A 288,358-nucleotide genomic window follows, 5' to 3' on the forward strand; every position below is an offset into this window, starting at 1 on the left:
ATAATATATGTTTTAATATGCGAGAACCTATAATTTATATGGCCTCCCATAACTGGCACCCCGTTGTCTGGAAGAGAAACTGCGTTCGCAACGTAAGCTGCGAGATTCCCACCACCCGTTTCTAGGGCCTTTGCCGCCCGAGATATCAACATAACTCTGCATTTATCTCTAACGTTAGTGAGACCTAAACTACCTCACGTTTCAGTTGGAGTCATAGTTTGATAATCTACCCTAAGGATTCTCTGTCTCATATGAACCACGCTAGAGCAGATTCAATTCATTTCCCTATCGCTGTAGGCAAAGGGAATATACTTGCAAGGAGGTACACCTTAAGAAGTATAGTGAGGTTCATCGCCGGCCACGGTGGCCGTGCGGTTCTAGGCGCTACAGTCCGGAACCGCGGGACTGCTACGGTCGCAGGTTAAAATCCTGCCTCGGGCATGGATGTGTATGGTGTCCTTAGGTTAGTTAGGTTTAAGTAGTTCCAAGGGACTGATGACCTAAGATGTTAAGTCCCATAGTGCTCAGAGCCATTTGAAACATTTTTGAGGTTCATCACTGTAATTCTTTATATCATATCTAGAGAACGGCGGGGAATTCTCTCGTAATACCGCTAGGAGACTGTTGAGCTTTATTTTTCAATTCCAGGCCGCTGTCTTGACAGGACATTTGATAAACCATATCCCCAGTAGTTTGATGGTATCTGCTTGTTCAACTGGCCTTGTTTCAACGAATCCTGTTCCTCTGCCTAACTGTAAAATGCTAGATTTATTTATATTAATTTTAGCTCCAGAACAAGAACTATATGTCTAAATCATATCCTGTATGTTCATAACATCGGATGGAATCAGTCGCGTACAAGGCCAGTAACATCCGCAGAAAAAATTCTTGCCTCTAATTTCAGTTCCAGGGAGCTTGATAAGTGCTGGTCGTGGAAGAGGCTCGATTGATAATGAGAAGAGCAGTATCGAGATATCTTCTCGTATCGACGCAGAGAATTCTTGCTGTGTATTGTCAACTGACGAGAATTCTTGACGTTGCGTGAATGTATAACCTCCCGAGGATATTGACAAAAGATGGTTTACTTCCCATTTTCAACATGACACGTAGCAGGTAACTGTGACTGACCCTGTCAAATGCTTTGTCCCAGTCTAATGACGTGATGGCCACTCTGCAGTTGGACGCCGAGGTGACAGCCGTTACATCCCGGTACTCTTATAGCGCTTGCTGTGTTGTCGTCCTTGAAATGCCACACGACTGACATTGAACGATGAGGCGACCAGCAGTGGTGTTCAATCGACGAAGCAGTACTCTAGCAACTATCTTGTAGTCAACATTTAGGAGTGATATAGGTCACATGGTTTTCAAATAATTAGTAAATCAACTTTTAGGAACCAACACTATGTTGTTGTTGTTGTCTTCAGTCCTGAGACTGGTTTGATGCAGCTGCCCATGCTACTCTATCCTGTGCAAGCTTCTTCATCTCCCAGTACGTACTGCAGCCTACATCCTTCTGAATCTGCTTAGTGTATTCATCTCTTGGTCTCCCTCTACGATTTTTGCCCCCCACGCTGCCCTCCAATACTAAATTGGTGATCCCTTGATGCCTTAGAACGTGTCCTACCAACCGATCCCTTCTAGTCAAGTTATGCCACAAACTCCTCTTCTCCCCAATCCTATTAAATACCTCCTCATTATGTATGTGATCTACCCATCTAATCTTCAGCATTATTCTGTTGCACCACATTTCGAAAGCTTCTATTCTCTTCTTGTCCAAATTATTTATCGTCCATGTTTCACTCCCATACATGGCTACACTCCATACAAATACTTTCAGAAACAACTTCCTGACTCTTAAATCTATACTCTATATTAACAAATTTATCTTCTTCAGAAACGCTTTCCTTGCCATTGCCAGTCAACATTTTATATTCTCTCTACTTCGACCATCATCAGTTATTTTGCTCCCCAAATAGCAAAACTCCTTTCCTACTTTAAGTCTCTCATTTCCTAATCTAATTCCCTCAGCATCACCCGACTTATTTCGACTACATTCCATTATCCTCGTTTTGCTTTTGTTTATCTTCATCTTATATACTCCCTTCAAGACACTTTCCATTCCGTTCAATTGCTCTTCCAAGTTCTTTGCTGTCTCTGACAGAATTACAATGTCATCGGAAAACCTCAAAGTTTTTATTTCTTCTCCATGGATCTTAATACCTACTCCGAATTTTTCTTTTGTTTCCTTTATGGCTTGCTCAATATACAGATATAATAACATCGGCGAGACACTACAACCCTGCCTCACTCCCTTCCCAACCACTGCTTCCCTTTCATACCCCTCGACTCCTACAACTGCCATCTGGTTTCTGTACAAATTGTAAATAGCCATTCGCTCTCTGTATTTTACCCCTGCCACCTTCAGAATGTGGGAGAGTATTCCAGTCAACATTGTCAAAAGCTTTCTCCAAGTCTACAAATGTTAGAAACGTAGGTTTGCCTTTTCTTAGTCTAGCTTCTAAGTTAAGTCGTAGGGTCAGTATTGCCTCACGTGTTCTCATATTTCTACGGAATCCAAACTGATCTTCCCCGAGGTCAGCTTCTACCAGTTTTTCCATTTGTCTGTAAAGAATTCGCGTTACAATTTTGCACCCGTGACTTATTAAACTGATAGTTCGGTAATTTTCGCATCTGTCAACGCCTGCTTTCTTTGGAATTATTATATTCTTCTAGAAGTCTGGGGGTATTTCTCCTGTCTCATACATTTTGCTCACCAGATGGTAGCGTTTTGTCTGGACTGGCTCTCCCAAGGCCGTCAGTAGTTCTAATGGAATGTTGTCTACTCCTGGGGGCCTTGTTTCGACTCAGGTCCTTCAGTGCTCCCGCAATATCGTATCTCCCATTTCATCTTCATCTACCTCCTCTTCCATTTCCATAACATCGTTTTCAAGAACATCGCCCCTGTATAGACCCTCTATATACTCCTTCCACCGTTCTGCTTTCCCTTCTTTGCTTAGAACTGGGTTTCCATCTGAGCTCCTGATATTCATACAAGGGGTTCTCTTTCCTCCAAAGGTCTCTTTAATTTTCCTGTAGGCATTACCTATCTTACCCCTACTGAGATAAGCCTCTACATCCTTACATTTGTCCTCTAGCCATGCCTGCTTAGCCAGTTTGCACTTCCTGTCGATCTCATTTCTGGGACGTTTGTATTCCTTTTGCCTGCTTCATTGACTGCATTTTTGTATTTTCTCCTTTCATCAATTAAATTCAATATTTCTTCTGTTACCCAAGGGTTTCTACTAGCCCTCGTCTTTTTACCTATTTGTTCCTCTGCTGCCTTCACTATTTCATATCTCAAAGCTACCCATTCTTCTTCTACTGTATTTCTTTCCCCCATTCCTGTCATTTGTTCCCTTATGCTCTCCCTGAAACCCTGTACAACCTTTGGTTTAGTCAGTTTATCCAGGACCCATCTCCTTAAATTCCCACCTTTTTGCAGTTTCTTCAGTTTTAATCTACAGTTCATAACCAATAGATTGTGGTCAGAGTCCACATCTGCCCCTGGAAATGTCCTACTATTTCAAACCTGGTTCCTAAATCTGTCTTACCATTACATAATCTATCTGGTTTTGAACGGCCAGTGTCGGTTTGTCACAGCCAGTGTGCTCCCTGCCGCCGTTGAATAAACAGCTGCAGCAGCAAGTCGTATAGCCCTAGCTTACTTATTTGTTACATAGTTTAATTCTTAATTCTTAATTTGTTTGCGTGTTTTGGGGTACTTGCATTCTTTAATTAAAAAATTTCGGGCGTATTATAGCATTTGAGAGTTGTAGCATCGCGCTTTAGTGTTTACTTCGTAGATTCTTACTTAAATTGCGTGTGAGTTTCGTATAGGAGGTGTAATTTCGAGTTTTAGTTACTGTAATCGTAAATTCAGTCAGATTGTAGCGCAGTCGTTAGGCATTTGTACAGGTTAGTTAATACATTCTTTGCTTGTTTCCCTTGCTTTATCAAGGCACGGACTCTTGTTTCAGTAACTGTTGTTCAACATCGATTAGAATGGACAGGGACTGTGATTGCTGTGTTCGGATGAGGGCTGAGTTGGCATCCCTTCGCTCACAGCTGCAAGCGGCACTGACTTCGGTTGCGCAGCTTGTGGTTGTTGCCAATGGGCACCACTGTGGTGAGCCGGACTTGGGTATCACGGGGATGTTAGTCTTGTCCCGTCTGTCCCCAGATCGGTCTGCCTCTGTGGTTGCCCCGGTTGCTGCACGCAGTGGGACTGAGCCCTCACCTGTGGTTGATTGGGAGGTCGTACCAAGGCGTGGCAGGCAGCGAGAGACGTCCCCGGAGGCTGATCAGAAAGCCTCCCCGGTGCGTCTGACAAACAGGTTTCAGGCACTGGCTCTGGCTCAGCCAGATGCAGCTGCCTGCCCTGCTAGGCGCGCAGTCCGGAACCGTGCGACTGCTACGGTCGCAGGTTCGAATCCTGCCTCGGGCATGGATGTTTGTGATGTCCTTAGGTTAGTTAGGTTTAAGTAGTTCTAAGTTCTAGGGGACTAATGACCACAGCAGTTGAGTCCCATAGTGCTCAGAGCCATTTGAACCATTTTTTGCCTGCCCTGTTTCAGAGGATGATTCTCAGCATTCAAGGTCCGGGCAATCACAGAGGGTGGGCTTATTGGAGATTGGGAGCTCCAGTGTTAGGCGCGTAATGGGGCCCCTTAGGGATATGGCGGCTAAGGTGGGAAGAAATCCAGTGTGCACTCCGTGGGCATTCCGGGTGGAGTCATTCCTGATGTGGAAAGGGTCCTTTCGGATGCCATGAAGAGCACAGGGTGCAGCCAGCTGCAGGTGGTGTCACATGTCGGCACTAATGACGTGTGTCACTTCGGATCTGAGGAAATTCTCTCTGGATTCCAACGGCTATCTGATTTGGTGAAGGCTGCCGGTTTTGCTTACGAGATGAAGGCAGACCTCACCATCTGCAGCATCGTTGACAGAACCGACTGCGGACCTTTGGTGCAGAGCCGGGTGGAGGGTCTGAATCAGAGGCTCAGACGGTTTTGCGATCGTGTTGGCAGCAGATTCCTTGATTTGCGCTATAGGGTGGTGGGATTTCAGGTTCCGCTGAATAGGTCAGGAGTTCACTACACTCAGCTGGCGGCTACACGGGTAGCCGTAGGCTGTGTGGCGTGGACTGGGCGGTTTTTTAGGTTAGAAGGCCTCGGGAAAGTACGGGGTGGGCTGCAATTTCAAAGAGTGAGTGGCAAATACAGGACGTCCTTGGATCAAGGAACAGTCGGAATTGTAGTTGTAAATTGTTGTAGTTGTGCTGCGAAAGTCAAATAAAAATGGTTCAAATGGCTCTGAGCTCTATGGGACTTAACATCTTTGGTCATCAGTCCCCTAGAACTTAGAACTAGTTAAACCTAACCAACCTAAGGACATAACACACATCCATGCCCGAGGCAGGATTCGAACCTGCGACCGTAGCAGTCGCTCGGTTCCGGACTGCGCGCCTAGAACCGCGAGACCACCGCGGCCGGCTGCTGCGAAAGTCCCTGAGCTTCAAGCGCTAATAGAAAGCACAGAAGCTGAAATCGTTATAGGTACAGAAAGCTGGCTAAAGCCTGAAATAAGTTCTGCAGAAATATTTACGAAGTCTCAGACGGTGTTCAGGAAAGACAGATTAGGCAGGTGGTGGAGTGTTTGTGACTGTCAGTAGTGGTTTATCTTGTAGTGAAGTCGAAGTAGATACTCCTTGCGAATTGGTGTGGGTGGAGGTTATACTTAACAGCCGAACTAAGTTAATAATTGGCTCCTTCTACAGACCCCCAGACTCCGATGATATAGTTGCAGAACAGTTCAAAGAAAATTTGAGTCTCGTTACAAATAAATACCCCACTTATACAGTTATAGTTGGTGGGGACTTCAACCTTCCCTCGATATGTGGGCCAAATTACTTGTTCAAAACCGGTGGTAGGCAGAAAACATCTTCCGAGATTGTCCTAAATGCTTTCTTCGAAAATTATTTCGAGCAGTTAGTCCACGAACCCACGCGAATTGTAAATGGTTGCGAAAACACACTTGACCTCTTAGCCACAAACAATCCAGAGCTGATAGAGAGCATCATGACTGATACAGGGATTAGTGATCACAAGGTCGTTGTAGCTAGGCTCAATACCGTTCCTCTCTCATTTCTTCCCCCCAATCCATATTCACCTACTACGTTTCCTTCTCTCCCTTTTCCTACTATCGAATTCCAGTCACCCATGACTATTAAATTTTCGTCTCGCTTCACCACCTGAATAATTTCAATTATCTCATGATACATTTCTTCAATTTCTTGTCTTCTGCAGAGCTAGTCGGCATATAGACTTGTACTACGCCGGCCGCTTGTGGCCGAGTGGTTCTGGCGCTACAGTCTGGAACCGCGCGACCGCTACGGTCGCAGGTTCGAATCCTGCCTCGGGCATGGATGTGTGTGTTGTCCGTAGGTTAGTTAGGTTTAAGTAGTTCTAAGTTCTAGGGGACTTATGACCTCAGCAGTTGAGTCCCATAGTGCTCAGAGCCATTTGACCATTTGAACTTGTACTACTGTGGTAGGTGTGGGCTTCGTGTCTATCTTGGCCACAATAATGCGTTCACTATGTTGTTTGTAGTAGCTTACCCGAACTCCTATTTTTTTATTCATTATGAAATCTACTCCTGCATTACCCCTATTTGATTTTGTATTTACAACCCGGTATTCACCTGACCAAAAGTCTTGTTCCTCCTGCCACCGAAGTTCGCTAATTCCCACTATATCTAACTTTAACCTATCCATTTCCCTTTTAAAATTTTCTAATCTACCTGCCCGATCCGTAGAACGCCAGTTATCTTTCTCCTGATAACGACATCCTCTTGAGTAGTCTCCGCCCGGAGATCCGAATGGGGGACTATTTTACCTCCGGAATATTTTACCCAAGAGGACGCCATCATCATTTAACCATACAGTAAAGCTGCATGCCCTCCTGAAAAATTACTGCCGTAGTTTCCCCTTGCTTTCAGCCGTTCGCGTTTTGGTTAGTGTTACAAGGCCAAATCAGTCAATCATCCAGACTGTTGACCCTTCAACTACTGAAAAGGCTGCTGCCCCTCTTCAGGAACCACACGTTTGCCTGGCCTCTCAACAGATACCCCTCCGTTGTGGTTACACCTACGGTACGGCTATCTGTATCGCTGAGGCACGCAAGCCTCCCTACCAACGGCAAGGTCTATAGTTCATGGGGTGGACCAAAAGCCCTTCTAAAAACTCACAGGCAATAGTATCAGACGTACGAGTTTCGTCGATCACTGCTGTCAACTTAGTACCGATTAAATTCCAGTACCTTAGGTAAAACTCTACTGGAAACCCATCGGGTACAGGGAAATTATTCCTCAGGCTTCCTTTCAATGCTTCGTAAAGGTCTTCTGTAGTGCTAAGAGCTTCCAGTTCTGCGTTTTCTGCATCCGTCACAGTCGGGTCAACGCAGCTTAAAAAGGCCCCACAATTGTCGTTGTCATCAGAGTCCCCTTCAGCATACAGTCTCGTGAAATCTTTTGATGTTGCGTTGGCGGATAAATTGGCTTCTATCATCATTTCGAATAGAACTTATGTGCAGTCGGCGTTCTCTTTTGAATTCGGCCAGAAGGTTAAAATGCACAATCTTTTCATTCTTAATGCCGCTGTTCTCTCTCGTTGTTTTAACTTCTTCTATTTGCTGGCGTTTCAGATCGGTTATTTTGGTCTTGATCCGTTTTATTATCGTGACGTGGTACATTGGCGGTATCTGCGTATAATTCCCTTAGATGCTTGAAGTAGGATTCCACTTTGTGTCTTTCCCACTGTTTCTTTTCAAAAGCGTATTTTGTGTTTAGCATGTGTTACCCACCATTCTATTTTAGTTCTGTAGCGCCGTGTATTCCTTAAGCACATTTTCCAACGTCGCTTTAACTCGAGCTCAAGCCCAGTGTGCATCAGGTGTGATATATTGAATTTCCACACACCTCTACCCCTGAATGTCCTTTGCCTGGACGTGTTACTCTTAGCCAAAACTGCTAATTGACCAGACAAATTGACTTCGTAAGTTTCGACGCTGAGAACACTATTTTGTACGCGCAAGGGTCGTAATTCGGTCCATCCTGCTCATTACATGGCTAATAATATAAGTGAACCTCCTCTTGGCTGTCTGTGTCAAGTGTCGAGGAGGTGCAATCCTTTCAGTAAGTCTCCCAATTCCAGGCATTTATTAGTATCGGGCGTTTGGTCGGCGGCGGAAAGAACACAGTTGCAATAACGTGGAAAGATGGTATTCTCGTTCACGGGATTGATTAACACAACTGTAGTTTCCTGAAAGAAGGTAGATCTATCCAGTCTGGCTAGAGAAGCGGACGGAGCGTAAATATTAATAAGATGAGCTGTGTCTGTTTCGACAGAAATTTCTGTTTTACTTGCTAGCTTTTTAATACCTCTACGTATAATCCCGCCCCTGAACAACATGGCCATTCCACTTTCAGGTCCTCCATTGGGGATAGCAGTGTATCCTGCGATATGTTCCACTCTGTGCACACTTCTTGCAACATAACTATGTCTGTACCGAAAGTATATATAAAATCATGTAACCATTCAATTTTAGTCAAACTTGTGATTCTGTTTATGTCAACTACAGCTATACTGTACGTCTGCAAATCAATTCTACTACACATTTCTCTCAGGCTTCGATTCATAGCCGTGTGTCAATTGAAGTTGTCTTCCACGGCGGCATCGATTCAACCGAGCTTCACTCTATCGCATCCGCCACTGTGAGTTGCCGGCGGATTACACTCCTCCACGTCTGCATGCCAAGGTGAATTGCCGTCTAGTGTTGCAGACACGTCTGTACTGTATGGGGCGATGTTGTCAGTACCACTATCACTGTCATCTGCGCCAAAAGTTGCGGATTCGTGGCTTTGCGGTTTGTTACGAATCGTTTCTCCAGAGACGATACATTCAGCGTCTGCAGCTTGCGATGAGGGGACTGGTGTTGGATGAAGTCCCTCTCCTCCGAGTCTTCGTGCCTTGTCTTCAGCTGTTGCTGCCATTGCTTTGTTTTGAATACCGGTTTCCTTAGCCACCTCTCATGCCGCTTGATGGTTGGCTTTCCGTGGTTCTTTTTTCCCCTTCGGTTAGCTGTTCGTGTTTGCTGAACCTTTCTGAATTATTATGGTGTTTGTGAATTCCTCGAATTTTCCTGTTCCTCGATCTGACAGTGCTGGTGTCCGTGATTTCTTCTATATTTGTTGATGTTCTTCCTGGATGTCCGATGTCAAGTCACGCAGTTTCTGTCGTACCTGCGCAATTTTTTCAACTCCATGGTGGACAATCCCGCGTTTTTTGTTTTGTATTTTTTTTTTTTTTTTTTTCGTCGGTGGAGCTTGCTGTTGTTGTCGTTTGTCGCCTGTGCTTCAATCTCATGAGCAAACTGCTTCTCGGTGTTCCGAGCTACGATCGTGCCTCGCTGCCTCGTTCAGTGTCACAAGGATGAGCTGTAAATATAACTTCTAGAGTTTCTCCTGCATTGGTCGTTCCCATTCGTGCGTCCTCTTCGACGTGGCCCGTAGTGTTATCAATAACTGCCTGTGACGTCGTAGCTGGGGTTCCACGAGCTGTGACATGGTGGGTGGGACAGCTGCCTCCCCGTCGGTAATTGTCACTCGGCGCTGCAGACCATGAGTGCGTACATGTCCTGTGGAACCACATCCAGAGCACGTTCGTGGCTGCGCCTCATAAGTAACATTAGCCGTGTATCCACAGACGTTAATATCGGAGGGAACATACTTTATCATCTCAATTTTAACCTGCAGCACACCATTTAGGACTGTGAATTTATGTGCTCGGGACCACTTCTCAACAATGTTGCTTCGAATGGTGCCATAAGGCTTCAACACTGCATTAATCTGCACTGAGGTTATTTCAAACAGTAGTTCGAAAATTCTGATACTTCTGATTCCAAGTCCTGCGTGAGTAACTTCATTACCGCCATAGCCGTCAGAATGTTTTAACTTTAAGTCGTTACCATACAATTCTACAATTTGGTCACTTTTTCAGGATTCTATAACTTAAGGTAGACGGCACTACTACTGATCGACAGATGAATTCTAATTGCCTGTATATCCTCAGCTGCTAACTTAGACTACTTCTTCCGGAAACTTCTCTACTTCAGACGATTTTGGTAGTACATAGTTACTGTCGAATATAAACTTAAAAGTGTATTTCCTTACAGGTTCTGCCATTAGAACTACAATCCAGTTTGTGCTATGAAGTTACGCTCTACGGCGTTACACTCACCGACAACAGTAGCGGACTGCGCTAGCAGCGGAGACGTAAACACTTCTCAGTTTCTCACAAGACGGCCGCCAAGGGCCGACTCAAAGATTGAGCTACCCAAGCAAGACTCATGACTCACGCTCACAGTTTCAGTTCTGCCAGTACCTCGTCTCCTACCTTCCAAACTTCACAGAAGCTCTTCTGCGAAACTTGCACCACTAACACAACTGGAATAAAGGATATGGCGGATACTCGGCTCAGCCACAGCCTGACGGTTGTTTCCAGAATGTGATTTTCACTCTGCAGCGGAGTGTGCGCTAATATCGAAACATCCTCCAAGCTTTGGCTAAGCCATGTCTCCGCAATATGCTTTCTTCCAGGAGTGATTGTTGTACAAGTTTTTCAGAAGAGTTTCTGTGAAGTTTGGAAAGTAGGTTACGAGGTACTGGTAGATCTGATGCTGTGAGGACGGGTCGTAAGTCGTGCTTGGGTAGCTCAGTCGGTAGAGCACTTGCCCAAGAAAGGCAAAGGTCCCGAATTCGAGTCTCGGTCCGCCACACAACTTTAATCTCTTAAGACGTTTCAGAGATTACTTCGTATTTATGTAAGTTGCGACTTTTGCTCTGATTACAAGCGTTCAGGTACGACAATGCAGTCACATTGTGGAGTAAGGAAATAGGACGGCTGGTGGCTGACCGGCGTAGTACACCCGTGGAAGCCACGATTCGTTCGCCACCTACTGCATCTTCGTAAGCAGGGCGCTGGCTGAGCGACCACAAAGATGGTAGTTTGACATAGCCTTGTTCACCCCGTGCTTGAATACTACTGATCAGTCTGGGATCCGTATCAGATAGGACTGATAGAAGATTACTAGGAAATATCCAAAGAAGCGTGGCGAGTTTTATTAAAGCTTCATAGAGTAAGCGACAACCCGTCTTGGAGGAGCCCAGCCAAGTCCAGCGGCAGATGTTGTAAGAAAGGGGCTCCACATTATGCTGTGGTTTACTTCTGAAGTTCTGATAACATCTGTTCCTAGAAGAGTCAACCATTGTATCGCTTCCTCATCCGTATTTCTCGCGAAAAGACCATGGAGGTGAAATTGGAAAGATTCGAGCTCACGCATGGGACGTACCAGCCATCGTTCTTCCCTCGAACCATTCCCGACTGAAACACGAAATGAGGGTAGCAACAGCGATACACGAAGTATCCTCTGCCACGCACCGTAAGGTGGCTACAATAAAGTAGGTATAAAGGTAGATGTTGAAACAAGAGGCATCTCCCTGATCTGCTCTGATGGCGGCGTGGGTGTGGCAGCCTATCATCGCACCAAACCTCTGTAGTGAATTCCCCAAACGTCCTGGTTATCTGTCAATCAGAAAAGCAGTCCTGAATTACGATCGATTGTGCACTGGCAATGAAAAATTTCCACTTGCGTCCCACCTGCATATTTTGGGTTTATTGCCTTACAGATTCCGTTAAAAGCTTTTCTCAGCGCTCTTGTCAACTCTCGGTATGAAGTTACTCTGATATTGGACAGATGGGGAGTTGTTTAACTGGGGTGACTTCTTACAATGTATATTTCGGGGGTACCACTCTGTGCATCATGGTAAGGAGATGTGGACTACGGAGTGGTGCAGCGGCTGTCGTCCTAGGGAGGATGACAGGAGCAGACATGATTAGTGAATACACAAATACAGTGAATAGAAGGTTTACATAACTTACAGCTTTCTCCAAGCCAAACTATTACAAGAAGCAAACTAGAAGAATAGTGCAGTGTGAGGCTCCCGCTGGTAACGCACGAGCGAACTGTCGACAGATGCCAATACTGGTCGAAGGCTGCCTAAAACCGTAGACTGTCGAAGACTGCGACTGCGACTGAGACTGGGGCCTGTAGCTGCCGTCGGCCATCCTACATCGCTGCAGCCGAGGGCGCTCGTAGTCAGAGAAGCTGTAGGCGTGGCTCAATAGGCACGCATCATACGATCTACTCAGTCCCCGCATGACCACTATCAGCGTCTGTCAGAAACGCACGTTTACGTTGCCAATTGTGAGTCACGGCTGGAGCTGGTATCGATCTATTCTGTAACATATTTTACAAAATTCACCACGGATAACATGCACCGATGGGGGCACTAAAACTTCATGATCACGTCGTTGATAGCGTGTTGGTCCACCTTTGGAACGCAATGCGCAACACAAGTCGTTGCTAGGTTTCCAGTGGTGGCACCAGATGTGTATGCACATGTCACGCAATCCCCGTAAACTACGGGCCTGTGGTTTGAGGGGAGGCAGAACTGGCACTTGATAGCGTCACAGATGGTCCCATCGCTTTCATACCAGGCAAATGAGGCGGCGAAGATCTCAATGACACTCCGCTATCATGCTCCTTAAACCACTGTGGCACGATCCTCGCCTTTTGACACTGACGGATGTTCTGCTGAAAGGTATCATCGGCGTCGGGGAAGACATGAAGCATAAATGAAATAGGTGGTCCACAGCTGTCATAGTACTTTCGTTTGCTACCACAGATGACACGGTACAATAGGTGAATGTCTCCCAAAATATATTATCGCCCCCAGCGGCCTGGGTCAATGACGCAATGCATGTTTTGACCACCCATTTGGGTGGATAACGGCATACTCGGTTACGAGCATCGACCTGGTGTAACAAGAAACGTAACTCACTCGACCACGCGACTCGTCTCACTGATGCCTAGTTTTATGTCGGCTATCCTCTGCCCACAGGATGGTGTGTCTGCGTCATAATACGAACACATAGGGCGTGTCTGGCGTAGGAACCTACGCTATGAAATATGCGCTGAACTACACTCCTGGAAATTGAAATAAGAACACCGTGAATTCATTGTCCCAGGAAGGGGAAACTTTATTGACACATTCCTGGGGTCAGATACATCACATGATCACACTGACAGAACCACAGGCACATAGACACAGGCAACAGAGCATGCACAATGTCGGCACTAGTACAGTGTATATCCACCTTTCGCAGCAATGCACGCTGCTATTCTCCCATGGAGACGATCGTAGAGATGCTGGATGTAGTCCTGTGGAACGGCTTGCCATGCCATTTCCACCTGGCGCCTCAGTTGGACCAGCGTTCGTGCTGGACGTGCAGACCGCGTGAGACGACGCTTCATCCAGTCCCAAACATGCTCAATGGGGGACAGATCCGGAGATCTTGCTGGCCAGGGTAGTTGACTTACACCTTCTAGAGCACGTTGGGTGGCACGGGATACATGCGGACGTGCATTGTCCTGTTGGAACAGCAAGTTCCCTTGCCGGTCTAGGAATGGTAGAACGATGGGTTCGATGACGGTTTGGATGTACCGTGCACTATTCAGTGTCCCCTCGACGATCACCAGTGGTGTACGGCCAGTGTAGGAGATCGCTCCCCACACCATGATGCCGGGTGTTGGCCCTGTGTGCCTCGGTCGTATGCAGTCCTGATTGTGGCGCTCACCTGCACGGCGCCAAACACGCATACGACCATCATTGGCACCAAGGCAGAAGCGACTCTCATCGCTGAAGACGACACGTCTCCATTCGTCCCTCCATTCACGCCTGTCGCGACACCACTGGAGGCGGGCTGCACGATGTTGGGGCGTGAGCGGAAGACGGCCTAACGGTGTGCGGGACCGTAGCCCAGCTTCATGGAGACGGTTGCGAATGGTCCTCGCCGATACCCCAGGAGCAACAGTGTCCCTAATTTGCTGGGAAGTGGCGGTGCGGTCCCCTACGGCACTGCGTAGGATCCTACGGTCTTGGCGTGCATCCGTGCGTCGCTGCGGTCCGGTCCCAGGTCGACGGGCACGTGCACCTTCCGCCGACCACTGGCGACAACATCGATGTACTGTGGAGACCTCACGCCCCACGTGTTGAGCAATTCGGCGGTACGTCCACCAGGCCTCCCGCATGCCCACTATACGCTCTCGCCCAAAGTCCGTCAACTGCACATACGGTTCACGTCCACGCTGTCGCGGCATGCTACCAGTGTTAAAGACTGCGATGGAGCTCCGTATGCCACGGCAAACTGGCTGACACTGACGGCGGCGGTGCACAAATGCTGCGCAGCTAGCGCCATTCGACGGCCAGCACCGCGGTTCCTGGTGTGTCCGCTGTGCCGTGCGTGTGATCATTGCTTGTACAGCCCTCTCGCAGTGTCCGGAGCAAGTATGGTGGGTCTGACACACCGGTGTCAATGTGTTCTTTTTTCCATTTCCAGAAGTGTATATGCTCACAAACACTCTTACCTGCACCAGTATTGCACTCTGTCTTCTCATGTGGATGAGATTGCAGCGTACCCAGCTTTACAGAGCGGCTAATCTCCGATCTCCACGCTGTGTGATGATGCGTGGTTGTCCAACATATTGTCACTTACTCGTGTTGTCACCGTTTTTCATCCAATTTCACGACGGTGGCATGCGACCAGAAGATCATCTTAGACGTTTCCGAGATGCGCTTTCTAAGCCATAAGAATAATACTTGGTCAGACGAGCCTATGTCGGTATATTTCCCCACTTCAGACCTCAAATCGCCACTAGAATGATTTTCTATTCGTTGTTACCGAGTGAAGTGCCCGCGACTTCATCAAGTAGCAGTCAATATTGCAATTTGCCTGAACGGTGTAAAAAATAATAATTTTGTAGGGAGCACATCGTGCTCATGTGGGAGCGCTCTAGATGCTTGTAAAACAATAAACTGGTAGCCAAGATCGCAGGAATTCTTTTTATTGCATGATTACCGGTTTCGGCGAAACTAAAACCGCCATCATTAGATCTAGGGAGGACAGAAAACACTATAAAAGTGGGCTCGTATTCCACTTATATAACATGTATACCGATAAATTTAGCTACATACCTTAGGACACATACAGGTTACAACATCAAAGCAAGCAATGGTGATATTAATAGTTGCCTATAACACGCAGGCCTTACAGAATTGTCGTAAGTAGCACATAGGCGTCCAAGAGAGATGACATTATAAATGTTAAGTGTCTCCGTCACATACAGCCCAAGCTAGGTACTACCGCAACTCCGGCTCTGTCTTACACTACAGGCCGCTTCGCGAGATGGCGCTAGTAGAAGAGGCGCCAATGAACGTCACAGCTCGAGTCATAACAGGCTCTCCGTGTGTGGTAACACTACGTCATTATGGCTTGTACATAATTCTGTCTGCCTGGTCACATATACGACATATCGAAAAGCAAATGCAAATTTCATGAGAACTGCGGGATTACAAAAATGTACATCTGTCTGGCCCTGTAAGTAACAAGATACGAACATACACAGATATTTTATGGGATCTGCAGTGTTATGCACAGCACATCAGACCATATGCGGGCGTCTAAGCATAAAGTGTTAGATATAGCTACGCCGAGAAATTGACAATTTCAATTTTGCTATAAATACTATTCGTTTTTAAGTAACAGGGAGGAGACATCTACACAGAACATTCATATTCCGTAGGTTACGTAGCTTTTTGTATATCCTCACTCAGTTTCTAGACTGTCCACCGCTTCCAGTTTCTAAGGGGATCTAGTAAGACACCGATGGCATACGGAATCAAAGGGATAGAAATGAGGTAACGCCCAACTGATATACAACACACCTAATATAGAGGTAATGCGTTTACGATCTTAACCGATCAAAAATACTAGGAAAACTACCGTAGCCTACACTTACATATGATAGCTTATTTTACAAAGCTGCCACCTGGAAATAAGAGCGGAGCAGACCAGATTCCTCCGTGAGGTGACGCTCAGGCCAACAAGATCACAGAAAATCAACCACAAGTCGGAGCACGGTATCTTGCCGGGTGGCCTGCAGTACGCATCACCATAAGTCTACTCACAAGTGAGCATCGAACTGGAAACAGAGAACTTCTGCTTTGTCGAAGGCTGGGCCAGGACCCATGGGCAGGGTAGACAGTTAGGTCACATTAGCATGCTGTAACTAACGTCTGTAGTGAGCCTCATACTAATACACATTCGAAAAAGTCACACCGTCGCCAAGGGGGAAGAAAGAGAGCCACAAGTGGCTTATGATGTGATGAAATGGGACTTGTTGCCATAGAAGAAAACGTGAAGTTCCGCACTGCGTACTTGATGGAAAAAGTTTCTTTTCCTCGCTGATAGTAATTATGTTGAGCAGCTGTCAAACTCTTAAAGGTGTACGTGAGAGACTGTCCACAACTTCAAATGGTTCAAATGGCTCTGAGCACTATGGGACTCAACATCTGTGGTCATCAGTCCCCTAGAGCTTAGAACTACTTAAACCTAACTAACCTAAGGGCATCACACACATCCATGCCCGAGGCAGGATTCGAACCTACGACCGTAGCAGTCCCGCGGTTCCGGACTGAGCGCCTAGAACCGCTAGACCACCGCGGCCGGCACTGTCCAGAACTGTCAACATTTCTGTCAGCCAATGCCACCACAACTCCGTACCTGGAGGAACTGTATACCCCGTATAAAGGTACAAATGCACAGGGACGGCTTTAGTAGGAATTTCATATGGGTGCAGTCCAAATGAAAGGAACACTCATTTTACGAAACTGGTTCAACTGATGAATGATATCCGCCGTATTGGGGAGAAATTTCGAATAACAGCTCACTTTCCCCAGAAACGGTTGGCGTTCCTCCATGTTCCGCAGGTTAGGTGTGTTGGCAATGGCCGCCACATGGTGTGTTATAGGTCTGACGACGCATTTCGAAAGGACATGACCCAAATATCCGTCTGAAATAAACTTTCATTTGTGCAGATTGCTCCTAAGGCCTGCCTTTTGCAGTTTACTGAGAAAGATCTGAACGATAGACAAATGTTCCCGCGATGAGGAATCAGTGACGGTAATGTAATCAAGATAGTTCGCACAACAAGGAGCACCTTGCGTTAACTTTTCTAATCTCTGGAAAATGGCCAAATGTCAGTTGCGTATAATAGTACAACGCAAAGGGAGTGTTGATTACCGTAACCTGCTGAGAGGTGAAATCCAGCTGAATCTGCAGATATGTCTCTGGCAAATCAGTTTCTGAGAAAAACTCTCCGGTTGGCAGCCTCGCGAGTATTTCCTGAGGGCCGGGACTAAGGTAGTAGACCACAACTCCTCACCACTACTCCTCACACAAACGGAGCGCACCTGTTGGTTATGGAGAACCACTAGAGCTGTAGTCGACTGGCTGCAGGGAAAGAGTTCGATTATCCCCAAGTAGTACCACCTGTCCAGTTATTCCTTGACGCTCGCCAGAAGAAATCGTGTCCACTTCTTGTGAAAAAAAAAAGCACAGATCACACCTGTCTACAAGAAATGTGGTAGAAATGATAAGATATATTGAACAGAATGACCTCTCCAAACCCAAACACCATCGATTCCGAATACATTTCTAGCACTCGTAGAGTGCGCGGGATTAGCCGAGCGGTCTCAGGCGCTGCAGTCATGGACTATGCGGCTGATCCCTGTGGAGGTTCGAGTCCTCCCTCGGGCATGGGTGTGTGTGTTTGTCCTTAGAATAATTTAGGTTTAGTAGTGTGTAAGCTTAGGGACTGATAACCTTAGCAGTTAAGTCCCACAAGATTTCACACATATCTGAACATTTTAGAGGGGAGTGAGTACATAACAGCAGCCCATGTCCGAACGACGGTATCAGATAAGGTGCTTAGCTCATCAACTTCTGTTTGAGGAATTGATTAGGCGTGACGCAATACAACTATTAGGTAACAGATCGAAAGGAAACATAACGAAATATTCATTTATCACTTAAGCCCATTTCCTTGTATTAACACTTACATATTATCTGTTTTCATTATTCCATAACAAAAAAAAATCCAGCGTACTGTACGTACAGAACATAGCGATGCATTACAATAGCGGTTCAGTATGGCGACCACCAGGACGTTGTATCTACGTAGCACATTCTATCCATCCCACATGGTGTCTCTTCAGTTTCCAGAACTCGTGTCAACAGATCCTCCTCTGTCTCTGCAGGAGTCTCGTTAGTCAAACTTCGCATACGAACTTACAAGAAGTAGTTCACATGAGTGGTTGGACCACCTAAGCCTGCCTATCTTTCACCACACGGTCCGTTGAGATGCGTGTGAACCGCAAGTGAGAAATGTAGTACACCATCATGCTGAAACCACACTTCCTTAGGACCTTCAGTTGCACAGCTTCCAAGAACGGGTCCAATACGTATTGTAGGAAGGCCAGGACCGCAGGACTAGTCACTTTGAGTGGATGCAGATGGGGACGTGTTCAATACCTGAACTAAAATTGTCGGAGAACGGAGACGGTACGTTCCCAAGATGGATTCTTATTCAAAATACTCACTGCCCTCTGCAAGTCCTACAAGTTTGTAACGGAAATTTCCGGACATCCTGTATACTCAGATCCAAAGATATCGCAACACCAAGAACGAAAGTGGATGAGTATTCAAATTTCGTGCTAGTCGCGTATGGATGGCGCTAGTATCACCACTATCAAGATGCAAATCAGGTTTGGTTTAAATACATGCTGTAACGTTTGTAAGCGTTAGTCGCGTTGGAGACTGGAGGTGTTGAGTTGTTGATAGTGAAGAAAGCCTTTAAGGCGAAAAGACGCCATTATCAACACCTCACTGAGTTTGAACCAGGTCCTGTAATAGGGTTGCAAGAAGCTGGATCCTCCTCCTGCGATACTGCAGAAAAACTTGGCAGGAATGTAACCACTACACATGATTCCTGCGGCCGGTGGTTACGAGAAGGTATGTTCACAAGTAAACTGGGCTCCGGGAGGGCAAGTGCTACTACCGAGAAGAAAGACAATCGTATTCGACGCAAAGTTCTGGCGCATAGCACTGCATCTGCAGCAGTAATTTGAGCAGCAGTCGGGACCAGTGTCACAAAGAAATGTTCCAAATCGCTTACTTCAAGGACATACCGGAGACCGAAGCCCTATAGAGTGCATTCCACTCAACCCAAACCACATCCAATAGTGACTTCAGGGGTGTCAAGTGAAAGCTCATTGGCACGGTGGAGGTTTGTTATGTTTTCTGGTGAAAGCTGCTTTTGCCTCGGTGCCATTAATAGCCATGTGTTCGTTTGAAACGGACCAGTTGAGCGCCCGCAAACAACATGTCTGAGGATCTATACCTGGAGCCGTGGTCTGAGGTGCGATTTCGTATGACAGCAGGAGCACGCCCTTTGCTATCCCACGCACCTTAACTGCAAATTTTTACGTCAATCTGGTGAACAGACCTGTAGTGCCGCCATTCATGAACAGCACTCCAGGGAGTGCTTTCCAACAGGATAGCGCTCGTTCACATACCCCTATTGTAACCCAACACTACAGAGTGTCGACATGTTGCCTTGGCCTGATCGATCACCATAACTTCCTCCATTATAGCGCATATGGTACATCATCTGACGATAACTGCAGCATCATCCAGAAACACCATTAACCGTCCTAGAATTGACTGACCAGGTGCAAATGGGATGTAACTCCATGCCACAAACTGACAAGCGGAACATGTACAACTTGTTTGTATGCTTGCATTCAATATGTTGGGGGTTACACCCGTTGTTAATGTCCGAGGATTTCACATTTACAAAGCCTTACCTCACGCTTACATTAATCAGTGATCTTGCAATATTAATCAGTTAAATGTGTTGCCTAGAGAAATTTATTTCCAAAGTGTCATTACTCTGCATTAATTACTTTTTAGTATTGCGGAATTTTTCGTCAGTGTAGTTAACACTGGTGACCCTGAGCTCCTGGCTGTGTACTGCTCTCTTGGAACGCCATGTCCACGCCCTAGGACTGCTCGGTCAGGCGGCCACGTGGCACAGCCCCACATGGCTAACATTACGAACGCAGTGCTCGGTGCCCACAGGTGTGGCCAGTGAACACCGGCGTGTGTTCAGAAACAATCAGGACCCAAGGGAAGCCTGCATCGGAGAGAGCCATGGTGAACAGTGCGAACTTGATCGAAGGGGCGAGAGCGTCGATAAACGACGCCTTTGCTGTAAAACTGAAGGCACGCCGTTGTGTGTCCATTACGTCCTCAAACTGTTTAGCCGCAGCCTGTGGCACTCCGAACGCCTTAGCAATAAACAAGACCTCTTAGACTGTGGGATCTTCTAAATTCAATGCTTCCCGGTCCACATCATGTATCTGAGACTCGTCATACGAGCAGAGATGAATGTATACGTCTGACTTAAGCCCCGCAGGTCGGTTACCCACACTTGATAGGACAGGCCCGACTTCCTTTGTTGCTGGTGAAATTCCAGACAAGGCGCTACAATGTGGGTTTGGGTACGATAATAAGCACTCACGTGTTTGAGGAAACGACAACGCCAATGGGTACGAAGCATATGAAACGTTTTGGGCTCGATCCAAACAAACAAAAACTACGTTTGCAACCTCTAGGCCACTATCGGAAACTCCTCACAATGCTGCTGAAATCGCAGGACAGCAGGACATACCATTATTTCTTCACCTCTAGGAATATTGTACTAGTTGCGTGTGCAGGTGGGTGTGTCGAGGGCGGTTGCAGGAGTATCATGGCTGTAGCCAACTGATGAAGCCACTGTGACTGCTGTCGTTGTTGCTCACACTGGTGGTGGTGGTGGTGGTGGTGGTGGTGTTGTAGCAAGTGAACGATCATGGATCCATTATGTCTGTCGAACATTTTGATACCAAAGAAACTATTCGCCAAAAAATGTTGTATTTATAATTTTATTATGACAACTAAATATAGAAGAAGTACTACAGCAACGACACCGCACGAAACTTATACATGCCCTCAACACTGACGAGGGAAAAGAACAGACAAGGACACCAATCATCAATCAGACGGTAGTATTTTTCATATTTACAGTATGCCATGTTCGGAACTGAAGTATCAGTTTGCCAAAGCACTCAGTAAAACTGACAATTGTTCTGTGTGGCTCTGTGCTAAAATGCTTGCGTGCCACAAATGCAGTCTCAGATCGAACCATGACTGTAGTAAACTTTTAAACAAAGGAGCATCTTCTCTCAATTTTCCCCGAAGTGTAAGAAACATAGACATGAAAACAATTTATTTGCAAAGTTCTGCTATTAATTTAAACAATCATTATTAACAATCATTTATAGAAAAAATATCGATAATTAAGAAATTATATTTCCAATGAAACAGGATTTTTGTGTGTGATAGATAATTAAAATGAGAATGAGAGAGGATGTATCACTCTGTCACTATTCTCCATGTGCAAGAGTACAATTTAATGCTGAATTTTCACCCAAAAAGTGTTTGTGAGACGACAGGAAGTTATCAGCATGAGCAGGCACTCATGGAATAGTGAACAGTCGTGCTCAAAACTATCCGAACTACCTGAATTGCATTTCGCCTGATTCGCATGCAACCCGCATAACGCAGATGTCTAGCAGGTCCTCTAACAGCTCCTTGGTACAGTCGTTTGACTAATGAAAATGGTTACAACAAGTCACCACTAGAAAACTCTGCGCTTCATCGCAAGAACTAAAGATGTAAAGTAATACCACGGAACTACAAATATCAGGGAACACCTTATCACAGATAAAACTGTCCATAAGGCTCTTAAGCTCACATTTATTGCAATAAATCCCATACCTGAAATGTTACCACTCTCATTATTACGACATACAGGTAATGCACGTAGTAAGTTCATCGTATTCATGATTTCCTCTCCAAAGTAACATACCGTAATTGTTATTTAACACAATATGACGTTAAAAATTTAAGTTATTCACGAGCAGCTAGTTGAGAATATGTATGAACTTGAAATGTCACGACGAACCGTCTCGTTCTGCATATGGATTCAAACCCAGGTCATGCAGACTAAGATTTCGTGACTGACGGAAACTAACAGTCATGACTGACTAGGTATACAGAGAGTGATATACCTCGATTTTAGACAGTATCGGTTAGCGAATATCAACTTTAAATTACATAACGTAAACATTTTTAACGGACGCGAATTCCAGCCAGCAACTATTGTCCCTGAACTACGAGAGATGTTAAGTATTGCTTCTTCACAAGTAACTTACTTGAAATGCCGTGAGGTAAAGCTTTGTGTTGGACAGGGATTCGAACCCAGAACCTAATCGGATTGTTATCGAAGCACAATCAACTGTGACATATCGGAATTTCTCGGCAGTAGCTAAATGTTTTAACTGAAATGACGAGACGAAACATTAATCTTTTCCTTCTCAGGACTCCAACCCGGCATCTATCGCTGTTATATTCTAGAGAAAACGAACGTTAAATATGGGTTTGTTACACCAGTAGCGACATGTGAGGATGTGTGAACTGGAAATAATATGACGAAGAGTTCAGTGCTGACTGGGAATCGAACCCCACAAATATCGTTGTTGACTGCACACAAAGAGACATCAGCAGCTCGGAATATCATCCTTGAACTTACAGTGATCTCTCAAATAGTTCTGTGCCTCACAGAGTCAAAAACGTCAGATATCGTTAGTGTTGACAACGAATGAAAAAACATTAAAGACCAAAATTATTATCCACAAGCAGATAGGTGCTCTCATGCTATAGCCTGATAATACAAAATGAAAACTTTTGTGTCGGGCCAGCATTCGAACCCATTCACGCGCAATATGTGGACATGTTGAGGAATCTGCAGTTTTGAACAAACAACAAATTGTAGTCGAGCTGTATTGTCGCGAAGGCATCAAATTCCGCGTTAAGGGTGGTCTGAGTTGCATTCCAAGCTCAGAACCAATTTTATCGACATACAGAAGCTCAAAAAAAAGAAAGATGGAATAAGTGTCCTGTGACCCTACATAGCGTTTGTTTCGTCACTAGAAATAAATAACTAGTATAAGAAAAGTTACTGGTGATTGAGTTCCCACATTTCGCCACTCCGGCCTTTATTGTGGTTCAGCGTAACGTCTACTTGGTAGAGAAGGAATATCATGTTTAATGTGAATTTCAGATCACAATGCCATTATACTTTCTTCACTTGGCGTAGCCCTAAGAGAATAGAATCTGTCTTTCCGTATTAAAAATCATCCGCAGAAGCTGGAATCGAACCCATCATACCAACCTATCATCAATCGAACAGACCACCAAATGCTCTTCTCTGAGACTCCTTTTTCTATCATAACACCGTTGCGGCACACTAGATGAGAATTCTGACACACAGGCTTCCTGTGGTGGGTTTGCAGCATGTTCAGTACATTCACATACTTGGTTGACCGAATCGCCATGAACTAGCTGCCTCGGCGAACCAGTGCATACATTCGACTCTATTTTGTAATCACCGAAAAAAAATCACGTAAATGCCACCTACACAGAACTGCCAACAGTTGTAACGTCTAGTAAGAAACAAAAACAACATATTATGTAGTAATTAGAAAATTAGATGTATCATATTGTGTCATTGTGTAAAATTATGTATTTTTTTTATTATTTATTTTTGAGAACGTCTGCGTCGGCGAGTAATAAAACCGCCACAGAAGATAAATGTTGAACAAAGATTACAAAAGGAACTAGTATATAATGCGTGATGTAAATTAAATTCTTTGTCTTCTTAATCTGGAAGTTGTGAGAGTAAGATCTCCTGTTGTTGTCGTGGAGAACGCGAATGTAGCATTCTTTTGTCGAGACTGGGAAATGTACGCCATTACGTGTGAATTCACACAGGTCTGTAATCAATGAGATATTTAAATGTTTTAATAGAGTTGTTTAAATGAAAACTTGTATTATTAATTGTTAAAGCTTGCTTGCCTATTATCCCATCCTGTTGAGACATTTTTCAGTTATATAAATATTATCTGTGGTGCTGAGCTGCGTGGAGAACGAAGAGCCGCTGCCGCGGCGTATTTAAACGACTTACAATATAGTCGAGCATACCGCAAGGAAGCGGTAAAATAATAGTAAAATAATATTATTTCTTTTAGCTCCCAGGCTGGCAGTGAAGATCAGCAGATTTTATGATGTGTTGCAGGTTGACGCGGGCTGCTGATAGGATATAATTTACAGTGCAAATAATTTAATGTACCTTCAAAATCTGATAGTAATCTTGCTGTGCTCCGTTCTGATCTGGCAAATTTTATAGTGATAACGTAATTTTTTTATGAGAGTCTCATGTTCTTGGGCTAGTCGTGGTATGAAATAGTATTTCACCAAGAAATAAAATCCACTGCGAACTTGTGTTTTTGAACGATCATACGAACTGTAACATCAGTGTTCATTAAAAGTAATTTCAACTTTTAATAACTATGAAGTAGGAAAGTTATATTGATCCTTAGCATGAGTTGCAGTTAAAAAAAAATCGTTCTTTAAATTGTAGGCCAGATACAGAACAATAAGACTTCCATAGATACATTTTATTTTGCAAAAAGGTAACGATGATAAAGAAATTCAAAGCACAGCATTGTTAAAAGTATTTCACGTAACTCTTTCCATATATGCGTTGTTACGCCAATAATCAAAAAATAAATAAATAAACCAAAGAGCAACAATTTAAAACAATTCGAGAGAGTAGTGACGTGAAACTGTCGCCCAAAAACGCGGGGCCCGAATTTGCAGTGGCCACAATTATAAAATTTTATGTATTTTTCTTTCAGGGTTGATTGTTATGTATATATATATATATATATATATATATATATATATATATATATATATATATATATATATATGTATTTAGTGATAAATGTATGTATGTATATCATGATCAATGCTCTGCATTAATGAATGTGCAAACACTCTTTCATGACAAAACGTACTACTGCAAGCGAGTCTGAGAAGACGATCCTGATAGTATTGAGAAGCTCTAACGACTACGTAATCCGGGGGCAGCCGAACCCCGAGATAAGATAAACTAAAGGTAAGACTACAGTGTAGTTGTCCTGTTTGTAGAAGTTGAGCTCCAGTGAAGTGATCTCATATCGCTGGTGGTGTGCATATTGTGCGTAGTTTGATGTTAGTGTTTGGGACCGGACAAAGTTGATGGTAGATAGTAATTTTTAGTGTGCAGTGTAGTGTAGATAAATTAACGTATTTTGTGTGCAAGTGACAAAACTGTCAGGTTTGTGTTTTAGTAAGCAATTTAGGAATATGGTTAAGTTGCGTAGTCAACGTCCGAGCAATATGGATACTGAGGAACAGCAATTAGGTAGCGTAGGAAATGTGGAACCGGGTACCTCAAGTAGTACTAGTACTCTCTTTGAGGATATAACATGCGAAAATGTGGGGGCAGGGGCACAGGAAGTGGTGCCACCGCCCACTAGTGATCAAGGAGATGTAGATAAAGAAGTTGTACCACCACTAGGAAAGCAGGAACCAGAGAGTGGTAATCTGCCTGGTGGGTATTCGCTTCAGGCTATCTTAGAGCGTGTGTTAGATTACCAGGAAAAATTTGCGCACCAGCAAGCCGAGCGAGATCGCCAGCAAGCTGAGCGAGATCGCCAATTAACAGAAAATTTACTTGCCCAGCAAGCTGAGCGAGATCGCCAGCAAGCTGAGCGTGACCAGCAACTTGTGCAGTCGTTAGAAAATATGAAAAAAGAGATTGCAGATATGAAACAGAATTATGAATCGATACCTAAGGCCGTGCAGGAGCTGACTGAACAGGTCAACAACCTGCAAGTAGCAAACACTAACAGGGTAGACGAAATAGGTGTATTAGCCAACCGGGTAGAAAAGCTAGAAATAGATTCCACACAGCTTGTAGAGCAGAAGTGGAACGAACAAGCAACTAAAATTGAAACAGAATTCAACTCATGGCTAGAAGTGAAGGAGAGTGAGATTGACAAAAATATTAATTCTAAAGTACATGCAGCCATAGCAAATAGAGATTCCGAATCGTTCAGTACCGCAGTAAATAGTCAGGTACAGAACGACGTGCAAACCATCAAACAAATACTCAGTGAGGATATTCCGCAGTGGCAAGTGAATATGAACAAACGGATATCCGACCTGGAGAAGGGTTTAGCACAAAGCAGAAAACATCTGGAACAGGAACCTATGTCGCCAACAGCCCATGGTTTTGGCAACGCACAAACTTATACGCGATACAACAATGGGGAATCTGTAGTCGATAATGCGAAGAGCTGTAGCTCCGGTTCGGAGCACACAGCATATGTCCCAGGAGCAAACCCATGTAGTTCAAAAATATTAGTTGAAGAAAGTTTAATCAAAAATAGGCAATTTCAAACGTTTACTACTGAACGGAAATCAGTACACCCAGTAGTATTCATAAAAAGCTTTAAAAATATCTTGCCCAGTGTATGGAACGAAACACAGAAAATTCAATACGTAATGTCGTACATTCAAGGTGACGCAGCGTTGTGGGCTACAGAAGTAGCAGACAGCTGCAGGACATACGAACAGTTCGAAAGGGCATTTCTGTCGAAGTATTGGTCGCCTTGTATACAAGAGCGGCTAAGAAAAGAAGTATATAATCCCGAACCGTACTCACCCCGTCTTGGGAATTTGAGGCGGTATTTTGAAAAATATATAAACAAAACGCGCTACTGGGACGAGCCTATATCACCAAGAGACATAATAAGACTGCTAAAATCACATTTACCCATTCATAACAAAGAGAAATTAATACACGTACCAGAAAGCGACATGGAAAACTTCCTGTCTGTTCTAGATTCAATAGACTTGATACAGGAAGACGCAAAATCAGCGTGCGATCACTCGCGGAATAATGGGTCAGGATGTAAACATGACAGAAATAGTAGTGCACAAAACCACAACCATGGAAATGGTGGGGGTGGTAACAAGCGACAAGAACATTCGCAAAATGGTAGTAATGGTAGAAGCCAGAACGGGTATGGACAACCAACTTATAACAAAAAGCGTCGATTTGACGACCGGTACGAATCCGGAATGTCAGGGACCAACCGCTGGAAAAATGCGCGAGGTCAGTGGCAGAGCAATTATCGTGATAGTAATCGAAATTGGCAACAGAATCAGCGAAGAAGCCCAGAGCGACAGGGTAATGACCGGTATGACAACAATAGACCACCACCGCAAAACGCGCCTATTGCGCAGCCGTGGCGGCCTACAAATCAGAATGTACGTATAGTGGAGGTCGCGGACAATAGCCGTCCAAGTACCTCACAAGTAAGCAATCCAACAAACTAGAATCGGCCTCGATATGCTCTCCATCGATGGCCGAGGGATGGAGTGAGAGCAACACGAGTGATAATAATATACCTGGGATACGTATGCTGCGATACAACGACGGTGTCAATATGGATAAAGATCTGCTGAACGAACCGCACGAATGTAAGAACGATAATAACGAAAATGTGCAAGCTATTATCGAAGCGAAAATCAATGATGTTGCAGTGAATATAATCATCGACACAGGTGCCTCAGTAAGTGTAATGAGTATGGAGTTATTTAAAGCACTGGGAAAAGGACATAGCATTCCGACTTTCCCGGTTAATAATTGTAAGGTGTCTGGAGCCATTAGTGCACAGAGCCAGTTAGTTAAGTACCAGGTGCAGGTGGAGATTTGTAAGGAGGGCGAAGCCATAGTGAGCTCGTTCCTCGTTGTTAAAGGATTAAAGGTGGCCTGCATTCTGGGAGTAGATTTTCTCCGTGAGAGGGACGCATTGATCGACCTCTCCTTGGGGAAATTAAGCATAATTAATAGGGGTAGGAGGATTGAGTTATCTATGATGAAATCGAAGGAGGTACTTGTGCCGTGTTGTAATCGAATCAATATCAAAGGTAGGAACCCTTGGGTACTACACCTCGATGATTTTTCACATGCAGCAGACCTCTATTACCCGAATTTAGAGGAGCGAAATTTTGAAACAAATGTTGAGGCATTTCAAACCAAAGTGAACGAATCTGAAGGTTTAAGTGATACACAAAAGCAACAGTTGACGCAGCTGCTATCGGAATATACTATGGTATTTACCGACCGACCAGGAATAGTCAAAGGGTACCACTATCACATAGAGGTGATGCCCCATAAAACATACTGTCGCGCAACTTACTCCATCCCTTGGTCGAGGAGAGAAGTAGTGGCCAAAGAAAAAAAGAGGTACGATCGAGGTGTAACTAACGAACAGAAATATAATGTAGGAGACCTAGTACTTATTCGTAACCACCCTAAATCTTCAGCCACCTTAAAACAAAATAGTAAGTGGCAATTGCTATATTCAGGGCCCTTTGAAGTAATAAGCGTGCCACACGAATGTAGCTATTTGTTAGCACATCCCCATACGGGGAAGATCAAAGGATTATATCCACGTAAAGATGTGAAGTTATTTATTCAGTGACATATCACATATAAAGAGTAATAGTTGTAAGAAGATTTTAATTGTGTTTTAGAATATATGTATGTTAGTATTAAGAAAGAAATTTGTGTGTAATTAAACTTGGAGGAAGTGGAATCAGAAAGTGAGCAATAGCTTACACAGGAAAGATTTTGTTTACAGACAATTAGTCATTAAAATATTATATGCTCATTAAGCAACGAACAATCTTCTTGTTGATAAAGTGAGGATTAATTTCTTGAATCATTTTATAAAGGATTAATTTCTTGAACCATTTTCTATGTGTAGTGTGTAAGTGCAATTAATGATGCAATCTTATATAGTAAGGTAATTGCTGTAATTGTATTAGAATAAGGAACCCTGAGAGAGAGAGTCTTTACTAGCCAAACATTGACTTTGTAATATGCAACAATTGTGTGATGTGATGTTTGCTGCCAGTAGTGATTTGAGAACGACACTGGAGCAGAAGCTAATTAAAAACAAGCCCGTTCCGTGGAAACTCCGCTCTGTATGTAGCAATGCTTCAATTGAAGCCTGTGTACTTGGTACACGCCCTTGAATATTCATTACGCGATACGCGAATTAAGTCAACCAATGCGGAACCTACACTGTAGTCATATAGGAAAATTCATTAAAAATAATGCTAGTGCTAAATGAAGTATTTATTGAGCAATATGCCCAAGTCAAGCTGTCATGCACATGGTAAAATCTGTTTGCTAGATGGGTGATAACCAGGCAAGCTACACTGAAAGGAGGAAAGGAAAACTATGTACAAAAAAAAAAAAAAAAAAAAATCACACACCTTTAAAAAATTAACAAAAGGGCTATATACGCCTAGTAACAATATGAAAACTGTGTTGTGATAAGGTAAAAACAAATAGACGCCATGTAGATGAGAGTAATTATGCGAAGAACAGTTAAAAGGTATTAAAAATAAACTGTGTGCATAAACAATTAAGGAAAGGACGGAATATTGTGTGTAGTAGGGACAGAAAATGACTGTTGTATCTGCACCAATATATACGTCGATAAGTCTAGTGTTGAGTGATAGACTGTCCTAGTGCAGTGCTCAACGAACAATAGACAGTGTATAAAAACAGTAGTTATTGATCCGTTCGAAGTCGATTCAAACAAACATCGCTCGACGGAGACAATTAGTATGTGTGTAACGAAACATTTTCGCGTGTTGAAAGACGCTCTGGCAGTGTATCAACCGTGGGAGTGAGTGAAAATGTGTAGTACAATGTGCGTGTGACGAACCCTGAATACCAGTGTCACAATGCCACAAGAAACCTGTTATCACGCCAAAACATACCAGTGCATACCAGTGAAGCGACGGCTACTGAACAATAAACGCTTTTAACAAGTTGCATCTTCTTCCACAGCTAGTAATCTGTGTCCTTAAAGACAGTACACCGTTGTGGAATGTTTGTTTCATGCGCTACGACGGGGAGCCACGCGGAGAAGCAGAGACGAGTGCCGTGCCGCCAGCCAGCCGGTCGCGGTAAACCACTGCCACTCGCCGACATCGGCGAATGGTTCGCCGCGGTTCGCGACTGCTTGGGCGCCACGTCAGCACGACGTCGCTGTTACTGAGAGCCGGTCGTCGAACCCAGCGGCCGTCGGTACGCGGCGTTCCAGACGACGCTACTCAACAATTGCTTCGCGCCGCCAGCTCCGTACAACATTGTTGTCATTCAAATGAACTATCAACTATGTATCTAATGCACTAACATGAATAGGGTTTAGTGGACACGAAATGATGTGACAAACATTTTTTTTTTTTGAGTTATCCAACACAAATTCAAAGTATTCATGGGTTTAGTGATGTATCGATCTAATATGTTTTCGTCATGTTAATGAAGGATACTCGCACGAATGCTAGACATTTTAAACCAACTGTCGCGAGTAAATGCAAGGACGATTCATTATACTATTGTAAAAATGTGTAATAAGTGACTTTCATTACAATCCAGAACACAAATATTATATTGATAACAAAGAGACTAAAAGTTTAACATACTATCACAAATAGCCTTTGTTATATGTGAACATTGAATAGAGTCTGAACTTTTTGTGAGATGACCATGGCTCCGGCGCAGTTTTCCCAGGTTTTCTGATCGCACGTAGCCCGAATGGGGGAGCCAAATAAATGTAATGACCCTGGGACTAGGTTGACGGTCACCTCGCAAAGTGTAAGAACAGTATAAAAAGTGTAATTAAACCTACAGTGTGAAAGAACTAAGAAGTGTAAAGTGAATGTTCCAACCAAGGTAACAGACAATAACCAAACAGACGTTAGTGGCAGCATATTGCCGAACATTTTCAACGTTAGTCAATTGCTGCCAGGGGGCATTGTAACGTCTAGTAAGAAACAAAAACAACATATTATGTAGTAATTAGAAAATTAGATGTATCATATTGTGTCATTGTGTAAAATTATGTATTTTTTTTATTATTTATTTTTGAGAACGTCTGCGTCGGCGAGTAATAAAACCGCCACAGAAGATAAATGTTGAACAGAGATTACAAAAGGAACTAGTATATAATGCGTGATGTAAATTAAATTCTTTGTCTTCTTAATCTGGAAGTTGTGAGAGTAAGATCTCCTGTTGTTGTCGTGGAGAACGCGAATGTAGCATTCTTTTGTCGAGACTGGGAAATGTACGCCATTACGTGTGAATTCACACAGGTCTGTAATCAATGAGATATTTAAATGTTTTAATAGAGTTGTTTAAATGAAAACTTGTATTATTAATTGTTAAAGCTTGCTTGCCTATTATCCCATCCTGTTGAGACATTTTTCAGTTATATAAATATTATCTGTGGTGCTGAGCTGCGTGGAGAACGAAGAGCCGCTGCCGCGGCGTATTTAAACGACTTACAATATAGTCGAGCATACCGCAAGGAAGCGGTAAAATAATAGTAAAATAATATTATTTCTTTTAGCTCCCAGGCTGGCAGTGAAGATCAGCAGATTTTATGATGTGTTGCAGGTTGACGCGGGCTGCTGATAGGATATAATTTACAGTGCAAATAATTTAATGTACCTTCAAAATCTGATAGTAATCTTGCTGTGCTCCGTTCTGATCTGGCAAATTTTATAGTGATAACGTAATTTTTTTTATGAGAGTCTCATGTTCTTGGGCTAGTCGTGGTATGAAATAGTATTTCACCAAGAAATAAAATCCACTGCGAACTTGTGTTTTTGAACGATCATACGAACTGTAACATCAGTGTTCATTAAAAGTAATTTCAACTTTTAATAACTATGAAGTAGGAAAGTTATATTGATCCTTAGCATGAGTTGCAGTTAAAAAAAAATCGTTCTTTAAATTGTAGGCCAGATACAGAACAATAAGACTTCCATAGATACATTTTATTTTGCAAAAAGGTAACGATGATAAAGAAATTCAAAGCACAGCATTGTTAAAAGCATTTCACGTAACTCTTTCCATATATGCGTTGTTACGCCAATAATCAAAATATAAATAAATAAACCAAAGAGCAACAATTTAAAACAATTCGAGAGAGTAGTGACGTGAAACAGTGTAGGATGCAGAAATTTAAGTAGGAAGTGTTCCTTTCCATTTGAGCTACCCTATTGCGTTATCTGTTTGTTGAAAACGTCGTGCAGTGCAAAGGTAAAGCTGTAACTGTCTGTCTCTCAGAAGTCTAGATCCGGCCATATGCATTATCTCACAGCACTGTGGAAGGCACAAGTTCTGGAGGAACTGTTCTTGACTTCTGGGCAGGGTGTTCCTACATGACAGCGACTAGCGTAATGGTAAGCGTCGCGCGCTGTAGATAAGACGTCGCGAGTTCTATAACATTCGCTGCTATATTTTTAAAACGCAATTCTGCTGTCTTCTGAAGTTATCAATTTAATGGAACTTTGAACATAATTCCATTCACTTCTCAACCCAAAAAGCTGCATGTGGAAGAAGGGCTAACTTCTGAAACATTTTGTTCTTTTCAGGTTTAATAGATGGCCAGGCAGCAGATGCATCTCGAAGCATTTGTATTATGTATGGGGCGAGCGCATAGTGCCAAAATAGTCAGAAAAGTATTTTCTACATTAGCTGTCGTCTGGTAGTGGCATTTTATTCTTCTTCAAACCTTGTTTGACTGCTTTAACCCAGAACAAGTTTTCTACATGCATGTAATCAAGAAACTGCATGTGCATTGTCAGACTGTTATAGATAATATGAGAGAATTCGCATATATCGTTGATAATTTATTTCTCTCTCATGTTTAGTATTGTTTTAACAACACTAAAAGAAGCCTTACTAAAATTGTGCACTTTATTATAAGAAATTAAATAAAACTCCCCCCCCGATAACCTTACGACGAAAGTCTTTTTTAACAAAACTGAGTATCTGTACACAAGCGTGCTTCTAGCGGCACGAATTAGTAAAATACTACTCACTTATATTTCGATTGGGTCTGTGTTTAATTGGTATGCTGTGTCATACTCAACAGGTATGCAAATTTGGCGAGATAAAGTTATGTATTCCTAGAAATCCAAAATTTGCTTCTCAGCAGCGGAAAGAAGCGTTACCTGTTGTGCAGCGTTGTAAGTTTTTCACCATTGCACTATGAGCTGAAAGTATTTTCTTGCGATTTCCTTATTGATGTTTGATCTGACTTCATATAGCTCTTTCACAGAAGGGATAAAAAAATCCGAAGCAGCGAGACTGGAACCGAAAACCATAACAGACGCTGTTTCACAGGTCAGCACGTCCCCACAGACCTAGTGAAGAGGTACGTGTTCTGCCTTCCTCTCACAAATTCGAGAGTGACTAAAACTCGTAAACCGCTATTTAAAGGACGATATTAGTTGCGATTTCCACGTGCAATGGCTTTCCTCGGCAGAAAACCGTAAATTTACAATCTTTTGTTACACCCCAAGCGATAATAACTCAGATGATTCAATCGAAATGACAGGGAAAATCAAGTGAACTCTGAGGCTTAATTCCGTGCACAGCAGGAAGTAATTCGTCGATCACAGGGTTGCCAAACATACCTTGCCTTGTTGCCAAATCTCAGTTACAGTACCAGTAGGAAGAAGACGAACTGATGTGATCCTACAGCAGGCTGGGAAGTGACCACAGCTGGTATCTCCAAGTCGCGGCTGCTACGGCCTGGAATACTTAATGCGTCTGATTCGCATTTCTGTATCTAGGTTTAGGGACTGGAGCGTAGTTACTAATAATACTCAGAACTGACTGCAAACTAAGCATCATAAATCAGTAACTCTCATAGTTGTTCTTATACTTCTTTCGTAACTGTACTCAAAACTAAGAAACTCATTCACGGACATCTTCGTGCCTCGCTGATATTCGAGCACACGAAACAAATAAAAATTAAAAAAGAATGTGTGTGTGTGTGTGTGTGTCTGCGAGAGAGAGAGATAGAGAGAGACAGAGAGAGAAGAGAGAGAGAGAAAAAGAGAGAGGAGAGAGAGATAGACAGAGACAGAGACAGAGAGAGAGACAGAGAGAGATAAAAGTAAAAAAGAGTAAGAGAGAGAGTAAAAATTGTAAAGAAATAGATTACTGGTATGTTAGGAAATCTTTCATTAAAATTACATATTCCACACCATTACAAAATGTCGTATTCATGATCTATGTAACATGTATTAATCTAATCCAATCTAATATAATCTAATCATATTGCTGACTAGCTGTGAAGAGTCATGAATTACCGAAATTTTCGAAAATATCAGCTACCAAATATAAACTTGAAAATAAAAGACGACGGTTTTTGTAATAAACCAGGACTCCTATCAAGACCCTTCCATCACTGTTAACTAACCACGAAAGATGTCTGATGTATCTCCATTCAGCAGTAACAAAGTGTGTATGCATTTAAAGATGAAGTGCATGATATGAAGTTCTGTGACAGAGATACGAACCCAACACGTAATTGGATTGTTAACGAAGTAAAATCAAATGTTACGTATCGGTTTTTCTTACCTGCTGCTAAGTGTTTGAATCTAAAATGAGGATACAAATTTTTGTCCCTGAGCGACAGTCGAACAGAACTCCTAGCGTTCTTCTTTATCGTCCACATATATAGCTTAAGTATCTGTTGCTTACTCATCAACAGTAAGATGTAAGAGTGTTTGAGCAGAAATTGTTGGCAACACATGAACATACGTTAAAAATGCTCGTTATTTTGCACTAGCAGGCCATAGTGCACGTGATAGGGCTTGAAATGAAGTTATGAATATTTTTTAACTGGAAGGGGAATCGGATCCATATACTTACCCTTGGAGGAGGCCTAGAGAAGGTTGCAGTCTCGGAGAAAGGAATGAAATGATCGAACTATACTCTTCCGAGAGATTCAGATCCTCTAAAGAGGAGATACGAATTCGTATCACAGTCTAGCACCAAATTTTACAACGTCTCTAGTTCAAATGGTTCAAATGGCTCTGAGCACTATGGGACATAACTTCTGAGGTCATCAGTCCCCTAGAACTTAGAACTACTTATAACCTAACTAACCTAAAGACATCACACACATCCATGCCCGAGGCAGGACTCGAACCTGCGACCGTAGCAGTCGCGCGGGTCCGGACTGAAGCGCCTAGAACCGCTCGGCCACCACGGCCGGCTGCCTCTAGTTCAATCAAGTACAAGTAAAATAAGAGCCCTGTTCCTTTAAATGGCTATCGGTTCATCAAATAAAATAAAATTTTCTAATGTAAGTAAGTTTACTGGCGACAGTATTTCTGTTTACCATGACCTCCATCTATGTCATTTCGCAATGTAAACCGGCTCTGCCCAGTTGGGAATGAAGGGACGTAATGTTTAATGCGGATTCTGGATCATAACATCTTTCTCTTGAGGTTATGAGAGGTAAAGTAAATCTGTTTGTGCCTCTTAAAAGTAAATGTCTGAATCCACGCATTGCACTTGTAGACAGTTCGTTCCACCAGACCACTGTGGCTGCATTTCCCGGCCCCAGGAGTGTGCTATAACAGATGATGTGCTTAGCTTACAAAATTAGTAATGGCGGAAAAAATGCGAGTCGCTTAATTAGTTACGAAGAAGCTAGCGTCTGAAGCGGAGATTATGCTATTCTCATGTCAGCAGGATGTAAAGTCTCTTCTAGGCAACATAGCCTCGATGTGAAGCCGTTTTGAAATTTTCATTAGTTCACGAAATTTCTTAGTTCGAGAAAATCCACTGTGAAGTGTGAAGTTACCGGATAATTCGATTATTACCGTTTTTACCGCTGCTGGAACACATGTGCTTGAAGATCATTTAAGGCCTCTTGGTCATTATAGAAGTTTCCTAGATGCATGTAATCAATAAACTGCATGTGCATTGTCAGACTGTTATAAATAACATCGGACAATTCACATATATCGTTGATAATTAATTTCTATCTCATGTTTAATATTGTTTGCATAAGACTGCTTAGGAAGGAACTTAATTCCTTCAGCTACGCCAATGTTTAAAGAAATCGTCTTAACGGCACTAAATCGTGGTTTGTGAATCGTTTACCGGCCATACACTGCCGCATTTCGCTGGCTGGATGGCAATAAGCTTACTGACAAATTTCACAGAAGGAAAAGGGGAACGAATCGTCTCCCACTGGAAGGTCCAGTTATTTTATTTAAATGATTACAAAATCACGTAAAACGAACAGTGAGGTTGTTAGTATAAGCACATTACTGTTTTCTGTATCACGTTGCACTGCCCAGGGCCTGTAATGATAATGGGCCCGTTTATGTCAGGCATATTGTATACAGAAATGGAAGAGAGAGCACCACTAAATTCTACAATTCGTATGCATTGCATACACACAGAAATTACTGTTCCAGTGTACTTATGGAGCCCAATGAGTGAATTTCATATTTTCCGGTGAGAAAGAGCACTGGCTAACGGTCTTCGCTACATTAGGTTACTTAAACTGATATCACTCTGAGCTAGAATTTATGATCAGCGACTAAGTGTAAGGATAATGAGTCGGATGCGGGTTTTGAAACTGTGCAATACTTTCCTACATTATAGAAGCGAAGAGGGGCAACAGCCTTTTCAGTAGTTCCAGGGGCAACAGTCTGGATGATTGACTCATCTGGCCTTGTAACATTAACCAAAACGGCCTTGCTGTGCTGGTACTGCGAACGGCTGAAAGCAAGGGGAAACTACAGCCGTAATTTTTCCCGAGGAAATGCAGCTTTACTGTATGATTAAATGATGATGGCGTCCTCTTGGGTAAAATATCCCGGAGGTAAAATAGTCCCCCATTCGGATCTCCGAGCGGGGACTACTCAAGAGGACGTCGTTATCGGGAGAAAGAAAACTGGCGTCCTACGGATCGCAGCCTGGAATGTCATATCCCTTAATCGGGCAGGTAGGTTAGAAAATTTAAAAAGGGAAATGGATAGGTTAAAGTTAGATATAGTGGGAATTAGTGAAGTTCGGTCGCAGGAGGAACAAGGCTTTTGGTCAGGTGACTACAGGGTTATAAACACAAAATCAAATAGGGGTAATGCAGGAGTAGGTTTAATAATGAATAAACAAAATAGGAGTGCGAGTTAGCTACTACAAACAGCATAGTGAACGCATTATTGTGGCCGAGATAGACACGAAGCCCACGTCTACCACAGTAGTGCAAGTATATATGCCAACTTGCTCTGCAGATGACGAAGAAATTGAAGAAATGTATGACGAGATAAAAAAAATTATTCGGGTAGTGAAGGCAGACGAAAATTTAATAGTCATGGGTGACTGGAATTCGTCAGTAGGAAAAGGGAGAGAACGAAACATAGTAGGTGAATATGGATTGGGGGGAAGAAATGAAAGAGGAAGCCGCCTGGTAGAATTCTGCACAGAGCATGACTTAATCATAGCTATCACTTGGTTCAAGAATCATAAAAGAAGGTTGTATATCTGGAAGAATCTTGGAGATACTAAAAGGTATCAGACAGATTATATAATGGTAAGACAGAGATTTAGGAACCAGGTTTTAAATTGTAAGACATTTCCAGGGGCAGATGCGGATTCTGACCACAATCTATTGGTTATGAACTGCAGATTTGCAGATTGAAACTGAAGAAAAGGCAAAAAGATGGGAATTTAATGGGATGGGACCTGGATAAACTGAAAGAGCCAGAGGTTGTAGAGAGTTTCAGGGAGAGCATAAGGGAACAATTGACAGGAATGGGGGAATGAAATACAGTAGAAGAAGAATGGGTAGCTCTGAGGGATGAAGTAGTGAAGGCAGCAGTCTATCAAGTAGGTAAAAAGACGAGGGCTAATAGAAATCCTTGGGTAACAGAAGAAATATTGAATTTAACTGATGAAAGGAGAAAATATAAAAATGCAGTAAATGAAGCAGGCAAAAAGGAATACAAACGTCTCAAAAATGAGATCGACAGAAAGTGCTAAATGGTTAAGCAGGGATGGCTAGAGGACAAATGTAAGGATGTAAAGGCTTGTCTCACTAGGGGTAAGATAGATACTGCCTACAGGAAAATTAAAGAGACCTTTGGAGAGAAGAGATCCACTTGTATGAATATCAAGAGCTCAGTTGGCAACCCAGTTCTAAGCAAAGAAGGGGAAGCAGAAAGGAGGAAGGAGTATGTAGAGGGTTTATACAAGGGCGATGTGCTTGAGGACAATATTATGGAAATGGAAGAGGATGTATATGAAGAAGAAATGGGAGATAAGATACTGCGTGAAGAGTTTGAAAGAGCACTGAAACACCTGAGTCGAAACAAGGCCCCGGGAGTAGACAACATTCCATTAGAACTACTGATGGCCTTGGGAGAGCCAGTCATGACAAAACTCTACCATCTGGTGATCAAGATGTATGAGACTGGCGAAATACCCTCAGACTTCAAGAAGAATATAATAATTCAAATCCCAAAGAAAGCAGGTTTTGACAGATGTGAAAATTACCGAACAATCAGTTTAATAAGTCACAGCTGCAAAATACTAACGCGAATTCTTTACAGACGAATGGAAAAACTGGTAGAAGCGGACCTCGGGGAAGATCAGTTTAGATTCCGTAGAAATGTTGGAACACGTGAGGCAATACTAACCTTACGACTTATCTTAGAAGAAAAAATAAGAAAAGGCAAACCTACGTTTCTAGCATTTGTAGACTTAGAGAAAGCTTTTGACAATGTTAACTGGAATACTCTCTTTCAAATTCTGAAGGTGGCAGGGGTAAAATACAGGGAGCGAAAGGCTATTTACAATTTGTACAGAAACCAGACTGCAGTTATAAGAGTAGAGGGGCATGAAAGGGAAGCAGTGGTTGGGAAAGGAGACAGGGTTGTAGCCTCTCCCCGATGTTATTCAATCTGTATATTGAACAAGCATTAAAGAAAACAAAAGAAAAATTCGGAGTAGGTATTAAAATTCATGGAGAACAAGTAAAAACTTTGAGGTTCGCCGATGACATTGTAATTCTGTCAGAGACAGCAAAGGACTTGGAAGAGCAGTTGAACGGAATGCACTGTGTCTTGAAAGAAGGATATAAGATGAACATGAACAAAAGCAAAACGAAGATAATGGAATGTAGTCAATTTAAATCGGGTGATGCTGTGGGAATTAGATTAGGAAATGAGACACTTAAAGTAGTAAAGGAGTTTTGCTATTTAGGGAGTAAAATAACTGATGATGGTCGAAGTAGAGAGGATATAAAATGTAGACTGGCAATGGCAAGGAAATCGTTTCTGAAGGAGAGAAATTTGTTAACGCCGAGTATTGATTTAAGTGTCACTAAGTCGTTTCTGAAAGTATTTGTATGGAGTGTAGCAATTTATGGAAGTGAAACATGGACGATAACTAGTTTGGACAAGAAGAGAATAGAAGCTTTCGAAATGTGGTGTTACAGAAGATAAGGTGGGTAGATCACGTAACTAATGAGGAGGTGTTGAATAGGTTTGGGGAGAAGAGAAGTTTGTGGCACAACTTGACTAGAAGAAGGGATTGGTTGGTAGGACATGTTTTGAGGCATCAAGGGATCAAAAATTTAGCACTGGAGGGCAGCGTGGAGGGTAAAAATCGTAGAGGGAGACCAAGATATGAATACTCTAGGCAGATTCAGAAGGATGTAGGTTGCAGTAGGTACTGGGAGATGAAGAAGCTTGTACAGGATAGAGTAGCATGGAGAGCTGCTTCAAACCAGTCTCAGGACTGAATACCAGAACAACAACAACATATTAAATATGAACTAATATTGCGAAAATTTTGAACTTTGGTAGCTTAGAATGAAAGTCTTTCTGTCCATTGCAAACGAAAACAAATAGATTTTCTAAAACATTCTCTGTCATACACACCTTGAAACAGGACACGTCGACCAATTCAAATGGAAGAATTGACAGCAACGTATATCGGGAGGCAGTAAGATCCCTTGGCTTTTGGTTTGGCTGTATTCGACAGCCATTTCTAAGCGCAAGTAAATGAAGAAAGGCAGCGCGTTTTTGTTATCAAGTAACGTCTTCATCAATTAGTTTCATTTTATTGCAATCTACGAGTAATTGCTGATGTTTGATATTAACATGAAAAGGATTCCGTAGACAGGGAAGGAACCTCTTCTTAGGCAACTACATCTATAATGACCAAAAGACCTTAAATGATCTTCAAGCACATGTGTTCCAGCAGCGGTAAAGCCGGTAATAATCGAATTATCCGGTAACTTCACACTTCACAGTGGTTTTTCTCGAACTAAGAAATTTCGTGAACTAATGAAAATTTCAAAGTGACTTCACATAGAGGCTATGTTGCCTAGAAGAGTCTTTACATCCTGCTGACATGAGAATAGCATAATCTCCGCTTCAGACGCTTGCTTCTTCGTAACCATTTAATAGACTTGCATTTTTTCCACCGCGACTAATTTTGTAAGCTAAGCACATCATCCGTTACAGCACACTCCTTGGGCTGGGAAATGTAGCCACAATGGCCTGGTGGAACGAACTGTCACACATGCAATGCGTGGATTCAGACATTTGCTTTTAAGAGGCACAAACAGATTTACTTTACCTCTCATAACCCCAAGAGAAAGATGTTATAATCCAGAATCCGCATTTAAAATTACGTCCCTTCATTCCAAACTGGGGCAGAGCCGGTTTACATTGCGAAATGACATAGATGGAGCTCATGGTAAGCAGAAATACTGTCGCCAGTAAACTTACTTACATTAGGAAATTTTATTTTATTTGATGAACCGATAGCCATTTAAAGGAACAGGGCTCTTAGTTAATTGTACTTGATTGAACTAGAGACGATGAAAAATTTGGTGCTGGACTGTTATTCGAATTCGTATCTCCTCTTTCGAGGATTTGAATCTCTCGGAAGAGTACAGTTCGATCATTTCGTTCCTTTCTCCGAGACTGCAACCTTCTCTAGGCCTCCTCCAAGGGTACGTATAAGCATCCGATTCCCCTTCCAGTTAAAAAATATTCATAACTTCATTTCAAGCCCTATCACGTACCCTATGGCCTGCTAGTGCAAATTAACGAGCATTTTTAACGTATGTTCATATGTTGCCCAAAATTTCTGCTCAAACACTCTTACATCTTACTGTTGATGAGTAAGCAACTGATACTTAAGCTATATTAGTAGACGATAAAGAAGAACGATAGGAGTGCCGTTCGAATGTCGATCAGGGACAAAAATTTGTATCCTCATTTTAGATTCAAACACCTAGCAGCAGGTAAGAAAAACCGATACGTAACATTTGATTTTACTTCGTTAACAATCCAATTACGTGTTGGGTTCGTATCTCTGTCACAGAACTTCACATCATGCACTTCATCTTTAAATGCATACACACTTTGTTACTGCTGAATGGAGATACATCAGACATCTTTCGTGGTTAGTTAACAGTGATGGAAGGGTCTTGATAGGAGTCTTAGTTTATTACAAAAACTGTCGCCTTTTATTTTCAAGTTTAGATTTGGTTACTGATATTTTCGAAAATTTCGGTAATTCATGACTCTTCACAGCTAGTCAGCAATATGATTAGATTATATTAGATTGGATTAGATTAATACTTGTTACATAGATCATGAATACGACATTTTGTAATGATGTGGAATATGTAATTTTAATGAAAGATTTCCTAACATACCAGTAATCAATTTCTTTACAATTTTTACTCTCTCTCTTACTCTTTTTTACTTTTATCTCTCTCTGTCTCTCTCTCTGTCTCTGTCTCTGTCTATCTCTCTCTCCTCTCTCTTTTTCTCTCTCTCTCTTCTCTCTCTGTCTCTCTCTATCTCTCTCTCTCGCAGACACACACACACACACACACATTCTTTTTTAATTTTTATTTGTTTCGTGTGCTCGAATATCAGCGAGGCACGAAGATGTCCGTGAATGAGTTTCTTAGTTTTGAGTACAGTTACGAAAGAAGTATAAGAACAACTATGAGAGTTACTGATTTATGATGCTTAGTTTGCAGTCAGTTCTGAGTATTATTAGTAACTACGCTCCAGTCCCTAAACCTAGATACAGAAATGCGAATCAGACGCATTAAGTATTCCAGGCCGTAGCAGCCGCGACTTGGAGATACCAGCTATGGTCACTTCCCAGCCTGCTGTAGGATCACATCAGTTCGTCTTCTTCCTACTGGTACTGTAACTGAGATTTGGCAACAAGGCAAGGTATGTTTGGCAACCCTGTGATCGACGAATTACTTCCTGCTGTGCACGGAATTAAGCCTCAGAGTTCACTTGATTTTCCCTGTCATTTCGATTGAATCATCTGAGTTATTATCGCTTGGGGTGTAACAAAAGATTGTAAATTTACGGTTTTCTGCCGAGGAAAGCCATTGCACGTGGAAATCGCAACTAATATCGTCCTTTAAATAGCGGTTTACGAGTTTTAGTCACTCTCGAATTTGTGAGAGGAAGGCAGAACACGTACCTCTTCACTAGGTCTGTGGGGACGTGCTGACCTGTGAAACAGCGTCTGTTATGGTTTTCGGTTCCAGTCTCGCTGCTTCGGATTTTTTTATCCCTTCTGTGAAAGAGCTATATGAAGTCAGATCAAACATCAATAAGGAAATCGCAAGAAAATACTTTCAGCTCATAGTGCAATGGTGAAAAACTTACAACGCTGCACAACAGGTAACGCTTCTTTCCGCTGCTGAGAAGCAAATTTTGGATTTCTAGGAATACATAACTTTATCTCGCCAAATTTGCATACCTGTTGAGTATGACACAGCATACCAATTAAACACAGACCCAATCGAAATATAAGTGAGTAGTATTTTACTAATTCGTGCCGCTAGAAGCACGCTTGTGTACAGATACTCAGTTTTGTTAAAAAAGACTTTCGTCGTAAGGTTATCGGGGGGGGGGAGTTTTATTTAATTTCTTATAATAAAGTGCACAATTTTAGTAAGGCTTCTTTTAGTGTTGTTAAAACAATACTAAACATGAGAGAGAAATAAATTATCAACGATATATGCGAATTCTCTCATATTATCTATAACAGTCTGACAATGCACATGCAGTTTCTTGATTACATGCATGTAGAAAACTTGTTCTGAGTTAAAGCAGTCAAACAAGGTTTGAAGAAGAATAAAATGCCACTACCAGACGACAGCTAATGTAGAAAATACTTTTCTGACTATTTTGGCACTATGCGCTCGCCCCATACATAATACAAATGCTTCGAGATGCATCTGCTGCCTGGCCATCTATTAAACCTGAAAAGAACAAAATGTTTCAGAAGTTAGCCCTTCTTCCACATGCAGCTTTTTGGGTTGAGAAGTGAATGGAATTATGTTCAAAGTTCCATTAAATTGATAACTTCAGAAGACAGCAGAATTGCGTTTTAAAAATATAGCAGCGAATGTTATAGAACTCGCGACGTCTTATCTACAGTGCGCGACGCTTACCATTACGCTAGTCGCTGTCATGTAGGAACACCCTGCCCAGAAGTCAAGAACAGTTCCTCCAGAACTTGTGCCTTCCACAGTGCTGTGAGATAATGCATATGGCCGGATCTAGACTTCTGAGAGACAGACAGTTACAGCTTTACCTTTGCACTGCACGACGTTTTCAACAAACAGATAACGCAATAGGGTAGCTCAAATGGAAAGGAACACTTCCTACTTAAATTTCTGCATCCTACACTGTTGGCAGTTCTGTGTAGGTGGCATTTACGTGATTTTTTTTCGGTGATTACAAAATAGAGTCGAATGTATGCACTGGGTCGCCGAGGCAGCTAGTTCATGGCGATTCGGTCAACCAAGTATGTGAATGTACTGAACATGCTGCAAACCCACCACAGGAAGCCTGTGTGTCAGAATTCTCATCTAGTGTGCCGCAACGGTGTTATGATAGAAAAAGGAGTCTCAGAGAAGAGCATTTGGTGGTCTGTTCGATTGATGATAGGTTGGTATGATGGGTTCGATTCCAGCTTCTGCGGATGATTTTTAATACGGAAAGACAGATTCTATTCTCTTAGGGCTACGCCAAGTGAAGAAAGTATAATGGCATTGTGATCTGAAATTCACATTAAACATGATATTCCTTCTCTACCAAGTAGACGTTACGCTGAACCACAATAAAGGCCGGAGTGGCGAAATGTGGGAACTCAATCACCAGTAACCTTTCTTATACTAGTTATTTATTTCTAGTGATGAAACAAACGCTATGTAGGGTCACAGGACACTTATTCCATCTTTCTTTTTTTTGAGCTTCTGTATGTCGATAAAATTGGTTCTGAGCTTGGAATGCAACTCAGACCACCCTTAACGCGGAATTTGATGCCTTCGCGACAATACAGCTCGACTACAATTTGTTGTTTGTTCAAAACTGCAGATTCCTCAACATGTCCACATATTGCGCGTGAATGGGTTCGAATGCTGGCCCGACACAAAAGTTTTCATTTTGTATTATCAGGCTATAGCATGAGAGCACCTATCTGCTTGTGGATAATAATTTTGGTCTTTAATGTTTTTTCATTCGTTGTCAACACTAACGATATCTGACGTTTTTGACTCTGTGAGGCACAGAACTATTTGAGAGATCACTGTAAGTTCAAGGATGTTATTCCGAGCTGCTGGTGGAGAAAAATTCGGTAGCTGATGTCTCTTTGTGTGCAGTCAACAACGATATTTGTGGGGTTCGATTCCCAGTCAGCACTGAACTCTTCGTCATATTATTTCCAGTTCACACATCCTCACATGTCGCTACTGGTGTAACAAACCCATATTTAACGTTCGTTTTCTCTAGAATATAACAGCGATAGGTGCCGGGTTGGAGTCCTGAGAAGGAAAAGATTAATGTTTCGTCTCGTCATTTCAGTTAAAACATCTAGCTACTGCCGAGAAATTCCGATATGTCACAGTTGATTGTGCTTCGATAACAATCCGATTAGGTTCTGGGTTCGAATCCCTGTCCAACACAAAGCTTTACCTCACGGCATTTCAAGTAAGTTACTTGTGAAGAAGCAATACTTAACATCTCTCGTAGTTCAGGGACAATAGTTGCTGGCTGGAATTCGCGTCCGTTAAAAATGTTTACGTTATGTAATTTAAAGTTGATATTCGCTAACCGATACTGTCTAAAATCGAGGTATATCACTCTCTGTATGCCTAGTCAGGAATGACTGTTAGTTTCCGTCAGTTGGCCGGCCGCGGTGGTCATGCGGTTCTAGGCGCTGCAGTCCGGAACCGCGGGACTGCTACGGTCGCAGGTTCGAATCCTGCCTCGGGCATGGATGTGTGTGCTGTCCTTAGGTTAGTTAGGTTTAAGTAGTTCTAAGTTCTAGGGGACTGATGACCTGAGATGTTAAGTCCCATAGTGCTCAGAGCCATTTGAACCATTTTTTTTCCGTCAGTCACGAAATCTTAGTCTGCATGTCCTGGGTTTGAATCCATATGCAGAACGAGACGGTTCGTCGTGACATTTCAAGTTCATACATATTCTCAACTAGCTGCTCGTGAATAACTTAAATTTTTAACGTCATATTGTGTTAAATAACAATAACGGTATGTTACTTTGAAGAGGAAATCAAGAATACGATGAACTTACTACGTACATTAACTATATGTCGTAATAATGAGAGTGGTAATATTTCAGGTATGGAATTTATTGCAGTAAATGTGAGCTTAAGAGCCTTAAGGACAGTCTTATCTGTAATAAGGTGTTCCCTGATATTTGCAGTATCGTGGTATCACTTTACATCTTTACTTCTTGCGATACAGAGCAGAGTTTTCAAGCGGTGACTTGTTGTAACCATTTTCGAGAGTCAAACGACTGTACCAAGGAGCCATTAGAGGACCTGCTAGACAGCTGCGTTATGTGGGTAGCATGCGTATCAGGCGGAATGCAATTCAGGTCGGTCGGATACTTTTGGGCATGACTGTACATTGTTAAAGCCTGTGGGGCCTTTATGGTAGCATTTCTCTGGACCTGCAGACAAGCTGGCAGTTTGAACTGTTAATCTTGCAGTGGACTTGAAAGCCATGTGCAGCTATTAAGGAAAGAAACATCGCGAAGCACTTAATAGGGACAGAATGCTGGACCTAAGAATTTCTCCCACAGCATACAGACAATGCGTTCGGTCGACCAGGTGGAGAAACAGCCTACATGGACCTACTTGTCAGGCACCTCTTGCTATCTCAGAGGCCAGGGGTGTGAGAGAAATCCTGGTCTCCCAGACAACACATTACAACAGCGTCGTGAATGCCCTTTGTGATCAGGGATAGCAGCTAAAGAATCTGCGAGTTCCGATGCTCACCATCGACAGGATGACTAAAGTGGCCGTGGATAAAAACAAGTCAAGCGCATAGTGTCTCCTCCTCTCTGTGTAGGAATTTGGCCGGGTCTCCTGAGAAGGAAATTGTGTTGTTAACTTTGATTAGGATTGAGCACATGGATTAGATGGGAGAGATGGAGCTTGTGGAGTCGTGTGATTGGCACAAAAGTCTTGTGGGGGTGGTTACAGGATTGATTTTGGAGAATTTACAGAGGTTTGAAGGAAAGTGAAGAGAGAGGACACTTTGTCATCTGATTCATACTTCTGTCTGGAATGGGAATTCAGGATTTCGTCTGGAGAGGGTAGTGGTCTCGAATGTTTTATGAGTAGGGAGTACTTAGGGCACTTGTCCTGAACGTGACTCTACACTAGTACTCATCATATAATTCGCAATTGCGAATAAGGACCATCAACAGCTGTAGAATGGAATGACGACAATGAAAATTTGTGTCATACTGTGACTCGAATCTGGATTTCCTGCTTATAGCGAGCGGCCCCCATACTATTTGACTATGTGTGCACAGCTCACAGCCACCTCCTAACCTCCATGTCACCAACCATGCGTCTACGACCTGTACTTGACATTCACTATGTACACACATCCAAAAAAGTTTTGCATCTCCCCGGGTCCCAGAACCCCAGAAGATAGACGTTGCCTGTGGGTATTGTATCACAGGCAGTCCCTTTGACTTTTCAGGGATGTCACTAAACGCGCACAAAGATGTAACAACCATGCATGAGCACCGCCTATTAGACAGAGAGGGGTCCGACATTCGATCAGTTCCAGTTATTCCACCAGGAAAGAGGTACACGGCTCCTGTTGACTGTAATTCAACCACGCCTAGACGGTCAATACCGCGGTTCGATCATGTCCGCATTCTTAACTTGTGCCAGGAAGGGCTCTAAACAAGTGACCAGGTGTCTCAGAGTGAACCATAGTGACGTTGTTCGGACATGGAGGGGATACAGAGCGACAGGAACTGTCCATGACATGCCTCGCTGAGGCCGGCCAGGGGCTACTACTGCAGTGGATGATCGCTACCTACGGATTATGGCTCGGTGGAACACTGACAGCAACGACAACATGTTGAGTAATGTTATTCTTGCAGCCACAGGACGTCTTGTTACGACTCAAACTGAGCGCAATAGGCTGCATGATGCGCAACTTCACTCCTGACGTCCATGACGAGGTCCTTCTTCGCAACCACGACACCATGCAGCGCGGTACAAATGGGCCCAACAACAAGCCGAATAGACCGCTCAGGATTGGCACCACGTTCTCTTCATCGATGAGTGTCATAAGTGTCTTCAACTAGGCAAGCGTCGGAGACCTTGATGAACGCCTTAGACACACTGTCCAGCGAGTGCACCAAGCTGGAGGCTCCCTGCTGTTATGGGGTGGCATTATGTGGGGCCGACTTACGCCGCTAGTGGTCATGGAAGGCGCCATAACGGCTGCACGATGCGTGAATGCCATCCTCCGAACGATAGTGCAACCATACAGGCAGCATGTTGTCGAGGCATTCGTCTTCATGGATGACAATTCGAGCACCCATCGTGCACATCTAGTGAATGAATTCCTTCAGGATAACGACATTGCTCGACTAGAGCGGCCAGAATGTTCTCAGGAAACATAACTCTGTCGGACACGCCTGGGATAGATTGAAAAGGACTGTTTATGGACGTGACGCACCAACCACTAAAGGATCTACGCCGAACCGCCGTTGAGTCGGACAATCTGGACAGTATCCAACGGCGAATATAGGCATGCATTAATGCAAGAGGACGTTCTAGTCGGTATTAGAGGTGTACAGTAATCTGGACCGCCACTTCTGAAGGTCACGCTCTGTATGGAAGTAAAACATGACAAGTAAGGTTTTCATGAGCAATATAAAGGGCGGAAATGCTTGTGTTGATATCCGGTTTTTCTATACAGTTTCCGGAACTCTCGGAACCGAGGTGATGCAAAGCTTTTTTTTGATGTGTGTATATTCCCATACATGTCAATAACTGTACTTGAAAGTCGCCTGCTTGTTGTCTGCAGATAAATACGATATTGCAGTGCCCGTGTTATTGTGAAAGTTGGGTTTGAAAGTTCCTTTGTCATGTCCAAAGGAATTTTGCATATTAATTAGAATAATAGAGGCACTGCAATATCGTATATACTACAGTAGTACTGGTTTTGACTGGGGGCGTCTGTGATGAAGCGTTAGCTGTGCCGACAGTTTAGTCCTCATTCATCTCGGGCAATTCACTGTGCCTGGGTCAGTCTTACTCGTGACAGGTCTGCTGTTCTGATGTTTGATCTCCTTGTACGCACTACGGTATAATTGATTCAAATTGGTCCAGCTTATGACAGCCAAAATCAATTTATCATGCGCATGTGGCAAGTAATCATGTAAAAGGCTTTTTAGTAAATGTGATTCCTGCCAGGGCAGTGACTCAGAGTTGCCTGACACCTTCCAAAACGTACCCCAAGTCTTTCAAGGAGAAACGTATTTTTTATAAAAATAACAATCGCATATGTGTTAATAAGCGTATATTTTCTTAATGTTGCGTTTACACAATCTAGGTATTCACAGTGAAGGGAAAAACCCGAAGAAATGTTCAAACGAGAATCGAATAAATGAGACAGTGATTACCAGTCTCTAGAGCTACCAATTTTTTCACCTTTATGTGTTTTACACTTCACAGATAAGCTCGTACTGCATCCGCTTTTGTTGAAGAAGCAGCATTGGTGGAGAATCAAAACCACAAGGCAAGCAAGCATTACACGACAAAACCAAGACGCTTGTCCAAAAACATTCCCTACGTCAGGGTATTGAAGACGCCTGGAAAATTTCGATGTCGAATTTCTCGAGAATTTCTCAGAGTTGCATCTAATTGGTTTCGGCAGATTGGCATTTGAGTTCTGAACTTCACGTACCACATATAAAAGCATTGACCTTTAAAACAAGTCATAGGAAATTTTTATTTTCATATTTTCCATTAAACTAATAAACAAGCATGGCACAAATGCAAATGTCACATTATTTTGATCATTCAGTAAGGCATAAATGGAGGTCCACATATGTGGACATCAAGTATCACTTACTGCGAAGATGTACTAGTGTTTGCTTTGTATTGCCTATCCTCTTACTTCAAAAAGTTAGTTTTGCTATATATATATATATATATATATATATATATATATATATATATATATATATATATATATATATATATAATTTGAATAAGTAAACTGTCAAGTAATAATTGGCTACTGCTAGTACATAAGTCTTTACGTTTTATGATAAGTTTCGAAACAATTATTTTTTACAATACATAGATGCATTCCACATTTGACGCACATGTGTCTTACCTTGGAATTTCAGCCAGGTTTCCTGGAGTTTGAGGCATTCCTTACCTCAACAGATTCTGGCAGTTCACCAGCATTGTCTGACTTAGCTTCTAAATCTGGTTTCAGCACATCTCAGCTTGGCTTCGTATTCACTTTTTAAACATTATCTGCATCCACACTGTCAGAGAAATTAACTGTAAAAGGATTTCCTATTCTCTTAGCTAGAGACACGATATCTCTTCGTTTTTATTATCAGTCAGTTTCAAGCACTCAGCAGGACAATCTTGAGCCTAAGACGTGAATTCATCACCTTCCTAGTTGGATAGTTCCACACTGCAGTCATTAAGAAGAGCTACTAGTTTCTCATCCGTTAATATTTCATGCAGTGCTGTGTAGTGTAGAAATAACGGTAATTTCTGTACTCCATTATCTAAAACCAGACTGAAATTAGTAAATACGCATTATACACGTAGGCAGGACGTTCAGGAAATGGTTCAAATGGATCTGAGCACTATGGGACTTAACTGCTGAGGTTATCAGTCCCCCAGAACTTAGAACTACTTAAACCTGGACATCCATCCACGAGGAAGGATTCGAACCCGCGACCGTAGCGGTCGCGCGGCTCCAGACTGTAGCGTCTAGAACCGCTCGGCCACTACGGCCGGCTCAGGAAATGTGTTACACAGTTATTAACAAAATTTATGCAAATCTGAGCTAATTCTCAACATCTGGCAATGTAGACAAACGTTAGGTGAAAAATACAGCTTCTCAGTCTAGCATTTAGATATAATAATAACTTACATTACTTTTCGAGTCGTAGAAGTAACCTTTTTCTCCGTACGACTATCTGTGAACAAATACACGAATCGTTCCATGCAAGGTGATGTGCACTGATTTTGAAACTGGGAACTAAACGGTCTACAGTCGCGAACCATCTGTCTATAACCAGAAATTGACGGCGTAAAAAAGTTACGCGCAAAGATCAATACGTGTGAACCGAGTGAACGAAGAGATTAAAAAAATCCGATTGCCGTGTGACTAGGGTTGCGAGATGGCCCGGTTTGCTGGGACAGTCTCGGTTTCAGATTAAAGAAATCTGTGTCCCAAAAAAGACTTTAGGGTTGGAATATTTGTCCCGAATCTCGGATTAAAAAAAAAAGGTATTGTCATACTGTCTATTTCTTCTCCGAATTCTTCGGTGGATCTAGATTTCAACTCTATCTCTTCAGCTAAATAATGACAGTATTCACTGTTCAATCAGGCTGAGCCCCTTACGGAGTTCTCAATATTGTCCCTTGCTTCAGTTCCGTTAAGCTTTGCAGCAATGTGGTTCTCTGAGCCGAAACGCGGTTCATTTGTTATTAAAATACACTCCTGGAAATGGAAAAAAGAACATATTGACACCGGTGTGTCAGACCCACCATACTTGCTCCGGACACTGCGAGAGGGCTGTACAAGCAATGATCACACGCACGGCACAGCGGACACACCAGGAACCGCGGTGTTGGCCGTCGAATGGCGCTAGCTGCGCAGCATTTGTGCACCGCCGCCGTCAGTGTCAGCCAGTTTGCCGTGGCATACGGAGCTCCATCCAGTCTTTAACACTGGTAGCATGCCGCGACAGCGTGGACGTGAACCGTATGTGTAGTTGACGGACTTTGAGCGAGGGCGTATAGTGGGCATGAGGGAGGCCGGGTGGACGTACCGCCGAATTGCTCAACACGTGGGGCGTGAGGTCTCCACAGTACATCGATGTTGTCGCCAGTGGTCGGCGGAAGGTGCACGTGCCCGTCGACCTGGGACCGGACCGCAGCGACGCACGGATGCACGCCAAGACCGTAGGATCCTACGCAGTGCCGTAGGGGACCGCACCGCCACTTCCCAGCAAATTAGGGACACTGTTGCTCCTGGGGTATCGGCGAGGACCATTCGCAACCGTCTCCATGAAGCTGGGCTACGGTCCCGCACACCGTTAGGCCGTCTTCCGCTCACGCCCCAACATCGTGCAGCCCGCCTCCAGTGGTGTCGCGACAGGCGTGAATGGAGGGACGAATGGACACGTGTCGTCTTCAGCGATGAGAGTCGCTTCTGCCTTGGTGCCAATGATGATCGTATGCGTGTTTGGCGCCGTGCAGGTGAGCGCCACAATCAGGACTGCATACGACCGAGGCACACAGGGCCAACACCCGGCATCATGGTGTGGGGAGCGATCTCCTACACTGGCCGTACACCACCGGCGATCGTCGAGGGGACACTGAATAGTGCACGGTACATCCAAACCGTCATCGAACCCATCGTTCTACCATTCCTAGACCGGCAAGGGAACTTGCTGTTCCAACAGGACAATGCACGTCCGCATGTATCCCGTGCCACCCAACGTGCTCTAGAAGGTGTAAGTCAACTACCCTGGCCAGCAAGATCTCCGGATCTGTCCCCCATTGAGCATGTTTGGGACTGGATGAAGCGTCGTCTCACGCGGTCTGCACGTCCAGCACGAACGCTGGTCCAACTGAGGCGCCAGGTGGAAATGGCATGGCAAGCCGTTCCACAGGACTACATCCAGCATCTCCACGATCGTCTCCATGGGAGAATAGCAGCCTGCATTGCTGCGAAAGGTGGATATACACTGTACTAGTGCCGACATTGTGCATGCTCTGTTTCCTGTGTCTATGTGCCTGTGGTTCAGTCAGTGTGATCATGTGATGTATCTGACCCCAGGAATGTGTCAATAAAGTTTCCCCTTCCTGGGACAATGAATTCACGGTGTTCTTATTTCAATTTCCAGGAGTGTATTTACTTGTTTCCCGTGAACTCAAAATGCCGAAAGTAAAGGTTCATGCAAAGAAAAATGTTCAGAAGTATGGTTCTTCATAAAACGAGAGAGAAATGAGCATGAAGTGGGATGTGTAATTTGTAATTGATATGTTCCCACTGCACATGGGCGAAGAGCAGATTAATATTAAGCATCATTTAGCTAGAGTAAAGCATAAACCAGGTGTGTACTCTGAAGGTACTTCAAAAGAAATGGACAGTTATTTTGTTTCAAACTCATATTAACAGGGGCAAATTAGTAACAGCAATCGAGTTTAGAATATGTTATCATACCGTTACATATCATATATCTTTGAAGTCAATGGACTGTACTTCTGGGTTAAGCTCCAAACTGTTTGATGATTCCGAAGTGTGACGTTCAGCTGAACAAAATCAGCAGCATTTGTGAAATCGTTGTTAGCGCCCGACAGGGTCAAACAAATATGCGATGATAATTCAAAGGTTCGTCATTTTCGTTTAGCTGCAGACGGTAGTAATCACAAAACCGAGAAAATATTTCCATTAATTACTTAGTATTTTACAGCGAAAAATGGCGATCGAATGAAATAACTTCAATTAACTTCTGCCAAATGAAAATGCCTCCGTAATAAGTCCGTTCCGCGTCACTGCTTTAGAAGAAAAGAAAACTGAAAAAAGTGTATAGCGTTTTGCGGTGACAATGCTATCGCTAAATTTGGAGGGCTATAACTAGCTGTAACAAACAATGCGTTCGCGAAATTGAAATGTGGAGTGACGCTATAAAGACTGAAAGTGACGAGTGTTAGTATGGAAACATTTTTAATTAAACTTTTAAATTACTTCTCCATATGCGCAGTACGAACGCAGCGTCTGAAACAATTTTGTCGCACACTCGAACAAGGTCGTTACGTCTGTTTGTCGCAGAGAATACTGATGCTACATGATGCTCCTAACACATCATCCCTCTCAGAAGAGTCGTGCGTGGCTCGCTGCAGCCGTTTGCAATCTTTCGACTAAGAGATGCAATTTGCTTGCATGTTCCACTTTTGTTGAGCTTAAAAGAGAAGTGTCGCGGTTTGTGCTTCCCAAATTACGTCCATTTTTATTCAGTAAAAGAGAAATGCCTGGGTTTGTTAGACAGAAATTATGGCAGTCCCACGTGTGACACATGTGAGCGTGACCGATGCAAGAGTGAGCGTGCTACGCTGCGCAGTTGAAGCGCGACAGTCGACAGAACCAAGCGTGCGCATTCGTTTCGGTCTGTTCCCTGCAGCGCCGAAGGCCAACTCAGCACCTGTGACGGCACAGTATGAGGGCGCCCTGCCATCGCTGACTCCCCAATTAGCTTATTTAACTCCACAAAGGTATTCTTGCGCACTTTTGTCCCAATCGTGTTACTGAATGACTCATTTGGGCTCTAACAGGGAAAGTCTTTTGGCTCTAACGGGAATACGGAGTTCCAATTCTATTTAGAAGCTTAACGTTCCACTGCTATTAAAATGGTGAAATATTCGATACTCTCAACTTGCACACCATCACACTTTAAGAAGTACACGAGGTTCCCAAAAAAACAGCATGAAACAATACGAAGAACCACAATAGGCACATTTGCCGAAAGCACAAACTGGTAAAACCTCAGAATCGCATTCTTGAGCTGCAAAATCAATAACCACTTGAATCGTATTAATGAATTCAGCAACATATGCTCTAATATTGTACCCTGCTGCTCGCCAGGACTATTGAAGAATAGACCGATTCACTGGAGCAGTCGGATGGTTATGAATAATAGAAAACATTCTGTTTCCTAATTTTGTGTCGAAATAACTTCAGAGAATTCATATAAGGTCTGTTTTCCTGTATATATTTTATACTATCATATATCCCAGGGCCATATGTATTTTGTTGTTCTTGGCAGAATGATTATCATTCAGTATCTTTACTTGTAAATGAATAGATTGCTCTTGTTGTGTCCTTGTGTGCACTCCAAGAATCACAAACTATTATACATTTCTGATTTTTTAACACATTGGCATTACCAACATTTACAAAACAGGATTCTAAATGGTGATTTGATGTATTTTCCAGATGTACTCGCCTCCAAATGTATGTTTGGTGGGAGACTGTCTTCAGTAGCCTTTTTAACGTTCAGAAGAAAGACTTTCCAGAACACAAATATACGGTTTTTTGTTAGGTGCGTGCTCACTGAAAGTCCAGCAACTGTTGTATAACAATGTGTTGTATTGTGTGTAGTCTGGACCAAGGCAACTGTTAATTTTCCCCTTCTTTTATATGGTGTTACACCAGAAGTTAATTCATAATTAAATCCACTTTGATCAGTGTTATATATGCAGCGTCGCCGTAACTCCACTTCTTCCACAAAGCGAGTTCCCGACTGTCTTTCTCTAAATCTTTGCCAGTCATTAATGTCGTGACGTGTCATCGAAACGGCAGTTCATTACGTCTTATTTCCTCCACACAATGAAACACTGCAGTGGTGTTCGACGTGCGTTTTATAGGCGGATGTTTCAATAAATAATTGTAGGTCGCAACTTTAAATGAAGATGTATGATAATCATCATAAATACACTCCTGGAAATGGAAAAAAGAACACATTGACACCGGTGTGTCAGACCCATCATACTTGCTCCGGAAACTGCGAGAGGGCTGTACAAGCAATGATCACGCGCACGGCACAGCGGACACACCAGGAACCGCGGTGTTGGCCGTCGAATGGCGCTAGCTGCGCAGCATTTGTGCACCGCCGCCGTCAGTGTCAGCCAGTTTGCCGTGGCATACGGACCTCCATCCAGTCTTTAACACTGGTAGCATGCCGCGACAGCGTGGACGTGAACCGTATGTGCAGTTGACGGACTTTGAGCGAGGGCGTATAGTGGGCATGCGGGGGGCCGGGTGGACGTACCGCCGATTTGCTCAACACGTGGGACGTGAGGTCTCCACAGTACATCGATGTTGTCGCCAGTGGTCGGCGGAAGGTGCACGTGCCCGTCGACCTGGGACCGGACCGCAGCGACGCACGGATGCACGCCAAGACCGTAGGATCCTACGCAGTGTCGTAGGGGACCGCACCGCCACTTCCCAGCAAATTAGGGACACTGTTGCTCCTGGGGTATCGGCGAGGACCATTCGCAACCGTCTCCATGAAGCTGGGCTACGGTCCCGCACACCGTTAGGCCGTCTTCCGCTCACGCCCCAACATCGTGCAGCCCGCCTCCAGTGGTGTCGCGACAGGCGTGAATGGAGGGACGAATGGAGACGTGTCGTCTTCAGCGATGAGAGTCGCTTCTGCCTTGGTGCCAATGATGATCGTATGCGTGTTTGGCGCCGTGCAGGTGAGCGCCACAATCAGGACTGCATACGACCGAGGCACACAGGGCCAACACCCGGCATCATGGTGTGGGGAGCGATCTCCTACACTGGCCGTACACCACTGGTGATCGTCGAGGGGACACTGAATAGTGCACGGTACATCCAAACCGTCATCGAACCCATCGTTCTACCATTCCTAGACCGGCAAGGGAACTTGCTGTTCCAACAGGACAATGCACGTCCGCATGTATCCCGTGCCACCCAACGTGCTCTAGAAGGTGTAAGTCGACTACCCTGGCCAGCAAGATCTCCGGATCTGTCCCCCCATTGAGCATGTTTGGGACTGGATGAAGCGTCGTCTCACGCGGTCTGCACGTCCAGCACGAACGCTGGTCCAACTGAGGCGCCAGGTGGAAATGGCATGGCAAGCCGTTCAACAGGACTACATCCTGCATCTCTACGATCGTCTCCATGGGAGAATAGCAGCCTGCATTGCTGCGAAAGGTGGATATACACTGTACTAGTGCCGACATTGCGCATGCTCTGTTGCCTGTGTCTATGTTCCTGTGATTCTGTCAGTGTGATCATGTGATGTATCTGACCCCAGGAATGTGTCAATAAAGTTTCCCCTTCCTGGGACAATGAATTCACGGTTTTCTTATTTCAATTTCCAGAAGTGTACATTCAAAACGTTGTTAGAACACTAACGATATTGGATTTCTTATGTGGTGAAGGTTCATAGCCACCACAACTTCTCTTTGAGTACAGATTCCGTTAAAGCTACTAGCCCTGCAACATTAAACACTATTGACAGGTTTATCGTCTACAAAGTCGTATTCTTCATCCATTGTTCTATCCATTGTAACTTCATTTGAGCAGTCAAACGAACATCCACGTTCATAAATAATCAGATCCACCAAAAACATTGCGAAAGGGTCATCATCCCGTCGTGTACCGTCTTCCATTGGATGACACGCTCTCAACGTGGGTGCCATAATATTTAAAACGTTCCAAACATAAATGGTTTCGCTCATTTTTACTGAATATGTGTGACAATACTGACAAACGTATACTAAACATGTCAACCACTTGATGAGGTAACTGATTGACCGAGCGATGTGACGCAGTGGTTAGTACACTGGACTTGCATTCGGGAGGACGAAGGTTCAATCCCGCGTCCGGCCATCCTGATTTAGGTTTTCCGTGATTTACATAAATCGCTCCAGGCAACTGCCGGGATGATTCCTTTGAAAGGGCACGGCCGACTTCCTTCCCCATCCTTCCCTAATCCCATGAGACCAATAACCTCGCTGTCTGGTAGCCTCCCCCAAAAACAGCCAACAGCCAGGTAACTCATTTACTGCCGTGTTAACCCCTCCTCCAAGACTGCGACTGCTGTTGTGCACAGTTCAAGAGCGACACAATCACACTGCATTATGGGCTTGGTTAGACGTGGGTGACGGTTCTGCGAACACATTTTTAAATGCACACATCAAAAAAGTTTCTCATCATCTCGGTTCCGAGTGTTTCGGAACCTGTACAGAAAATTGGAATAGAGATCAACATAAATATCATTTCCGCCATTTTTATTGCTCATAAAAACCACACATTGCTTCCAGAACTAGATTTTCACTCTGCGGTGCAGTGTCCGCTGATATATAAAACTTCCTGGAAGATTAAAACTGTGCGCCGGACCGAGACTCGAATTCGGGAACTTTGCCTTTCGCAGGCAAGTGCTCTACCATCTGAGCTACCCAAGCACGACTCACGCCTCGTCATCGCAGCTTTATTTCTGGAAGTACCTCGTCTCCCACTTTCCAAACTTCACAAAAGCTTACCTGCGCACCAAGCACAACTAGCCCTCCTGGAAGAAAGGATATTGCGCATTTCGAGTCTCGGTTCGCCACAGAGTTTTAATCTGCCAGGAAGTTTCATATAAGCTCACACTCTGCTGCAGAGTGAAAATCTCATTCTGGAAACATCCGCCAGGCTGTGGCTAAGCCACGTGTCCGCAATATCATTTCTTCCAGGAGTGCTAGTTCCGCTTGGTTCGCAGGAGAGCTTCTGTGAAGTCTGGAAAGTAGGAGACGAGGTACTGGCGGAAGTAAAGCTGTGAGGAAGGGGCGTTAGTCGCGCTTGGGTAGCTCAGATGGTAGAGCGCTTGCCCGGGAAAGGCAAATGTCCCGAGTTCGAGTCTCAGTCCAGCACACAGTTTAAATTTGCCAGGAAGTTTCACATATAGCTTATTGTACAACCATACAGCGAGACCTTCAGAGGTGGTGGTCCAGATTGTGTAGTCACCGGTACCTCTAACACCCAGCAGCACGTCATCTTGCATTGATGGATGCTTGTGGCATACTATCCACAAGCTCATCAACGCCTGATGGTCCAGATTGTCCCACTCCTCAATGGAGATTCGGCGTAGATCCCTCAGAGTGGTTGGTTTGTCAAGTCGTCCATAAACAACCATCTTCCATGTATCCTAGGCATATTCGATAGGGTACATGTCTATAGAACATGCTGGCCACTCTAATCAAGCGATGTCGTTATCCCGCAGGAAGTCATTTACAAGATATGCACGATGGTATCGCGAATTGTCGTCCATGGAGACGAATGCCTCGCCAATATGCTGCCGACATCGTTGCACTATCGGTCGGAGGATGGCAATCTCATATCGTACAGCCATTACGATGCCTGCCATGACCACCAGCGGCATACGTCGGCCCCACATAATGCCACCCCAAAACAGCAGGAAATGTCCAACTTGCTGCACCTTCTGGACAGTGTGTCTAAGGTGTTTAGCAAGACCGTGTTGCCTCCAAACACGAGTCCGACGATTGTCTGGTTGAAGGCATAAGCGACACTCATCGGTGAAGAGAACGTGATGCCATACCTGAGCGGTCCATTCGTTATGTTGTTGGGACCATTTGTACCGTGCTGCATTTTGTCGTGGTTGCAAAGATGGAACTCGACATGGACGTCGGGAGTGAAGTTGCGCATCATGCAGCCTTTTGTCTTAATAGGACGTTCTGTGGCTGAACGAAAAGCATTATTCAACATGGTGACGTTGCTGTCAGGGTTCCTCCGACCCATGATCCGTATGTGGCTGTCATTCACTGCCGTAGTAGTCCTTGGGCGGCCTGAGCGAGGCAGTTCCTCTGTATCCCATCCATGTCTTCACTTCCATTGTTGAGAGCCCCTTCATGCACAAAGTAACAATGAGGACGTGATCGAGCTGCGGTATTGACCGTCTGGGCATGGTTGAACTACAGACAACACGAGCTGTCTATCTCTTACCTGGTGGATTGACTGGAACTGATCGGCTGTCGGAGCCCCTCCGTGTAATAGGCGCTGTTCATTCATGGTTGTTTACTTCTTTGGGCAGGTTTAGTGACAACTCTGAACAGTCAAATGGACTCTGTCTGTGATACAATATCCACAGTCAACGTCTATCTTCAGGAGTTCCGGGCACCAGGGTGATGCAAAATCGATTTTGATGTGTGTATAAATTCCTATTCGGGCCGAGAAGCTACCATTGTGAGTGGGTACATGTAGATAATTTTGGAGCAGGTATGTGTGAGGTAGGGGCCTTTAAATTCGCTTGATGGCTTCTATAAGAGCTATAGGAATAGAATTCTTTTTCTTTAAACACGCTCCTGAAAACTTCGGTGCTCCGGAATTTCTACCATGATGCAGGTGCAGGCGGTAAAAGTGAATCAACTGGTTTCCTCTCACTTAAGAGTTCATGAAAACTTGTGGCCCATACTACTTTGTTCATCATTCCACGTTTCTAGAATGTTGGTTACCACTAAGCATACGTTTCTTCAAGAGACTGCCAATACCAGGGACGTTTGGGTTCTGTCAAACTGCACCAGAGGACATACAAAGACACGATTCCATACGAAAGTGCTCTATTTTCAAACGAAACAAACCAAGCTGCAAATATTTTGTAAACAACGAGGTTTCCAATATTGAGTGCTAGTAATAGCGAATACCCTGTTCAAGAATAACAAGAGGAGGAGGTATACTTGGAAAAGGCCGGGAGATACGGGAAGATTTCAATTAGATTACATCATGGTCAGACAGAAATTCCGAAATCAGATACTGGAGTGTAAGGCGTACCCAGGAGCAGATATAGACTCAGATCACAATATACACTCCTGGAAATTGAAATAAGAACACCGTGAATTCATTGTCCCAGGAAGGGGAAACTTTATTGACACATTCCTGGGGTCAGATACATCACATGATCACACTGACAGAACCACAGGCACATAGACACAGGCAACAGAGCATGCACAATGTCGGCACTAGTACAGTGTATATCCACCTTTCGCAGCAATGCAGGCTGCTATTCTCCCATGGAGACGATCGTAGAGATGCTGGATGTAGTCCTGTGGAACGGCTTGCCATGCCATTTCCACCTGGCGCCTCAGTTGGACCAGCGTTCGTGCTGGACGTGCAGACCGCGTGAGACGACGCTTCATCCAGTCCCAAACATGCTCAATGGGGGACAGATCCGGAGATCTTGCTGGCCAGGGTAGTTGACTTACACCTTCTAGAGCACGTTGGGTGGCACGGGATACATGCGGACGTGCATTGTCCTGTTGGAACAGCAAGTTCCCTTGCCGGTCTAGGAATGGTAGAACGATGGGTTCGATGACGGTTTGGATGTACCGTGCACTATTCAGTGTCCCCTCGACGATCACCAGTGGTGTACGGCCAGTGTAGGAGATCGCTCCCCACACCATGATGCCGGGTGTTGGCCCTGTGTGCCTCGGTCGTATGCAGTCCTGATTGTGTCGCTCACCTGCACGGCGCCAAACACGCATACGACCATCATTGGCACCAAGGCAGAAGCGACTCTCATCGCTGAAGACGACACGTCTCCATTCGTCCCTCCATTCACGCCTGTCGCCACACCACTGGAGGCGGGCTGCACGATGTTGGGGCGTGAGCGGAAGACGGCCTAACGGTGTGCGGGACCGTAGCCCAGCTTCATGGAGACGGTTGCGAATGGTCCTCGCCGATACCCCAGGAGCAACAGTGTCCCTAATTTGCTGGGAAGTGGCGGTGCGGTCCCCTACGGCACTGCGTAGGATCCTACGGTCTTGGCGTGCATCCGTGCGTCGCTGCGGTCCGGTCCCAGGTCGACGGGCACGTGCACCTTCCGCCGACCACTGGCGACAACATCGATGTACTGTGGAGACCTCACGCCCCACGTGTTGAGCAATTCGGCGGTACGTCCACCCGGCCTCCCGCATGCCCACTATACGCCCTCGCTCAAAGTCCGTCAACCGCACATACGGTTCACGTCCACACTGTCGCGGCATGCTACCAGTGTTAAAGACTGCGATGGAGCTCCGTATGCCACGGCAAACTGGCTGACACTGACGGCGGCGGTGCACAAATGCTGCGCAGCTAGCGCCATTCGACGGCCAACACCGCGGTTCCTGGTGTGTCCGCTGTGCCGTGCGCGTGATCATTGCTTGTACAGCCCTCTCGCAGTGTCCGGAGCAAGTATGGTGGGTCTGCCACAGCGGTGTCAATGTGTTCTTTTTTCCATTTCCAGGAGTGTATATGCAAGCGTTGTAATAAAAATAAAATACCTACAAGTGTCGAACACAAATAAATGATATACCATTTTACGTAGGAAAATTGAACACAGTAGGATATATTTTCAAAAATATCAAAAGTTTCAGTTTTTTACTTGCAAATTCCGCTTAACATTATTTGTCCCGAAGGTAACTAATTTTTTTGTTCAGTGGACTTACAGTGTTACAGGCCAATAAATTGTCCCTTCCTCGTTACTTGCAGCCTCACAACTATCTGCATATTGGGTAACACAAACAGACTACTCGAGTAGAGTTCTTCCTTGCCGTGTTGCACTGCACTTTGAGGTCATCAGTGTTCTACTGATCAATAAATTTTCGTCAGTTGAACTAAATTTCTTAATACAATTCCTTTGCAGGAGAATTAATCACTTGTCGGTTCCACACCCCAATTACAAGAAATTGTGAAGCATGTCATTTGCTGTCACATTACGTTACAGCTTTATTAGGAATAGGCGACGCACAGATTCACTGTTACTGCAGATAGAAGACCAACATACCACTGGCAACGGTAATTACAGAAGTGTTCTATAGCATTTCATATTACAGATTAAACGATTTTGATATACATCTGCCGGCCGTGGTGGTCTCGCGGTTCTAGGCGCGCAGTCCGGACCCGTGCGACTGCTACGGTCGCGGGTTCGAATCCTGCCTCGGGCATGGATGTGTGTGATGTCCTTAGGTTAGTTAGGTTTAAGTAGGTCTAAGTTCTAGGGGACTTATGACCACAGCAGTTGAGTCCCATAGTGCTCAGAGCCATTAGAACCATTTTGATATACATTTACGTACGTTCTATCAATATGTAATTATTTCATATGAGTATGAGCTTACTGTATGGTGTAGGCTGAAGGCCAATCAATGCAGGTGAAATAGAAAACATATTTAGAATACTGACACAAAATAGGCAGATACTGGGTGTCATTCTGTATGTACATTCCTGTCAATTAAACAGCAGCAACAAGAAGACGCCATGAAAGGAACTTGAAACTGTCATAAAATGTACTACACACTCGAATGTGCAAATGATTAGCATTTTCTTCGATCAGCAAAAAGCAGGTAAGAATTAAGCCATCTAAATTCCGTATTCATGGAAAGATTATGCAGCGTTTTTCTCACTCGAGTGTCGCTTTTGAATGTTGCCTTCTCGTGAGCACATCGTAAGGTGCCTCGTGTATGTGTGTGGAGGAGAAACTCTACCATCAAGTGTCACAGTTCCACTGGTGTCCTAATAGAACAGGAGTTCATCGTTCCAATACATTGCTGCTCGCGTTGGTCTGGAATACACGAGTCTCATCCGGATACAAGGTCGATGGGTTCAGGAGGGCCGCACTCAACGCCATGTAGGAACTCGGCGACCATCTCCACAGAAGACAGACACAATGTTCGGTCGACCGTGCAGGATCGTACTGCCACGCCGCATACCTTGAGTTGTTTGCAGCAAGACAAGTATCTACACGGTCATTCAGGCAGTATCTGGAGCACCACCGATTGTCTCCAAGGTGATCATCTGGTACTTCCTCGTCTTTCCAGACGACATCCGGGTCGGTCGACATCACGATGGACTCATCCGTTTACGGATACTATGAAAGGAATTAGCGCCGGCCGCGGTGGTCTAGCGGTTCTGGCGCTGCAGTCCGGAGCCGCGGGACTGCTACGGTCGCGGGTTCGAATCCCGCCTCGGGCATGGGTGTGTGTGATGTCCTTAGGTTAGTTAGGTTTAGGTAGTTCTAAGTTCTAGGGGACTTATGACCTAAGATGTTGAGTCCCATAGTGCTCAGAGCCATTTGAACCATTTTTGAAAGGAATTAGCATTGCAAGACTGCATACTTCACCGCTGCATGGGCTCTCGATCTGATATGCCATGCCACTGGGTACACAACATGTTCATTTCATGTTCATATAGCCAGTAATTTGGACAGCTGTGTTAAGATCAATTCATGTGTCTTATTTTCGCTTTCGTGACGTTACCTTTCAACGAGATAACACCACACCCTATATCCCCTATATCCCTGATATCCCTAGACACAGAAGGTGATCCAACTTTATTACGGCCGGCACCTTCTCCAAGGCGTCACCCACTGACAACATATGATCATGAACTGACGGGAGGTTGGCACAGAACAAGTCGTCAAGTCACTATAAATGATGAAATCTGCCATAGACTAGAAGCAGCGTGGAATCTCGCCTTTCTCTTCCTTTCATTGTGCCTTTGTTCATATTTGCGCAAAGTCTGCACGATTATGAACGAATTTAGCATGGTTAATTTAAGTGATGGACGGATTCCCTTCCTGCAGCCACATTGTTACTTCTGGGACGCAATGTTGTACCCCAACAGTTTTCGTGTAGTCTTATATGAAAACGTGAGAAAGTTTTCTAAATGTTCGTGAATCGTGTAACTAAGACGTAACTTGGGTACCAACCCGGTATTTACCTAGTCATATGTTGGAAACCTCATAAGAACCATATCCAACCTGGCTGTCACGCCCTTCCCCATCCCACAAGAGGCGCATAACACGCATGGCTCTGCAGGCAGGCTGAAGCAGCATCAGGGCCGACGAAAAATGCGGAACCCGCGACTAGCCTGTGACGTCGCGCTAGTTGCCTTACCAGACATATTCCCGAACCTTCCGCTCCATCCGGGGCTCACAGGAAATCAATATGCCAATGAAGAGGTACCCGTTAAAGATCTTAACTTTGTTACATGTTATGGATAGTTTGTGTGTATTTAACCGCGAAGTAAGAAATTATGAAGTTGTTCTGAAGTGATAACTCACTCTCCATCGTAGATGGTCCCTGGAACTTGTAATATTAGTATCTGTTTCGATAGCTTAAAGAAACTTACATTCGATAATCTAACCATGCAGGTTCATAAAACCCATCTGTGTAAAAATTTCTTAGATCGTCGCTGACCAGCGACCACGTGATATTTCAAGAATACCTTACGCGCCACGGCGCGGAATACGAATGGTTCATAAATTGTATCGATAGATATACTTTATGTTTCTTAGTTTTTGACAGCTGAAGAATTGTAATCCCCTTCTGTTAACACAGTCATGATATTTTTTAAAGACGGCGGACGCCTATATGGCGTGGTCCGCAATCACTAATTAGTTATTATATAATATTACTATTGTGCAGTGCTATGTAAGAATTAATGTGTGCAGCTAAGATGAAATATCGAAAATGTTAAAGGACTTCATTTAAAGAAGCAGCCAGCAAGGTATAAAATTGAAATGTATAGATCCTATTGTTAGAAATACTAAGGTAATTAAATTGGTTATTGTGATCTCAAATGCTGTAGCGCCTACTTATTACTTAAAGTATTCCTATACTATCCATCACCTATTAATGGCAACAGAAATCACGGTGTTTTTATAGTTTTCATACAGCTACAAGGGGCCGACTGCATGTCGGCAAACGTCATAGTTAGGGCAGAAGGCGCATTGCTGTTTACCATGTTTGTGATTTAAATCCAACTTCTTTTAATGTGTGGTGTAGTGTAGCAAAGAAAATTTCCAACTCTGTCTGGTCCCTTAGGTTTCTCTGTTGCTGTGTCTCATATCCGGTCGTGATCGAACATGATCATGACACAAATAAATTAAGTTGCAATGCGAACTCTGTTCTTAATCTTGAGAACGCTACGCCTTCTGCAAACGATTTCAGGTGAAATATAGATCAACTATAACTTCCAGTACTTAAGTTTTCTGAAAAGTCTTTCCTCTTCCCGCCAAGAAGTGGTGCAAAACTCAACAGATTTCTGAATCTTCAAAAGGGAATAATAATTTGATAAATATATATTTTTTATTTAAAAACAACACCACAAACTCGTAAGACCATAGCGCCACGTGTCGTGGCAGGGGGCGTATATCTCGTCGGCTCTGAGTGGCCTGGAATGATGTATGGAATGTTGACAACACCTCCCATTTCTCTAAAAGACAGCCCTAACTCTCAGTTTTGCGCAGGTTACGTTTTGTTAAACTGTTTTGTTAAACAAGATGACCACAGTTATGGTCGAAACCGGTCATCGGAATAAATAACTTGCGATGAAGACTATTTTGGATAGTAAATATTTGACTTTATCGTGCTGAACAAAGCAGATGGTACCATTACTGCTGAGGAACTGTGCAACAGAGAAAGGGAAAACATTACAGCTTGGGCCCAAAACAACAAAATTTATTTTAATGAGCAAAAATTGAAAGTAATACTAATAACAAGAACAAGGCATTAATACAAAGCAACAGTATCGTTCCAAACAATAAAGTTTTCCAACAAGTTCAACGATTAAAGGGGTACTTGGGTATAATTTTTGATTCAAAATTTGTGTCTAATGAACATATACATCACAAAACTGAAACATGCACGAATCGTATTCATTCTTTATCTAAATCAGCAAAGCGTTAATGGGGTGTTGGTTCAGGAGCAATGAAAATAATTTACAAATCCGCAGTACTACCAATATTGGCATAGGCAGCTCCTGTTGGGATTCAGGCCCAAAAAAGGAAATATAACTGTATGAAGATTCGAAGACTCTAGCGCTTTATCAACATGAAGATTGCTAAGGCTTACAGAACGAAATTTACTGAAGCGTTGTGCATTCCAACAGGCCTTACACCAATAATAATTAAACTACAGGCAATAGCTGAAGAACACAAAATATCATAAATTGAGCATGAGCCCCATTCTACAGACACTCCTTTATATTACAAACAGTGGCTCCATCCAGCAAGTACAGTAACTTCAGAAGACAATTACGAGCTCAAGGAATATCTGTAAGTAGGCTGTTTAGGTTTTTTTTTATTGGTAACGCCACCTCTGTATGAAAATCACTGGCTGTGCTGTGTGCAGTCTGTGGCTGCTTTGCATTGTTGTAATACTCGCCATTGTAGTGTTAGGCAGCTGGCTGTGAACAGCGCGTAGCGTTGCGCAGTTGGAGGTGAGCCGCCAGCAGTGGTGGATGTGGGGAGAGAGATGGCGGAGTTTTGAAATTTGTCATGAACTGCTATATTTATATATGATGATATCAAGTTAAATACATTGTTTGTTCTCTATTAATATTTTTCATTTGCTAACTATCCCTATCAGTAGTTAGTGCCTTCCATAGTTTGAATCTTTTATTTAGCTGGCAGTAGTGGCGCTAGCTGTATTGCAGTAGTGGGAGTAACGAAGATTTTTGTGAGGTAAGTGATTTAGTGATTTGTGAAAGGTATAGTTTAATGTTAGTCAGGGCCATTCTTTTGTAGGGAATTCTGAAAGTCAGATTGCGTTGCGCTAACAAAATATTGTGTGTCAGTTTAAGCACAGTTATGTATAATTGTTAAAAAAGGGGACGTTTCATATGGCGACCCTGCCAGGATACCTCACTGGAATCTTCTGAGTTTTTTTCTTGTAGTTTGTGTAATTAGTGTAGTTTTGTTTATTGCCAGCGCGTAATTATAGAGAGAATTTCCATTGTAGTTGTAGTTTTTCATTGTTGTACAGTAAAACAGTTGTGGCATGCATGTAGATTTGCACCAAGTATTTCGCAGCTGCAATTAACTAGATATTATTTTCAGTGTTATGTTAATGTATTCATTTATTTTTGCTCTTCAAAGTGTGTTTTTCGGTGTTGTCGTGTGAAATACTGTGACAATAATGGCGTGTGAAAAACGTAATACTAGGCTCCAAGTTAAACTGCGAAATGACAGTGAAAACGAAAGCAGTGTGTTAGCGCCACCGAGTAATGAATTAACTGATGTTCAAAGTAATAATTTGGTAATTGTGCATAGGGAAATGGAGTGGGCGGCAAACAATGGCGTAGACAGTGAAACAATTAGTGAGCAGGGAAGCATTATCGATCGGTCGGTCGGCAACAGCTCGCCTCAGGAATCCGAAATGATAGGACATAATTTTGCAAATACTGTAGATTCAGGTTTTGCGTCCTCACCGTTTTCTCAAATGAGTCAAGACACATTTTCCGCTTGTCAAAATGTGAATGTTGCCGGTGCAAATTCACTGCCGAAAAGCGTAGAGAAACAGATTCCAGACACTAACACATTATTATTGCAATTAATGCAGCAAATGAAACAAAATCAGAGACAAACACAGCAACAGTTAGACACAATGGAACAACACCAGAGACAAACACAGCAAAAGCTTCGACAGTTAGACACAATGGAACAAAATCTTCAAAAGTTAGACACAGTGGAACAAAATCTTAAAAAGTTAGACACGACGCTTGAACAAACACGTGAAGATTTAACTAGTGAGTTACATAACATCGAATCGAAATGTCAAAAAGTCTGTAATGACGTAAAAACACAAATTTGTGAGCATTTCCAACCTATTTTTTCGCGTCATGAAAATGCACTACAGAATCACGAAGCAGCCATAAAAGAACTGCAAACAACTGTTCATGAAAATCATGAGACCTTGCAAGCTAAATTTGACTCAGTTGCATCTACCGATTCGGTTACGCAACTTGCAAAAACTCAGGAAAACTTAAAGGACACAGTAGATACTCTGAAACTTGGTTCAGAAATACACACACAGGAAATAAGTACACTATCGGATACAGTAGCCAATCTTTCGGATCAGTTCACTAACTTATCTACAAAGGTAGATGAGGATCTGAATGACACAACACCTGTAGCCTTCACTGACACTGAAGAGTATGAAGAAATTAGAAAATTCAAACAAAATCAAAATCAAATTAATACACAGTACAAAAGAGAAATCCGCGAAGTACAAGTTCAGCTGACACAGGTAATACAAGAATTACGTATTTCAGAGGACACTCGCGCCCCAATACAGGAAGAGGGACATAGAAATACGGAACAGCCACAAAAGAATAACACAGCGCATTTCGGAAATTATGAAAGAAATTGGGAAGGTGCACCGAAGTTTGAGATGGAACGGCCGACACGACCTAACAATGACCGATATGCGACTCGCCGACATGATGATATTGACTATAAGCTGTTCATTACTACACGTAAATTCAAAACGGTTAAGAATTCTGGCAGCGACATTCATCCACAAGCGTGGCTCCATCAATTCTCTCATTGTTTTCCTCCCAACTGGTCATTAGAACACAGATTAGAATTTATGTGTGGCTACTTAGAGAATGAACCAGCTGTAAGAATGCAATCGGTCATTCATGATTGCCACAGTGAAGGAGAATTTTACCATGCCTTCCTCTCAGCATATTGGTCTCAAGCCACACAAGACCGAGTAAAACATGGCATCATAATGATGAAACATTTCGAACAATCTGAATTCTCCAGTCTTGTGAAATATTTTGAAGACATGTTGCACAAGAATCAGTATCTTTCAAACCCATACAGCCCCTCAGAACTCATCCGCATTTGCTTACTCAAATTGCCTGAACATTTACGACATATTATTTTAGCAGGACGTTGCAAAGACGACATTGAAGCTTTCCAGGGACTCCTACAAGAATTAGAAATTGACACAGACAGTCGCCAGATGCGAAAACAGGAAAACAAACACTACAGGTCACATACGTCACAATTCCGTGATGACCGAAACAATAACTGGACATGACAAGGCTATTCTTACAACGCAAATCGTGACCAAAACAGACATCACCCGTATGACAACCGTTGGCAGAATAATAGTTACAGAGAAAGATGGCATTTCCGTAGTAATGAATATGACAGAGATAACCACATAAACAGACAATATGGGAACCAAAACAATTATTATTACGAGAGACAGAATAACTTTAGACGCAACAGTTCGGCGCACAGTTACGATTCAGGGAGAAATTCTCCACCACGTGACGGACAAGGAAGAAACTACGGAACCTACCGACATGACGACAGACGATATATTCGTAACGACAGACCTGAATTGCATCAGAACTGGCGGGATTTAAACAGGGCAGGGCCTTCTCGTCAGAGTGAATTTGTAGAAGTTAGGTCTCCTAATCCCAATAACGGCGCGCGCCAACAAAGAGACAGACAATGACTCGCACAGCAGGCAGCCGCGTGCGCCCGCTGGCTCCGAGAAAAATAACATAAGACGCTAGCCTTGAGAAAAATTTTAGCATTCTTTACCGATGTATAAAACATGACAATTGCTTTTCAGTTGAAAGTCGAAGAGTAAAGGTTTACACCACATTTCACATGTAAAACCATTTATTGAGAGATAATCTGCTTTTTAACTTTGTCTTTGCCATATAACTTTTCACTTCACATTTCTAGTATGCTTTGTCCGACTTAAGAAACTGTTAACATGCAACAACGTTTGAAGTTAAATATCCAGTCAAGAACCAAGAGATCTTATTTAAGCAGAAATTACGAATGCATTGTTATAGTGAACAGACGACACAGTGTTATTGTGTGTGTACATTCTTGCTTGTTTGTTGCACGATTACGTAACGACTATAAGGCTCACATACTTAGAACATTTACCAGTACTGCTAATGAGATTTTAATGCAACATTTTGATTTACTTGCAAATACATTATGGATTCAAGGTGCTTTCTGAGAGATACCAGGTGACACAGTGGTTAGTTTATTTGACAGCTACACGACTATATCACGATGCTACTAATGTGTGACACAATTTACCTTGTTGCTTTTGCGGTGTATCTGTTTTATATATGCACAGTTTTTCTGAATTCTTCTGGAAAGTAAAACATGTTTTAGTAGTAACTTTTGTGGTATAGCATCAATGAGACAGCCTTTTTCGTGGCACAACAATACGTTACTGTACAGTACTTTCTTCATCATGCCAATAAGAATAATAACTACGATGCCTATACGCAAAGCATTTCACTTTTGTTTATCATTAGGTAAGTACATTGACTTCTGCAGAACTTAGCTTTCAGAGGACGATAACTACGACACTTCCACAGAGATTATGTTGCGACAAGACGCACACTTTAGGGCTACAGTACACGTATTTTAGTGATTAATCTTATACTTAAAACATTTATTTTTAAAGATTTTTGAATTACTAAGAAAGTTTTCCGTGATACATTTCATTCCATTGCTGTAATTTGTAACACCTGAGGGTATAATTACATTAATCCTCAGGGGGGTACACGCTTACTTTGTGTACCATGTGTGTGGCAACCACAAGGAACCCTAGCTAATATGGTATTTGCTTATACAACTTTACACATTGGTACCATATTTCTCTAACACACAAATTACACAGCTATCTGATCATGTAACTGAGAGATAACTATTTTTTTTACTACATTAGTGACAGATGTTTACGTAATTACACAGTTGAATAACTTCACACGTATGAAATTGCATTTTGTCAGTACTTTGTGAACTGTTCATATTTTTTTGGAACCATTGTGATACTATAGTTTAATGTTAGTCAGGGCCATTCTTTTGTAGGGAATTCTGAAAGTCAGATTGCGTTGCGCTAACAAAATATTGTGTGTCAGTTTAAGCACAGTTATGTATAATTGTTAAAAAAGGGGACGTTTCATATCCTACAGAGGAGTGATGATAATGATTAATGGGATACCTGCTTATAAGTGAAAGGACACACTAAGGAATAGGTGCACCATTAACGAAGCAGAACAGTTATCAATCTTCCATGCCTTAGAGAAAGTAGAGAACTTAAGAGAAAAGAATTTAAAATGGCAGCTGTTACGAACATACAGTACAATTATTCTGGATTCATTAAAAACTTCCAGGAAACATAAATATTCGATGGAAGAGATCAGAAACAGAATTTTGGAATGTGGCTCCGGCAATGTCATATTAGTTTCGAATGGACGAAAGCACATGTAGGAGCCCATCCGGCTAGTATGTGGTCTAACGCGCTGCTCCCCGAGCGGGAAGGCATGCCGGTCCCTGGCACGAATCCGCCCGGCGGATTTGTGTCGAGGTCTGGTGTGCCGTCCGGCCTATGAATGGTTTTTAGGCGGTTTTCCATGTGCGTCGGCGCATGCAGGCTGGTTCCCCTTATACTGCCTCATTTACACTTTGTCGGTGATTGATGCGCAAACACTGTCTACACGTACGCGCACGCCATAATTACTCTACCACGCAAACATTTGGGGTTACACTCGTCTGGTATGAGACGTTCCAGGGGACAGGGTGAGGAGTGAGGGGTGGGGGGGGGGGATCCTCTGTGGGCCGAAGCGCACATAACCCGGGGTTCGATGTGGGGCGGCGGTCGGGTGGGTGGACTGCTGTGGCCTGTTGTGAGGACTACGGCAGGGCGAAGCCACTCTGTCGCTTCTAGGTCTCCGGTTCAGTACGCAATACACAACACACACATGTAGGAATTCCTGGGAACGAATTAGCAGGCAAGCTTGCCAGACAAGAAGGTCGAGAAAACGCAATAGAAAGATACAACAGAATTCCTTCGTCTGTTGTCAGAAGAAAGTTAGGATGCCTTGCGACACAAAAATACGAAAGAGAATTGGTTTAAACTATAAAAGGGGTCATCACAAAAGATTTTTTTTTTCCGAGTGTTCAACATCCTCTTTCCATAAAGTTACTGCAGTCATCTAATCTTACAACAATGTTAACCGGGCGTGGATCATTAATGTCTTCCTATGATCCGTTAAGGCTTGTGGAAAGTGCTGCTTGTACGTGCGGAGAAATTGAACAAATAGTGGATCATCTTCCACAGGTTTTTCGCGACATTAATACAGAGAGAGGTGCCATAAGGCAGAATATTGCAAGAGGCGTCGATAAACCGGTTTTAGTCAAGCTATACATGGACGACCCGCAAATTTTTTTAGTTTGATAATGTTTACCAGAATATGAATATTTATGTTGTTAAAAGTTTTTGAAATTGGTGGCCTGTCTGGAAACCTAATACAGATCATGCAGAAGTTTACTGTTGTCAATATAATTATTAGTATAATTTTATCATGAAACTTCCTGGCAGATTAAAACCGTGTGCCCGACCGAGACTCGAACTCGGGACCTTTGCCTTTCGCGGGCAAGTGCTCTACCAACTGAGCTACCGAACCACGACTCACGCCCGGTCTCACAGCTTTACTTCTGCCAGTATCTCGTCTCCTACCTTCCAAACTTTACAGAAGCTCTCCTGCGAACCTTACAGAACTAGCACTCCTGAAAGAAAGGATATTGCGGAGACATGGCTTAGCCACAGCCTGGGGGATGTTTCCAGAATGAGATTTTCACTCTGCAGCGAAGTGTGCGCTGATATGAAACTTCCTGGCAGATTAAAACCGTGTGCCCGACCGAGACCGGGCGTGAGTCGTGCTTCGGTAGCTCAGTTGGTAGAGCACTTGCCCGCGAAAGGCAAACGTCCCGAGTTCGAGTCTCGGTCGGGCACACGGTTTTAATCTGCCAGGAAGTTTCATATCAGCGCACACTCCGCTGCAGAGTGAAAATCTCATTCTGGATATTTTTATCATGTTCTACCTGGAAATCTGATGTAAGTTTTCTATTGTGAATACTTTTCATCCATACTATTATAACCCGTTATAATTAGACATCTTTTTGTATCTCAGCTTCTTGTATCTTGGTATCTAAACAAGTAATGGTGTTATTGAGCTTGTTGAATAAATGAAATTAATGTCGTTGTTTGTCAAAGTAGCGTGGAGTGACGTACCTGTAGGCCATCCGTTACCCAGGCTCATTTCTACCTGTTCTTGCCCACTTGGGTTGGAGCTACTGCTGCTCCCAAGAGCGAGATCTTTGTGAACTGTCTTGAATCAACTTGATGTGCACAAATCACCTGCAGGCATAGTCATTTATTCTCCTTGATGTACTGCTGACGATCATTTTGTACTGTGTACAATAAGTAGAATTTCGTTACTAACTATCCTTATTCGCTGTTGTTGTTTATTGCATAGTGGTTTAAGTAAGTTTCTTTTCTCAAATTTTTACTCAATGTTTATTAAATACAATAGTAATCCTTTTACAAAACAAAATCGTGCACACCCTAGATTTTTCCAACTCCCAGCAAATTCACAAAACAATTTATTGCCCCCATCCACTCGTTTTTTACTATGCTAAGGGCTGTCGTATTGTTCACGATGAATGTTCCCGACGCAAATTACAATTTTCTCCTATTATCAGCAACAGCGTTCAGCTTTCATATTCGGTAATGTTGGTCATACTGACCGCACTGAATAATGGGCGCCGGCATTTGCTGACGCTCCGCCGACAAATATCGGCTTGCGTTGTAATGCGCCGGCCGTTAAAAGCCGACAAATCAAGCGGGCCCGCTGCCACATTAATTGTTTCCCAGGCTATTAGCAGTGATGGCTTTTCCGAATGCAGCTGCCAGTTAATGTTGCTAATTACTGGTATGCATTTTTCATTGGGTTAATTAAGGGCGCAGCAGTGTATCATGTCTGCCTCGAACGCGGCGCGTGGTGCAGGCGGCAGCGTTCAGCGGCGCCGAGCTTATCGCGGAAGACATTCCGCGAGCGGCCGACTTTTATGGCAGCCCTTACTCAGCAGAGTGGCTCCGCCGAGCGGGTTCGCTTGCTCCGCACTCTGATATTTCGATCGACTCTGGCTGTAAAGAGATACGGCAGTGCACCACGTTCCGTCTCTTTTCTAATAGACCTCTCACTATTCTGTAATGAAATACCAAAACAAACCAAAGGGACAGTACTTGCTCGACCGTAGAATGGGCAGCGGCCGCTACTTGACCATTTTGAGATGTGTGCATGATTTTTAATCGTTGCTGCCTCGGGTTTAATTCCAGTAATGCTCAACCAGTGTGTGGTCGACGAACATGTTCGATGTCTATTTGCAAAGAGAAATTTAAAGCGACACTAGGCAAGTTTTAATCTATGAGGGAGGATCGGAAAATAACGCACAATAATTTTTCCCGTGGTATTGCAGCTGGAATGTTGAAATTTCACGAGCATTAGTTTGAAGTTTGCGCTATGGAGGATACATTGTTTTCATGTGCTGCTCTAGAGAGAGAAGCGTGAACTACGAAAAAGCATGGGGTACATGTTACGTCGTGGACTTATAGAGAGCGGCGAAGTGTAGTGCAATGGTCTATGGGCCAAAGGGCATAAACCGACAGAAATTCACTGGGACAAATGTAGCGTGTATGGGCATGACTGTATGGATGATAGCAATGTCTCCAGGTGATGTGCATTCTTCCAGGAGCCTTGTATTGTATGGAACTGGGGACCTAGAAACGACGGAGAGGCTTCGTCCTCGCCGTAGCCCTCAGTGGTTCACAATAGGCTACAGCAATCCACTCACACCACCGCCGCCCCAAACCGAACCCAGAGCTATTGTGCGGTTCGGATCCATGCTGGGAACGGGCACGACTTTCCTCCAGGAAAGCAGTGCGTTAGAGTGCACGGCTAACCGGGCGGTCTCCAAGAGTCTCAGTGATTCTCCGTGATCCGAGTGGCTGTCAACACATGCATCCCCGCAGAATGTCTAAGCCACTGAGGCAGAAATTTCGAACTACCAGCGTGTGCAACTGCTGATATGATCGCAACAGTTCAACATTTAGTATGATGCAATGCACGGAACTGTTCATTACACTTTGAAATTTCCTATAATTATTGTTCGCTGTTAGAACTTGACAGGCAACCACATGGGCTAGCGGATGATCACTTAACGCGTTACGCCGCTGAATGGCAAGAATTTTCAAAGGAATCGTCAATGGTGTTGAGTCATGGGAGTACCACTATACGCCCGAAACCAAGCAGGCTTCTATGGAGTGGAAACACGTTTGTTCCCCAGTACGAAAAAATAAATAAATAAATAAATAAATAAATATCAGAGTGACCAACGTGCTAGGAAAGTGCTTATGACAGTGTTCTGGGATATGTACGGTGTGTTATTGGTGAACATTGCTGAACTTGGGACCACTGCGAATGTTGCAGCCTACATGAAAACTTCAGTTAAGTTGCAACCTGCCATTCATGGCAAAAACCCCACAACATCAATGCTGAGAGAATCAAACTTCTTCATGACAATGGTCGCCCGTATGTTGCTGTTCGTGTTCGTGAGACAATATTCAAAATTTCTGTGGGAGGTACGCCAGCATCTATCAAACAGTCCGAACTTTAACCAGTATGGTCCCATGAATAAGTTCCTGGCCGTGGAACGTTTTGCGACAGATACTACTTCGTAGATGGATGTACGATAACCAGACAGACTTCTAGGAAAAGGCCATAACGAAACTGGTACCACGATGGGAGAAATGTGTTGATAACGTTGGAGACGGGGTTGGAAATTAGGTAAAAGATGTAAATTCATTTGTGATTGTTTTGTTTGGCTACATATTAAATACTATAGTCATAAAATTATTGTGCATTACTTTCAGATCTTTTCTTGTACAGTGATGCTACGCTAGCCACCTCACGGTAAGTGACAAAGATCGTTTTGAGAAGAACTATAGTTTCCCCTTATCACCGATCCATTAGCAAAAACCGGTTGGGAAGTGCAAGTATCGGTTAGCCTTGGCACCAAAATGGATATGTATCGGTTTTTTGTGGTCAGCAACACACTATACAAAAGTTGAGTTTCTTCCTGTTTTGAGTTATTATCATGGGCATGAGACGAATAGTTGTTTGAGTAGTGTCATCACGGTGCTAGATCGACTGCTCCTATATGGTACTAGGTCGAACAAAGGTTTGTTTTCTGTGGATGCTGTTGACACGTGCGGTTTTACAAGGCATAGTATACATCTCAACAAGAATGACAAGGGGAGACCGACAGAGTCTTTAAGGGAGGGACATGCATTGATGGGCCCTTGTTTGAGGTAAACTCAGATTCCATGTGACCTGTATTAAAGGAAGCAAATGTAACAAAATTTTGTATGTGTAATATGTGAAGATATTATGGAGATCAAAAGTGCATCACAATATTAGGGAGTTAAGAAATAGAGTATATGTATTTGATTACATGACGTTCAGTCTACAAAGCATGCCGATGTAAGATCCGTTTCTGAACCTCATTTGATAACTAAAATAGCAATACTGAGTGTGGAGGGTTACAACTTAACACCTACTTACTATAAGTAAATACCCATATCTTTTGTAATGATCAGCGTTTTGAAGTTTGTGCTTCAAATTTAGATTTTACAGCAAAGTCAAAAATAATGGCCACAATGATGCACAAACCTGTCCAGTAATCTTGAATTATTTATGAAATGATTAAAGTCATTATTAAATTTGCTGAATTCCAAGGAGACTGAGGCAATAACAAGTAGAGATTTTACTTACAATTTCTACACCATATTTATACCCGAGTTATACAATAGTCCATAGCTATTTCATATAAACTAACTAACTTCCTTAAACAACTTGCAACAACAGTTACGTGAACCAGTAACAACGCTATTGACAACACTTTCGTAAACGGATCGAGACTGGAAATTCATAGTGTTAATAGCCTCTCAGACCAGAATCTTCAACAGTTGACGTTCGGTATCAGAGCGCATAACCTAAGTAAAAGTAATTGGGACTATAATGGTGATAAAGAAAAACGAAGTTTTGAAAAATCAAGAAGAGCTTGCGATTTACAGACTGGAAACATATGCACAATGACTTTGGTGTAAATGAATGATATTATGTATTTCACATCATAGTCGTAGAGCAGTTTTTCGTAAGAAAGCGTTTTAAACGCATCTGAGCCCTGGATTAAGAATGAGACAAGAACATCAAGTTTAATTAAATACCAGCCTACTTCGTGTTGGGGACACACATGATACCAAGGTTAAGCCACGTCACAAACTGTGTTGCGAAATTCTGAGTAAAGACATCAGATCACCACAATGTATGTACTTGCAAGGTAAAATAAACTCCTCCAGCAACAAGATAAAAACTGTTCAAAACAAAGTAAAAAATGAGACAGGACAAACAAATGAAGTAATTTACAGACTGTAACATTCTTCTCTCAGTAGGAGTTCTTTTGAACACTTTCTAAGTGCTCAGTGTTATTATACCTCTTAAAGATAAATCTTCAAGTGGCTACGACGAAATCAATAGTAGAACAATGAAATGTTGTACGCTGAACAAAGTAATGTACTGTATCAATTATACAATGAACATTTTCCCTGTGGTATTTTCCTAGAGTGACGTAAATACGCCGTTGTCAAACTGCTTCACTTGAAAGGAGACAAAATGTTAGTAAAGAATTGACAACCCGTTTCATTACTCCCAGTATTTTCAAAATATTTTGAGAATATAATGACTAATTGACGATATAAATACTTAGTACATGAAGACATATTCAGTATTTGGAAAGAGCTTTCAACTGAACAGCTAGTGAAGCATTCGAAAACATCGAACGCCGGCCGAAGTGGCCGAGCGGTTCTAGGTGCTACAGTCTGGAACCGCGTGACCGCTACGGTCGCAGGTTCGAATCCTGCCTCGGGCATGGATGTTTGTGATGTCCTTAGGTTATTTAGGGTTAAGTAGTTCTGAGTTCTAGGGGACTGTTGACCTTAGAAGTTAAGTCCCATAGTGCTCAGAGCCATTTGAAAACGTCGAACGATGATTCAGTGCAAATGGATAACATTTTAACGAGACTCAGAACAGATCTTCTCGCATATTTTCATAAACTATACAAATAAGTATCTCAAACAATAAAGTATAATAAACAAATTTTTTGAGACTACAGATAGATCACAGACGTAATCGGAAAACCCACTAGGTAGAATTAATGAAGTGCCTTGAGTCATTTCTATTTGTAGTATGTTTTATAACTTCCTATTGGAGATTGAAATATAATGAAACTTGCTTATTCTACGTATTTCCACTCACTAATGAGTCACGGAATTATTTTCTGAAGAAATTTAAGCTTCAGAGATATTTTCATAACAAAAAGTGGGTTATAGAGTTATGTCTGCTGTTAAAGCCTGAACATCCTACCGAAGAACTAGTACTGTTGATAAGTATTTCAGAATATATGTATTCATTATTGTCCTTTGTATTGAATTTGACGTAAAATGACAATCTGGAGAGCAATCATATAATGTGCCTAATTTTTACTTAATTCTCTTGATTGCAATATTTTTTGAGCAGAATTACCGGGTTTGGTGCTACAATAGTTACCTTAAGAATCTACAACAGAAGTAAAACGAAAACAAACCTTACTATCTGCTACAGTTACAACTTAATGACAAAGTACTGAAATTATAATACACTCCTGGAAATTGAAATAACAACACCGTGAATTCATTGTCCCAGGAAGGGGAAACTTTATTGACACATTCCTGGGGTCAGATACATCACATGATCACACTGACAGAACCACAGGCACATAGACACAGGCAACAGAGCATGCACAATGTCGGCACTAGTACAGTGTATATCCACCTTTCGCAGCAATGCAGGCTGCTATTCTCCCATGGAGACGATCGTAGAGATGCTGGATGTAGTCCTGTGGAACAGCTTGCCATGCCATTTCCACCTGGCGCCTCAGTTGGACCAGCGTTCGTGCTGGACGTGCAGACCGCGTGAGACGACGCTTCATCCAGTCCCAAACATGCTCAATGGGGGACAGATCCGGAGATCTTGCTGGCCAGGGTAGTTGACTTACACCTTCTAGAGCACGTTGGGTGGCACGGGATACATGCGGACGTGCATTGTCCTGTTGGAACAGCAAGTTCCCTTGCCGGTCTAGGAATGGTAGAACGATGGGTTCGATGACGGTTTGGATGTACCGTGCACTATTCAGTGTCCCCTCGACGATCACCAGTGGTGTACGGCCAGTGTAGGAGATCGCTCCCCACACCATGATGCCGGGTGTTGGCCCTGTGTGCCTCGGTCGTATGCAGTCCTGATAGTGGCGCTCACCTGCACGGCGCCAAACACGCATACGACCATCATTGGCACCAAGGCAGAAGCGACTCTCATCGCTGAAGACGACACGTCTCCATTCGTCCCTCCATTCACGCCTGTCGCGACACCACTAGAGGCGGGCTGCACGATGTTGGGGCGTGAGCGGAAGACGGCCTAACGGTGTGCGGGACCGTAGCCCAGCTTCATGGAGACGGTTGCGAATGGTCCTCGCCGATACCCCAGGAGCAACAGTGTCCCTAATTTGCTGGGAAGTGGCGGTGCGGTCCCCTACGGCACTGCGTAGGATCCTACGGTCTTGGCGTGCATCCGTGCGTCGCTGCGGTCCGGTCCCAGGTCGACGGGCACGTGCACCTTCCGCCGACCACTGGCGACAACATCGATGTACTGTGGAGACCTCACGCCCCACGTGTTGAGCAATTCGGCGGTACGTCCACCCGGCCTCCCGCATGCCCACTATACGCCCTCGCTCAAAGTCCGTCAACTGCACATACGGTTCACGTCCACGCTGTCGCGGCATGCTACCAGTGTTAAAGACTGCGATGGAGGTCCGTATGCCACGGCAAACTGGCTGACACTGACGGTGGCGGTGCACAAATGCTGCGCAGCTAGCGCCATTCGACGGCCAACACCGCGGTTCCTGGTGTGTCCGCTGTGCCGTGCGTGTGATCAATGCTTGTACAGCCCTCTCGCAGTTTCCGGAGCAAGTATGGTGGGTCTGACACACCGGTGTCAATGTGTTCTTTTTTCCATTTCCAGGAGTGTATAAACATGATGTACCTCTCATTTTGTTCCACTGCAACAAATCAGAAACTTACAAAAATTATATGAGTCAAAACTTCCATACATGTTTCAACCGTATGTAACTAAAAGAACTTTATTTTAAAAGTACAAGTCGTTACAGTATTCTCCGTTGAATTTAAATTTTTAAAAAAAATTATGCTCAGACCTCTGGCAAATCTATTTTTTTTTTTTTTAGAATTTATAAGTGCTCAGAATTTAACAAAACGTTCAAAATTAACAGCTTGGTAGAGAAATCGTTCTATGATTGAATATACCGAGACTGCTCTTGAGTTTGTATAACAAATAAAGAAGATGGAATGGACTTTGAGAAGGTGTATTTCGGTCTGTCTCTCATATTCTGATACATATTGTGGTAGAATGGTAAGCAATAAGAATGAAAACGGAAAGGAAGGTAAGATGTAGCAGGAAAGGGGAAGCAAATTACAACGCAAATTCAATAAAATAAGTAAGGGATATCATAATTTGTAGTGGGAAGGTAGTGAAGTGCAGTAGTCATACCTGGATAGCATAGGCGGTTGAAGCATGCATGGCAGGGTTGACTGCTATTAATTTTATTTATTTATGACTTGTAATGAAGCAGAATGAGAGGTATATGATATTCATATTATATTTTGTACCCTTTGTTTTAAATATTTTGCTGTAGTGTAAATAAATGATTTTTCCCCTTACTTCTGTTATAGATTCTGAAAATGGCTATTCTGCTCAAAAACATTAGTTATCAAGGCTGTAAGATAAAACTAACGGGCTTTTTATTGCTAAAATTGGTCTCTTCATGAAAAATATTGAGCAGCACGAATGTAACACTAGGATCAAAAAGAACCTCCTCAAAGGCCTCAGGGCCACATCAGCGCTGAAAGGAGTCAGATGCATGGGTAGACAGGTATTCAGCAATATACCAGAACAATTTAAATATTGAGAATATGGTGTTGTAGAGGGTAACACAGAATTAAATATCTACCTCTGAGGCAACACCTTCCACTCCAGTGAAGAGTTTATTCGCAGAAAATGTTTAATATGATGTTTTAGCTTAATGCATAGTTAGAATTTGCACTATAATGGAATAAATGTCATTGACTGATTTTCTCTTAAACTGAATTTCATTCCATTCCACATCCCAGGAACTATTCTTCGTGGGATTCATAGAATATGATTAATTTAAATGTCATTGAAACATTCGCTTGATATATCGTTTAATGACTTCCATTTGGTCCCTTGTGTCAAGTAAGGACATGAGTTTTCATCACCTTCAGAAGCCACTAATTCTTAAAAAAAAAAAAAAAAATGGTTCTGAGGTGCCAACAACACAACAGAAAAATGTTGCTACGATTCGTACGTGTAAGAGCGTTAAAATTTTAAAGGCGAACAGTTTGATAGCCAGTTAAATGATTTATCTGTATCAAGACCATGTTTATCTTTCGTTGTTTTGTACACATACAAGAGGTGGCCCTCCCAACGCTCAGCCTCCTGTCCATGTGCTGAGAGGCAGCACATGTGAGCACTTGCCCGGAGCCCACACCCTCCCTCAGCGAGAGTATTCCCGCCCATAAATCTCGTGCCACAGAGGAATTTGCAGCCGTAAAGCCGGTTTGCCTTGGAAAATACGCGTGTAGATGTATGTGAACGCACTCCCGCCCACATTCCTCAGATCCCTTTGTTGGCGGAACGACTCAGAAAGTCATCGTTTTCAGGAGTTGCGGAACAATGAATGGCTTTCCTGGCATGCTTTGTATGTCTACCAAAAATTCCGTGTTACACAGCCTGCTGCTTCATCCCCTTTAAAATATTTTACCTGTAGTGGCGGAAAGCACGATAACCGCTTACAGATGTAAGTACAGATGCGTGGGTAAGATCGTATTTTGGACAGTATGCCTGACGTAATACTTGATGTTACCATGTTCATAGCTAATACCTGCTCTGATTCACAATAACGTGACTGCTCTCTAATACGCTGTGCATTACGTAACAGTAATATTCATTAAATGGCTGAACTGGCTGACAAATCAGCTAGTCATTTTAAGTGAATCAGTAAAACTCTGTAAGCCGGACGAAGAAACTCGTTGAAAAAGTCGTCTACGCTGTAGTCGCGTTTATGTGGAGCTGACTACTAGCGTGCAAGTCTACAAGACCTGCCCAGTGCATAGGAATGTGATTCCATGTATATTCTGTTGCTATGTGACATGAATTTCTTCTCGTTGACGTTTCGGGTGGGTCGCAGCTTAGTGCAAACTCTTAACCTAGACACAACCTTGGTTGAATGCGTATCAACGTCAAAGTATACGTCTTCGAGAGTATCGTCATTTGGCAGCGAGAGGTTGAGTGGATGACGTTCCAGGCCTCTAAACCACAGAATATCAGAGGTAGACGCGTAGGACTGAAGTGACAGGAGTCATTGAAGCTGACCTCTAGACCGTAGCAACGGTTTCGTATGTTGGTAGCAGCCTGTTGTAAAGTACTCACTGTGTCGTAGTCAAGTGCTTGTCCTGACAAACAAAAGGAAGTATTACGACGAAGATGATGCTTCTGCTGTATTAAGATTGCATTAACCGGCTTACCTGTTGTGATTTTAACCATCCTAAAAACAAGTGAAGAAATTGCACGTGCTTTTAATTAATTACATATTTGTAGTGGACTGGCTTAATATTACCTTAATGCCCTCAACTGACGCTGGCCATTTAGTCTCCAGGTATTGTGGGATTACACTGAGGTTGTGGAGCCACCACCAGCTTACATAGTGCCTTCTTGACGACTTGGACCCTTGGCTTCGTTAGATTCGAAAAGTAGTGTGTTCTACTACTTAAAGTGTCTTTGACCCTCTCACACGTTTGAGAATCTATTCCATATGCTCGAATCGTTGCTCACAGTCTGCAGTGTGGACTCTTTCGAACTGCTTCCAAAAATCTGGAAAAATGAAGTGTGCCTCTTGCCCTTCACCCATGTTTTGCACGACATCGTGATAAAAGGGCTAGCTGAGTTACAAGCTTTTCTCTCTCAAGAACATCAAGCAACAGTGGTAGAAGAAAATACATTTAACGCAAGCTCACAATCATCTGTTCTTGATATTGTATTTCAAGATTCATTTAGAGGTTTGTGAACAATGGCTAACAACATCAAAGGAGCTCTAGAAATGGAGATAACTCAACATATCATAAGAAGACTGCCACGCCACGACAACAAATATGACTACAGCAAATAGCAAAATTATGAAAAGAAACATTAATACACAGCGTAATTGAATACTGTGTACTCAGCAGAATTACTTCAGTATTTACGTCGTTTGAAGACTAATAATCTTAGCTACTACAAGTCGTGTGATTTATGATTCGTTAGTACCTCCATGTACATGTAGCAAGAGCATGACATCAATGATTATTTTTCTTGAGCAGTAGGTCTAGTGTGGAAGTGTGGAGCGTGGACTTAAAACGGTTAGTCTATACTGATGTCTTAGTCCGTGTAGTGGCGCAGTTAGAATCGTACAAGAACTATCAGGTTATAAAGTTTGTTACGCGTTTGTGGGAAGACTGTTCGACGCAGAAAAAAATCAAGCGACGCACTGAGACCCGTTATACCCTTATAAATGCAAAAGTGATAAACGTAATTTTGCTGCGACTGTAGCCTGATGATGTCTAACCTCGAAACATATTGCTAGCAAAAAAAAAAAAAAAAAAAAAAAAAAAAAAATGTATTTAAAAAATTTTGTGATAGGTAGCGCTATTTTGTAAAACCTTTTCAGCTACACAGTTGTTCAGTGATCATACTGAAACAGACGTAGAAAATGAGAGGAAAGAAACTAAATATTGGATGCAGTCATACAAAATTGTTTCGCTGCAGTAGATCAGGATATGATTCCTTTTCCAACTATCGGATAGATTCTAGAATTACCCATATCGGAGTAAGATAATTTAGAATTTTGTTTTAGAGGTAGAGAGGAATCTATCTGATGTCATCGCCTTGTTACAGCTCCATCATATCCCCCCAAGTACGGCGACTTCAAGAAAACTGTAGAGGAGGTAACATGGTGAAACGTTTTTCGCGGAGTGGTCATAGAAGAAAACAGGTTGGCCGGTTGCAGAGCACAGCCATAAAGCGACCTGCTGGGTGTTGGGTGCAGTGGTGGCCAACAGCTGCAGATGTTACTTTCCATTGCGGCTCGCGTGTTGCTCCCCACAATTCGTGAATTGTACTAATGTTAACTCCACGTTTCTCATGAAAAAGGTACACGTTGCTGAGTGACTGAAATGGCATAAGACATCTGACTTTTATCGCAGCGTATTGTACCAAAATGAGAAAAACTTGAACGCGTTCCGGGTAGGGTACAAACGAAAAGCGATAAGTCGCACGATGTCAGAAACGTAACAAAGAGGAGAATAATGATTGAAGAATTTCTATTGAAACATGAAAACGACAAATATCGACAAAAGTAAGTAAACTGTTTATTACTTCAGAATTAACTATCATAAATGATAATACATTTATCCCACTATGAGAAACGACGGTCAGTGCCTTCTTTGAAAAGTGTTTGCGGTTGCCTATGTAACCGTGATTCCACCCGGAAGTGAGCCACTTGGCAACATGTGGACAGCGATTATACTGCAAAAGAATGATGCCGTCCGTCTTTATTCATTGGCGTTTGGACTTTATGGCGCGCTTCACGTTTCGTGAAGTGTCCACTTACTGCTGTGGATTAACTGTGGCGCCGTGTCCCAGCGACAGCGGGCTCCAGCAGTAAAAAAAAAAAAAAAAAAAAAAAAAAAAAAAAAAAAAAAAAAAAAAAAAAAAAAAAAATTGGGATATCCATAACCACAGTAAGAGATTGTGGCCGCCGATTTTCTTCGAACAAACAGGTTCACGTTTGGGTACAATCGTGGTACCTTAGGGAACCGCAAACATTTTCCATGAAGGCAGTGACTGTCGTTTCTCAAAGTGGGGCAAATGTACTTATATTGACAGTTATGGCGATTACTTCTGGAATAATAGACAGTTCACTCGTATTCTTTCCATCTGTCTCTTTTTCATTAGACTGTTCCTTATATATTGTTCACAAACGATTTCTCTCTCAGATTAATAATTACCGTCGGTGGAGGAGGTAAGGAGCATTTCACAATAAAAATTTAAAAAATAAACGTTGAAAATCATTTTTCACCTTAATTTGTGGCATTAGTTAGTGAAAATGTGTTTTGCGATGTCGCTACCAAAATTTTCAGCCCACTGTGACTCGTAAGCATTGCACACAGTGCTGTTTTCCTGGCTTGGGGAGCGATGCAACGATAAATTAGAGCTGAGTTGCCGATCATCCAAAGTTCTATGACGAAAGCAACATTTCATGTAAAACAGATTCTATAGGACACAGTAGCTGTGGCTTTAACGCATATTGTAACACTGATTCCAAGTATAATAATCCGGAACAGCGCATAAAACATCCGAAAACGAATCGTAGTCACATTTACAATAACCATAGCCGACATCACCGCTAGCCTGTACGTAACAGTAGCATTGATCAAATATTTCTGGAAAGCACAATAATTCGTTGGTACTGGAAGATTTAGTGAGACAGCGCCGACACTGAGTATCTTGTAGGGCAGTAATTATGCGACAGAACGGAGTAGCTATTGGTCACTGCTACAAAATTAACTACTGGCAGTGAAATAAATCCGTAAAGAGCAACCACGGACGTCGACATGGGGGAATCACAGTGAGGAAGAGGGCAATTATTTAGTCGACAACGAAGTTTACAGTTCTGGAGACTATCCCTGATTTGATTACTACAGTGGGAGGACTGCTGGCTGTTAAATTCTGACAGTAGTCTTCTTTGCCTCCGCTGTTATGTGTCCATAGTTGCCAGTCCCACCCCTAATCTCCGATGGACCGACTCTCTCCATTGTCTCTCCTTGCTTCCAGACAAGTTGACGCAGCCTCTCTGCTTTGCTTTTAGAACTCCACCGTCTGACAGTTGCGTGCACACTGCCCATCCCCTGTGGTCTCCACTGTGACGAACAGGTTTCGCTTCCGCGACATCGACGCTCGTGAAACATGCCTTAGTGCACATCTTTCACAGATGACTCGTTTACACCTCTAACACAGGTTTGTTGTGCAACAAATTTGTCGGAAGCTTTTACAGTACAAGTAACTGACCGTTTATGGTTGATGTTCGTGCAGTTACTGAGACAGCTACGTTCAGAAAGCTATTTAATCGAAAGCTAGGTGGCTGCAAGTCTTACTCTTCCCACTGAAAAAAAAATGTTGTGAACTACACGAACATGTACAATACAATGAAAATTTCCGCCAGCAACATAAATGGCTGCTATGTTTCCAGTCCCCAGACAAGAGACACTAAATTGAAACAATATGTTATGATTGAGGATGAGGGCTGTTGATAAATTATCGATATATAAAGAGTGTCTATATGTAAGGCCAATGCTTTTTCCACCGATACATATATTTATCGATATCGAAATGGTTTAATTTATATTATATTTTTTTGCTATTTTTGATAACTATTTGCAATTGTTCGTTTGAAATAGTAGCAGAACATAATTTTACTTTCACAGTGTCAAGGAGTATTGCTAGTTTTTGAGCTTTCAACACATCCAATCTTTCCCTTTGACTGTGTGAAGCAAGTATAGATGGCGCACAGATGAATTTCGATTGCACTGGGCGGTGACGGCGTGAACGAAATAACAAGATGTCACATGTGAAGAAATAGCACACCAGTTGCGTTAAAAAATTATTTAACGCAACCAGTGTGCTATTTCTTCACGTCGTCGTTCTTCAAAAACGGTTGCTGAAATTTATGAACAAAAATCTAAGAGACAAGATTGGTTTTTGCAGTGGGTGGAGGCGTGAGAGGGGAAATGCTGACGTTATCGGCGCTTTGCGCTAACAGCAGAAACTGCCACTTTTAGCTTCACCGCGCAATTTTGACGCTACAACTGCTAGGTTGCTTGCGCTTGCAGAAATGAAAAAACGTGGAAGTCGACATGAAGCGTTCCGGGCAAATCCGATATGTGAGAAAACCTAACGACGGACCCATCGTACTCCTTTGATGGTGCCGCTTACCTGCGGTTGCCACTGGTTATCATCAATAGTGAACGTGCAGCGTTTTCCTTTCGATTCTTGCACGAAGAGAGCATCGGCAGGCAGCTAGCTTGTTGATCTGCAGAATATCTAGTAACAAATTAATATTTGAATATACAGCTCTAGAACTTGCTGTAGATTTACAATTTGCGGCTGACTTCTTTTTTTACTAGTACGTCGATATCATTTCCATCTATATATTGATATATCCACGGTCGTTGCGATGTATCGAAGTCGGTAAATGATTTTTTTAAATATCGATTTATCGGTTTCCCGATGTTTTTGAAAATCACAATAACTCACAACCTGAAAGTTCTCACGTCATAAGAATTATAAGGAGATCAGCTCGCTGCACGACTCGAGGAAGAACAAGTGAACATTGACAGATTTTGCATATAGTACTTCCAAACAATTAAATCCACCCAATAGTATTCTTTCTGACTAAGGTATCGTCCTGTATCCAAACAAACAACAGACACTCGTTAGTTTTTGATGCCTCTGCACGCGACACCCAAGGATTCGTCGTGTCATCGCTCCTTAGTTCCTACACACGTCAGACATCGCTAAATCACCCTCTGCCAGGTACCTATTACATTATGTTCCCGATACCTCCATCATAGCGCTGATGCTACTCGCCAAACGTTCCAACGATCCGTCTAGTCACGTCTCGACAACTTCTGCTCCTAATGTACTACCTCGAAACTCTAAATCGCAAGAAATATAAGGGGCAGTCAAATGGAAACGAGACAGATGGGGAAAAAAGTAAGTCAACTGTTTATTTTTTCAAAAGTAATCGTGTAAGTGTTAATAAATATACGACACTGAGAGCAAGACGGTGGAAAAATGTTTGCGTTTGCCTAAAGAGCAATGGCTGTACTCAGGCGTGCGCCTTTTCGTCCGAAGCAAATCGGCAGATAAGAGTGTCGTTCTTCAGGGCTCTAAAAATATGGAAATCACATGGGAGGAGATCCGGAAAGTGTGGAGGATGTGTAACGACTTCCCAGCGAAACTTATGCAGTGCACTCGAAACAGTATTGACATGGGGGTGTGGGTGGCCGTTATCCTGCAACAGAATGTGCCATTTAAGCTGAGCGAAAAAGTACCCGAGCATTCCATCCCGAACACCTGCAGCATCCAGATCACAACCTGTTCTCGGATGCCCACTGTAGGATCCATCCAAAACAAAGCACGCAGAACAAAACAACTAACCGGCCGAATGTGCTGAGTGAATCCCACAACTATCATCCATACGTACGAAACCCGCACAACCTTCTCTATCTCATTTAGGGGATTCGCTGCATACATGATTTGGACAATTTAATTTTCTTGTAACTGTATTGTCGGATGAATTTCCTGTTTGCACAAGCGTCTGTTGATTAAAATGAGGGAGCTCACGTGCCCTTTCGGTCTGTTAATCGTTCAAGCGTAATTTTCTCTGTTATCATATTTTAGCTGTATGTGTATCGTATTTTATGAGTTAGAGGTGGGCGACAACCCTTCATTTGCCCACAGAAGCGTGGAAAACCGCCTGAAGGCTACTCTGAGCCGACCGATGCACCAGACCAAGCATCGTTAACTCGACGTTCCCCTCCGATCTAGCTCACCTCCGTGTCCCACAAACTAGAGCGCTGCGCTATAGGTAGTACCACAAGGTCCCTCTTCCAACTCATTCTTTGCAATGAAAATCACATCCAATGGTACTCAAACTAATTCATCAGTACCTGCTCAGAACATAATCTCATACCGACAAAGTTCAATTCCTCCTCTACACACAGAAACCTAAACAACATCCACATGTAGCAGATGACCAACCTGTCTCCTAAGTCTGTCTCTCGTTTTTAACACATAGACTGCATACAAGCTACACCATCCACACTGGTATATATAAGAACATGATGGATTTTTAAATCTTGTCATCCAAAAAGAAAGTGAAGCTTTGGTACAATCTCTACTCTTGAAATCCCACTCATCTCATAGACCCTTAACAGTTCAAATACATAACGGTTTAATAAATTTCTACCTAGGAGAATTTTTTATGTTTAAACTGTGTGTGGATAAACATTTCAAGCTTTCTACAGTCCTAATTAATTCCACAGCAAAACGTCTCGTATGGAAAGTAGTCTATTTCATTAAAACCGGGTAATCAAAAAGTCAGTATAAATTTGAAAACTAAATAAATCACGGAATAATATGGATAGAGAGGTCCAATTGACACACATGCTTGGAATGACATGGGGCTTTATTAGAACCAAAAAAATACAAAAGTTCAAAAAATGTCCGACAGATGGCGCTTCATCTGATCAGAATAGCAATAATTAGCGTAACAAAGTAAGACAAAGCAAAGATGATGTTCTTTACAGGAAATGCTCAATCTGTGCACCATCATTTCTCAAAAATAGCTGTAGTCGAGGAATAATGCTGTGAACAGCACTCTAAAGCATGTCCGAAGTTATGGTGAGGCACTGGCGTCGGATGTTGTCTTTCAGCATCCCTAGAGATGTCGGTCGATCACGATACACTTGCGCCTTTAGATAACCCCAAAGACAATAACCGCATGGACTGAGGTCTGCCGGCCGCGGTGGTCACGCGGTTCTAGGCGCGCAGTCCGGAACCGTGCGACTGCTACGGTCGCAGGTTCGAATCCTGCCTCGGGCACGGATGTGTGTGATGTCCTTAGGTTAGTTAGGTTTAAGTAGTTCTAAGTTCTATGGGACTGATGACCACAGCAGTTGAGCCCCATACTGCTCAGAGCCATTTGAACCATGTTGACTGAGGTCTGGGGACCTAGGATGCCAAGCATGACGAAAGTGGTGGCTGATCACACGATCATCACCAAACGACACGGGCAAGAAATCTTTCACGCGTCTAGCAATATGGGGTGGAGCGCCATCCTGCATAAACATCTTACGCTCCGGCAGGTGTTTATCAGCCAGGCTGGGGATGATGCGATTCTGTAACATATCGGAGTACCTCTCACCTGTCACGGTAGCAGTTACAAAACCAAAATCACGCATTTCCTCGAAGAAAAAAGGCCCGATAACGGTAGACGTGGTAAATCCAACCCATATCGTGACTTTCTCGCCGTGTAATGGAGTTTCCGCGACAGTTCTAGGATAATCGGTAGCCCAAATTCTTCAGTTGTGTGCGTTGACAGACCCTTGGAGCGTGAAATGAGCTTCGTCGGTCCATAACACGTTACTCAACCAGTCGTCATCTTCGGCCATCTTTTGAAACGCCCACACCGCAAATGCACTCCGCTTCTCTAAATCGCCAGGTAACAGATCATGATGTCGATTGATTTTGTACGGATAGCATCGGAGGGTACGCCTCAGAGCCATCCAAACAGTAGTGTATGGAATGCCAGTGCGACGTGCGATTGCACGAGCGCTGACTTCTCCGTGCATAGACGAACCCGCTACAGTCTCCATTTCTTCCTCAACTGTCTCAGCAGCTTTACGCCTTGTGCTCGGTCGGCCACTACTGGGTCTATCGTCGAAACAACCCGTGGCTTCGAACTTCGAAATCATTCTCGCCACAGCTGCATTTTCAACGGACCTTTACCCGTTCGAATCCCCTTCCTATGGCGATGGGATCGTAATGCTGAACTAGCACATTCCCCATTCTGATAATACAGCTTCATTAAAAGCGCCTTTTCAGGCAACGTCAACATACTGCGACTGCTCGCGCATCTGATTCTCTCTCTCACTACAGCTCCTTTTATATACGATTGTCATGCGCAGTCACTGACGTTTTGCTGTCCAGCGCCATCTGTCAGACATTTTGTGAACTTTGTTTTTTTCGGTTCTAATAAAACCCCCCGTCATTCCAAGCATGTGTGTCAATTTTTACCTCTCTATCTATATTATTCTGTGGTTTATTAAGTTTTCAGATTTATACTGACTATTTGATCACTTAGTATTTCTTGTTATATATAAGGGGAGATCAAAAATGTTCAGTTCAGAGGCCGTACAGTCCTAATTCGGTATGCTTATCAGGAAAAATCGCCACGAGTTTTGAGGAAATTGTTCTATCGACGCACGTGCCCTGCTGCGTGCCGGTCCGTCATTGTCTGCTGGAACACACGACCCTTCAAGCGAGCTTTTAAGGGACCGAAGTTGTAGTAGTCGCCTGGGGTGTTCCAGCGTCTCTCACTTGAGATGGCGTAATTTCTGCGTTACGACATTTGCGATGTCGGGTAGTGCGTAATCAAGATATCCAGCTCGGAACTTGCCGCATCAAATTACAACGGCGGCATTCGACAGACACTCTGCCCATACACTCTCTTCATTCTCCGATGAATTGTAGAGATAATTGACACTGGGCAGCAGCGCTGAGTGGCCGCGTGGTTTCAGGCGCCATGTCACGGATTGCGAGGCCCCTCCCACCGGAGGTTCGAGTCCTCCCTCGGGCATGGGTGTGTGTGTGTTGTTCTTAGCATAAGTTAGTTTAAGTCTAGGGGCCGATGACCTCAGCAGCTGGCTCCCTTAGTAATTCACACACGTTTGAACATTTGAACACTGGGCACCCAAGAAAAGAATAACAGCACGTTGGTCCTGTTTGGCTGCCTTTGCTAATGATATCGCCGTAATTCACGTTCCCGCATTTACCACGTGCACGTCGGAATGACACGAATGTCACACTGATCCCCTTCCTACATGTCGGTGCTTATATACCCGCTTCGCTAAGTTGTGTGTACTCTGCAACAACACTCTCAAACGGAAATTTCTTGATAACCCCGCGTTTTTTACGACGAACAGCAGTGTGTAACAGTTAGACATGCGTCTATGATGTAATATTACTGATGCTTATTATCATATCTGTAAATATCATTATCTTGATTTTGTATGTTTTCTATTAATGTGTGAAAGTTAACATGAGATTTATATCCTTTTAAACTTTAAATGTGTGGTACAACTGTGCAACTTGGCTGACTCATGCATACGGAAGTCCTTCTATAGCTGGGAGGTAAACGCGACAAAGGAAAGGGAGGAAAGGCACCAACTGGATGCGTTAACACTTTTGCAGCAAGCAATCTGTGGCCACTGATGTGGAAGCAACTGGAGTGTGGAGCCATGCGAAATAATCTCCAGTGTGCAGCAACTGATTCTCGGGCTGAGATGAAATTTGTACACAGCAACATGGCAAATTTTGGCATGCTTTGAATTAATTTCCGCCACCACGAAGGGACAGCTGATTTCTCTATTTTTCAGCTCTTCAGACAGGAAATCACGAAGTGAATTTTTCTGAAACAGAAATTTTATCTACAACGTTAAATTATTACCCACGACTATGTAGGGAAGCCATTGAAATTTATAAGCATCAGGATAATTTTAATAGGAAAGAGGAGGCAATGAAACTTAACATGTGGACAGTAGCTCGGCAGAATCGCTACACAATTTTATCTTTTACAAGACCACAATTGATAGTTAACTTTTATTTTTGACCAGGATTATTAATGCTCATCATGTGTTACTTCGACCACGCCCCCTTTCCTACAGTCTATATGTCGCTCTCGTATTTCCGACGGGTCAGTCGGCAAGACTCAGCGGAGGAGCGCCTCTGACGATGTCAAGCGTAGTCCGTGACGAAACGTCAGGAACAAAAGAGTTTCTTGGACCACGATCTCACATACCGAAAGGTTTATCAGCAACCATTTCATCCCGTAGTGAAAGCCTTCATTCTACACATCACTGACTTGCATCACTTTACCTACGTTAGGCTCCTATCCCTAATTAATTAATGTTTCAGACCGGTCGTAGATATGAATAAATTACATTAACAGATATAAATATGAAATATTCTTAGTGAAATTAGTTTTACAATTCTTCAAGAAGTCTTCAACTGCTCCAGATGCTGGGATAGCAAAATAATGGCATAAAAATTGGGTTATATTCACCTACGTTTGTCTAAAGAAAAAAGAAAATGTGTGTATTTAGTATTATGCAAATCTGCATCTGAAAGGTGTTGCAAAGATTGGCCTCTAGATGATAGCACTTAAGGTCCAACATATCTTGAACGCTGTGTAGACCAGTAGTAATTAGTCAACTTACATTCAAGATATTGCTTCTTAAGGTGGAACTAACTATTGTAATAGTACTGTCGCTGTCGTTGTTGTTGTTGTGATATTCAGTCCGAAGACTGGTTTGATGCAGCTCTCCATGCAATCTCGTGCAAGACTCTTCATCTCTTACAGAGTTAGCATCTCCATACTTCAAACACTGCGTAATTTAAAAATCACTCCAGTTAGATTAAAATATATCTTGCTTACACCTTGTACGTCTTTGTATTGCGAAAATAAATTATTGACCTTCACGCTGAATTATTTCTGCCTAAAGCCCTTCATTTGTTTCTTGTTTGTGTATGATATCGTCACAGCTGCTACGTCACCACGTTGCTTTCAAGTTGCTGATTCTGATCACGGCCAGTAAGTACTGATATCAGAGGTTTCTCACAAAAGACGTTTGCAGATTTTCCTGTCAGTAGAGGCAAAACATTTTCCCCATAGGGCTATATATGATTTAGAAATTTTGAGGACATTCTTATCTGCTCATAAGTTTTTCCTGTAGTCTTCTACATTACACTTGTACTTTTATTAAAACCTGGATAGAATTCTCAGGTTTTAAGTTTTGCCCCTATTTACTTAATTGTCTCTTGTTCTCAAACTTTATTTACTTACTTAATCGTTCTCCTCCCATTAAAAATTTCGAATTTATATCATTTCCCACATTTTGCGCTTTTGAAACACTAGCGCAAGCTAAAATATCGTTCTTCAGTTCGATTTTTGTGGAAAACTACAGCGTGTTCCTAGTCAAGAACAACCTGTAGTGTAATGCATAGTGCAACAGAAAGCTGTACTGTTTCATTCAGAATTTAAATCATATTTGATTCGAAAAAATATGTGTGCGGTTTTTAGGGGCAACCTCACAATGTTGCCTCAGTATTTCCTCACGTGACTGTACTGTAGACTGCAATAAATAATAAAAAAAGAACCTTCGAATTAGTTTTTGATCATGAGGGCAAGTCATGTAACGCACAAAACGATACGCATGAAAGAGCTGATCTCAACTGAGAGCCGTTTGTTTCGAGAGATTCTCACTGACAGCTTCCTATACACTTCTAATTTTGTTTGTCATTACTCATAACGTTAACAAAACTGCCTGACATTTCAACTATGTCTTTATGCCATTCGGAATTCATGTGCTTTTTTGTAGATTCGTGAAACTTTTGCATTTGGTGAAAGGACAGCTGCGCCGTTACGACTGGCATGCGTCATATGTGGCTGGTGAAGAACACAGCATTTGCCGGCCGCTGTGTCCGTGCGGTTCTAGGCGCTTCAGTCCGAATGCGCGTGACTGCTACGGTTGCCGGTTCGAATCCTGCCTTGGGCACGGATGTCTGATGTCTTTAGGTTAGTTAGGTTTATGTAGTTCTAAGTTCCAGGGAACTGATGACCTCAGAAGTAACGTCCCATAGTGCTCAGAGCCATTTGAACCTTTGAACGCACAGCTTAGACTAAACCAACCGTGAATACGACATTTTGTTCAAAGAAATGTTCTCTTTACGCCATCCACCTCATTTTTTTAATTACAATTTTTTTATGTTTCTTCAACAAAATATTATAGTTTACGAAATCGTCGGTATGCTTTTTGTAACGTAATTTCCGACGTAGGAAATACTGACCTGGATACTATTATTCTTTTCATAAAAGATTTGAAGTCAGCAGAGTTGCTGGTTACGTCTGCGTTTTCTCAATGAGTAGAATGACTGGGATTTTTAATAAAGGCCTCTGAGTTTGACTCAACCTCTTCTTGTGTGCAGTATTTACGAAGACTATTCCGAAGGTGAGGTCCGATCGGTCGCCAAATGGAAACCACTGTGACAATCAGAAATGTTTTATTTGCCACAGTTACCTACACCTTCCAGCAGCTTCTCAACACAGTCGTCGCTCCGAGTTACACATTTGTCCTAGCGTTGTATCACCTTTCCAGTGCCCTCGTCATAGAACACAGCCGCTTGTGCTTTGCGCCAATTCTGTACGCATGTCTACAGCTCGTTGACTGAGCCAAATTGTTGTCTTCGAAGGCAGCGGTTCATATGAGCAGAGATGAAACTCAGCGGCATCCAGTTACGGGCTGTATTGTGGGTAATCAAACACTTCCCATCGAAAACGATGCTGGAGCATCTTCATTGCCCCTGCAGAGTGCGGCCGAGAATTGTCATGAAGAAGGACCCGCAAGACGGTTGTGTTATTTGGGCTGCGTGACATCAGGCAAAATCTCTCAATGGGCCCTCATACTTTGCGGAAGACACTGTTTAGCCAGGCATCTTTATGTGCCCACTGTGTGATCAGAACTGAAAAGAGGGACGTGATGCAATCGACGGGCACACTAGAGAGACTACCCACCACATCTGTGCAAAGCTTTATCTGATTTTCACTATAGTTTCCATTTCACACTTGATCGGACCTTACTTTCCGAACAGCCATCGTAATTGCAGGTGAAAGGGTACAGTACCGCCCAACATTGAAAATAGGTACGAAATTCTTGTCAGAACAACACATTTTTTGTGTAAAAGTAACTCAATTTCAATTAATACAGCGAAGCCGGATACCAGTGTGGGAAAGAATGACAATTTATTTATTTAATTGATCACATGTGCACTCCCTCAAAATAAATCCCTACATCCAGTTTGGTGAGATCTGTGAAATGAATAAATGTATGGTCGTCTGCTAACCACAGATAGTGAATCGGAATATATGATCATCTTTGAGTCGATCCTTTGGCTACCTTTGGTGAGATCAAAGAGATGGAAGTTACCAGAGCTTTGGAGCGTCTGAAAGGTGGCTGACCAATAAGGTAGCAAGGTGCTTCTCCCACTTCGACAGAGGTGCGAGAGAACCGGAATACGGCCATGTTTCGGCACTCTGGCGCTGAACCTTCTGCTGTAAAGACCTGTTTTTTGTTGTGCTCCGTAATGAAAGTGTGGAGGCATGGTATGGATGTGGAATATTTAAGAGTAGTTAGAACTAATCATTTCTCTTTCCTAGGAACTTTTGTGGGGAAAATTACAAAGTGAGGCAGGTAATTTTAAGGGGATTGTAGTAAACCAACGGTCACAATGAGACCACGTGTAGTTATAAGTTGAGATACTAGCGTGTGTAAAATAAGCTGAAATATTTAAGAAATAGCGTGTGTATCATAAATTGAAGTATTTAAGAAATATCATTCCGTGTGACGCTAAATTTAAACTCTGAGAGAGAATCAAGGTGAGTCGGCCTTTTTTCCAGCAACGCCACTTGGCTTGCATTGCACAGGAAGACGTGCATTTATCTCCAGTAGGAAAGTAAAATTACAAAGTGGGGCAGTGTCGTGTGAAACTGGGATAGATATTGATTGAAGTGGGAAAGCGGAAAGTGATGAAGTTGTAACCGTTCGTTGTGTAATATTTCATATTGTTGTGTTGTGTATGTCTTGTAATTTGGGTATGTGTGTTTTGGATGGGAGTAGCAAGGTAGTTTCGAAAGATTTGTGGGTTATGCTTGTTCCTTCTGTATCGCTCGATCTGGAGGAAAGTTTCGTGAGGATGAATGTGAGAGGCGAAGTGTGAGGTATAATAAAACATCCACCATCCGATCCAGGGAGTGCACTGTTGCGGTAAATAGATTACGAGACCATAGTATAGAGATTCACTAACGTAAAGCCATGCCCACTGGGCGGAATTTCTCTTGTAATTTTGTTGTGGGTTGTAGAATTTGTGTGTTTAGGAATAAATCAAATACTGAAAAGAAAGAGATTGGTGGCCTTTTTCATTAAATTGTATGTTATCATAATGTCCCAAATTTATATAAAAGCCGTTAAACCAAAGACAAAAAAGTAAGTGTGGTATTGCCAGTGCGTAGTGTGCAGTCAGAGTTCTATAAATCACTGATAGTCAGATGCGTGTTTCCGTTGCGTATTATTCATGTAGGAGGGTAATTTGTAACTAAATAGTAAGATACGAGAATTCATGTTGCTCAATAAATTAAGGAAGAATCCACTCGCTTGGCAAACCACCCATCTTGCAGGCCTGACTGCTTGATGCCACAGTATGAGAAAGGCAAGTGGGTGCCTCTCATAATTTCGACCCTGCCAGGATCATTTGTGTTAGGATATATTTTGTTGTTAGGGTTTGCTGTTAAATTTTTTTTATGGAATGTATTGTGATAGCGCTAAGAAGTAAATTTTTTTTTTGTTTGCAATTTCTTTCTGGATTGGTGAGGATCTTTTATTTTTTTTGATTGCCATATCGTACAAGGCTGGAAGATCGTGGTATAATTTTTTTTGCGTAATGTCTGTAGTAACTAGGTCGCAGTCGAAAAACGTAGCCACAATGGAGAATAGCGATTCTGGCGTGAACGTAGCAGTGCAGCAGGAAGTAGGTGTTGACCGTGAGTTAATGAGAGGGGACGGCAGGCACTCCGAAGAGGCTGTATTGTTCAGTGGACCGCTGCAAGGGGATCCTTTGTGCGGCGGGCTTTGCTCACAACCGGGGGATTTTCCAGACGAAGCGGGCGAGCCGAGACTAGGCCAGGTGTGCGGTGAAAGTGCAGCTACCCTTAGCGAAGCTACGGTTTCTCAGGCGAACGAGGTGAGCGCGTCGACGGTAGCAAATGACGGTGGGCTACTGCAGTTTTTACAGAGGATGGATGAAAGTTTACAAGCGATGAATAGGAAGAGTGAGGAAAGAGATGGAAGAAGAAGAGAAAATGAGAATGATGGGCGGAGAGAGGATAGGCAGTTATTGGGTTCACGACAGCACAATCATTGTCACAATGACGGAGGGACAAGAAGGTGACTACTTGATAGACGGGTTCAAACCAGGACTATTAATGATGTAAATATTAGGTATATCGATTACGGAAAACTAAGGGAGAATCTGTTAGAGGAGGTAGGAGATGTGGGGAGTGAAGTCCACCCAATAATTAGCGTAGAGATAAATAATATAATCGTACCTTGTGTTATCGACACAGGCAGTGTAATGAGTGTATTGAGGGAAGATGTGTTTAAGTGTTGTAGTCTTACAAAACCATGGCCAACGTTGCCACTGCAAAGGACAACAGTGAGAGGGGCAATTACAGGAAAGGGGATTGAGGTGAAGTTACAAGCGCAGGTAGACTTCGTGTGCCAGGCGAAGAGGTTTAGTACAGTGTTCATGATTGTGTCATCTCTAACTGTTGAAGGGATATTAGGCGTTAATTTTTTGAACCAATATAAAGCAGTCGTTAACATGAGAAATGGTTCGATGGAGTTGAAACGAGATTCGGAGGAAATTACATTAAGATTCGACGATTGCTTACATGGTAAAGATAACGCACACTTAGCATTATGTCTGGCGGTAAAGTCCGGTAGACAGGCACAGAATACGGGGTTCAAACAAGAGAAGAAGGAAATTCATAAATGTTTGGAGGAGGAGATCAGGGAGAAAATCTGGCATTTACGAGGGACAACGATCTACGGGGAATTGCAGAAAATTTTATACGAGAATAGAAAGGTATTTAAACATGCTGCGGGTACAATAAGAAATTTTGTGTATAGATTCAAGGTCAAGCCACACAAACAGTTTAGGGCCCAAGTGTACCCGATTCCTGTTGTGTACAAAGAAAGAGTGGAAGCTGAGATCGAAAGCATGCTACAACAAGGGATTATCGAACCAGCATCCAGTCCGTACAACAGTCCTTTAGTTTGTGTTGAAAAAAAGGATGGGTCAATTAGATTAGTGTTGGACGCAAGAAGGATTAATAAGATAATTGAGCCAGAGACAGATCGGCCGCTGACACTTGACGAATTGCTACAAAAGTTCCACGGGATCAGAGTTCTCAGCTCAGTTGATTTGAGAATGAGTTTCTGGCAGGTGGAGTTAGATCGGGGGTGTAGAAAATACACTGCTTTCTTGTGCTACGGGAAATCATATCAATTCCGGAAACTACCATTTGGGTTAAATGTATCATCCGCGGCATTTATCAGAGCGCTAAATACTGTCATTCCTAATGAAATAAAAGATAAGGTAACACAGTACGTGGATGATGTCCTGATAGCCGAAAGAAACTGGGAAGACCACAATAGAACGTTAGGCATATTGCTCGGTGCACTGGAGAGACATGGGGTGACCGTAAATTTGGGAAAGTCAGAATTTGGACGAAAAGAAATCGAGTTTCTAGGTCACATTGTGACACCAGAGGGAATAAGACCAAATCCAGACAAACTCGAAGCAATCAGAGAATTTCCGGTGCCAAGAACAAAACGTCAGCTACGGGGTTATTTAGGATTAATCAATTTTTACAGGAGGTTCATTAAGATTGGGGGAGCAGCGACACCCAGACTATGTCAGCTGACTGGAAAGAAAACGGTATGGAATTGGGACCCTGTCGCGCAGGAAGAGTATGAGGCGTTAAAGAAGGCACTGCTATCGGCACCTCTTCTCGGGCATCCAGACCTAGGGAAAGAGTTTTGTATGGCCACGGACAGTTCCCGTAGTGGACTTGGGGTAACATTGTTCCAAGAGCAAGAGCAAGGAGGAGAAGTAATACAACAACCTATTGCATTTGCGAGCCGAGTGCATAGCAAAGCTGAGAGAAATTACACGGTAACTGAGCTTGAAGCTTTGGCAATAGTATGGGGTTTTAGTAAGTTTAGATACTATTTGTATGGAAGGCATACTAAAATCTATACTGACCACAAGTCACTACAGTTTCTAATGTCGGCCAAACTTAATCATAGGCGACTCGCTAGGTGGGCACTCTATTTACAGGAGTTTCAGTTTTCGGTCACGTATATTCCTGGGCCACAGAATATAGTGGCGGATGCGTTGTCAAGGAACCCAGTAGGTCATGGTCAATGCTTTGATGAGGAGGTAAACGAGAACAGATATGATATATTGTATATGCAGGGCGTGCCGTTCGAGAAATACATAGGGACGGTACTCACAAATATCGCGAAAGAGCAGGATAAAGACGCGTCATGGAGAATGGTGAAGGACAGAGTTAGAGCGAACTTAGACGCCAATATAGCACGTTTTTATACAATTCAGAATGGGGTCCTTTTCTACCGTAGAAATCCAAACACACAAGACTGGGTGTTGTGTATACTAAATGAAATAGTCAACAAGTTGATCTGGTACACGCACCTAAGTTACGGGCATTACGGAGCAAGGAAATGCTGTAAGAAGTTAAGGGAATCAGTTTATTTCATTAGTATGGAGAGGAGGATCAAGAACGTGCTTGGTAGTTGCAAATTGTGCCAGAAGGCAAAATCGTTAACTATCTCATGCAAAGCACCGCTTTTTCCGATAGTGCCAGGTAGATTGAGGGAATTCGGAGCAACAGATTTGTTTGGCCCGCTACCTAGGTCAGTGGCCGGCCGAAGTGGCCGTGCGGTTAAAGGCGCTGCAGTCTGGAACCGCATGACCGCTACGGTCGCAGGTTCGAATCCTGCCTCGGGCATGGATGTTTGTGATGTCCTTAGGTTAGTTAGGTTTAACTAGTTCTAAGTTCTAGGGGACTACTGACCTCAGCAGTTGAGTCCCATAGTGCTCAGAACCATTTGAACCAACCAACCTAGGTCAGTGCAGGGATATAGATATGTTTTAGTAGCAGTGGAATTGGTGTCAAAGTATGTGACTTTTACCGCATTGAAACGTGCGACGGGAAGGACAGTAGCAGCAGCGATCGTTAAAAACTTTTTGCGAGAAGTAGGGTCTGTAGAAAAGTTCATTGCTGACAATGGACCGCAATATAGATCCAGACAATGGCTAACCACACTGAAGAGAAGAAGGATAAAACCGGTGTTCATATCCCGATACCATGCTGCAAGTAACCCCAGTGAAAGAGTGGTAAAAGAACTGGGAAAATTGTGTAAAATCTATTGCCATAGGCAACACAGAAGTTGGAGTATTTTTCTCAAAGATTTTCAGGACATCCTCAATGAGCTACCACATGGAGCAACTGGTTTATCACCAATTACGGTGCTAAAGAATGAACCACCACCAGATCGAGTCAGGGAGCTAGTAGATTTTCCGCGATCAGGAAAGCAGAGGCACAAAGAAATTGTTAAGGTTGCGATAGAGCGAATTAAGAAAGCAGCTAAGGATAGGCAGGAGAAGCAGAAAGGAAAGATCCGTAAGATCGAATTGGCAGTAGGAGACAAGGTTCTAATAAAAACTCATCGATTATCAAAGAAGCACAGATTTCTAACTAGCAAGTTCTTTACTGTGTATAGTGGACCATTCAGAGTGAGGCGGATTGTACATGAAAATGCTGTACTAATTGAGACGATCAAGGGAAAACAAACTCGGGGGCTTCATCACATTTCTAACATCAAATTATGGAAAAGTTAAGGATAGATCTAAGGTAGGCAATTTATGGTAGATAGTCAGTGTATTTAATTGTGGTGTGTAACGTTGTGCAGGGTCAAATCGAACATAAGAATTTTCAGGCGGGATGTCAGGAAGTATGACAGAACAGACTGGTCGAATGAGTCATGAACAGGAGTCGACAGAGTGGTGTATGTACGTATTTTTGTCGTATGAATAAGGATCAAGCAGAAACGACGTGATGATTAATGAGTGAATAAAGATAGTAGATAGGAAGCGACGTGATAAATAGTAGTGGATAAAGGTGGTATATGAGGAGAAGCGACGTGAAGCAAGGGGATTAATAAAGAGAGATTCGACGTGATGAAACAGTGGTAAATAAAGGTGAGTATAATTGAATAATGTGGAGATGTCTTAGATGTATGTTACAGAGAGGCCTGTGTATGCTGCAATAGAGATTGATGCCAATGATGAAGGAAGACCAGGAAATGATGGAGTAATGGACGGACGGAGAGCCGAAATACGAATGAAGAGATGAGGACAACTGCACAATGTGAAAGGACGTAAAGGGAGTATGAGACCCAGATGGTGAACGTTGTGAAATACTGACGTAAGATGTAATATAAGTGCAGATCTAATTCTTACCATAAAATATGCTATTTGGCAAAAATAATATTTTTTGTTGTTGTTGAAGCCTGGTACCAGTATAACTAATCAAAACGGTACCAATAATGTGTACAGTTATTTTGCAAGTTGATTAATTTGTGTATTTTTGTTCTTAGATGAAATGTTGCGATTCTAAGTTGATATTTAGCATAAAGTGAATGCAGAGATAAGCCGATGGAGAGAGGTGCCAGAGTGAAAGGACGAATTCGGAGACAGGAAAGCTATCTCCGAAGCAGCTTCATGTGTTATGTGGTTGAGTATAAGGGAGCAAAGGTATGGTATGTTGTAGTGAGTGTGGTGGTGTTAAGGATAGCTGACTTCTAGACCTATTCTGTTAGTGTATCAATGGATTGAATGAGAGGGAAAATGTGATGTCTGGTGAGTGAGAGTCGTAGAGTAGTGTGATCAATGCACACACTCCTGTAAAGGGGATGCTACCGATCCATAACTAAAACATTATTGTGTTTTATTGTTTGTTGGGATGAACCTCGATGTCAGGTCAGGATCTGTCATACGTGTCCTAGAAACGTTGCTATATATAATGAAATGTAAAATATGTGAAGAGATACTGATTTCAGTCTGTCACAAGCACAAGGGTGCATTATATGTTGTAGATTTAGAGTCACCAGTTCCTAAAATGTTTATTGTGTTAGGATGTTAAAGTAGTTTAATATTTAATAACCTGTGGTAGGTAATTAAGAGTTGTGTAGATTATTTTCTCATTTTTTTGTTAGAACACTTTCAAGGGGTTTCAATTTCAGTCTGTCACAAGCACAAAGGTTCATTGTATATTGTAGCTTGAGAATCAACAGTTTCTAATATTTTCACTGTGATAGGATGTTAGAGTAGTTTACTATTTTGTATTGTAATTATGAGTTGTATAGATTGTTTCTTATTCATTTTGTTCTTTATTTTTTTACACTTTCATGTTTTGTATGAGGGACGACAGGTACAATGAATAGCACGAGTGTGGGCTGTCTATAGAAAAGAGATAAATGTTGATGTTGTATGTGTAGAAAACTAGGGTGTATAATTTTAATGTAAGAATTTCCTTTTGTCGGTAATGTTGCGAGATGCACGGAAGATCTGGCTACTTGGGTGTCGTAACGCCCATACCGCTAACGGGCCGAGCTGACGTCGCCATGGCGACAGGCGACATAGCCGCGGCACTCCCCACTCCACTATCAGACGAGGTACACTCCACGCGCCCGCTACAGCAGGTCAACGGCCTGGGGCGACACGCACGTATCACTGGCCATTCATGAGTTCCGCCACCCTTACGACTGGGGAAGGTATCCCGCGGAGGCAACAGCGGGTGGTTTCTTCTGCTCAACGGCGCGCGCAGCGGCGCTACTGCTGAATGGACGAGGCGCGGCAGAGCCCGGCGAGCATATTTTTTTACCTGCAGCTATTAACTTGTACTGGACTGTGGAGCCGTGAAACAAGGTGACTGCGACTTTCCATAATGTGGAAAGTGAAGGACTGGTGTTTCCACGTTGTGAGTGGTGGAAAAGATTTTGTCTTTAGCAAACAGGACGATCGTTTTGTTTGGTCTTGACCACTTAACGGTGGGATCCATAAACTTTTGGCAGTGACTTGTTAAGTGTGCTTTGTGAATTGCATGTGGGACACTTGGAATACTTAGAGGACAGTTGTCGTATGCTGAACAATTATTATATGAAGGCAAGAAACTAGAGTGGGACATTGACATTTGCGTCTGTAGTAGGAGACATTTCTTGAACTGGCGCGGGAATAAGTGCTGTTTGTTGAAACTTACGACTTTTAATTACACCATGAACTGAAAGGACAGAACCGTGGGTAATAGTAGTTGTAGGGCCATTTTTTTTGGACGAACAGATTCGTGTGGATGGTACTCTGAGAGTGACTATGACATTTGTGTTTAATGAGAGATACAGTTTACTGTTCAGTGCGTGTTCAAAATGCCGAATTGAGTGACTCAAAGACTTTCGTCCGGGTAACCATGGGAGAGCTTTGACACCGAGACAGTGGTTCTAGGAAAACTATCAGCAACTTTTTGACCCCAAGAAAATCACAGAATGAAATGTTTCCGTGTGACTCGCAAGATAGGGAATAATGTATTTGCAATTGTGTAAATGTTTTTTTTTATATGTTTCATTCCTGAAGGGACAGCAAGCGTAATTGTATTTTATTAATATTTGTGTTTAGAATAGTTAGTATTTGTTTTTTGTCTGTTCTGGGTTATCAAGTTCACGTAGCATGTTTATTAGAATATTTGGTACAATGATGCTCTAATTATAAGCCAGTGGCGTAATACTAACGTAGCGGTTCATGTAGCATTGATCAGTAAGATTGTCACAGGGGACAAGAGTTTGCATTGCACAACAAATATCGGAATTAACTGATGTATTTTGATGTCGTGCATAGTAATAATCTTGTTGGTGTTTTGACTGAAGCCACTTATTTTTATTATCACAGTGGTGATATTTCACATTAAAGTGTAACGAAGGCTAGTCGAAATGCAAGTTCTTGTCGTCTATATGTGTGACAACAGAGAAATGAACAGTACAGTAAGATAAGAGAGCTACTGGTGGATTCAAGCACTTATTGCTAAACTATTTACTGCGTGTATTGATCAAAGTTGATGAACTGACTAGCTCAGCAGCAGGTATTTGTACTGATGGACAAAGATAAGGCTAAACTCACTGTCGAGTAGTTGTGGCAATTGCTTAGGTGATGATAGTTAATGAGGTATGACATGATGTCTTAGACGAACTATATTACGTAACCAGTATGTAACTTGTGGTATATTTCATTGTTTTTCTTCTCAGTTTTTATTTCTCTGTAGGTTTGAGGTATATTTTAGAGTAATGGTATGGAGCCTGACATTCTATGTGTAACTAGTGTACGAATTTTTTTTCTTTTGTTGATTTTGTTTTGTATTTAGACTTTGCTGTGTAAGGGTTTTTACAGCGCAATTTATGAATGTCAGATTACTTGCTCTGTGTTTGGACGGTGAGCTGTTTAAAATTTCATGAGTACAATTAGTACTTTTTTTATTTGTTGTAGAATTATTGAAATTTGCATTACTCATAAAAATAACGAAGATCCCAGTAACTAAAGCAAATTTTTATCTCAATATTATTTTTTCATTGCTATGATGTGATGTTTTATTTGTCGTGTGGACTGTTATATATTTGTATGTGTACGTTACTCCGGATTGTGGAGAGTACAATAATGCAACAACTGCCAATAATTTGTTCGTCTATTTGAGGTCACCAGGGGCTAAGGTCTCCTCCTGGTTATTTTGATGAATTGCTACGTTTGTTTTAATACAGTTTTCTTAAAAAAAATGTTCGGAACTACCCTCGCATTGCAAGGATAGTACCGTGCCATTTTTTTCTGCATGGGTAGCCGGTGGTGAAAGGGTACAGTACCGCCCAACATTGAAAATATGTACGAAATTCTTGTCAGAACAACACATTTTTTGTGTAAAAGGAACTCAATTTCAATTAATACAGCGAAGCCGGATACCAGTGTGGGAAAGAATGACAATTTATTTATGTAATTGATCACATGTGCACTCCCTCAAAATAAATCCCTACATCCAGTTTGGTGAGATCTGTGAAATGAATAAATGTATGGTCGTCTGCTAACCACAGATAGTGAATCGGAATATATGATCATCTTTGAGTCGATCCTTTGGCTACCTTTGGTGAGATCAAAGAGATGGAAGTTACCAGAGCGTTGGAGCGTCTGAAAGGTGGCTGACCAATAAGGTAGCAAGGTGCTTCTCCCACTTCGACAGAGGTGCGAGAGAACCGGAATACGGCCATGTTTCGGCACTCTGGCGCTGAACCTTCTGCTGTAAAGACCTGTTTTTTGTTGTGCTCCGTAATGAAAGTGTGGAGGCATGGTATGGATGTGGAATATTTAAGAGTAGTTAGAACTAATCATTTCTCTTTCCTAGGAACTTTTGTGGGGAAAATTACAAAGTGAGGCAGGTAATTTTAAGGGGATTGTAGTAAACCAACGGTCACAATGAGACCACGTGTAGTTATAAGTTGAGATACTAGCGTGTGTAAAATAAGCTGAAATATTTAAGAAATAGCGTGTGTATCATAAATTGAAGTATTTAAGAAATATCATTCCGTGTGACGCTAAATTTAAACTCTGAGAGAGAATCAAGGTGAGTCGGCCGTTTTTCCAGCAACGCCACTTGGCTTGCATTGCACAGGAAGACGTGCGTTTATCTCCAGTAGGAAAGTAAAATTACAAAGTGGGGCAGTGTCGTGTGAAACTGGGATAGATATTGATTGAAGTGGGAAAGCGGAAAGTGATGAAGTTGTAACCGTTCGTTGTGTAATATTTCATATTGTTGTGTTGTGTATGTCTTGTAATTTGGGTATGTGTGTTTTGGATGGGAGTAGCAAGGTAGTTTCGAAAGATTTGTGGGTTATGCTTGTTCCTTCTGTATCGCTCGATCTGGAGGAAAGTTTCGTGAGGATGAATGTGAGAGGCGAAATGTGAGGTATAATAAAACATCCACCATCCGATCCAGGGAGTGCACTGTTGCGGTAAATAGATTACGAGACCATAGTATAGAGATTCACTAACGTAAAGCCATGCCCACTGGGCGGAATTTCTCTTGTAAATTTGTTGTGGGTTGTAGAATTTGTGTGTTTAGGAATAAATCAAATAGTGAAAAGAAAGAGATTGGTGGCCTTTTTCATTAAATTGTATGTTATCATAATGTCCCGAATTTAAATAAAAGCCGTTAAATCAAAGACAAAAAAGTAAGTGTGGTATTGCCAGTGCGTAGTGTGCAGTCAGAGTTCTATAAATCACTGATAGTCAGATGCGTGTTTCCGTTGCGTATTATTCATGTAGGAGGATAATTTGTAACTAAATAGTAAGATACGAGAATTCATGTTGCTCAATAAATTAAGGAAGAATCCACTCGCTTGGCAAACCACCCATCTTGCAGGCCTGACTGCTTGATGCCACAGTATGAGAAAGGCAAGTGGGTGCCTCTCACAGGTACTGAAATGTATTTTTCGATTCCCTCACTTTGATTTTCGGTTTTAATTTGTTTATGAGATACAGAAGACTTACTAATGCAGCCGGCCGGAGTGGCCGAGCGGTTCTACGCGCTACAGTCTGGAACCGCGCGACCGCTACGGTCGCAGGTTCGAATCCTGCCTCGGGCATGGATGTGTGTGATGTCCTTAGGTTAGTTAGGTTTAAGTAGTTCTAAGTTCTAGGGGACTGATGACCACAGAAGTTAAGTCCCATAATGCTCAGAGCCATTTTTGAACTTACTAATGCAAATCATTTTTCCACTCTGTTCACTGTGCTTTGATTATTGACAATGCACAAAATTGTGAGTCACCCAATTACATGCAACCCTGCTCCCCTGCAACTTATTGTTACCCATGAAGAAGCTGATAGAGAAGTTCATTCACGGCCGACAACACTCTCGCGCCGTACTGTCAAGTTTCATGGCAGCGCAGTACACGGACGTTACGACTGAAGACCAGAACAGCGTAAAGGATGTAGAACAATTTCAGTTCTTGTAAAATTAATATTTTCTAAACGCCATGGGGATCGAAACATAAAAATTGTCTAGTTACAGCATTTGCTCAGCCCAATGGAAGACAGCACCAGAATTATTATTAACAAATCAGATTTAGTTATGAGTCACAATACTGATTCGGATGACTTAATACTAATTTACGTAAAATGATTCAGAAACTAATACGTGTAACGGCAGTACTCGATAAGTAATGAACACAGATATCTGTAAATAAATAATTTATCGCATATTTAAATATTGAACTGTGTGTAACGGAAATTTCTACGATTTCAGCACAAAGTTACTCGCACAAATTGCAATGTACGTGCCCCAGCAAAAAATCTCTGGATACCACACAAAAGACTGAAACATCCTCATCCGGATTACAAACATATGGAAGAAATAACCTTGAATATAGTTTCTATTTATTGAATGAATACGCGCGGTGGGCCAGAGATGGTATACAATACTTCGCAAGAATGCAAGAACCCCTGCTCTCCTCGTCCCCCCACCACCACCACCCCTCCCCCAACTTTTACTAAATCCCCAGAAATGTCTCAGATTGTCCGTAGAGGATGGTAAAAGAGGCGTTCAGTATGAGTGGCCATGCTTATACAAAATGAGTTTTGCAGAAATTTAGACGATCCGTCCTTATGCCATCTTAGAGAGTCATCGTGTAGGCTTCTTTCTATTTTGTCTCTGTCGCAGGTTCGAATTCTGCCTCGGGCATAGATGTGTGTGATGCCCTTAGGTTAGTTAGATTTAAGTAGTTCTAAGTTCAATTGTACTCATGACCTCAGCAGTTAAGTCCCATAGTGCTCAGAGCCATTTGAACCAATTGAACCTATTTTGCCGATAAGCTGTCGAAGTTAATGTCCCTCTCAGAAGCAAAATCAGCGTCATCGGGTTGTGTGTAAAGTGCAGTCCTACTTCCTGTGATTGTAATTGATGAGGCTTGAAGCTGTATTATTCAGAATAACGTTCAAAAGGGATTCCATTATAAATAATTTATTTACTGAACACAATCAACTGAGATCATCGACACAATTAATAATTAGTAACTGAAACCTAACAATATACTGAGAGCATGGTGTTACAATAGAACTACATCGAAAGCCATCCTATCAGCGACTTGCGACAATAGCTCGCAGCCTGTACCTTGTTCTTACACACAAGTGAAATTGGATAGCCGTTCGTACATTTTCGTTAGCTTCACAATTATTCATTGATTTGTGAAGGTGATCTATTTCTGAGGTCGTAAGAAAGTGGTTATTACCTGTAGGCCTCTCCTCATATTTATATCAGAAAAAGCTACTTTCATTAGCAAACAATTATTAAGCAAGAATACTTGCCTCGCAACACAATGACGTGCTTTCTCTACGTACTTCGCTGCTGACGTAACAGGTTTCCTCCTGTCTATCGACAGCACCTCAGACAACCGTCCACTGGATATGGTCTACCGGCTCCTTCAGCCAGCGTCGGAACTGAAATTTTACTCCGATCTGTGGGCCTTCTACAGTGCCGCTTTCCTCACTGAATGCTAAACAATATCTGCAGACGCTATACAAAATTTTAAAAGTGAAAAATAATGAAATAATATATGGCTTGAACAGAAGGGGTACCTTACAGCTTCCCAAGTACGGTAAGTGAAACAGGCATACTAAGATACGGCAAAGCAATCAACGCATTGCGAGATATGTGTAATGAATATATCGTGAAGTTTAAAGTTCAGTTAATGGATTTTTGTGGTTTTAACAACGACATATTGATGGCTGTAAGAGCGATGCATGCATCTTGGTGGGAAAAGTCACTTGCCGCCTCAATAAACTCCTGATTTGCGGCCTATCTGTCACTTTTAAAAGTGATCTTATAAACATTTCCACAACAGAGATAGTGAATTTCAAAATTTATTCATGTGTATGTGGACTTAAAAAGTATTTCTTCAAAAGATTTTGCGGCCTCTACGTACCTCTGAACTGAAGATGGTCTCTGAAGACTTGGTACATCCTTGCATGAGGGTGCGCACTTGAAATAAATTTCCGCAATGAGTTTAAAGGACCTGTGGACTATTTCGTGCAACGCCACGAGCGATCAGAAGGAAGCATTACGTTGCAAAGGATCAGAATTACAATAATTCATTGTTAATAAGGCAGTCCTGTCAATCTGTTGTTGCACTCCCAGTTGCTGTAAACTATTTGTTTAGTTTACTGTGAACTCGTATGCCATGTGTCGTTACGTCCACCAACTGTATCCCGGAGACAATTTAATTAATGTTGCTTGAAATGCCAGAGTGGTGAGTGACCTATGCAGCAGGCACATCTGTGCGCGCTAGATCAATGCGAGGCCTACGAACACTGAAAAAGCTAGTCGTCGTTCTGTTTACCTCTCCGCAAATTATACGCTCGCTGTAAGGTAACTGACGTCGTGTCCGACTGGACTGACGCTTGCTCTTGTTACATGCGGCAGTGCTGTCGTGTTTGTGCCTCATGCTTAGCCGACTGGGGGGAAAAAGTGCAGAGCTGCCTTCTCGAAAGACTCCCTATTACGGCATTAGGCGACGAGCTAAGAAAGGCCACTACTTTGAGAAACCATTCTGTTCTCACTTCAAAGTAAATGTGAACCATTTACTCTCTGCAATATGTATGTGTGTGTGTGTGTGTGTTTGTGTGTGTGTAACGTCATTTACTAATATAATAGTTTTCTAAGACCCATGAATTCTCAAGAACACATTTGGTTCAAGAAGTGACGATGAGAAGGGAAGTACTTCAATGCATATACCCTAAGAGAGGTGTTATGCAACGGGTCCCAAAGACTAAAGTGTTTTGTAATTCTGATCTTATCCATAGTTTATACAGTGCTGAGAATTGTCTTAGCATCATGTTTTACTTCTTACTGGGGTAGTGTTGATCAGGAAGTCCCTGATTTTCCTTACCCAATCCCTATTATTTACAATTCCAGAAACGATTATTTCCCCTCTACTAGTAACATTTTCATTTCTTTTACCCATGCAAAGAAAAGCAAAGCTCCGTGTTCTGGCAATACTGGACAAATGGGACTAACTGACCGCCATATCATTCTCTACCCATGATGTCAATGGATGTTGTTTGACCCAGAATGCGACATTCAAATTCATGTCGAACTGACCGTGTAATATAATCGTTCGTCTTTCCGGTTTACAAATCAGTAATCGTGCAACATAGATAAATGAGTTTATTGAAGAGTTCTTTCCACAGTGTGGTCAAAATATCAGGTAATTGGTATTTGAATGACAAGTGATTTCAATAATTTCTTGCTCTGGCCACGTCTATGGCACTATCAACAATATCGCGACAAATGACGCTCCGCTATTAGAGATAAAGAAATACTGGGAACTGTGTCAGAACGACGTAATTCCGCTACAGAACACCCAGGAAGGCTTCATTATACGGAAGCACAGGACTTCTGAAAGCTCGGGTTTAGTCGGAAGGGAAACACAATTAGTAAAACGAACATAATTAATTCTAAGAAAGGGCATTAGCGCTCCTGTAACTTCAAAGGAACGCCCCTTCGTCTTTCTCTCATAAAGTGATACCAGCACAGTTCCAAATAACGGCCTTCATCTCGCCAGCGAACTTCTCATCGTTCGTCCTCCTCCTCGTGGAGCGACTAATTTTTCTCTATAGCTATATGAACGAAAATTTTTCAAAGAGTGTGATTATCAGACTAGCTTGCAACGGACACTTATTAAAACAGCATGTCAAATTTTATAGAATACGCAAAGCTGTTGCACACAGAGAAATTAACGAGGCCGTCAAAGCTTTGTCGTGCTCTTCTTCTTTCTGCAAAACGTGTTGATGGTACTTCCTATCCAGTGGTATTTGCCTTTATGGAATATCAATTTGCGTGTAATGCGTCAGCCTAAATATATGTTTACCATAATATAGATGAGAAATTCTGCTGTTTAAATCACGTACATTATTATTTTGTATGTATATTGTGAACAGGCCACTGTGAAGTCAATGTGTAACATAGGCGCCAGATATTTACATTTCTGTTTAGTGTTGCCAGTATGTGAGACAACTTCATAATGATTATTTGAATGTGAGTACGTGGAGACGCGTGTGATGAAATGATTGTAAAGACAATTTGTAATTAGCAACTGAACTGTTTAATTCACTGTTATACAATGTGTTTAAAAGAGTGTCATTTTAGAAATCTGGTCTCTTCTGAGGAAACAGTGTGTTATAACAGTGGTATTCAGCTAACGACGCTAGGAAGCCATTCGGCCTGTGATGTGCTAAAGCTTTTCTCTTGTTTTTTTCTGACTCGAACGCTTCTCTGAGTGAGAAATGCGCAGATGACGTAGTAGACAGCTTTGGTATAGGGCGAGCTTCGTCGTTTCCATTTCTGGAATGCTTTTCTTTGGAACGAAGAGTACGGCAGACAAACGAAAGGAGGTAAAAAAAAAAAAAAAAAAAAGGAGGTGCCAGGTAGTGTCACGTATTGGCGTCCTCTTCAAGATTTTAACATTTTGTGCTAAAGATTGGTGTAATTTATGGAGAGAGTTGATAATTAAAACCTTTTCAGCAATAAGTTGTCTCATGTGAATTATAGCTACGAATGCAAGATATTTTCAGGCAAAATTATGGTTGTGCTAGAATTGCAAAATATTACTTCAGGAATGGTTCCAAAAGGTTGACCATATTGAACGTATGGTCCATCTAAAGAATACGATACTACACGTTATTGTGGAAAAAATGTGGCAGCACATTCTCAACTACACTGCTTCTTTCTGACAAGGCAAGCTAGTGGCAATTTGTTTTTTAAACCTAGACACGTAATAAGGAAGCCACATGTTTGCTAACAGAACCTGTGTTGATTGTATTTTTCGGGATTAAGACAGTAATAATTAATTCTCAGAAGTGTTACCTTCTTATTTGAGATACTTACGATCACTTTACCTAAATCGTATCTTAAAATATAAATTATTGAGTAAAAAAGATAATGGCAGTAAATGCTATGTCTGTGCGGAGACACGTACTTTTGATGGGGCATATTGTAATAGATTTCAGTAAGAACCTAAATTCATTCTGGAGTGAAAATGTTATTAGAAAAGTTTCATAAATTGGTTATTAAAAAGGAAGTCGTCGAAGATCTTGTGAGTTTCATTCTGACACTAAACGCTAAAATTTACACTGATTCAAAGATCGTTAGCAAAAGAACCGCCTAGATGAACCAAGCGGCTACCAACTGTGTTTCCTGAATGAGAGTTCAGCGAACGGCGGAGCGTACAGACCATCGCAGCAGACACTTGGTTCATGCCCTCGTCATGACTGATTTCCATCGACGATGAAGGCTGGAATGTGGACGACAATTCCGCAGCTGGACGGCCGCTGAATGGCCACAGTTGGCCTTTACTGGTGAATCGCAAGCCGGCCGTTGTGGCCGAGCGGTTCTAGGCGCTACGGTCTGGAACCGCGCGACCGCTACGGTCGCAGGTTTCAATCCTGCCTCTGGCATGGATGTCTCTGATGTCCTTAGGTTAGTTAGGTTTAAGTAGGTCTATGATCTACGGGACTGATGACCTCAGATGTTGAGTCCAATAGTGCTCAGAGCCGTTTTTTAAGGGTGAATCACGTTTTATGTTCCATGGGATATACGGCCGTTGGCGTGTATGTGAAATCTCTGAAAGGGTCCAGGCCGGAGGAGGTTGCGTTTTGGTTCTCATAGGCACAACAGATCAACATAAGTATGCGCCTGTCCTTGGGGACTACGTCCTCCTCTACATGCAGGTTGATTTCCGTCGGCACGATAGCATCTACCAACAGGACAGTGCAAAGTATCACACGGCTCGCAGTGTGCGTGCGTGGTTCGAAGAGCACCACGGTCACTTTAGCATACTACCCTGGCCACCAAACTCCACGGATTTAACGCCAGCCTAGATTCTGTAGGGCCACGTCCATTTCTACCTGGCTGTTCGCGCCAAGGATCTTCAGCCAAGAGACCCAGCGCAGCCAGGTCCCGCACTGGACTCGGCATTGCTCCACATCCATGACGGTACCTTCCAGTACGTCAATTCCTGCACGCCAGCGCATCAAAAGGCGTTCTTCGGGCTTTCAACAGATAGTGAAATGAATGTGACGGGACAGTGTATTTTAAACTGGGTGAATATAAAGCAAAAATAATATCAAGTTTAAAGTCACTGCTACAATAACAGTAAATGCTTCAGACATGAAACTAGCTGGCATTTTTTGAAACTTTCAGAAGTTCAATGGTTTGTTAATCTTTTCTTAAAATTTCGCTGGGCAGCATGAAATGCTAAAAGTACTGTGTCAAAATAGCAGAAATGCCTTCATTATTTCTTCCATTACCGTCACTGGACCTGCACACAGAGACCGCAACATTGTCATCAGCCACGTGCTCGCTGACACTGACGCGGCCGCTAAAATGTCGGGCCTTATCCTTGGCCCGAGTCGTACGAGTTTAAGCTGTGAGAAGCTGTTCCTCCTCTATACCTGGCTGGTTGGATTGTTTTTCCTGTGGTTCTGGTTGGGCCTCTAGGTCCTCTAGAACAAGGAATTAACGGCCAGATGTCTCTGGCGCCTTCTTATTCTTCTTCTTCTCGTTGTTGTTCCCTGGCTGTCCGCACTCTGTTTTGGTCAGACGGGAGTAGTCCACTGGCGGCGAGTTCTGTTTGATGTACAGGACGGCTGGTTCCGTCAGCTACTTCCAGTCGGCGTCGGTGAAGATCGGGTAGCAGTTTATTAGCACCAGATCCGCACGCCGTACGAGTTCCCTCCCTGTGATCTTCTGATATAGGGGTTCACACCCCCACTGGAATGAATAGGGTTTCTGTGGGAGGGGAGGGTTATCGGTTACCGTGAAGGGGTACGGGTTTCCATGGTGGGGACAGATGACTTCGCGTAGGGAGTCTGCAATCTTGGTGAGTACCTCCCTCACACAATCCTTGTTAGGAGGGGCAGGCACTGAAACGGCTCGTCTTCTTCTCCCTCGGTGTCCCTGGGCATCTCTTCCGCCGTCTGCGTATCTGCAGACGCAGAAGGGGCGGCTGTTTCCAAGGGGGCAGTCTTCTTGCTGTCGGCGGGTGTCCCTGACCCCGTGTCCACCTCAATAGCAACCTGCGTTGCCGCATCCGCCAGGGAGACGGTCGTTTGCGTTTCCACATGTATCCCCATACTGGTGGGGATCGCCGCCTCTTCAGGTATCGTGCAAGATGCGAGGTACAGGGCTACCCTTGTAAGCGGGCTGCTTCTGTGTTCACAGCGGTGTGTAGTGCTTTGCATTGGACTTCTGACTGCGCTTTCTTTGTAAGAGACCCTGTGGCTGGTTGGACTCTTTGTTGGAAGTTAAGCGCCATTACTGTTCGGGAGTTGGAAGTTAGTCGCCAGCAGTGATTGAAGTACTGTTGGGCAGTTGGAGGTGAACAGGCAGCAGTGATAAATGTTAAATGTGAGAAGTTAGCATTGATGGACGGTAGAGGTCTGAAGTGTTAGCGAAGGCTGACGATCTGGAAGTATCCCACTTGGAGACTGAAAATTGTTCATGATTATATATCTTTGTAGTCGAAGACGATTTATATTCGTGTTAGAACTGGGTGTCACATTATTAAGCCGGCCGAAGTGGCCGTGCGGTTCTAGTCGCTACAGTCTGGAGCCGAGCGACCGCTACGGCGGTAGGTTCGAATCCTGCCTCGGGAATGGATGTGTGGTGATGTCCTTAGGTTGGTTAGGTTTAAGTGGTTCTAAGTTCTAGGGGACTGATGACCTCAGATATTGAGTGCCATAGTGCTTAGAGCCATTTCTAAAATGAAGTAAACATATACCGCATTGAGACAGTGGCGCGTTTTGATGTTTTAGATGGCATAGAAGATGACAAAATACTATATCTTGACTATGTTAATCGTCGCCGCAACCGTATTTGTGAACATGCAGAAGGCGGAAACCCTTTCGAAGGTTGTCGGGTCAGGAAATTTCCAGAGAGATTTCACCCATGAAAAGACTGAATGAAGTCGTTATTAGCTCAAATCAATGACAGGTTGGAATTTCCTACTTATTGCAATAAACTTGTCTCGCACATGAACAATCATCTAATGACATTAGGGTCATATGTAACTGGTGGGGCCGGCCGTTGTGGCCGAGCGGTTCTAGGCGCTTCAGTCCGGAGCCGCGCTACTGCTCTGGTCGCAGGTTCGAATTCTGCCTCGGGCATGGATGTGTGTGCTGTCCTTAGGTTAATTAGGTTTAAGTAGTTGTCCTCAGATGTTAAGTCACATGTTGCTCAGAGCCATTTGAACCATTTGAACTGGTGGGTTTTGCTCCGGCGTAATGACCAGCGCCGGCACGAAGATCAAGAACGATACTTCAGAGCGGGCTGTGAGACGACGTCAGCCAATAAATAGCACGCGGACTAGGACGTCACCACGACAGGAGCGGCCTCTACACGAAGAGAATAAAGGCGACCCGCCGCCTGGCCTCGGACGCACTAGAAACAAAGCACTGTAAGAGCACTAGAAGAATCGAACTAATAGAGCAACACTAGAAGAGCGGTGACTTGTGATCCATATCAACTACTTGAAAGGACATTGTATGTAGCGAAGGACATTGATTATTTGCATGTCGCCAATTGCTTGCGAACCACCTTCTACATACGCAAGTTAAGTATTGCCACTAGAATGAAATTTTCACTCTACAGTGGAATGTGCGCTGATATGAAACTTCCTGGCAGATTAAAACTGTGTGCCGGACCGACACTCGAACTCGGGAGCTTTGCCTTTCGCGGGCAGTTGCTCTACCAACTGAGCTACCCAAGCACGACTGACGCCCCGTCCTCACAGCTTTACTTCTACCAGTACCTCGTCTCCTACCTTCCAAACTTTACAGAAGCTCTCCTGCGGAGAAAGTTTGGAAGGTAGGAGATAAAGTACTGGCAGAAGTAAGGCTGTGAAGACGGGGCGTCAGTCGTGCTTGGGTAGCTCAGTTGGCAGAGCACTTGCCCGCGAAAGGCAAAGGTCCCGAGTTCGAGTCTCGGTCCGGCACACAGTTTTAATCTGCCAGGAAGTTTAAGTATTGTCAGTTCAGTTACTGTAATAAACCCCATTAATATGATTTACTTCTATGTTGTCTAGCTATCCGAGAAAGCAGCGTTCCTAGGCACGTTATATTAAACGTGTGGGCAGGATCCCACAGGTTTAAAATAGTTATTGGGGGCAGTGCTAATGTGCGTAGAAAAATAGCACATAGTAGAAAAGCGCCAAGAATTATCAGTTAAGTATCGCAGCAGCAATGTCCACAATACATAAAGTTTCCTTCTCGAGCAGAATTACACTCCATGTTGGTTGGTTTCAGCATATTGATAGATTTCGTGGGGTAAGTGGTAAAGTGGACTGTACTCACATAAGGATTCAGTCTTCTAGTCGATAAATGCAGAAAATTTCCGCTACAAAAAATCATGTTTTTCATTTGACTGTTAACCATGAGTGACCGCAAATAAATTAATGAGTCAGTGTTGCTGTATTTGACCATACTTCCCTTTTCTCCCTAACACAGCATCCATCCGTTTTTCCATTCTAAAATTTTTGCATTACAGCCAACTAGCTCTAAAAGGATATCAGTTTCATATTTTGAGAAATTCGGAGTCCTTTCTCCCTCTCCCAATACGCATGTACGATAACAAACTGAAAATCGAGCGTAAATATCTCAGATATTATCGATATCTCACAATGTGTAGCAGGCACTTTCCTTTGTAACAGACAGCGTTAACTACAGTGAAATTCACCGTTACCAGAATACGTTTTGGTATCAGCCGTATAACGTTGGTGCATCGCGTAGACAAGTTAATCGCAATTAAGTTTTAACTGATGTTACGGGAACCTCGCTTTTCTTGCTTTTTAATCGGCATTGGTACACTCGGCCTTCACTATTGGCATGTGAAGAAATATCTTTAAATTGGTGAGCAGTGGCGTACCCGAGTAAGAAGAGAAACTCTCGATAAAGAAATTGAGTTTTCATCCTTTCTTTTTTTTTACGTATCAACGTAACTATTTCACTAGTGAAAGAAGCCCTCGTATTACTCTAGACAATTGATAGAGCCTGAAGGCTGAGTTGCTGTACTGTAAATTTGGCTCCTCCCTTTCCCCCCTCTAACTCAAAGCGGCTGTAAATCCACCCCATTAGAGAAATGAAACTACTCCTGTATCAGTGTAGGCGTCCAGTCCGTTTCGGAGCGCTGCTGACCGAAACGCATCTGTGCTCGGGTGGGCTAAGCCGACGTTCCCAAGACCTTCAGTGACATACATTCTGTTATAGTATCGTTCAACTCGGCTCACATAAGCCATCGTCTGCTGTGCTGAATACATTACACGGTAACGTGTCTGCTGAACAGGCAAAATTTGTGCGGCGCGAGGATGAGAAATTGACGGAAACGTTCTCGTCACGCGACACACACTGACAAGGGGACCGCGCCTACAATTCATCATAGATTTATAGTATATGCAGCTCGTGGCCAGAAATGAAAATGACAGAAGTGGGTGCTCCATATTTCCAGACTTTAAAAAATACCATTTTTAGCACGGGTCGGAAGAGTTATGAGCAATTTATAATGTCGAATGTCCCAGATACTGTTGGTGCAGTGTAAGTAGGCTAAAGTGTAGCGCGAAGGTCGGGGTGGGGGGGGGGGGGAGTTCTTTATTTTCATTTCTACGTTACTCATGTCATAGTTAACGTAGCCCATGTACAGTGTTTTGTCCCTTGCATTTTCCACAACTTCATAGAATTTTTCCTTCAGCAAGCTCGGACTTGAGTAATTGTGATCTCCAGCGTAAATTGGAATGTTTCAAATGGCTCTGAGCACTATGGGACTTAACTTCTGAGGTCATCAATCCCCTAGAACTTAGAACTACTTAAACCTAACTAACCTAAGGACATCACACATCCTTGCCCGAGGCAGGATTCGAACCTGCGACCGTAGCGGTCGCGCGGTTCCAGACTGTAGCGCCTAGAACCGCTCGGCCACTCCGACCAGCCTTAAACTGGACTAGACATTTATTTTGTAACAGGGATGCAGAGTCCTTAGAAGATCATTTGCTTATCTGAAATCACCGTACACAACATTTTATTAGATATCCAACATCATTTGCTAAGTGCAAATACAGCGCTGCCCTGCAAATGGCTGTTGTGTTCTTGTACAATATCGGAACGCTACACTATCGGTTCCCATCGATCTCATACTTGTAGTAAGTGTGTGGTCTCGATACGACGACGGTCGTGTGTGGCCACTGCTGATCACGATCTGCTCAGTTAATATACAGTCACGTCAAAATTTAGCTGAAAGGGAATTATACAAAAGGAACTTGCAAAATAGTTTAAATACTTTATTCAAAGAAGACAATGTCCGTGAAATATGAGGGTTATTCGGAAAGTGAGGACCGATCTGTCAGGAAATGGAAACCACAATGAAAATCCGATGAAGTGTAGCATAGGTGTGCTGAGCAGTGCCTCTAGTATGCCCGGCGATCGCGTTACGTCGTTCTTGTTAGTTCTGAGCACACAGGAAGCACATAAAGATACCTAGAACAATAGTGTCTACCGCCAAGTACGAGGGCCTGGTGAGAAATGTCGCCTGAAGCTATGCAGCCAACGTTACATAACTGTCGAGCGTTTTCTTCAAGTTAATTCTCAGCCGCATTCTGCAGGGGCAATGAAGACGCTCCTGCATCGTTTTCAATTGGAAATGATTGATGACATACAATAAGGCCAGTAATTGTCTCCCTCTGAGTTTCATCTCTGCTCATATGAACCGCTGGCTATGAAGACAACATTCTGGCACAGACAACGAGCTGTCTGCCAGCGTACAGATTTGGCAGAAAGCACTTGCGGTTGCCTCCTATAACTAGGGTATTGGAAAGTTGGTACAACGCTATAGCACTGGTGGCTGCCTTCTATAATGAGGGTACTGGAAAGTTGGTACAACGCTACGACAAACGTCTAAGTCGGATCGGCGACTATGGAGAAATGTAGCTGGAAGTTGTAAATAACTGTTTCAAATAAAACAGTTTTGATTTCACTGTCGTTTCCATTTCGCGACCGATCGTTCCTCACTTTCCGAATAGCTCTCGTAGAACACAGTTATAATTATTCTACATTAGAGCAGTGTCCCTATTTGACAGAGTCTGTAAGGTACGATGCCTGACGAGTAAATTAGGTAAATCTCTCTCTGCGCCGGTATCACATAATTATGGGTCACTATAGGTAGCAGACACAGAGACACACGGAAATTTGGGCCTGTCGGTAAAGTGTACTCGGATAGCCTGTCGATTAAGAGTACCGCACTCGTGAAGTGGGAAATCCGCTTTCGAGTCTCGGGCCGCCACAAACATTCTTTTGTTTCCAGTAAATTATATAGCAGTGGTGGTACCGTATTGACAGTTTGCGAATACATTACATGAGATAATCATTCTGATTCGCTTCAAAGGGACTGAACAGTCACAAAAAGCAGACGACCTGTCACCATTAACTTTTTTGAAAGATATATTCATACATGCGCATCAAACACTGTGTAGAACTATATACAGAGAGCACATTTTTTCCTAATCTCTAGTGGCATTGGACGTAAATAATAATCTAAATTAATACAAAAGACTTAAATGATTATTGTTTCAACAGTTAAATAGCCAGCCGTATGGAAAAAGAAGACTATTTTCTAAGCTTTTCACTATTTAGAAATAAAACAGTCGCAGAAATATGGGCGGGATTTACACAAGAACACTGATTGAAGAATTTTTAAGAACTGTAGAGCCACCTCAGAGATTCAAATTCCTGTAAAGTTGTGGAGTAGGGGATTTATTGTGCTCCTGTATGATGACTTTTCTATACGACCATCATCTCCTTTGTAGCAATGAACTTCTTTGCCACGAGCCAATTTACTCTGTTCTTTGATGAGATCCAAAATGCGGCAGTAGACGACAGAGGTGGATGCCGTGTTTCTGGACTTCCAGAAGACCTTCGATCCAGGTGCGCATCGTCGTCCAATAAACGAAACAAGTGCAGGACCATCAGAACTGATATGCGGGTGGCATCTATGTTACCTACAAAGGAAAACAGGGTATGTCGCTGTTAATGGAAACTTTCTGATTATCAGTGCGTGGTATAATGAATGACTGTTCACCCTCAACGTAAGTAAATAAATTGTAATGAGCGTAAACTGATCAGACTTGCCGGTGTCATTTTACTACGATGTGTGGTATTAGGCACAGCCATCAAATATCTAGAGGTCTTACTCGGGAGAGATGCAGTTGGATTGACCACATAGATTGATATCTGCAGAAAATAGTCTCTAGATTCAGGTCCATTGCAAGAATTCTAAGCAAGCGTAAGTAATGCTCAAAATAGGTCTCTTGAAAAACATGTGTTCTAGAAATGCTTGCATGTTGTTCGGGAGTCTGGGTTCCTTACGGAGTTAGTGGTACAAGACATTGAAAAGATTCGATGGTGCACACAGTTCAGCCACCGTGACCGTGTCGCAATGGGCGACGTGAGAGCGTCATGGAGAGCGTTACTCGTAAGTTTCTGAGAGCATCGTTACACAGTGAATGTAGATACAAGATCCTGGATAAAATAAGAATGTCGCGTAATGATAACGACGCTACAATTAGAGGAATACAGGCTTGTATGGAAGAGTACGTGCTCGTAATCTTTCTTTATACGTACTACCCACGTATGGGATGTGAAGTGGGCCTGGTGGGAGATGGGGAGGGTGGGGAAGGTTAGTGGAAATGACGCTGACACACTGAACACCCTTCGACACCGACGTGTACACGTAGATCTAGAAGCCGAAATGAACTTCAGACTTCTAATTTGACTTTGTGTGTAGGCCCCATATCAAACAGAGAAAACTGGAAGGAAATCAAATTTACTTTTACTTGATACAAGAAGGAAGGGCTGAAGAATATATACCACATTTTCTCATTCGCTGAAATATATGAATACGTTAAACGGATATAGAAAACGGTGAAACTCTGTTCAGATCGCTTCAGAATATTTACACCGCCTATTTTGTCAGATTCCGACGTCGTCCTACAAACGTCAACTGAGAAATGAGCTTCACAAAGATAACTGAAGGAATTTATTCGGTATTGGTAACCCTGACAGAGCAAATTCATTACTAGAAACGTCACACGTAACTCGCATGAAATTCTAAGGAGTGTGATTGAATGTTCTCCTCCTGGCGTGCCTATATCGAAAATGAGGCACTGTTTCTAGTCGATGAAGCTCGCTCCCCCTAGCTCAAATCGGTCCTTTTTCTCCTGCTGTGTCCCTCGAGTCGTTTTCTGCGTCCCTCTCGGAAAAATTGGAATTGCTGTCGATCGACAAGGGCCGCGCCCCCTAGCCTGCAATAATCGTCTTTTGTCCAGCAGTGGAGCGTGAAGTGGCGGCGGCGGATTGGGGGAGGGGGGAGGGAGGGAGGGAGGGGGTGGGGGAGCGTGAGGGAGCTTCATCCAGAGTGGCGTGCTGGACCGTGCAATGCGGGTGGGCCGCGCGTCACATGAGCGACTGCCTCCCCGGGGACCGGGCTGTCCAGACGGGCCACTCGTGGCGCGAGAGCGTCAGCTGCCTGCGTCCAGGGTCCAGAGTGTAAAACCAGCGAGCGGGTCGGCAAATTCAGCACTCAACTGATTGCGCCCGGCGCGGAGTTCTAAATTGCTGAATAGGCTACCGACATTCAGCATGCGCAGAAACGCGGGATAGTGAGTTTGTCTGCTTGCATAGGAAGTTAACCCGTTTCCGCCGAGTTCACTTGGCGTTATGCTTTTGTGCCTTCCTAATCACTGTTTTGTGTTTGGTTTGTTTCCGCGACGCACTGCAAAGGTTGCGTAAGGACTTCATATATTTCCTACGAGTGTGCTCCCACAAGAGAGGTAAAATACTTCACAACAAAAATGAGTTACATCTACAGTATGGAGAATTTACACTGTACATAAAAACGAAAGCAGATATAAAAAATTTTGATGAAAATTCTACAGTGAAAGAGTCGGCTCCTTGAAGGAGAAAAATAGTTTAGTATGTTATTCTGGACTTAAAGAAAAATTGAGAAAAAACAGGGTAAGTAGATGCTCCGTTCAACCTTCTAAAAATAGTTTGCCGTTTCTGTATATACGTGGCTGAAACTGACCCACTTCGTTTGGTCTATTTTCTCATTTGTTTTGCGAGTTACATAAATATGCAATTAATCGTCTCATTTGTATAGCATCTCACTCACTGAAAGTATTGTTAACGCACGGAAGTGCCCAAGCCAATTGTGCGAATGGATTAATTCCTATTGCAAGATATTTTATTCAGGCTGAATAAATGTTCATTGTTCGGCTTTCACGTTCAAAAATATGCAATGAACACACGTTTCTAGTAGGTTTCTGTGCTTTAAACTTCTACGAATCGATTCAAAGTTTGCACGTAGGTAGATGAATGGATAAAGTCTAACCAGATTTTTTTTTAATCCAATAATCTTTATCTGTTGTCGAGATACGATGGTTTACATTCGTGCTAAATGTATCATGTAAAATTCGTTCTTACATTAATTGAACGTGCCTAAACGGTTCAAAGGGAATCAAATAAAAAAAATGCATCCGCAAGATAAAGAAGAAAATTCGAATCCAATAAATAAGAAATGCATCCTTACCATAAAATAGAAAACTCGCTTTCAAAAACCTGGCTTCACTCGGATTTTATATGCACCACTTCCATATTTCAAATGACATGCAAAAAAAAAAAAAAAAAAAAAAAAACGAATGAGTTCAAACTTTGTACTAAGGTAGATAAACGGATAAAGTATATGAAGTTTTTTATCCAAAAATCTTCATCCCTCTTCAATGATGGTTTCAAGTCGAGGTAAATCCAAAATGTAAAAATGATTCTTACGTGAACTGAATGTGTAGAAACGGTTTCAAGTAATTCAAATAAACAGAAAAGGCATTTTACGATTAAATTGAAATATTCAGGGTATATCACATATTAAGCTAATAAGGAAAGATTTCTTTCTTTTGGCCCATAGTTAACATTTAAGCGGTCCAAAGGGAAATGTGGACGAAGGTCACACAGAAAATGTTGCTCTCGCCCGAATGGCCTGGATTCAGACAGGCAACAGGTGTCTGTACCTCGTGTCAAAATGATGCTGCAGGGGATATAGCGGGTGGCGTAGCAGCATTCAGCTACACCGTAACCACGAGTATTCTCTAGGTCGCAGATTACGTAGAGAACAGATAACATTTGTGCTTCCTGACAACTTTCCTGGTGTGTGTTGCTTAATTCAGTTACTTATTATTGTTTTCTTTATTTTTTTCGTAATTCCACGAAGTGGCGCATCAACACTGCTATGCCAGACAAGTCATCTAGCAAGAGATACATTGTGATACCTGTGGTGTCACCGCCAGACACCACACTTGGTAGGTGGTAGCCTTTAAATCGGCCGCGGTCCGTTAGTATACGTCGGACCCGCGTGTCGCCACTGTCAGTGATTGCAGACCAAGCGCCGCCACACGGCAGGTCTAGAGAGACGTCCTAGGACTCGCCCCAGTTGTACAGCAGACTTTGCTAGCGATGATATACTGACAAATACGCTCTCATTTGCCGAGACGATAGTTAGCATAGCCTTCAGCTATGTCATATGCTACGACCTAGCAAGGCGCCATTACCAGTTTATATTGAGATTGTAATTATGTATCATCAAGAGCGATGTTCTCCAATTATGGATTAAAGTTAAGTATTCCAGAAGCTATGTACTATTTTTGGCTACTATAACTCCTTTAACTGTTCCAGACCTCACGCCAGTCTGCGTGAGTTTAAACGCGTGCATTTCGGCCTCCTCTAGCAGCACGGTGTTGGCTCTTCTGCCAACACATCAATACCCGTGAAGCGCCTAGGCTAGTTACATTAAAAAAATTAAGGACTTGGTTACAAGTTAATTTTTGAAGTTGATAAGTGTTTCGGGTTTGCAGCCATCGTCAGGCCTAGAAATTACAACGAATACATTTAAACGCTTAGTTAGTAAATCTTCAACGTCAACCACAAACACTCTATAATAATTATGCATCTATACTGATTTTTGCCAGCATATAAATGTAGATGTTTCGAAACGTTTGGACAACACTTTACCTATACAATCAGTTCACAGTAGTGTGGAAAAGAATCACTCGATTTTTGTTAGTGGACTATGAATTTTTCTTTGATTGTTAATAAACGCTACTATTATTGCTAGTTCCTTAATTGTGCTATTGTGTTAAGGCTTTTTTCAAGAGGGACAATTACACGGGTCTCTGTTTCGGTTGTAGTATTTTAAAATATTTCAGGCGTTTCTATGAAGCGTGCATGTAGTAGCAAGATAACACATTCTCTCCTTTCCGATTGACCCAAAACCTTATTGCTCGTGGCCAACAAAAACTTGGAGCCTGTTTACCGCATTCGACAAATCTTACGTCTATGGGAGTTATGGATCAATAGACAAGGAATTAAAAGAGGAAATGATCATTTGCTACACAGATCGTCCTCCCCAGAAGCATCAGACATTCAAGTACTCAATATATCAGTAAAGTCTTCAGTCATTTAACGCTATATATAAAAGGTCATCCATATATGAAGAACCCAGTAACAAAATTCATCTACACTGTAAATAACATCTCACAGTGTCTACAAGTTTTCATGTTTTTAATGACCTTCGCAACACAGTTCTACTGTCTTATGGACTGCAGGAGGGTTGATCAGGGGTACTCTTGGAATGCCTTTACGGTCCTCAAACAGTCGCACATCACATGGGAGCAAAACCACTTGCTGTCTTAAAGTCCTGATCGAGCAATTTGCTGCGGAAGACATTTTAAACTGAACATAGTTTTGAACCACGTTCTGTCAACAACTTGTCCAGAAGTTCCAAATCTATGTAACTGTGGATTTTAAGTCAGACGTAACAGGCTGGACAGAACAAAATAACATATAGCGTACCGACAAAGTCTGGGTGCATAGTGAATTCTAATATGTATTCTACATTCTATAAATAATAACAAATGAATAAGTAATAATAACAAATTCTAACAATTCTAATAATTTTTTTTTCTTTTCAGATTGAATGACAGCTCTGTCTAAGGAAGAACAAGTGGAGTTGATATTCTTAAGTGGAAGAGAGGGATGGTCTTATCGCAAAATTGCGGAGGAATTTAACCGTCGACACGCTCTTCGTTGACGTATTTGTTTTACTGCCGTCTGTTGGGGGAGGGAGGGAGGGAGGGAGGGGAGGGGGGGAGGGGGCAGGGAATTAATTACAAAGTTTAAAGAAACTGGCGGTGTGTTAGACAAAGCCCGTTCCGAACGACCAAAGACTTCAGACGAAATGAAAGAGGCTATCTTGGCCAAGGTTTATGCTAGCCCATAGAAATTGCTTCATCGGACATCCACGGAGTTGGGTGTTCCAAGGCCAACCATCCACAAAATTCTGTCAGAGAAGAGGTTTCATCCTTACAAGTTACAGAGATTGCATCACTTAAATGAAGATGACCGTCTGGTGCGCATGCCGGTGTGTGGGCGGTTTGCTGATAGATTGGATGAAAATATCAGTTCTACTAAAGACTGTGTGTTGTTCGTGATGAATCTGAATTTTATGTCAATGGTGAAATGAACACACTAAATCTTCCATACTCGTCTCAAAGTAATCCTAACAGGATGGGTCTATTCTAACAGCAGGGCTGCCAAAAAGTGATGGTGTGTTGCGATTTGTGGAAAGGTCACGTGCTACGGCTTTCTTCTTTGATAAACACGTAACGGGTGAGACTTACCTGAACATGCTGAAAGACAAATTGGCGCCTCAAACTAAGCGTCTGGGCGAGGGACTACCAGGCTAGTTTCAGCAGGATGTGGCCCTGCCCATTCTACTGCAGCAATTGACTGACAATTTTCCTCACGGTTCTGGGAGAAAGAATCATGTGGAGCGGTACCCTCCGTCGCCAGACCTTTCTCCCCTTGATTTCTATCTCTAGGGTATGCTGAAAGAGAAAGTTTACTCGATGAAGATAACAAACTTACGAATCCAAACCATCTGACAGAACGCATTACCAGCCAATGTGCTAAAATCGACGGCAATTCAGACCTATTCCATCGAGTTCACCTTAATCTTTCAAAGCGCATAAAATTATCCACTGAAATGCACGGACATAATGCTGAAAGTATTATTTATTAACATTAAAGTGACTACAATATGTTTTATTATTGTTTTATGACTTTTCTTTGTAACCTGACGTTATGGTCACCCAGTGAATGATTACATATGTTACTGTGACGGAAACAAAAGTTAAAAACTACGTGACCAATGTAATATGCCAAAACCAAACATACCAGTAACGTTAAATGATCACACAAATGCTGGTCTCTTTTGAAATAAAAACAAAGACTTTTACTTCTGTTAAGGCCAGTGCTCTAAATAAGTAGCTGGAGGCCAGAATACTTCATTCTGAATAGCATTGCTACTTTGTTTGCGAAAGCTTTTGGTTCAAATGGTTCAAATGGCTCTGAGCACTATGGGACTCAACTGCTGTGGTCATTAGTCCCCTACAACTTAGAACTACTTAAACTTAACTAACCTAAGGACATCACACACATCCATGCCCGAGGCAGGATTCGAACCTGCGACCGTAGCAGTCGCACGGTTCCGGACTGCGCGCCCAGAACCGCGAGACCACCGCGGCCGGCAAAGCTTTTGCTTGGAGCCTGATCGAATATGGGTGTCTGTCTTAAAAGTGCTGTTACTAACAGGGGCTCAAACAACAGAAATTCGTCTGTGTGGACGGAAGCAAACAGGAAAGAAGGAACGAAAGAAGGAAAACCTCTAGTAGGCATCAACATCTCGTTGGCGTCCACATCATAATACACATTGCGCAAGCTTGGACGGGGGAAGCAAAACTGCCATCTCATTTGGAAAGTGATTACCCTGATAGTTTAGTGAAACGCGGAAATCATGAATTCCTATGACTGTACCTTGATTTGAGCCCCTCTCCTCCCAAATGCATGACACGATTTTAAACCAGTGGCTATACTCCTTGGTGTTAGTAAGTGTTGTTCTAATAGAAAACAGGATAAATTCCATAATAGCGCTAAATATACAATTAACGGAGTGCAGAGTAAAGACAAGAGATTCCGTAGAGTGCCAAAAAGACATAGAATAGCTGTACATGCAAGTTACTGAAAATGTAGTTCACGCTTTGTGAAGTGCGTCTGGCATGGAACTACATGGCATTCTTGTACAATGGAAAATGCTGTAACTACCATGCCGTTCCATTCAGGTTGACTGTGTCAGTACCTGAGTTTTCGGGAGAATTAGATTGTGTGTTAGCATCTATGTGGACGAAATTCCTACACGTTATTAAAACTAGGAAGATTATTATAGCCTGATAAATGAAATTTGTGATAAACGAAGGCATGGAAGGATAACTTTAAAATTGGGAAAGTGTAAATTTGGGGTAAATGAATTAGTTTTTGGGACTCTATTTTTCTCAGGAGGACAATGTGCCTGTTACAGACAAACGGAAAGTCAAACTTGCATTTCAGGAACTCAGGAATAGAAGAAAATTGAAACCATTTTTCAGTTTGAGTGGATTTTGCAGTAAAAGTATCAGTGAGAAATGTAAGAATGCTCCTCGTTTATGTAGCACGATGAGAAAGAATACTATATGGAAATATGGTTAGAAACATCAAAGAACTTTTGATACACCGAAACGAGCTTCATGTACGTGTAACTAAGCCTAATTTTGCAATACCGTTTTGCTCATGTTAGGGATCGAGGACTGTGGTTCATTCCTTTCTGATAAATGTAGAAGCAAATACAAGAGTTTGTATTTCCTGGCAGAATATTACTAAAGCATTAGAGGAAACACATTATACCACAAAAAGAACTGCTTCCTATACACATGGCCTTTAGCAAGTTCAAAAACTACATACTGGGACGTTACGTTAAGGAATACCCTTAGCACAAACCATTAGAATGTAAATTATGCCACAACTGGTTGACAAGGTGGACCATGTTCCTTCAATAGTTTGATTTTGAAATGAAATTTTTAGAAAATTCAGAAAAAACTGCATCTGATATAAGTTCACAATCTCAATTGCGATCAGCTGACAGTTTAATAATAACTCAATAAGAAAACTAACGCTAATTTTGGTATATAAAGGAAGTTTAAGATGAAAAGAACTACATAGATATATGGAACGGCATCTGAAGGAAACAAAACTATGGCGGAAATCAGAGTTTGCAGGGTGTATACGCCCAGGGACAACAGAGAAATTCGGGAAAAAAAAAACCGGGAATGTTAACATCCGGAAAAATTCAGTAAAGTTCCGTGCATTTTTTATAATTTCAGAAACTTTTTTGGTTTAGTTTTCGCTTAAATTTACATAACTGTGACTGGTAAGAATTGTTTCTCTAACAAATAATTTTACTTTACCCTGTTATTGCAGAATAATACTGCAGTAATAAAACACAAACGAGGGAATAACACAAAAATAAAACTTTCGTTACGAAGAAAATGCGATATTTCCAACAAAACACAGTTCTCACACATACGTCTGCCAACAGAAAAATGTGTCAAAGGCTTTTGGAGAAAGACCATGCAATACTTCGTAACAACAAACTGCTTTCGATGAGAGTGACATCACAACAGTTTACATATTTAATAGATCGCGGGAAAATATTGCGAATGCTGGTTTGACAAGTGGTATTTTCAAAGCAAAAAAAAAAAAAATCCTTTTACACAAGATGAATTACGTTATGTGTGAAAATGTCCGATAAATTTCTTAAATCACAGAGCGTTTGACTCTCATTTGAATCTTAACACATAGAAGGCCAGCCACTTATGAAAATTTTGGGCGAGGAAATACCAGTCATTTATGCAATTATTTAAAATTTTACTGGCATAATTGTGTTTGTCTTATCTTGAAGGTAGCACACACTAAAAGAGACCAACCTTCAAGGTTAATTTTTCCTATTTATATTTCTTCATTCATAGATTACAAATTATGCATTAAAAGCGAGAGAAAATATAATTATCCTTTAAAAATGTGAAACGGGAGTTCGTGACCAATGTCATGCGTAATTGGTTTTTCTATAGAAAAGTCGAAGTGCTCGATGGAACATGCAATCAGACAGGTAATCCACTAAATATTCGGTAGTAAATTAATAATCGTTTTTCAGAAATATTCAGCTGCTGCAATTATATCCGACAAAAGCGCATCGCAATCTCGATTTCAGTGATTTGGAGGCTACTGTGCTGTATTTTATGGAATTTGTATTTATATTTTCGTAATAGCAAATATGCAGCAAACATGCTGTCACGCGTTGTTTTTGGCTGGGTTTGTTTTCCTAAAGTGCCAGAAATTTTACATTCAAAGGACTGATAAGTTTTCAGCTACAATGGGAAATAAATTCTCACTTTACACGGAAAAAATGTACATACACCCGGGGTTTAGAGTATTTTCACCCGGGGGAAGTTTATTTTTAACAGGGAAATTCGAGAAAAATCTGGACATATTTTTCTTGTTAACATATACACCCTGCTTTGGTAAACTGCTCTTTTCGAAAGAAGTAGTTGAAAAAACTTTATAAATCTTTATAAATCTCACAAAGGTATTTTATTCAAAAAAAGCGCAAGTGGATTCAGACGGTTCCAAGGCAAGTTAACCTGAGCAATGTATAGAAAAACTGATAAGTTACACACATGAAAGATATGATCATTTTCATACACAAAAATGCTTCCAAAAGGTACAGGAAAATGATCTTTTTTATAACATGGCAAAACAGGTAACAAACCAAATTTAAATATGAGGCACAGGTCAGAGACTAAGTGTAAGTAATGAAACATGTCAGGGAGAAATGAAAAATATACCATCAAAGCCGATGGTATTGTTACGATTGATCTCTATGGCCGGCTACCAAGTTCACAAGGTGGACTATGGTGGTGCTGGACTTGCTTTCCAAATTTATAATTTTTATTTTGTCCGTCGCTAGCAATGTCGACAACTTTTTGCACCGCTAGACAATTTTTAGCACAAGAATCACTTGTAACGAGGTCTCTACAAGTTCATTAGCTCTCTCTTTAGCTCCACTATTTAGTTATGAGAGAGACATACGATTTGTCAGTCTGTCTCTTCTCCCAGACTGAATCCTCTGGGTTAAGAGTACCTTGGTACAGCTCGCTCATTGGTTCTACCATAGAACCAAGGAATTCATTGCTGCTGATCTCATGGCGCCTGGTCTGGCCAAGTCACCCCATATTTCTCACAATCAAAAATCAACAAATGCTTTCTACGCTTTAGAGAGTCAGATGCGCCCCACACCAATTGGCACCTACTAGGGTGAGTTCAAATCAGTAATACTGAATGTCCTCTCCCACTGACATGGTGGACCAATCGCCCAGATGTTTTTGGTTCTGTAATGAAATGAACCCAGGGAGTGTCATCGACATATGGAGTTTGCAGTCCCTCAGAAGCTCTGTCAGGGGACTTTCGCCAGGTTAGATAAGTAAACACGGCAAACCTGACTACCAGACAGTAGCACTGCAGTGAGCACACACGGTCTGCATTGGCCTTGTTCACTGTCATACAGCTTTCCCTGTGGCACGCACACTCTGCTTTCGCCGTAGTTTGAGGAAGTTTTACTTTGGTCCAAGACGTTAATCAGCCCTCTGGGCGTCAGTCAAAGTCCAGGTCGACAGCAGAGGAAAGAGCTACTTGAGAAGGATATGCTATATTTGATCCACCCATTCTCAAAAGTTAGTGGCATAACGAATCAATCAATCCGTCATCAATTAATCAGTCCGTCCATCCATCTACTCATCAATCAATCGATCAATCAATCCATCCATCCATTTATCCTTCCACTATCCATCCTCTCGTCCTCCTCCTTCTCCTCTTCCTCCTCCCTGCAGTAGAACCGACACATCAGATAATGAACAGTGTGGTGCAGGCAGAAATGCCTACCAACACTGTAGGTGGGCACAGCCAGCAGAGTGGACGATTTCCCCCAGCCGTTCGCTAACTCGCTCGTGACAACTGGTGCTGGACACTTGGTAGCTTGCATCTCTATCTGGGTGAAACTTTGTAATCAATTCCGTTTCATCGAAACTGTCACTTAGAATTTCCGAGAGTGCTTACAACGCAAAAGTCAATGTTACTCCTTTGCTCTAGCGACGAGTCTCTGTAGGAAGAATGAGTGACTCAACCGTTACTGAATGATTTATTGAAGACTGACTATCTTGAGATGATAAAAGAGAGCGAGGACGAATGAACTTCGATATTAGGTCCTGTAGATGGTGCCGAGGCAACGAAGCAACCACCGAAGATTCTGTCAAAGATACAGGAACTGATTTTATGTTGAAGAGTGTTTTTTTTTTTCTTTAGTACCCACGACGATGGAGCGTTGATGTGATGGAGGAATTTTGTTGTTGTCAGGGAAGCACGGTGTTAAAGTACTGGGGCAAAGTGAGATGCAGAGGATGCAATCTGTCCTAGCGACTTGCGAACAACTTGGTAACCGGGGGAAAATATATTTCGTAGTAATTTTTTTTATTTTCAGAAAAGTTGTACATGCCACTCACTTTACCAGAGCAACATGTAAAAGTGTTCATAAACTGACGGCACCAAGGAAAACCGAATTGGACAGGTGCGATGACTACGGCGATCGATCTAAATGGAGAATCGAACAAAGAAACGTGAAGAACGATGAAGGAGGACCACCAGAGTTTGGTTGAATTTTCTAATTTGACAGACATGTAATTCTCTGGGGTTGTAAGTTCCTTGGGACTGAGCGCAAAGAGAAGGTATCTACGATATAGCCGCAGTACTACATCAGTACTTGTGACGCATTCTGTTGCAGAAGTGACGGCTGGGCGCAGAAATTGTAGATTATATGTAATTTCAAGTAACCATTTGTATATTTATGACTTGTTTTATGTTCAAGAAGGACCAGTACTGAATTTATCAGGCGATCCATCATAGAGCCAGTTTCTTTCAAGTGTCAAGTTTACTTTTTTAATGTACATCATGTGTTATTTCACACTCCTTTCCAGTTGCTTATTGAGCGCTGAACAACGGGGATATACTCTGATTGGGTGTATTTAATCTATGTAAAATCTTTTTCAGAATGCGGAAATCAATGCATAGAATAATTTAACACAGAGATTTTGCAACGGTCTACGCTCTCGCGTACGTTAACTCTTTAAAGCCTGTACTATAGTAAGTTGACGGGCTTCACCTTATAAGAGAGGATTTTAGTAAATATGTTGACCGTGTGTACCTGAATGGAGGCAAAATCAGACTTTCACCCACTCAGTAACAACAATGATACGTCAAGCAAGTATAAACTGTAACTACACGTTAGGACGGGCAAGAAACGTACACAGCAGATGCTACCAATTGTTAATAATACGGTCGCCAGCCTAATTAGGCATTAAGTGAGTTTTTACCTTGTACAAGTGGATGTACGTACAAGCATAACAACACGTAGTAATACTGCATTATATGGTAAATTGTAGAACCAGAAAAATATACTAAACTAATATTTTCCCTTTCTGTACTAATTTGGACAAGCTATAAATACACAACATGACACTATAATGATTACTACACACTGCGTTTTGTCTATTGATCCGACTGAAATCGGGCATAGGTTACCCTAGAAATAGCACTTTTGAAACACACATACAATGTTAGTTTTAATAAGGGTAAAACACAGGTAAATTTAGGTTTTATTTGACTTTGACTTTGCTGGTCAAATCAGTTCAGTACACTTCAGAATTTAAATGAATAGGAAAGAAAAAAAAATGAAGGGGGGACCCTGAAACTGTTATGATTACTGTGTTGAAACTATTAACTATTGGAAACATTAAGCACTGAAGATTTACATAATATGAGTTACTACTCTTTTTGTCTTATTACTTCCTCATTTAACTACCATTATTTTTGTCTCAAATTAATTAAGCTTCATTACTAAACCAATTCCAAAATTATCTTCCAACTTTGTTAGACCTTAGTTCTTTGCTTATATTTTCATTAACAATAAAGCTCCTTAAACATCTTTCTAGCATAGATAGTTCTGTAGGTAATTCTTTTTACCATAAACTTTAAATCTTCATTTCGGGACATTCGGGTTGCACAACATATGGAAAGGAACCTGTCTAGGTTAGTGATAAGGATAATTAATTGCTAGGACAATTCTGGTAAAAGTTAAGTTATTATTGAACAGTCAGGAACAAAATTAACACTGGTCCACACGAATACAATTCTAAAGATTCAACCTGTTCGTGTCGATGCGGCGGTTGGCGGGCAGCGAGATGGCGAGGCGCACAGCACACATACAATCACAGCTATGGCTCTTGCTGTATCGGCACTTTGCTTCTTCTTAGCGTCGCAATCCTTTTCAATTCAGTGCCTATTGGATATAGCCAAGCTGTATAGTCGTCGGAAACGGCACATCCGAGGCTCAAAGAAACCACTTTTTCCAGGATAGCCTTCTTGATCCGGAAAGTGTTTCCCAGACCGTTGCCCAACTCCGACTGACTGCTGAGCCCGTTATGCCGTGCCGCGCCCGTGTGCATTTTCCCGCGCTCGCCTGCCATCCACCTTTTACCGCTCCCCTACAGATAGGGTATTCACCAAAGGTTTTACATTCCACATATCCTAATACATTGCCTACGTATGGACCAGGCGCACAATTACAATTTTTAAACATGTTACCATAGATTCAACCTGAGTTACACTTCAATTCTGGTACAGCAGTGCTTGAAATTTGACATAAATATTAATATTCACCTCGAAAGTTGCTTACATTTTTTTTAACATAATGACACGAAAAGAAAAAGAAATGAAATCAAAACATTGCTTATACTAATTTATCGAAAATCAGAAGAAAAAATTATTATATGTACAGTTGTTGTTGTTACAATTTGTGTATATATATATATGTAATGCAATTTGTAGAGGAGTAGTGTTGTGATTGAGCAACTGACTATTGGTATTTGGAGAGAGATTACAGAATGCGTATTTAGGCTTACGTGTAGAGTGCACAAGTAGGCAGAAAATTTAAATGCTTGATAATGAAGGAACAGGATTGGATCTTCCTAATTTGCTGACACAGTCCCTGATATCTCATATACGACTTATTATTTGACTAGTTCTGTTCCCCGTCGCATCATTAAAATATCGGGAGCTTGGTGGCTGTAAGGCACCGAACTGACTGTGGTTCCTCAGGCTGGAAACAGTCGCTCGTGTGTTCGGTGTTGTGCCATATGGGATGAGGCGCAGCAGGTGACTTAGAAAGTGCCATACTAACGACGGAAACCACTGTAAGGTCGCTCGGCCATTCCACCCACGTAGACTGTGACTCTTAACCACTAATGACCACTTTATGAAGCAGTTATCTTCTGCGGGATAATTTGGATATCTATTTCAACCGACTGTTCCTTACCAGTGCGTTAAATAGGGTTTTTGTGATGGATTTTTCATCGGTTTGATAAAAGTAACACCTACAAATGATTTGGAAAGCAGCTGAGCTGTTTCAGAACAATTGTACTTCACACACAGGACAATATGAGCTCTGTATTCAACGTATGAGCAGAGCTTGACATGTTACCGTATAGTAACATAGAATCGTGACGTACAGAAGCTTAAGGTAGATATTCTCGGTGTAGCGAAGCAGCTTAAAACATATGAGAAAGGCTAGGCTTCTGGTCCAGTTCGTATACCAGTCAGGTTCCTTTCTGAATATGCTGATACAACACTCAACAATCATTATGCAACCGCTCGCTCGTAGAAATATCCGTAAGCAAAGACTCAAAAGTTGCGCAAGTCACACGAATATCCAAGAAAGGAAGTAGGTGTAGTCTACTGAATCATCACTAATGGCGATCTTCAGTAGGATTTACGTACATATACTGCGTTCGTACACTGTGAATCACCGCGAAGAAAAGGAATTATTGGCGAGTAGCTAACGCGTATTCAAAAAATATCGTTCCTCTGAATCACAACTAGCTCTTCGTATTACGCACTAATGAGTACCATCGACAGGTGACGTCAAATTGATTTTCAGCAGGCCTTTTACTCCGTTCCTCAAAGGAGACTTCTAATTAAATTGCGTGCCTATGGAGTATCGTCTCAGTTGTATGTTTGGATTCGTGTTATCCTGTCAGAAAGGTCACAGTTCGTAGTAACCGAAGTAAAGTCATCAAGTGAAACAGGAGTAATATCTAGCGTTCCCCAAGGAAGTGCTATTGTTTTCCTATTGTTCCTCTTCTACATAAACGGTTTAGGGGACAGTCAAGAAGTACTCTTAGATTGTTTGCAGATTATACTGCAATTAATCTTTATGTAAAGCCGTCAGATGTTCAAAACCAATTGCAAAATGATTTAGACAATATATATGTATGTTGCAAAAGTGGCAACTGGCTCCAAATCATGAAGAGTGTGGAGTCATCTACATGAGCACCAAAAATAATCCGCTAAATTTCAGTTACACGAAAATTACCCACATCTAAAGTCTGTAAACTGAACTAAATACTCAGGGATTTAAATTAAGAATATCGTAAATTGGAACGAGGTCGACTAGATAGACTGCTTACACTACGTTTGTCCGCCTTCTTCTGGAGTATTGCAGTGCAGTGTGGGATCAATTTCAGACAGGACTGACGGAGGACATAGTTCAACGAAGCGTAGCTGCCTTTGAATTATCGCGGAATATGGGAGAGAGTGCCACGCATGTGTCAAACGAATTGGGGTGGCAGTCATTAAAACAAAGGCTCTTTCACTTCCGCATGTCCTCCTTATAAAATTCCAATCACCAACTTTCTCCTCAGAGTGTGAAAATATTTTGTTGACGCCCACCTACCTAGAGAGAAATGATCATCATAACAAAACAGAGAAATCAGAACTCGCACGGAAAGACTTAAATGTTCGTTTTCCCCCGCGATATTTGAGAGTGGAGCGGCAGAAAAACAGCCTCAAGATGGTTGGATGAACCCCCTGCCAGACACTAAACTGTGAATTACAGGGTACTCAAGTAGATGTAAATGTACGGGGTGTTATCGTTCATATTCGACAGTGAACAATAATTGTCAACAATGTCGCCAACCAGCAGTCAGATTCAATGGTCGAGCACTGATCCTGTTCTATGTACGACAGCACACCTCCAGGACAAGAAAATTCGTCATTACACTACCGTCTCGTCATTAAAGTCGAGTGGTTACTTGTCGATATGTTTCACACAGAAATAAAAACAATAAATGTTCTCTCATTTTGCCAGCCTTGGTAGCTCATTCGTCAGAACGTCTACCTACCATTAAAAGACAGTGGTTCAGATCTCGGTACTGGCAGGAACTCTCCTTGTTGCAGGGCTGGAGTGGGATGTTCTGACCCGCGTGGTGGCAGCTCAGGAGTTACTTCAAGGAAAAGGTGGCTATAAGGTCCGGGAGAAGACAAAGGCTGGGGGAGCAGGATGTTGACCCTATAGCCTTCCATACAGAATCCTCATGTCGCCATATGGAAGAGAACGAAACGGCTGCCCATCATCAATGATCACCCATCGTGGTCACAGCGCGGAGCCGTTTAGTTATCTCACGTTGACTGCGACTGTGTCCATGGTGGCATATAGCAGAAAACATACACATCATCTCATGTTAATTTCTCACTGTCTATTATTTTCATTTGTGAAATAGATGAGTAACCGACGTCGCACCGCAATGTATTTAATCCTTTAAACTATTAGTCCATCTGCCACTTTCCTCTCTTTCTGTCAGTCTTCTCCTCCCCATCTCTCCGTTTATTTCCTCCTGTCTGTGCCCATCATCCCCTCTCCCTCCCTCTGTCCATTTCTTATTATCTCTTTCTCTGCCCATCTTCTCCTTTCCCCCTCTATCTCCACCATCGCCTCCCTGTGTCTATATCCTTCTATTCTCTTTTTCTGTCCATCTTCTCATTCCCCCTGTCTGTCCATCTCCTTTTCCCACTTCTCCCTCACCCTCTCTCTTTAATTCTCCTCTTTTTCTTTGTATGTGCCCATCTTCTCCTTTCGTATCTTTGTCTGTCCATATCCTCCTCTCCCTTATATCTCCACATTCTCGCTGCATGAAGTGGCCGCGCGATTTGAGGCGCCATGTCTGGGATTGCGCTGCCCCTCCCGCCGGAGTTTCGAATTCTCTCTCGGGCATGGGTGTGCGTGTTGTTCTTAGCATAAGTTATTTTAAGTAGTGTGTAAGTCTAGGGACCGATGACCTCAGTAGTTTGGTCCCTTAGGAATTCACCCGCATTTGAACATTTTCTCTACATTATCACCCCCACCCCAGTAGGAGACGGCACAGTATTTCTATCCAGGCAGTAATATGTATGCCGTGGTCGGTTACAATCGATCCACAGGTTCAGGAGCAGTTCATTACCCGTGGCTTTGCCCGCATACGCATATGTAGCATTTATTTCTCAAGACCTATTTTGCACACATTTGTAGACAAATTTCACCAGTGTCTCTAGCGAATTGCGCCGTGCTGTTTCGCTTTCATGCAGCTCAGAGCTTAAGACATCATATCTCCTGAACAAGTGTCGTACAATGACACAGTTTTGCAGGTACATTCAGTGACATGAAAATACCGGCTGCAAAATGTGTCATCACACATGTGTGACACTTAGAAAATGTAGCAGACCTACTAAGGGGACTACCTACACTACGCTTGTCAGTCCGCTTTTAGAATACTGCTGCGCGGTGTGGGATCCTTACCAGATACGACTGACGGAGTACATCGAAAAAGTACAAAGAAAGGCAGTACGTTTAGTATTATCGCGAAATATGGAAAAGAGTGTCACAGAAATGACACAGGATTTGGGCTGGAAATCATTAAAAGGAAGGCGTTTTTCGTTGCGACGGAATATTCTCACGAAATTCCAATCACGAACTTTCTCCTCTGAATGCGAAAATTTTTTGTTGACAAGCTACATAGGGAGGAACGGTCACCAAGATAAAATAAGGGAAATCAGAGCTCGTACGGAAAGATATAGGTGTTCACTCTTTCCGCGCGCTTTACGAGATTAGAATAATGAACTGTGAAGGTGGTTCGATGAACCCTATGCCAGGCACTTAAATGTGATTGGCAGAGTATCCATGTAGATGTAGATGTAGATGAATGAAGTTAGTAGCAAAGAAGTAACAAATTAAAACATAATGCCTCATGCGGCACCTTTACTGCATGAAAACCGAAAACGTTGCAAGGGATAAAAAATTTTCTCTCCATATTTTGTCGAGGCTGTCAACGAGCAAACGTTTCGAAATTTTCTGTGAAGTTAGTAGCAAGTCACTAAATGTTCTCATTCTCAAATACTACTCGAATAAAATCTGGGTATTCGTGTGTCGCGAACTGCACTGCTTTCTCGACCCCGATGCCACCCCTTTGATAGATTGGTGGTCCTTACCCCAACAGCGATTCTTTCCAGGCTGTAAATGGTATGTTGCCAAGTTTGGTTGTAATCAATCCAGTGGTTTACTAGCAAATTTGAAACAAAAATACATTTTTATAATTTGCATGTAGCACTTACGTACCGAAAATGAAATTGATCTTTAATATCAGAAAAGCTTCACCTCACGGGGGTCAATACGAGACAGCAAGTGATGTCTGTTATGAGCAGTATTAGATCGTTCTCACCGTGACCATTCTCTTTTAAGTTTCTAGTCCGCCACTTCATATATACTTTAAAGTGACGGCTGGTGGGGAACTGAAAGCCTATACAGCCAGTGCTACGAGTAGCGGTATTTCAGTGTGAAAGCAACCCATTAGGCGAGAGTGCTGCTGTTGCTACTGCTGCTGACTAATAAACTCCCGACTCCGCTCTGATACCACAGCGTGCAGCTTAACACTGCGCCACGGGCTGAAAAGCTTTGCTACGCAGAACCACTATAAAAGCACGCGGAATGCAGTGCTGCCGTCCTATGGTTAATGTAATGGAACACCCCTATTGTGCAGCTACCTGTAACGTTACTGCAGCTACAGCACACAGCTCAATGCTTCAGATGAATGCGACACGATTAACCGGAGCATAGAAAAAGAAAATCAAGTAGATAATAGACTGCACAAAACAACAAAGGGTCGCTTATTCGAAACCCCGTAATTGTCTCCCATTGTGACACAGAAGTTTGAAATTGGGCTCAAAGATGTCTGTAACGCTTCTCTATAACTGCACAAAAGCGTAGGGCCCTGCAACGTCCTCCTCGAGCTCGCCGACAATACAAACAGCAAGGTGTCGGCAAATGTGAAGAAAACGCTAGAGCTCATTAGTTCATGCGAGGTGTAAGGTGGAGGGGAAGGAGTAGAAGAAAAGGTTACAGGAGAATATGGGCTTGGGACAAGGAATGAAAGAGGAGAAAGACTAATTGAGTTCTGTAACAAGTTTCAGCTAGTAATAGCGAATACCCTGTTCAAGAATCACAAGACGAGGAGGTATACTTGGAAAAGGCCGGGAGATACGGGAAAATTTCAATTAGATTACATCATGGTCAGACAGAGATTCCGAAATCAGATACTGGACTGTAAGGCGTACCCAGGAGCAGATACAGTCACAGATCACAATATAGTAGTGATGAAGAATAGGCTGAAGTTCAAGACATTAATCAGGAAGAATCAATACGCAAAGAAGTGAGATACGGAAGTACTAAGGAATGACGAGATACGTTTGAAGTTCTCTAACGCTATAGATACAGCAATAAGGAATAGTGCAGTAGGCAGTACAGTTGAAGAGGAATTGACATCTCTAAAAAGGGCCATCACAGAAGTTGGGAAGGAAAACATAGGTACAAAGAAGGTAGCTGCGAAGAAACCATGGGTAACAGAAGAAATACTTCAGTTGATTGATGAAAGGAGGAAGTACAAACATGTTCCGGGAAAATCAGGAATACAGAAATACAAGTCGCTGAGGAATGAAATAAATACGAAGTGCAGGGAAGTTAAGACGAAATGGCTGCAGGAAGAATGTGAAGACATCGAAAGAGATATGATTGTCGGAAGGACAGACTCAGCATACAGGAAAGTCAAAACAACCTTTGGTGACATTAAAACCAACGGTGGTAACATTAAGAGTGCAACGGGAATTCCACTGTTAAATGCAGAGGAGAGAGCAGATAGGTGGAAAAAATACATTGAAAGCCTCTGTGAGGGTGAAGAAGAAACAGGAGTCGATTTAGAAGAGATGTTGTTGTTGTTGTGGTCTTCAGTCCTGAGACTGGTTTGATGCAGCTCTCCATGCTACTCTATCCTGTGCAAGCTTCTTCATCTCCCAGTACCTACTGCAACCTACATCCTTCTGAATCTGCTTAGTGTATGCATCTCTTGGTCTCCCCCTACGATTTTTACCCTCCACGCTGCCCTCCAATACTAAATTGGTGATCCCTTGATGCCTCAGAACATGTCCTACCAACCGATCCCTTCTTCTGGTCAAGTTGTGCCACAAACTCCTCTTCTCCCCAATCCTATTCAGTACCTCCTCATTAGTTATGTGATCTACCCATCTAATCTTCAGCATTCTTCTGTAGCACCACATTTCGAAAGCTTCTATTCTCTTCTTGTCCAAACTATTTATCGTCCATGTTTCACTTCCATACATGGCTACACTCCATACAAATACTTTCAGAAAAGACTTCCTGACACTTAAATCTATACTCGATGTTAACAAATTTCTCTTCTTCAGAAACGCTTTCCTTGCCATTGCCAGTCTACATTTTATATCCTCTCTACTTCGACCATCATCAGTTATTTTGCTCCCCAAATAGCAAAACTCCTTTACTACTTTAAGTGTCTCATTTCCTAATCTAATACCCTCAACATCACCCGACTTAATTCGACTACATTCCATTATCCTCGTTTTGCTTTTGTTGATGTTCATCTTATATCCTCCCTTCAAGACACCATCCATTCCATTCAACTGCTCTTCCAGGTCCTTTGCTGTCTCTGACAGAATTACAATGTCATCGGCGAACCTCAAAGTTTTTATTTCTTCTCCATGGATTTTTATACCTACTCCGAATTTTTCTTTTGTTTCCTTTACTGCTTGCTCAATATACGGATTGAATAACATCGGGGAGAGGCTACAACCCTGTCTTACTCCCTTCCCAACCACTGCTTCCCTTTCATGTCCCTCGACTCTTATAACTGCCATCTGGTTTCTGTACAAATTGTAAATAGCCTTTCGCTCCCTGTATTTTACCCCTGCCACCTTTAGAATTTGAAAGAGAGTATTCCAGTCAACATTGTCAAAAGCTTTCTCTAAGTCTACAAATGCTAGAAACGTAGGTTTACCTTTCCTTAATCTTTCTTCTAAGATAAGTCGTAAGGTCAGTATTGCCTCACGTGTCCCAGTATTTCTACGGAATCCAAACTGATCTTCCCCGAGGTCGGCTTCTACTAGTTTTTCCATTCGTCTGTAAAGAATTCGTGTTAGTATTTTGCAGCTGTGGCTTATTAAACTGATTGTTCGGTAATTTTCACATCTGTCAACACCTGCTTTCTTTGGGATTGGAATTATTATATTCTTCTTGAAGTCTGAGGGTATTTCGCCTGTTTCATACATCTTGCTCACCAGATGGTAGAGTTTTGTCAGGACTGGCTCTCCCAAGGCCGTCAGTAGTTCCAATGGAATGTTGTCTACTCCGGGGGCCTTGTTTCGACTCAGGTCTTTCAGTGCTCTGTCAAACTCTTCACGCAGTATCGTATCTCCCATTTCATCTTCATCTACATCCTCTTCCATTTCCATAATATTGTCCTCAAGTACATCGCCCTTGTATAGACCCTCTATATACTCCTTCCACCTTTCTGCTTTCCCTTCTTTGCTTAGAACTGGATTTCCATCTGAGCTCTTGATGTTCATACAAGTGGTTCTCTTATCTCCAAAGGTCTCTTTAATTTTCCTGTAGGCAGTATCTATCTTACCCCTAGTAAGATAAGCCTCTACATCCTTACATTTGTCCTCTAGCCATCCCTGCTTAGCCATTTTGCACTTCCTGTCGATCTCATTTTTGAGACGTTTGTATTCCTTTTTGCCTGCTTCATTTACTGCATTTTTATATTTTCTCCTTTCATCAATTAAATTCAATATTTCTTCTGTTACCCAAGGATTTCTACTAGCCCTCGTCTTTTTACCTACTTGATACTCTGCTGCCTTCACTACTTCATCCCTCAAAGCTACCCATTCTTCTTCTACTGTATTTCTTTCCCCCATTCCTGTCAATTGTTCCCTTATGCTCTCCCTGAAACTCTGTACAACCTCTGGTTCTTTCAGTTTATCCAGGTCCCATCTCCTTAAATTCCCACCTTTTTGCAGTTTCTTCAGTTTTAATCTACAGGTCATAACCAATAGATTGTGGTCAGAGTCCACATCTGCCCCTGGAAATGTCTTACAATTTAAAACCTGGTTCCTAAATCTCTGTCTTACCATTATATAATCAATCTGATACCTTTTAGTATCTCCAGGGTTCTTCCATGTATACAACCTTCTATCATGATTCTTAAACCAAGTGTTAGCTATGATTAAATTGTGCTCTGTGCAAAATTCTACCAGGCGGCTTCCTCTTTCATTTCTTAGCCCCAATCCATATTCACCTACTATGTTTCCTTCTCTCCCTTTTCCTACACTGGAATTCCAGTCACCCATAACTATTAAATTTTCATCTCCCTTCACAATCTGAATAATTTCTTTTATTTCATCATACATTTCTTCAATTTCTTCGTCATCTGCAGAGCTAGTTGGCATATAAACTTGTACTACTGTAGTAGGTGTGGGCTTCGTATCTATCTTGGCCACAATAATGCGTTCACTAAGCTGTTTGTAGTAGCTTACCCGCGTTCCTATTTTCCTATTCATTATTAAACCTACTCCTGCATTACCCCTATTTGACTTTGTGTTTATAACCCTGTAGTCACCTGACCAGAAGTCTTGTTCCTCCTGCCACCGAACTTCACTAATTCCCACTATATCTAACTTTAACCTATCCATTTCCCTTTTCAAATTTTCTAACCTACCTGCCCGATTAAGGGACCTGACATTCCACGCTCCGATCCGTAGAACGCCAGTTTTCTTTCTCCTGATAACGACATCCTCTTGAGTAGTCCCCGCCCGGAGATCCGAATGGGGGACTATTTTACCTCCGGAATATTTTACCCAAGAGGACGCCATCATCATTTAATCATACAGTAAAGCTGCATGCCCTCGGGAAAAATTACGGCCGTAGTTTCCCCTTGCTTTCAGCCGTTCGCAGTACCAGCACAGCAAGGCCGTTTTGGTTATTGTTACAAGGCCAGATCAGTCAATCATCCAGACTGTTGCCCTTGCAGCTACTGAAAAGGCTGCTGCCCCTCTTCAGGAACCACACGTTTGTCTGGCCTCTCAACAGATACCCCTCCGTTATGGTTGTACCTACGGTACGGCTATCTGTATCGATGAGGCACGCAAGCCTCCCCACCAACGGCAAGGTCCATGGTTCATGGGGGGAGGTTAGAAGAGATAGGGGATCCAGTACTAGAATCCGAATTTAAAAGAGCTTTGGAGGACTTACGGTCAAATAAGGCAGAAGGGATAGATAACATTCCATCAGAATTTCTAAAATCATTTTGGGGGAAGTGGCAACAAAACGACTATTCACGTTGGTGTGTAGAATATATGAGTCTGGCGACATACCATCTGACTTTCGGAAAAGCATCATCCACAAAATTCCGAAGACGGCAAGAGCTGACAAGTGCGAGAAATATCGCACAATCAGCTTAACAGCCCATGCATCGAAGCTGCTTACAAGAATAATATACAGAAGAATGGAAAAGAAAATTGAGAATGTGCTAGGTGACGATCAGTTTGGCTTTAGGAAAAAAGGGACGAGAGAGGCAATTCTGACGTTACGGCTAGTCATGGAAGCAAGGCTAAAGAAATATCAAGACACTTTCATAGGATTTGTCGACCTGGAAAAAGCGTTCGACAATATAAAATGGTGCAAGCTGTTCGAGATTCTGAAAAAAGTAGGGGTAAGCTATAGGGAGAGACGGGTCATATACAATATGTACAACAACCAAGAGGGATTAATAAGAGTGGACGATCAAGAACGAAGTGCTCGTATTAAGAAGGGTGTAAGACAAGGCTGTAGCCTTTCGCCCCTACTCTTCAATCTGTACATCGAGAAAGCAATGATGGAAATAAAAGAAAGGTTCAGGAGAGGAATTAAAATACAAGGTGAAAGGATATCAATGATACGATTCGCTGATGACATTGCTATCCTGAGTGAAAGTGAAGAAGAATTAAATGATCTGCTGAACGGAATGAACAGTCTAATGAGTACACAGTATGTTTTGAGAGTAAATCGGAGAAAGACGAAGGTAATGAGAAGTAGTAGAAATGAGAACAGCGAGAAACTTAACATCAGGATTGATGGTCACGAAGTCAATGAAGTTAAGGAATTCTGCTACCTAGGCAGTAAAATAACCAATGACGGACGGAGTAAGGAGGACATAAAATGCAGACTCACTATGGCAAAAAAGGCATTTCTGGCCAAGAGAAGTCTACTAATATCAAATACCGGCCTTAATTTGAGGAAGAAATTTCTGAGGATGTACGTCTGGAGTATAGCATTCTATGGTAGTGAAACATGGACTGTGGGAAAACCGGAACAGAAGAGAATCGAAGCATTTGAGATGTGGTGCTATAGACGAATGTTGAAAATTAGGTGGACTGATAAGGTAAGGAATGAGGAGGTTCTATGCAGAATCGGAGAGGAAATGAATATGTGGAAAACACTGATAAGGGACAGGATGATAGGACATCTGCTAAGACATGAGGGAATGACTTCCATGGTACTAGAGGGAGCTGTAGAGGGTAAAAAACTGTAGAGGAAGACAGAGATTGGAATACGTCAAGCAAATAACTGAGGACGTAGGTTGCAAGTGCTACTCTGAGATGAAGAGGTTAGCACAGGAAAGGAATTCGTGGCGGGCCGCATCAAACCAGTCAGTAGACTGATGACAAAAAAAAAAAAAAAGTGGATGAATGACGTCACATTGGCACTAAAATTCGCCACAACTCTGCCTGACGCCACACTGGACGTGTCACGCGATCGGAAGATCGACACACTACCTCCCACCCACATTTCAACCGTCCGTTCGATGTCTTTGCGATGTAGATCAGAACCACGATGCCCAGGGTTGAAATCACACGATTTTCGTTTGGGTGGCCGGAGAAAACGATCCAGACACACCTTAGCTTGGTATCGACACGAAAAGGCCTCATGGCGTGGCATAAAGGGAGTGAATGTCCAAGAAGCTACTCCAGGCGGGTGTAAAATGAATGTGCGCAACGGAAATAAATAAACGTTAAATTGAAGATTCGGCCCTGTCTGACTACCCCCTGAAATATATCTTATTATCGATTAATTCTATAAATGACCATCTAAACATAAATGACTGATAAATGATAAACGTTGTTCCTGCTTATATATTTATTGTAGATTAAAAAAAGGAAAACTTTATATTACAAAGTTTACGTTTCCTACGTAAAATTACTAATCAATTGCCCAACTCTACCCCTTATTATGAGTGCGCGGTCTAATATCAATAACGCGAAATGTCTGATATCATCTACGTACCAGACACTAGAAGATACTACTTTCAAAGATGATCAACGGTGGTGTGGGACCTCAGTGGAAGTAAACTAACGGGATCACAGCTGTTTAGCTTTTATAGCCCAAATAAGCCGAAGCAATTTGCGATATTACAGTATGTACTGCGTCCGGTGCGCCGAAGTGATGGTTCTCGTACTCGTCTGCGACGATGGAGGAACTCCAACCGAAAATAAACTCTTTCAAACACTAGGACGGCAAGTCTCGGCTCCCCATCCTCGTAATTCCGATAACGAATCATATTCCCGAAACCACGGACTATTCTCCCTCTCTACAGATTCTTCCGAACGCCGACCAACCATATTTTGTCGTTCATCACGGAAAGTTTGCGAGTAAAATCCTATACTCGTACAATGGTACGCTTCTGAGTAAAAATCCTTGGAAATAACCCAGCCTACGTGGTTTCCGAGGTGACGCATCCTCGTTCCTCTCAGCTGCGTCCAAGATTTTCGTGGTTTCCGAAGTATAATCCCTCCCGTCCGGCTACAAAACGGCCGGTAGCGACTCTATTGTGCTCTAGCGCTTAAGTGCTACGACGCCCGCCTTGGTATTTCCTATGTTTAAGCAGGACCAACACACCTGTGTGGGCCTTCCACCCATGGCTTCAGTTCCACCAGCAGTTTCATTTCCACTGTCGTTCCAACCTCTACTAGTACGATAATAAATACACTCCGTCACCTTTCATGCATTAAACGTTAACAGTTACTAACAAGATGTACGTGACAATGTCAGTCCCCTTTAAATATTCATATATACGATGTACAACCTATCAAATGACATCTAATTGTGGTTGTAGTTCACCGCAAAGTATGTCGATCAGTGCTTGTAAGGGGCGAAATTATAGCCACCTTACAAATGGAAACGTCCTTTCCATTGAGGTGTTAATTCCCACACGTTTCGCGGGATAAAGGACAGTTTGCAATGCTACGAACAACAAGGCGATGTTCTCGACAACCCATGATACCGATGACACCCCCGGTCGATTCAGCCCTTCTCCAAAGACAAGTGGGCCTGAAATCTCGCTGAACGTCATCGTAACCTTTGGACTGGAGCGCGACAGCAATTTTTGCTCTAGTATACAGAGAGATAACACTGTGGACCGTTCAAAACCATTTTGTGAAATGGGAATGTGATGAAAAGGAGTAAAGCGTGGTCATTCCTTTTCAGCCCCCTCTTTCGCGCCCTGCTTTGCCGTCATCACAGGGATTGCAACATGCATGAGGAACCCTCTAAGATTCCCCCCCCCTCCCCCTCCTCCTTCCGCCATCCATGTTTGGGAACACCCTCGGTGCCACTCACCCACCCTCATGGAGCAGTTTATGTACCGTATGTATTTTGAGAGTTTATAAACTACTGCCTGAAGATGTTTGTTTCGGTTTCTTCGGTAAACAGCTGTTTGATTTATAAGGTGCCGTATCAGCAACACGAGTTGCTGACATTCTGATAGATCGGTCCTCCGCAGTTTGTCGTGGATTGGACGCACTCACGAGAGGCGGTGGTGTGCACTGCCAGCGGCGTTGTCTTACGCTCCACTCGAAGTCATTACAAGCTACCCTTAGTCAGCCTCGCCTGCGAGATAGGAATCCAACATCCTCTTAGCCTGACTCTTTCATTTGTCACGTTGAAGTTGCTATCCTGCTTGTATTTATCGCGTGAAATTACTATTTCACCGAATAGTGAGAGTAGTTGCCATTCGAAAAGCAGGTACTGGTATTAGACTCTTCTGGTTTTCTGGTCCAGGCTCACGTTCCTTTCAGGTTCCTGTTTAGAATATACTGATGCAACAGCTCCACACCTAGCAATCGTGTACACCCGAAGACTGGAAAGTAGCACAGGTCACACCAATATTCAAGAAAGGTAATAGGAGTAATCCACTAAATTACGGGACCATATAATTAACGTCGATACGCAGCACGATTTTGGAACATATAGCGTTCTAACGCCGTGAATTACCTCGATGAGAACGGTCTACTGACGCACAGTCAACATGGATTAGGAAAACATCGTTCCTCTGAAATACAACTAGCTCTTTAAACACAATAAATCTTGAGTGCTATTGATAAGGGTTTTCAAATTGATTCCGTATTTATAGATTTCCAAATAGCTTTTGACACTGTACCACACAAGCGGCTTGTAGTGAAATTGCGTGTTAATGGACTATCGCCTCAGCTATGTGATTGGACTTCCTGTCGGAGAGCTCACAGTTCGTAGTAACTGACGGAAGGTCATCGGGCAAAACATAAGTAGCTTTTGGCGCTCCCCAAGGTTTTGTTATAGGCCCTCTGCTGTTCCTTTCAATATAAACAATTTAGCAGACAAGCTGAGCAGCTGTCTTAGGCTGTCTGCAGATGATGCTATCGATTATTGTATAGTAAAATCATCAGCAGATCAAAACAAATTGCGAAACGGTTTAGAAAACATATCTGTACAGTGCGGAAATTGGAAATTGTCCCGAAATAGCGAAATGTGTGAGGTCATCTACATCAGGGCTAAAAGGAATCAGTTGGGTTGCACTATAAATCAGTTCAATCTAAAGGCCGTAAATTCAACTAAATAGATTGGAATTACAATTACTTAAATTAGAAAAAACTTACAGAAAATGTTGTGAGGAAGGCAAGATAAAAGCTGCGTTTCACTGGCAGGACACTTAGAAAATGTAACGGATCTTCTAAAGAGACAGCCTGCACTACGCTCATCCGTCCTCTTTCGGTGTACTGCTGCACAATGTGGGATCCTTACCAGGTAGGATTAACAAAATACATCGAGAAAGATCAAAGAAGAGCTGCACGTTTTGTATTATCGCGAAATAGGGGAGAGAGTGGCACTAACATGATACAGGATAGAGGTTGGACTTCATTAAAAAAAGACTGTTTTCGTTATGCGAAGTCTTCTGACCATCACCAACTTTATCCTCCGAATGTGAAAACATTTTATTGATGCCTACCTGTATGGTGAGGAATCATCGCCACAATAAAATAACGGAAATCAGAGCTCACTCGGAAAGACATAGGTATTCCTTTTCTCCGCACGCTGTTAGAGATTTTAACAATAGAGAATTATTGTGAAGGTGGTTCGATGAACACTCTGGCTGACACTTAAGTGTGATTTGCAGAGATCCATGTAGATGCAGATGTAGATATACACCGTTCAAGAATCACAAGAGGAGGAGGTATATTTGGAAAAGGCCGGGTGATACGGAAAGGTTCCAGTTAGATTACATCATAGTCAGACAAAGATTTCGTAATCAGATACAGGAATGTAAGGTGTACCCGAGAGCATGTATAGCCTCAGATGATAATGTAGTAATGATGAATAGTCGCCTGAAGTTCAAGAAATTAGTGAAGAAGAATCAACGCGAAAATAAGTGGAATATGAAAGTACTGAGGAATGACGAGATACTCTTGAATTTCCCTAAGGCGAATAGATTCTGCAATAAGGAATTGATGTGTTAGATGACGATCAATTCTGACAATGCGGTTGATAATGGAAGCAGGATCAAAGAAAAATCAAGACACGTTCATAGGATTTGTCGACCCGGAAAACGTATTCGACGGTGTCTTATGGTACAAGGCGTTCGAAAGTCTGAGAAAAATAGGAGTAAGCTACAGGAAGAGACGAGTAATTATACAATATGTACAAGAGCCAAGAGGGAATAATAAGTTTGGATGACCAACAACGAACTGCTCGGATTGAAAAGAGCGTAAGACGGAGGTGTAGTCTTTCCCCCTACTGTTCAGTCTGTACATCAATGAAGGAAATAATAGAGAGATTCAGGAGCGGAATTACATTTCGAGGTGAAAGGATATCAATGACTTGATTCGCTGATGACATTGCTATCCGAGTGAAAGTGAGGAAGAATTACATGATCTGCTGAGTGGAATGAACGGTTGAATGAGTACAGAATGTTGATTGAAAGTAAATCGAGGAAAGACGGAAGTAATGAGAAGAAGTAGAAATGAGAACAACGATAAACTTAACAAGAGTACTAATGGCCACGAAATAAGATGAAGAAATTCTACTACCTAGGTAGCAAAATAACCAGTGACGGATGGAGCAAGGAGGAAATCAAAAGCAGACTAGCCCTGGCAAAAAGGGCATCCGTGACCAAAAGAAGCCTACTAGTATCACACATAGGCCTTCCTTTGAAGAAGAAATGTCTGAGAATGTACGTTCAGAGCACGGCGTTGTTCAAATGGTTCAAATGGCTCTGAGCGCTATGCGACTTAACTTCTGAGGTCATCAGCCGCCTAGAATTTAGAACTAATTAAACGTAACTAACCTAAGGACATCACACACAAACATCCCCGAGGCAGGATTCGAACCTGCGAACGTAGCGGTCGCTCGGTTCCAGACTGTAGCGCCTAGAACCGCACGGCCACTCCGGCCGGCCACGGCATTGTATGACATTGAAATATGAACTGTGGGAAAAGTGGAACAGAAGAAAATGGAATCATTTGAGATGTGGTGCTATAGATTAATGTTGAAAATTAGATGGACTGATAAGGTAAGGAATGAGCAGGTTCTGCGCAAAACCGGAGAGGAAAGGAATATATGGAAAATACTGACAAGGAGAAAGGACACAGACACATCAGGGAATAACTTGCATGGCACTAGAGGAAGCTTCAGAAGGTAAAAACTGTTGTGGCGTAACAAGCTAGTCACGCCACACTGAGGAGGAAGCCGAAAGACACGCGTACACACACGCCGACTGGCGTCAAGTCTGGAACAGGATAAGTTATGACTGCTATAAAGAAAATACGTAGCTCAGGAATATACTTAACTTTTAATGCTTACTTTGGTACATCTCTCTTGACTATACAAATGAGACTCGTAAGATACATGCACTGATACAATTGGCGTCTTGCTAAGTCGTAGCCATTAACTTAGCTGAAGGCTATTCTGTCTCTCGGCAAATGAGAGCAAAGGCTTCGTCAGTATAGTCGCTACCAACGTCGTCGTACAACTGGGGCGAGTTCTCGTACGTCTCTCGAGACCTGCCGTGTGGTGGCGCTCGGTCTGCGATCACACAGTGGCGACACGCGGGTCCGACATGTACTAATGGACCGCGGCCGATTTAAAGCTACCACCTAGCAAGTGTGGTGTCTGGCAGTGACACCACAAAAACAGTAGAGAAAGACGGAGATTGGAATACGTCCAGCAAATAATTGAGGACGAGGTTTGGCCGGCCGAAGTGGCCGCGCGGTTCTGGCGCGCAGTCTGGAACCGCGAGACCGCTACGGTCGCAGGTTCGAATCCTGCCTCGGGCATGGATGTGTGTGATGTCCTTAGGTTAGTTAGGTTTAACTAGTTCTAAGTTCTAGGGGACTAGTGACCTCAGCAGTTGAGTCCCATAGTGCTCAGAGCCATTTTTAGGACGAGGTTTGCAAGTGCTGCTCTGAGACGAAGAGCTTGGCGCATGAGAGGAATTCGAGGCGGGGCGCATCAAACCAATCGGAAGAGTAATGATTAAAAAAAGAAATGTTACAACCAATACGCTCACGAGTACGAGTCCAGGGGAGGCGCTAAGGCTTTCGGATCAGTCGTCCGCTGTCACAGCCAATTAATACCACATTTCGCCGCACTGTCCTGACGGATACCTTCGTCGTACGTCTGGTATTGATTTATGTGATATTTTACGCAGTATTGCTTGCCTGCTAGCACTGACAGCTGTAATCAAATGCCACTTCTCGCGGTGTTTAAGTTAAGGCCGTCGGCTATTGCGTTGTCCGCGGAGAGTTGTAATACCTGAAATTTGGTTTTTTAGGCACACTCTTGAAATTGAGGATCTCAGAGAATGAATTCCCTAACGATTTACGAAATGGAATGTCCCGTGCGTCTAGCGCCTATTACCAATCCGCGTTCAAAGTCTGTTAAATTCCATTGTATGGTCATAATTAAGTCGGAAACCCTTTCACATGCCGGCCTCTGTAGCCGAGCGGTTCTGGGCGCGTCAGTCCGGAACCGCGTGACTGCTACGGTCGCAGGTTCGAATCCTGCCTCGGGCATGGATGTGTGTGATGTCCTTAGGTTTAAGTAGTTCTAAGTTCTAGGGGATTGATGACCTCAGATGTTAAGTCCCATAGTGCTCAGAGCCATTTGAACCATTTGAACCCTTTCACATGAGTCACCTGAGTAGAAATGACAGCTGCGCCAACCCTCTGCCCTTTATACATGGTGCACTCGGAACTATGGCCGCCTGTGCATGTGCATAATGCCATCCCATGACTTTCGCCACGTCAGTGTAGTGTGGAGAGGCGCTAGTGCGTCTGTTTCTCTGATGAGGGACAGGTTGTAGAAGAGTAAATGGGTGATGCCGTGTTTTCACGGTCTGCTGTTATCGTGCAGGGTGAGTCACGAAGTGAGCTAGAGGAGCAGACGCGCCGTACTTCTGCATGTGAAGTATCTGCGCTACCAAGACCTTACTAACGTTTCTGACAAGGCTCTCCGTTTCTACTTAGAGCTCTCCCTGCAGCTTTGCGCCCATAGAAATTGCAGAAACTACTCCGGAGGGTAATGTCATGCATTTAATGAAGTCCGACCCATCCCTCGGAGCTCCCAAAGCTGCCGTCTCGGAAATAAAGCGAAATGAATTTCTCCTGTTGCTCTGTGAACATCGCAGTGAAATCCAATTATGTCGAAACATTTTTAGTTGTTATTTGCCTGCTAGCAAGTACAGAGTGCATTTTTAAAGTAAGAATTGTTTTAAAATAAAATGACGAACGAGTATAATTCCCATTTTTATTGTTCCTTCTTGGTCCTCGTAGATCAGGTGATGCACAAGAAGGGGGCATTTGGTTTTGTTTCAGTTTTTCTCTGTGCCCACCTCGCTTTCACCTTCTCAGAACCCGCACTTTTCCGCTCGTCAAAAAAAGCTGTTCCGCTCTCCTTGAGTTTTTCTGCCAGAGCATCTGACCAACGTGAATTTTCTGCCTAAACGCTTTCCTGTTCGATACATCACGTTGTGTTATTTCTGCTTTTTTCAGATTTTACTTTACTACGCTGACTAATTTTATTGTTCCAATTTTTCCTTTGCTGAGAGTTCCGTCGGTTTCACATCCTGAATACTACGTCTCTTTGGTTCGTATTTTTAGGAAGGGCTACAGAATTTTATCCTGGATTTTTTATACAGGAATACATTTTAGTATACATTTCAGTTTCTTTATTAGCAGTTAGTTCTTCTTCAGTATAATCTAGACCTGAAATTTTAGTGATTCCTTTCCTTTCTTTATTTTTTATTTCTTCAAAGTTTCTGTTTCTGTTTAAAATGAGTGGCTGAACCCCATAATGATACTTCCGTTTGATGAGTCTGTTGTAGTGTTTCAGATTGGAGTATTTTCGGATGCATCTCTTGTTACTCCGATACCTATCTTTCGTAGTACATCAGATGAAATCGCAATTGCGAATAATAACTACCATCAGCTGTAGAATGGAATTACGACAATGAAAATTTGTACGGGACCGGGACTCGAACCCGGATTTTCCAATTATCGTGAGCGGCCGCCTTACCGCTTTTTTTTTTTTTTTTTTTTTTAATCTCATTTTGTTCTCATTCGTTCGTCGTATCTGCTCAGGGCGGACGTCTTAAGACACCCGTTTCGGTTCGTTGTTGATCGGTGAACTCAGTTTTTTTACTGCAGAGGGCAGCTGACCCTCTGACCGTACACGCTGAGCTACCGTGCCGGCATTCCCGTTTGGCTATGCGCGCACGACTCACGGCCAGACCCAAACTGCCATATGTTGTCAACCATATGTCGAGTCCCGGTCTGCCACAAATTTTCATTGCCATTCCATTCTACGGCTGATGGTAGTCATTATTCGCAATTGCGAATTCATCTGATGTGTTTCACAACGACTGTGGCCGCAGTAGTGCATCGTCATCAGAATAATGCATGCACTGCAATTTCACATCTGTTCTAGGTTTCTTTTCTGAATGGTTTCGCATTTCCATGCCAAGCTGTCAGTGCGCGAGGAGGTGGAACAGTGGGAAATGTAAACACGCCTCGTTTAAATGGCAATTCAGTCGCACTGCATACGACTTGGTTTCTCAACAACTTAGATCACGAACAAAACTAGTTTTCAGTGTTGTTTAATTAATTTTTTCCTGCTGAAAACACAGTACAATTTCTATCGGTGCAAACTGTTGGCATATGGACAGACGCAGACAAGTTCACATATATTCGCACTCTAGTTGATACGTAATAATGACTTGTTTGCTTTCATAAGCGATAAAACGGTCTTTCACTTACATTTACTGACCGAAATATTGTAGCACTTCTACAACGTCATTAAGGGGACGTGGAAACTCAACCTAGGGAAAGCAGCGTAGTCGTGGAAAGCTTTAACGTAAAAATGATGTGCTCTAAAACGGGAACTACCTTGCAGACCAGTCATTTATATTTGCACAAGCTCATGGTCGCTTTCAACTTAAACGGCAAACGGTCTCAAAGACATGTCGAAAACAGATATAAGATTTCCAGGGCGGTTAAAATGTTTAGTAATCTATCATTTTAATTCTTTCACTGCCACAATGAATTCTTCAAACCTGTGGTTTTCTTTAGCACCAGCGAGCTTAGGGAACTAGACTGTGTTTATCAGAATGTATTCCTTTTACAACGTGATTTTAGTTTCAACTATCTTCATCAGAAAAATCAGGTGCCAGGTACCAGGCCACACTTTTTTCCAAGCCGTTCATGTCTTAGCGAAGAGGTACAGGATGTAGGATCTTTGTATTAGGGTTTTACAAAGCAGGATCATGTTGTGGCTGTGGGTGGAGCAGGAAACAGTATTGCAAGGGATCAAGGCTACAGTGTTGATTGTGACCTCGCAAAAATAGCATCTGCAACGAACCATACAAATGTTGGCCTGATTCCTGCTTTCATGCAGTATAATCAGCCCCAATTGAATTACTTTGCCAGGAGGGTCAATGTGGAGCAAGGCCAACCGATTCAGGCGGCTGCTTTGTCAGACATGGCTTTGTTTCCTATTAATACTATTGCTGGGTGGGACTTGACAAGGCATGGCCTCCATCTCAATAGAAAAGAGAAAGGTAAATTATCTGGGATGACAGCAAAATCTTTAAGGGGGTGGGGCACTGAAACTCGTGGGAATACCTTTTCTTTAGGCTAAGGTAGTGTCCAATGATTCAATACTGAATGAAAGTAAGCTTAATAGGAAGCTCAGACAGGTACTAGAGATGTTAAAATAAGACAAGGTTCTCATAATAGTACAGTACAAAATAATGTTAATATATCACAAGTTTCTCATAAAAGTGTAGTGAAAAATAGTGTTAGTATATTGCCTCAGATGCAAGAGCATTAAAAACTTAGTAGATGAGTTTCTTGTTTGCTTAGGAGATTTAGAAACTGAAGGTGAAAAAGATGTATTTTGCCTGTCTGAACATAGTATAGTCACAGCTATGGTTAAGGTAAATGCAGGTAGATTCAAGCTTTCGGCACATGTAAGTAGAGACACTATGGAGAGAGGCGGAGTTGCAATGCATGTTAAAATTTATAATAGTATGAAAAATTTAGAAAGAAAAAAATTTGGCATAGGGCAACATATACAAGCACGCGCCTGTGAGCTTAAACTAAATAATGGCACTTTTATAATTGCAGCTGTGTACTTTTGGGAAATTTTCAGCTGTTCCTAACAAACTTGGCTTCCTTGTTATGCTATCACAGAAACGAAAGCAAATTATTGTCTGTGGGAATTTCAACTTAGATTTTTTTTAAAGAGTCTGATATAAAGAATGATCTTGAAGTATTACTTGGTTCGTTCGAGTTGCCACCAGTTAATGATTCTCTTACTTGGGTAGTACAGGAAAAGCAGCACACTGATAAATACCATTTTTATAGACCGAGATAAATTTAAGGGGAGACTGAAGGCAAACGGGGTTAAAAAAAAATCGACTTTTAGATTTTTGCGTATTTGAAACGCCCGCTATTCCCTGCATTAAAAGTTTTTGTTTCATATAAATACGACAGTTTTATAGTGATTTATGATGGTTTTCGTGACGCTCTGTGAGCTCTGGCATTTAAATGCTGCGTCTTCTTTTTCGCACCATGCAGAGATAAAGCACAGGTTTCTTTTATTCCTTGTATGTCATTTCCTGCGTCTATTGTTTTATCATGTGAAGGTTTCATACCCTGCACTTACTGTCGATACTCATTGTTCCGATCGTGTTTGTTATCGTTTTGAAGCGCTATTGCTTGTACTTAGTGTAGTTTGTTGTGAGTGAAGTAAGTGTTGATTTTATTTTCTTTGGTTTCGCATGTTTCCATAAAAATGCCGCGAATAAGCAAATTTTCGCCTAAATTAAAATTCAGAGGTTAGTGCGTCAAAGTAACCAACAATATTAGACGTAAAGATAATCAGAACCTCAAGAAAGAAACTGCAGTGTCTTCAAAGCGTTTCTTTTGCAGTCGGCTTGTGGAGATGAAAACTCGTTTGAAAATATTTTGGTGATCCTTTGTAAGCTCTGTGTTTTCATTTCTAAAAATATTGTGTGCAGAATACGTGATGGTGAAGTGTCCTTTGGAGAGGATCAGTATCCTCGAGAAGATATTGTGTCAAACCTGATGTTGAATTGTACAAAATGTGGTGCAGAAATAGCATCAGAAATAGCAAATAATAACTTGTACGAGAATAACGTAAGGCTACTTTATGGTCTCAGATCTACTGGTAAGGGGTTGAGGCAAGCAAAGTCTTCTGCACATTACTTGTCATTCCAAATCCACATGCAAAATTTATGACTTACAATAAAGTTACTGGAACTGCTGTTACTGAAGTTTTTAACATCTCGATGAAGGAAGTAGACGACGAAGCACTCAAGGAAAGTGATGACAGTGAAAGTGGCGATGCTTGTGCATGTTTTAAAATGTGGAAAAATGGTTACACTTGACTAAATGGTGTCATAACAGCTACATCATTTGATACAGGTAAATGTTTTAGAGATTCTAAGCAAGTACTGCAAAACTTGTGGCAGTGGAGCTGAGAAAGAGGATGGACATAACTGTCCGATGAATTATGCTGGTCGAAGTGGTAGGATGGAATTAGCAGGAGTTCTCAGGATTTTTAATCATTCGGTGGCAAGCAGATGTGTCACATACACATAGTATTCAGGGGATTGTGACAGTAAGGCTTATGACCTGGATATTTGCAGAGTACCCTACAGTCCTGATGTCAAAATTTCTAAATTAGAATGCATTGGGCATATCCAGAAGAGAATGGGGTCCAGGTTAAGAAGATTATTAAAAGAAAAGTAAAAAATAGTACTGGAAGTTGGTAAGCACATAGGTGGTATACGTCGCCTGACAAATGTTGAAATACATTAAAGAATTATTATGCTTGGCCATAAGAAGAAATGTTGGCAATTTGAAACCATGAAAAAATCTGTATGGTATCTCTCTCCATAAGGTTTCCACAAATAAAAAACTTCAGCACTGTCTTTCCCCTAATGATCCTGACACTTGGTGCTAGTAAAGGAGAAGTGCAACATTTGACCACAAACATTCTTTAACTACAACAGTAATGAATGAAATTAAAACCATATTTAGATATCTTTGTACAGATACTTTGTTAAAGAAATGTCTTAATAGGAGCAACGAACTTATAAATTCTGTCATTTGGAGCCACTTACCGATAACTCTATTTGTGCAGTTTCCAACCATAAAATTTGATGTTTATAATTAAGTTAGATGCTTCAGTGACGGAATAACAAGAAAAAAGTGGATACTTTGAAAGTATTGGGAATAAAATCTAATGGAAATATTGCAAATTCAGTGGTGCAAATAGGTGAAGAGAGAATCCACAAAGCAGAAATTTCTGGTTTACAATGCACAAAAGAAGCTTGACAGGTAAGGAGAGGGATCAAAGCAAGAAAAGGAGAAGAGTATGATTCAGATGATGCTAAGTACGGCACAGAAAAATATTTGTGGTAAGTAATTTTCATCAGTAACTATACTAAAATTACAATAGTTTTTTTAAACTGATTTTTCTCAAAACTACATTGTTTGACTTTCAGGTTCCATTATTTCATAAACCAACTCGGTTAGAAATATACATATGGTCAATTTGTATTCAGGATTAGTGTTTACAGGTAAATTGAAAACCACAAAACCAGCATAAACTGTTTTATAATAATTCATGTATTCAAAAAAGTGAAATTTTATTAGTGAAAAAAATTTCTTCAAATTCATAAGAGGTATTTCTTCAAGTTACTTGTAAATGCAGGCAAGTATTTTATATACGTTTAGTAAAAATTTCACTGTTTTGGCATTTAAAGTTCTTTTGAAAAGCATACCTTTCAAAAGGTTAAATATCACTGGCAGAATAGGAATGAAAATTGCCTTCAGTCTCCCTTTAATCAAATAAAAACTTTTCTTGTTGTGAATGATCTTTCTGATCATGATGCACAGCTAGTTACAGTAACTCAAAACAGTTCTCTGGAATAGTTTCTTCAGGTAACAATTTGATAACTGCACACATTAGGGAAAGCTTGCATCATTTAGAGTGGGTTGTATGGGGAAAATAATGGTAATTTAAAATGTAACCTATTTCATAATCCCTTTTGTAGGTACATTTGAAAATAGTTTTCCTAAGAAAACAGTGAAACATAAATGTAAGAAACCGTCTCGAAAGTCATGGCTTACGAAAGCGATAACAATAGCTTTTAAATAGAAAATGGAAATGTGTCCTATAGCTAGGAGGAATAGTGATGCACTAACAGTCAAAAATTATTAAAAATACTTCACTGTATTAAGAAAAGTTACTAAATGGTCTAGAAGTATGTGCAGTATGGGAGACTAGCACCTATGACAGTAAAATTAAAACAATTTGGAACGTTGTTAAAAGGGAAACAGGGCAACTGAATGCCCAAGACGACTGTATTTCTATCAAACTCAATGAAAAGTTCGTTAACAAAAAGTTATAAGTAGAAAATAATTTTAATAATTATTTTTAAGTGTTGTGGAGAAAATAGGATCCAGCTGCTCATTAGAAAATGCAGGGTTGTTCATCGAAGAGGCAATACCTATGCAATTTGATAAAATTTAAATTCAACACACCTGTCTTAGTACAACTAGGAAAATAATGAAAAAAATAAATTCATTCACAAATAAAAGCTCACATGGAAATGATGGCATTTCCAACCAAGTTCTGAAAGATCGTTCCCCATAGAGAAGTAGGATTCTCGTGTACATGTGTAGTAGCTCACTGAAAAAGGTAATATTTCTGGAGGGAGAAAATCTGCTATTTTTAAACCATTGCATGAAAAAGGTGATAGTTCTGATGCTTACAACTATCTCTCAAGCTCACTTCTGACAGCTTTATTCACAAATCCCGAAAGAGTAATGTAGTCAAGGGTAGCTTTACACATTTTTAAAAATGAAGTCAAACAAAACGTCAGTTTGGTTTTTAGAAAGGCTTTTCAACAGAAAACGCTATATGTGTTTTCGATGATCCAATATTAAATGCTCTGAATAACCAAACATCACCCACTGAGAGTTTTTGTGAACGCTTAAAGGCTTTTGACTGTGTGAATCTTAAATTTTTCTAGATAACATTAAGTATTGTGGTATGAACGAGACAGTGAGCAAATGTTTTAATTCATATTTAACTGGAAGAATGGAGATGGTTGAAATTAACAGTTGAGATAGTCCGCAAAAATTGGGTACATATCGAGGATGGTGTTCCATAGGGCTCACTCTTGGGCAGCTTATTGTTCTTAATATACATTAATGACTTGTCACTATGTATTGATGAAGGTGCAAAATTAATTCTTTTTGCTGATGATACAAGTATAGTAATCACACCCAACAAACAAGATTTAGCTGGGGAAATTGTAAATAATGTTTCTCTGAAAAATATTAAGTGGTTCTCTGCAAATGGCCTCGTACTAAATTTTGAGAAATCAGAGTGTATTCAGTTCTGTACAGTAAATGGCGTAACAGCATTAATAAACATAAATTTGGAAAGAAATTTGTGGCTAAGGCAGGCATTCAAAATTTCTGAGTGTGTGCACTGAAGACAAATTTAATTGGAGGAAACACATTGATGATATGCTGAAACATTTAGGTTCAGCTACATATGCTATTACGGTTATTGCAAGTTTTGGTCTCCTTCTACTCCACAGATGAGCTTTTAGATGTGAAGTAAGAATTTAAAAACAAAATTATACCGTGCAAGGAGCGTTTATTTTAAATAGACTTGTTCTACACCATTACAAAATTTCGTATTTATTATCCGTCTAAAAAGCATTAATGTAATGTAAACGATGCTTTTAGCCGACAAAGATGTCATTATCAGTACATCACTGAGTTTGAATGATGTCGTGTAATAGGGCTACGACAATCCAGATGCTCCTTCTGTGATACTGTAGAAAGATCTGGCAGGAATTTAGCCACTGTGGATGACTGCTGAGAGTTGTGAATGCAGAAAGTGCAGTCGCAAGAAGACCAGGCTCCGGACAGCCACGTGGCACTATGAAGAGGGAAGATTGAGTTTGATGTATGGCTCTGGCGCATCGTACTGCACCTGCAGCAGCAATTTGAGCAGCAGTTAGTATCACACTGACAGAATGAACTGTCACAAATCGGTTACTTTAAAGACAGCTCCGAGTCATACGCCCTGTAGCGTTCATTCCACTGATCCCTAACCACCGCTGTTTGCGACCTCGGTGGTGTAAGACGAGAGCTCACTGAAGACCAAGGCGCGGGTCTGTTGTGTTTTCTGAGGAAAGTTGATTCCGCTTCTATGCCAGCGATGGCCGTGTCTTGGTTAGAAGGAGGCCAGTTGAGGGCCTGCAACCAACCTGTCTGGGTGCCTGACACACTGTACCTACACCTGAAGTTTGAGATGCGTTTTGGATTCACTTCAGAAGCACTCTCGTCACTGCAAATATCTACGTCAGTCAGGTGATTCGATCTGTTGTGCTGCTATTCATGAATTTCATTCCAGAGGGTGTTATCCAACAGGATAACGCTCCCCACATACCGCTGTTGTAACCCAAAATGTTCTACAGAATGTCGACCGTTGTCTCGGCCTGCTCGATCACCAGATCTGTCTGTAGTCAGGCACATACGGGAGATTTTCGGCTAACAACTCCAGCGTCATTCACAACCAGCATTAACCATCCCCGTATTGATCGACCAAGTGCAACGGAAATGGAGCTCCACCCCACGAACTAACATCTGGCACCTGCTCAAGACAATGCATGCAAGTCTACATCCCTTCATTTAACTATCTGGAGGCTACACCGGTCATTATTGTACTACCATTTCATATTTGCAATGCCTTACCTCGCGCTTAGCTTCATGTGTGATCTTGCAATATTAATCAGTTAGTCCGCCCCCGGGAGATGAGTGGTCAGCGTGACAGAATGTCAATCCTAAGGGCCTGGGTTCGATTCCCGGCTGTGCTGGAGATATTCACCGCTCAGGGAATGGGTGTTGTGTTGTCCTAATCATCATCATTTCATCCCCATCGACGCGCAAGTGGCGTCAAATCAAAAGACACGCTCCCGGCGAACGGTCTACCCGACGGGTCGCCACTGTCACACTACATTTCATTTCATTAATCAGTTAAATATGTCGCCTAGACAAATATGTTCCCGAAATTTCATTACTCAACAGGAATTATTTTTTGGTGTTGCGTATTTTTTCCGTCAATGTATTTACAGAAACGTAGATCAACAACTGCTAAAAATGGTTTATGGAGTAAAGTTTCTGCAGGGATGACTGAATAACAATGTGGAAGTGTCAGTGCATCTGGCTGATCCCGGGGAGTTGCGTCAGTTTCCGCAGGAATGTCTGGGCGGATGTTTAAGCCGTCCTGCTTCCGTCGCTGCGACTCCCAAGTTCTGAATTCTTCAACAGTCCTCCGCCCTCTGTGGGCCTCAAGCTTAAGGTCTGGGCAGACAGAACGGGGCCTGGCGGATGTCCAGGGCTTTCAGTGACAAGTGACGCCACACAGGGAAACAACGAGCAGTTACCACCAAGTGGCTGATAGCGGTACATGAGGGAAATGAGTTTTCCGATTTTACTTGTTGTAAAAATTGCTGTACGTAAATTATGCAAAGCTACAGAAACTCTTGGAGCTAATATTTCTGTAGAAGTTCTCCTTTACCTTTTAAAATTTAACAACTACTTGTTTCAGATTTTCGTGTCTTTACTATATAACACTTCCCACTCTATTCTGAGGAAACTGTTTAGCAGAAAGAACTGATTTCTTTCGTATATTATTGCTATGCTGGACGAAACAGCACTCGACGACACAGTAGTGGATTCTTAGATTTACTTCTCAAAGAGGCCGAGTTGATGCATGTTCCTGTTGTTGTTGTGGTCTTCGGTCGAATATGGGCAACGGCAAATCCACACGCAAATCAACCAGTGCCGTTTCATTCTGAAACACATTGCAAATCCAGTTAAGCAGCTGCTGATACGCCATTTCGGAAGTGCTAGAATTGTTAGCCGGCATTTCCCTACACCCTAGCCGTCCCGATCACCTGATCTTAATCCATGTGACTTCTGGCTATGAGGCTATCTGAAAGATGTTATGTTCAGTGTGAAAACTTAGCTGCATTGAAGGCACGCACTGCGCAACACATTCTTAACGTGACCCCGGAAACACTTCGATCAGTTGTGGAGCGTGCTATTTCTCGATTTAAACTTGTCGCAGGAAACGGTGGACGGCATATGAACATGCTCTGCGCCAGTCACACGGAAATTAATAATCCGATTTGATTCTGACATCCTTTTTGTACAGGTTTTGGCCTCAGGACAATTAAAAACCGATCTTTCCCATCCGATGTGATGTTACCTTGACGTGGCAGATGGGCTTACGTAGCTAACTGCATCACACATGTACACCTATGCACACTGAGTAGTACAGTTTTTTTAACGTCAGACGTAGAACTTAGGCATTGTTGTATGATTCATTTGTCATTTGTAGTCGACCACTATAAAATTATGATGCTTACAGCGCCATCTATTGCTACATTTTGCAACTCTTTATTTTTCTTCTGCCGTAAGCTTTCACCATCTCCGATGGTATTCCGTTGCAGTTTGACGTCATTCTGACCAGTGGTGTTATCTCTCTTGCGTTTTGAAAGTTTAATTATAATCAGCTTGTAACTAATTTTGTAACAAACCATGACTACACGAATTTCATGTATATTTGTTATTGCCATTGAACAATAACGTATCACTTGATACTTCCCTGTAGAGTTTCGCCTAATACAACTGTCGCACTGCCGGCTCGCTAGACAGACGATGTTGTGGTTGGCGTACATTGCAAAGTGATCGGCACTCGGCTCTGACGTGAGTAAGCGTGGTGTACTGAGATACCGCACAGGCAGAGTTCGCGGCACTTGGTACCAGAAGCTCCGTAGACGGCCGTTCGCAGCAGGAACTTCGCTGCACGCAAACAAATTACGCTGCCCGCGAGAATCACGCCCATTGGAGCTGCAGCGCCGCCAGGAATTGAGACTCCCGCTTAAGTAACCGTCCGCTAGCAGAAGTTGCCAGTATCAAGTTGTAAGTCAGTCCGAGCGTTGCTATGGAAATCCTGCACATCGATCGTCGTGTCTTCAAGTCTTCAAGTCATCGAGTGAGACAGAAACAGTGGGCGGTAGATAGTCAGTGGTTCGTGTTCAGTAGAAACAGAGCTGAGAACGGAATTACCGTGTACGGACACAAAGCGCCTATGTAGCGATGTAACTGACGATTCTGGACAATTCGAGCGAATGGTCTGGTTCCGTCTGGTTCCGTCGAAAATTCACGGGACATAATCGGGATGACAGTTCGTGCACAAAATCCTGCACCGGCAACACCTTCGCATTTACGGACGGCTATGTAGGCAGGATGGCTCACTATTTCTTGAGTGGACTTCCAGCGACTGGCTGAGGCCATACCACGCGAACTCCTGCACTATGCCGGGCAAAATGAGGTCCGACAAGATATTAGGAGGTCACGCATAACTTTCGTCACATCGGTGAAATTTCGATTTTGCTATTAACCTCCACTCACACAGTTCCGTGAGTGTGATAACCAGAGGTGTCGACGCGATTTTGCACAGCACCACATTTGCACCTGATACTGAAAACTGGAAATGTTTTGTTCCCTGCGTGCATCGGTTCCGCATTAGGGCAGTAGAATATCTGCCAAATTTCGCTGCCTTGCGATAACTGTCCGCCGCTCATGGTCTCGCGGTAGCGTTCTCACTTCCCGAGCACGGGATCCCAGGTTAGATTCCCGGCGGGGTCGGGGATTTTACACCTGCCCGAGATGACTGGGTGTTGTTGTGTCGTCTTCATCCTCATTCATCCCAATTACGGTAGGAGGAAGGCAACGGCAAACCATCTCCAGTAGGACCTTGCCTAGTACGGCGGTGCGGGTCTCCAGCATCTTTACCCTACGCTCTGTCAAGGAGCTGTGGGACTGCATTTCGATACCATAACTACGGCCATCACTGGATCTCTGTGAGAACCTCCACTTTTGCTATCGCCAATAGATAGAAAATCAATTGAATGCACTGAAGCTGGCTTCTTAGAGTACAAAAATGCACTTGAAGTGTGAAATTTTGAGACAGCCAAAAAGATCTACATCTACATCTATATCCATACTCCGCAAACCACCTGACGGTGTGTGGCGGAGGGTACACTGAATACCTCTATCGGTTCTCCCTTCTATTCCAGTCTCGTATTGTTCGTGGAAAGAAGGATTGTCTGTATGCTTCTGTGTGAGCTCTAATCTCTCTGATTTTATCCTCATGGTCTCTTCGCGAGATATACGTAGGAGGGAGCAATATACTGCTGGATTCTTCGGTGAAAGTATGTTCTCGAAACTTTATCAAAAGCCCGTACCGAGCTACTGAGCGTCTCTCCTGCAGAGTCTTCCACTGGAGTTTATCTATCATCTCCGTAACGCTTTCGCGATTACTAAATGAACCTGTAACGAAGCGCGCTGCTATCCGTTGGATCTTCTCTATCTCTTCTATCAACCCTATCTCGTACGGATCCCACACCGCTGAGCAGTATTCAAGTAGTGGGCGAACAAACGTACTGTAACCTACTTCCTTTGTTTTTGGATTGCATTTCCTTAGGATTCTTACAATGAATCTCAGTCTGGCATCTGCTTTAACGACGATCAACTTTATATGATCATTCCATTTTAAATCACTCCTAATGCGTACTCCCAGATAATTTATGGAATTAACTGCTTCCAGTTCCTGACCTGCTATTTTGTAGCTAAATGATAAGGGATCTATCTTTCTATGTATTCGCAGCACATTACACTTGTCTACATTGAGATTCAATTGCCATTCCCTGCACCATGCGTCAATTCGCTGCAGATCCTCCTGCATTTCAGTACAATTTTCCATTGTTAAAACCTCTCGATACACCACAGCATCATCTGCAAAAAGCCTCAGTGAACTTCCGAGGTGATCCACAAGGTCATTTATGCATATTGTGAACAGCAACAGTCCCATGATACTCCCCTGTGGCACACCTGAAATCACTCTTACTTCGAAAGACTTCTCTCCATTGAGAATGACATGCTGCGTTCTGTTATCTAGGAACTCTTGAATCCAATCAGACAATTGGTCTGATAGTCCATATGCTGTTACTTTGCTCATTAAACGACTGTGGGTAACTGTATCGAACGCCTTGCGGAAGTGAAGAAACACGGCATCTACCTGTGAACCCGTGTCTATGGCCCTCTGAGTCTCGTGGACGAATAGCGCGAGCTGGGTTTCACACGACCGTCTTTTTCGAAACCCATGCTGATTCCTACAGAGTAGATTTCTAGTCTCCAGGAAAGTTATTGTACTAGAACATAATACGTGTTCCAAAATTCTACAACTGATCGACGTTAGAGATATAGGTCTATAGTTCCGCACATCTGTTCGACGTCCCGTCTTGAAAACGGGGATGACCTCTGCCCTTTTCCAATTCTTTGGAACGCTGCGCTCTTCTAGAGACCTACGGTACACCGCTGCAAGTGTGAAATTCTGAGAGAGGATCCAAGTGTGAAATTCTGAGAGAGGATCCGTTATGTTTTCTTCAGCAGAGGCCTGCCCGAACGGGACGCGGACTGGCGGCGCCGCATGCGATCTCGAGACGCGGCGGCCAGGCCGCGTCGTCGAAATGCGCGTCAGTGCGTCAGTGAGAGAGCGTCCTTGACGCAGTGGTCACCGATCTGCCGGTACCGGTCTCGCGGTAGCTGCCGGCGCAGTTTTCACTGCGCTCTCACACTGACAAGGGGAGGCCGCCAATTGTGAAATTCAGATTCGATTCATACTGCGCATAATAAAAGCTCATGGCCAGAGGTGTAATGTGGCAAAGCACCAAGATGCACTTCTTAGCCGTTGTCGAGAAAATCGACAGTTAAACAAACCGTTGCCGTGAAATACTCTCTACGATCATCAATTTTCAACAGCGTCGTGGCGCAGGGGTACGCGCTCGGGTTCGTAATCCGAAGGTCGCCGGATCGAATCTCGCGCCATGCAGCATTTTTTTTTAGTATTAGTTTATTGTAATATATATATATATATATATATATATATATATATATATATTAATGAATTGCTTATGCATGTTGGTGAAGGCGGATCGCTCTCCAATTGTACCGCCTCCATTTTTCCGTTTGTTTAACAGGGTGTACCCAAGCTCTCACGTCCGCACTGATTTTCGGCGATGTTATAAGTTGCGCTAGGGACCGTATCTACCTTCTTTCGAAGTTAGCAGGCAACTACGCTGTTATGCGGCGGCTCGTTTCGGCCCATTCAACGTCTGTCCTTAAAGTGTAACGAGCGAGTAACGGCGTTTATATTTCATACCTGCCACAGCAAATTTGTGTTCGTGGGGTTTCTATTCTAATTCGAACGTTTGACTTACGCTATACGTATTCGTTTCGGAATATCGTTTCTACGTCTTCCGTTAACTATACGTGGTTAACATTATGAAGACAATTAATAACATTTGTGAAATACAACTTTGTTTGCGGAAAACGTAATGATGTTCGAAGTCGCCAGTTTTTCCACGACAAACGACTTTCAACAACTTATTATATGCATAATTATTGCAACTGATTGCCGGGAATTGCATATATATATATATATATATATATATATATATATATATATATATATATATATGAATTACAAAAAAATACTTAAAAAAAAGTTGCATGGCGCGAGATTCGATCCGGCGACCTTCAGATTACGAACCCGAGCGCTTACCGCTGCGCCACGACACTGTAGGAAATTGATGATCATAGAGAGTATTTCACAGCAACGGTTTATTTTAACTGTCGATTTTCTCGACAACGGCTGAGAAGTGCATCTTGGTGCTTTGCCACATTACACCTCTGGCCATGAGCTTTATTTATGCGCAGTATGAATTGAATCTAAATTTCACAATTGGCGGCCTCCCCTTGTGAGAGCTGCAGGGGACAGAGCTGCCGCGCCGGTGAGCGGGTGGTGCGCAGAGTGGAGATGATGGAAATGCGTAAGTACAACTGCCCGTACGATAGAGACGCTGCAGATTGTAGGAACATTCTGAAGAACTTCCAAGTGTAAAAAGGTTATAGCTTCTAAACTGGTAAATATTCTTCGAAAAATTTTGATTTTCACACATGCAAAATATTACATTAAATGCATTGAAGTACTCTAGAGCATTGAGTACAGGAAATGAACTAACGTATATCACAGTCTAAAGCATCTGGAGTACGTGAGCAACAAAATGGTGAAAAAATAAGGCAACACGAAGAAAATCGAAAAACAGCCTCCTTCATTGAAATCAGTCTTCACGTGAGCAATTTCTGTATCTAGTATAAGTGACAGTTAATTGTCTAGACCCACATGGTATTTTTAATGTTGAAACGTATTATTTTCAAAGTTACTTCTAACATTAACAACCTAAGATGTTATTATATTCTGGTGTTTCATAATACAATGTATACCAATACCTCCGATTTTATGAGAAATATCTTTGGCTTAATCTTGCTATTGCTCCAAAAATTGTTTTTGGTTAACTTTTGCAGTCAGTAAAGAGTTTACTTACGGAATTATGTATGGGTAACACAAAAATAGAGATAAATCCTTGGATATAGTTTCACAGAGGTGTCGCTTGGTTCTCTTCCTTTTAAACGTATTGAGTTATTCAAATGTGATACAGGAGAAGACTACGAAGCTGCCCCTCACTGAAAATGCGACGTACTTTGATGAGCAGTCAGTGCACCACGAGGTACTACAGCGTCTGCCTCTGTGCCAGCGACAGAGTCAGTATGTTAAGAGTTGACGCAAATCAGGTAATTTCCTGTGTAGATGTGCCATGCATTCCAAAATTTTAATGTACACTTACCTTGCTGTTTTGAAAACGATAGAACGTTTTACTATAAGGGAAAATGCGACATTTTTTGCTTTTCTGTTTTGTAATTGCGTAGTTTCGGAACACAACATTCACATTAAAACAAATGTAAAATAAACTGCTTTAGCCTTGACAGCATTCTGACTTTTCTTACTTCACGTTGTTGACAGAGCCGACTGCGGACCTTTGGTGCAGAACCGGTTCAAAAATGGTTCAAAAGGCTCTGAGCACTATGGGACTTAATATCTATGGTCATCAGTCCCCTAGAACTTAGAACTACTTAAACCTAACTAACATAAGGACATCACAAAACACCCAGTCAGCACGAGGCAGAGAAAGTCCCTGACACAGCCGGGAATCGAACCCGGGAACTCTGGCGCAGGAAGTGAGAACGCTACCGCACGACCACGAGATGCGGACTGCAGAGCCGGCTGGAGGGTCTGAATCAGAGGCTCAGACGGTTTTGCGACCGTGTTGGCTGCAGATTCCTTGACTTGCGCCATAGGGTGGTGGGGTTTCGGGTTCCGCTGAATAGGTCAGGAGTTCACTACACACAGCTGGCGGCTACACGGGTAGCGCACGCTGTGTGGCGTGGACTGGACGATTATTTAGGTTAGAAGGCCTCGGGAAAGTACGGGGTGGGCTGCAATCTTAAAGAGTGAGTGGTAAATACAGGACGTGCTTGGATCAAGGAACAGTCGGAATTGTAGTTGTAAATTGTTGTAGTTGTGCTGCGAAAGTCCCTGAGCTTCAAGCGCTAATAGAAAGCACAGAAGCTGAAATCGTTATAGGTACAGAAAGCTGGCTAAAGCCTGAAATAAGTTCTGCAGAAATTTTTACGAAGTCTCAGACGCTGTTCAGGAAAGGTAGATTACGCAGAATTGGTGGTGGAGTGTTTGTGTCTGTCAGTAGTGGTTTACCTTGTAGTGAAGTCGAAGCAGATACTCCGAGCGAATTGGTATGGGTGGACGTTATACTTAACAGCCGAACTAAGGTAATAATTGGCGCCTTCTACAGACCCCCAGACTCCGATTATATAGTTGCTGAACAGTTCAGAGAAAATTTGAGTCTCGTAACAAATAAATACCCCACTCATACGGTTATAGTTGGTGGGGACTTCAACCTTCCCTCGATAGTTGGCAAAAATACTTGTTCAAAACCGGTGGTAGGCGGAAAATATCTTCCAAGATTGTCCTAAATGATTTCTCCGAAAATTATTTCGAGCAGTTAGTCCACGAACCCTCGCGAATTGTAAATGGTTGCGAAAACACACTTGACCTCTTAGCCACAAACAATCCAGAGTTAATAGAGAGCATCATGACTGATACAGGGATTAGTGATCACAAGGTCGTTGTAGCTAGACTGAATACCGTTTCTTCCAAATCCACCAGCAACAAACGCAAAATAATTTTATTTAAAAATCGGAAAAAGTGTCACTAGAAGCCTTCCTAAGAGACAATCTTCATTCCTTCCGAACTGACTATGCAAATATAGACGAGATGTGGCTCAAATTCAAAGATATAGTAGCAACAGCATTTGAGAGATTCATACCTCATAAATTGGTAAGAGATGGAACTGATCCCCCATGGTACACAAAACAGGTCCGAACGCTGTTGCAGAGTCAACGGAAAAAGAATGCGAACTTCAGAAGAACGCGAAATCCCGAAGATTGGCTAAAATTTACAGACGCGCAAAATTTGACACGGACATGAATGCGAGATGCCTTTAATAGGTTCCACAACAAAACATTGTCTCGAAATTTGGTAGAAAATCCGCAGAAATTCTGGTCGTATGTAAAGTACACAAGCGGCAAGACGCAGTCAATACCCTCGCTGCGCAGTGCCAATGGTACTGTTACCGACGACTGTGCCGCTAAAGCGGAGTTATTGAATGCAGTTTTCCGAAATTCCTTCACCAGGGAAGACGACTGGAATATTCCAGAATTTGAAACACGAACAGCTGCTAGCATGAGTTTCTTAGAAGTAGATACCTTAGGGGTTGCGAAGCAACTCAAATCGCTTGATACGGGCAAGTCTTCAGGTCCAGATTATACGAGTATACCGATTAGGTTCCTTTAAGATTACGCTGATACAATAGCTCCCTACTTAGCAATCATATACAACCGCTCGCTCACCGATAGATCTGTACCTACAGATTGGAAAATTGCGCAGGTCGCACCAGTGTTTAAAAAGGGTAGTAGGAGTAATACATCGAACTACAGACCTATATCATTGACGTCAGTTTGCAGTAGGGTTTTGGAGCATATACTGTATTCAAACATTATGAATCACCTCTGAGGGAACGATCTATTGATACGTAATCAGCATGGTTTCAGAAAACATCGTTCTTTATTCGCACGAAGTAATGGCCGCTATCGACAGGGGATCTCAAGTTGATTCCGTATTTCTAGATGTCCGGAAAGCTTTTGACACCGTTACTCACAAGGACTTCTAATCAAGCTGCGGGCCTATGGAGTATCATCTCAGTTGTGCGACTTGATTCGTGATTTCGTGTCAGGAAGGTCGCAGTTCATAGTAATAGACGGCAAATCATCGAGTAAAACTGAAATGAAATCAGGTGTTCCCCAGGGAAGCGTCCTGGGACCTATGCTGTTCCTTATCTATATAAATGACCTGGGTGACAATCTGAGCAGTTCTTCGCAGATGATGCTGTAATTTACCGTCTAGTAAGGTCATCCGAAGACCAGTATCAAATGCAAAGCGATTTACAAAAGATTGCTGTATGGTGTGGCAGATGGCAGTTGACGCTAAATAACGATAAGTATGAGGTGATCCACATGAGTTCCAAAAGGAATCCGTTGGAATTCGATTACTCGATAAATAGTACAATTCTCAAGGCTGTCAATCAACTAAGTACCTGCGTGTTAAAATTACGAACAACTTCAGTTGGAAAGACCACATAGATAATATTGTGGGGAAGGCGAGCCAAAGGTTGCGTTTCATTGGCAGGACACTTATAAGATGCAACAAGTCCACTAAAGAGACAGCTTACACTACACTCGTTCGTCCTCTGTTAGAATATTGCCGCGCGGTGTGGGATCCTTACCAGGTGGGATTGACAGAGGACATTGAAATGCTGCAGAAAAGGGCAGCTCGTTTTGTATTATCACTATTATCACGTAATAGGGGAGAGAGTGTGGCACATATGATACGCGAGTTGGGATGGAAGTCATTAAAGCAAAGGCGTTTTTCGTCGCGGCGAGATCTATTTACGAAATTTCTCTTCCGAATGCGAAAATATTTTGTTGAGCCCAACCTATATAAGTAGGAATGATCATTAAAATAAAATAAGAGTAATCAGAGCTCGAACAGAAAGGTTTAGGTGTTCGTTTTTCCCGCGCGCTGTTCGCGAGTGGAATGGTAGATACTATGATTGTGGTTCGACGAAACCTCTGCCAAGCACTTAAATGTGAATTGCAGAGTAATCAAGTAGATGTAGATGTAGATGTTGTCAATTTTACTCACATGGTAATGAATGCAGATATCCATTACATCTCAATGAAATCTTCTTCGACTAGATCTAGGACATAGTTACAATGGGCAATATTGAACCACAAGAATTCAGAGAACTCTTTCTTCGTTAAACAGGTGACAATGGATAACCGTCATACAGAATGTTTTATCAAACTTTGTCTTAAATATGGGATGTGTTTCAGCTTTTCCATTACGTAACTGGTGCAGAATGTCTTCTTCTTCATTACTTTGTTCCTGCAGAAAGTGCAAGAATACATCGAGATCACCAATTTGAGAAACTTGCATCTACTTGCACGAGCTGCTCACGACTGGGCTGCAGGCAATATTCACGCGGTGCGCCCAGGCAGCGCGCTCGGTGTCTATATGGTCAAATAAAATGTTCCAACTTTTTTATTTTCTCCATACTATTGTAATATATGGCTTTCCTTTCAGTTTTAAAGCAATCTCGAAATTTTAGCTTCATTTAGAAAGCAGAAACGTATTACCTAAAATAAACCTAACACAATGTAGCGAGCCACCAGATTTTTCGGTGCTAATGCCTCAAATTCTGTGCCACAGACTATCTGGAAGTTGAGTATCACAGGCACTCTGACGACATCAGAAGGATAACCACTTCGCTATCAACCTGTGACATGGAACTATAAATGTGCTGTCATCCGAAGAACGAGGTCCCAAAGCAAAGCTGGTACCTCAAGAAGGACACTAAGCATAGTCACTGTTAGATGCAGCGACGAATGACCAAGGTCTGTGTAGACACGCCCTCAAGAGTTCCGTACGCCACGGATTCAGCAGGCTTACTTTTGTGGAGTTGGGACGTCCACTTGGATTAACATTCTCTGCCACTGAAGAAGACTAATAAAGGTGCCCTGGTGGGATGGAGGCGTGGGTTCTAAGGCACCACACACACACACACACACACACACACACACACACACACACACACACAATTAAAGTAACACAGAATAATGAATAGTAAAGTATATTAGTCAACTTGTACAGTTGGTTTAAGCAATTGTAGAATACAGGTTTAACTTATCTGTCGTGCGCTGAGTAGAGTTCCATGAACGCAAACTAAATAATATTCTCTGAACTAAAGTCGGAAGAAAACGAATCATGTGTTTCCATGAACTATTCGAAGAACAGTTCCAAACCATTCGCTCGAATTGTCAGAATGTAATACATACCAGTCACGAACAACTGTGGCCCAGTGACATGGCACGTTGTCATCCATAAAAATTCCACCGTTTTTTGGGAAAATGAAGACCAAGAATGGCTGAAAATGGTCTCCAAGTTGCCGAACATAACCATTTCCAGTCAATGATCGTTTCAGGTGGACCAGAAGGTCCGGTCCAGTCCATTCCATGTAAGCACAGCTCACACCGTTATCGAGCCACCACCAAGATCAACATGTAACGCTCTCTGACAGCACGCATACAAAGCGAAAGTTAAAAGAACATTTCGATGTATAATGCTCACTGTAACAAATGATTTATATGTATTTATGTTAATTGAATTTCAAAAGGACACTCAATTTTATGAGGAAAAAGATAATTATGAATTTTGATGTTATAAATCATTATTCAAAGCGTGTGAAATACTGTGGCGGATGATGTGAAAACAGCAACAGAAGAAACGATATGTAATTAAAAATGACAAATACTGTACAAGAATTAGTTAAAATATAAATAGGCAATATATTGTAATAAAATTGATTGTCTTCTGCACGGACTGAATGGTAGAGGAACCCGTGACGTTGCATTAGGCTCTTTAGTAGTCTTCATGTGTCATAAGTCGATAATCGACGCCATTTGTAGCTGGGATTGCAAAACGTGTGTAAAGATTTTAATTAATTCTGTTAAAATATATTTATATAGTAAAACCTGTTTGACACAATTACTGCAAAGTTCGCACCGGACATTACCCATTTTATTTAAGAAATTTCAGCATGTTGTTGGATATCGCTGGCGGTGCGCAGCTGCGCCGCGAGCGAGCAGTCTGCAGCAGCGCCAGATTTAAATGTATGATAGCAACAACGACCACATCCTACAAAGGGTGAAAGAAAATAATAAAAAAATGGCTCTGAGCACTATGGGACTCAACATCTTAGGTCATAAGTCCCCTAGAACTTAGAACTACTTAAACCTAACTAACCTAAGGACATCACACACACCCATGCCCGAGGCAGGATTCGAACCTGCGACCGTAGCAGTAAAGAAAATAATAAAGTATTTCTTTTCACAGCATTCCAGACGCAGAATAAAAAGAGATAGAAGATTTTATCTTGTGCATTCACAGGTGGATACAAGCTTCAGCTTTTGTAAATTTTCATTCAAAAAAGTGATAAATTCTGAACATGTCGTAAAGTGTATTTAAAAGTGGATAATTTTCATGAGAGCTTAGCAATATAAATAAAAACATTTTTCATATAGTAAAGATAGTCTTATGCTTCAAAGCTAGTCGAGGTATATCCAGTTAAACAAAAATCCACTGCAACATGAAAATGTTTGCTAAGTTCGATGGACAATAATATTTCATTGTTGCACAAACAGCTTTAATACTTGAACAAAAGTAAAACTAGAATCGTTATTTTGGAATATTCAAAGAAATTCATTTTTATTAATATGCAACCGAATATTTCATACGTAAAGTAATAAGCACAGATGAAAAATTTATTGCAACCTTCCATTTCTCATGTCCATCCTTGTATAGGCCAATGTTAAGTCCAATCTTGACGGTTTCCCAATCAAATTAAACGCAAAAGGCAAAGAAGGTTTAAAACCAGACGGTCAACTCCAGAATAATTAAAACAGACAGAATCGCATTAAAAACAATGGTATGTTGACAAATTTGATCCATGGCTTCGTGGGCTCTGCGCCTCACTCTAACCCTCCCATCGGCTCTTACCAGCTGAACTACATCTACATCTACATTATACTCCGCAACCAACCTAATGGTGTGTGGCGGTGGGTACTTTCGGTACCACTATCTGAAATCTCCAACGCTGTTCCTCTCGTGAATAGTGCGTGGGAAGAATGTCGGTAAACCTCTGTGTTGGCTCTAATTTCTCGAATTTTCTCCTCGTGGTCAATACGCGATATGTATGTTGGGAGGAAGTAATATGATGTCTGACTCCTGAAAGGTGATCTCCCGAAATTTCAATAGTAAATCTCTCCGTGATGCACAATATCTCTCTTCTAACGTCTGCCAGTGGAGTTTGTTTACCATCTCCGTAACTTTCTCTCGCCAGCTAAACGAACCCGTGACGAAACGCACCGCTCTTTGTTGGATCTTCTCTATCTCCTCTATCAGTCCTACCTGATAGGGATCCCAGATAGATGAACAATACACAATAAACGGGCGACCAAGAGCCCTATAAGCCATTTATTTCGTGGGCGAGTTACATTTCCTTAAGACTTTTCCAGATGAATCTGAGTCTTGTGTCTGCTTTACCCAGTATCTGAAACTTCCTGGCAGATTAAAACTGTGTGCCCGACGGAGACTCGAACTCGGGACCTTTGCCTTTCGCGGGCAAGCGCTCTACCATCTGAGCTACCGAAGCACGACTCACGCCCGGTCTCACAGCTTCACTTCTGCCAGTATCTCGTCTCCTACCTTCCAAACTTTACAGAAGCTCTCCTGGTTTCGCAGGAGAGCTTCTGTAAAGTTTGGAAGGTAGGAGACGAGATACTGGCAGAAGTGAAGCTGTGAGACCGGGCGTGAGTCGTGCTTCGGTAGCTCAGATGGTAGAGCGCTTGCCCGCGAAAGGCAAAGGTCCCGAGTTCGAGTCTCGGTCGGGCACACAGTTTTAATCTGCCAGGAAGTTTCATATCAGCGCACACTCCGCTGCAGAGTGAAAATCTCATTCTGGAAACATCCCCCAGGCTGTGGCTAAGCCATGTCTCCACAATATCCTTTCTTTCAGGAGTGCTAGTCCTGCAAGGTTTCGCAGGAGAGCTTCTGTAAAGTTTGGAAGGTAGGAGACGAGATACTGGCAGAAGTGAAGCTGTGAGACCGGGCGTGAGTCGTGCTTCGGTAGCTCAGATGGTAGAGCGCTTGCCCGCGAAAGGCAAAGGTCCCGAGTTCGAGTCTCGGTCGGGCACACAGTTTTAATCTGCCAGGAAGTTTCATATCAGCGCACACTCCGCTGCAGAGTGAAAATCTCATTCTGGAAACATCCCCCAGGCTGTGGCTAAGCCATGTCTCCACAATATCCTTTCTTTCAGGAGTGCTAGTCCTGCAAGGTTTCGCAGGAGAGCTTCTGTAAAGTTTGGAAGGTAGGAGACGAGATACTGGCAGAAGTGAAGCTGTGAGACCGGGCGTGAGTCGTGCTTCGGTAGCTCAGATGGTAGAGCGCTTGCCCGCGAAAGGCAAAGGTCCCGAGTTCGAGTCTCGGTCGGGCACACAGTTTTAATCTGCCAGGAAGTTTCATATCAGCGCACACTCCGCTGCAGAGTGAAAATCTCATTCTGGAAACATCCCCCAGGCTGTGGCTAAGCCATGTCTCCACAATATCCTTTCTTTCAGGAGTGCTAGTCCTGCAAGGTTTCGCAGGAGAGCTTCTGTAAAGTTTGGAAGGTAGGAGACGAGATACTGGCAGAAGTGAAGCTGTGAGACCGGGCGTGAGTCGTGCTTCGGTAGCTCAGATGGTAGAGCGCTTGCCCGCGAAAGGCAAAGGTCCCGAGTTCGAGTCTCGGTCGGGCACACAGTTTTAATCTGCCAGGAAGTTTCATATCAGCGCACACTCCGCTGCAGAGTGAAAATCTCATTCTGGAAACATCCCCCAGGCTGTGGCTAGGCCATGTCTCCACAATATCCTTTCTTTCAGGAGTGCTAGTCCTGCAAGGTTTCGCAGGAGAGCTTCTGTAAAGTTTGGAAGGTAGGAGACGAGATACTGGCAGAAGTGAAGCTGTGAGACCGGGCGTGAGTCGTGCTTCGGTAGCTCAGATGGTAGAGCGCTTGCCCGCGAAAGGCAAAGGTCCCGAGTTCGAGTCTCGGTCGGGCACACAGTTTTAATCTGCCAGGAAGTTTCATATCAGCGCACACTCCGCTGCAGAGTGAAAATCTCATTCTTACCCAGTATCTGTTTTATATAGTCATTGCACTTGGTACAAACAACTCCCTCATATGAGAATAGCCTTAAAGAGCAACCGACGCTTTCTACTAGATAATTTATATATATTGTAAACAGCAATGGTCCTATCACACTTCCCTGTGATACTCCTGATATTACCTTTTTCAACTTTCGATTTAGTTCCGTTAAGAGCGACAAGTCTTGAATCCAATCGCAGCTCTGCTCCGATACTTCATAAGCTCGTTTTTTCCACTAATCGGCAATGCGGGACGGTGTTAAAAGCCTTACTGAAATCAAGGATCACGGCATCAGCCTGGACTCCGTTGTCAACTGTTCTGTGGACCTCATGGAGGAACAGAGCGAGATGAGTTTCGCAGGATCTCCGTTTGAGGAATCCATTTTCATTTTTATGGAGGAGCTGTTCATTTTCCATGAAATTCATAATTCTTGAGCACATGTTCCATTATTCTACAACATATTGACGTCAACGATATAGGTCTATAATTGTGTGGATCTGTCTTACGGCCTTTCTTAAAAACTCTTAAGGTTGTTACACAGGTCGGTTTACAACGTCTTACTTTCGAAATCGTTGAACGGTCCTCTCATTGCTCTCCTTACGCTCATTTTCGCTTCGTTCCGCTTTTGTTTGTCAGCTAGGTTTTCTCTTGAATCTGATGTGAAGTGCTCTTTGTCTACGTAGCGTTTTTCTCACACGTCTGTTAAAGCATGGTGGATCTTTCCCATCCCTTCAACTAGGGACTCATCAGGCTAGACCACGGTTTACTAGTAGTCTAGGATCCAACCGATAGGATCACGAGGCCAGGAGAGGCGGTGCAGCAAATGTGGTGCTGTTAGCAAAGGCACTCGCATCGGTAGTCTGTTGCCACGGTCCACCAACGCCACAAAGTCCGCCCCTGGTAGCTGAGTGGTCAGCGAGACAGAATGCCTATCCTAAAGGCCCGGCTTCGATTCCCGGATCAGGGATTCTCAGTTCAGGGACAGGGTGTTGAGTTGTCCTGATCATCGTTATTTCATCCCCATCGACGCGCAAGTCCCCGAAGTGCCGTCGAATCGAAAGATTCGACGAACGGTATAGCCTAATGGAGGCCCTAGTCACACGTCATTTAAATTTTAACTCATATTTCGAGGCACTGTCCTAAAGAATACGGTCGTCGCACGTTCCACAATGATATCTGAGGCTCTGCTAGCACTGATAATTGAATGCAGATGCCGCTGCTCTCGGTCTTTAAGTTAAGGGTGTCGGCCGTCGAGTGATGAGAGGTGAGACGTAATATCTCAAATTTGGTATCCTGGCGCACTCCTGGCACTGTGGATCTCAGAATATATAATTCCCTATCGATTTCCCAAATGGAATGTCCCAAGCGGCTAATTACAACTACCGTTCCGTGTTCAAAGTCTGTTAATTCCTGTATGCATTGTGTATTAAACAGGGGACCTAGAAGCGACGGGGAGGCTTCATCCCGCCTTAGCCGCCAGTGGTTCACAACCCCACAACGGGCCACAGCAATCCACCCACATCACCACCGCCCCAGACCGAACCCACGGTTATTGCGCGGTGCGGCCCCCAGTGGACCCCCGACCCCTGGGAACCTCTAATACCAGGCAAGTGTAATCTGTAATATATGCCTGGCAGAATAATGATGTTGTATGCGAACGTGGAGACAGTGTTTGCGCAGCAATCGCCGAGATAGTGTAACTGAGGCGGAATAAGGGCCAAGCACCGGCACGCCTTCCCGCTCGGAACGCAGCGCGTTAGACCTCGCGGCTAGCCGGGCGGGCTATTAATTCCTGTAGTTCGTCCATAACAACGTCGAAAAACGTTTCACGTGGATCTTGAGTACACATGGCAGCTTCACCAACACACCGCCCTCTTATACCTTGTCTACGCGATATTACCGCCGTATGTGTATGTGCGTATCGCTATCCCAAGAGTTTTTCCACCCCACCGTACTGATGCGTTAATGCGGAACCGATCTCGCTGGAAAAAAATTAGTTCCAATTTTGGCATGCAGGTGCAAATATAGCATTGTGCATTGTTTGTATGGCAGTATGACATCCACGCTGTCATTTTACAAGTCATAATATGAGTGAAAAGTATAGCTATCGGGTATAAAGTGTAACGGTGTTATGTGAACGGCAGGAATTATGCTGTCGCATTAAGAGAGTATCGCCCACTGAAAGGTCTGAGAAGAGCTCCGACGACAAACGATTTAAAGAAGATGACAACGAAATTAGGAAACACGGGTGAGCTTGGTGTGGCTCCTGGCAGAGGAAGGCGTCGTATCCCGTTGGGAGTTATTGACGCCGTTGCTGTTGCTGTGTGCATGCAGCAGATGCATGTGCTATTGCAGTTTCACAAGAGTTGCCCACACCATGCGTAACACTACGGAAAGTTTTGCGTTTGTGTTACACTGATGCCCATGCATGGTCCAAACGGTGCAGCAACTGAAACCTCATGACCTTCATCAATGTTCTGGCATTTCTATTCCGTTTCTGGCTATGATCGAAGTTGATCACATGTAGCCAAGCAATATTCTTCCGAGTGACGAGGTACATTTTACAGTACAAGGTGCAGTGAATACACAGTTCTGGAATTTAGGGTGGTGTTAAACCGCGTATTGTGCACTAGAGCCACTGCACTTGCCGTATGTGACTGTATGGTCTGGATTCACCAGCACCTACATTCTGGGTCCATTCTTTGATGGCAGTAACCGGCCGGAGTGGCCGAGCGGTTCTCGGCGCTACAGTCTGGAACCGCGCGACAGCTACGGTCACAGGCTCGAATCCTGCCTCGGGCATGGATGTGTGTGACGTCCTTATATTAGTTATGTTCAAGTAATTCTAAGTTCTAGGGGACTGATGACCTCAGAAGTTAAGTCCCATGGTGCTCAGAGCCATTTTTTTTTTTTTTACCATGACATCTGCACGTTACCGTGACCTCGTTGTACAGCATGTGATTTCTGCTTTGGAAGTGCGAAACTGTGTGAACATCACAGTTTTCGTGAAAGATGGAGTGACATCTCATGTCGAGCATCAAGTGAAAGATCTTCTTAATGCAACCTTCCACAGAAGTGTTATCTTCAGACGTTTTACTGATGCATGGCTTGCAAGATCACCTGATCTGAACCCATGCGACTTTTGGCTCTGGAAATATCTAGGAAAATGGGCATTTCAGGGACACTTTTAGTCTCTACCTGATCTGATGGCTATTATATAGGAATACACTGCTCAGACTCCACCGGAACTACGTCTTTCCTCACTTGCTGCTCTACTTTAATGACCCACAGTCTGATTGTCTTATCATGGGCTTTTCTTTATTTCTGTAATTTATTTCTAGAGCCTCTTGCCCGCTGCGACAGGCTACGAGGTCCGACTGTGGTCCCTGTATTGTTCACGCCCGCTCCAGCACCCGTCGCACCGTTCCTCGTGCCCGCCACGTGGAAGCGGGCTGTTCTCGCTTTGTTCTTTTTTCAGTGTGCAGCATATCTGTAACTCAAAAATCTAAATACAATGGAAGTGAAAAGTGAAATACAAAAATATTATTTCTTAAAAGGAATTAGAAAGGAAAAGAGTAGAGTGTAGAAGTCCTCGCCACCTGGTTGTGTGGGTATCGGCCAGGGTCTTGGAATACACTTGAAGTCGCTGACCGCCACCCACGATTCACTATCTGTGTCTACATTTCTAATATCTAAGACGATTATATGCATATATACAGATTGGTGCTAGATAATTATTGGTGTAATTGGCATTTTCACCTTTCTTGTGCTATTCTGAACTGAGAGAGTGAGTTGCGTTGCAAGGTGTCACTATGGATTATCGCCGTGAGATGCCTCTAATCCCACCTCGTTATCAGAGTCAGTTCCGATATTCGATACGGTTTCAGCGTCATTGTCGGTGTCGTCGTGACTGGTAGTTTCAGCGCTGAAATCCGTCCCGTGGGCACTCTGCTGTCCTCGTATACCAGCCTGCCTCCTGTACGGTCTGTTGCGAAGGTATCCTGTGTACTTCGACGTTTCGTCGGTCAGTGTGTTTAGATCCGTCCATTGGTCAGGATTACGTAGTATGGCGTGCAGAGTGCTGTGAACATTGCACTGATTTACGTGTAATGTGTGTCTACTGTTTGCACGCTGCTTTCACAAAAAGACTGTGTTTAGGGAAACCGTCTCCCTTGTATGTGCACCTGGTTGTTTTCTTGCAGACTCAGGCGACTCAAGTGCTTGGAATAAGGCCCGTGACCTGAAAGAAAACGCACCATTCCGGGCTGGGGTCGATATGTTAATCTTTCCCTGGAATCAAGGAAGAAATTGTCTACTTGGCGGCCGTTATCACTATTGTCCCACTCACCGTGCCAGGTATCCATTCACTATGCTCTGATTTGGCGTGTTGTTTCATGTGGTATACCAGTGATCTGCCGAACCTGGTCTAGTCTCCCCATCCTAAGCCAGTACAGAGCCGCACGGTATCTAATTGTTCTGTCTGTTGGGAAAACTGACGGAACAACGCATAGTGCATCAACTGACGTGGTGCTGAAGGCCACCGATAGTCGAAGCAAGGCGCTTCTTTGCCCACGGTGTACTGTGGATTTATTGGTAGACAGACTCAGTCTGTGGGCCCGTGCTAGCGGCGAAACACGGTACTGACTCGAAGAGAGCGCAAGATACTTTCGTGTGAGTGACAGTGGTAGTCTATATTAATCCGAGTTTAAGGAGGAGGAGGAGATTAGTGTTTAACGTCCCATCGACGACGAGGTCATTAGAGACGGAGCACAAGCTCAGGTTAGGGAAGGATGGGGAAGGAAATCGGCCGTGCCCTTTCAAAGGAACCATCCCGGCATTTGCCTGAAGTGATATAGGGAAATCACGGAAAACCTAAATCAGGATGGCCGTACGCGGGATTGAACCGTCGTCCTTCTGAATGCGAGTCCAGTGTGCTAACCACTGCGCCACCTCGCTCGGTCCGAGTTTAACCTTGCCAGTTTATGGAGTACCTTTTCTGCGTTGTCTTTTCATATTCTGATGTGTTCGTGAAAATTCAAACGTTCATTAACGTTTACTCCAAGATAGCGAGTTACTAATGATCTTTTGATGTTTGTGTCCTCAATTTTGACCGTTGGGTTGCTGTGCACGATCCCCTTCAGTAATGTGTATGTTGTTTTACTTTCTGCCACCTTGAGTTTGTTGTTCTTGAACCACTGTGTTATTCTTCGCAGTGTTCAATTGGCTGTACTAGCTGGGCACGATTATTTGCTGATATCGCTTAAGTAGGTCGTCAGCTCATTCGAAAACTCCATGTGTCTGAATATGTTCCACGAGTAACTGTAGGAGCAGTTCTATCATTATATCCCACAGGATGTGGCAGCAAATCGATCCCTGTGGGGAGCCTTTAGTAATTCGCTTGATGAATTTCTTGTTTTTCGTGTGTCAAACGACTATTCCATTTCTGTAATGGTCGACAAAAGTAATGTACAAACACTCCGGCACCTGCAGGTATCTTAGCCTCTTGAACAAGGTAGGCCATCATAAGTTGTCGAATGTGCCTCCTATGTCTATCATTAAGGTTAATGAGTATTTGGCAGGCGTATTGTGTAGTACCTGTAGTGGTGTATTGATTGCGTCATCTATTGATTTCCCCCCAATGAATAGCTTATTTATGTGGTGTTAGTTCCTGTAATGTTCTGTGTGCGTGTATTCTTTTGCATTATAGTTTTTCTTGTACTTTAGCTAATGTGTTTATTAGATAGATAGGTCTGCATGACTTTGGGTCGGAGATATCTTTGTCTGGGGCTTTTTTTAATGTCGACCGCCTTAGAGGCTTTCCACACTGCAGGTACGCTGCCCAACCCTAATGCATCGTTTAGTAAGGTCGTAAGATATGGGGTGATCTGCGGTGAAATTTCCTTTACTACCTCTGAGTGGATACCGTCTCGTTCGAGTGCCTTTTTGTTTTTGTAGTTCCGAGATTGCTATCACCAGTTTTTTCTGCACAAAAGAACAGTTCTCGTCTAACTGCTGCTTGTTCTTGTGTGTCTGTATTTGCGATGTCATTAGGCTGGAGGTTGCCAAGCAGAGACTCTGGTATGCACCTCCAATCCCTAGTGAGCGCACCGTCATCTTGACGCAGAGTTCCCAGAAGTAGTGGGCTCTTGTTTTTTTTCCCGTTTCTACTCTGTATGGATCCCCCCTTAAGTTTAATTGTGTTTGTGCTGGTATATGTCTGTTCCAGTGGTCATTCCGCGTCTTTTGTAGTTCCTGTTTGTACCTCTCCGTGGCAAGCCGATATGCATTGAGTCGTATCTGTCTTTCTCTTGCCGAGACCGCTCCTTGATACAATTTACGCTTCCGTCTTGTGTCCTTTTTCAGTTCATTCAGTTTTTTTTTTTTTTTTCTAGTGTTGCTTCGTGTTTCTTGATGTTGGGATGCAGGTCTTCTGTTTGTGTTCCGACACTGAATGGAGCACCTTTGAGATGAGTTAGAGCGCCCATCACACTACTTTCTGTGGTTTCGGACTTGAGGAAGAATTGGCTTCCATTCCTCCAGAAACATTCATGTACCTCTATGAAAGTGTAGCCATCAGAGTTCAAGGTGACATGAAAGAGAAGGGTCGATAAATCACCAGTAGGTGTTCGGATGCATTTGATCAGATAGTGCGTAGCACCAGAGCTCCATAACTCTACTGACATAATTTTTTTCTTTTTTTGTCTGTTCTTCCTTCTGTCATAAAGATATTGTAAATATTGTTTAATTGTATTGATACCACAAGAGTGTTCGCTTTTTCCTTTGTAAAAACTTTGATGCCATGGTTTATTCCTAAACGGTGTAGTGTATTATTTAAATTCTTTGCCTCACTTGGAGGGTGCCAAAAATTATTATATATAACTGAAAATTTGTTTGAATAATTTTATGTAGAACTGTCAATATGCATATCTGAATTTATGTACCTACCTTGATTTTTTCCTTATCACACCTCTTAGATTCCTGTCCGCTTGAACTATGATTACCGAGTGTCCATATTGTGAAAAATGAAAGTCATAAAGTAAAACAGTTCGTAAATTAATTGTATTACAAATTTCGTAAGAAGGAGTATTTAAATTTGCTCTGGAATTTGGTAAAGTTGAGGGAGGCAGTAAGTGTAGTTTTGTGAGAGCCTCTCAGTGTTTGAGATAAATCAACTTAAAATTTTGTGGACTTTTAAAACCATTTGCTTAATTACTGATTTTATAGTTAAAGACTGTGATGATAACAAGAAGGCAATAGACCATTTTGAGGTTGGTTTCAAGTGAAATGTTATCAAATATTTGTTTCAAATGGTTTTCCTAGTAAATGAATTTGTTGTGCAGCTTGCTGAAATAGAAACAAAGGTGAGTCAATGTTCGTAAAAATGTAACAGTTTGCTTTACTCCAGTAGTCAAGATTAAGGGCCACCCCTCACTGATCGTTGCTCAAATGCACAAAGTTACTTGATTATAGAAAGTTCGGCGGGGTCCGGGATTTTCTCTGCCTCGTGATGACTGGGTGTTGTGTGTTGTCCTTAGGTTAGTTAGGTTTAAGTAGTTCTAAGTTCTAGGGGACTGATGACCATAGCTGTTAAGTCCCATAGTGCTCAGAGCCATTTTTGATTATAGAAAGTTCTAACTACTCTTGATATTTACGTTGAGTTCAGTACTCTTTGCCGCGCGGGATAGCCGAGCTGTCTAAGGCGCTGCAGTTGTGGACTGTGCGGCTGGTCCCGGCGGATGTTCGAGTCCTCCCTCGGGCATGGGCATGGGTGTGTGTGTGTTTGTCCTTAGGATAATTTATGTAGTGTGTAAGCTTAGGGACTAATGACCTTAGTAGTTAAGTCCCATAAGATTTCACACACAATTGAACATATTTTTTGATTTTCAACAGGACAGACTGGGACAAGGTTAGGCAGACAATACAAGATCATGGATTACACGACATCGAGGGAAGCATTGATTACCGAGTCCACATGCTTACACACCTTATAGCAGTTCATGAGGTCTCCCTAGTCTTGGTTTAGCTGTGGTCGTTCCCTAGCATTTTTTTTTTTTTTTTTTTTGTTGACTCATTGGTCATCTGACTGATTTGATGTGGCTCGTCACGGATTCCTATCCTGCACCAACATTTTCATCTCAAAGTAGCACTTGCAACCTGCGCCCTCAATTACTTGCTGGATATATTCCAGTCTCCGTCTTTTCTCTACAGTTTTTGACTTCGACAGCTCCACTACCATGGAAGTCACTCCCTGATTTCTTAACAGATGTCCTATCATCCTGTCCCTTCTCCTTGCTAGTGTTTTTAACATATTCCTTTCCTCTGCGATTCCGAGCAGAACCTCCTCTTTCCTTACCTTAACATCGACCTAATTTTCAACGTTCGTCTGTAGCACCACATCTCAAATGCTTCGATTCTCTTCTATCCCACTTTCCCACAGTTTATGTTTCAATGCTGTGCAATGCCGTGCTCCAGACGAACATTCTCAGAAATTTCTTCCTCAATTTAAGGCCGGTATTTGATATTAGTAAACCTGTCTTGGCTAGGATGCCCTGTTTTCCTGCTCTAGTCTGTTTTTGATGTCTTCCTTGCTCCATCCATCATTCGATATTTTGTTGCATAAGTAGTACAATTCCTGAACTTCATCTACTTCGTGACCATCAATCCTGATGTTAAATTTATCGTTGTTCTCATTTCTGCTACTTCTCATTACTTGAGTCTTTCTTCGATTCACGCGGAATCGTTAGTCTGTTTTTTTAGATTGTTCATTCCATTCAGTAGATCATGTAACTCTTCTTCACTTTCACTCAGGATAGCAATGTCATCAGCGAAATGTATCATTGATATCCTTTCACCATGAACTTTAACTGTACTCCCGAACCTCTCTGTTGTTTTCCTCGTTGCTTCTTCTATGTGCAGATTGAACAGTAGGGGCCAAAGACTGCATCCCTTACACTCGTTAGCATGCGAGCACCTCGTTGTTGGCTGTCCACCTTTCTTAATCCCTCTTGGCTCTTATACATATTGCAGATTACCCGTCTCTCACTATAGCTTCTTGAGATTTCTTCTTTGCTGTCTGACATGAAATGACATGTGGAAGGGTAATGAGAATGCTCCACGTCAAGAGTCAATAATTAAGTGACACCAGTAATGAAATGGGATCAGACACAAAATTACGAGATAAGGGGATTTATAAGCGAATGTAACAATATGGTTAGATGAATAACACATGATATGACTGAATTTCAGTAACCTTTGCACACAAAGTAAAACAAACATTATAAATCTCAGGGCCGATATGATTGGGCGTGGACACGACTCACTTTTAAAGGTGAAGAGGAGGGGAATGAATCGCCTCACTGTTCTTCACAGACGTTTGACTTGTGGTGACGCTGGCGACAAGCGCTGGCTGGGGACGGCATGTCACCTCGGAGTTATGCGGTGCGAGTCGGCCGCTCTGTTGGGTGGCCCGAGGCTGTGTAGCGAGCGCCCGAAGCGACGTCCGCGTTGACAGGTCACCGTGTGTTGCTGTCGCCGAAGCAGCGTTATCACGGTGTCGGAAGGTGTGCTGACTTAAGAGCCCCCATGTCCTCTTGCTTCCGCGCAGTCTCATCGCCCTCCTCTGCACTCTTCATTCATCTCCAAGCGCCGGCCAGCGTAGCCGAGCGGTTCCAGGCACTGCAGTCTGTAACCGCGCCACCGCTACGGTCGCAGGTTCGAATCCTGCATCGGGCACGGATTTGTGTGATGTCCTTAGGTTTAAGCAGTTCTAAGTCCTAGGGGACTGATGACCTCGGAAGTTACGTCCCATAGTGCTCAGAGCCATCCCCAAGCTCAGCGACTCCTCAGTATCTTCGACCTCTCCACGTTTTTACTGGCGGACAAAATTATCAATTTCGCCCAGTGACCGATCACCGTTTCATAACCACGCTTCACAGTGCAGGGTGGAATGTTAATATCTTGCGTAGACTGGTGTGTGACTAGGGAAATCGCGCCTTTCTCACGATTTCACAAGTCTGTCAGCCACACAACTATTCTTTGCAACGGCTCTCTCTGAGAGCGTGGACAGACTCACGGTTGTGCTTCGCCTCAGAGTCTGCTGGCGACTGATTTATAAGGAACGTCCTTACTGCCCAAAAGACTTATGAAGCAGGCTGACTCTTTACACAGTGAAACTTTAAACACGCCTCTCTGAGCAAATTGTTGGTGCTCTTCTCCTAGTGCCTGTGGGGTAATGGAATTGTCTACATGTTCTTCCTTTCTAAGGCAGGTAAAACGGCTGCTGCCAGGCCAGAAGAAGTCCCATGTCTCTGCGTGTGCATCCTTAACGCTCCTTCCTAGTGGCTGCAGGGGGCTATAATTTTTCGTCATGCTTCTCATTGCCCGTCTCTTGGCAACATCTCCATTCCTAAGCGAGGCGAGGGCATCTTCCGACTATCCCTGTGTGCTTGCACGACGGCTCAAGCGTCTCCCTCCTCCTCGGAGCTGTGACTTGGTGAAAGTGGCTCCTGTTGGAGGCATCGCGGCGGGGTGCCCGGACACTTCTGATTGAGAGTTTGCAAACGCTTAAGGCTCATTGATAACATCTCTGAATACATACGCCGGAGCACATCCACTAAAACTCACATAAAGGCCCAAAAATGCAGAAAATACTCATACAATAACTATCCAGATCAAGTTCCTGGCTCTGAGCACTATCGGACCTAGCTTCTGAGGTCATCAGTCCCCTAGGACTTAGAACTACTTAAACCTAACCAACCTAAGGACATCACACACATCCATGCCCGAGGGAGGATTCGAACCTGCGACGGCAACGGTCGCGCGGTTCCAGACTGTAGCGCCAAGAACTGCTCGGCCACTTTGGCCGGCCCAGAGCAAGTAAGAGCGAAGTCAGCAATCAACAGTTATGGTGAAAAGATATGACTAACGCATTATCACTCAGGATAAACACGAAGCCAACACTGGCCACAGTTCTACAAGTTTATATAACAACCAGCTAAGCAGATGACGAACGGGTGACAAGAATGTGTGATGAAATCAAAGAAATTATTCTGTTACTTATGGGAGGGTCAAATTTAATCGCGATGAGGAATTTGGAAACCGAATATAGGGCAAGGAAGAGAAGGAAGAATAATGGGAGAACGTGGACTGCGCGGAAAGATTGAAAGCCTGTAAGAAGAAATTGGCAGCATTATGCAAAGAGCATAATTTAATCATTACTGACATATGGCTTAAGAAATTTGTAAAAAATTTACATAAACGGACGGCACCTGGTGGCATTATCATCTCTGTTATTGATCGTATGATGGTCATGGGCAGATGGGGACTGCTTTTTGTTATTAAAAAATTAAGTACGATCGCTGGGGTTCATCACTGACGTCTACAATTACTATCCACACCGTTCTACTGCTCTTCCAGGTCCTTTTCAGTCTCTGGAAGAATAACAATATCATCAGAAAATCTAAGTGTTTTATCCCGTCTGTAAGAGAATTACTGAGACGTCCGCGGCTAGCTTGAAGTAAATGGATTTTTGCCATGCTTATACTGTGCTGTGCTTTCTACTTCCTTGGTTGGTTCGATTGTTCCCTAGAAACTTCCCGTCAGAGGGTTGCGTCGCCGTTGGATGGGCTTGGATTGCATCGTTGGCTGGTGGGGCGGCTTCCCGCGAGCTGCCCTGAGTGGCGCGAAGTGTGGTGAGAGAAGCTGCGGCCGGAGCAGTCGGCTGTGGTGTGATTGGTGTGGCTGTCACCTGAATAAATCCTGGAGAACAAGTCAAGGTTCTGCGTGGTGTTCTGGATTTCTGTGGCGCGGAGTCTTGTGGAGCCCCCAATGACTTGGTGACACTGTGGCGGCTATTAGAGGAGCCTTGTCAGTTCTTCTCCACTCACGTAGCCTGTGGCCACGATGTTATTTCTAGTTGGTCTTGAGAGCTTGGCTATGGTGTGGTGGCTCCCTTCTTCCGTTTCCTCTAGGAATCGTGCAGAATTATTGTGCTTATTATAGCCCACTGTTCCAGCGGCCTGGTTACATTTGAAATCCGAAATGGGTACCTCCCCAGTCAAATTTTGAAGTGTCGAGACCTCAACTAGTTTCCATTTTGTTAAGTTTTAAACCAGTAACTCTTGTGTGTAACAGGTACCACTAACTCGGTCATTGTTTAGCGTATAAGTGTATTTCCTTATGTTATATGTACGTGGGTTGCTTGTGGCAACAAATTTATGTTTCAGATATTTCCATCCAAATGTTGATCTCTGTTCAATGCGTTGTTAGGGCCATATTGATGACTCATGTTTAAAAAAATGCACGGAGCAGCCTTCTGGCAGTGGGGCTTGTACTTGTGTGTTACTATTTACACCCAGGCTCTTAATTAACGTGGTTTTCTTATTTGTCATCGTGTTGTATGTCATTCTATACCATGGGGACTCTTACTCGCAGAAATTGGCTACTTATTTCCAAGCTGTCATTATTGTTTTCAACTGATTGAATTGAGTGCCTTGTAATATAGTTAACAGTTAGACCACACTGGGAAGGTTGTGTGCCTGTGATTGATATTTTTTCGTATTTGGGTACTCAAGATATAAATTCTAAGAGTTCTTTATCAATTGAAGTTATATAATTACTGTTGTTTTTTAATCTCTTCACAGTATTTATCAGATATAATGACTTGTATTACAGATGCAAGTTGGTATTAGTTTGATCAGGTGGAAATATTGTAATTGCATTGCGTCAAAATTCTATGAGTACTGTTACTTTGATCAACTCAGGGTTTTAGCTGTATACCTTGTGGATCTGTTTTTTTTTTTTTTTTCATGGTTGTTATCTTAAGTCTCTGAAACTTATTTGAGTTCTGACATCTTGTCTTCTCCTGAGTTACAGTCAGTGTGTAAAACATGTGGTTACAGCTTGGTTTCATGTGGATCGCTATCAGACTATTAAACTGTTATTTATTGAAGCATGAAGTCACCACATTGTAATATGAAGTACAGAGCATGTGTTGTTCATTCTGTGAATGATAAAACAAAGTTTCTGTGTTTTAATATTGAAGTTTCAGTTATTGTGTAATAAATTAATTTAAACAAAATGTGTAATTTAATTTCGGTCAAGCACCTTACCACTTACTTGCAGTTCCTTAAAAGGTTTGAATTTCCTCCCTGTACGTTAATCCCCTAGAATGACGTTAGTGATAGGCTACAAACACGTACCACTTCTATCCGCAACCACTATTGCCCTTAAATCTCCTCCGACTCACATTTGGGCTCGTGCATAAGTTAGCAGGCTTTTTCTATAGATTTCATAAACACAAGTAATACCCATAACAGAGTCTTTAATCATCACCCAATAGAACGGTCTGCCAACGCTGGGAAAACTTTCGATTCTGTGACTATAGAAATCACGAGGTTCCAAGGCGAAGAACTTATCCAGCCATGTTCGGAGTGCATTTTCATCCAGAGAAAAAGTTTCTTGAAGGTTGTTCGAAAAAGAGCGGAAAAGTTGAAAATCTGAGGGCGTAAGATCAGGTGAAAAAGGAGAGTGTGTAGTGACTTCCCAACCCAACACCTGTATAGTTGTTTTTTGTCGGTCTCGTGGAATGCGAGCGGGCGTTATCGTGGAGTAGCGTCACTTGACAGACTCCTCCAGGTCGTTTATCTTGGATTGTGTCTACAAAACGTCTCTGCTGTTGACAAAAAAATGTCACCAATGATGGTTGCACACCGGGGAAGCAATTCGTAACACACTACACCGTCGCTGTTTCACCAGATGTGTGACGTTACCTTTCGTCGATGCCCGCAGGTCTTTGTACGGGCAGCTACTGCTATGTTTGGGCTCAACAAGTCCTTTGTTTTCCTTTTGTTACCACAAAGGCACAGTTTCTCGTCACCGGGACAGGAATGGTCGCTTTTCTTCACGAGTCAGCTGATGACGACCGAGCAGAGGTACACATATGGTTACCTGCTAATTTTTGTGATCTTGGCTGAGAGCATGCTGTATCCATACACTGAATTTTCGGACCTTTCCCATTGCATGCAAATGTCGCAGGATGGTAGAATGTTCACAGTTAATCACATTCGCCAGGTCTCGAGTACACTGACGTCGCTTTTTGTGGATTAAAGCGTTTAAATGATTTTCATCAAACCCCAAATGTCTCTTGGACGTCCAGAGTCACTAATGTCAAAACGATCCTCCACAAAACGAGAAAATCACTTTCTTGACGTGCTCTATCCAGTGGCGTTATCCCCATAGACAGCGCAAATGTTACAGGCTTCCTCCGCTATTGTCACCGTTATACTCAACTCAAGCAGAAGAATATGTCGGATATGTTCTAATTTATCCACTTGGCACTCTATTTTCTAGTGGTCACAGCCCCATTCACTATGCCCAAACGACAAAACGATGGTAAGTCAACTCATCTAGTAACAGTTGAGTACAAATTAAAAAATCACAATCGGTAAATAAACACATAGCAACGGGAATACCACATGCAAAACGAAAAAGCCATTAACTTAGGAACCAACCTAATAACTGCAGCCAGGATTCCGTTCAAATTGTAAATGACCTATCCAGAACTGTATTTTATTCCTGCCAGCTAAAAATTTTTAAAAGCAATTAGTTTAATTTTGTTGTTACAATCGGTATGTACAAACTCTGAACGTATATTAAAAAAAATGTTTATGGAAACATTAGAAAGGATGAGATATTTGGCACACTTAAAATTTCTGTTATTAATTATGCAATTTACTACTGTTTATTATGTTTCTTTCCGGATTACTTTATAAAACAATAATCTAAGCTAATACAAATTCATTTGTCAAGATAAATTGTAAACCCCTTGGAATATTGTCTTATCGCAGAATGAAGTAGTACTAAGCATGCCTGTGATGTGATCGGACGTATTTTTGTAGTTTTGACGAACAATGTGATTTCAGCTTTGTTAATGCGGAAATTCAAAAGACAGTGAGTTATAGTAAAATTTAAAACAATAAATTATCGTGAAATCAAAACTTCTGCAAAGACATTCTTCAAAATTAGTTAGATCAGTTGAACGATGAGAACGTAAAATGTGAGAATTTCAGCTTCATGAATCAGACCCCTAGACATGAAGAACTGGAGCCAACCGTGCGATAAAAGATAAGTAAAAAGTTCATTGTAAATCCTACTTCTCCGGAATCTTCTGAAAAGACTTTACCATCGTGGACTGTAGCATCAATAAGGAAGGGAGGGCTAGATTACAACTGGCAGGTAATACCATAAATAGAAGCAGAGAAATACTTTCAAATAAAAGATGGATTCACATTATGGAATCAGATTTCTGAAAAGACTTTACCATCGTGGACTGTAGCATCAATAAGGAAGGGAGGGCTAGATTACAACTGGCAGGTAATACCATAAATAGAAACAGAGACATACTTTCAAATAAAAGATGGATTCACATTATGGAATCAGATTTTACCTGACCATGAAAAAAAGGTCTTTCACTCGACCAGTAGACTCAAGCATTCCGTAGCGACTCATCTTTCCTGCTAGCTTTCACAACTGGGGCGCCGTACCTTCACTTTGGTCCTTGCGGCAGCGGCTACAGTACCTCTCGCACATGCTTCAGCTCTATGTGGTACATAAACCGAGTGCTGTTTCGTGCTGGTAAATGTAAACAAATGATATTATTAATTGTTTGTTGTTATGGGAAGAAGAATAAGTGATACAGGCGCAGTCTGGACGAAACGATACTAGTACAGCAATGTATGCACACAAGAAATGAATGTAGTGACAAGATGTGAATGTAGTGACATTTACAATATCTGAAACAACTGCAACCAACTCTTGAATCATCACAGATATTCCCTAATGTACGTATATCCAAAGTATAGTTAAAACTCAGTGCTTGTAGCACCCGATATTATTTTGTATGTTACTTCAATGTGAAGTAAAGCATTCACAACATACGTACACAAAACATGTAGGTGGCAGTGTTGTACCTATAGAATACTGTACCTAGGAACAAACGATGTTTTCAGGTCGCTAAGCGCCTCATTTTAGTGACTGGTTTCAGAATCCACGAAGTAATCCGCACTAGAGACGGCCATTAGGAGTTTCTGTTATTTCCTCGATTTTTTGTTGTGCTGTATTTTTCACCATATTTGTAAATATTTCGCGATCTACACTGTTAAGTGCTGTATAAAAAACTGTTTGGAATGTATTTTAATTTTTCAGGTGCAGACTTTATGGCGAGTAAAATGGTGTATGTTTTTATAGCTCTTTGTATTACATCTAGACATTTAAGCCATACTTTGTCGGCCGTGCACTAACTTGTACGCTGAAACAGAATAAGGGCCTTTACCACGGGAAATGTGATAATGCAAACGAACTAAATTTCTGTGATGTCTTAAGAATTTTACTTGGTTTCAAAAAGGGAATATGTGTTATTTTCCAGTAGCTTATATTTCAAAATGTACTTCACTTTTAAATGGTTTCTGATAAAATTTCTGCTTAATTAGATTTTCCTTACGTATTATTGGGGGGTGTAGCAGAGTAATAATGTAACAGGTGCACTATTAAATAGAGTAGTACCAGGATAAATTTCAACCGAATATTTGTTCCTAGATATATGACGATGTTCTATCTTGGAACGCTTTGGAAATACCTTCCTTTTACCGAGTAATTATTGCAATTTCATAAAAAGGCCACAGCACACATAAACCATTATTTCAAAATGGAATAAAAAAATGGTACAGTTATATTACACAGGCAACAGGTGTAAAGTGTATAAAGGTTCAACGCTCTCCCTGACACAAAAGTGTAATATTTGTCTGGACGATGAACGACATTGTGGAAATATTTCAATTTCAGGGGCAATCTCCGTATGTCCACTAAGGTTTTCGAGAGTTTTGCTTAGCTGTCAGGCAAATAATGAAACTAATGAGAACCTAGCATTTCTTTCCAATACCGAATCCCTTTGTCCGTCAGGTAACCCTCGTAGTGCCTGTTGCTGGCTGAAAAGAGCTGCGACTCTGTATTCGGCCACATCCGAAGCACCTCATCGTGTCCTTCGGATTGGAGGAAGAAAAAAAAAAGAAGAATAAAGAAAAGACACCAGCAGGAATCAGTTCTGACAAAACTATATTAAATAGAGTTTCCACCCGAAAGTGGCGATCAGTTGCGTATGATATCTGGCTGTTGGAGATATAACCTATATGCTCACGTTTCACATCTCAGTTTAGGGATGATGCACTAGTTGACACGTAACGTTATAGACAGGATTGAGTTACGAAGAACGGGTAGAAGGACAATGTATTGTATCTTGGAAAACTTTTCGGACGTTCTTATCCGTTGTAATATGACTTTACCATATGTTATTGTTTCATTTCTGAACGATACAAACGGATTTGTGTATGATTCAGTCTCTTTTTGGAGTTGCAAAAAGTACTCCAGAAAAGTAATGTTTTTCCTAATGTGAAAAACTGTTCCTAGATGTAACATTGTCATGGACGTAGGAATAAATATTCGATTAAGCTTATCCATTACGAATGTTTGAGTACCATTGACTGTTTATTGAATATAACAATAGAAAATTGTAGCCACAGCCAGTCACTTTTTTCAAACAGTTGTTTGTTCCATTATGGAATAAATAACCATTTAAAAATGTCTGGTTGTAGTTTTCTATATTTATATTAAATAGTCGACTAAAATTTGAAACTGTTGCAATCGGCAAAGCATTGTCAGTATGGTAAGAATATTCTACATGTTATATTCTCCTACACATAATTTATCAGTAAGTGAAATAATATTAAGAAACAGAATAATCAAAAACCAGTTTCAAGTTAAAAACGCTTTCAAATAGAGGCAATTGGCAACTAAAACAAGTTTCCGTTTTCGAGGTGGGGAGAACTGTTTAGCGATGTAAAAAACTTAGCTCATTCGCAAATATCACGTGTTCCATGTCATAAGATATCCTTGCTTTTCAACATACAAGAGGGAGCTCTACCAACGAAGTATGGATTAACTGTGCACCCAACGTAAATAGTTTTATAAATATGTAGCATGTTGCTCACCATAAAACTCTGTAATTGAAGAATTAACAATATATCCAAACAGGTTTAATGTATTAAACAACCGTTAAATGTGTAGAACTCGCACAAAACGCTGCACGAAACAACTTCATGACTCGCAACAGAAAATCTGTAAATATGCTGGAAACTGAACATGGCGATTTATAATGACTGTTCCTTCATATGATTTTAAAACCCGTCAGTAGAGTGAAACACCGATGAGGAAGCATCATGTGTCTCTACGTATGCTGTCGTCGAGGTACAACACTGTCCGCTAATGCAAGTACACCTATCGTGAGAAACTGAGACAGATGAGCAGATTGTTACCTCACTGGCCGTTGTAAGATGGGAATACGTAGAATGCAGAGGGAACACCTCAGTGCCAGCGCGCAAACACTCGTATTTTCAATCATTATTTATAACCAAAGTTACATTGGAGTTTTGGTTGCAATAATAGCGGAGAATCTTAATAGTGTGCTATCACTACACAATAGAAACTTCGATGTAGTAGCACTTTTTATAAAACATTTGAGCAACTGGAAGAGTCGAATCGCTTCGTGAGTCATGCGCTTCCAGCCGAATGAACAGCTAGCAAGCATTTCATGCTACACAACGTCGTAGGAGCTTATTACGGGTTGTCGTTAATGAAGCAGCCGTGCAGGAAGGTTGAAAGCAAGTCTGTGAGCATTTCAGGGAACAGGATGGAGCAAATAAAATTTCCCCGACTTGTGGATACGATTAGACATGAATGTATGTGTGGTGTCACAGCCAGACACCACACGTGCTAGGTGGTAGCTTAAATCGGCCGCGGTCCTGTAGTACATGTCGGACCCGCGTGTCGCCACTGTGTGATCGCAAACCTAGCGCCACCACAAGGCAGGTCTCGAGAGACTGACTCGAACTCAGCCCAGTTGTACGGACGACAGAGCTAGCGACTAGACGTACGAAGCCTTTCTCTCTCATTAGCCGAGAGACAGAATAGCCTTCAGCTAAGTTAATGGCTACGAACTAACAAGGCGCCATTAGCCTTACAGTGATTGTAATTAAAGTCTCCTTTGTGCGATGTACCACAATGATTGATTAAAGATAAGTATTATACCAGCTACGTACTTTTCTTCATAGCATTAATTACGTATCCTGTTCCAGTACTTCACGCCCGTCTGCGTTAGTCTAGCGTGCCTTTTAAGCCACCTCTACCTACAAGGTGTTGGACCAGCTGCCGACACATCAGTATGCGTTAACGGAGGAGGAAAAGACCTACAGATAGTGGCAACAGGATGGAGCAACTATCCATACAGCCAGCCAAACCTTGGAGCACATTTACACAATTTTCACGGCTGAAAAAGTTATTAGCAGAGGTCTGTCTGCTCGCATCCTTACTTCGCCACCCAGTACACCTAACCTGTCAGTGAGCGTTCACTTTGTGTTGGGACCCTGAAGTCTAAGGTGTGTCGCAACAACCCTCAATCTTCAAGAACTACAGCAAAACATTTCGGATGAGACTGCAGCGATTCCAACAGCCCATCTTCGATACGCCTTCAGCAAGTAACTGACCAGCGTCGAGAAGTGTCAAGAGATGAATGGTGGTCACTTTCAACATCTGCTGTAGTCAGGTTAGTGTGCACTTCCTTTCCTGTGTTGCGTTTCATTGTACCCTGGATCTCTGATCTCTGGGCCACTTTCAGTGGCGTCACCCTCTATAGCTGAGCTTAGGAAAGTGCAGTTTGATTTGTAAAATATTAACGATACTGTCTAGCTAGTTTACCGTTGTGCAATGGTTGTATACTGTGATACGTATGCTTCCCCACATCTTTTAAATTCAACCCTACGTTACGTAAGTATGGACCAGGTCATTTACAGTACATTACATAACAATCATTCCAGTAGTTATTTAAGTTCACAAGCACAATTTAAACAACATCGTTCGAAAGTTCACGTAACTGAAATATGTATACATAGCTAAAGAATTTCCATGACAGAACACGCTACATAAGCAACACTACAAAATGACATCAAAATACCGATACAGATAAGAAAATAGGTGGAAAATAGATGTTACATCTCCATCTCCTCCTCCCACTGTCCTGTTCATTTCCTTCCTTTCTTTCTCCTCCTCCCTGCATATCTTCCTGCCCCTTTCTCTTTCACCCTATCGCAACTGCCACCAAAATTCGATGCTGACGGTTCTTACCCTATAATAATTCTTTCCAGATACTTAGAGCGCCACCCTGGATTCTTAGTATCGAGCTTCCCTTTATAAAACAGTTTCTATCCAGATCTTTAGGGCAAGACCCCAGATACGTAAAGTATCAAGCTCCTCTGTATAAAACAGATTCAGACCTATTTTTACTTTATAAATGAGTTAATGTACTAAACAGCTGACGTTTTTTTAAGCATGAAAGCGAGAAGTAGTTTGAAAAAGGTTTGAAATTATGTTTAAGGTTAATAGAAGTCGCTAATTGTGCTCATGATCAAACACTGGTTGAGTATAGTCCTGATAATCTTCGCTCCTTTTTAAGGAAAGCTAATTTTCATGCAGCTCAACGTATATGTTATCATATCTATTGATCTGTGTGTCGTACAATGATATAATTTAGCTGGGACCCTCAATGGTGTATGCGGTATATATGGATACTTTTGTGTTACGAGTGGAGGCCGAAATGCACGTGTTTTAGCTCACGCAGGCTGGCGTGAGGAAGGAAGAACTATACTGACGTGAGGTCTGGAACATGACAAGGAATGAGAATTCAGAAAGCGGACGTAATTAGTTTGATACTTAACTTTAATCCATTAATGATGAACGTCGCTCTTGACGGTACATGATTCACAATATTATCTTTTCAGAAGACATAGTAACTGAATATGGCGCCTTGCTAGGTCGTAGCAAATGACGTAGCTGAAGGCTATGCTAAATTGACGTCTCTGCTAATGAGAGAGTATGTAGTCAGTGAACCGTTGCTAGCAAAGTCGGCTGTACAACTGGGGCGAGTGCTAGGGAGTCTCTCTAGACTAGGCCTGCCGCGTGGCGGCGCTCGGTCTGCAATCACTGATAGTGGCGACACGCGGGTCCGACGTATACAAGCGGACCTCGGCCGATTTAAAGGCTACCACCTAGCAAGTGTGGCGTCTGGCGGTGACACCACAGATACTGTCTGCGAAATGTGTTGCAAAGAGAGTTAGGATTAAACAAGTAATAAATTATAACGTTATGCCGTAAGCGACAGTTTTACTGTACGGGCAGTGAAAATGTACTTTTACTATATGGGCAGTGAAAATGTACTAAATGGTCAGCTTCGTTCTGTGGCGGGGTGTCAGCGATAGAAAGTTTTGTTAAGGTTTGAAATTGTGTCTAATGTGTGTACCAAGTCCGTAAGTATAATTATTCTCAAATGCTGGATGAATAAAACATAGATATCTGCGCACGATGCGTTAAGCTTCTTTTTAATGCTACCACACGTCTTTGAGAGGTAGGAGGTTCTTACAGCCACATTACATCTTTCCAAGTAGCAAGTGATATTCATACCAAGTATGGCTGAAATCGATTGAGAAACGTAAGAGGTGTTGAACGTACAAAGGTAAATACATCAGCTACTTTTGTAATAAATAGAGACTACTTAAACAACACATATTTCATCCCTTAAGAGAAACCTTTGTGACAATTGAAAACATGAAACAATTCGTCACATAATATAACATCAAATATCATTTAATCGAGATATGTCACACCTTGTACACAGCTCATAAATGAAGCACGCTGGTGAGAGCGGAACTGAACAGAGTGGTTTGGGAACGTGGTGTAGTTCACTGTGTACTGATCGGCGGGCTGCAGGGCAGGCGACCTCTCGCCCACGCGGGCCTTTGCACCGACAGACCGCCGCCCTGCTGTGCTGTCGTTGTCCCCTGCCCCAGTGGCCCTGCGCGCTGAATGCGACGCAATCACAGCGGCCCCTGCCGGCATGAATGCCCGCAGCCCGCCGCGCACACAGAGGCAGGCCGCTGCCCGTTACCACGGCAACGCGTCACACCCCGCCGCCGTTGCCGCTGCTGGTTCAACGGCTCCTTTCTGCGACACCTGCTGCGCTGGCCCCACAGCGCCACCTGAATGCAATTCGGACGCCCAAAGCAGTGTGAGGCCACCTGCAGAGAGAGAGAGAGAGAGAGAGAGAGAGAGAGAAGGCTCACAGAAGACTACCGTTGATGAGCTGGGGCGCCGCTAGTGGCTGGCTTTCCACAGAAACCCAAACAAAATACAGAAGGATTCGGCATGTGGCTAAATAGACGTGTACATTATTACTCAAATCGATTGTAGCCCTGCGTGTCATACTCGAGCTACTAACGAGGGAACGATCCAGACCGACATGTTGAAACCTACCCTGAAATTTTTCACACAGAAAGAATTCACCGGAAGAAATATATTTTCAAAATTGTAGCTGCTAAGGCGCAGTACAAGTATTTTTAAAAAATTACTAATTTTTGTCCCACGACTAATCTCATTACACCTGTTTGTATAACCCTTCCTGCCTAGGGCTCGATCGGCGAATAAGAAGACATATCCATGACAAGAAAACGTACGGCCGCGTATTGTGAAATCTAAGCTGCATACATGTGAATCTTAAGTACTTAAACCATACCAAAAATTTCTCACTTCTTTAATTTTTTGAATAAATTGGATTTTATATCGATGGGTGAACTGTTGAAGATGTTACGCAAGTGACTAACAGGGGAAAGAGAGGAGGAGGAGGAGGAGGAGATTAGTGTTTAACGTCCCGTCGACAACGAGGTCATCAGAGACGGAGCGCAAGCTCGGGTGATGGAAGGATGGGGAAGGAAATCGGCAGTGCTCCTTCAAAGGAACCATCCCGGCATTTGCCTGAAGCGATTTAGGGAAATCACAGAAAACCTAAATCAGGATTGCCGGAGACGGGATTGAACCGTCGTCCTCCCGAATGCGAGGAAAGAAAGAAAATCAAGTCACTGTATGATTTTATATTGCAGACAACATCCATCAATTGGGATGGTAATTTCTTGACATTAAATTCTTTATTCTCGTTTTTGTAACGTAGTTCTTATGATAACTGCGGAATAATGTATATTTTGCGAACAATGAAACAGTTTCCTTGTTTATTCCCAGTTGTCACAAAAATGTGAAGTGTCTACTGGCTGACGTAAACAGACATTTTCCATAAACCAGGTACAACCGATAAGAGAAAAATTAATGCATTTAGACATTTCATAGTTATTATTTGTTATATTTTGACATATGTGGAAGCAGGCAAGAAATGGTCCTGTCCGTTGTTCTACATACAAGTATTATGCTGTGTGGCTGGTATAATTGATCAAATTCGTAAAATGTGGTGATGCAAACTGACAGTGCACAAATGACTGAAGTTTAACAGTACTCCTCCGTTGATGAACCTGAAATGACAAAGAGCTGTCGGACATTATACTGTCTGTCAATTATCTGAAAACCGCTTTACCCTCTTGAAAATTTTGTTTATTGAGAGGCTGAATCACTCAACTATTTACCTGTGGAGTCTGAATGATATTAACCATCTTTTCGTCGTCCTCCTAAAGACAAAGGTGCTGTTTCTTTCACACTTTTGCTAGTTTCATTTTGGCTCATATTTCGTATTTAGTAGTGGAAATATTTTGTCCACGCTGCGGCTTGCATCGATGCTGTTTGTAGGTTTCCGCCCTCTGTTGGAGGCCGGATGGTATCGTTTAGTTGGCATGGTTGCGGTTGTTTGTCTTCTTCTCGTGTTGACTGGCGCCACTCGGTTTCCCAAGCGTTGCCTGTCCGCTAGTGGCAGCAAAATCAAATGGCTCTGAGCACTATGGGACTTGACTGCTTAGGTCATCAGTCCCCTAGAACTTAGAACTACTTAAACCTAACTAACCGAAGCCCGAGGCAGGATTCGAACCTACGACCTTAGCAGCAGCGCTGTTCCGGACTGAAGAGCCTAGAATCGCTCAGCCCCCCCCCCCCCCCCACCCCCCACCCCCTCCGGCAGGCCTTGTGGCAGCAGAACGGGTACCGATAGGTAGTAACTGTTGCCCTATCTATGGGGCGACGTCGTCGTTTTTTTCCAGGTGGTGTGAGTGTGCCAGTTTGATTGGGGACTCAGGAGGAGCCAGGTCCGCGCAGTGTGGCAACACGCCGGGACCGCGACACACATGGACTGCCGGATGGAAGGGCTGTGGTCACGAGGGTGCACGACATCGTCGTAATCAGGATCCAGCAAAGTTTAAGAGGAGTACATTTCAATCCAAGTAGAGAAACCTCCTCCATTGTGATATCCCATGATTCTCCAGTGACTTGGCTTCTTGTTGCTGCTCGTAGTGTCGCCGAGGCGAAGAGCAGCGAGTGGAGTGCTTGGGGAAGGCGGATCTGATTAGCTTTCTTCTACTTCTTATTACTATTTACTGCGTTCAACTTGTTACAATTTGTTAAGTTCAACCAGCGGTAATTTTTCTTGACTGGTGGCCGCTAACGCCCCAGTTACCTGCCCTGGGGGTTAGTGTATGTAATGGCAGTGTACGTTTCCTCGGTTTGCCGCTGCTGTCCAAGAAAGTGTGCAGTTTTGACAGCTTTCTTGATTATAGGCCATTTGGTGATTCTTCTACTCTGGTGGTAGTGGTTCCTTTCTCGTTCCGAGCGCTCTAAACACAGTATTCTGGGGTTGTAGTGCAGACCGCCGGTCCCGGCTTCGGCGTATTGTTCCATCGTTGCATTTGGTTTATAGGACGTCACGTAGCTTCACCAAGATCATCATTAGTCATTCGTTAGACTGCCACTAGTGTGAGTTACCATCTGCCGGCCGAAGTGGCCGTGCGGTTAAAGGCGCTGCAGTCTGGAACCGCAAGACCGCTACGGTCGCAGGTTAGAATCCTGCCTCGGGCATGGATGTTTGTGATGTCCTTAGGTTAGTTAGGTTTAACTAGTTCTAAGTTCTAGGGGACTAATGACCCCAGCAGTTGAGTCCCATAGTGCTCAGAGCCATTTTTGAGTTACCATCTTGTAAACTCTTAGCTGCCTATCTCATCGCTCGCAAAAGTGTTTGCTGCCGGACCTTCTCAGAGGTCGATTCCTGGAGCACCGTCTGCGGCTCCTTGCTTCTTGTAAGACATGTGTGTTCTAAAAGGAGGTCTGATGGCCAGTAGTTCAGTGTAACACTCCTTCAGCCCACGCCTCCTGCGAGTATAATCTTCCTCAGTACCCTATAACGAACTTATGTGCTGGTCATGTGTTTTATTATTGTATTTATAACAATGCGTTGTAATGCCTACATTAAAGGTTACATATGTCTAGTTAATAGTCTGATCGTCTTCTGGAATAAAACTAGGAGTGTAGTGTTCAGTGGATGTTAATGGTTGTGTTACAAAGTTCACCCGTTTTGTGATCAGTTGCTTGTTTTTTAATTAAACTTTGCCATTTTATTTGCTGTTTTACAGCAGGTTTCTAAATGTTTTATATTGTTGTCGTTGCTGGCGGGTAAGGCTTTCAGCCGTGATTCTGGTCATTTCCCTTAAAATTCTAATTCGGTATTTGTATTTATGTAGTAAGCATTTAAAGCCGTATTTACTGCCTTTCCTGGCGTCTAATGCCTACTGCTGTGTTTGTGGCGACTTGCCGATAATATTTCAATGCCTGTAATTTGTAAGTTGCAGTGAGTTTTAAACAATTCTTAATTTATTGCCATTCCTGGCGTGTAAGGCCTTCTGCCCAGGTCACAGTGGCTTGCTTTTAAAAACTTACCTGCTGTATCTGTATGTAATGGTGATTTGCTAAATTGTAACTCACTGAAAACACTATTATTTACACAGTTGTTTATTCGTTCCTTAATAACGTGTGATATTTTTATTTATTGTTGAGTCTGTAATCACTGGTTCAAAATAAATTGTGTGTAACTGTAAAAGGCAACCAATAGTAACTGATTACGGCCCCGTCCACAATCGTAACTGAATCATGCCTTCCATTGTTTACCAGGTTTCATATTTCTTGCATTTACACAATTCGTGTTAATATCTTACAAGACGGAACCGTCTTCTCACCGACCGTACGGAGTCCCAATTTTCATACAGTCTAATTTCTTACACAATCCGATCCAGCAGCTGTCAAGAATGATATTGATGAAATGAAGAGGACGACACAAACACCCTGTTTCCGGGCAGAGAAAATCCTCGACCTGGCCGGAAATCGAACCCGAGACCCCATGATCCAGAGGCAGCAACGCTAGCCACTGTACCACGAGCTGCGGACAGAGAAGTAGGTGATTTCAATTGCAGTTGGATTCCACATTATAATGAAACTCTGGAATCTGCGCAGAGACAGATGGAATTGGCAAGCATATGACAGAAAATCACAAAGAAAATTAATTCACTTTTATTTCCATTTTTAAAATTTAGCGATAATGTAAGGCAACTGCTAATTATCAATGAAGATTCGAGCGAATGGTTACTCTGGACGACTGTATCAGAGAAACTATCAACTCAAACAGAAATTCGCTTTACAAATTACGATCGCGTTGTCCCATGTTATTGTTCACTGAAGCGCCATCCCTCACGGATCTTTGGTCGCCGTGTTGCGCTTACTCTGTCTGCCACAGCAGCGACAGGGGTGTCCATTTTTGGCAAACAGATATATATATATATATATATATATATATATATATATATATATATATATATATATATTTATATATTTTTTTTTGCTGTGTGTCTTAGCAGCTAAAATTTCTGTTGTTTTCGGCGTATTCTTGCTGTATAAAAATATCCTGGGTAGGTTTCGACCTCTCGGATTGGACAGTTCCCTTGTAAACCGAGAATCATAACTGAAATACAGCTTAAATTTACCACGCGAAGAAAAAGCTTGGAAATATCGACATAACTTTCGTGAAAAATCTCACTTCAAAATATTAACGATATCACACAGTTTGGTTCACCGAATCTTTGGGAAAACGATAGGACAATATTGTCTTTAAGGCAAGAGAAGTGTGAGCAAGACAGCTGTTTTGGAATGTAAAATATACTATGCAGCCCAAAAAGCCTCCTTACAGGTTAAATAAAATACGAAAAATTTTTCTTTTCTTATAGTTGTACGATTAATTGTCAGTTGTAATTCTGATAAAGTCCATCATAGATTGCGGCAAGCGGCAATTCAACAGTCGTAAATTTTTTCCTTTTCCCGATATGTCAAGGTGCCACAAAATTTAATTCTTGTTTATTTAGAATATAGACTGTTTCATGATCTAATTTACAGATAGGTTTAACTACAGACACACGTCAGATATTGGTCCCTGAGTGGTTTAGTATAGCTTAAAAGTACATATGGTTCAAAATGGTTCAAATGGCTCTGAGCACTATGGGACTCAACTGCTGTGGTTATCAGTCCCCTAGAACTTAGAACTACTTAAACTTAACTAACCTAAGGACATCACACACATCCATGCCCGAGGCAGGATTCGAACCTGCGACCGTAGCAGTCGCACGGTTCCGGACTGCGCGCCTAGAACCGCGAGACCACCGCGGCCGGCAAAAGTACATATGGAAATATGACCGGGAAAACAGGGCATTTACTAATTCGTGATAGCTGTAAAGTGCGATGCAATGCACGAGCTGCCAAGCATGAATGAACATGACTCAGCAGGAACTAACACATGTATTAAAGAGTGCCGTCCTGCAACCTAATTGCGTCATAGGCAGCATGAACGCGTTATTCCAATGTCTCCAAATACAGGTCCACCTTGGTTTCGACAGTTCCGGCACCTGTGCAGAAAATTGTAATAGAGATCAACATAAACATCATTTCCGACCTTTTTATTGCACAGGAAAACCACACATTGCATGTTATACCATCATACGACGAGACCTTCAGTGGTGGTGATCCAGATTGCTGATCACACCGGTACCTGTAATACCCAGCAGCATGTCCTCTTGCATTGATGCATGCCTGTATTCGTCGTGGCATACTATCCACAGGTTCACCAAGGCACTGTTGGTCCAGATTGTCCCACTCCTCAACGGCGATTCGGCGTAGATGCCTCGGAGTGGTTGGTGGATCACGTCGTCCGTAAAGAGCACTTTTCAATCTACCCCAGGTATGTTCGATAGGGTTCATGTCTGTAGAAAATGCTGGCCACTCTAGTCGAGCGATGTCATTATCCTGAAGGAATTCACTCACAAGATGTGCACGTTGTGGTTGCGAATTGTCGTCCATGAAGACGAATGCCTCGCCAGTATGCTGCTGATATGGTTGCAATATCTGTCGGAGGATGGCATTCACGTATCGTACAACCGTTGCGGCGCCTTCCATGACCACCAGCGGCATACGTCGGCCCCACATAATGCCACCCCAAAACAGCAGGGAACCTCCAAACAGCAGGGAAACTACACCTTACTGCACTCGCTGGACAGTGTGTCTAAGGCGTTCAGCCTGACCGGGTTGCCTCCAGACACGTCTCCGACGGTTGTCTGATTGAAGGCATATGCGACAGTCATCGATGAAGTGAACATGATGCCAATCCTGAGCGGTTCATTCAGCATGTTGTTGGGCCCATCTGTACCGCGCTGAATAGTGTCGTGGTTGCAAAGATGGACCTCACCATGGACGTCAAGAGTAAAGTTGCGCATCATGTAGCCTATTTCGCACAGTTTGAGTCGTAACACGACGTCCTGTGACTGCACGAAAAACATTATTCAACATTATGGAGTTGCTGTCAGGGTTCCTCCACGCCATAATCCGTAGGAAGCGGTCATCCACTGCTGTTGTAGCCCTTGGGTAGCCTGAGCAGGACATGTCATCGACAGTTTCTGTCTCTCTGCATCTCCATGTCCGAACAACATGGCTTTGGTTCACTCCGAGACACCTGGACACTCCCCTCGTTGAGGCCCTTTGCGATCGAACTGCGGTGCTGACCGTCCAGGCACGGTTGAACTACAGACAACACGAGCCGTCTATCCGCTTTCTGGTGGAATGACTGGAACTGATCGGCTGCCTTAGCCCCTCCGTGTAATAGGCGCTGCTCATTCATGGTTGTTTACATCTTTGGATGGGTTTAGTGACATCTCTGAACAGTCAAAGGGACGGTGTCTGTGATGCAATATCCACACTCAACGCCTATCTTCATGAGTTCTGGGAACCGGGGTGATTCAAAACGTTTTTTTGTTGTGTGTATTTCAGGTGGCCAGGAAGAAATCTAAATGTCTTGTGACTGGGAAGTGGGCAGTACATATGACTCCACCATCTGATGTGGTCCAGCCTCATCATAGATGTTGTCGAGACGCCTCCTCACAGAAATACGGAAGCGAGCTGGAGCTCCATCATGTAACACCCAGATTATCATGTGTATCGCAAAATGCACTTCTATCTGCAGGGACGCCTCGGCCACCCACGGAAAGTGCAGATACGTCTCGTGGATGAGGGATCCTGAAAGATGCTATGTGGCCCTACGGACGACACTACTGCCCTCTTGAATGTGGAGCTAAAACACTAGTAAAGACAGAACATTCTCACTGGTCTGATGTGTTCGCATATGTGCTTTCAATCACTGAAACCTAAATGTCAACGGGCTTTCATATTCACCTGGAAGTTGGTGCAACCCCTTTGGAACGAATTTCCTGCCATGTGGCCTTATGACCCAACTGCTACTTGTATCGTGAATCATTTCCTGCAGAGTTCAAATGGCTCTGAGCACTATGGGACTTAACATCTATGGTCATCAGTCCCCTAGAACTTAGAACTACTTAAACCTAACTAACCTAAGGACAACACCCAGTCATCACGAGGCAGAGAAAATCCCTGACCCCGCCGGGAATCGAACCCGGGATCCCGAGAGTGGGAAGCGAGAACGCTACCGCACGACCACGAGATGCGGACTATCCTGCAGAGTCTCTTTAGCAAAATCACCTTGTGTACTGCTCTATTTACGGATGGGTTTTTAAAATATATCTCTGAATTTTATCGCTTTAACATATTTTCATGTGAATATCCCTTTCCTGTACTAAAAATTTATTTAATTGTAGGTAACCTAATTCTCGTGCCTCTTCTATGTTCTTTAATATTGCACTCGGGCTTCACTGATACGCTGATAACAAGTTCGTCTTATTTACAAAATTAATTATTGAGTGGCTTGCAGTTTTTACCTTATCTATGATACCTCCTTTTATCGTGTCGGACGTCCTCTTATCCGACGTAGTGCTGCAACTCGACGTGGCATGGACTCAACAGGTCGTTGGAAGTCACCTGTGGAAACAATGAGCCGTGAGCCTCTACAGCCATCCATAATTTCGAAAGTGATGCCGTTGCTGAATTTTGTGCAGGAAGAAACATCTCTATTATGTCCCATAAATTGTCGATGGCACTGATGTCGGGCTATCTTGGTGACCAAACCATTCTCTCGAATTGTCCATAAAATTCTTCAAAATAATCTCGAACAATTGTGGTCCGGTGCCATGCCGCACTGACATCCATAAAAATACCGTCATTGTTCGGGAACAAGTAGTCTAACATAACAATCTCTATAGGTTCACTTGGACCATATGATCTCATCCATTAGGTGTGCACACAGCCGACAAAATTATTGAGTGACTACCATATTGCACAGTACTTTGTTGTCAACTTGGGTCCGCGGCTTCGTGGGTTCTACCATCATCCCTTACCAACCGAAATGGGGACTCGCCACAATTTTCCAGTAGTCTATCGTACAACTGATAAGGTCACGAGCCCAGTAGAGGGGCTGCAGGCGACGTCGTGCGGTTAACAAGGGCATTCGCCTTCGCCACAGTGCCCAACGGATACGTTCATCGTAAGTCCCGCATTGATTTCGTTAGTAATTTCCCGCAGTATTGCTGGTCTGTTAGAACTGACATCTCTACTCAAACGCCGCTTCTCTCGATCATTAAGCGAAGACCGTGAGTTACTACGTTGTCTGTGGTGAGAAGTACTGTCTGAAATTTGATACTATCGGCATACTCTTGACACTGTGGAGCTCGGAATCTTAGATTCCCTAACGATTTTTGAAATGAAATGTGCCATACGTCTAGCTCCAACTGCCATTACACGTTCAAAGTCTGTTAGTTTCGGTCGTGGGATCATAATCATGTGGCAAACCCTTTCACATGTAAACGATAGCTCAGGCAATGCACTCCCCTGTGATACCTTGTGTAGGCCTACTCTATGCTACCGCCATCTACGTATGTGTATATCGCCATCCTGTGACTTCTGTAACCTCAGTGTGTCTACGCAAATTTCATGTGTTACTGTTATATTACTGTAACACTTCACACACATAAATCAGTCCTTCATGCTTTTTACCAGCGTAAAGTAATTATATCCTTCACACCTAAGCCGTTGGCACTTAAACATTACTGTCTTTTTGTATGTTGCGATCCCTTCATAAACAGCTCCTCTACCTGTCAGTTTCTTGTTTGCCTGAGATGATCGCGATCTACGCACAGGTGCTTAGCACTTTACGATCCCGACTGCTTTTTTTCCATGAGCTGCTTCTTCCTGCCAGACAGAACTCATATGTGTCGAAAATAAACTGCACATCGAATAGGCCTTCGTGACTGGAGTGGAGTGCAGATCGCTTCTCTTTACAAAAGGTACAGGTTCAGAAGCACAGAGTTACAGACCAATACCACCAACGACCGTCTGTTTCAGACTCTTTGACGATATTACGAGCTCAAACTTTATGATATGGCCTGAGGGAAGCAAGCTTCTTTCAAAGAATAAGCATTGATTGAAAAAAAATCACGTGTATTAGTTTGGTCCATCCCTATACGAAATCTTGCACCGATGCAGCTAAACAAACAGATTTCGTCTTCAAAGAAAGCTACATCGTGGAATGCTGATCAAGAAACGACCAGACAGAACTTCCTAAAAAATATGTGATTTTCTCGACCTCGTACGGTACTTACATGTACAAAAACGTAAGTAAAGGTAAAGTTTGGCGAACCGTAAAGAACTTCAAACGTTCCCTATATACTTAAATCAGGTAGGATCAGCAATAAACCCCCCCCCCCCCAATATGGATCACTGAAGACAAAGAAGGCTGATCTTCCATCAAGCAGTCAACGAACAATACAAAGAACTAATATAAGAACGTAGGCTTCCGCGGCCGGTGTCATAGTGATTACAATTCTTCTGGGTATTATGCCGCGTCGTTGCCAATAACTAACAAAAATAATAAACTAAAACCGACGTTTCCGCCGAATTGCCACGGCCTTCCTCAGGGCCTGAGGAAGGCCGTTGCAATTCGGCAGGAACATCGGTTTTAGTTTATTATTGTTGTTAGTTTTTAGCAATGACGCGGCATAATACCCAGAAGAATTTTAATCAGTAATACAAAGAACTGTTGTACTAAACTAAAGTAGATAAATAGGAGGCATAAATCAAGCTAACAGATATTTGGTTTTTTACCTACAAACCAGCAACAAACAGGTTCGATAACCAACAGTATTTTGAACAAAAAGGATGATCGGATGGCACAATGACGACAGGCTGGGAGACATCAGTTCAATACTTACTGAGAACACTCTTACCAGACGATACAATGGAAAACACAGAAAACCATCAGTATCTTATCTCAAAATTGCTAGAGCAGCATTTGAGTAATACAATTGACTTTCTAGCTCCCCAAAAGAACGTAAGCTGGCACTAATTAAGATACAGAAGAAAAATGCATCTCGGCCAGATGTAACTATGGCATTAGTATTGCAACATTTACTAGCCCAAATTTTCCCGTATCTAACAACGTTATGAAACAAACTTTTTCTTGGTGCCCAGAATCTGGAAACCCTCTAATATAATTTTTATAAAAATGGCGAAGTCAAAGACCCCAAAAGAACCGAAATCTTACAGAATAATTTGTGTTTTTTAAATGACCTAGTCAAAGTACAGGAAAAGCCTGACGAATCATAGATAGTTAATGGGCATGAGCCCTACGCAGTACGGTGCCAGGAAAGGAAAATCCACCGGGGGTACGGTAAATCACGAAATGGGTGTTGTGAACACCTCGGAGGGCAAGTACGTTTACAGGCTTAATGACTGATACAGCCGGGCACCCAATAATTTATGGTGGCCTGCATTGCTCAAAAGACTGAAATAGGTTGACATTTCCAGGTGTCTCTATAACAGCTTAAGAGATTACTTTACAGACAAGCAAGTGAAACTGAAGTACGCCAGGAATAAAATAGTGAAAAACATCACCAAAGGCTGCCTGCAGGGCCCTGCTTATGATCCAGAGTTCTGAGATAGAGGCGTTGAACCTTTAGTGGAGCAGCTACATAGCCTATGCAGACGATCTACAACTATAGCATCGGCCAACACAAGGGCTAAATTATGAGAAAATAGCAGGGGAGCTCTTTAAAAACTTACTAATTTGTGCTCAGATACATTAACGACAGCAGCACACAAAAACGGTTTACATATTATTGAAAGGAACGCTATCAAGCTCGGGAAACCCCATAGTCATTATAAATGGGCAATCTGTGAAAAGAAAACAGCTAAATAGAAACCTAGGCGTAAACATCGAAGAGAGTCAAAACATCTGCGCAGACGCAAAAATAATATCCCAGAGAGACTTTATAACGCTAAACAAAAGTAAAGAAACTTTCACCTGCCTCTAAGTGCAACAAAAACGTACGCAATGGTAATCGCTATTGTGGGCTACTGATCGAGCGTATGGGTTTATAGAGCCGGAGAGGTGTACTCCTACATCTGTAGGCACATACAGAAAAACACTGACTGAGGCATTGTATGTGATATTAGACTTGCTACCGCTGAACCTAGCAGTAAGCAAGACAGGAGCACAATATTGGCTAAAAAAGTGCGGATACGATAAGGTAAATTAGATACTGTGTCACATCAAATAAGGAAAAAACGGCATATATTTAGAGAGAATGTCAAGAAACCTGGGACAGGGCAGAAACATGTAGAAAAACCTGCCATGTACTTCTTAACGTGAAAGAAAAATCAGGAATTTCATATCTGCTTCAGACCAAGGCAGCTATACTCTACTTGTCGGGACATGCTCCGTGTTTCAGACACTTACTGAAAACACGACGCCGGCCGCTGTGGCCGAGCGTTTCTAGCTGCTTGAATCTGGAAACGCGCGACCGCTACGGTCGCAGGTTCGAATCCTGCCTCGAGCATGGATGCGTGTTATGTCCTTAGGTTAGTTAGGTTTAAGTAGTTCTAAGTTCTAAGTCCCATAGTGCTTAGAGCCATTTGAACCATTTGATTTGAAACAACCGTACATAAGCAAAGTCTGTGTGAATCCTGAGTTATGCCCCAGTGTACCTGGCTCTAACTATCTAGGCAAATGAGGAAATTCAGTTTCCCACTGACACTAAGTACAGGAGTGTACAGCGCTGTTGTGTAGTTGTGCTGTTTAGTGTAGTGTAGCGCAGTCTAGAATTTTAATCTACATAGCTCGTCATATAGCGTTGCAGCATAGTACACTAGCCCAGTAACGTGTGCGTTGTGGATTCAAACCTTAAGTATAAGTTAATCCATGAAGGTCAGTGTGTACCGGCCGACCGCCGTGTCATCCTCAGCCCACAGGCGTCACTGGACGCGGATACAGAGGAGTATGCGATCAGCACACCGTTCTACCAGCCGTTGTCAGTGTTCCTCACGTCTTCTGGATTCCAGGCCAACGAAAATCCGTGCACCAGATGAGCAAAAGATACTATATGGGTTTTTAAAAATAGTTTATGTATATTTTTTACAGAAAACATTTTACGTAGTTTTAAAATCGAAATCACCATTATGCTTAGTTACAATAACTCATCTGAAAATACGTTAAAATAATATGTGTTACATTCTTGTCCTTCATCTGGTCTGTTCTTAAATCTGGATAATAGACTGAAAGGAAATAGCAAATGAATAATTAAATAATCATTGATGAAGGTGTTGCTTACAGGAAAGTTGTACGGTTGTAAAGAAATGCAGAGAGACTTGGACATAGCTTTCACTTACTGTTACGCTTGGCAGCAGTTTGTAAATGTGGATAAATGCAAAAGTGGTGCCTATCACAAAGAGGATGAACCCGATAAAACCAGATTCAAGCCACGTGGGATTAGCCGAGCGGTCTAAGGCGCTGCAGTCATGGACTGTGAGGCTGGTCCCGGAGGAGTTTTAAGTCCTCCCTCGGGCATGGGTGTGTGTGTGTTTTGTCCTTAGGATAATTTAGGTTAAGTAGTGTGTAAGCTTAGGGAATGATGACCTTAGCAGTTAAGTCCCATGAGATTTCACTCACATTTGAACATTTTTGAACCAGATTCAAATGTTTTCGGAACATGTTGAGCACTTCAGACATATAAGTATTTAGGGGTAACTTAAGGAAGGCATATGAAATGGGACGATCGTATGTAATCAGTGTTACCTATCTAAATACAAAATGCAGACGTGCGGTGTCTCACCGTAACAATGTTTACAGTAAATAAGGGTATACTGTATTCTCGTTCCACTTCTGTATTTTTTTCACATTTTCCACATTTTCTATGTCTCTGTCTGTTGTATTACATGTACAGGAATATTTATGGTCTTTTTCCTTATCTTACCACGTTTCTTTAGCATCCGACAGCGCTTAGGATTCCGACATCAAGACAGAGAGAGTCTACAGAGGGTCCACAAGGTCAGTGGTTCCTCTTCTTCCAAACGTCAACCCAGCGAAACCTCTGCCAACAGACAATACTAATTGTCAAAGCGAACCGTTATATACTGTACACTTAAACACACATAAATAGCTACGGTCTTTGCTCGCTCAGCTGAGCAATAGTATTTAATCTGATCTACTTATCTGTTGCTGTTTTGCTGATTTTAACAATATTTGGTTGCTGAATTGACCATATGTAACCTAACCTAAACGAATATTGTTAATTTTAGACAACTGTGTTCAAAAATGGTTCAAATGGCTCTGAGCACTATGGGACTCAACATCTTAGGTCATAAGTCCCCTAGAACTTAGAACTACTTAAACCTAACTAACCTAAGGACATCACACACGCCCATGCCCGAGGCAGGATTCGAACCTGCGACCGCAGCAGTCCCGCGGTTCCGGACTGCAGCGCCAGAACCGCTAGACCACCACGGCCGGCCTACAACTGTGTATCTGTGGGACCTCTCTCCAAAGCGCGATGAACATAACTGGGCTCGATCTGCAATACTTTCGCTACACAACAAAGGATATTACAGTGTGTAAACCCTTCACTGCCTACCTTATGGTTTTAACCTCACCACTAGTATAATCTTACCATATGACAGTTTTTCTGATAAAGATACTACTCTACAAAGATTTCTGGTCACCAACTCTGAAGGAGTAATAAAACTTTTTCAGAAGTCACTTAACTGTTACTGAAATAAATTTATGCTATTAAAACAAAATACACAGGGTGGGGAGAGCTCTAGCAGCGTGGTGAAACCATCTTTTATAAGGGAGACAACCGCGACAGAAAACTTCGTTGCTTGTGATACTTACAGATGCCAGCCTCCTCCAGAGACTTAAACTGCGCTGCGCTCGTAACGGAGCCAAGGGATTATAAATTTGCTGGTGAACTCACACACAGTCTCGGATAAAATGGAGACAAACGGAAGGTGCCTCAGCAGCATAGCCCTCGGGGGAAGTAAGCAGCACCTGAGGTGTCCCACGTGACACTCCAGAATGTCCGCCACCGCTACACCTGAAGGCGACTCATCGCAGCCAAAACAACATTCAGTTGTTGGTGAACAGCGGCCAGTTCCTCCTGTGTCCACACACACAGCGGAACACATCCTACCCATCCTAGCAATACTAACGGAAGAGTAAACAGTAAAAGCTGGCAGAAACCTAGGTATGCAACATGTAACCCTCCTTACGTGTAACCAAGGGACGCTGATACCTCAATGAACTATGAAGATGGCTGGTCAGAAAAAATGATAACTGAGCTACAGACTGCCTGAATTTACAAATACAGCTAACAAAAAAACCAAGACTAAGCAGTTAAACAAATATATGTACTATTAAGAAAACACTGGAAAACCTAAATGCGTAACTTTATGCCCTGGAGATGTGTCACAGGCGACAGCTGGCACCGAACTGAGTTACTAACTACGCTGATTACAACGGTCACTAATCTGAAAACAAACAGCTGAGTAACTACTGCGCTATTGTCTAATTGAATATACACTTACAAAACGCGAGATTAAAGTTTGCGAAACTGAGGCTTGAGGTCTACTGAATATTCAGTGTTCGCAAGGGTCATCGAATCACGTAAATAAAGCGTCATCAGCGACATCTTTGGCGGAAAGCTAGACTAAAAAGTAAACTCACTCAAGACCAAAGATCCAAAATACCCAAATTCTTGCAACAGAAATATATAGCACTACTAAAAGCAGATAAATAATCAGCTACTGTCCACTTGTGCTCAGACATAAGTTAGAATAGCACTGAACTGTAGTTTCCCCTTGCTTTAAGCCATTCGCAGTACCATCACAGCAAGGACGTTTTTGTTAGTGTCACAAGGCCAGATCAGTTAATCATCCAAACTGTTACCCCTGCAACTACTGACAAGGCTGCTGCCCCTCATCAGGAGCCACAACTTGGTCTGGCCTCTCAACAGATACCCCTCCGTTGTGGTTGCAGCCTACGGTACGGCTATCTGTATCGCTGAGGCACGCAAGCCTCCCAACAAACGGGAAGGTCCATGGTTCAAGGGGGGGGGGGAAGTTAAATTAAATAGGCAAAAAAATCTTAGTCCATCCAATTTTCGCTGTTTTTCTTGAAAAGTGGTTAGTGGTTGACTTAGTGGTTCCCGAACAACAACTTGATTTTTGGTCAAAGTTTCAAGAAATGAGAATCGGTAGGAGAAAACTAATGATTTTTTGTAGTAGTCAACCACTAACCACTTTTCAAGAAAAACAGCGAAAATTGGACGGATTAAGATTTTTTTGCCTATTTAACTTTTTGGACATTACGAGTATTCAGTCCGAAAGGATATTTCTCGCGTTGATTTGCCCGTTTTCAAGAGATACAAGCATATAAAGGCATGTTGTATAGACGCAAACAAAAGATCAGTTGCTTTCTATTGTTATTGTTAACTATGAATCAACTGTGAAGTTTTAAATTTTTGCATTATATTATGTCACAAGTTTATAGTGGCTTTTCCCATTCTTAATCCTTTAAAGCAAACGGAGCACTGTACGTCATTCACACCGCATTTCCTAAAACACTGTTAAATCAACAACCACCCAATTCAAAGCCCCCTTTTCTCGAGATAAGTTTCAGCATCTCAGTTGATTGGCAACAGTCATGAGTATAAGACGTACACCTGTATTTCAGTTTCAATCTCTTCTTCGTAAGTCATGGCGTACGCTTCAGTGGTTAGTACTATCTCTTGTCTACTATATTCATTATTAAAACTAACATTTATTGTTAAGAAGTGTAGCAGTGTACGCGTTTACCGGGAGAATATCTGTCCGTTATATCGAGACACATACAGTCGCACACTCCCTTACATTCTGTCACAAGTATCTTTCAAGGATTCTCACAGCATTTTGAGTTTCTTAACTCTAAAATAGTAGGTCTGAGTATTTTTACATATTCATTAACTCTGAACACGCCATTTTAACGAGATTGCATTTGGTTATAAATTATTTCAAAGTGACGCATAGTCTTATGAAAACCTCTAACAAAAACTTGAAATTATTGTTGCTTCTGCAAAAGTTTGATGTGCGTTTGGTGTTCACTGAATTCCAGGAAGACTGTTTTTTCAGGGATGCAAATTTCATGAACTCTGTGGTCCGTTTGTTGATTACCCTGAACCTGGAATGCTGACGTCCATATGCCACTTAATCATGGACACAGACTGCGGTCATCTTGAGAAGAAAATTGGAATATCCAGAATGTTGCAGAAAAAGAGTCTGATATTTCGTATAATACTTGCTGATTTCCTTATTAGTAAATTAAAATGATATGACCAACAGTTAGCGAAATGAACATTACCGTGAACTGCTGCTTTCTTTGCTTCCTCTCTCTCTCTCTCTCTCTCTTCTCTTTTCTGGTTCATTTCCTTGATAGATCACATCCTATTGTTCTAAAATACGTTTGGATATGCCATCTGCAGTTTTATTTTCTGGAATGAAGAATCCCTGCAACGCTTAAATGTTTCTCCATTCAGTACGTAAGGTAGCACGCGAAACTTATGTTGTGTAACCATGCACGAGATCTACAGAAGAAGCTTTTCTAATTTCCGTCCTTATCTCTTTTGTGACAGGCAGGTAAGACTCTCATTATGAGTAGTCTTAGAAACGCATTTGAAAAATGCACTGGTTTCCAAGCGGTTCTTCAAATCTGTATATAATTCATTTGCAAAAATAGTTAATCCTGTGACACCACTGGGCTTAACTGAATCGTGAGTCTCATCACGCCGTCGTAAGGGAGTTTCAAAGTTTCTGCAAAAGAAAATGTAGGCTGTTGTATTCTACCAGGCTTCACGGTTCTGCTTGACCTTTATATTATGCTCACTGACTAACGGTCCAAATGCGTCACTAAGTTTCTCTTTAATACAAACAGTTCCTAAAAGCGACAGTGAAACTACATTATCGATGTGCTCCTTTCACTCCTCATGTTTTTCAGGTTTGTCTTTCATTTTGATCGTATTTCCGAAACCATCTTTTGTCCACGTTACATCACAGCCACATAGACGTCTTTTCCGTTCGAAACATTCAGAATTAAAGCTATGAATAGATATTAAGTTTCTCATGCAACCCTCAACTGTAACTTCCTCATGGAGAAAGCACTGTGAAAAAGTAGTTTGTTTAAGTTCACTTACAGTCATAGAAAGTTTTCTGTAGAATAAAAGAACCGAAAGCAAAAAACAAATAGAGTAACTGGAAGCAGGATAATAATCTAATAACACATTTTACACTCTTCAAGGAAATAGTACAGGGTTAAGAACAACATACGCAGAGTATAAATGATAACTACCTTCCACCGACGCACTAGGGTCGTCACTGCGGAAGCGACAGTGTTCCTTATCCCTTGCAGCCTCCCTTGCACTTCTCAGTGTGAGCATGCGCACAACTGCCGAACACCACGCCTCTGGAATTCTGCAGAGTACAGTTCCACGAAAAGATTTTTGTAGTTTTTCATATGGTCGGAGTGGATGCTGACGTTAAGCTTAAGGATGATACACTGAAGAGTCAAAGAAACTGGTACAGGCATGCGTATTTAAATACAGAAGTATGTGAACAGGCAGGATAGGGCGCTGGTGTCGGCAATGCCTATATAAGACAACAAGTGTCTGGCGCGGCTACTGCCGATACAATGGCAGTTATCAAGATTTAACTGAGTTTGAACTTGGTGCTATAGTCGGCGCACGAGCGATGGGACATAGCATCTCCGAGGTAGCAATGAAGTAGGAATTTTCCCCGTACGATCATTTCACGACCGGTAAAACATCAAATCTCCGACGTTGCTGTGGCTCCTTTGTGTGAACGACACGCAGTATGTGGCAAGCATTAGCACGGTGCTAAGAGAGGCAATTGGAAGCTGCTTTATAAGGTATTTGACTCGGATGTGGATCTGGCTATTATTTGGTATTCACGGCATAATGGGATGGTTCCAATATGTTGAAAATCCGACGCCAAGAAGAGATTTTATAGAGCAATTGTACAACAAGAGCCGTGAATACAGTTAGCCGCTATGTCGCCTGCCACCAATCTTCGCCACCACTTCACAAACTTCACACATTGAGTTAAGTAATGTATATGGGTATGGACCAGTTAATTTGTGTAATGTTTCAATAATAATGACGTAAAAAAAATTCGTGTCTGGAACCATATTTTCAATACTGATCACTAACCTACGCTGCGTCCTCACCTAGGTACTACTAAAACCGAGCAGCCTGATTTAAATGAACAGTTCATTCATGTGTTTAAAAGGGATTTTTGTCTAAAGGAAAAGGAGTAGTAAAAGTTAAAGAGGAACATTTAGATACTTCGTTAATGAACGACTCCAAGTGAAACTGTTAAGATAGCAAATTTAAGTACAGAATTCAAAGGTCAATTAATACGAAAGTGAAAACCTCTATTATTTAAAAGCTGAAACCACAAAAGTGAAGTTGGATAGGCTTTTGCTAAAGTACCCTTAGTTTATTATAAAATATAGTTTTGTAGGATTACAGTGCTAGATTGTGTAAATATTAATGCAAAGGCTAAAAAATGGTACAAATGGCTCTGAGCACTATGGGACTCAACTGCTGTGGTCATAAGTCCCCTGGAACTTAGAACTACTTAAACCTAACTAACCTAAGGACAGCACACAACACCCAGCCATCATGAGGCAGAGAAAATCCCTGACCCCGCCAGGAATCGAACCCGGGAACCCGGGCGTGGGAAGCGAGGAAGCTACCGCACGACCACGAGATGCGGGCTTATTGCAAAGAATATTCACAGATAACTGAAGTTTATATACATATAAAGCTTTAAACAACAGATTTAAGGTAGTATTGTTAGAAGAAAAATTATGCACATTTTTAAAGGCTGTGTAATTTTGGTACCCATGATGAAAAGCTCCTTTCTTGATGTTAATTAAGCCCAGTGTTGTATTTAGTTGTCTTGTAAAGTAATTTAAGGAATGATTAGCATTTAGATTCAGTCTTCACTATGTTAATAATCAAAGAGCTTTGACTAGTGAAACTATACTAGTTTTCTCAAATATATATTTCCGAATGACTTTACCATTTTTGTTAACTCCCAAGATTAAAGCTCGTTTGGTTTTTCTATTATTTAACCAAATTCGAAATTATTGTCCGATACCGTTGTGCATTAGACACAGGCGCAATCGAACTTCGAAATCCTCTCAGAGGGTAACATTGGCCTATTTCGCGGCACTTTAGTGTTATAAAGTGCAACCCTTCCACCAGTTATGCAGATTTGAATGCTGGGCCATCAACAGATGTCAGCATGCGGACCATAACTGCACGACATGGCTTGCTTTGCCTCCGCCCGTCAACACCAACATCGGACTGTTGATGGCTGGAAACATGTTACCTGGCCAGAAGAGTCCCGTTTCAAATTGGATCGAGCGGATGGATGTGTTCAAGTATGGAGACAACGTCATGGATCCATGGACCCTGCATGGCAGCAGGAGAGTGTTCAAGCTGGTGGAGGCTCTGTAATGGTGTGGAGCGTGTGCAGTTGGAGTGATTTGGGACGCCTGATACTTCTAGATACGACTCCGACAGGTGACACGTACGTAAGCATCCTGTCTGATCACCTGCATCCGTTCATGTCTGTTGTGCATTCCCACGGATGCGGTCAATTTCAGCAGGACAATGCGACAACTCGCACGTCCAGAATTCCTACAGAGTGGCTCCAGGAACAGTCTTCCGACTATAAACACTTCCACTCGCCACCAAACTCCATAGATATGAACATTATTGAGCATATCTGGGATGCCTTTCGACGTGCTGTTCAGGAGAGATCTCCATCCTCTCGTACTCTTTCTTATTTATGGACAGCCCTGCAGGAATCATGGTGTCAATTCCCTCCAGAACTTCTTCAGACATTATTCGATTCCACTGCTGCGGTACTTCTGCATGCTCGCGGGGGTCCTATACGATATTAGGCAGGTGTACCAGTCTCTTTGGTTCTTCAGTGTATATTCTATACGTATAAAGTCATAATTGAAGTCAAAATGACTCATTCTACTACACGCTATATAATATCAAGCTGAAATAGGGGATGTTACAGTTCCACAGTGCCTATACGCGATTCGAAACTGCTCGATATGGACTGTCATCAGCGTTCTGTGGGAATGAGTATTTATACCACCTTATCTCTCATTGGTGGTGGTGTTGCGTCTATGAGAAGGCGTGAGTTGATCTTGGTGAATTGTCCTGTAAAGGTTTTATATTTCTTGCAGAACCTACTAACTCTGTCTACAGGTCGGTCCTATTGCCTGCATGGATGGTCTGAACTAGTGCGCTTTATTTATGCATTTATTCTATTCCACGGAACTTCGATATCAGACTTATTTCTCCTTTTGATTTCCCTGAAATCCTGCATTTTTCCAGTAATAGTCTGAGCGTGTCGTGAGGAATAGTCAAACTATTGTTTGAAATTGTCTTCAAAGGTATGCCTGCGTCCATATTTGTTTGTAGTGTGTGTTCTCCCCTGTAGCTTATAAATTCCATGTCTGTATCGCCTGTTACTGTAATTGGGCATTGTAGTTCTCACTAAAGTCTCTTTACAGATTGACATTACACGGCCGGATAACCGACTAAGCTTCCTCTGATTAGGTTTTGATGGTTGTCTGTTGAGTATTGTGGTCGAAAACAGTATGGCAATAAGATAATTTGTCTCCAATTTTTGCTATTGTCATTGCGTCAGAAACTCCTGGTTTGAATAGTAAGTGCCCTCGGAGGGAACGTCCTTGCTAACCAATGAATGTGGAGAATGTCAATTAACTTGCGTTTTCAGTAGTCAGGAAGTTATAGAGTTATTGGCTATTATTGTTGGTTCCAGTGTCACTTAATAAATCATGTCTCGCGTTGAAGTCACCCATGATGATAAGGTGTCTGAAACTTGTTAGGTATGGCAGGAACTCTTTCGGTATAGCTTTGTGGGGTAGTCCATAGTCGCATGCTATGACTAGTCTGTTGTCTTTGTCTTTGTCTTTTTTTTTTTTTTGGTCATCAGTCTACTGACTGGTTTGATGCGGCCCGCCACGAGTTCCTTTCCTGTGCTAACCTCTTCATCTCACAGTAGCACTTGCAACCTACGTCCTCAATTATTTGCTTGACGTATTCCAATCTCTGTCTTCCTCTACAGTTTTTGCCCTCTACAGCTCCCTCTAGTACCATGGAAGTCATTCCCTCATGTCTTAGCAGATGTCCTATCATCTTGACCCTTCTCCTTATCAGTGTTTTCCACATATTCCTTTCCTCTCCGATTCTGCATAGAACCTCCTCATTCCTTACCTTATCAGTCCACCTAATTTTCAACATTCGTCTATAGCACCACATCTCAAATGCTTCGATTCTCTTCTGTTCCGGTTTTCCCACAGTCCATGTTTCACTACCATACAATGCTGTACTCCAGACGTACATCCTCAGAAATTTCTTCCTCAAATTAAGGCCGGTATTTGATATTAGTAGACTTCTCTTGGCCAGAAATGCCTTTTATGCAATAGCGAGGCAGCTTTCGATGTCCTCCTTGCTCCGTCCGTCATTGGTTATTTTACTACCTAGGTAGCAGAATTCCTTAACTTCATTGACTTCGTGACCATCAATCCTCATGTTAAGTTTCTCGCTGTTCTCATTTCTACTACTTCTCATTACCTTCGTCTTTCTCCGATTTACTCTCAAACCACACTGTGTACTCATTAGACTGTTCATTCCGTTCATCAGATCATTTAATTCTTCTTCACTTTCACTCAGGATAGCAATGTCATCAGCGAATCGTATCATTGATATCCTTTCACCTTGTATTTTAATTCCACTCCTGAACCTTCCTTATATTTCCATCATTGCTTCCTTGATGTACAGATTGAAGAGTAGGGGCAAAAAGCTGCAGCTTTGTCTTACACCCTTCTTAATACGAGCACTTCGTTCTTGATCGTCCACTCTTATTAATCCCTCTTGGTTGTTGTACGTATTGTATATGACCCGTCTCTCCCTATAGCTTACCCCTATTTTTTTCAGAATCTCGAACAGCTTGCACCATTTTATATTGTCGAACGCTTTTTCCAGGTCGACAAATCCTATGAAAGTGTCTTGATTTTTCTTTAGCCTTGCTTCCATTATTAGCCGTAACGTCAGAAGTGCCTCTCTCGTCCCTTCACTTTTCCTAAAGCCAAACTGATCGTCACCTAGCGCATTGTCAATTTTCTTTTCCATTCTTCTGTATATTATTCTTGTAAGCAGCTTCGATGCATGAGCTGTTAAGCTGGTTGTGCGATAATTCTCGCACTTGTCAGCTCTTGCCGTCTTCGGAATTGTGTGGATGATGCTTTTCCGAAAGTCAGATGGTATATCGCCAGACTCATATATTCTACAAACAAACGTGAATAGTCGTTTTGTTGCCACTTCCCCCAATGATTTTAGAAATTCTGATGGAATGTTATCTATCCCTTCTGCCTTATCTGACCGTAAGTCCTCGAAAGCTCTTTTAAATTCCGATTCTAATACTGCATGCCCTATCTCTTCTAAATCAACTCCTGTTTCTTCTTCTATCACATGAGACAAATCTTCACCCTCATAAAGGCTTTCAATGTATTCTTTCCACCTATCTGCTCTCTCCTCTGCATTTATCAGTGGAATTTCCGTTGCACTCTTAATGTTACCACCGTTGCTTTTAATGTCACCAAAGGTTGTTTTGACTTTCCTGTATGCTGAGTCTGTCCTTCCGACAATCATATCTTTTTCGATGTCTTCACATTTTTCCTGCAGCCATTTAGTTTTAGCTTCCCTGCACTTCCTATTTATTTCATTCCTCAGCGACTTGTATTTCTGTATTCCTGATTTTCCCGGAACATGTTTGTACTTCCTTCTTTTATCAATCAACTGAAGTTCTTCTTCTGTTACCTATGGTTTCTTCGCAGCTACCTTCTTTGTACCTACGTTTTCCTTCCCAGCTTGGCCCTTTTTAGAGACGTCCATTCCTCTTCAACTGTACTGCCTACTGCGCTATTCCTTATTGCTGTATCTATAGCGTTAGAGAACTTCAAACGTATCTCGTCATTCCTTAGTACTTCCGTATCCCACTTCTTTGCGTATTGATTCTTCCTGAGTATTGTCTTGAACTTCAGCCTACTCTTCATCACTACTATATTGTGATCTGAGTCTATATCTGCTCCTGGGTACGCCTTACAATCCAGTATCTGATTTCGGTTGGTTGAGGTTTAAGGGACAAAACAGCAAGGTCATCAGTCCCTTGTTTCAAAGATACTCCATTCTGTAATGGGACATCTCAGAAAAGTCAGAACAATAAAACGGAAAAAGGGAAAAACGTAAAATGGCAGTCACATTGTCATTGGTAAAAAACAAATGAGGGAAGTCGGCAAGAGAACGAACCCAACACTATGCTGAAGCAGCATAGGCAAGACCACCTGTGACTTAAAAGGTACAACTGCTATAATGCAGAAAATACGTATGGGAATAGAAAGACTAACCAAGCCTTAAAGAAAAGGGTTAAAAAAGAGTAAAAGGGGAAGAAAAGAGGATTCCGGTCAGGGAGGTGAATCGGGAAATTCTGAACACTGCCTACAGTGGGAGACACCCAAACACTCACCGCCCTGCCCCATCACCAGAGAGATTAAAAACCTTAAAACTGAGAATAAAAACCACTCTTCCGGAGGAAACCGAGAACCAGAGAGACCATCCGGGAATCGTCAGCCAACATCAAAGGTAAAGTGTGGGGGAGTCTGTACTTAGCACGCAGAGCCAAAAGAAGGGGCCATTCAACCAAAATGTGGGCCACTGACTGGAAGGCTCCACAAACACTTGGGGGGGGGGGGGGGTGGCTCATCACGCAAAAGAAAACCATGGATCAGCCTGGTATGGCCAATGCGGAGACGACACAGTGTGGTCGAGTCCTTTCGGGAGAGGCGAAAGGAAGAACGCCATGGGCCTGGTGTCACCTTAATTGCACGAAGTTTATTAGACAGTGGAGTAGCCTCCCAAGAATTGGCCCATGACTGTGCGAAGCGGGATTTGATGTGAAGCCGTAAATCCGCTGCAGGAGGGGTTACAGAAAACGGGGGGTAAGTAACTGCTCCCCCAGCCAAACGATCAGAGAGCTCATTTCCCCGGATACCCACATGGCCAGGGACCCATAGGAAGTCAATGGAACAAGCAGCACAGTGAATATCAGCGAGATGGTCATGGATGGCAGAGACCAAGGGATGGCGCGAAAAACACCGGTCAATAGCAAGAAGGCCACTCATCGAGTCCGTACATAACAAAACGCGGTTGTGTTGGGATTGTTTAATAAAGGTAAGGGCCCGGGAAATTGCCATCAATTCCGCAGTAAACACCCCACATGTAGGTGGCAGCAGATGATTTTCCGTTCCAACAGAGGACGTGAAGGCATACCCAACATGATCAGCAGATTTAGAGCCATCAGTGTAAAAAACAACAGCATCCCGAAACTCCCATAAAATTTGGCGGAAAACGGAGCGGAACACCACCGGGGGGATGGAATCTTTCGGACCGCGGTGGAGATCCATCCGAATTCGAGGCCGAGGAACTAACCAAGGAGGGGTGGAGGGGAGGGAGCGAGGAAGACAGGACAAAGAAGGAAGGTGAAAATCACGGTAAAGAGACGCAAGGCGCAGCCCAACCGGTAAACCCGCCCGAGGGCGGGAGTCGGGAGGGCGACGTCCATGGTCTGGGAACAGGATAGAATAGGAAGGTTGAGTGGGAGAAGAACGGATAGAGAGGGCATAAGACACCAGAAGCTGGGACCGCCGAACAGAAAGGGGTGGGATCCCAGCTTCAACCAGGAGACTATCAACAGGGCTAGTAGGGAAGGCACCGGTGGCCAAACGGATACCACGATGGTGGACTGGATCCAGCACGTGCAGTGTGGAAGGAGCAGCTGAACCATAAACTTGACAACCACAGTCCAAACGAGACAGAACTAGAGCACGATAAAGACGGAGGAGGAGGGAACGGTCCGCACCCCAAGAGCAGTGGGCAAGGAAGCGAAGGACATTGAGTTTACGGAAACATCCTACCTTCAGGAGTCTGATATGGGGCAGCCAAGTGAGCTTGTTGTCGAAAAGAAGACCCAGGAAACGAAACTGTGGAACCACAGGCAATCGTTGTGCAGCGAGATAGAGCTCTGGATCAGGGTGGACGTAATACGGCGACAGAAGTGGACCACCCGCGATTTTAAAGGAGAGAATTGAAACCCGTGTGAGAGGGTCCATGCAGAGGCACGCCGTATAGCCACCTGGAGCTGCCGTTCTGCAGATGCCATCGAGGAGGAACTAACCCAAATGCAGAAATCATCCACATACAGGGCAGGGGCGACCAAGGGACCGACAGAGGCCACAAGTCCATCGATAGCAATGAGGAAAAGAAGGACACTCAAGACAGAACCCTGTTGGATGCCCGTCTCCTGGGTCCGTGGAGAACTAAAAGCAGTACCAACTCGAACTCTGAATCACCGATGGATCAGGAACTGGCGGATAAAAATCGGGAGTGGGCCCCGAAGACCCCACTGATGAAGGGTTAGTAAGATGTGATGGCGCCAGGCCGTGTCATAGGCCTTGCGAAGGTCAAAAAACACTGCAACCAAATGGCGGCGCTGGGAAAAAGCCTGCCGAACTGCGGATTCCAAGCGAAGTAAATGATCGATTGGAGATCGTCCCTCTCGAAAGCCACACTGGTAAGGGGACAATAGATCCCCAGATTCGAGGACCCAAGTGAGCCGACGGGCTACCATCCGTTCAAGTAACTTACAAACAACATTGGTCAAACTAATTGGCCGATAGCTGTCAACAGATAGGGGGTTCTTACCAGGCTTAAGGACAGGAACCACAATGCTATCCCTCCACTGAGAAGGGAAGTCACCCTGGAGCCAGGTACGGTTGAACACCCGAAGAAGATGTTGCCGTTGTGGAACACTGAGATGTTGAAGCAGTTGGTTATGAATGGAATCTGGGCCAGGGGCCGTATCATGAGAAGAAGATAGAGCAGAAAGAAATTCCCATTCAGTAAAAGGTTCGTTGTAAGATTCTGACTCACAACTGGTGAAAAATAAGGTGAGAGCTTCAGCCTGCTGTTTTTGATGAAGGAAAGCAGCTGGATAGGTTGGTTCAAATGGCTCTGAGCACTATGGGACTCAACTGCTGAGGTCATTAGTCCCCTAGAACTTAGAACTAGTTAAACCTAACTAACCTAAGGACATCACAAACATCCATGCCCGAGGCAGGATTCGAACCTGCGACCGTAGCGGTCTTGCGGTTCCAGACTGCAGCGCCTTTAACCGCACGGCCACTTCGGCCGGCTGCTGGATAGGAGGCTGACGCTGATGCCACTGCAAAATGGGTCGCAAGATGTTCTGCGAGAACTATTGGGTCCGTACAAATGCCATCTGCGAGGTGAAGGCCTGGGAGGGTGGACGGCCGATGGCAACCTTGGAGAGAGCGAAGTGTAGCCCATACCCCTGACAGAGGGACAGTGGAACCAAGGGAAGAAACGAATCGTTCCCAACATATCCGCTTGCTCTGTTTGATTAAATAACGGGCTTTAGCGCGAAAGCGTTTAAAGGTAGTAAGGCTGGCTACAGATGGGTGCCTCTTAAAGTGCAAAGCTCGACGGCGTTCACGGATGGTAATGGCAATGGCAATGGCCGTACTCCACCACGGGACTTGCCGGCGATGAAATGGTCCAGATGAGCGCGGGACAGCAAGGTTAGCAGCGCGAACAATCGCGTCAGACACGTCACGTAGGACGTCATCAATACAACCCGACAAAGAGGGAGAAAACTAGACCTCTGCAGTGTTTAGAGGCCAATCGGCGCGGTGGAAAGACCAACGAGGTAACCTGTCCATCGGGGAGCGGGAAGGGAGCGTGATAATCAACGGGAAATGGTCACTATCACTAAGGTCGTCGTGTGGCGACCAGTGTAATGAAGGGAGGAGAGAGGGAGAAGAAAGAGAAAGATCAATGGCAGAAAAGGTACGATGACCGGCAGTGAAATGAGTGGGGGAGCCATCATTAAGGAGGCACAGGTCGTGGTCTGCAATAAATTGGTCAATAAGAAGACCTCGTCTAGATGGAAAGGCACTGCCCCACAAAGGATGATGAGCATTAAAATCCCCAAGGAGGAGGAAGGGAGGAGGAAGTTGCTGAAGAAGGGTGGTTAAGGCAGCAGGTGTAAGAGTCCTGTCAGGAGGGAGATAAAGATTGCAAACTGTGACTGCAGAGTCTAAGTGGACCCTAACAGCAACCGCTTCCAATGTAGTTTGGAGAGGAATCCACGTGCTAGCAATGTCTGTACGGACCAACGTACAAACGCCACCAGAAGCCCGCAAGGGTCCGACCCGATTTCGACAGAAAACACGGAACCCACGGAGGGTCGGTGAGTGAGCATCAGTAAAATGAGATTCCTGGAGAACCACACAAGCTGCAGAGTAGGACGAAAGAAGGGATTTCAATTCCGGAAGGTGACGATAGTAGCCATTACAATTCCATTGGAGAACCACAGAACGATGGTTTAAATGAGGGCTGAACACGCTAAATCCAGTCATACCGCCGGGTCCCCACACGTCACCGACAAGGAGGGGGCGACATCCATGAACGACAGGTCAGAATCCGGTTGTGAAGTCGGGGAAGGGACCTCCGGTGACACCAGAGGCTCTTTGTCCCGGGACTTATGTTTCTTCTTCTTTTCAGGCTGAGATCGAGGAGGGCTGTGTGGCATAAAGGAGCCAGCTGCAGCAAGATCAGGAACAGAAAGAGACCGGGCGACCTGGGGGCCGACAGACCGCGGCTCTCGCGGTCGCCGCGCGGCAGCAGACCTTTGACCTGGAAGGTGCCGGGAAGGGGCATCCCGGGAGAGGCGCCCTTGACCGGCAGACGCCGAAGGAGTGGGACACTTCTCCGGCTAGGGAGGGGGAGCAGCGCCCAGAGAAGGTGGTAAGGAAGGGGGAGGAAGGGGTGAAGATGTAACCAAGGAGTAATTAGATGTCATGGACACAGGGTGCAGTCGTGCGTATTTCTTACGGGCCTCGGTGTAGCTTAAACGATCGAGGGACTTATACTCCTGTATCTTTTTTTCTTTCTTATATACTGGGCAATCTGGTGAACGTGGAGAATGACTACCATGACAATTTACACATACAGGAGGGGGAACACTGGGACTCCCCTCATGTAATGGACGTCCACAGTCACCACAGAGAGGGTCCTGGGAACAGCGAGAAGACATGTGGCCAAAACGCAAGCACTTAGAACACAGCATAGGAGGTGGGATGTAAGGCTTCACATCACAGCGATAGACCATAATCTTAACTTTCTCAGGAAGGGTATCCCCTTCAAAGGCCAGGATAAAGGCACCAGTATCAATACGATTATCTTTAGGACCCTTCTGAACACGCCGAACAAAGTGAACACCCCGCCATCCGAGATTGTCCCGAAGTTCCTCATCAGTTTGAAGGATGAGGTCCCTGTGAAATATATATATATATATATATATATATATATATATATATATACACTCCTGGAAATTGAAATAAGAACACCGTGAATTCATTGTCCCAGGAAGGGGAAACTTTATTGACACATTCCTGGGGCCAGATACATCACATGCTCACACTGACAGAACCACAGGCACATAGACACAGGCAACAGAGCATGCACAATGTCGGCACTAGTACAGTGTATATCCACCTTTCGCAGCAATGCACGCTGCTATTCTCCCATGGAGACGATCGTAGAGATGCTGGATGTAGTCCTGTGGAACGGCTTGCCATGCCATTTCCACCTGGCGCCTCAGTTGGACCAGCGTTCGTGCTGGACGTGCAGACCGCGTGAGACGACGCTTCATCCAGTCCCAAACATGCTCAATGGGGGACAGATCCGGAGATCTTGCTGGCCAGGGTAGTTGACTTACACCTTCTAGAGCACGTTGGGTGGCACGGGATACATGCGGACGTGCATTGTCCTGTTGGAACAGCAAGTTCCCTTGCCGGTCTAGGAATGGTAGAACGATGGGTTCGATGACGGTTTGGATGTACCGTGCACTATTCAGTGTCCCCTCGACGATCACCAGTGGTGTACGGCCAGTGTAGGAGATCGCTCCCCACACCATGATGCCGGGTGTTGGCCCTGTGTGCCTCGGTCGTATGCAGTCCTGATTGTGGCGCTCACCTGCACGGCGCCAAACACGCATGCGACCATCATTGGCACCAAGGCAGAAGCGACTCTCATCGCTGAAGACGACACGTCTCCATTCGTCCCTCCATTCACGCCTGTCGCGACACCACTGGGGGCGGGCTGCACGATGTTGGGGCATGAGCGGAAGACGGCCTAACGGTGTGCGGGACCGTAGCCCAGCTTCATGGAGACGGTTGCGAATGGTCCTCGCCGATACCCCAGGAGCAACAGTGTCCCTAATTTGCTGGGAAGTGGCGGTGCGGTCCCCTACGGCACTGCGTAGGATCCTACGGTCTTGGCGTGCATCCGTGCGTCGCTGCGGTCCGGTCCCAGGTCGACGGGCACGTGCACCTTCCGCCGACCACTGGCGACAACATCGATGTACTGTGGAGACCTCACGCCCCACGTGTTGAGCAATTCAGCGGTACGTCCACCCGGCCTCCCGCATGCCACTATACGCTCTCGCTCAAAGTCCGTCAACTGCACATACGGTTCACGTCCACGCTGTCGCGGCATGCTACCAGTGTTAAAGACTGCGATGGAGCTCCGTATGCCACGGCAAACTGGCTGACACTGACGGCGGCGGTGCACAAATGCTGCGCAGCTAGCGCCATTCGATGGCCAACACCGCGGTTCCTGGTGTGTCCGCTGTGCCGTGCGTGTGATCATTGCTTGTACAGCCCTCTCGCAGTGTCCGGAGCGAGTATGGTGGGTCTGACACACCGGTGTCAATGTGTTCTTTTTTCCATTTCCAGGAGTATATATATATATATATATATATATATATATATATATATATAGAGAGAGAGAGAGAGAGAGAGAGAGAGAGAGAGAGAGAGAGAGAGAGAGAGAGACTGGTGAGGGGTAATAGACACAGGAATTGTGCCAAGATGGGTACAGGCACGAAGGGCCGCAGATTGGGCAGCTGAAGCAGTTTTTATCAGCAACGAACCCGACCGCATCTTGCTCAGGGAGTCCACTTCGCCGAACTTGTCTTCAATGTGTTCCACAAAGAATAAAGGTTTGACACTGGTCAAAGTATCTCCATCAGTCCTGGTGCAAACTAGATAACGGTGGAAAGGTTTTGCCCCTAGACGACGGGCCTGACCCTCTTCCCAGGGGGTAGCCATGGAAGGGAAGGCCGAAGGGGCAAGAGAAGCAGCACTTGAGGAATCAGTACCACGCAGAGAGACGGCCGCAGAAGAACGGCCAGAGTTTTGGACCCGTATGCGTTTCATCTGCATAGCGTCCGCCCTGATACCACCCACTCCGATCAGGGGCTCTCCTCACGGGCGCCACCCAGCCACAGCAAGGGCCGTCTGGCACGGCGGCCATTGCTGGGAGTTCCGATGCTCCAGGATGACGAGCAACCACTCCAAGGCATGCATGAGGAGGTCACAGCTCAGGTATCAGAAGTGTGATCCCTGTGTGTTCAGGGGGCTCAACCAAAAGGGTACATAGCGACCCCACCACATGGGCTGGCTACCGTGCTGGCTATGCACCCTAGCATCAGACAACGACGTGAAAGAAAAGGTGGAATGTACTAGGAGGGCGCACGTCGGAGACACTAGGTAAGGTGCTCTTCCCCAAATGGCTCACACTACGGAAGAGAAATTTTGGAATGGAGGTCAAACCCCAGAGGGGGACCAAGGAATGCCAAAAGTAGGAGATCATTACGCAACAAAGCCGGAGTGTAAAACCAACAGAACCAGGAGGATAGCGGGGCCAACATAAGCAAGGACACCAATAGAGGGAGAGGAGAAGGCGAAGGGAAAGGAGCATGGAGGGGAAAGGAGGGGAAGGGAAAGGAAATGCAGCCCGGGAGAGAAAGAATGCTGCAATAGCTCGGGGCCCCGTGCTCGCCACGCACGTATCCACAAAAGAGTTGTGGACCCCCTGGGGGGTCTGATTTCGGAATCTCTGTCTGACCAAGATGCAATCTAATTGAAATCTTCTCGTATCTCCCTGCCTTTTCCATGTATACCTCCCCCTCTTGTGATTCTTGAACAGGGTATTCGCTATTACTAGCTGAAACTTGTTACAGAACTCAATTAGACTTTCTCCTCTTTCATTCCTTGTCCCAAGCCCATATTATCCTGTAACCTTTTCCTCTACTCCTTCCCCTACAACTGCATTCCAGTCGCCCATGACTATTAGATTTTCGTCCCCCTTTACATACTGCATTACCCTTTCAATATCCTCATACACTTTCTCTATCTGTTCATCTTCAGCTTGCGACGTCGGTATGTATACCTGAACTATCGTTGTCGTTGTTGGTCTGCTGTCGATTCTGACCAGATCAACCTGGTCACTGAACTGTTCACAGTAACACACCCTCTGCCCTACCTTCCTATTCATAACGAATCCTACACCTGTTATACCATTTTCTGCTGCTGTTGATATTACCCGATACTCATCTGACCAGAAATCCTTGTCTTCCTTCCACTTCACTTCACTGACCCCTACTATATCTACATTGAGCCTTTGCATTTCCCTTTTCCGATTTTATAGTTTCCCTACCACGTTCAAGCCTCTGACATTCCACGCCTCGACTCGTAGAACGTTATCCTTTCGTTGATTATTCAATCTTTTTCTCATGGTAACCTCCCCCTTGGCAGTCCCCTCCCTGCAGCGTTTGAGACCTCTCTTCTTTCCTTTCCCTTTCTTTGTTTTTCCCTTTCTCTTTTTTCCTCCATGCGCGTGTCTGAAGGCCAAACCACGCATTTCAATGTGTAGCCGGTGACAGGGTAATTCCCTGCCCCGCATAGACAGGTAAGACACGTCGTACACCCTGGTAACGGCCAGGCCCAGGGGGAGCTGATACCTTCCGAAAGTGCCGACTGGTCCCTCCGTCCGTTTCTCAGGAGGTGTGACCTGAGGTGTGAACAATGACCTAAGGCGGGAGTGCCCTCAGAGAGGGCCCCCACAAGGGAGGAGTGCGCCATCGGAGACGCCGGTAATCATGGGGGATACTTCCGCAATGGTTTCCTCATCTTCTACTATGTCAGCTCACAAGCGTAAGTTCAATGAGTCTCAGCCACAGACAGTTCTTCCATCGTTGCCACAGTTCCTTGTTGTTTCTCGGTCTGACGAAGGTCACGACTTCTCCACGGTCAACCCTTTCATTATTCAGAAAGGTGTCGACGCAATTGCAGGTCCTGTAAAGTCTTGCTCCAGATTACGAACTGGCACCTTGTTGTTGGAAACAATCAGTGCCCTCCAGGCACAAAAATTGCTGCATACCTTCCCTGTCTGGGTGGAATAGCACCACATTTTAAATTCCTCACGTGGGGTCGTTTATACACGCTCCCTCGACAGATTGTCCGATGAGGAAATTCAACACAACCTGTCTGACCAGGGCGTAACTGCTGTTCATAGGGTTATGAAAAGGGTTGACACGAACATCATTCCAACCCGCACTGTCTTCTTGACATTTGACAAAGTTCAACTCCCATCGCAAATCAAAGCAGGCTATAATTTCTGTTCGCCCTTACATCCCAAACCCTACGTTTTGCTATCAGTGTCAGCGGTTCAATCATACCAGCCAATCCTCTTCCAATCCGGCCAAATGTGTTACGTGTGGCAAGGATGCCCATGAGGGTGCTTGTCCACCTCCATCCCCTAGTTGCATCAACTGTATGGGTGACCACACTCCTTCCTCTCGAGAAGGCCCCATTTTTAAAGACGAAAAGCTCATTCAGAGTAAAGGAAAAGGAGTCGACCTTTGCTGCTGGAAAATTATTCGCCAGTCGAAATCCCACTGTGCCTCAGACAGGTAAATACAGCACTGTCCTTGCTTCTCCTCGGCCAACAAAGGAGGCGGCCAGGCAGACTTGTGATCTCACCTTTAGTGCCGCAGTCGTCAGATCGGCCAGTGCAAAGATCGCCCGTTCAACCTCCTCGCTTTCGCCTGCTCACTCTATGGCTCACCCTTCATCGGGTGCTGCTAAATCTCGAGCCCAGAAGTCAGACACCCGGACTTCCAAAAAAGAGCCTACACGTGAAGATTTTTTACGTACCCCAAATTCACAACCATCAGTTTCCCCTTCATCTAAACATCCTGTTTCCAAGAAGGCTAATAAGAAACCCAGTTCCTCTCCTTCCCCGCCAAGGCGTGTCCCATCTACAGCACCACCTGACGGAAATCGCCCGCGGCCGTCTTCTGTGTCACCGAGGCGCTCTGCTGGCGGCCGATCAACCGGTCGATCGCTGGTGGCAGGAGCTGCTCCTGAACAACCTATGGATCAGGATCATCTGCCTTCGGCTGACTGCCGTTCCACGCTGTCAGTCGCAGGCTCTGAGCTGTCGTTGAGTTGAGGGCAACCTTGGTCACATTCTTCCATTTTCTGTCCACCCTATGTCCTTTATCCATTGGAATATACACAGCATTCGAGCCAATCGGGATGAATTGTCGATCCTCTTACGATCCTACTCGCCAGTCATCTTCTGTCTTCAGGAAACAAAGCTGCGTCCCCACGACCGCTTTGTATTCCCCCATTTTCAGTCAGTCTGATTTGATCTCCCCTGTGTTGAAGGTACTCCAGCGCATGGAGGATTCATGATTCTTCTCCATGATTTCATTATCACCCATTCCCCTTAAACACTTCCTTCCAAGCTGTCGCTGTCCGTCTTTCCCCTTCTGGATACACCTTCTCTCTTTGTACTGTATACATTCCAATCGTTCACACCAATGGCACGAGCTGATCTCCTTCATCTTCTTTGTCAGCTTCCACCCCGCTATTTGCTGGTTGGGGACTTCAATGCCCACCACCCGCTTTGGGGATCTCCACATCCTTGTCCGCGTGGCTCACTATTGATAGACGTCTTCCACCAAGCGGATCTTGTTTGCCTCAACACTGAGGACCCTACATTTTTGTCAACCTCCGCGACAAATTTCTCTCATTTGTACCTTTCGGTCGGTACTGTTCCGCTAGCTCGGCGCTTCGAATGGTTCGCCCTTGCTGATAGACACTCGAATGACCACTTACCATGCGTCCTTCGATTGCAGCCACGCCTGCCATATATGCGCCCGCAATATTGGAAGTTTGCCCAAGTGTATTGGACACTTTTTTCGTCTCTAGCGACATTCGATGACCGTCACTTCCCTAGCGTCGACGATGAGGTCACTTATATTACAGGCGTTATTCTTTCAGCTGCATAACGTTCAATACCTCGCACCTCCGAATTGCCCCCGCGCTCCCCAGTACCTTGGTGGAACGAGGCATGCTGTGACGCAATACGTGAGCGGCCGCGTGCTCTTCGCGTTTTCAGACACCATCCTACATTGGCCAACTGTATCCGCAGTTCCGTGCGCGATGCTGTCGCGTCATCCGCGATAGCAAGAAGGCAAGCTGGGACTTCTTTACTAGCTCATTTAACACATTCACTCCCTCCTCGGAAGTTTGTAGTCGGATTCGACGGTTATCTGGCGCGCCTAGTTTCTCCCCGGTGTCTGGGCCCACTGTCGCGCATGATACATTAGTGGACCCCGTCGCTATTTCTAACTCATTGGCTCAACACTTTGCTGAGATTTCGAGCTCTTCAAATTTCCCGCCAGCGTTTCTCCCGAAGAAACGCGCTGCGGAAATGGAACCTCTTGCCTTCTCCTCTCAAAATCGCGAAAGCTACAACACTTTTTTCTCCATGCGGGAATTCCAACATGCACTTTCTTCTGCTCGCTATTCCGCCCCAGGACCGGCTGGTATCCACATCTCAATGTTGCTGCATTTACTATACCATAGTCTGCGTTGCCTCCTTCGCCTTTATAATCGAATTTGGATCGACAGTACTTTTCTCAGACGGTGGCTGGAAGCTATCGTCGTTCCTGTTCCGAAACCTGGAAAGGACAAACATCTCCCCTCTAGCTATCGCCCCATTTCTCTCACGAGTAGTGTATGTAAAGTTTTGGAGCGTATGGTGAATTGCCGTTTAGCTTGGTGGCTGGAGTCCAGCAGTCTTAACACCTGCCCAATGCGGTTTCCGAAAGCATCGTGCTGCAGTTGACAATCTCGTTGCCATCTCCACTTATATCATGAACAATTTTCTCCGGAAACGCCAAACGGTAGCAATATTTTTTGATTTGGAGAGAGCATACGATACCGGTTCGAGGACAGGTATCCTCCGCACACTGTTCTCTTGGGGCTTTCGAGGTCGGCTGCCCGTTTTTCTTCGCGAATTTATGGCAGAGCGCACATTCAGAGTGCGGGTGAAAACTACTCTCTCCTGTACTTTCTCCCAAGAAAACTGGGTACCCCAGGGCTCTGTGATAAGTGTTGTACTGTTTACCATTGCCATAAAGCCAATTATGGATTGTCTACTTCCTGATGTCTCGGGGTCCCTCTTTGTGGACGATTTTGCGATCTACTACAGCTCTCAACGGACGAGCCTCCTTGAACGACGTCTTCAAGGATGTCTCGATCGCCTCCACTCTTGGAGCATCGAAACAGGCTTCCGCTTTTCTCCCAGTAAGACCGTTTGTGTTAATTTTTGGCGTCGTACGGAGTTTCTTCCACCTTCCTTACATCTAGGACCTGTCAACCTTCCGTTTTCGGACGTCGCTAAATTCTTGGGTCTTATGTTTGACAGAAACCTGTGCTGGTCCTCCCACGTTTCCTATCTTTCGGCTCGCTGTCTGCGATCCCTCAACACCCTCCCCGTCCTGAATGGTACCTCCTGGGGAGCGGACCGAGTGGCCCTTCTCCGCGCGCCTCTATCGCGCCTTAGTGCGCTCGAAATTGGACTATGGAAACATAGTTTACCCCTCTGCTCGGCCGTCTATTCTTCGTCGTCTCGACTCTATCCACCACCGTGGATTGCGCTTAGTGTCTGGAGCTTTTTACACCAGCCCTGTGGAAAGCCTTTATGCTGAGATTGCTGAACCTCCGCTGTCCAATCGGCGAACTGTCCTTAGGTTTAAGTATTTCTAAGTTCTAGGCGGCTGATGACCTCAGATGTTAAGTCCCATAGTGCTCAGAGCCATTTGCAGCATTCTTTGTTATGGAACGCCTGATACGTTTAGATACGATTCTGACAGGGGACACGTACGTAACCATCCTGTCTGGTCACCTGCGTCTATTCATGTCCATTGTATACCCAACGGACTTGGGCAATTCCAGCAGGACAATGCGACACTCCATACGTCTATAATTGCTACAGAGTGCCGCAAGAAACACTCTTCTGAGTTTAAACACTTCCGCTGGCCACCAAACTCCATAGACATGAACATTATTGAGCATAACTGGGATGCCTTGCAACGTGCTGTTCAGAGGATTTCGTCACCCCCTTGTACTGTTATGGATTTTTGGACAGCCCGGCAGGATTTATGGTGTCCATTTGCTCGAATACTGCTTCAGACATTAGACGAGTTCTTGCCAAGTCACGTTGTGGCATTTCTGCGTGCTCGAGGGTGTCTTACACCTAGGCAGGTGAGCCAGGTTCTTTTGCTCTTCCGTGTAGTTTAAGCACACATACATACACAATTATGGATGTCAGTACACTTTATGCAAAAATACATATTTATATAAAATTAATGTTTCAATTACATTTCCGCACTGTTCACATGTATCTAGTGACAGAGAAGTAATTATACGTCAAGTTTTTTGAAAAAATCCGAATGGCCACAGTAAAAATGCTAATCCGCCGTCAGTTTAACACTTTTACGGCTCAAACGTTTTTGGTGAATGCATTCCGTGATACCCAAAAAGTTCGCGTATGTATTTAAAAAATAATAATTTTTTTCAAAACTCAAAAATTCAAAAGCAGATGGAAAAATTTTGTTCAGCGATCTGGATTTACTTTCTGAATTCGACATGCGAAGACACGTTATGAAATAAATTTACAGCCACCTTTTATACGACCTGGTTGAAATTTCACCGCTAATTCCTCTTTAATTTTCCAATTAATATTTCTTACTTAGTGACACTTTTGTTTTCTTTATCGGTCGTCTGCTCTTACTTTCTGGATGCACCTAGTTCATTGGGTCAGCACTGAAAGTACAATCGCTAATGCAGCAATAATCCTCACAATTTTAGTAACAGAGCTGATGGATGTTGATTTATCGTAAAATCCTTGTTAGCCACGATCATATACTGGGAAACTGATGACTCGTTTCGACTGCTCCAGCCAAAGTTTAGACAAGAAGAGAATAGATGCTTTGGAAATGTGGTGCTACAGAAGAATGCTGAAGATTAGATGGTTAGATCACATAACTAATGAGGAGGTACTGAATAGAATTGGAGAGAAAAGAAATTTGAGGTACAACTTGACTAGAAGAAGGGATCGGTTGGTAGGGCAAATTCTGAGGCATCAAGGGATCACCAATTTAGTATTGGAGGGCAGCGTGGAGGGTAACAATCGTAGAGGGAGACCGAGAGATGAATATACTAAACAGATTCAGAAGGACGTAGACTGCAGTAGCGGTTCCCCTGCCCACTTCCTCAAAGATCGAGTAAATCACAAAGCCACATTAGGTTACCCTGTGGTTCCTTGTGATCTTTGGGACAGGCTCTCACAAACCTCTATTGACAATAATACAGGAAAACAAGAACCTGCCACTTTCCTTGATGTTTACCAAGCTGGTTTGGTAACAGAGCTCCCAGATATCATCCACGACCCACAGCATAACATCATTAAGTGCAAGGCGCTTCTGCACTGGGAAGTTACCCACTGCATGAAAGAAGGTAGGAATGCAGGTGAGGAAAAGAGCATTGTCCAAATTTAGGGGCTAATAGTACAATACCACAGGAAGAGTCTATCACAGATTGGTATGGGACATTTACCAAGAGTGGAGTACTGGGCCATTTTTATAAAGTGTAGAAAAGAGGATTTGGTAAGGCACTCAGCCATGTATTCCACCTCAATATATATTCACTTGCTGTTGATCCTCTTAATGGATGTGGTCCAGTTTCATCCCTATTGCCGCTAAACAATCATCAATTAATGTACAAAATACTAAGGAGGGAGATGAATTTCGTTTGAATGGTTTGATGCGATACAAATTATGGTGTTCATCATGAGAATACAACTATATCCAAAACATCAAATGCTGTGTGCATTATAACTTCAAAGAAATCTCATTGCCAGTAAGACTCCTGCATATATCAAGATTTGAGAGGCAGAAACAGGATTATTCGGTTTATGTTCATGAACGGTCAGTGCTCCAAACAATAATTTTGTTGCTATTCTGCGAGGGCGAGGAGCAACACTATGTCTGAACCGAAAATACGTCCCTCACCTTACCTCTCAATTCTGTACAAATGAGGATAAATGACATTTTTCCTCTAGAAGGCTCAACACTTTTACCAACAAAGTATCTAGAATGACACCTCAGTGATCGCTCTAGCCATGAATGGGTTTGTATGGAAATGCCAAATAATGACAAAATGTGCGTAAGTCTCTGGTGATCTATCTAGGAAAGTTGGCAGCAGCCAGACATGAAGTACTTGAGTAATGATAATTAAGCCAACAGCTGCATTGACATTGGAATCCAACGTCGTTTACTCAATACATATTACCAGTTTCGACGCCAGAAAGAATCATCTTCAGGCCCCAAGCGTAGCATGAAACCCACAAACGAAATCACAAAGACCAACGGTGTCTTCAAGTGAAACCAGTTATAAAGCACTTACTCCAGCACATGGAATGGACAAAGTTGTCTGATGTGGGGCCAAAATCAACTGTATTCTGTACGTTCCTAGCAGACACAAGCCCAGCCTGGATAAATTGATTGTGATAGGTGTGTTTCTCCGTGTATGGGTTAACGAGAGAATACTCTCTCTCTCTCTGTGCGCCTCTCTGTGCGCGCGCGCGTCTCTGTGCGCGCGCGCGTCTCTGTGCGCGCGCGCGCCTCTGTGCGCGCGCGCCTGTGTGCGCGTGCCTGTGTGCGTGTGGGCGCGCGCGCGCGCGCGACATTTCTTCACCTGCTGCTAGTCCCCGTGTCTCTCATATTGTAAAGGGTCTTCCACTAAAAGTGATACGTTTTAAAATTGTAATTTCCAGTTTCCAACATATTTTTATGCACTTAAGGGTGTGAACATATCCAGTACAATTTGCAGTATATCATTAAAAGAATTTAGTAATGCGACAACTAAGTTGTGTGTGTTCATCCTTTGTGCTCCAGAGATTTGGGTCGCCATCATCGTTTAACCGTTCAAGCTATACGCCACAGAGTGGAAATTCATTCTGCACAATCAGAAGCTCCCAGAAAGACATGACGACATCGCAGCAGTAGCGGTCACTATTCACGAAAAGCAGCATGTGTCAGTTGCAAGACAATTTCAACGTCTGCGGCTATCTGAGACAGGAAGTTGGTGAATTTGGCGAAAGGCCTGCTTCCATGCATAGTTGTATTGACTCAAGAGTTGAAGCCAGACCATGACAGATTGCGTCATCAGCTAGCTGATTCGACATTCTCAGTTGGCAGTTGATCTGATTTCACTGGAAAAATCGTCTCGTTAGAAGAGCTGCTTGTTTTTAGTGGCTTCGTCAATACGCAAATTTGTTGTTAATGGAGCGAGAAGAACCTACAAGTGACACACGATATACCATTGTATTCAGAAAAACTCATTGTGTGGTGCGGTGTAGGGCGTGGTGGCATCACTGGACCTTATTTCTTTCGAGATGATGAGAGAAGAGCCGCTACCATCAATGACAACCGCTGCAGATCCATGCTACCCGAATTGTCCATAACTTGAGACCACGTATATCGAAAACATGTAATTCCAGCAGGATGTCGGTACATACCACACAGCTGATACTACGTTTATTTTGCAGAGGGTGAAGTAGGTTTGTGAATTGGCCGCCAGAGTCGTGTGATTTAACAACGATGTTTTCTTTTGTGCTACATCAATGCCCAGGTTTACGCTACCAAGCTCCAAACTTCGGAACACTTGGAGGCAAACATACGTCCCGCTGTTGTAAACATAACGCCATTGTTTTGGACAGAGTCAGTGGAGTCACTGTGGTTCTTTTTCCTTCAAATTTTAAAAAGTGACATCAGAAGGATATGATTAAAAATGTAAACATTTTTTGTAGATAGAAAAAAAGAAATCACAAGTTACAGATAAATGAATAACGTAGTATTTACGTTTTTCCATTTAAAAAAAAATACTGTGAATTATGGTTTTTAATAACCCCATAGGCTTTAAAACTTTTAATAAACAACAACAAAAACTATTGAAAATATATATTTCTAAAAGATTGTTACTGCTGAATCACAGACTAATCTGTTATGTCATTTTTATTAAATCCAGCCCGTTTCACTACAGAGTACTGTTAAACTATAGAGAAAAATTATTGTTAACAATTTATTGGCAACAAATATGATCATCTCCCTATGGTGTACTGACCTTGAATAAAAATGTCAGTTCATATCTTCTGTTTATATCGAATGATGAGGGGTTTCCTGCCAATTTATTCTCCAGTGGCCGAGGAAGAGAAGGGGGAAGGGGAGAGTGATTTTCCAATCATATAACTGCCCACAACGCGTGGGAGGATTATCAGGTTAGATATTGACCCTGAATGTAACCCACCCAAGTGTTCACCGACCATGTTATCAGCATCAGGTCTTGTCATGATCTTGAATATATCTCACACAATTGGCTCAGTTGTGTGGGTAGGGCACGATATCCCTCAAGTGACCTTGAAAATATCTGCCTATTTGACTTAGGTGCAACTTGACACCGGAAGTCCTTATCAGCGACAAAACCATTATCTTGGCTTACAAGTTACAGTGTTATCTTAACACCCAAACTGATGAGTCAGATGTATATTTGTTTCGAACTGGTACTGTTTAACTACTAACGTAGTACAACCAAATCAAGAGTATAAATACCAAAGTTCTATTTGCCCACCTTGCTAAGCCAAAACTGAGAAGGTATTCTGATACTACAGAATTATGCTGCTCACCTCAACACTGCAAAAATGACAAAAGAATTTAAGTGCATGTCAGGTACCTGTAAGTGCCTCTAATATTTTTTTTTTTCTGTCATGGCTTTAATACTGAGGCACTACCTTCTATTTGTGCCAATAAAAGTACAGAAATACAGCAACAATTCTACGGTATATTAATAATTTTTACTTTGTGGACTGTCTGTCTACAAGGGAATGAAACAGTTTTCGTGCCATTCTGTGGTGCTGTTGCTGCGGAATGACAGATTTTGTTGTATGGTTTCTATTGTTTCTATGATATGGATGGAGGTATACATATTTTCTATGTCGAATGAAATCTGTAATGCTGTGGGCGGTACCTGCAAGTTCTGTATGTGTTCTATTAAGTTTACTGTGTTTATCACTGTTCTCTTTTCTACTTTATAGTGTTTTGTAATTAACTTCCGGAGATGTTTGACTATGTGGTATGTTGGGGCTTTCTTGAATTTGATAACAGCTCTCATTGGCATTCCATTTTTATGTACCTTTGGTTGACTGTGGAGTGTTTGTGCTTGTGGGTTTTCCTGTTTTATGTTGTTCCCTGTTTGTCTGTGAGTGTGTTCTAAGTTTTTCGGTGATCGTTTCAGGTTTGCCTGGAATTGTGTAGTTGGATCTGACTTCAGTTTTTGTATGGCGTTGGTATTTATGGATTCACTAGTTTTTTGTGATGTATTGCTCTTTGTCCATGTGTAGTGTTAAGTTTCCCATGTCTGTTCTCGTTATTAACATGTCAATTTTTGTTTTAACCTTTTCACGATGGCTGCTTCTGTTTGGTTGTTCTAATTGTGTGTCTGCTGTATTTTTGAGTAAACCTTTTATTTCTTTTTCTAGCAGTTATCTTGTCAGTCCTATGCTTATTTCACAATTATCTTGTTGTTCTTCACGTATAAGGATGTGTTCAGTTTCTACTACGAGATTTTGCATGTACTGGTTTTTTACTTTGCTATTCGCACAGTGTTTCGACACTTTTTCCAAGAGTATTTTTTCGTGTAGTTCTGTCTCTTTTAGGTTAACTAAACGTGGATGGAATTGTGTTGTGTTCTCGTGGTTTCACATTTAAAATGTAAATGTATTTTTGTTTTTTCACTGTTAGTTTCATTATATTCTCTTTAAGATTGTTTTGTAAATGTTTCACTTCTGTGTATGTGATTTCAGTTTTTTCTATTAGTGCCATGAGAAATGTGGGGTTTCCTATGTTTTGTGCCATTTATAGATGAGCCTCATAGAGCACCATCTTTAGGTACTGTTTCTTCGAATAACGCATCTTAGTTTTATTTCGCAACCAATATCGTTTTCCAATTGGTTTCCAGTTTTGTGACACTGTACAAATGTTTTTAACTTTTACATTAATGTAACTTGGAATTAAATAGTTATTTTTGCATGTTTTGTTGAATTTTATGTGCTATCTTATGGAGCCTCAGATGTATTTTCTTGAACCTGTCGTACATGCTGACAGGGAATGCTTGACATAGCTGTATTAACGTCTTCAACTTTTGTAGTCTTTTCTTCCTCAGTTGCGTGTAATATTACGTATATTGATAATTTTACTTTCTGAACAGTCTGACTGCAACTGAATGAAACAAAAACAAAAGTTGAAGATATAAATACAGCAGTAATGTCTGAAGTAATACAACTATAATAAACGAAAACCATTTCTAACGTATTAATTTTTTTTTACTAGATAATAAGAAAATGCAATATTTTAGTATTGACTTCTTCTTACACAACATTCTCGCGATCAGAAGTTGAGAAGCTTGCTGCATAACTCCCCGTTCTGTTAAGGAAGCTTGCCCATAAGCGTGGCTGGTCCTTCAGATGAAGTAAGGCATGGTATCGATCTGCCATGGTCTTTCTTTTTTTTCTTTTTTTTTTTGTTTTTTTGTTAAGACTGACTTTTTCGAGTTTATGTTTCACAGTAAGAAGTATTTATAGCAATTTTACATAGACGACTATAAGGAACATCGATCATACTGCATTTGGAGATGTTACATGTCTTCATTGACATTGTTTAAGCAGCACCTTTAAAATAGGAATTCACTTGTATGGGTTGGAACGACATGGAATGGACTGATAGCTTTCGCTGACTCAGTCACCTCGGGGAAATCTTGCGGAAGAGAATCCTTGCTTGTATTTCTTCTATCCTGCTCTGGTTAGTAGTGAATGTTTCAAACATTTTTTTTAACTTGGACACGTCTAGGAACATATAACAGAGTACTGAGAACAGAACAGCATTGCAAATGAGATTTGTTAAAAAATTAGAGACAATTTGATATTTCCTTGACGCATTGTACAGGTAGAGAAAGTAAATTTAAAATATGATGCATTTATTATTACAATAATGTAAAATTTTGATATTCCCTGGATTAAAGAGAGGAACATCACAAAGAGTGGATATACAGTATCGACAGCCTATTCTTAGTGCAGATGCACGGTGAACAATCTCTGAAGGCCAATTTCGCAAGCTGCGACATTGTCGCGAAAAAACAGGGACCCATATATACAATAAGTTTCCTTTAATTTACATCTATAGTCACAAACTTTTTGTGAACAGATTATCGGTTTCGGTCTTTAATGACTATCATCAGATCTGCAGCAAAAATGGTAAAAAACATAAATACACTCGCAGCTTGTCTACAGCTAAAAACAATACATTCACCATAATAAAGAAGTAGTACTAACAATATATACATTAATGCGCTTCAAGTATGAAGAGGTTTACCTGTTTCATAAAAAAAGTCCTAATGTACTGCAGCCATAGAGGCATCGTCAATTGTTAAATGCGGAATCAACACCAGCATCGTCAAATACATATAAATATCATATGCACGAGTCATATTGTCAGTAGCACTACTGTTTGAAACAAGCTGTCGTACAGTAGCCACAGGATGTTTGTGTTGTAAGTTCACCAGATGTCGCTAATGTCGACATACGCGAGTTTTCAATAATTAATTGAAACAAGGAAAATAAAGGGGGATACAACAGTTGAAGACTGTAATGATCTTATAACTTATAAAAGGCGTTACAGTAATAAAAAGCAATGAAAAGAAGAACACGACGAAAGTAACATTGTTAAAAACAGGAAAAGATAGTGGTTGAGATATGCTCCAGTGCCAATATTCTAGATAATGACGTAAATATTAAACATCTTTGATAGTGCATCGGGTAATATTAAACAACCATAAAACAAATCGCTAAAGGAGTCACAAATGAAAGAAACCATAGTGGTGCACGTAATCAGCGCCCTCTGTTAGCGCTAACGCCAGAATTCCGCACAGGCGGGAAGTGGTTGGAGGAACGTGACCGCCGGGGGTGCCCCTCCTACCCTGCGGCACCCCGTTGCAAGAAAAGAATGATAAAATTCCGTAACAGTGGATGATCTATATTATCTGATTAATGCAGTCTATTAAATGAACAGAGAAGGAACAAGAACATACGAGGGTCATGCGTAAAACGTACTAAAACGAAGTAAATATGTGAGGCACTCAATACTAGGTGAAATTATCAACACACTATATATAACTGAGGCGTGCAGTGATTAGATTAAAACATTGTGAAGTAAAGCAAAGCAGGCACTGGGCACAAAGTCACTATTAGTTAAGCAATTTGGTTGGTTCTTTACTATTTGCTTTATAAATTTCAAGCTCCTCTAGCTAATTAAGAGCACGGCCTTTTTCCACTCTGTGAAGAATACGCATACAATTCTCAATGTTCGCAATGGAATGACCAATATCCGATAAATGCTGTCCAAAAGCCGTTTAGTTTCGTGGCTGTGAGTGTTCTTTAAACCATAATTTAAAAGGGCGGCCTGTTTGACCGATATAATATTTATCACAGTTGCTGCAGTCAATCCTGTATACTCCAGAGCCATCAGATTTATCATACTTCCCTATGTGTTTGTTTTATCTGGAGTTTCATGGTATTGTTAAGCTGAAAGCCACTTCTGACATCAGACTTTTTAAAACATTTTTCTATTTGCAGGGAAAATTTGTAGTTAAATTTCATAGGAATGGCTTTCATTCTGTCTTTGCCGGTTCTATTCTCTCTCTCTCTGTGTGTGTGTGTGTGTGTGTGTGTGTGTGTGTGTGTTAAACGTTTCTTTAGCCTACTGTAGGGGCGCGTGACGTCATTCATAGAAAAGCCGTTAGCTACCGCAATCTGCTTTAAAATGCTGAGCTCTTTACGTATTTCGTTTTCGTCCAAAGATATGTATATATTGGTAGTAATACTTCTTCATTATGGTTATGTATTGCTTTTAGCTGTAGACAATTTGCGACTGTATTTATGTTTTTTCCCATTTTTGATGCAGATTTGATAATGGCCAATAAGGACCGAAACTGGTAATCTGTTAACAAAACGTTTGTGATCATAGAAGTATATTAAGGGGAACCTCTGTCGCCAATGTTGCAGTAGAATTTTATAAAATTTAACAAACCATTGTGGCGCCTTGAACATCCAGTAAATGGTTACAATTAAATATTTACAAAACATTATGCCAAAACTAAAGAAAATAAGTCAACAATGTGGTTTCTGATGCTCTGAAGCAACAGACGCAGAAACAGGGTTTGTTATTAGATTCTATAGTGTTACAGCTGAGTAATTTTAAATTTGAGAGTCTTCTTGACATTTCAGGAAATCTCCTTCATGCCAAATGGAGGATACCTGACACTCCCTCCCCTGCTGGCAGCCTTGAACTGCTCAGAGCGCACTGGACTTCTCAGCAGAGAGTGCAGTACATCCTCATGGCCCGCCACCTACACAACCTTTGGGCGTGTTGCCGCTGCTGCGTCTTCCTTTTCCTGCACCTGTTCCTCCACATCCTCCCAGGTTTCATGGCGCCCATACAGATCCAAATGGCACCAATCAATGTTGACGGCGCGCCTGAATGTCCATATCGCGCGCATGAACGCCCACATTGCGCCCATGAACGAGTCAGTGGCAGCTCTGAACGTCTGCATCGCGGCCATTGAAGTCCACGTGGTGACCATTGACGTCCACCTGAAGCCCTAGGACGTCTGCGTTGCTCCCCTGGAGTTCTGCGGGGCGCCCCTGAACGTCGGCATGGCGCCTCTGAACGTCTGCATAGTGTCCGTGAAGGTCTGCGTGGCGAGCCTGAAGGTCCGCATGGCATCCATGAAGAGCTGTGTGCTGCGCATTGAGGTCCGTACAGCGCCTACGAAGGTCTGCACGGCGCCTATGAAGGCCTGCTGCTTCCTCAAGCAGGGATGCATGCCATTCATCCAGGACAGCCTCTCCTAGACTACCGGCAGCGGCTCCCTCTAGCAGGGCCACTGCTTTCCTATTCAGGGCAGCGTACTGCTCATTTAGGTTCTCGGCTTCCGTCGCTAGGACCGCGCAATCCGCCGCCAGCGCCGCGTAGAGCTGCACCAGAGCTCCACAGCTTACCGTTTGTGTCCCCTTCGTAGTCTGCTCCGCGTCCACTTCCTCCTTAGCTGTCTCTGACATCTGGTTTTCACCAGGCAACCTGAAAATTATTGTAATAGCTTGAGCACAGATGTTCACACTTAGTAAGAGGTGGAAGTTTCTGAAATATATCAATGTCATACCTAAATCATTTCCCGCACTACAATTTACAAATTAGTTCCCCTTGGGAGACGAAACCCAAGGCTTATGTTATTTTTAAATGAATCCTGAAAGTCTTCGTTTTTGCGTTTACTGCCCTCTTACCCTCTACAATTTCACTGTTACCTCCTCCACTGCATATGTGGGCATCCGAAGAAAATTATCTCAGAGAGGCAGGATTGTGTAATTTCTATTTTTGATGTAATGTATTCCCACTCTAAAAACAGGAACACAAAAGTTATTGTGCCTGGTATCTTTGAAAATTTTCCACTACTTTTGTCGACATTTTCTCTCCCATTCAGCACAAAAATGTTTCTTCCGGGCGGACAATGTATTTGTGTGGATAGTTTGACACTTCTACTCTTTAGGGCAGCAATGTTTTTCAGCGTCTACAGCAATCGCTCTGGCACATGAAACAAAATACGCTCAGCAAGGCCTATCAGATCTCGTACGCTTACAGATTTGATGATATGGTACTGTAACGTTGTGGTTAAGCTGTGCTGAAGGAAACTGGAACCACTGGAAATTGAGTACGGATATTCAGCAGGCGAACAACGGCAGTGTGCACTTCATGAACGGTTTAGTATTCCCGCATCTAAAGGTCAGTAAGGGCCGTAACCGGACGTGACAAAACATTTGTAATTATTTCAGCCGTGCTCTGTAAATGTTTGCATCAGCTGTGACTAAAACACAAGTGTAACCACGGCTAAGGTAACTAAAATTTGTAATTTTCTTTCAACAGCCAGATTACTGGTAAGTCCCAGTTATGAGTATCTATCTGATAAGGACTAACTGTACTCGGTAGGGCTAGATATACGGTTTAGTAACAGAAACATTTTTAGATACGTGGAATAGTTCTGCACTGAACAAAACATTTATACCTCTACTCTTGAAGGGGTTAAGATCCGCCTCCCCCCCCCCCCCCCAATTTCGACCCCCCTCCCCCAATCCACTCACTCCCAATGACACCTTTGACTCAAACCTTCACCCTTCACATTTATTTTTATCTATAGGAAAAGAATGAAGTCATTGAGCTACGTCGGGTGAGCATTGCAGGTGAGGGACTGTTCTCTTGGTTTTAGACACATATTCCTGAAGAATGTACGCCGCATGTCGTCGCGCATTGTCGCAACTGATAATCCAGTAGTTCAAAATGGTTGTTTCGTCCTCGTATACTCCTTTAAACTCTTAGACTGTTGAGATGGAATATTTTATTGGCCAAGTGACCCACGATGAATTATATGAAGAATCCCGCCAATACGGAAAAACAGATGAACAAGGACGTTACGCTAGTATTGGCTTGTAAATCCTTTTTTGACAAACGTGAAGGACTCATTTCGACTACTGTAGCTTAGTTTCATTGTCACAGATATAAATTCAACTTTCATCACTAGCGACAACCTTCGAAACAAAGCCTGGATCATCTTTAAGCAGTTATTTAAGTTCATTCACTGGAGACAACATAATGTGTCTTCTGATCGCCTTTAACCAGTTACGACAAAAACTTCGGCACAGTTATCATGTTCAATTTTGGGAAATTGTATTGTACTTGTTACAAAGATGTTTCACAGTTCTTGGATGGTCTGGCAACAGTCTTGCATAATGATATACCGCACTTTCTGAATATTTTCTTGTGTGATGTCAGTTGACAGCCGACTGGAACAGTTTCAGTTGTCGATAATTGTTTGCTTGTTATTGGAACGCTTATACCAATGTTTTTATGTTTGTGTTTGACCTAAAACATTGTCTAAGAAGGTTAATAGCAACAAGTGCTGCATTTATTCATGGGGTTTTCCAGGCAAAGACACTTTACAATGGCACACTGCTGTTGCACGCCACACATCGCAAAATCCTCGAAGTCACGGAAACACGAAAACGTGAATATCTGATCATCCTGCTCGCTGCCACTTGCCTCACAGAATTATTTGTTAGTTCGTTGTTGCTTTAGGGCACAAAACAGCTGAGGTCATAGGGGCCCATGACAAATTAAAATTAACATTTACCGAATGAATTTGATGATGATTGAGGTGAGGCGCGCTCGACATCGTGGTCATCAATGCCCTGACGACAAGTCGGCATGCTAATCTCATGAATGGAGACGAAGGCTGTCCCCATATGTGGAGCAGTTTATAATGTATTAAAGTCTGCCTCCCTTCCCCACCAATTTAGGGATGAAGCCTGACAGATCACAAAATTTCACCACCCTTTTAACACTAGAATCATTATCTGTTAGGATCGGGGACAGATTTTCATAGAGACTGAGGGCTGCCATAATATCAGTAAATAGAACACACGTTGCCACAATATGCAGAACTGAAAGTGGTACGCTACGAATTTCACAGAGTGGTGCATCCTCCCGCCGGTGGAGGAAGTCGTTTGTTAAAGGGCTATGTCTGATGCACAGTCGTATAAGCAAAACCTTCCAGGCTGACATGAGTTCTGTCATGCATCTGTGGTACATCTGAGCGACTGCAGTTTGTTCTGTCACCTGCAATCACTCAGTCTCCCTCTGATGCATGATACGTCTGTCCGAACATAAGGATGAGACATTGCTGGACAGCACAGTCCCGACATGCTCTCTTGGTGGATTTGTCGTTGCCCTGTATCCCATTGTGGCCAGGTACCCAGCAAAAGATCAGCTCCTTGCCCCAGTTTTTGAGCCCCTGTAAGGAGTCATAGATGAGCTGGATCATCTAGTCTACTGGATACATTTTGTGAAGTGCTTACAGTGCACTAAGCGAATCGGTGCAGACAAGACATCTGATACGGTTATGTCTGACGTTATCCACTGCCATCAGAATGTCATGTAATTCTACATCATAATTCGTAAATTGTTCAAGAAGACACACTTTAAAAATATATCTGTGGAAACAGCAGAACAACTGAGGGTTTTCTCTTGCTGGGATTCATCTGTATAAACTACGATAAAACTGCGGTAGATACTGAAAATGGGTGGAAACAAAGTTGTAAAAGCAAAATGTTGGGTACAAATTTTCTTGTATTGTGTCAAGCTTAAGATCACTTTGGGCCTCTGAAGACGGCAAGGTAGCAATGCGTTCCATCATTGGCTGTGTATTTTGATGTTTGATAGAGCCAGATCCTTGAGACAGTCTGTAGCACACATTCAAAATGGCTTGGTCGCATGGGGCCAAGTCCTGAACAACCGTTCAAAGGTGGGTTGGACCACTTACTAAATGTCAATGAGATGACGCTGAGATTTTCAGCGCCTGAACCCATCGCTGAATCCAGAGTGGTGTTTCACAAGCCTCTGTACACACACTCGGAACTGCGCTGGTCTGAAAGGTTCCAGTCGATATCCAAATGCCCTCATGGTGGACAGCACCTAAAATCTTGAGGAATAACGGGCTGCTCCGTAGATCACGCTGCCATAATGATCGAACAAATGCCCCATTAAACTGCAGGAGGCAGGACCTGTCAGCTCCCTATGTTTTTCCGCTAAGGCAATTCAAAACATTCAATGACTGGAAATCCTTTGTTCGTAGGTATTTCAGGTGTGGAAGCCAAGTTAATTTAGAGTCAAATAATAAACCAAAAAGTCCCACAGTTTCTTGAAAACGTAAAATATTGTCCCCCATTTTTAGCACTGGTTGGTTAAAACGTTGATGAGCAACGTTAAAACTAAAGCATGTAGTTTTCTTGGGAGAGAACCAGTTGCCCTAGCCTAGGTTTTCATCCTCCTAAAGGTCAGCTGTAGCTTTACGACGTCGTTATAAAATCTGGGGAAGTGTAGAAGATTTCAGCAATCCACAACAAAGAGCATTTGACACAGCTCCTGACTAGAAGAAATGCCACTGATAGTGATGGCTAACAATGTGACACTGAGGACACTGCCTTTGGGGATCTCAAAACATCATTAGTTGGAAGGTACAAGAACACACTGTCATATTAAGGGGTGTGAGAACTTACATGGCAATTTCTTTCATGGTCGTGGCAAGAGGGACAGGAGAGGTGTCGCATCCCTCATCAATGATAATAGGAACTCAACCTTCAGCCCTGTCTGCAGTAGAATCGTCCATACTGTATGGGTGGTGATCCTGTAATGCAGGTGTATCCGTGACTAATGTGAGTTTCTTATAGGCAGATGCAGAACAGTTTCTCCTGGATCAGGAGCTGTAATTCTTCCAAATGTGAGCGATATCCATTTAAATTCCACTGCAACACAGGAGTCCCTGTGGAATCCATTGTTTAGCGATGGTTGTTCTTTTCTTTCTCCCTCGGAGGCAGTGATTTACTGCGGAAGGTAGGAAGAATGTTAGCCAGTTCCCGACTGTCTGGTTCCTCCGACTGGAAGTCAATATTCTCAAGAGCATAGTCCCAATCAGAGAGGTATAGAGCTCGCTGACCTGAAGGTTTAGCTACTGTCTTGGACGTTTAACTACTTTTCGAATGACGTTTCTCTTTACTGATGGAAGGAAGTGGTTGCGAGGGTTTTGGGGACCGCTCAGTTGGATTGTGATGGTGGGTAGTGGCATGTGGCTTAGGTGGTAAGCCCATTGCTGACGGCTTCCAAACTACTTCAGTTATGACTGGAGTGTTTCCCCCACAGGTACACAAACAAGTGCATGTGCTGGTACTTCAATCTATGGTCTGAGTTTATGTGGAGGCATCATAGTTAGCGACTGGCGTCTTAAGAGCTGATGTAAAAGAAATAGCAAAAATCGGAGGTTGCATAGCTCTGAAAGTTTTTTAACTTCACCTTATGGTGGGCGTCTCTTGACTTTCAACTCCTGAATTTTCTTTTCCTCGTTGTAAATCTCTTACTTTCTGCTCCATATTGGGTGATCCCCAGAGAAGTTTCGACATTTCGGAAGGAAATGTGCAGGAATTGCCTAATTCGTGAGCTAAGCTTCCACAATTGCCACACGTAGCCTTCCCATTACAGCCCATAGTGGTATGGCCATATCTTTGACATTTGTATCATTGCATTGGGTTAGGAATACATGAGCGAACCTTAAGACAGATATACACTGCAAGGATATGTTAAGGTAATACCGGAGGGCTAAACGCTAGAATAAATGTTGCCAATTTTTCCAGTTTGCCGTTGACTCTTCTCATAGTTCTGCATTCCGTAACATAACTCCGAAGGGTCCTCCTACATTATATAGGAGCAGGAAATCACACCCTTACTGATGTTGAGGGTGTTATCCAACTCTGACTTCACTGGGTAGTTACCTAAGGCCAAACATCCATGGAGCTTAGATATTTGGGTTGAATTAGCAGTTTCAACTAAAAGTGGTCCATTACGAAGTAGTTTGACACTTTTTAGACCCAGACTTGTGATTACGGAAACGGAATACCTACTCAAAGGTCCCCCTGTTCCTTCGATTACAATGAAAGTATTATCGCACACAAATGTCTTGTTACTATGATTCTGAGAATTACTTGCAGAGGGACTGATCAACCAAACTCTTTTTGATGAGTGGATGCGGGCACTACCTAACGGTAAACCTGTCCTATCAGGAGTAGTAGTTTGATGAGACCGTTCCATAGGGATTTCACGAGACGTCGGGGAACCAACTGTCGACCCAGGCAGAGCCCTTCATTTCTGAGTAAGCCTTGTACAACTGCAGGGCGGCAGGTACCCCCGAGGTTGTCCGCTAGAGACTGTTTCACCTCAACAGCCATTGACATCATCAAGTAGCACACCTTGAGCTTGAAGTTGATGTTTCTTCTTTTTTTTTTATTTTTTTATAGAGAAGCGTACGTGTCTTGTGGTCCAAGCGGTGAAGCCAAGACCTCAGTTCTCCAAACCACGCAACACTCCATCGCTGCGCCTCACGCTCGTCGCTGAAGCGTCCCCAGAGCTCACGGTGACCTAGGGCTGGCGGCTCTTACCAGTCCCCAGCTCAGGAACATCGCGGTCGCCAAGCCCGTACTCAGGAAATGAATGCTGAGCCCCTGAAGGAGAATGAATTTGAAGTCACTAATACTCAGAGCCTGATCGAATGGAGTAGATGTACAGCTAAACATGATCACTTCTCCTTTGAGGAGGTTGCTCAAACGGCTAACTATATTTTCTCCGCCATATGACTGTGATGAATTAAAAGTACATCATGACCTGCATCTCGTGCTGTGTCTGCTAAAACATCTTACAATGCAGATGGCTAACATACATTGAAACGTAAACGGTTATAAAATCGGCATAGGAGCAGTGATTCAAAATCGATGTAAGCGGAGAAACTTGGTAATATCTCAGTCTATTTTCAGTTTCTGGCATTAAATTCGAGAACTTTCGGGTACCACCTCGTATTAGAAAGCCACAGACGTTGATCCGCGGTGTTATGGCCCTGACCCTTATAAGAAAGAGCAGTTCGGTACCAGAAATAATATTTATACATTTAACAATTTTCAAGTTTTTCAGTTAGATTATGTTAATGAGAGAGCACGTGAACTAAATCTCTACAATGTCCAGGTGTTCTAGGAAATTACAAACCCGGTTAAACATAGGATCGAGTCACGTTGACTTTAGGAACCAGCAGAAAATCTGAGTACACTATCAAGAATTGCTACACTGAGAAGGCCTAAGAAGTCACAAAGGAGTCTCTCACTTCTACGAGGACTAATCGACACGGATTGATTTTCAGCCCGACCAGCCTCAGGAAACACTGCTTCCGAATGATGGTTCCTATTCTTATCCTGACAGTACCTGCTACCAACAACGAACCCAAAATACAAAAATTTTTGATAACATTTTGGGGAACCAGCGATCTTGTAATCCATAAGGTCGCGTTCAAAAATATACGAGCCAGAGACCATTACGGAAACCATTACTTGTATATTAGAAGTATTGACCCTGGCTGTTGAGATATTTGTCCCACTGTGACACAAAGCGGTGAATGGCTGTCTCTCAAACTTCCTGGGGCTGTCATGTTAACCAGTTCCGCGCGTACAGCTGGATGTCGTCATCCGAGGTGAATCGTTGGCCCCCAGAGCCTTTTTAAAGGGACCAACAAAGGCGTAATCACAGGCAGAGTGGTCCGGACTGTATGGAGGGTGGCCGAGAGCCTCCCATTTGAATTTATGTACGAGTGCCGCAACTGTGTAGGCCGTATGAGGCTTTGCACTGTTGTGGAGCAGAATGACCCAATGGGTTAGATTGCCTAGTTGTTTTGATTTGATGTCTTGGCGAACAGCGGTCAAGATTTGCGAGTAACGCCGAGCATTCAATGTTGACCCGTGCTGAAGGAAAAGAATCAGAAGGGGGCCATCTTGCTCAAAGAAGAAAGTCAGACCGGCAGCGTTGGACGACTGATGCATGCTGCTGCTAGCTCTGTATGGTCACGTGATGTGCACGCGTGCCCTCTAGCGACGGGCTGTGAACTTCCATGCTATGGTCGGAACCACACCTCGTTACACAGTCCACGATATCACCCTCCTGTCACCGGTTTGTGCATTCTACACTCCGGATCGTTTCATTCTGAACGTCCCTTATGCACAAAATCAGTGAAGAAACAGTCTAGATCGCGATGATACTTTATTAAAATGACCTACGCTCAGGTCATTTCAGACAGCACCATCAGTTTAAGTTTGCGTAGAAAAGTCAGCAGGCCTCAGTCGCTGAAATTGCAGTTCTACTGACTGTTCTACGCATCGCCAACTTCAACTCATGGTGGAGACTGCAGATGGCCTAAGCCTAGACCGAAACTGGTCATTTTAATAAAGTACCATCGCGATCTAGACTGTTCACAGGTTTGGTACAGAACCCAAAATAGTTCACGAATCGATAGGTAAAATCCGAAAACACAGGAAGGTGAGTAACGTAAGACCAAGGGAAAAGCCATCCGGTAGCAAAGAGAAACTGACCTCTCCTAGATGTAGAGAGGAACGACAAAGAGTATTTCCCATATTTACACACTCAGTCAGTCCACAGCGAGTGTGCACCTCAACGGTACAAATTATTACTTTGTCAAAGTTGCTACACATTGTTGCCATTTTAGCTTCCGATCAGAAACATAATATGCACTGCTCAGAATAGCAGAACAGTGGTTTTTATAACACCAACAACATTAACTACAACAATAGTAACAATAATAATAATAATAATAATAAACCCCGTGGAGGCCCGGGAAAAGAATAGGCCTCCGGTATGTTCTGCCAGTCGTAAAAGGCGACGAAAAGAACAAACCACTAATAGGGCTAACCCCCCTTTTAGTGTGATTACTTGGTTCAGGACGGAACTAAAGAAGCCTCGGACAAGCGCCGTCATGGTCGGGGACGGCGCTTGAACCCTATGCCCGCCCACAATGATAATGACACTGCTAGCCAACTGGAAAATGATTTAAATCCAAATAGAGGTGTTTTGCCGGATATGCTTCCTGCAACCACCCTAGAAGGAAAACAAAGACAGAGGATGAGATGGTCAGATGAAGTTAATCGACACCTCATGTTCTGTTATTACCAAGCAACAAACCTAGGAACCAACACAACTGGATACAGATCACAAGTATACACAACATTTATTACCAGATACCCAGAATTAAAATTTTTAACAGAACAACGTCTAGCTGATCAGATTCGTGTAATAATAAAAAATAACAGGATACCCCAGTCAGAATTAGAAAACATCAAACAACAAGTACAACAAAAACTGGAACAAAATAATGTGCAATTAGAAGAAGAAGAAAATACAGTAATGGACTCAAACATCCCAGAGCAAACAAACAAAGAACAACACGCATCAATTAAACAATCAGAGGAAAATGAAATTTTAAGACAGCCACCAGCACAAGCACAAATAGAACACGAAGTGACACACATGTTAGATATAGAAGAAAAATTTCAGTTGACATATATAGAATACAAAGACACAAATACAGACATTAGACCATTCTTGCATAGACCACCAAATAGCCCACAAGTCGAAACAACAATAAAAACTATCAACACAATCATACACAACAAAATAAATGAATACACAACTATGGAAGAGTTACAACTACTGGTTTATGTAGGAGCACTCACTACACTAAATATACACACTAGGCAGATATCAGAACCAACCAACACACAGAAGAAACCCACAAAGCCAGCATGGCAACACAGGCTACAGATCAGAATAGAAAAGCTGAGAAGAGACATCGGACAGCTAACACAATTTATAAGAAATGAAATATCAGACAAAAAACGAAAACGGTTAGGTAAAATCTCACAACAAGAAGCAATAGAGCAATTAGATGAAAAGAAGCAAAAATTACAAGCTTTGGCGAAACGACTTAGAAGATACAAAAAAAGTGAAAATAGAAGGAAACAAAACCAAACATTCAACACAAACCAAAAGAAATTTTACCAAACAATAGATAACACACACATAAAAATAGACAATCCACCAAACATAAGAGACATGGAACACTTCTGGAGCAGCATATGGCCAAACCCGGTACAACATAACAGGCATGCACGGTGGATACAAGCAGAAACAGATACATACAAGATGATACCACAAATTCCTGAAGTGATAATTTTGCAACATGAAGTCACCCGAGCAATTAATTCTACGCACCATTGGAAAGCCCCTGGAAATGATAAAATAGCAAATTTCTGGCTAAAGAAGTTCACCTCAACACATTCACATCTAACTAAATTATTTAACAGTTACATTGCAGACCCATACATATTCCCTGATACACTTACACATGGAATAACTTATCTGAAACCTAAAGATCAAGCAGACACAGCAAACCCAGCTAAATATCGCCCCATAACATGCCTACCAACAATCTACAAAATATTAACTTCAGTCATTACACAGAAATTAATGACACATACAACACCGAACAAAATTATAAATGAAGAACAAAAAGGCTGCTGCAAAGGAGCGCGAGGATGTAAAGAGCAACTGATAATAGATGCAGAGGTGACATATCAAGCTAAAACTAAACAAAGGTCTCTACACTACGCATACATTGATTACCAAAAAGCTTTTGATAGTGTACCCCACTCATGGTTACTACAAATATTGGAAATATACAAAGTAGATCCTAAATTGATACAGTTCCTAAACATAGTAATGAAAAACTGGAAAACCACAGTTAATATCCAAACAAATTCAGATAATATCACACCACAGCCAATACAGATTAAGCGTGGAATATACCAAGGAGACTCATTAAGTCCTTTCTGGTTCTGCCTTGCTCTGAACCCACTATCCAACATGCTAAATAATACAAATTATGGATACAATATTACTGGAACATACCCACACAAAATCACACATTTGCTATACATGGATGATCTAAAACTACTGGCAGCAACAAATCAACAACTCAACCAATTACTAAAGATAACAGAAGTATTCAGCAATGATATAAGTATGGCGTTTGGAACAGACAAATGTAAGAAAAATAGCATAGTCAAGGGAAAACACACTAAACAAGAAGATTACATATTGGATAACCACAGCGACTGCATAGAAGCGATGGAAAAAACGGATGCCTATAAATATCTAGGATACAGACTAAAAATAGGAATAGATAATACAAATATTAAAGAAGAACTAAAAGAAAAATATAGACAAAGACTAACAAAAATACTGAAAACAGAATTGACATCAAGAAACAAGACCAAAGCTATAAATACTTATGCCATACCAATATTGACCTACTCATTTGGAGTAGTGAAATGGAGTAACACAGACCTAGAAGCACTCAATACACTTACACGATCACAATGCCATAAATATAGAATACATCACATACATTCAGCAACAGAAAGATTCACATTAAGCAGAAAGGAAGGAGGAAGGGGATTTATCGATATAAAAAACCTACATTATGGACAGGTAGACAATTTAAGAAAATTCTTTATAGAACAAGCAGAAACTAGCAAAATACACAAAGCAATCACTCATATAAATACATCGGCTACACCACTACAATTTCATAACCACCTCTACAACCCGTTAGACCACATAACATCACCAGATACGAAGAAAGTAAATTGGAAAAAGAAAACACTTCATGGCAAGCACCCGTATCATCTAACACAGCCACACATCGATCAAGACGCATCCAACACATGGCTAAGAAAAGGCAATATATACAGTGAGACAGAAGGATTCATGATTGCAACACAGGATCAAACAATAAACACAAGGTATTACAGCAAGCATATTATTAAAGATCCCAATACCACAACAGATAAATGCAGACTTTGTAAACAACAAATAGAAACAGTAGATCACATCACAAGCGGATGTACAATACTAGCAAATACAGAATACCCCAGAAGACATGACAATGTCGCAAAAATAATACATCAACAGCTTGCCTTACAACATAAACTTTTAAAACAACAAGTTCCTACATACAAGTATGCACGACAAAATGTACTGGAGAATGATGAATACAAATTATACTGGAACAGAACCATTATAACAGATAAAACAACGCCACATAACAAACCTGACATCATACTCACCAATAAAAAGAAGAAATTAACACAACTAATCGAAATATCCATACCCAATACAACAAATATACAAAAGAAAACAGGAGAAAAAATTGAAAAATACATCCAACTGGCTGAGGAAGTCAAAGACATGTGGCATCAGGATAAAGTTGACATCATACCAATTATAGTATCAACTACAGGAGTCATACCACACAATATCCACCAGTACATCAATGCAATACAGCTACATCCAAACACATATATACAACTACAGAAATCCGTAATTATTGATACATGTTCAATTACCCGAAAGTTCCTAAATGCAATATAACACATACCGTACAGTTAATAGGAAGTGACGCTTGATCAAGGTCCGCGTCACTTTCCGTTCTCAACCAGACTTAACGTCTGAGAAAGTAAAGAAATAATAATGGAATTTAAGCTATTAAGCATCTGACAAGTGAGGTTTCCAACGACGCAGCCAACCAAGAAAAGAGCAGAGCTGCCCCCTCTCCCTCAACTTTCCCCACCATATAGAGAGACGTATAAGCCACGGACGAATGTGAAGAAAAACAGAACATGTAATAGATACTGACTAGCAACGCGCGTATCCAAATTCGTGAAATCCAAGCAACTTTGTCATTCACCGGGATACCAACCCCCATACATGCTGTCGTATGCAGCATCCTGTTTAGTAATAAAATGGTTCAAATGGCTCTGAGGACTATGGGACTTAACATCTGAGGTCATCAGTCCCCTAGAACTTAGAACTACTTAAACCTAACTAACCTAAGGACATCACACACATCCATGCCCGAGGTTAGATTCGAACCTGCGACCGTAGCGGTCGCGCGGTTCCACACTGAAGCCCCTAGAACCGCTCGGCCACAGCGGCCGTCTGTTTGATAATAGACTGTATGATAAAAATCGGTATTTTTGAATGAAATGCGACTCGCTCCTTTGCTTTGCCTTCTCGCATTTACAATATTAGTTAGAAATACATGATGTTTTTGTGTAATAAATGGAATTTCATTTACATATGCAAAAGATTGAGTAGCCAGAAATCTATTTACTTGTTAAACAATTTTTACAATTCTTTCCATTACGTCAGCATTAGCTGTGCCTGTTATTCTTAATTTCACAGAAATTTACTGGCTTATTGAGACAAATGCCTTTGACACGTCACGAAGTTACCTGCTAGTGCTACTAAATCATACAATACTTGGAGAATTTGTTACTTGATTAAGTGTTTTCGGTTGATGTATCTTTCATTCATCCAGTCGTAATGGTTTAATACCTTTTCTTTCGACGCATTCCGCCAAAATCTCTTGCTTCGGAAATTATTTCTACTGAAAGTTCTGGTTTCATTGAGGCTTTCGATTTCTCTACGTCACCCAACGTTTCAGGCTGATCTAATACTCGGGCTACGCTACGGACTAGTACGTCACCACACTTCCATCTTCGTTTATTCGTTGGCTTCGCCGTCGATTGTCACGAACAAAATATGTGAATATTTGAAGGCGAGTTCGTAGATTTGGTATACAACCGACTCACACTATTAATTGTTCTCACGAAGTTTCGTTTCAATGTAATATCAAATATGTGGCAAGCCATTTTAGAAATTAAAGAGCAGATCATCCGTAGTAACTGTTTCCCTCACGAGGGAGCAGTAACTGCTGCGCAGAAGCAAACCCATTTCTGACGTTCTGCGCATGACGTCACTGAGGAACAGCTCTTGGCGCGAGCGAAGTGTACGTCTGAGCTGTGTGTTGTCGTGGTTCGTTCGTGTTGTGTTTCGTGCGTGTTGTCGTTTCCGTTTGGTTATCTTCGTGCAGTGAGTGTTTGTCCGAAGTATTTGAGTGTGTGGAAGCAATGCCAGGTTGTGCTGTTGTTGGCTGTAACTCTCACAATCGAAAAAAAGGAACTGAAATAATGTTGCATTGTTTCTCACGTGATGAAAGTCTGCAAAAGGTTTGGCTTTCAAAATGCTTTAGGAAAGATCCTGTGAACCTAGGGAAAGCTAGAATATGCTCTCGTCATTTCAAGGAAACGGATTATATCCGGGACTTACGTTCAGAACTGTTAAATTTACCGCGGAAACTAATCCTTAAGAGTGATGCGTATCCAAATGGTTCAAATGGCTCTGAGCAGTATGTGACTCAACTGCTGAGGTCATCATTCGCCTAAAACTTAGAACTAATTAAACCGAACTAACCAAAGGACATCACACACATCCATGCCTGAGGCAGGATTCGAATCTGAGACCGTAGCGGTCGCTCGGTTCCAGACTGTAGCGCCTTTAACCACACGGCCACTCCGGCCGGCTGATGCGTATCCGTCTTGCAATTTGCCTTGTGGTAGTAGCGCCAGTGATAACACACCGATTGCAATAGAAGAAAGGAAATAATGTTTTAACAAACGTGAAATTCGTAGAAGCCTAGAGACTTTAAAGAAGCTCTCTCCATTGAAGAGAAATGTTGACAAGTATATATTTACAAATGAAGTTCTTTGTAGTGATCCACATAAAGTCACTTTACAGAATTCTGTAGCGTCACTACAGAGGAGAAATGCTCATCTAAGGAACATGTGCATGAAATTGCGAGCACGTAAGAAAGATCTTAGAGGTCAGCTGTCCTCAATGAAACGACGTCTGCACGAAGAAGAATTTAATAAAAAGAACTTGTGTCTCGTGAAACTAATCGAATACTGGGCAAAATATTTTCACCCAATCAAATTAGAAGTTAGTTGCATGGTTCAAAACGGGTTCGATGGGGCAAAGAGGACATTTGTATGACTATTACTTTCCGTGCTCTGTTGCAGAAGAGTTACAATTTCCTCAGAGAAAAACTCGGATATCCTCTACCTGCAGTGTCAACCTTGCGTTCTTGGATTAATCGCAGTTTCAGTTGCCAACCAGGAATTTTGAAGGATGTTTCAGTGATGAAAATGCAGGCTGCAACACTGACAGGGAACGTATTTGTGTTTTGTCTTTTGATGAAATGGACATTGACAGTAGAATTTGTTACGATCAGAAAGATGACAGGATTCTTGGACCTCACAGTAATGTCCTTGTTGTCATGGTCCGAGGCTTGTTTGCATCGTGGAAGCAGCCTATCTATCTCAATTTTGACGTTCAGATGATAGCAGCACTCTTGAACGAAGTAATTGTTTCCCTGGCCAGCATTTGCTACAATGTTGTGGCTGCAGTAGCAGACATGGGTGCAAAGAATAGTTCTGTCTGGAAGGAGCTTGGCATTACTCATGAAAATACTTGTTTTCCACACCCGTGTGATTCTCTGAGACGTGTGTGGGTGTTTGCTGACGTTCCCCTTTTGCCCAAACTGTTGAGGAACCACTTGATGGATCAAGGAATAATGTTGGAAAACAAGGCTGTGACAAAATCTGTGTTCGAGAAACAGTTTTGGACAGTGGCGAGATGAAAATATGTCCTAAGTTATCTCAGCAACACATTATAGTGAAGGGCAGAGAGCGACAGCGAGTACGCTTAGCAGCTCAGCTGCTATCAAATACAACTGCACAGGCGATTCGGTATTAGATGCCTGAAGAAGGACACGCCAGTGATTTCTACAGATGGTGGATCAGACTTCCGATGTACTTAATTCAAGGACAAAAGAAAGTAATAAATCACTAGCCTGTGGATTTGGTGTCAATTTTCATGCCCAAGAAGACTGCCTACGTAAATTTTCTAAGTGTTGTGAGAGGATGCGTGTTGGCAACTAAAAGCATATCCTACCCTTCCAGAAAGGATTTTTGAATACTGTTCGGTCACTTTTGGGTCTGTTCAGTGGCTTAGCTGTTTATAATATTGAATATATTCTTACAGCAACATTAAATCAAGACTGCTTGGAGAACTTTTTTTCTCTTATAAGAGGCCTTGGACGTTTTTATAATCATCCATCGCCAGTCGAGGTAAAGAGCCGGATAAGACTGTTGTTGTTGGGAGCAAACGCTCACGATATTCCAATTTCAAATGCATCGTCTGTTGAGCCAGATGAAGAAGGAAGATTCGTGACTGCAACTGTTTTTGGCAATATCCTGTCTGATATGTCTGAGGCGTTGGCAATGGTTGAAGGAGAGAAGGAGATAGAAGATTTAGATTTTGGAGCAGGAGAATCCGATGTGCCTCCAATGTCACTGGCTTCTGATTATAGCACTGACGGATTTAAATATCTTGCTGGATATGTAGCTTATCGATGCAGACAGTATGACAGATCACTGGCCACACCCACTGGGGAGTTACTGACACTGCCTGAGGAGACATCGAGAGGATGGCTGGCCATGGTTTCTCTTGGGGGTTTGCTTGTGCCTTCAGAAACGTGGCTCGAAACAATTAGCAGATTTGAATAAATTTTTGGCTCTGAGGACTATGGGACTCAACTGCTGTGGTCATAAGTCCCCTAGAACTTAGAACTACTTAAACCTAACTAACCTAAGGACAGCACACAACACCCAGCCATCACGAGGCAGAGAAAATCCCTGACCCCACCGGGAATCGAACCCGGGAACCCGGGTGTGGGAAGCGAGAACGCTACCACACGACCACGAGATGCGGGCGAATAAATTTTTGTCCAGATCCATGGACACGACAGTTTGTCCAGGGAAACTGGTGTCATCAAGAACCTGTGCGCTATACTTACCGAGCGATTCCCCACTATTCATCTAGAAATCATTAAGATTTACGCTAGGATGAGAACATTTATCCGACTGCGTTAGCTGTCTGCAAAGGACAAGTCGAAGAAAGCAGTTGCCGCTCAGCAACGGAAAGCAAGGAAGTGGTATTTGTCATCGCTTTAGAATGTAAATAAACAATATTTGTGAAAGTTAAATAATACACTCCTGGAAATGGAAAAAAGAACACATTGACACCGGTGTGTCAGACCCACCATACTTGCTCCGGACACTGCGAGAGGGCTGTACAAGCAATGATCACACGCACGGCACAGCGGACACACCAGGAACCGCGGTGTTGGCCGTCGAATGGCGCTAGCTGCGCAGCATTTGTGCACCGCCGCCGTCAGTGTCAGCCAGTTTGCCGTGGCATACGGAGCTCCATCGCAGTCTTTAACACTGGTAGCATGCCGCGACAGCGTGGATGTGAACCGTATGTGCAGTTGACGGACTTTGAGCGAGGGCGTATAGTGGGCATGCGGGAGGCCGGGTGGACGTACCGCCGAATTGCTCAACACGTGGGGCGTGAGGTCTCCACAGTACATCGATGTTGTCGCCAGTGGTCGGCGGCAGGTGCACGTGCCCGTCGACCTGGGACCGGACCGCAGCGACGCACGGATGCACGCCAAGACCGTAGGATCCTACGCAGTGCCGTAGGGGACCGCACCGCCACTTCCCAGCAAATTAGGGATACTGTTGCTCCTGGGGTATCGGCGAGGACCATTCGCAACCGTCTCCATGAAGCTGGGCTACGGTCCCGCACACCGTTAGGCCGTCTTCCGCTCACGCCCCAACATCGTGCAGCCCGCCTCCAGTGGTGTCGCGACAGGCGTGAATGGAGGGACGAATGGAGACGTGTCGTCTTCAGCGATGAGAGTCGCTTCTGCCTTGGTGCCAATGATGGTCGTATGCGTGTTTGGCGCCGTGCAGGTGAGCGCCACAATCAGGACTGCATACGACCGAGGCACACAGGGCCAACACCCGGCATCATGGTGTGGGGAGCGATCTCCTACACTGGCCGTACACCACTGGTGATCGTCGAGGGGACACTGAATAGTGCACGGTACATCCAAACCGTCATCGAACCCATCGTTCTACCATTCCTAGACCGGCAAGGGAACTTGCTGTTCCAACAGGACAATGCACGTCCGCATGTATCCCGTGCCACCCAACGTGCTCTAGAAGGTGTAAGTCAACTACCCTGGCCAGCAAGATCTCCGGATCTGTCCCCCATTGAGCATGTTTGGGACTGGATGAAGCATCGTCTCACGCGGTCTGCACGTCCAGCACGAACGCTGGTCCAACTGAGGCGCCAGGTGGAAATGGCATGGCAAGCCGTTCCACAGGACTACATCCAGCATCTCTACGATCGTCTCCATGGGAGAATAGCAGCCTGCATTGCTGCGAAAGGTGGATATACACTGTACTAGTGCCGACATTGTGCATGCTCTGTTGCCTGTGTCTATGTGCCTGTGGTTCTGTCAGTGTGATCATGCGATGTATCTGACCCCAGGAATGTGTCAATAAAGTTTCCCCTTCCTGGGACAGTGAATTCACGGTGTTCTTATTTCAATTTCCAGGAGTGTATATAAACTTAGTGACAGAAGTGAAGGTCCTCTGACTGTGTTTGTTTCACAACTAGCAAGACTCTACACAGTGTCAAGGATTGGCTTCTTGTTTCCCACACTACATACCAACTTTGCTGAACGGCGGACTCGGTAAGTTAATTTACCACTATTTCCTGTAAATTGTATTTTGCAGCACTTTTTTTGATTCAATGCCCTTTTATATAAGTGAATTTTAACAACTAGGGCAAACATTATACAGCCACCTTGATAAAAATATAAGCCAAAGGTTTGAGGTGTGAGAAAATTAATAATGTGTGTGTGTGTGGGGGGGGGGGCAGTTCAGGTAGGTAATTCAAATGCTTCCTACAAATTAGACAATTGAATAATTTGAATGAAAATGACTGTTTTTGTAGACATGATGTAAACAGAATATAAATGAGCGTTACATAGAGCTTGTCTACAAGTTAACACTTTTCCCACAGCCAAAGTTAGAAAACTGAATGCTCATTTCCAACGTTTACTTCGTAGAGAACTGCAAAACAGACTGTACTTTGCAATTATTTTTGTATAGTTTGATCTGTAGACACGTTATTTTATTAAAGTCAGCACTCAGCAGTGTCTGTTTAAAAGCTGGACAAGTTACAGAATGTAGCAGTAACTTTCTAGAAATAGCAGAATAACATTTTACCTTTTACTATTTCTGTAGAAACAAACATTTCACAAATACATCGCTTAAATGCGCGGGCTGCGTCTTGTAGCGCTGTTCCAGAGGCAGCGGCGGTTCCTTCGTGACGTCACAGCCTCAGCCAATGGCAGGACAAAACGCTTACTGCTCAACCTTATTTTTTTACGGACCTTGGTTTCCTTATTGCGGCTTTCGCCGCCCCCTCCCCCTCCACCGCCACCAGACAGAGCGAAAGCAGGGCATTTCCGGATCAATGTCCGATACCGTTCACTATTTAGTATTCGCAATATCTGCCCGTGGCTGGCAAGCTCTGCATCTTGAACAGAATGTTGTGCTTATCTGACTACAACGTACGTTCCGTTGTACCGGATGTCACAGTAGGAATGGTCAATTTTTAGTGATGGGACAGGAACGATCATTCGAAAAAGAGTACTCTAGTAAGAATGGGCTCTACTGAGCAAGAGGTCTTAGTGCTTACAGCACGCATTTGAGAGCCCATGTTTACTATACTTTTTTTGCCTCTAATGCCAGTTCGTGTCATATCCACGAATACTGACCGTTCTTCCTGGGACACCTGTATACTAAATTATCAGTTTTCCGCCTCCGGTAGCAATGAGCTGAAGAGCATGTAATAATCGCGATGTAAATATAAATTCGGGGAAATATGTATCTAACGTTACTATTATATTCGCCAATTTGATGTTTTATATTGTAATATTTAGCCTTATTATAGTAAGACATTAGGTTAAGTTGACCTGTCATCTATTACAAGCACACAATCTTAACGTAATCAAAGCCAACCAAATGGAACTTACCTCATTTAAAGCAAACTACGTTCTTGTAGTTGCTGCTCGAACGTTATCTTTGTAGTATCAGTCCACAAAGGATGATGGGCATCGTTTGTCAACTGCAGTCAAATTTTGGGGAGTAATGAACGAAAATATGTAGAAGGATTAACTGGAGAAGGCACAGCAATATCTTACCAGCGCCTTGATTCATAATCGTTGAGAAATATACAGACAAACAGCTTAAAAAATTTAAAAAATGAGGGATTCTGTAGAACAGTTAAGCTTGTTCGGACATACTCTTTTTAGCCAGGGAGACAAGATTCTATTTGCTAAGACCCAGTCTACGCCATACGCGAGCACATACTATGTAGAGATTGTTCAGACAACTGGTTGAATTTTTTTAATCATGTCAATCTTAATGTGAAAGGTTGTTTTGTTAGGTTACGTCGACAGCGCTAAATCGACCATTAAAAATTTTCAGCAGAAAAATTTTACTTTACTTGAAAAAATAAGTTAGTGTGATTTTCTGGTTATACGAAAATTCAGCAATGTGCTTCTGTCGTAGATCTGTGTAACGCTCACCGCACTCTAATAAAGGAAAATGGGCGCATCAAAAATTTCCTATACTCTAAGACGCTATTTTAAGTAAGATTTTGTATGGAATTTTAAACCTACATTCACTATACACGCTTTCGATGTTCCATCACACGCTTAATAGAAAAATTCAACGAAGCTTAAAAAGCTCAAATTTGGCTGTTTACTGTCCAAACTGCAAATTACTCACGGAAACCTCCTAGTGCTGTGTGTAGAAAACGCCTCACTATAAAACAGTTCTGAACATTACCAAATCGCTAGAATACCTGCGTTATTAAAATTCAAATTTGATGCCTCAGGGGAGCATTTATCCGATTTCTGTCTATGTGGACTTTGCGTTTACAGGTCATGGGAGTTCGCCTTTGTGACCAAACGTACGACTTTCTACACTAACAAGGGAACCTCCCCATCGCACCCCCCTCAGATTTAGCTATAGGTTGGCACAATGGACGGGCCTTGAAAAACTGTACACAGATCAATCGAGGAAACAGGAAGAAGTTATGTGGAACTAAAAAAAAATATATACAAACTGAGTAGTCCATGGGCAAGATAAGCAACATAAAGGACAATGTAAGCTCAGGAACGCCGTGGTCCAGTGGTCGCCGGCACGGTAGCTCAGCGTGTTCGGTCAGAGGGTTAGTTGCCCACTGTAATAAAAAAACTGAGTTAATCGATCAACAACGAACTTAAACGGATGTCTTACGACGTTCGCCCCGAGCAGATGAAAATTTGCCGGCACGGTAGCTCAGCGTGTTCGGTCAGAGTGTTAGCTGCCCTCTGTAATAAAGAAACTGAGTGAATGGATGAATAACGAACTTCAATGGGCGTCAGGTGACGTCCGCCTCGAACAATTGAAACTAACAGTAACGAACAAAATGAGATTAAAAAAAAGTGGTTAGCGTGAGCAGCTGCGGAACAAGAGGTCCTTAGTTCAAATCTCCCCTCTAGTGAATATTTTAATTTTTTATTTTCAGACAATTATCAAAGTTCAGGCACTCACATATAATCAACTTCGCTCTCCAAAATTCCAGGACATGTTCAGATTTGCTTGGACATATGCAGGATTTGACTGTCTACACACGGAAAAATTTGAAAAAGGTTAAAAACATATGTTTTGACAGAGCACAGGGAAAACTGTGCGACTGTGAAACTGTTGCATTCATTTGTTGCAGTTTATGTGACAAACTCGTATGTTTTCATCACTTTTTTGACAGTGATTATCACAAGAAAACCTAAATCGGGCAAGGTAGAAGAATCTTTTTACCCATTCGCCAGGTGTACAAGTTAGGTGGGTCGACAACATATTCCTGTCATGTGACGCACATGCCGTCACCAGTGTCGTACAGAATATATCAGACGTGTTTTCCTGTGCAGGAATCTGTTGACCTACGACCTTGCGATCAAATGTTTTCCGTTCCCATGGGAGAGGCACGTCCTTTCGTCTACTAATCGCACGGTTTTGCGGTGCGGTCACAAAACACAGACAGTAAACATATTACAGTGAACAGAGACGTCAATGAACTAATGGAGAGATCATAACTTTGCGAAAAAAAAAAAAAGAAAGTAAACTTTTCACTCGACGGAATACTTGAACCAAGGACCTCTTGTTCCGCAGCTGCTCACGCTAACCGCGGGACCACGGCGCTCCTGAGCTGACGCTGTCCTTGATGTTGCCTACCTTGCGCATGGACTACTCAGTTTGTATATTTTGCTTATTTTTTTCATAGTTCCACACAACTTCTTCCTATTTTCTCGATTGATCTGTGTTCAGTTTTTTAAGGCCTATCCACTGTGCCAACTTATAACTAAATATGAGGGGGGTGCGATGGGGAGGTTCCCTTGTAAGAAACTAGACTTCAATACATCAACTACCGCACATACTTTCACTGTAACTCATTATACTTTCCCATTTTAGTTTCCTTACACTTTCACAGAAATTTATATTTCAATAATAGCAAAGAAAAGCCCAAATTCACTAGTCTATGTCTCCTCTTAACTGTAAGAATTGACACCTTTACACGGGACTATCACTGCTTCTTACTGTAAACCTCAATCCTTTGTCCCCTCGCAATAAATAAGGGAAAACACACAAACACACTTCACATTATTCAAACTCTACCAAACTCTACGAAAAGAAATAGTGCATACCGAATCCGATGCGAAGTCCCAGTAATACAGACAGCGACTGCAGAGGACAAACTGACAGGCCTCATATTCCGTGACAACAACAAGTTTACACTGAGGGCGCCACTCGTGTGATGCTGCCGCCAGGTGTCAGGTGTGGCGGTTGATGTCGGCGGCTAGCGTGGGGCGCGTCCCGGGTTCAAACCCGACCGCAGGCATCCTATTTGTTAATTAGTAGTTATGATCTCTGGGAAGTTCTTGAAATATCTTCCACTTGTAACGTCTCTATATCTCTTGTATTAATACTAGCTTGCTAGAATATTCGATGTTTGTACAGGATGTTCGGGAAGTTGCTATGCAGTTACAACGTATGTTGGAAATAAAGACCACTAGCGGCTGCACAAATCCAAACCACTAAATTTTGTTGGAATCCATTTCCTGCACATCTGGTTGTGATATGCTTTTCACGTACGTTGTCATTTCAGTTTTTAGGTCATAAAGCATTTGCTGGCGATTTTGCTACTTCCTAAACTGAAAGGTTTGCTGGAGTATAGCCCAGCGAGCAAGGGGGCCGTAGGTTTTCTGAACTGACTTGTGCCTCACGAAACTCTTCGAGAAGACGCGCAGTAGAGCCATCTTGTTGACGCCGTGAGTAACTGATTTCGTCTTCCTTTAGCAGGCTATGGAAATCTTAGATCATTAAATAATAACGTTCCCGGTTCTCACAGTTAATTAAAAAAGTAGAAGGCCAATAACGCGCCTTGTGCATTCATTACTGACCACAATTGTGTGTTTTGTGTGTGAACATGTCCAGAGACGTAGATCCAAAACTCTTATTTATAGGATGTCACACCAGGAAAACAATTGTATTCTTCTGAATAAACGCTCTAGACTATTTGGACTAACAAATTCATATTTCGTGATCGTGCCGTGCTGCCACTTTATACGGGAACGATTTCAATGTTTTTCTAACCACTTTATGCACGGTTGCTAGCCTGATATCTTTTTCTTGTGCCAACTTCCATAATGATTACGCTGTACTGAGCTGCATGGAATCAGAAATATCCAACAACTTCGGTTCAGTTTAGGTGGTCTTCCAGTTCGTTCGGCACCTTGCACTGAGTCTGCCTCTCGAAATTTCTCACCATGTCCCACGAAACACTGTGAGGCGACGTAAAGTTTCTTCCGAAATTTTTTAGCCAATCCCTCCTGCACTAAATATGAGTAAATATCTCCTTGCCGAAACACACGTTCAACCAGAAAAATATATTACTCAGATGAATGAACCATAATTTAAAAACAAATTGAACAATACCGTTCATCAAATGTTGCACAACAGTCGAACGAATCAGAAACAATCAGGTATACGAAAATGTAAAAAAAATCTGCAACTTTGCTTAGAACGTCAAACGTAATCTACATCCGTAGTCCGTAGTCCACTGCACAGCTACGTCCTGAACGCACTTTAAAAATAAGTGCGCAGTCCTTTCAGGACATCAGTTTCGATTGTACGTTGATGTTCTTCATAAACGCGCTTTCGGCGCTAAGTGTTCTACTTCATTGACCTCCCTGCCTTTGGATTTGAAGGTGATTATGACAATAAAGTACGCCCCTTTCTTAAAGAGATACCTCAGGATCAACATTACAAGCATTTTCAGTAAGTAGATGGAAGCTTGCAATCGAGTGTCACATTCTAAGTCTCCCTTTATTGCATAGCAGGAGAGTATCAATGGCTCAACAATATAGACGAGTATATGTTCAGGGTTCTTTTGATCCATGTCAGTATCCTACACATTTAGAAGTAATTTAACTACATTTTTTTTTTAAAAAAAGAGCAGAAACTAGTAACGCTGAAGTACGCAACGAGAGGGAAATGACATGAAAACAGTGACACGGGGGAGGGTGTGGACTGCGTTGCTGATCAATTTGAACCTTACTGGGAAACCACAGAGGCTGCATCGGTGCTAAAGAGGTCATACTTCCTCAGTCGTGTTAACTGCAACGTTGTATTTGAGCAATGTTATCGGTTTACTGTTCTTCTCCAAGGTAACATTCCACGGCAAGCTCTTCCTGGTGATAATTAAATCCCAGACGTCGTCGCAACATCTTCTAAGTTCGATAAAACATAGTCTATGGAACTCAGAACTGCACAAAGCCTGACCACTTCATTCCACGTAACGCTTGACGCTGAATCACAAAATTAAACCAAATAAACTAAATTCCTTGGTAGTCACATATCACAGATCTTAAACATCTAACTTCTACAGCATTTGCATTACAGACAATATCAGTTACAGGAAAGGAAAATTTCAAAAAGTATTTTTCCTTTTTTCATTCACTGATGTCTTAATGACATCATATTCTTTACCATTTAAATCTGCATGTAGTGATTGTCCTTGCCACTGCGCTCTGTTCATAGTACGAGTCAGACGCCGTGTATTCAGCACAGTCTTCTCGGTCAAACTCAGTGCTTCCTTCATACCTAAGAAATTAATACGTGTGACTTCACGGAGAGCGCAATCGTCGTAGCGTGTGATTTAAATGAGTCGACCAGATGTAATACAGTTTGTGTATCATGAGTGATAGGCCCCTGTGCTGGTTGCTAGTAGCCCAAATTCCACTAATAGTTCTTTCATTTAATCGCCTTCAGCGAACTTTCCCATCGTCGGATTTTTACTGTTACGTTCCTGTTGGGTTGAACTGGCCCCGTGTTTGGCATAAGTCACCAGTTGCACTTTAATTTGCGATTCAGGGTTAGCAGGCCTTCCTTTTAGACAGCGCTAAACGCACAGAGCGAAACGTACTAACGAACCTCTATATCGGTGGTAACGATTTTACGTGATTCATTTTATCGAAATTCTGGTGTTTTTCTTGGGTTCCACCTCTACATCTACATACACACTCTGCAAGAAACATATGGTCTATGGTGGAGGTCACCTTGCAGTACTGCTAGTCATTTCGTTTGCTGTCCACTATCAAACAGAGTCGGGGAAAAACAACTGTATGATCTCTAATTTTCCTTATATTCGTCGTCCTTGCTCGATATGTGTAGTTGCAGTAGTAGAATCGTTCTATAGTCAGCTTCAAATGCCGTTTCTCTACATTTTCTCAATAGTGCTCTGAGAAAACGCCGTCATCCCTCTAGGGATTCGCGTACTGATTAAACCTACCGGTAACAAATATAGCAGCCTGCGACTAAATTGTTTCAATGTCTTCCTTAAATCTGAACTTTTGTTGATCCCACGCATTCGAACAGTAGTAAAGAATGGGTCAGTTTAGTCTCTTTTACAGATGAACCACAATTCTAAAATTCTCCTAATGAACCAAAGTCGACCATTCGCTTTTTTACTACCGTCCTTACGTGCTAGTCCGTTTCATAACATTTTGCAACGTTACGCCTGGATATTTATCTGACATGATTGTGACAAGCAGCTCATTACCGATTTTTTTACTCATCTGCAGTCCAAATTTTTTATACATTTTGAGCATACAGCCATTATCTACATCATCTTGTCTCGTCCTACAGTCATTCAACAACAACACTTTCCCAGACACCTCAAGATCATCAGTAAACATCAACAGACTGCTGCTCAATCTGTCTAATGTATAGAGAAAGAAAGGAATCCTGTCACACCTCCCTGGGACTCTCCTAACGACACTCTTGTCCCTAACGAACAATTACCGTCGTGGAAAAAGTAATTCAACCCATTACTTGAGAAGTCTTTGAGGCACTAACATATCTAGGAACCTAATGCGTATTCTCGTACCTTCATTAATAGACTAAATTGGGGAACCGTGTAAAACGCATTCTGAAGAACTGGGAACATGGAATCTTTCTGTTGCCCTTCGTCCATGGCTTAGAGAATATCATGCGAGAAGAGGACAAGCTGAGGTTATCAGCGATATCTACCTGCTCTGGCTGATCCCACCGTCTGTCTGTATTAACCTTCCCCGTTAGTAAATTCATTAAATCAAGGTGAGAGAGGACAAATTACTTTCTCACCTATTTTTCATAAAGATTTTGTTACAACGTTACGCAACTTGAGCGAGACTCTAGAAAGATAACGGCCAGAGCAAGCGTTGATGGAGTCTGGTAGGGCGCTAAACACATGAGGTATTTTTATGGTTCTTAGTTCGTAGAAACCGCATCTTGGAAGTTGAAAGAAAGTGGCGACGAGCCCATCCTTCAGTAAATATTGCCGGACAGGCAGACAGAGCACCCCATAGTCAAGACAGGTCTCCAGTAGGACAATGCCGAGCTACACCTGCGTTGGCGACAGCTGAAGGCTGGACTGGGGGCGACGGACCGAAGGGACGCGTCTTCACAGTGGAGTCATAGAACGGGCATTGTGTGCTGTGCCACACCTAATAAAAATTTACAAGTTTTCGTGTTTGTTGACACTGCAAATAGGCCTGTGGCCCACTTCCATTGACCGCCTCAGTCGTAGAAGAATCTCCGCCGTCTGAGAAAAGTTAGAATCTTTATTACATCTCATAGCGAGGACTAACATGCTCCAAGGCACAGGCGATTTAGATAAAGATCTTTTAGATTGTATCTGTTCGCATGTTGCTGCGGGAAGCGACGCGACTTCTACATCTACATGATTACTCTGCAATTCACATTTAAGTGCTTGTCAGAGGGTTCATCGAACCACAATCATACTATCTCTCCACCATTCCACTCCCGAACAGCGCGCGGGAAAAACGAACACGTAAATCATTCTGTTCGAGGTCTGATTTCTCTTATTTTGTTTTGATGATCATTCCTACCAATGTAGGTTGGGCTCAACAAAATATTTTCGCATTCGAAAAAAAAGATGGTGACTGAAATTTCGTAAATAGATCTCGCCGCGACGAAAAAGTCTTTGCTTTAATGACTTCCATATCAACTCGCGTATCCTATCTGACACACTCTCTCCCCTATTACGTGATAATACAAAACGAGCTTCCTTTCGGAGAAAAACATCTTCTCCCTCCCTGAAAACTTAAAAGGACAGTAATTGGTGGTTTCTTTTTTTGTTCAGAGACGCAGGTTTATTAACTCTTGCGCTGGTTCGACATGAGTTTGTGCTGTCGTGGATGAGGGGAGGTTTAGCGCCTCTAAAGCCCTGTGATTGGCTCAAGGCGGGCTGAATGTGGTGTCGTTCGTGCACTTTGCGAAAAAAAGGGATTTTTTTTTTTTTTTATCAGGAGAGGTGCGAGGCTCTCGAATTCTGGACTTCGGTCTGGAAGCAACTTCTGGTCGAAGCTCTGGCATGTGTGGTCGGTACTTGGGGCCTGTCCTCAGACTGACTTCACCTGCGAGTAGCCTGTGGTGTTCTTACTGTACCGACAGTGTGACTTCAAACGTCTCGGGCTACTCGTTTGCCGAGGGCACACTTATTTGTTTTTGGTTTGCCAGTCCTGACGTGTGGCATCGTTATGCGCTCTGTCGTGTAAGTGAGCCAAATTGGTCCTTGGTACGACTAGCGAAAATGTGTGTGACACACTTCAATCTACCGTGATTTCAGGGCTCTGATAGAGAGTAAATTGCAATCTGTCTTCCTGATCGCTAGATCGTGAGATTTTGCATATCTTTCGTGGCCGCGATCGACTCACACGTGCCGCCTTACGCCTCGCCTCTGCCCCACACGACTCGCCAGCTGCAAGTTACATAGCCTTACGAAGCAAACATGGTAAAGTGCTGCTGCTCTGGCCTTGTCTGGGCGTAAAAATCACAATATCCACATGCTCTCACCGGCACCTATCGAGACTTCTGTAGATCATCGATCGAAATCTGCTCAGTGTCAGAACAATTCACATTGCGTTATACACATTTTTAGGGACAGAATACTTGTCTCACTTTTGCCACTCACGATCCTTATCCATTGTGGTCTTCAACCACCTGTTAGTTATTTACGATATTATACCAGAAATTTTTTAACTAATTATGTCTCTCTTTGTTTTTATTTTTGGGAAAATAAATGTTGTCAGTAAACTAAATTTTGCTTACATTCTCAGACAAATCATCGCTTTTATATAGTCACCCCAAGCGTTAACTTTCATTGTAGCGTCTCATCCCAGGTTTACTTTCATTGTGTACTATCCTAAGAGGATATCTTTCATTGTGTACGACCCTGCCAAGATAACTTTCATTGGGTACGACCGTGCCAGATACTCAATGAAACAGTTTTTTACAGAGCCCACAAACGAGTTGACTTTCAAAGCGAATGCGAATATGTACCGTAATATTTCCACATTCTAAGGCCTATCAATTTATTGTGGTTTTGCCAGGTCTAATGAAACCCTATCATCTGTGACGCCTTCTTGCAATGGGATAGCATGTAGTACCTCTCGACACTTGTGTGATTGATTACAATCAATTATTCAGTGTAGTTCAGAATTATTCATGCCTCTACAATTCCTGGAGGACGTTTATTTAATTCCCCACAGAGATCTTCGCAGTTGAGTAGATTGAAGATATAAGTGTATTAATAATCTTCGTGTATCTACATCTGTACTGGCTGGTCCATTGATAGTGGTCGGCCGGAGTGGCCGTGCGGTTCTAGGCGCTACAGTCTGGATCCGAGCGACCGCTACGGTCGCTGGTTCGAGTCCTGCCTCGGACGTGGATGTGTGTGATGTCCTTAGGTTAGTTAGGTTTAATTAGTTCTAAGTTCTAGGCGACTGATGACCTCAGAAGTTAAGTAGCATAGGGCTCAGAGCCAGCCATTGATAGCGACCGGACCAAATACACTCCTGGAAATTGAAATAAGAACACCGTGAATTCATTGTCCCAGGAAGGGGAGACTTTATTGACACATTCCTGGGGTCAGATACATCACATGATCACACTGACAGAACCACAGGCACATAGACACAGGCAACAGAGCATGCACAATGTCGGCACTAGTACAGTGTATATCCACCTTTCGCAGCAATGCAGGCTGCTATTCACCCATGGAGACGATCGTAGAGATGCTGGATGTAGTCCTGTGCAACGGCTTGCCATGCCATTTCCACCTGGCGCCTCAGTTGGACCAGCGTTCGTGCTGGACGTGCAGACCGCGTGAAACGACGCTTCATCCAGTCCCAAACATGCTCAATGGGGGACAGATCCGGAGATCTTGCTGGCCAGGGTAGTTGACTTACACCTTCTAGAGCACGTTGGGTGGCACGGGATACATGCGGACGTGCATTGTCCTGTTGGAACAGCAAGTTCCCTTGCCGGTCTAGGAATGGTAGAACGATGGGTTCGATGACGGTTTGGATGTACCGTGCACTATTCAGTGTCCCCTCGACGATCACCAGTGGTGTACGGCCAGTGTAGGAGATCGCTCCCCACACCATGATGCCGGGTGTTGGCCCTGTGTGCCTCGGTCGTATGCAGTCCTGATTGTGGCGCTCACCTGCACGGCGCCAAACACGCATACGACCATCATTGGCACCAAGGCAGAAGCGACTCTCATCGCTGAAGACGACACGTCTCCATTCGTCCCTCCATTCACGCCTGTCGCGACACCACTGGAGGCGGGCTGCACGATGTTGGGGCGTGAGCGGAAGACGGCCTAACGGTGTGCGGGACCGTAGCCCAGCTTCATGGAGACGGTTGCGAATGGTCCTCGCCGATACCCCAGGAGCAACAGTGTCCCTAATTTGCTGGGAAGTGGCGGTGCGGTCCCCTACGGCACTGCGTAGGATCTTACTGTCTTGGCGTGCATCCGTGCGTCGCTGCGGTCCCCTCCCAGGTCGACGGGCACGTGCACCTTCCGCCGACCACTGGCGACAACATCGATGTACTGTGGAGACCTCACGCCCCACGTGTTGAGCAATTCGGCGGTACGTCCACCCGGCCTCCCGCATGCCCACTATACGCCCTCGCTCAAAGTCCGTCAACTGCACATACGGTTCACGTCCATGCTGTCGCGGCATGCTACCAGTGTTAAAGACTGCGATGGAGCTCCGTATGCCACGGCAAACTGACTGACACTGACGGCGGCGGTGCACAAATGCTGCGCAGCTAGCGCCATTCGACGGCCAACACCGCGGTTCCTGGTGTGTCCGCTGTGCCGTGCGTGTGATCATTGCTTGTACAGCCCTCTCGCAGTGTCCGGAGCAAGTATGGTGGGTCTGACACACCGGTGTCAATGTGTTCTTTTCCATTTCCAGGAGTGTATCTCACGCAATAAGCAGCAAACTACAAAGAACGAAACTCGTCTAGGTTGAAGGAGGAAACAAGGTGGCGCTATGGGTGGCCCGCCAGACGGTGCTGTCATAGGCCAAACGAATATCAACTGCGTTTTTAAATTAGGAATCCTCATTTTTTATTACATATTCATGTAGTACGTAAAGAAATATGAATGTTTTAGTGGGACCACTTTTTTCTCTTTGTGATAGATGGCACTGCAATAGCCACAAACGTATAAGTACGTGGTATCACGTAACATTCCCCCAGTGCGGACGGTATTTGCTTCGTGATACATTACACGTCTTAAAATGGACCGTTTACTATTTGCGGAAAAGGTCAATATCGTGTTGATGTATGTCTATTGTGATGAAAATGCCCAACGGGAGTGTGCTATGTATGCTGCTCGGTATCCTGGACGACATCATCCAAGTGTCCGGACCGTTCGCCGGATAGTTACGTTATTTAAGGAAACAGGAAGTGTCCAGCCACGTGTGAAACGTCAACCGCGACCTCCAACAAATGATGATGCCCAAGTAGGTGTTTAACTGCTGTCGTGGCTAATCCGCACATCAGTAGCAGACAAATTGCGTGAGAATCGGGAATCTCAGAAACGTCGGTGTTGAGAATGCTACATCAACATCGATTGCACCCGTACCATTTTTCTATACGCCAGGAATTGCATGGCGACGACTTTGAACGTCGTGTACAGTTCTGCCACTGGGCATAAGAGAAATTACGGGACGACGACAGATTTTTTGCACGTATTCTATTTAGCGACGAAGCGTCATTCACTAACAGCGGTAACGTAAACCGGCATATTATACACTATTGGGCAGCGGAAAATCCAAGATGGCTACAACAAGTGGAACATCAGCGACCTTGGCGGTTTAATGTATGGTGCGGCATTATGGGAGGAAGGATAATTGCTCCCATTTTATCGATGGTGCAATGTATGCTGATTTCCTACGTAATGTTCTACTGATGTTACTACAAGATGTTTCACTGCATGACAGAAGGGCGACGTACTTCAAACATGATGGATGTCTGGCACTTTGCTCGCGTGCGGTTGAAGCATTACTCAATAGCATATATCATGACAGGTGGACTGGTCGTCGATGCACCCTACCATGTCCCGCACGTTCACCGGATCTGACGTCCCCGGATTGCTTTCTGTGGGGAAAGTTGAAGTTTATTTACTATCGTGATCTGCCGACAACGCCTGATACATGCGTCAGTGCATTGTCAATGCATGTGCGGAAGGCGAACTACTCGCTGTTGAGAGGAATGTCGTTACACGCATTGCCAAATGCAATGAGATTGACGGACATCATTTTGAGCATTTATTGCATTAATGTGGTATTTACAGGTAATCACCCTGTAACAGCATGCGTTCTCAGAAATGATAAGTTCACAAAGGTACATGTATCATATTGGAACAATTGAAATAAAATGTCAAACGTACCTACTTTCTGTATTTTAATTTAAAGAACCTACCTGTTACCCACTGTTCGTCTAAAATTGTGAGCCATGGAGGTTCCTATTTTTAAAAAATGCAGTTCATATCCGTTTGACCTATGGCAGTGCCATCTAGCGGGCCAACCATAGCGCCATCTGGTTTCCCCCTTCAAGCTAGACAAGTTTCGTTCTTTGTAGTTTATTTGTTTGACCCTTATTTCGTGAGATATTTGGCCCGGTCACGATCAGTGAGTGGGCCACCCTGTATAATACTACGCAAACTACGCATTGGTGTGTGGTGGAGGGTACTTTCGATACGACTATCTGATCTCTGTTCCTATCGTGCGTGGGGAGAATGATTGTCGGTCAGCCTCTATATTGTCTCTAATTTCTCGCATTTTCTCCTCTTGGTCAATATGCGAGATGTGTGTGTGTGTGCGTGTGTGTGTGGGGGGGGGGGTAATATGCTGTCCGATTCCTCCTGAAAATTGCTGTCCCGAAATTTCCATTGTAAATCTCTCCGTGATGTACAGCGACTGTCATGTAATGCTTACCAGTGGAGTTTAGCATTTCCGTAATGCTCTCTCACCAGATAAACGATACCATAACGAAACGCGCCGCTCTTCGTTGGATCTTCTCCATCTCCACTACAGAGCTACCTGACAGGGATCCCAGATAGATGAGAAACACTCAAGAATCGAGTGAAAAAGCGCCTTATAAGTCACTTCATTGGAGGATTAGCTACATTTCCTTAAGATTCCTCCGATGTGTCTGAGTCTGTTCTCTGCTTTTCCCACTATCTGTTTTATGTGGTCATTCCGCTTAAGATCACTCTTGATAGTTACGCCTAGGTATTTTACGGCAGACGTCGTCTCCAGTTGTTTGTCATCAATAGTGTAGCTGTACAGCAGGGGATATCTTTTCCTATGTATGCGCAATATGTAACATTTATTTACATTCAGGGTCTACTGCCAGACTCAGCACCATTCGTCAGTTCTCCGCAGGAAGTTCTGCAAATTCTTACTATCTTCTGGCGTTGCTACATTTGTATAGACAATTGCATCACTTGCGAATTGCGTTAAAGAGCATCCGAGGCTTTCTAGTAGAACATCTATGTATTGGATGATTGTAATTAAAGTTAATCTTTCGAAACGCTGTGGAAATAACGCCACTGGTCAGAATTAAGTCTAATTGCAACGGAATATTATTGGAGCAGGGGAAAGACGTACGACAGAAGAAAAAAATAGTGTGAAAATTATCAATAGATGACGCTATATGTGTCAGAATACGTAAATGAAAACACCGGTAATGAGCACGACCCTTTGAAGTTGGTATAAACACGCCGGGTACACGGCTTTTCCTCCTTTCGCGTCTTCGACGTTCGCCATGACTGTCTCAGTGCAGGATCGCGCTCTGCCTGTAAAACTGTATTACAAGAATTATGACTGTGTACACGTCGCCCTGCTGAAGTTCCGGACACAGAAGTGTATAAAAAGGCGTTTGTCCGATGACTGCCGTGGGTCCGGAGAAAATAAGTCGGAAATTCGAAAAGACTGGTTCTCTTCGTGTGCAACCTGGTAGAGGATGGAAACGAATTGATTCGACGTCAGTGGAAGCAGTGGCCACAGCAATGCAGGAGGAGAAGGGTAGCGGTGTGCAAACGTATAGTGTACGGAGAATTGCCCGAACATAGGACAAGCCGGCCGAAGTGGCCGTGCGGTTAAAGGCGCTGCAGTCTGGAACCGCAAGACCGCTACGGTCGCAGGTTCGAATCCTGCCTCGGGCATGGATGTTTGTGATGTCCTTCGGTTAGTTAGGTTTAACTAGTTCTAAGTTCTAGGGGACTAATGACCTCAGCAGTTGAGTCCCATAGTGCTCAGAGCCATTTGAACCATTTTGAACATAGGACATACCTGTGAGCACGGTGCGTAAAATTCTACGAAACATCCTTCTTTGCCATCGATTCAAAATAACCCATGTGCACGAGTTGCTTCCTGTTGACCTGCCAGCAAGAGAGACCTTTGCTTTAGAATTTCTTGCTCGCATGGATGTGGACAATGACTGGCCGTAGAAGATTTTGTGGACAGACGAAGCCCACTTCCATCTGAGATATGTCAATCTAACAGAACTGCCGAATACGGGCAACGGAAAGTCCACACGCAAATCAACCAGTCTCACTTCCTCTTGAAAAGGTCACTGCGTGGGCGGGTTTTTGCGGCATCACTTATCGTGGGGCAATATTTTTTCAAAGAGACAGCTGCTTCTGGTCCTGTTACTTGTACCGTTTTTGGTAAGCGATATGAGTGTCTTTAGCGCAACTACACCATTCCAGCTCTCCAACAGTGAGGATGTGTGGATGGGATCATTTTTATGCAGGATGGCGCAACTTAGCACATTGCAAATCAAGTTAAGCAGCTGTTGAAGCGCCGTTTCGGAAATGCTAGAATTACCATCCGCCATTTCCCTACATCCTGGCCGTCTCGATCACGTTATCTTAATCCGTGTGACTTCTGGCTGTGGGGCTATCTGAAAGATGTTGTGTTCAGTGTTCCGACTGCAAACTTAGGTGCATTGAAAGCATGCATTGCGCACCACATTCTGAATGTGACCCCGGAAACACTTCTATCAGTTGTGGAACACGCTGTTTCTCGATTTCAACTTCTTGCAGAAAACGGTGGACAGCATACAGATCATTTCTTTTCAATTCAATAAACTTTACCAGCAGCCGTATATTTTAGGTTATTTTATTTTATTTCGAACGCAACTAGTTTCGGCAATTCATTTTGCAATCTTCACGCTTTTGTTGATTTTGTATCCTGCCTGGAAGGCGGTGCGTGGGTCTGCTCCTGTAAACTGAAGGGTAGGCCGAATGCTGGAAGAGAGTAGGAGCAGAAAAAGGTAAAACATGTCAGTACTGCGTATCAAATTATAGATGTTTACAATAGGCAAAAACAAGTTAATAAATGGTTACATAACTCTGCAATGAGGGGCAAGCCTTAGACCCGTCGTAAGTAGAGAAAAGTCTCTTGGCGAAGTATCCCGGCTGTATGATCTTGATCAAAATGGGCTGAATCTGCAGCGGCGCTCGTAGAGCTGGACAGCGCCGGCTAGAGGGCGCTGTCGTCGGTGTCGATTTAGTGCCAACCTATGAACTTGCACTTACGCCGTGGCATCGTAGCTATCGATACCACAGTTGAGTCTGTTGCACAACGATTCGGATGCACGGTATCCGGTTTTATGGCGCTTTACAGTAAGCTCGTTGATTCTATAAAAGCGTATGGAACCTGAAGATGGCAAAGTGAATTGTCGAAACTGGTTGAATTCTAAATACAGTGAAATAACCTAAGTATACGGCTGTTGCTAAAGTTTATTGAATTGAAAAGATGTCCCCAGGCCATAATGGACCGAAAGAGAGAGGCATATTGAACATATTTAGCGCCAATCACACGGAAATTAATAATCCTATTTGACTTGGATTGGTGCTTTTTATGCGGTTTTTGGCCTCATGAGAATTAAAAACCTATGTGAGTGATGCTTGTTATACGGTTTTGGCCTCAGGACAATTAAAAACCGATTTTTCCTATCCGATGTGATATGACCTTGCCGTGGTGGATGAGCTTAGGTAACTTACAGTATCACACCTGTACACCCATGTACGCTGTGTAGTACAGTTTGTTTAATGTCAAACGAACATTTTAGGCATCGTTGTATGACTCATTTGTCATTTGCACTCGACCAGTAATAAATTATAATGCTTACAGAGCCATCTATTACTACATCTTTTAACTATTTATCTTCTTCTACCATACGTTTCCCCGCATCTCCGATAATATTCCGTTGTAATTTCACGTCATTCTGACCGGTGGTGTTATATCTACAGTGATTTGAAAGTTTAATTATAATCAGCCTGTATATAGTAAACAGCAACGGTCCTATCACACTTCCTGTGTTACTTCGGATATTACTTTTACTTTACTGTCGATTTTGTTCATTTAAGAGCGACGTTTTGAGTGCTATCTAGAAGAAAGTCTGCTCCGATACTCTGTACTCAGCAACAACCTGAGCGCCATTGCCCACTGTGCTGTAGAACTCATGGAGGAACAGATCGAGCTGAGTTTCGCAGGAACTCTGTTTGCGAAATCCATGTTTGTTTTTATAGAGGAGATGTTCATTTTCCAAAAACTTCGAAATTCTGGAGCTTAAAACATTTTCATAATTCTACAACAGATTGATGTCAACGATATAGGTCTGTAATTGTGTGTATCTGTCTTACGGCCTTTCTTTCCACGTCTGTTGCCTGACAGGACCGCCGACAGCTGCAGAGGGTTGTAATGTGTAATAGTCAGACATATATCGAGACCATCACACAGGAATCCCAAACTGCATCAGGATCCATTGCAAGTACTATGACAGGTGGCAGGGGAGAAAACTTGGATTTCGTAGTCGAGCGGCTGCTCATAAGCCACACATTACGCCGCTAAACGTCAAACGACGCGTCGGTTGGTGTAAGGAGCGTAAACATTGGACGATTGAACAGTGGAAAAACATTGTGTGGGGTGACGAATTACGGCACACAGTGTGACGATCTGATGGCAGGGTTGGTTTGGCGAATGCCCGGTGAACGTCGTCTGGCAGCGTGTGTAGTGTCAACAGTAAAACTCGGAGGCGGTGGTGTTATGGTGTGGTCCTGTTTTTCATGAAGGGGCACTATCACAGCACAGGCTTACACTGATGTTTTAAGCACTTTCTTGTTTTCCTCCGTTGAAGAGCAATTCTGGGATGGCGATTGCATCTTTCAACACGATCGAACACCATCTTCGTAATGCACGGCCTGTAGCGGACTTGTTAAACGACAATACCATCCCTGTAACGGCCTGCACAGAGTCCTAACATGAATCATATAGCACACATTTGGGATGTTTTGGAACACCGCCATCGATACCTCTTCTCAGTGCAGCACTCCGTGAAGAATGGACTGCCATACCCCAGGAAACCTTCCAGCACCTGACTGAACGTATGCCTGCGAGAGTGGAAGCTGTCACCAAGGCTAAGGGTGCGGCAACACCAATTGAATTCCAGCATTACCGATGGAGGCCGCCGCGAACTTGTAACTCATTTTCAGCCAGGTGTCTGGATACATTTGATCACATAGTGTATCTACACCACTTTAGGCGTTGTCTCCTAACAACGCCCATCCTGATAATTCTACGTAAACTAAGAAAGGAGGAATTGAAATGAGGGAGATGGCAACAAATGTATGTGACAGATAAAGTTTTTTGTTTTTATTCTTTTTTTACATTTATTTATTTATTTATTATTTTATTTGCATTTTTTTGCACCAGAGCTATGGAGTGAAGTCCATTACAGCATCCTGTAGCCGTGGAGAAACCCATACACGTCCCTCGAAATAAAGGTGAATACCGTCTGGGATCGTAGTGTCTAAAATCAACAGTATAGCTTCCGATCATTTGCTCTTTGCGGGAACATCCCAACTGCGCAGCAGCTCGCAGAAAGCACTCCAAAGTAAATCCAAAATGTATTGCCTGTACTCCGGACTGCGGACAATGGCACAATGTCGTTTGTTTTCATAAGTTCAAAATTCGAGAGTACTCTTCTCACCAGTTACAGCTTTAGGCATGTGGAATATCGTATTCTATCACCGAATAGGAAGTACCTGCAATAGTGTGAATCTATAAAATAGTCCATTATTATCTCTATGATAATCACATTATGACCTAAGGTCTAAACGTCCTGCTGAGCTGCAAGCTTTTACATCTCAGATTGGTAATGTGGTTGCTACTTTAGCATCAGTATGACATTGAAATTATGTGTGTAAGGGGAGAAAGCAGTGTCGTCAAGGATGCACTTTGTCCTCTTCCACAGTGCTTACAAGACGATTCAGAATTTACTGAACAACCCCTAGAATTCAGCGTCTTATTGGTGAAAGTTATAACATATTGAAGACACTATTTAGATATTTGTAAGAATATTTATGCCTTGTGGAAACCTGATCCTATGCAGAGCAACTACAGCAAAATCTAACGCAAAATTTATTACAACACTACATGATCCACAATAACATTTTATTCTACAGACACATTCGACAGTCGGGTAGCTGGTGCATTTGCATCCCAGTCGATTATCAAAACTGATTAATGATGTACACCCATAATGCTTGGGGCCATTTTAGAGAGTGCTTATAAAATCAGTTTGTACTGCTCCTTTCCTATTATAAGATAGAAGATGCAAAATGTGTTAAAACATGCACAATATGCCAGAAGGCTAGGCCTTCAACCAAATGCTGTCACACCACACTTGATTCTTTACTGCCAACTGAGTCACTACGAAATAAGTCAGTTGATGTGATCGACCTCTTACCATGAGCCCATGGAGGTATGAAGTATGTAGCAGCTCTCTATGATATGTTTTCTAGTCCTCAAGAAATCAGAATTGGTACAAGTGCTCCTATCATTAAGTTGGCTCTAAGCACTGTGGGACTTAACTCCTATCATCAAGAGTCTGATTGATAATTATATTCCAAATTCTGGCAAGCCTTCACGTATACTGCCAGACGATTCAGGTAAGTTCATCAGCAGACCATGGAGGGCATTCTTGCAAGATCAAAGCATTGAATAAGATTCGATTTCACAATACCACCCTGATACAAATTTAGAATGAAGAATCTTCTGGGAAATGAATAAGTTTGTTAAGTTTGTCCACATTTATTGTGCTAATAAATAAACCATTTGAGAAGGAATATAATAATACACCACACACATTCTCGAATTGCATGCCTAATGAGCTAATACTAAAGATATTAGAATGAAATGAATCAACAGATACATTTCCTCATATCCCAAGGAATTACATTTGCTAGGAGGAGGATGGGAGGCAAGCTATTATGGCACTGACAGATAAAGCAATCGAAAGAAAAAGCACTTTCACAAGAAACTACCTGCTATATGGAAATTTGAATTACGAGACAAAACGCTTCTCTCACATAAGTAAGCAAAACAAAAATTTTTGCTAATATACTTAAAAGCATTCAAGATTATCAGAATCCCACAAGTACGAACATAAATTTTAGCGTATCCTAGAACAAACAGCATCAAAGGCTGTCCCATAAGGATGTGAAACAGTATTCCCAGTAATTATGAATACACTTTTTCAAGATTTCGAGGTATTTTTTATACTGTTGCGTAAATAAAATTGTACTAACCAGTTTACCTCCATCAGGACCTAGAATGTAAATGTGTACTTTTAAGGAATTAATCTATGAAGATGTTTACACTTACACATATATTGGTAAAAATATGTAGGGATCAATCTGTACATATAGAAATAAAAACTTTCTCCGTGGTATGAAATACAGATATCGTGCAAGGTAATGTAGGAAGACTGATGTTAATTCACTGATGTTAATTCATATAGTAATCCATCCTTTGTTGTTGAGTTTCAGTGATACGAGATTTTTTCCATATCTCTAAGAACTAATACAGATAAACGAACTTCTCACAATATATATATATATATATATATATATATATATATGTGTGTGTGTGTGTGTGTGTGTGTGTGTGTGTGTGTGTGTGTGTGTGTGTGTGTGTGTGTGTGTGTGTGTGTGTGTGCTATAATCTTTCATGTAGATATGTATATGTAAAATAAATTTGTGTCATAGAAATGACAAAGGTGATCCCAAGGCTGTGAGTAAACAGTTACATTGTGTGTTTTCAAATGAAGAAGTTAGACAATATCACTATGAACATATTCACTTAACTGATTTTCTTTCATTCTTCTAGAATATGTTTTCAGAAGCATAGTATTAATAAATTAATTCTGTCTGAGCTTCGAATAGTCTGGGATTTCATTTGTGTAGGTTGTTACAGCATTTCTTTGTGTTTGTAGTTTGGTTGTTTTCCCCAAATTAGTTAGGCTTTGGTTCTGGCTCTTCTGGTCAGACTTAAGGGAAGCATCGATAGTTGCTCTGGGAAAGAGCAATGATATCTAGTGCACTCATACTGCCTGGGCTGTGTATAACTAGATGCCTATGTGTCATCTACGCAAAGATGTGAACTAGAAGTAGCAGCTTTCATGAAAGGAAAATATATTTGAACATTACATAGTTATTTAAGACCAGGTTGGAGGGGAGGGAAGCGCGAGATGAGGTGGTGCCAGTCTTAAAGATGCTAACGAAAAGCGTTGTGCTATGACTATCTGCTCTGTGTGTATCGACTGCAGAAATATCCATGAACATAAGTCTGATGTGACATCTGAACCATAAACAAATAGTACAGCCAGTGACAGAATTCGCAAGAGCCCTCGCCTTATGCCGAACTGTAAGCTTTACTGTCTGTGAACATAGCATGAAATGCAAGGAGACGAAGTGCTACCAAAGTACTGTCCGGAGGCATGACGTCGGAAAACTGTCTGAGCACTGTCAGACTATTTTAGATAAAGTAGGAGAATATATTGCTACTGATTAATTAATTCTCTCTTACGTTTATCTGCTATGTTCAGTAAACTAATGAAAAACTATTTAGTATGCACTGTACCAATAAAAATTAATAACAACTTATATGATAACATTAAAAAACAAACATCATGTTGGATTCCTTTGAGAACCATGTGTCCAACTACCGCAATATTAGTGTAGTAAGCAAGAGAAAATATTGGCAGCCTCAGTCATAAGACGTTTGAAATCATTTACTACAATAAATCGATTTCAGTCACGGCGTGACCATCTTCAGTGCTAAATCAGTATAACACATAACATCACAAATGAAGCCAATATCATATAAAACAAGCATAAATCACACGGAATACATTACAATTATGACAAATAGTACGTACTAAATATCAAAGTCCTGAAGATTGATGTAATAAAAGCATACATTACAACGTCAACATGGCTTCAGTTCAGAAGCGCTTAGCAGCTAAAAGATAAACTTTTGAACTAAGCTCGTGGTTTACAACCGCATTCACTAAAGCTTGATACATGATGTAGGAGTCACAATGCTCTCTTTATTAAAATAATCCGCTACACAGGATGTATTTCATTAAAAAATGCAAGTGATTGTAACTTGCAAGCTCAGTTCCAAAATTTCTTCATTAGCTGCTATATTCTTATTTATTGACGCCATTTTGATATTATGATGTGTGATTTCATTGCATGCGTCTTCAGCACTGTAATATTTAGTATGTACTGTACGTTATAATCGTAATGTACGGCATGAGACTTAAGCCTACCTTATATTTTATGGTTTTCGTGCCTGATTTTATGTCTTATTCTTTTTTAACACTCAAGATGGTCACAATGGTCACATAGTGACTGAAATCGATTTGCTGTATAACATTGTTTCTAACCTATTACGACAGAAGCTGCCATTTTTCTTGTTTACAATATCAAGGAATTTTTTTAATAAAATAGAGTATCCCAAATTGTCATAAACTAGCAGGATAATACTCACTTTCGGCTTCGAAGCTGTCTGTGTCTTGTAGTGCCCCCAGAATTTTACGGAAGTCTGGAGACACTTGTGTTCCAGCCGTCTGGAACACGCTTTTTTTTAAAGCAGGGCGTAAGGATGAGCATGGGATAGTGCACCCATTTATTATTTGTGCAGGCGAAACTGGAAGGGAGATAGTTCGACGGCGCTGGCAAGTGTTCAGCGCGACCTGCGAAGAATAAACACATACGGCCCGCAAGCTCCGTGGCCGGCTGCAAAGAGTAATGTAGCTTTGTATTGCTGAAAAACAAATGGAGTGACTCGAGATAGTGACTGTTTTAGTAGACGTTGAACTGCTGTTGAGAGTACGTGGACTGGACGTGGATAGTCAGCCACGATAAAAGCTTATGTATTAATTATGTTCAAAAATGTGTAATTAACTGATCTTGTTTGCCCGGTAATGTGTGGGCTTACGTCATAAGGTTTAGTTGCTTTTTGTAAAAAGTGGAAATAAATATGTTATGGTGCATTGAAAGATATTCCACGAGTAGCGTATTTTTAAATAAGAAGAGGGAGAGAGAGCGAGAGAGTGAAAATTTCCTCTTCCTAGCAGTGAAATCTGCGGAGAAGCGTCCGCTGCTAGCAGAAGACATCGGCGCTGCAAGAAAGCAGAACCAGCATTCTTCAACAAGTAAGTCCACGAAAACGCTTAAGCTGTATAGAGGGAGCTTAACATTACACCGGGCCACCGCAATAACGTGGCGACCGTA

Source organism: Schistocerca nitens, chromosome 2 (genome assembly GCF_023898315.1).
Source record: "Schistocerca nitens isolate TAMUIC-IGC-003100 chromosome 2, iqSchNite1.1, whole genome shotgun sequence".
Taxonomy (NCBI): Eukaryota; Metazoa; Arthropoda; class Insecta; order Orthoptera; family Acrididae; genus Schistocerca; species Schistocerca nitens.